The sequence below is a fragment of the Micrasema longulum genome, unplaced genomic scaffold (genome assembly GCF_059751315.1).
Source record: "Micrasema longulum isolate JH-2025_06_02 unplaced genomic scaffold, ASM5975131v1 h1tg000420l, whole genome shotgun sequence".
Taxonomy (NCBI): domain Eukaryota; kingdom Metazoa; phylum Arthropoda; class Insecta; order Trichoptera; family Brachycentridae; genus Micrasema; species Micrasema longulum.
This window is the reverse complement of record NW_028277620.1, coordinates 155,610-417,320: the sequence shown is the minus strand read 5'-3', so window position 1 is coordinate 417,320 and position 261,711 is coordinate 155,610. Positions and strand designations below refer to the sequence as shown.

The following is a 261,711-nucleotide window of genomic DNA, read 5'->3' as shown; positions in this document are numbered from 1 at the left end:
TGCATACTCTAGGTTGCATTCGAGAGGCGGAGATGGATATTCCTCGATCTAGTGGAATTGACTTCCTTAAGATGAAGTCCATATTGAATTTACAATTTTGAATAAATTTAAAAGGTCTATAATTTTTCTTCTATCGTTAAGTTTTAACAAATTTAATGTTTTTAGTAAAGTAGTAGTAGTAGTAGTTTTTAGCTTGAATCCAGGATAGTGCGTGTTTTTAAAAAAGGTAAAATTTTGAGAGTTTGGAATCAATGAAATATTATCAGTAAAAAGAGAATTAAAAATTTTTGGGCCTATAAAATATGCATGTCTCTGTGCGAGCCTCGTTTTACAATGTGGTATTTCTAACACACGATTCCTTCTTTGACTTGATCTATTTGAATTACTTTGGATTAATAAATTTTGGTTCTGAAATATATATTTTAAACATTGAAAACAGTATAATTGTCTTAGATCTTAAAGTTTAGCTTCTTGGAACAATTGGAAAGAGGGAAAAGTGCGATATTTAATTACAAGTGTGGATCGAGTATTGTTAGAAGTTCAGAGCTGATAAGCAATATATTGCAATAATTATTACAATTGACCAAGTCTTAATTATGTATTATAATGTTGTTTTTGTCTTATTTGTCTGTTATCTGTCTTTTGTTCACAGTAGTCAGGGTTTTATTTTTATCATACGTCTTACATGTACCAATTTCCTGATTGTGTCGTATTGTAAACTCTAGACAGCATCTGGACTTTTTTGTTTTTTTTTTTCATAGTCTTTATTCAATAAAATATACATATTATTACAATATTAATACATTATAAATAAAACAAAGTATTAAGATACATTGATTGATTTGGTGTTTATTTTGTAGAACTCCATATTTAAACTTATAATTAGAAATCAAACACTGATTTGAGTCTACTGAACACTTTATTTTATTTTTACAAATATAAACGTATAAAAATAAAAACTTCGCGACAATTGTTTCGCCTTATTAGGGCATTTTCAAACGAATGTGAAGATTATTTGGATTGAATGTCCTTATATAGTTATATAATTCAAGGTACTTAAGTAGAAAATAAAAATAATCTTATGAACTATAGCATGTACATTAATCATAATTGAGGGAAAAACCAATGGCTAAGGGTGAGGCTAAGTGTTTAATAGGTAATGGAGAATTTAGGTATTTATATTTGAATTTCGGGGAAAATATAACAAAGTAAGTATTTATTGACATACAAGTATGCATTGTGAGATAATTAATGAAGCTTTATAGTTTTGTAAATTTAGATAATTGTTGTCGAAAAAAATTTACAAAACTATACTAAACTATATATAACAATTGTTATATTTTCCCCGAAATTCAAATATAGATACCTAAATTCCCCATTACCTATTAAACACTTAGCCTCACCTGTGTTTTGTTGTATAAGGACTGAATGAGTCAATAACTAAATTAATACATTTATCTGTGAAAGCAGATTGACTTTTCATGCTCACATCGAGAGAACATGCGACCTTGCACTAAAGATGTTGGGTTTTATTCTCCGAACTGGAAGGGTTTTCGAGAATCCCCGTACACTCAGAATTTTGTACAACTCGTTGGTTCGCTCGAGGCTTGAGAGTGCATAGGTGATATGGAGTCCGCACGAAGCGAGATACTCCCTCATGTAGGAGAGGGTTCAGAAAAAATTTCTGAGGTATCTCTACATGAGGGAGTATGGAAGTTTCCGTGGCTCTATCCCACTGGGTTCCTCTTGGGTATGCTTGGGACCAATAGTTTGCAACTTAGAAAGGGATGGGTCTACACTGACCCATTTTTTCAGGCTGTTAAGGGGTTTCATCGATAACTCGGCCATTTTAGAGAGTATCAATTTTTATGTTCCTGATGGCTATCTCCGACAGCGTCAGCACAGACTGTTTTACCTCCCGGTTTCCAGAACCAACCTGCCTCTGGTCATGCCGATTGGAAGAGCAGTCAAGCAGCTGAACATTATCACTTTGGAGATCGACATCTTTCACATTAGTGAAACTATGTTTAAGAGGCAAATACTCTTGCTATTAGAGAGTGTTATACCTTAATAATGTCGAACCATTGCTCGAGGGTTCTTGGTTTGATATAAACTTCCAATTTAACGTCTTAAATCCTTTGTTATTTGTTATGTTACTTTGTGAATTAATAATTTGAATTTGAATCTAATTGTTTTGTTCCAGGCGTGGGGAAAACTAGTATGGTCGTCCGATATGTTGGGAAAATGTTTTCAAGCCACATTTCCCCCACAATAGGGGCTTCTTTTTTTACGTGTAAAGTCAATGTTGGAGATGCCAGGGTTAAATTACAGGTTCGCTTACTCTTTATTGAGATTTTTTTATTTATTAATAACAAATTAAAATACAATATTACAACTAAATACAATTTTTTACAATAATCAAATACAAGTTTGAATAAAGGGCTAGAGATTAATATTTCCAAGACTAAATGTATGGTTATTGGGAAAAAGCCACAAACTCTCCCAATGACTTTAAAACTTGGAGCGCAGTTTATTGAGCAAGTTCATCAATATAAGTATTTAGGATGCTGGCTGAATGATAAATGGGATCACTCGCAAGAGATCAAAGTCAGAATAGAGGTGGCGCCAGGCTGCTTTTTCAGGATGCGTGACCTTCTTTGCAGTAGAGACTTTAATTTAGACCTCCGAATGCGCATTACTCGATGTTACGTCTTCTCAGTACTTTTTTACGGCGTCAAAACGTGGACACTCGCCCGAAACACTTCAAAAAAGATCGAAGCCTTTGAAATGTGGTGCTACAGGAGGATATTAAAAATCTCCCGGGTGGATAGTCCGAAACGATGATGTTCTCCGACGGATGGAAAAAGATAAAGAGGTACTGAAGACCATAAAGAAAAGAAAACTTGAGTACTTTGGGCATGTGATGAGAGGCGAAAAATATAATATTTTACAAGTCATTCTACAGGGAAGGATTGAAGGGAGACGCAGTGCAGGTAGAAGGCGCATCTCTTGGCTTAAGAACTTGCGCGACTGGTTCCATTGCAGCACTCAGTTCTTGTTCAGGGCAGCTGCCAATAAAGTAAGAATCGCAATGATGATTTCCAACCTCCATCAGGGAGAGGAACCATAAGAAGAAGAAGAAGAATCAAATACATATATTTACATTAACGTTTCCCATTACGTAAAAGAAATAAACTATTCTTGTGTACATAATGGGGAGTGACGTCTTACAATAGACTATTTTATTTTCATCAATAATATTTTTAAAATAACATATATAAATTACAAAAAAGATATTAACGATGTTTTCAATCAGTGTTACATAAAGAAGAATTATAGATGTATTTTTTTACTTCTTTCTTAAATATATTGTATTCCTGATTGTACTTTTTACTATATTTGTTCATTTCATTAAAGAAAAATATTCCTCTGTAAGTATAATGATGTTGTGCAGTAGTTGTTTTTAATTTGGGAATTAAGATATTACCACCTGTTCTAGGTCGCGTACTTACGTTTTGAGACCTAGAAATACTACTATTTATTTTATCTTTATGTATTTGAAGCAAACAATTCTTTTTATATAGCAATTTTATATCTAACCCCTTAATTTTTTTAAATAATTGAACAATAATGAGGACATTCACTGCCAGTGTTTTTGGTCAGCAGCCGCCTGTGGTAACTCAACCCGAGCACCCATTTGTGAGCTCATCACTGGAAGCTCTATCCCTCCCAATTCCATCTCATCATCATCATTCCCTTTCCGCACCCAATGGTGCATAGGGCACTGCATTGGTACTCCAATCGCAGCGTATCTTGATCATTTTTTGTTTCATTAAGTAAGATGATCAGTCTTACGCTTCAGGTACCAGTCCAGTACTATGAAATATTCTAGTGTGAAAACACACTTTTAAATAAATATTTCAAATCGACCATGTCAGGAATCGAACCCGAGGCCTCTTGCATCGTAGGCAATCGCGCTGACCATTACACCACAAGGTTGACAACTCATCTCAACCCAGGGACAAACTTCATCTCCTGCAGAGTGGTTTTAGACTTGAATAACTTGCCAAACATACTTGTCCATTCCATTTTAGGGTTCTGTTTTTCCAAGTCCATACATCAGGGTCGGGCAAAATTACTCGTACATTTTTAATATTATTAATGAAAATTGACAACAACAATGGACCCATGTTAGAGCCTTGCGGGACACCCGAGAAAGTACGGAAACACTCTGACGTGAATAGACCGTAGGAGACGTATTGATTTATATTTTGGTATTGATCTTATGCCACTGGCTGCTGGGATTTCTGTTTCCATTACCGTTTATACAGTTGAACTTGATTATTATGAGGAAGATGGGACGACTTAATTTGCTACATCTAGGGTTTGGTTTGCAGCAAACACTCCTCCATTCTGTACGGTCCTTTAACTGGCCATATGGTTTGTATTTCATGTCTCCTTTACTAGCCAATTTCGAGGGGTCATCGTCTTTAATTCGTGCCTTCTACCATTTCTTTCAAAATAGCATGTATGGTATTTTCGAGGCTACAATCTGTTGTACAATCTGAATATGTTGATAGGGTTAAAAATTACCTTTTTTTTTTTACACAGACACTCAAAATAGTTTTGAGAAGTAAATATTTGTATAATTTTCTAGGTATGGGACACAGCCGGACAAGAGAGGTTCCGTTCCATGGCTCCTATGTATTACAGAAATGCCAATGCTGCCCTTCTTGTGTTTGATATAACCAATCTACATAGCTTTCAAGCCATCAAAGCGTGGGTGAAAGAACTACAGAGGCAAGTATCTCAATTATTTCATATGCAAGTCTTTCTCGGTCTTCCTCTATTTCTGCATCCATCAACATTCGAATTGTAAATATTTATAGGCGTTACATGTCTGAACCAACGCAGAGCTCCTTTCTTGATTTTGTCCATAGTGCTTATCTGAGCCTTACGTCATGTACGGATCTCAACATTTGTGCATCTATCGTACATAGTTTTACCACACATTCGCCTGAGAGATCGCATTTGGACAGCATTCAGCCTACTTTCATCCCTGCTTTTCCAAGTCCAAACTTCGCTCCCATACATAATATTATTAATGAAAATTGAGAACAACAATGGACCCAGGTTAGAGCCTTGCGGGACACCCGAGAAAGTATGGAAACACTCTGACGCGAATAGACCGTAAGAGACATATTGGTTTATATTTTGGTATTGGTCTTATACCACTGGCTGCTGGGATTTCTCTGTTTCCATTACCGTTTATATTTTTAACTAAAATTTCACATTCAACAATTCATTAGATACAGGTAGTAGTAGATATAAATATAAACAGTGTGTAGAAGGTCCAACACAAGTGTTTAAGATTTATGAATTTCAAATTAAACATTCCAATTGAAGAGCTTAACTATAAATGTTTAATAAAGCAGCTTAAATTAATATGTATTATTGATAGAAGGGAAATTTCAGATTTAGTGCTGCTTTTCAAGCTATCAAATAATGTTCTTGACAGTCCCAAACTTTTAAATTGTGTGAACGTGTGACAGCGTGGGACGAGACAAAATACTTCTTTTGCTGTTGATTTGCATAGTTCAAACTATGCCAAATACTCACCTATTCCACGGCTCCACATGTTAGCGAACAAACATGGAAACTTAGATTTATTTCATTTATCTGTATAAAAATTAAAATCAATACTTTTTAATCACTTCTTTTCTAAATTATAAAATGTACTAAGTGTTATACTTGTTTTACAGTTTATACAATGAAACATCGCCTCTGTTACTTCAATACTTTTTTATTTAAACCCTTTATTTATTGTTAATTTGCTGCATACCTGTTATAATTTCTTATTTAATTTTCCTTAATTGTATCTTATTTTTTGCTGATTTTATTTTATGTATCTATATTTTCTATACTCGTGTACAGGTGTTTTGTTTTATCATAATTGTTTTTCAATATTATTTTATACTTTGTCAAAGGCGTAAGCCGTCGAAATAAATAATGACTTTTGGTTTGCAGTAATGTGAGGGAGCCCTTGGTCCTGTCTGTGGTCGGGAACAAAGTGGACTTGGAAGACGATAGGCAAGTATCAGCTCTAGATGGTCAGCAGTATGCCCACTCCATAGGCGCTCAGTACTACGAAGCGTCGGCTCTTCAAGACCAGGTAAGATATCAATTTCATTTTTCTCTATATAATGGTGGCACCTATTAATTTTGATGTGATAATTTGTGTGTTTGGAAAAACCTCAGAGAATAACGCTTTATTCGACACATTTTTGGCCATGCGGTTACAAGAGGAGATCCCAGTAGAATGCTCTTACGAGGTTTTCCTCTATTTTGAATTATTGAATACCAAAAACACATACGACTTTCGCTCAGAGGACTTTAGCTCAGAGAAATTTCTCTTTTGCGTACCTAAAAGAATGTCCAATGTCTTGGAGAAACGTATTAAGTTCTCCAAAACAAAAGCAGTTTTATTTAATTTTTTATTTTATTAACATAAACGGCTTAATATTTTTTTATTTTTTTTAAAACATGAATTTCCTTATACCCAAGATTTATAAAAAAAGAATTAAGCCAAAAATTATATAAGATTTATATTTAAAAAAATAACCTAAAAATTATACAGCGTATTCAGTAGAAAGTTTAAATAATAAAACATTCTACAGTAAAACAACAAGAAAATCATAAGTACTGTTTCACACAGCTAGGAAAAGTGAACAAAAAAACTGTATATATTTAGGTTTCAGGTGTGACAGGGTTTAAAGAACACCCTGTATATTCAAATAATACAGATCAATTATACAAAATGATAGTATCATTGAAATCAATAGAAAAAATATATATAAGAACGTAATTGAAATGATAATTGAGATATTTATATTTTTTATATTATTAATGTAAACGGCAAATCTGCCTTTTACAAACATTTAAAATACCAACATATTTGGCTTAATATATATATATTTTTTTTAAAACATAAATTTCCATATATCCAAGATTAATATTAAAAAAATTATACAAGATTTATATTAAAAAAATTAACCTAAAAATTATGCAGCATATTCAGTATAAAGTTTAAACAATTCAAGAATAAATGTAAAAAACAAAATAAAATAATAAAACATTCTACAGTAATACAACAAGAAAATCATAAGTACTGTTTCATACAGCTGGGCAAAGTGAACAAAAAACTGTGAATATTATGAAATACATAAATAAATAAATATAATTACCATTCACCATCTTTGAAAAAGTTCAAAAGGTTTGTTCTATAGGAACAATACCCTACACTAAATATATCAGATACGTGGGAATAACTATTGCCGAGTTCATGAAGTCTATTTAATACGGCATTACAAGTATACACTGTCCGTGAATTGTTGCTACACACCTGTCTAGTCATTCTTCTTGGAGGATTGTACGAGTTTGGATTTTGTCCAAGGATAGAGACTGCTGCGAGAGTACTATTAAGCGTGTTGTCCAGATGTGTATTGGAATATATGTTTATGTATTTTTTTAATTTTTTTTTTGCTTTTGTTTGATAATGTGCATGCTTCCACTTTCCATTATGTTGTATTCCAACTCAACACAGGACTCTTGGCCTCATAAGCTAATGTGTATTTATATGAATAAATTATTTATATTTAATTCATTTTATTTATTTAACATTTTGTAATTTATTATATAAATAAAACACGAGTGATACTTTAATCCACAAATTTGGAACATCCAGTGACCGGTTTCATCGCTTTCGAGACTGGTATCTTTATTAAAGAGTTAAATGTATTTATACAAAACAGAGGTAAGGATAGATAATTCAAAGTTATATGTAAGTAAATTAGTTAGTTAGTTATTTTTATCTTAAGGATCATTATCAAAAAATTTTCTTTGGGTGAACTAATGAGTTGATATAATGCTATTTTAATGAGTTTAAGTATTTTATTTTATTTTTAGCGTCCCATCCTTCGTGAGTGTGGTTTTGTAAATAATGATTTCTGAAATCACTCGTGTTTTATTTACATAATAAATTACAATGAACTTCCATCAAGAATTTTCACTTACAAACTTAAATGTTTTAACATTTTGTGCATAACGTAAATTGTAAATTGGCATTGAAAGTTTTATTTACATAATTCAAGTTGCAAAACATATTCAATAGAAAATAAAAATGAAAAAGCTGAAGATATACAAAAATAGAAATAATTTCATTTGTGTATAAATTACCTTCAATCAATACTATTACTCAATGGGATTATCTTTCCCAAGCTTTGTTTCGTGTCCTAGGTCAACCAACAATCAACCTTTTCAATGATTTGTCCATTTACCAAGATGTTTCATGATTGGTTTGCATCACTCATTACTTTACTTTTTGGAACATTCATTTTCAAGCCTCGGGAAAGATAATCAAGAGGTAGAAATAGAAAGAAGGCGAGGTCTAGCATGGGCTGCCTTTGGTAAGCTCTCATATATCCTAAAATCTCCGAAGTATTCACATTACTTAAAGAAGAAACTTTTTGATGCTTGTGTTCTCCCTGTACTGACATTGCTGTGAAACTTTTGTGTTCACAAAAAAAATATTACACAGACTCTAGATGGACCAAAAAAGTCCTCAGAACGGGTAGAATAAGTGTCGGCAGGCCTCAGACAAGGTGGTCTGATGACATAAGACGAGTTGCAGGAAGTGGTTGGATGCGGTTGGCTCAGGATAGGGAGATACGGAGACTAAAGGGGAAGGCCTGTGTTCACTATTAGACAAAACACGGCCGATGATGATGATGACTCAATGGGAAAAAGGAATAAAGAGAAAAGGAGGAGAGATTAAGGAAAAGAAAGTAGATGTTTCTTCAGACGTGATGTAATCAGAGATACTGTAGTAATATCTTTGATAATGGATAATCCATCTGTTGACGTTTGTGAAGTTAAAGACCTACACCTTCATTGTTGCGGGTGAGATTCATCTGATTGAATTATTTCACCTACATACTAGGCAATGCCTGAAATTTTCGTCTATATTCCCTTCTCTAAAATGTTCTTCATCTCTGTTGTAATATGTTCATATTAACAGCTCCCGAAGTGGTTGAATCCGGTCCTTGTCTATGAAAATTTGTACAAACTCAAAACATTGTCTATAATTCAGCTTTGAACATGGAATCCAAATTTGGGCAGCTATAGTGACTGTTGAGTATTTTTCTTTCTCGCCGTTCCTGCTGCGTTGTGAGGCCGAGTGTTTCCAGTTTCCGCACACACAGAAGCTGCTTCAGGCTCGGCGACATCTTTCACCCTACCAGCACCTCTTACAAATTGTTTTTCCATCTTTAGAGTATTTTTCCATCTTTAGAGTAGGCTCTGGGTCTTAAAATAAATAAAAGTAAGACAGAGCTAATGATTGTAGACAGAGCTGGCAGTCTCCTAAGGACAAGTCAGATGCAAGACCTTGAACTGATAGATGACTTTGTGTACCTCGGCTAGCTTATCTCCAACAATGGCAGTTGTAGACCTGAGATTGGTCGCAGGATTCAAATGACCAAAGAAGCAATGAACCGTTTGGAGAAGATTTGGCGAGATCGAGGTATATCAATTAACACAAAAAAGCGGTTGATGGAAGCCCTGGTATTCTCCGTTTTCCTAAATGGGGCTGAAATGTGGACAATGCGTGCCTACGAGAGGAAGAGGATCGATGCATTCGAGATGTGGTGTTGGAGAAGGCTGCTGCGAGTGCCTCGGACAGCCAGAGAGACGAATGCATCGATACTGGAAGAGCTCCATATTACAACTCGTCTATCAGTGGTGTGTTTGAGAAGGATACTGTCTTTCTTTGGACATATTGCTAGACGTGAGCCAGACAATCTAGAAAAGGCAATAATGTCTGGCCGAGTTGAAGGTAGGAGAAGCCGGGGTAGAATCCCATATAGATGGACTGACCAAATAAAGGTGGCTACGGGGCTAAAATTTGATGAGTCAGTACGTCTGGCTGAGGACAGACTGAAGTGGAACAGACTAATTAGAAGTGTTCACGGTGATCACGATCCTCAGCATTGAGGGACCGACTTGGAAGAAGAAGAGTAGGCGTTCTTATGTAGTGACCACTGTACACCGGCTTGAAGACAACTAAATTCCCTCATCAACATTGTGTTACGTTCCAGGGCATTGAACAGGTGTTTCTCAACACAGCGACCAGCCTGATGAGGATGGTAGGGGAGTCCCTAGAATCTTCTATAAGATCCTATGATGCTTATGAACTAGACAGCAGTATCCTTACTCCGGCAGGTTTGTGTATATTTTTACATTACCCACTTAAATACTGGATTTTTCCCTCTTAGAATATTATCTTAATAGATATACGACAGTTATAAAGGGTTTTTCAATAAGGGCGGGTAGATGTTGAAATGAAATAAAACAAGTTGTGTGTGAGGTATTAACAAAGTTATTTTTTTATTTGAAAGGCCCATATGTGCCATTAAGTGTGAAATATGACATCGTCTAAATGCCCGCCTCGGCTTCTTACTGTGGCACGGATCCGAGTGGTTCAATTTTCAATGACTCTTCAGCGTAGATCCAGCTGAATTTGAGCTATGGCCTGAGTTATGTTCACCTTTAAATATAACCTTACCCTAAAATTGTTCATGCAGAATGTCAATCGTGGCGTCCGCTGTGTGGAGTTGATGTGGTTAAAATTTTTGATTCCAAGCTCGATTGTTGTGAACTCCTAAATCTCATTAACTTCAAAATACCGAATCGAGTCACTAGAAGTACGGAGTTGTTTGCAACTACATACGTAGGTATCCCCTCTCCTCTCTTCATAGTATAGTGTTTTTTTTTTTTTTTATATATATATATATATATTTATTTTTGTTAATCTTTGCTTTTAATTTTTGTATAAAATTGTAAGATTCAATATGTCCATGTATTTATATGCCCTTAATGTATATTTATTGTATATGTATATAAAGTGTCAAATAATAATAATAATAGGTACTAACTATGCACGACACTCTCCTATTTCGCGTTTACATTCCTTAGCCAACAAATTTACTTGTGATACAGACATTTTAATATGACAATTATCCATTTTAAAACATTCTAAAATGCACTGTTTCAAACTAATTATTAATGTCGTAATAAAACTTTCTTTTTCATACAATTATTTATATGTTTTTTATGTGTATTATTATCTTTTTCTGAAATTAATGTACCAAATATTTTTGTGTCCCAGATATTATGTTATTATCTTATATATACTTACTGTAAACTAATTTTTATTATTTGTTTTTAACAATAATTTGTTACTACTATTTTCTTTTATACGTATAATAAGTATACGTATATATAAATATATTTATATTTTTGTTTAAATTTTTTACAAGTTATTTACAATTTGCTTTTTAATTCAATTACTTTTCTTATATCCATATTTTTTTTTCTTTTTTATTATGTAAAGTTTCACTTTTTATTTTGCATAGCAGTGTGCTTTTTATTGTTTCTACATGTATACAAAAAAGCGTTGTTTATCTTTTAAATTATTACTTACTATGTTTGTACTTACCTGTATATTTTTTGTAAATGCCCCTTGGGCGTATTGTTATAATGACATTGCGCCTTTATTTATGCTGGTGAGATTCATCTAATTGAATTATTTCACCTACATACTAGGCAACGCCTGAAAATGTTATTTTTTCAATTTCTATACTTCTTCATGGACCAGGTAATTTATCAACAATATTTTGAGTTTGTCCAAATTTTTGTAGACAAGGACTGGATTCAACTCCCTGGGTAGCTGTTTATATCAACATATTACAACAGAGATGAAGAACATTTAAGAGAAGGTAATATAGAAGTCTAGGCATCTACAGGGCTTATGACCTGTCAGCTCTTTAACTTCACAAACATCAACAGATGGAAAAATTGAAGGAATATAGATGTTCAAATATAAGCAGAATGGTGAATGTTACACAGTGTGTAAAGTGGCCACTGAAACCAGCCATTGACAGGTCATAAGCCCTGTAGATGCCTAGACTTCTATATTACCTTCTCTTAAATGTTTTTCATCTCTGTTGTGGATTAAAATGGACAAAACACATAGACGGATTCACTAAAGTAATGGCATCACTACATAGCCTCTTCTACAAAATTAAAGATTTTATATCAAGAAAGGAAAAAATTATGATGTACGAAGCCTATGTCAAAAGTAAATTGAGTTACATGATCGCCTTCTGGGGAACTGGTAACAAGACAGACATGACAAGAATACAAAGACAACAAAATAAAATTCTTAAACTAACATACAACCTACCCTACCTGACCTCTACGACTGAACTGTACAAAAAAACACACCAGTTTGACATAAACTACTTGACTAAAATTGAGACCTTAAAAATTGTGCACAAAATAACACTGGGAAACATACAAGACGACGACATAATATTAGTCAAAAATGCTGACATACATAAATATAACACCAGACAACAAAAACACTATCATATTGAAAAAGCAAAGACAAACACAGGACAGTCAAAAATACTACATAATGGACTTAAACACTACAACGACCTACCTCACTACTTGAAAACTTTTAATGGAGACAAATTTAAAATCAATCTGAAAAAGCACATGATGACTGAACTAACTAGACTAGACGAGACATAAAATGACTAGACAATATTAAATTTCTAATTTATTTATTTATTTATTTATTTATTTATTTATTTTACATAAACGGCAGAAATTGCCTTTAACATATATTGAACATAAATATGAAAAAAAAATTAAAAAATACATATATAGAAACATAACAAAAAATTATAAAAATTGCATAACTATAACAATAGTAACAAGCAGGTAAATACATAAAAGCAACCAAAAATAATAACGAAATAAATACATAAATATGAAAAAACAAAAAAGGAAAAAACATTTTTAAATAAAAAGAAAAGTTTAAGAATAATATTGCGAGAGAAAAAAAGAAATCAGACTCGTTTTATAACTATCAAGTCCAGAACCGAATATATCAGCCTTGTCCTCATACTGATTGCCATATCTATGGAGCCTAGGGATAGGCGAGTGCATGTGATAGTTGGTTCTAGAACTTGTAGAACAAAAAGGAGATCTGTGGCGGGTATGTCGACCAGGTACACGGAAACACACCAACTCCAGCAAATCTGGACAGTCAATTAATGAATTGATCACCTTAAAAAGTAATATTAGGTCAGTTAGGATTCTTCTATCAGAAAGTCTTAAAAGATTTGCTGAAGACAACAATTGATTATAATTAAATAAAGCAGCAGGAATATGAAGTTTAAAATTAATATATTTTAGAAATTTCTTCTGGACGCGCTCGAGTGAATCAGAATGTACACGATAATGGGGCGACCAGACTGGAGAAATATATTCTAAACGACTTCTAACCAGGGAGCAATAAAGTGACTTGATTGGTGCGATACTTTCAAATTTATTAGTAACCCTACAAATAAATCCCAACATACTTAGCGCCTCGTTTGAAATCTTGTCAATATGTTTGATAAATGTAAGTTTATCATCAAAAATTACGCCAAGATCCCTAATGAAATTAACTCTTTCAATTGTTGCGTGGTTCAACAAATAGTTAAAAATTAAAGGTTTCTTACTTTTTGAAAAGGAAATAACCTGGCATTTATCTATATTGAGAAAAAGATTATTTTTATTGCACCACTCGTGAATTCTGTTGAGATTCATCTGCAGGGTATTGCAATCATCAGTATTATTTACAATTCTATAAAGTTTAAGGTCGTCAGCAAAAAGCAAATATTTTACATCGCTAAAAATTTCAACAATATCATTTATATAAATTAAAAATAAAATAGGTCCCAAGTGTGATCCTTGGGGTACGCCGCTTGTTGCTAAAAAACTATAGGAGATATGAGAATTTATTTTAACTGCTATTTTTCTATTATATAAGTAACTAATGAACCATTTTAAGAGTTCATCACGTATTCCCAGTCGACCAAGTTTCTGCAACAAGTTAGAGTGGCAAACTTTGTCAAAGGCTTTACTGAAGTCGGTGTATATAGCGTCGACCTGGTGCTTCTTATGAAGTGCACTAGCAATAAAATTCTCGTACAAAATGAGATTGGTGACTGTTGAACGACCAGTAATAAACCCATGTTGCTCAGGAGCAATTATTTGTTTTAAAGGTATAATTAAGTTATCAAGTACAAGTTTTTCAAACAACTTAGGGAGGGTAGACTGAATACAAATAGGTCTGTAGTTGGATATTTCATCTTTGCTACCCTTTTTAAATATGGGTGTAATGTGGCTATATTTCCATATATCAGGAAATACGCCAGTAGTTAAAGACTTATTGAATAAAATTTTAATAGGATGTGCTAATATATGAATACAATTTATAATGTAGACTGGAGGAATACCATCAGGGCCAGCAGACTTACGTTTATCCAACGATTTTACAAACTTGATAATTTTTTTATCAGAAATAGTAAAGTTAGGCAGGTCAATAAGCTCAGTTAATTTATTTTCCATTGTGTTATTTAAAGTTACGGCATCATCATAAACATTGGAGAAAAAGTCAGCGAACATATTAACGGTATCTTGCATATTACTAGACCTATTATTTCCATATCTCATAGATTTAGGAATACCAGTATCGCTATTGTCTAGGATTTTAGCATATCTCCAGAAATACTTAGGATCAGTCAGAATATTATCTTCGATCTTTTTTATATATGCATTGTGACATATTAATGATGTTTTTTTACAATACTTCCTAATCTTATTGAATTCAATATAATCAGTTATTGATCTGGTTTTTTTATATTGCTTATGCATAATTTTTTTGGAGATTATTAAATCAATCAAATCCTTAGAAAACCAACTTGGATATTTGTTTTCCCTTTGAACTGAAATTGGTACAAATTGCTCTATAGAAGAGTTTAAAATATTATAAAAAGCTAAGAGATTGTCATTTAGATCATAGTCTTGAAGAAAACTCCAATCAGCTAATTCCAAATAATTACAAATTAGTGAAAAGTCGACTCTTGAAAAATTTCTGTACGTAGTCACTTGTTTTAGTTTAGAAATTAATAAATTGGAAATCGTAATATCTAATGGTGGATGATGGGCATCAATAGGTAAAAGAGCATCTACACTTTGGTCAACTATAATTGAGGGTATGTTAGAAAAAATCAAATCCAGAAAACGATTATTTGAGTTGGATACATAGTTACACTGTGATAGACCCAGGAAAACGGCCATGTCTCTAACTATACTCGAGTTCATAGTCAACACACCAGTAACATTTGTATCCACTAAGTTTAGCCAGTTAAAACTCGGAAGATTATAGTCACCCACTAATAACATTTGGTACTTAGGAAACCTTCTAAAAATGCTTTCAACATCTTCACAATGGTCATTATAATGACAAGAATCAGAATTAGGGGGGATATATACACTTCCAATAATCAACTTGACACCCTGAATTTCAACTTTAACAAATAATTGTTCAACACTTACATTTTTACAGGGAATAATAGAGGATTTCATATTTTTATTTACACAAATTAATAAACCTCCTCCTCTAGACTTCTTACTTGTGTTAATATTACGATCAAGGCGATAAATATTATAATTATGGAAACTAAGTTCTGATGACTTTATGTTTTTATCAAGCCATGTTTCTGTAAGAATTACTATATCATAATTTAATGTAGGAATCGTGGTCGCTAGCAAATCCAATTTAGTTTTTATGCCTCTAATATTTTGATAATATAGATTTATTGTAGTTTTTTTGTATAGTTTTTTGGAAGAGTATTGACAATCTTTGGGGAAGAGTTAATATACTTTATGGTAAGGTTTTGATCGCCATTGGCTTTTCTAGTTTCTAATTCATTCCTAAGGTCCAACAATTCCTTACGCTGTACAGGTGTTTGGTCGAAATTTATTTTGAAGGAATTTAATTTATTCCTATTTTTAAATATTTCAGTAGCCAATGTCGGGTTCGATAATACAACTTTGATTGGGCGAACATTTGTGGTATCAGGACGAAGCGGGCCAAGTCGGTAGATCTTGATAACGTCATCTTTTTCAATTTTCTTAATAGTATTCAATGTTTTTAAGGTGAGATCTGTATCCGCAGTTTGACGTAGTATAGATGTTGAGGCTGAACACTCTGGAATATTGTATATTATGATGTTGTTTCTTCGTCTGCATCGGTCTTCTAACTCATCAGATAATTTTGCTAGAAATTTATGCTCCAAAATAACTGAATTATTTTTTTCAACCAGCAATAGCCTTTTTTCAATTTCAGATAATTTTCCAGTGATTAGGGATTTTAGGTCGTCAACAGAGCGGAGATACTGGCTGACTTCACTCCATCTCTCTCTGTCTTTATGTAGTATACTTTTAAGCTCTGTATAATTATCACTCATATTTCTTATATCTGTTTGTAATGCAGATAATGCGTTGGTAATGTCCAAATTAATAGAAGCCGGTTGTGGAGACATCAGGCATTCTAGGTTAGGTGAGGCGATTTTCTGTTTAAGATCCCTCTTAGGTGCCATTGCAAACGCAGTATTAGTTTTAATCATAAATGAATAAATACACAATGAATAAAAACAAAAGTACCGGTTTAAAAGTTTCAATAATTTATGCAAGGATAGCACTTAAAATATATTATTATTATAATTTAAATATATAAATTTAATATTAGTTAATTTTTGTATTATTTGATGAGTATTTTTTATGTTTTACACATTCATAAACTTGAAACTTGAAAAAATTATCTGTCAAAAAGACATTTCACAAATTAACAATATTATTTACCACTTTTCACCGAAATAACATTAACACAAAAAATACAGATTGTTTGTTTATCACTTCTTTATTTATTTGTTTGTTTTATGCACCTTTAACCACCTGTTTACTAAAATATACTGGATAAGATTTCTTTCACATTATGTTACTTGACAGTATGTGGGTAGATTGTATGTAATGTAACCGTAACGGGTTTTTTAAAATTGTAAATAAATAAAAATAAAAATATGTTAATATAAACAGCTCCCCAGGGAGTTGAATCCAGTCCTTGTCTACAAAAATTTGGACAAACTCAAAATATTGTTGTATAATTTATATTTTTAAATTTATTTCTGGTTATCTTTTTTGCATTGTATTCTTTGTAATTTTGTTATTCATTACTTACACCTTTTTTTCCCAAATTCTATTGCACCACATGTCATTATAATTTAATGTAATTATATTTACTGTGTATTATTATTGTTAATTATTATGGCTAGCCTAAAAAGTCTTAATAAGTTCATTAATGTTTGAACTAGTGTAATTTTGAATGAATAAATAAACAAAAATATAATTAATTTTTGTTTTGTTTTTTCAGCGGACAGCGGACTCCATGCCACAGACACGGGCAGAACAGAAACGGCGCCGTGGAGCATCGAAAGCATAGCCCACGGCGACTCGGCACGGAGTTACATGTGTTGCTAGTGGTTACCAGCCATTCCAATGTGGCCGTCGGCACAGACTTTAACAGAACGATACATTCGGGCTCCCATGATTCACGCAAACACATCACTAAGGAAGTTCAGTGCCTAGGGAACTTGGATATAAAAAATGTTTTTTTAAATATGAAAGTCATAGAATTAAGAATAGTCCAGAAGGAGCGTAGAATCATATTTGAATACATCGGACCGTGTCCAATAATTCCCCCACTATGCCTCACTTTCGCCGCGCGCATTCGTTATGTCGCCGCGTGTTGGTAAAATGTAAGGTAAAAAAAGCAATCTGTTAATTTCTCTAAAATTTTATTGTGCTCGCGGAAACATTGATTGACACAACAAAGTAGATAAGTAAAGGGTCATTTAATAAGAGTAATTGAATTAATGAACTTTAAATATTAAAAAAAAAATATTTTACATAAAACTGATATTTTTATATCTCAAATAATATTTTATGTTTTAAAGATAATGTCGGTCAAATGTCCATGATAGAGTTGTTTAATCCGAGATCCAATTTTCATTAGTTCTCTCATTAGATGAGCAAAGTAGGGTAAAAAAAATTACTACCCTGGCATCACTAACGAAATGTTCATTTTGTTTCTTCGACAATCTGACAGACGGATACATAATTCAATTTTTAAGTAATGCATTTGTTACATATACATTCATTTGATAATTACACATGAAATTGGATTGCATCCTGTTTCTTAAAGATCCTAGCAGTATTTCTTTACTTTAAAAGGACACAACACGGCATAGTTGAATTCATCAGGAGTTGCGTACTGAGCGACGTCTACAAAGAAACTAATGGGTCAAAACGTAAACCTACTCATTTATGAGTAGTTGAGTCGCCTTCTGTTTGATGTGCGTATGCGGTTTCTGGACTATTCTTAATTCTATGCACTGAACCTTTTCATTAATTACGAGTTGTGATGGATTTCCGGTTTCTGGGTTGTCATGTTTAGCATGTTTTGAAGGGTACAGGGTTCTCTTTTTAAATGCCAGAAAAAACTCGCGAGGCATGTTTAGAAAGAGGTATGTTCATTTTTAGAAAAAGGGCATCGGAAAAAAATACAGAAATTGTTGATTATAGTCCTTAAAATATAGCTTGATTAGAATGACAGTTGTCAGCAAAAGTTAGGACATAACTTTGTAGTGAGTAGTGACGTCTAAGGAGTGATTTATATTGGCTCACGAAAAATCATTAATATCTGGCACGTTAATTTATTTTTTTAATACAATGCTTGACATATAAATCAACATAAATATATAAAATCAGCTTTAAAACTAAAAAAAACTCAAATAAACCTAATTGGACATTGGATGGGACAAATTGATCAATGTAAATTGATCGAATAAAAAAAACAACTCCTTCAATGTTGTTCATGAAAAAAGTAAAAATGTCTTTTTTTTAGTGAATAATTGTTTTAAACACTACAATAGGCTTGTTTTTGCGATTTTGTATCGATTTTCGGAAACAGAGTTTCATGTTTGCATGAAAAAACTGATAAAATCGATTTGATCGGTACATGATCGGGTTGTGGTCCTGTGGCTAGTGTCTTGGACTCACGGGCCAAAGGTCCGTGGTTCAAATACCTACTTAAATTCAATATTTGAATATCTATTATTTTTAGATTTGGAATTCAATCATAAACAAGTACCTACTACTAATAGGATTGTTTTTGCGTTTTTATATCAATTTTCGGAAACAGAGTTTCATGTTTGCATGAAAAAACTGATAAAACCGATTTGATCGGTACATGATCAGTGATCAGTAATTTCCCATCACTGTTGATATTAGTTTGGCAGCTGTCATTTTAATCATGCTAAATTTTAAGGACTATAGTTTTCCACATAATCGCCATCCAGTTCAATGCATGTGGTCAGCCGTGGCACAAGCTTCTTTACGCCCTCGTCAAAAAACTCTTCCACCAGCTTCTTCTCTTACTTTAGAACCTCTTTCTGCACCTGCTCGTCGGTTGAAAATTTAATTCCACCCTTGTGTGCCTTCAGGGAGGTGAAAAGATGATAATCTGAAGGCAATACGGGGGGTGGTTCTAAACATCCCAAACAAATTATACTTATGTTTAGGGTGGTGTCCAACTCAAACCTAAAAAGCATCAAAAAGATCTCGTCATAATCATATTAATGGATTTTAAATGTAAATCTCACATCACCTTGCTGCTTTGCTATTCAATCTGTTCATCAATGATGACCAGGTGCAGAAAGAGATTCTGAAGGGGGAAGGAGCTGGCGGGAGAGTTCTCCGACGAGGGCATAAAGAAGCTTGTGCCACGGCTCACCTAACCTAACCTAACATGCATTGAACGGGATGCTGATTATGTGGAAAAATAGTCAACAAGTGTATCAACATATCCTGTGATTGTTTTTCAAATACGCTTTCTAAAAAAATGTAAATATCTAGTAAACTTACATTCAGAACATACCTTATAATTTCAAAACTTTAAAAAATCGTAACAATAATAATACATCCATGAAAATAAATGTTTTTTTTTTGGCTTATTTTGATAGTCTATTAGCAAATATATATTTTTTAAATTATTTAGTGGCCATTTTCATCATCTTTCTATGTCCGCCCCCTAGTCGGCACATATGGTGGAAAAAAATATTGGTTAAAAACAAAGTTGTTTCATTTATTTTATTATAAAAATAAAAAAAATCGTAAAAAGGGAAAATTGAGACAATAAAAATTGTACACAAAATTGCATTGGTAAATTTATAAGATGATGACATGACTTTAAATTTATTGCAATAGAGAGGGAAAACATTTTTGAGAAGGGAATATGGAAGTCTAGGCATTTACAGGGCTGATGACCTGTCATTGGCTGGTTTAAGTGGCCATTTTACACACCGTGTAAAGTTCACCATTCTGCCCATGTTTGAACATCCACGTTTCCTCAACCTTCCATCTGTTGACTTTTGTGAAGTAAAAGAGCTGAAACCTTTATCATGTGGGTTAGATTCATCCGGCTGAACCAATTCACCTACTAGGCAACGCCTGAAAACAATTTTCCAAATTTTTGTACTTTTTCTTTTACCAGGTAGTTAATTCAACAATGTTTAAAGTATGTCCAAATGCTTGCAGACTGGCTGGATTTTCTCTTATTTTTAAAAATAATTTGAATTAAAATATGAACAACTCCTTAGGGAGAAAATTCAGCCAGTCTGCAAGCATTTGGACATACTCAAAACATTGTTGTTTTATTTATTTTATTTTTAAAAAATCATAAAAAGGAAAAATTGAGACAGTAAAAATTGTACACAAAATGAAAGTGAAATTTATAAGATGATGACATAACTTCAAATTTGTAATGTGTAACGTTCACCATTCTGCCCATGTTTGAACATCCAAATTTCCTCAACTCTTTCATCTGTTGATTCTCAAAAAAAAATTCCCTCTCTGTTGCAATAAATTTAAACATGAATAACTCCCTAGGGAGGAAATCCAGCCAGTCTGCAAGCATTTGGGCATACTCAAACATTGTTGATGCGTAACAGTTATACAGTACACAAATATAAACAGTCAAAAATACTATAATGACTTACCCTCAGAGTAATAATGCGCCAAGCTATAGAGCAGCCCAAACGTAGGATAACCATTCTACGACTATTGGGTATTAAGTAAGCTACAGTTCGCAGCAAAACAATGGGCCGTGCTCAGGTCGAGAATTGCTAAATGGATATTAATTTGCATGGTAAATACTTTTTAATATGGACCTGTGTATTTATAATAAGTTAAGGAATGCTTCTTTATTTAGTTTTTTATATTTTACTTTTTGTGCTGTTACATGTTCACTTGATTGCCATACTTACTAGTTCTTTGCTCAATGTATTATTATTGCGTTTTTTAAAATTATTTTTTATTATAAACTTTTTTAAATCATTCTTGTTGTTGAAATTCCATTTGTCGGTGCGTTTTGAAGCTGCAAGACTTTTTGTGATGTTAGCTATCATATTATGTAAATGTTATCAACTATCAAATATCTAAATTTAGTAAATGGGGTCTAGAATTTCAACCGTCCATGCGCTCAGTAGCTGCAAGACTTGTTGTTATCTAACTTCTAATTTTATTAATTTGCTTTTTATTTCGTTTTTAAAATATCACTTAAACTCTAAACTTCATTGTCAAATAAAAATTTTTAAAATAAAAATGTAAATAGGGGCTAGACTTCTTATTGTCCATGCGCTCTGTAGCTGCAAGACGTTCTGTTATCTAGCTCATATATATCATAATTGTAATATATCATAATTGGAGAGGAGGAACTAGAATCCCAACCGTCTATGCGCTCTGTAGCTGCAAGACGTGTTGGGATATTTATTTATTGTAAAATTATCGCTGAAAAATGTCGCTGTATAAATTATCCAAACATTATTATTATTGCAGGGTTATTCCAATTTATTTTTCTATAATTCGCCTATATTTATTTTATAAAACTAATAATACATGTGTGTGTTAATTTATTTATTCATTTTATTCACAATATACTTCAACGTTACATTTATTGAGACACAAATCCCAGCTCCATGGAACCAAAGTCCTGTGTTGAGTTTGTTTGTTTGTCCGCCACATCTCCGAAACGGCGAGTCGTAGCGGCCTGAAATTTGGAAATGTCATTTTAGATGCGATTTCAAGGTTAACGTTGATATTTTCGAATAAAATTTGATTCGACCTCTACTCGATAAAGACTCAAACTTTAAATGGATGCCTAGTGCGGCCCCAGCATATACTTTAATTCACAAATTTATCTCCTAAATTGAGAAAAATTAGTATCTGAAGTAAATATGTTGATATAAGGAAAGTTTTTAAGCAACATAATACACGTGTCTGCACAATAAATGCCAAAAATCAATGTAAATCATGGGAAAATATTCTCAATCAATTACCTGTGAACACTGACACCTTTAATACATTTGACGCTCCTACTGCTGCAACCAAACATACTGCAATTCACCATAGTCGATTTTTATTTATTGTAACGTAAATATCGGGTTGTGCTCCTGTGGCTAGTGTCTCGGACTCACGGACCAATTTTACTTCCATTTTCTAATAGTGAGTTAGTTACAACTCGTTGAAAATGGCCCTAAAAATTAAATATTTGGGTAAATCATAAGAACGCAAATATTTCTTTTTAAAAAAATAAAAATATATCCAAGTTATTTACAAACAAAGCCAAGCACAACGATAAAGCATCCGACAGAACCGTTATGTGTTTGTTGTCAAACAAAACAAAATGGCCACTAATTAGTTGCCATCTAACAAACCAACATCGCTTGCATTCTATGAAACATAGTGATAGGGCTTCTCTATAGGTTACGCATTATTGCTCTGAGGACTTACCTGACTACTTGAAAAATTAAAATGTTAACAAATTTAAACTCAATATTAAAAAACACATGATGACTTTACCATCTAGATGAGACAACAATACTTGATTTATAATATAACTGTTTTTTTTTTATTATAAATATTTTTATTTCGTTTAATTATATGAAAGTTTGGGTATTCACATAGCTTATATCTGTCATCATCTGGGTTAAATGATCATCTTCACTGCGTAACACTCACCATTCTGCCTATAGGTTGTTGACTGCCATATTGTCAGACTGTTATTTATTACATGATATTCATTTGATATTACCATTATTCTTAGAGGTGGGGGTCAGTGCTATGCAAGCTCCTGACGTCACTGCGACCTGTGAAGATCTATTGTGATGGGTTCCCATGAATAGTTCTTGCCTCCGAGCCCAGGTCTATAAAGAGCCTGGCTGTGCTGTGTGGAAGGCGAGAGTTTACATTTTGCTAAATCTCCCCCTCCAAGCCCAGATCCGTAAAGAATCGGGCTATTAGGCAGGGGGCGAGCTCTTTAACATCCTCAGGTTTGACCAGTGATATTACCATACTCTTATGTATATAAAAAATTATAATTAAGTATGTTGTTTTTAAGTTATTAATAAAGCATCAATTATTTTAACCATTTTTTTATTTACCTCACTGATTCCATTATTAACTACTACTACTACCATCACGCCATTTCCCCTTAGGGGTAGGCAGAGAGAATGGACCGCCACATAGGTCTATCTGCTTTTGACATGACCAGACTTAAAATTTTGGTTTATCTGATCATGCCACATGCCTCGTCTCACGTTATCGTTCATTTTTGCCATATATACTTTGTTTACCATTCTTTTGTCGTCCATTCGTTCTACACCACCAAACCATCCTTGAGACCCTTTCTTAATCTTATCAATTATACCTGACTCAGATTTACACTCGCCTGATTTCATCATTCGTAACCCTGTCATACATTGATTTCCCACACATACGTCGAAGAGATCGCATTTCAACTGCGTTCACTCGGCTTTCATCCTTCCTTGCCAGTTCCATGTTTCACTTCCATACATAAGTGTTGCTACTAAAACTCCGTTGTGCACTGCCAGTTAAGCTTCGATTGATATATTTTTACAAGAAATTACTGCGCTTAGCGCGCCGTTCATTTTGTTGCCCGCATTTACTCTCCTTTCAACATATTTGTCTACTCTTCCATCTCTTGAAAACATGCTTCCCAGGTACACAAATTCTTCTATTTGTTCGAGACATTAGTTGTTTACATTTATCATGCAGTAAGTAACCCCACTTCCCCTTTCAAATACCATCACTTTTGACTTACTTTCGTTCATCGCCAATTCGCTCTCCAGGCATACATCATACATTCTAGACACTATTTGCTGCAAATCAGCCTTGCTGCTTGCTAACAGAACTGCATCATCAGCATACAACAAGCAGCTTACTGAGAAATTATCCATTTTTGCTCCAATACCCATACATTCTATCTCTTTCATACAGTTGTCCATGTATAGATTTTTTTTACATATTTGGACCCCTGTATTTAGTAGCCTTACGTGTCATGTACAATGTATAGATTAAACAACCACGGTGACATTACACATTCCTGTTTCATGCCTTTATTAATTATTATTAATGCCCCTAAAAAATCTGCTTCTGCCAACCTTTTACCGTTTTTTCTTATCTCAAAACACAATGGTATGTTGACTCTATATCATTTTTTTATACGCCCTAAGGGCTTGTGCATTTATTAGCAATATATTCAAGTGCAGCAGCGTAACATAAGTATATAAATGAAGTCAAAAGTAAGGAAGACTAAAAGAAGCAATAGCAAGTTAAAATAAGGAAATGTACCTGCATAGGTAAATGGGTATAAAGTAAGATATTAAATATATTTACATATATAATATACACACAAACATACACATGCATATGCATACATGCCCACACATGTATTATATATATGTATACACATAAATATATATTTTATTATACGGGTTCATTAAACCCTGTCACATCCGAAACCACGATGATCAGTATGAGCAAGAAGACATATTATCATATGAAAATATTTTTTAGAACGAATAAAATTTAAAAAAATAAAATATCAAAAAAAGCAAATGGTTGCTTACTTCTCCAAGGGAGAAACGAGGAGGGGGAGGGGGGAGTCTGACACTGCGCCGCGCTCCCCTCACTTCTCCCCTGCAGAAGTAAGCAACCATTTGTTTCTTTAAATATTTTATTTTTGAAAATTTTCTTTGTTCTAAATATTTTTTTAAATATGCTAATATTTCTTCGTGCCCATACTGATCATTGTGGTTTCGGATGTGACAGGGTTTAAATAACACCCTGTAAAGATACCTAAAAATAATTTTAAAAAACATTAAGTAAAATTTAGTAAATAAAGAATATTATAACGAAATTTTACACAGATTAATTTACAGACTTTAGAATATTTGAGGGTATAATAAGTAAACTTGGAAATCTCCACCAAAAACGGAAAATTAGTTATTGATGCCAAAATAAACTATGCATAAAAACCTACGTACCTAAATAATAGCGTAATTTAAATCCGTCTTTAGAGACTTTAGATCTTGCAAAAACAGATTTTAATTATACTTCTTGACACCGCAAACTTAGCATTCTCCATTGAGTTACCTAGTGAAGCATAATTACAAATCTCACAATTCTTTTTTAAAGTTTTTTGTAAATATCTCAGTATCTCTTTCAACGGAGATTTCTTAGTTTGCTTCTATTGCCCTCATTTAACCTATAAGCAAATCAAGACAAACGAAAGGGGGACAAATGAACGTAGTTATGCAGAAAGCCAGCCCACAATTTTAAAAAAAAGAGGTATTGGTGTTATCTGGAGAAAACTAGGATTCAACCTAAACCCATGGAAGTATTTTCTGAGTAATAAGGGCTGTTGATGGTTGGAATAAGCTGCCACAAGAGCTGGTCTCAATAATTTTAAAAGTGGGCTTGATTTGTTGAACAACAACTAACTTTCCTTGAATATATTTTGCATATCAACTTTAAGCTGCTCACGTGAAATTAAAATACAGTAGAACTCCGTTTATCCTAATTCCGTCATCCAGAATGCCAAATCTTCAGATCGTTATCAGGAATCAAAAAATGGAGATGTTTTTCTTTTTAATTCAAATGAGCAATCAACTTTGCTGGACACGCTTTGTTGAGTTCTTAATTTGATTCCAATTCACTGTATTATTTTAAAAGCATTAAAATCTGGTACTAGTTAATATAAATAGTTGGAGTTTTATTGTAATAATAATAACAAAAACATGTTATTTTACATCGTCTACTTACCCTAATACCCAACACACAATACAATACGAACTGAATGTTTAAAATACAAAAGCTCCCCATTTCTAAATAGATAATAGAAAATATGAAAGGGCGATATATGTATACATGTATTATAATGTAAAAGAAAATCACTATTTATGTGAAAACAGAGGATATTTAATTTGGAGAAGTCTCGGTAATATTTTAATGAAGATATTTATTGTATTTATTTAGATAAAAGTGCAAAGATAAACAAAAAATTACAGATTTTGTTTTTTCGCTCGTCCCAATAATATTTACTCCGATAAGTAGGTAACTGTATTTTGACTGGCTACAAATACATCGCGTCATTTTACGGACTCGTTAGCCTAGGCGGAAAGTTTCGATCCGCTGTGGACCAATGAAAGAAGCGTATTTCAGATCCGACCAATTAAATCGCTCGTGCATAATCGAACGTGCCGACGTCTGTAGCGAAGTTTGAGAATTCGCATCCATCTTCATCTTTTGACAAACGCGAGATTCGCAGTCCCAGTGAAGTTGCATTTTGTTACATTTAATTGAATTTAAGTGAAATGGCAGACAAAAAAGGTATACAGTGTACAAATTAAACCTTATTCACTTTTTATAATTTGTTTATTCCTACAATTTTTCATTTTACTCGTTTTTACAAACGAAAATTCGTATAACGCCCAAATTTGACATTTTGACAAATGTCATAGTATTTTGATTTAAATCTGTGTAATTTCATATCAAATATGACCTCTGGTATATCGAGAGTGCTTACGAATATTTTCCCTTTCGAATTTTTAGCTGAAAATGGGTTTTGAGTAAGATTAATATTGTTACCGCGCCAAATCAATAACTGTTCCTACACAATCAAAATGGATGCCATTTTTCGTTCGGCAATTTCACAATACAATCTCGCCTGATTATTTATTACTAAATTATTAAGATTCATTGTCGATGCGCGCACGTTAGTCCGAATTCCTCGTATTTATTTGTTTGGAAAGTATGTTTTTGTACACACGCGCCCACGCAAATTGCCTCGCTTTGAAAATCAATACTTTTCAGATGCGAAAATTTCTTTGTCGCTGCGTAAATACATTTTATGACAAGTCACGAAACATGTTTATAATAATGCTCAGTTTTTAAATTATGTGAAATGAATAACTTTCTATTTAGGAAAGAGATCTTAAGTATTGAATGCGTGTTTTAATATTTTTTGTGTAATGATAATTACATTTAAATGGTGTCCATTTAGATTTTTTAAGGCTGTAAAGTTTTGAGCGTTCGCTGTCTGTGGAGTACTTGACCACCCAGCCAGTGTTCAAAATTTTCTTTGAAACATTTCAAATTTGGAAAATCGGTAACTTTTTTCTGAAGTTCATTTGTTTTCCATGGTTTTCCCACGTGAGTGGTTTCGAAGTCAATTTGTGCAAAGCAAAAACCTGAATTCTGGTGAAACTGTGTATTATTTTAACCATTTGTACGCTGTGTGTTATGTTCCTTACAGCGGGTGAAGCGTCGAAGGTTTGGCTGAGCTGCGATCCAAGTCCGTGGGACACATTTCCAACGTAATTTGTCTCAATATAAACATGAAAGTGTGAGATGCTATATATACATATCTGATTAATTATAATCATTACATTAAAACCTATAAATATTTATACATATTAATACATATGTGTTAAGTATCCATGTATCTGAATGAAACATTACGCAATACTCAAAAGCGGCTCGTATTTATATTAAAAGTTAATAAAGTATGGAGTAAATTCATGTAGTGTGTTTTTGTCCCACCGTGCTGTTTTCACTAGCTAATATTGTAAAATTCACACATTTGTCGCAGCGCACAGAGCTTTTAAATTAATTCACACTATTCACGAATTAAATCCATAAAAAAAACATCTATATTTTTTTTCAGAAATTGTCTGCCTACCCACCGTATTAAAAATCCACGGCACTGACCCATATTAATTTTGATGTAGGTACTCCGGTATTTAAAAAAAAAAAAAACATTTTTCAACGTGGCGTCGATTTTGAGTATTGCCTATTGAACCAAAAATGTTTTAAAAACAAATCTAAATGTCTTGGTGTGATCATTTTGTTATTAATTATTATTTTAATTTGATTTATTTTATTTTTTATTTTTTGGGTATGGCTAACTGCTTGTTCGACCGTTCATTTTTTAAATGATTATTTTAGATTATTATTTAAAAGGGGCGCAATAACATATCAACATGAACAAAAAAACAAAAGTACATTTGTAAGAAAAACAAATGAATATATCTTTAAAACGTTATTTCCCCTTTTTTGTAATTATTTTTAATTTTTATTTATTTTTAAACATCTCCGATTTGAGTATTTCCATGGATCTCAGATGAAGAGGTAGAATTATTGTAAATTTTTAAACATTATCAAGGTGATTTAGCCTTTTTTTTATTTTTTAAAAATCATTTCTTTGCTTTATATTTTTTTATCCGTGATGTTACCACATGAAAAAAAAATCATTCCTACTCATCGGAGATGTAAACACTTTTGCATTTTGTTAAATGAGAAAATCGGCATTGATATGAAAAATTAGTTGTGCCTAGTTTAAAGATATGTTAATATTTAGATGAATATCATTGTCGATTGTCTTTTTCCTAAAATCCTGCAAAAAAATGCAATAGTGCTCTTTAGTTTTTTATTTAATTTTTTTGTTTTTATTATTTTTTCACTGCTTATTTTTAAAACGTTCCATTTTCGAAGATGCAAATAAAACGTCTGCACCTAAATATTATTATGGAAAACTTACACTGCGCAATTTCATAATATTTACCTCGAGGGCGCTTTCTTAAGAGATTCTATGAATATTGATTTTGATTTAACCTCAAATTTAAGTCAAACTTTTTAGTAAAATTTATTTATTTATGTATACGCCCAATGGGCATTTTTATGGACACATTTACGCATAGAAAATTATTAGAAAGACTCAATGGTATATAGTAGACTTTGGGGGAGTGGAAGCGGGAGAGAGGTATTTATAACTGAATTTGATTCAGTGATCGTTTGAAAGAAGACAACTTGTTATCAAAGAAATCAAGACTGGTATGTTTGTTGGCAGACTTAAGAATTCTGGGCAAAGGGGAATGAAAACCATAGTTAATTCTATGGTTATCGGTATGAAAGAATAAGTTTTGTCTGAGGTTTCTAGTTGGGATATTTAATTTTATCAAGCTCAGTAGTTCAGGCGCATCAAAGAGTGAGTTGAGAATTTTAAATAGGACTCGGATGTTCTTCATCTCTGTTGCTATATGTTTACTCGAGTGTCCTTTTTAAGATCACATCTGTCTCTTGATACCCGTTTCCTAAGCCTACGCAATATTAACCTCGAATATTTGATGAAGATATTGATAGATTCATGATGTGGGCGAATGACCAAGGTTTGTTACTATTATTGTTGCTACATCTCCTATCACTGTACAAACATTAGTGTCCTACACAAAACAAGAGACATACATTATTATGTTATTCAAATTACGAAACAGATCGAGACATTTATAAAAAATGAATATCTAATTAATTACATTAAATTATTTACGAGCATTAAAAGAAAATACGAGGGACATTAGAAAACTAAACTAAAGTATGGTATTTTCACAAATCAGAAATAACATTTAAAATAGATTCATTGATTAGAGCAGATTTTGTTAAATATATTTAAATATATAGTTCATAATGGAGTTCTGGTACCAACCCTAATGTATGGAAGCGAAGCATGGAGTTGGAAAAAAAGGGACGAAAGTAGACTGAATGCTGTTGAAATGCGATCCCTCAGGCGAATGTGCGGAAAAACAATGTATGATAGGTGCCCTAATGTCGAAATTAGAGCAGAATGCAAGGCTGAGTTAAGCATTATCGACAAAATTAAGAAAGGTCTTTTGCGATGGTTCGGTCATGTGGAGCGAATGAATGATGAAAGAACGGCTAAAAAGATTTATGATGCGAATGACTCTGGTTGTAGAAGTCGAGGAAGGCCGAGAAAGACATGGCATGATCAAGTACAACAAATTCTTGAAAGTGGTCATGTGAAAAGTCGGAATAATCGACGTGCGTGCATGAGAAGATGTATGAATGTGAAGGAAGCAAAGGAAATGTGCCAGGACAGAGTGGTGTGGCGTTCTATCCTCTCTGCCTATCCCTCCGGGGAAATGGCGTGATGGTTAGTTAGTTATTGTTTTATTTAATTGCAAGCCTTCAAAATGAAATGTCGAGTAGGTGAACTTGTAACAATAAAGTACATTCATCTCACAGCAGAATCCTCTGTATTTTGTATGAAATGTAAACACAGTAATAACACATAGTTGTGTCACTAAGTGTTTTAACAGAATACCTAATTGTAGGACCTTAACACCTTCAAATTGCATGTATTTTCGAATATGGAATGTTTTATTTTACTTAACACGTAAAAGGCAAGGATATTAACCCATTGATCTTAGTTTTATTTTAAAATGTTTTTGAAAAATGCAAACAGTAATGGCTAAACATTTTATTAAAATACCGTGCACATTGTACAATCGTTGTTCCTAAACCGGTCGGAATATCATGTTTAAATAAGGATCTTATGCAAAATTCATTTATGTAAAATATATATGTCCAGGTGTATGAAGAATACAGTTCATTGTGTGAAATAAAATCAGAACCCTGGATGAGTGTATTGACTCGATGACTGCTCTCGGATAAAAATCCTAAATCTACACTTTGCCAACCTTGCCGTTTGTACAAAAGGAAAGCCAAGTTTTCTAAGTAGCCTGAGTGGAGTCAGGTCCACCTCGTTGTGTAGCGGTGGGCACAATCGTCTACTGTTTGTGAGGTCTCGGGTTCAATTCCTGAGATGGTCGACATGAAATATTCATTTAAAAAGGTGTCTTTGTACTGGAATATTTCATAGAATCGTAAGACTGATCATTTTTCCTTCATGTGACAAAAGTGGTTAAGATATGCTGCAGTTGGCATACCAATGCAGTGCCCTATGCATCAGGTGTGGACAGGGAACGATGACGATGATTAATTTAAGATGTGAAAAATAAAGTCAAGGAATATTAAGAAAATTTTTTGCTGCAGGACGTTCAATATAACTCCCCAAATAATTTGATCTTTGTGCTTTTTTTTATTTTATATTACTCAGTTCATAGAGATTGCCTATGTATATTGTTGAGTGCTCATCCCCTACTTAATAGTCCGATATGGATCAGAGCTTGGAGGGGGAGATTTATCACAATAAAACTCGCCCTTCACACGGTAGCCAAGCTCTTTAACCTAGCCGGACCGACGGGGGGGTATTCGAATCCCCCATAGACTGATTTTAATTCGATAACTCTAGTATTTTTTAAGCTATTTGCCCTATATTTTTTATAATCGTAAAAATAACAGAAAGAAGCATTTTCCTGTTTTTGTTTTTGAATTTTCTAATCGTTTAATATTAACAAAAAAAAGACGTAAATACGACGTACTACAAGGGTCGATTTCACTTTATGTACATTAGCGTTCGGCAAACTAACAAAAATGAACAAAATACGCGAATGAGTAAAATATGGCGGCCTCCGTGGTGTAGTGGTCAAGACGCTTGACTCACTCGTGGAAGGTTCCGGGTTTGATTCCCAGTGAGAACACAAAAATTCAAAGTGATTTTTCTCAAGCCTGGGTCGTTTTGTGACGTAATTCGCCACTGTAATTGGACCCCCTGGCCTGTCGTGGTGCAAAAAAAAAATGTGTATGTGAAAACATGAACGCCAAATATGACTAGGCGCTGGGGTCGTTTGGTCCCCCGTTCGGATCATGTGTAATTTTTGGATGCCTAGTGAGGAAAAGGTTAAAGACCTGGGCTTGGAGGGCGAGAACCATTCACGGGGACCCGTCACCAAAGATCTTCACAATTTGCAGCAACGTCAGGAGCTAATATAGAACTGACTCCCATTTTGAAGAATAAAATTAAGAGCCCGTGCCGAGTATAGAATAAAAGCCTATATAATCTTGAAAACCACAAAGAATTTAGTTTTTTTTTTAAAACATAAAAATATGTATTTCAATAATGTTGCTTTAGCCATTGCTCTTTGAATAAACGTGAACATAGTTTAAAAGACGTTAAGTCAATTTGAAAATTAACAGTGTCCTACTTGTTTGAATGGGTGATTGCAATTCTAAAATGTGTCAAAAGTGTAATAAATAATCTCAAAAGGAAACACTATCGTTGAATCGCATTACAAATGTTAATTAATTTGAAGATATGTTCCCTATTGAGGTATGCATGCTTAATAATGTACATTGTTATAGGCAAAACTGAAATATTAACAGCATATAAATATGTGTTTATTAAGATAAGATTATTTTTTAATTGTTTTAAATCATTCACTTTCCATTCCCAATGATGTGTGGCTAGCACACATTGTATCTAATAACTTTAATATTTCTGTCAATATAATAAATACTGTATGAAGATTTTTGTTATTCCTCAGTTATACATTTACGTATTGATTGAAAAAATTATTATTAAATGATAAATAACTATTGGGCGCAGAAAAAGCATTTTGTAACAAATCGGAGATACAAATCGAATCACTAATACATTCAAAAGTTTACCAATTTTTCACATCTCGTAAATAAGTGTACCGAATATACGCATGTCTCAAACACTCTTTACGTCTCACTCTCGATGCTATAGGTGTGTTAGCGAGCGAGAGAGACAAATTCACGCGTCACGCAGGCCAGTGACAAAGTAACCCGTACCACCGCCGCAGTACGCCGTATGTGCGCAGTTGCTTTCGAGCCTTTGTTAGGGGGGGGTTTCTCTGTTAAAGCTGCGAACTTCAGCCAATGGTTTTTCATGTTTTTAGCAATTAGATTTTAAATATTATAATTCTTTACTTCAATTTCAATGAAACAAAATTATATTCCATTTTTACAAATTATAATCTCTCGTCTCGCATGTGTATTGAATCCACATCACCGTAACGCGCGGGTGTCTTTGACACAGTAAGGGAAGGGTTAAAGGCTTACAAAGAGGCAGTAGGCTAGAGAGCACGCATGAGTTATGTATTTTATACGATTCACAAAAACACATTTTTTGTAGGTAGATGTATCAACAATATCTCAAGCCACACGAAATCCATCCGGCTCCAATGTTTATCTCTGACTAATTTTGCATTTGACAAAAATTCACTCGGTTCACTTCATACAAATTTGTATGAAAATTGCGCACAGTAAAATCAATGAAAATTAAAGATGTTGTACTGAATGGCAGAACAAATACTTATATTTATTTATTGGCTTTATTATGTTAATGTATTGAAAAATTAATTAGGATATTAAATTAAACTGTTTTTTAAAATAACAGTTTAGTGCGTGGGCAAAATATCGTGGCCATGAAAAACGAAAAATTAGTCCAAATATATTTATTCATTTATTAATGGACACTGTCCATGTATACAATTTATAGGGTTTAAATATTACAATAAAAGAATTGTTTAAAACATTTTAAAAAAAGAATAGAAGCATCGAAAAACATAAGGGACAGCGAGACAAGATCTGGACTATTTATTTAGTGCTCGTTTAAATCGTTGTAAACTTAAACCAAAAAAGTCCAGATCTTGTCTCGAGTTAACAATATGACAAAGACGGGTTATCGGAGAATTAAGGCCATAGTTTGTTCTATGCTGATCGATGAATAGTACTTCATTGTTTCTCAATCTACGAGTCGGAATATTGAATTTTGCTTGTCCCAGTAATGATGGAACGTCGATTATACCATTTAGTGTGCCGAACATATATATGGAGTCAATATTAGTTCTACGAAACTGTTTCTTAAAAAAACAGCTTTTAGCTAAGTATGCAGTTCAATTTGTGAAACAATAACTGTTATTGCTACCTTTAAATAACCGAAACGCACATCTCTAGTTTGTGTACTGTGCGTCCGAAGACAGAAAAATAAATTAGGTGCCTTTAAGGATTTTTGGATGATCCCAGCTCCTATTAAATACTATTTAATAAATAAAAAGACAAACGATAGGGACACGCCAATAGTGGGCATCTATATTGTGTAAAAAAAACTTCGCTGTAGTGCAAAAATACGGGAGTGCGTTTGATGAAAAAAGTCTGACTGCGTAAAATATATTATTTTACAATATATTGAGTTTGTCCAAATGTGCCTTCAAAGACGAGATCTAAATTGCATTCATTTTGTTGGTACTACAACAAACCATCACGCCGTTTCCCCGTAAGGGTAAGCAGAGAGGATAGAACGCCACATCACTATCTTTGCATACATATCTCGCTTCTTCTACATTCATACATCTTTTCATGCACGCGCGCCGACTATTCCGACTTTTGACAAGTCCATCTTCAAGTATTTGTTGGATTTATTTTTGTCTTTCTCGGTCTATCTCTTTCTGCATCCATCAACATTCGCATTGTAAATATTCTTGGCTGTTCTTTCGCTGTCCATTCGCTCTACATGTCCGAACCAGCGCATAGCTCCTTTCTTGATTTTGTCGATAATGCTTGTCTCAGCCTTACATAAGGTACGGAACTCAACATTTGTGCATCTATCGTACGTAGTTTTACCGCACATTCGCCTGTTGGTCCGGGTTTAAATATATCTTAAATTTCACATATATTTAAATAAACAGGACTTGTAAATGGCCACAGACAAAACGCTTGCCTAGCACATGGCAGTTCCGGATTCGATTCCCGATAAGACACTATTTGTAAAGGAAAACAAACTTTATAGACAGAAAAAATTCAGTCTGATGCCCAAATACAGTTTTTTATTTATTTTATTTAATGTTTCCAGTCTATATCATCACAAATTTGTGAAATATGTATGTATATTTTTTTAATAATTCAGTGTTGCCTATAAGAAAAAATATAAATATACTATAACACCTATAATGGTCACAAACTCACTAACAGTATATTAATGTTTTTAACACCTAAAAGAAAATTGGATGATAAATTAACATGAAAATATATTCTTTTTTTTTTTTTACATACATGCAAAAAATACTGCCATAATTCAAAATGAAATATTTCAAATTAGTACAAGTTTTAAAAAATATAAATAATTAAAGTACCTGCCCATAATATTCTATTTTTTTATTGTTCACCATTATATGGGTTCAAGTCATTTTTTTTGTTAAAAAAATATATTTTTGCTGTTAATCCACCAACAATTTTCTGATAAAATAATTTTTCTTTTTGACAGTGTGTTTGATCCATAGATGGATTGACCGTTTATTTTTTTACTTAAAATATATTTTGAAATTCGTTTACAGTATACAGTGCGATGGTTGCTGGGATTTTGCTGTCTTTTTAAAATTAATTATTATAACATATTTTTAAATCACCAAAACGAGACAGTTTTTGATCGCATTTATTCCGACAATTTAATATTCTGATTCATAAATTAATTGTATGCCTAAAAGTCAACCTAAAACCGTGAATATGATCAATTATGCTTGCAAACTGGGTAAAAATATTTTTTTTTCAATCCCAAGCAAACAAAAAATTAATTAATCTACATCGGGCACTTGATTTGTGTTAAAACACTCTAAGGCTCAAGTATTCAATGTTCTGAATAAATTTTCAAAAATTGTCCTGAAAAATGTGCTTTTTGCAAATGTCTGTAATTTGCACATTTTGAAAGTTATTTGTAATAAAACCGTTTGCAAAAAGTACGTTTTGCATTATACAGATTAATGGAACGTCTTCGTATACATATTCTATAGTTGGCGGTCAGAATATATAATGCAGTTTGCTGACATTCTAATCTTTATATAACCTTTAATAATTACAGAATTACATATAATATTATACTAGGAGCATTTGATTTTACGTACATTTTTATAATTGGTTTTACAAAATTGCATTGTCTACTTCTGACCATTAATTATAATTCTAATTATTTGTGTGTGTATATTCACAAGTCACTAAACTACAAATGTGACAAAGAGTTGTATATTTTGTTTGGTACACATGAACCATTATGAATGAATTGATTTTAAAATATACAAAAGTCTACATTAGTAGAAAATGATAACAAATTATGACATTTTATTTACAATAACAAATTTTTCCATTTATTGTCATGTTTGTTTTTGTAAAGAATGTGTCTTATTTCATGCCCTAATGGTTTAAATTGTTTGTTTGTTAAAAGTATTATTGGCCTTATGGACGACAGTCATTCTTATTTAGAAATTGCCAAATAAATTATATGACTTTTTAAAATCATGGATTGTTGTTAATTTTGAATTTAGGTTTAAGTTTTTAGGTTTATTGAACATCATTTTGATGATTATTGGATGCAGTTTCAATGGAAAACTAATTGATCCATATCTTCAAATGATTTTCTACGATTATTTCATTAAATAATCCATAGACATCTACATTTTTAAAAATTCCAAATAGTAATCAACTTTTGGAAGCATTTAGCAAAGTGTGATTTCTATGGAATATACATGTTACTTTTAATTCAAACGGCGCAAAAAATACTTCAGTGAAAACTCTTCATATGGTATCAAAAATTCTGTTGGACTTTTTGCCCCGTTTTTCAAAAGGTGTTAGGCTATTGGGAAGGTGTTTTTCATTATGAATTAATATTAAAAATTGAATCTATGAATTTTCCCAGATGCATGCATGTATTTTATGCACACATTACGAGCATTAGCTAGATTTTGGAGAGAATGTTGTTTTTTTATTTTAATAATTAAGTGCCTTTTTTAATTTTATTTTGTTTTTACCTTAGATACATTAGCATGTGCTTCTATTTGTTTTAGGCATTTTTATTAAATTTTACGCGCTGAAAATCAAGTGTAAAAAAATATTATTAAATGTTTTTTACGCATGGTTGAAAATTATCAACGCATGTTAAAATGATTATTCGCTATTAAATTTGCAATCTTCTATTGGTTTCTGAATTTGAAAATGAAATTTAGAGTAAAATTTATAAATTAGGAAAAATTATCTAAATTAAATTGAAAAATCATTATTTGACACTTTTTGTAATAAATATTGTTTGATTGAATGCCATACTAACTTAAAATCGGATATTTTTAGATATCTTAAAATAATATTCTAATTGGAGGGATTGCTGTGACTGATTAAGGAAACACCATTTTATGATGCATTTTTTCGCACCCTTCAGCTAACGGTTAGCCCATTTGACTACCGTCGTTATGTCTTGAGTCCGATTCCCAACCAAGTCCACTTAAAAAATATTCCAATTTATTTTTACCATAGTACTATTTCACTTTAATTTTACATTCATTGAATTAACAATTAAAGACAATGCAGATGTTCTAGTTTCAGTTACTCCTGTGCACTATTTGATATGGACAATTTTCTCCGTCTAAGCATTGTTAAATACTTTTTAAATAAATTTTTGTCAGTCAATTAAAATTTGAAGGGAGATTCACCGATGTTTGTCAATCTAGCCAAGTAAATTGTTTAACCCAAAACTTGTATATTTGCATTAATATTTTAGCGGAAAAAAACAGTTTCCTTTCTTTTCAATTGTAGTCAGATTCATAGGTATAATTTATCCAATATTATTACACAAACTTATCACATAGTATGGCATTCATAAAAATATTTATTTGAATCACATAATTTGAGCCTCATGCTGACAGCGTTAATTTCCTTTTAATTGCTTCCAAAAAGATTTATTTTTTTATAAAATACCCTGAAAAACGTATCTAGTCAGTTTTTAAATACGTAGAAATTAGAAATACTATTAGGTTTTTTCTGTATTTAAAATCACCCTTTTTTTAAATTTCCTTTAAGTTTAGCCACTTGCACCCTAAACATGTATTTTTTTCAAATGTTGCCACCGAAATAAAAAGTACTCATTTTCAGTGTGGCAATGAATGAAACGGGCTCGCATTTTCCACACTGGCGATACCGATTCATTAAGAAATATGTAATTCTAAATTTGAGTTTATTTTGACAGGAATCGATGTGCAATCAGTAAGCATGCCACTTTTCTTCACTAAAAATCTTTTCTAAATGATTGTGCATTGATTGTCCTTGCATTGTATTCTAAAGACGCTAAAATTTTGAGTTTTAACAACGCTAAGCATTAAATTTTAAATATGGTATTAAATCAATATTTTTTGACATTTAACTCAAATAAAATTGTTAAAACTCAAAATTATTCATAAATCGCTCTTATTCTTGATTCCGTACTGAAATAATTGAAAATCACCCTTGAATTTTGAGAACTTGTATGTAGGCGTAACAGTCAAGAATTGGTATTTCCACTTTACATATCGTGAGGTAATTACTACATCTAGGTAACTTCAAAATCAGCATTTGAGTTACCCATTAAAACACATATTTGAATCTTCCACTACGAATGCTAAAAATAGGTAAATTGCAATCATATTGTGTTAGGGCATTGTTAAACCAATTGCAGCGTAGTTCGATCGTCTTTTACAATGAAGGTAAGGTTATCAATCTTTTACTTCTACCTCCAGTCCAGAAACAATGAAATATTGATGTTCAAAGAACCTTCTCAATCGAAATTTCACATCAACCCTTCCAGGAATCGAATCCAGCACTTGAAGAATGGTAGGCGAGCTCGTCAAACACTAAAAAAAAGACACTCAGTCGGACTGATTATGCTTCATGAAAATCGAGGTTTTGTTCGTTTTTTTTTTTTTCGAGAAAGAGATCACAATGAAATTTTCCAGTTCTCAAAATTGTTTATCATATTTGTATTGTATATTGTATGTCCGAAGACAGCAGATAAAATTGGGCACTTTTTTGTGTTTTCGGGTGGTCCTAGCTCCCATAAGAAAAAAGTTATCAAAAAAGCAAAATAATAGAGGCACGCTAACGGTCGATATGTATATTGTATTTAAAAAATCATTGCTAGTGTCGTAATCCAGGGAGAAAATACAAATAAAGAAAGGTCGGACCTTAACATCTTAAGCATTTCCAAATATTAACTACAATATAATAATTATATGCAGGAAAAAAATGTTTGCATTAGTAGAAGAATGCCTTGAGCCATCAAATTTAACCCTCTGATTAGTGAGTTAATTTTTTGTCATACACATCACGGGAGTGAGTTAACTTTTAAGTTTTTATTGATTTTAATTTATTTATTTATTAATACTTTTACATAGTTACTATTCTTTTTTTTTATACAGAATAATGTTCCCTCACTGGGGGGGGGGGTGTCCCGTGCCGAGGGAATAATTTTACGAAATTTGAAACACGCCTTAAATTAGTCATTTAACAAAGTTAACATAATAAAAAAATGTAATTAATTCAATTATATTTTTAATGCACATTTTATTACTATAGCTTGATAAATTCAACATTTTACAAAACTAATGTTTTTCGAGAATATCATTTTTTTATTATTATTATTATTAGCACTGGAAGAAGTGTAATAAAAAGATAATTTTAAAAAAATCATCCGCAAAGACTTGTTATATAAAACTTACTTGAAATAAATAAAAAAAATCTGTTTGTTCAACAGTGTCTGCCTTACTCTGTGTGCACGAATAATGTTGGATTTAGATTCCGTATTTATTTTTGTCTCATTTACTTTTATATATATATATATATTACACAGGCGCAGTTGGTCAGACGGCCAACTGTGAAACTGGCGTTGCTGGTTTGATTCCCGCCAGTCACAAGATTTTTTCTCAATTAGTCTGGGTATTACGGTGTATTTTTCATTACCGCCTTCCATATTCTCTCCAACCCACCTGCTGACAAGCCTCTGAATAGAGGCTTAGTGGGCTATTCTTTTAAAAAAAAATATCGTCGCCTTTCAGGCAAAAGTTACTAACTCTAAAAATGACAGTTTTTAGTTGAATATCCCATTCGAAGTGTAAAATTATGTTCTTTAAGAGGCGAACAATCTCACCCACACGATAAAGTTTTCGGCTCTTTTACTTCACAAAGGTCAACAGATTGAAGAGTTGAGGAAATGTGGATGTTCAAACGTAGGCAGAATGGTGAATGTTACACAGGGTGTGTAAAGTGGTCACTTAAACCAGCCAGTGACAGGTCATAAGCCCTGTAAATGCCTAGACTCCCATATTCCCTTCTTAAAAATGTTTTCCCTCTGTTGCAACAAATTTAAATATCACCAAAGTTGGTTAAAAAAAAATGGATATTAAAATTATTTGTTTTGTTACTACGTGACTTTATATTATTATATTAATTTAATTAAACAACATGAATTTTTAATTAATTTTTAACCACATTATAATAATTATTTTCAATATTTCCTTCCGTTCACTAAACCTTATAGCTTGCATTGTCCAGATTATAAATAAGCAATATCAAATTTTAGCCACCTTGCCTCATTAAAAACTTAACAGCTATTTTTAAATGTATCAGAATTCAAAAAAAAAAACATGAATCAATTGTTTACTAAAACCTCCAAAACTCAAAAATCTGATTTTTTCCTTCATCTCCAAACTTTCAAATTGCGAATCCTCAAAATGATGTTTTTTGGGTTAGTGACTCGCCCGAACGGCGACGGTATGTACACTGTACTTTGGGTTAATAATATAAATAATTGATTGGTTGACAATTTAACATGATTAGGAGAAATTGGAAAAAATAAAATCTGTCGAGTGTCACCGCACATGTGCGGCCATAAGGTTAAAAACATGTTTCCGCTTATCAAGTTCTCAAAGTTACATACATAAAATATAAATTAATCAACGGTCACTTTATCAAGAATAAAAACGATTTATCTTTCTTTTTGGAAATCAGACAATTAGTGTGTATGTATTTTTTTATTTCAAATTATTTTCATCTCTTCCTACAATACTAAATGTTTTAATATATTTGATGGACAGTTTTCTTTTGGAATAATTTTAAATATCGAGATCTGTTTCCAAAGAAGCTGCTGTGTTTTTCGCGCGAAGGACGAAATTGAAAGTCGAATGAAGCGCTCGATAAAAATGATATTTTTCAGTCGTAAAACACGGTGGTTATTTGGACAATAAAACTGCATACTGAAATAATTACGTTTCTGAAACAGTCACACTGCATGAGAGGTACCCTTGACTGGACGTACATTTTTCACGTTTCAGAGAATAATTATTTTAAAGTACAAACCTTTATAATTAACCCCACGGTCTGTGTTACGTCAAGCATTTGTTGGATTACGAAATAAAAAACCTTGTTTTTCAAATTATATGTTAAACGTCAAAATTGCTGTTAAAATCAGACAGTGAAATTTTTAATACGAATATTTATTATAATGACAGAATTTGTGCAATTTTATTTATCCTGCGTCGTCAGCGTCATAGAATTCTTATTCACACCCGATGGTGCTTAGGGCACTGCATTGTTAAGCCAATTGCAGCCTATCATCTGTTACAGCTAGGTAAAATGATCAGCCTTACGCTTCAGCAGCTCAATCACAATGACTAAATTCAAAAAAATTATCTGGGAATAAAAAGCTCAAAATTTTGTGAACTGTTGACGAGACTATAAATCTGTGTATGAGTTTAAGAGTGTCAAATTTGGGGTGTTATGAGTTGGAATGTCCAATTTACATAGTTGTTTCTGCACCTTCATTGGCTAATGTCAGAAGAGCAACCCTTCCAAGTAAATATAAAAAGATGCTTGTGTCGGTGAAATCATAATAATTATTTTATTTAAAAGAACGAACAATGTATTGGCCAAAAAGTTGTATTATTATATTTTAATATGAAAAACAAATAAGACTCTGTCAAATGAAAAGCAAAGAAATGTTTTTCAATTTTTGTCCAAACTTTCAATCATCATCGTCGTTCCCTTTCCGCACCTAATGGTGCATTGGGCACTGCATTGGTACTCCAATCGAAGCGTATCTTGATCATTTTTGTTACATGAAGGTAAGATGATCAGTCTTCAGCTTCTAGTGTGAAAACACCCATTTAAATAAATATTTCGCATCAACCATGTCGGGAATCGAACCCGAGACCTCTTGCATGGCAGGCTAACGCGCTGACCATTACACCACGGGGCATTCAAAGCTCAATAACAATAATATTTGGCAGATTTATGTTGCGCCATTTTTGTGAAAAATCACCTCTAGGGCGCTCTACAATTCTATACGTAAACTTACATTCTAACTAAGCTAAAGTGACGTATTGAGATGATGTGACATTGGCCCGTCTTGAACTCGTACACAGAAATATAAATTTCATCAAAAGTAACCCCACATATCATGGCAGACAAAAAGAGTAACCCATGTGGATTTATCTCCTTAAGAAAAGCGGAAAATTTTAGAGCGCTCTAATTAGTTGCCTAAAATGCAGCTGTGTACTTACTCAAGTATAGAAACTCTTCAAATGCCATTCAAAGCATAGATCAATAGAGAGATCGATCTGGGAAATACAATCAGGTTGAATTGGGATTAAAAGTTTGGCTCAGCAACGTTCGTGAATGTATTTATTTTTTTTGCTTTATCCATTGGTAACGAGGGTTCCATACAGAGCTAAAAAAAAATAATGGCACTATATCTGTTGTATTGAGTTGCCTCGTGACATTGATCACACAGTTTTTTCTAGTTTCTATGCATGTACGAGTATGTACACGTTGAAATTAAGTTGCCGAGTTGCAATTTCAGTGTTGAAAATAAGGTGATTTTTTACGAAATGTAAAAACAGAGTATTTTAGTAAATCACAAAACAAAAAAATCGAAAAAAAAAAATTATTTTAATAAAGAAAAAAGTGTTGGGTGGGAAACAAACATTTTGAATTGGGAAATTTCGTTACTTCAAATAAATTTTCACGTGAGATTCTTGAACTTCAAAAAAATTCTTCGTCATGATTGGGTTAGCGTTATCAACTGGTAATAGTTATCAAAATTTTTAGGTCCCCATATATACGGTAATTTTTTTTTTTAAATATATTTTTTGCACTGTGGTGACAGGCCAGGAGGCCTAATTACAGTGGTGAATTACATCACGGAACACCCAGGCTTGAAAAAAAATCATTTTAATTTTTGGGAATCGAACCCGGAACCTTCCGTGTGTGAGTCAAGCGTCTTGACCACTACACCACGGAGGCTGCTATTGGATATAATATTTTTTTTATTACACACTAAAAATGGGAGCATTTAATGTTATGGTTTAGTTCCTTGAAAATTTATTAAAAATCAATAAAAATGTACTACTTTGAAACAACGGGTTCAATAGCCAATCAATTATGTGTTTTGATAGAAATGGGTACGGGGTTCTATTTTTAAATGGCAGCACAACTCATCGACGACATCTCGTGACGTCACGGGTGGAGTAATTTCAAAATTACAAAACTTAAAAAAAATCATAGTGATGCTTAGTTTTATAGTCTATTAATATTTAATAAAAAAAAATAAAACCACTGAACTTCCTTATTAAATCAATGTTATTCTTAAAACTATGATAGGCTCAGTTATTTTTACCACGGAGATGACGATTTTTACATTTAGGAAAAATATGTCTGATTTTTACAGCACAATGTATCACATTATTTTTCTTGTCAAATAAAATATATTTCGTAATGCCTCTTACGTATCTTGACCTAAAATGGACCTAATAGCTTTGCTGTAATCTTTCACTGTACTTAAATTATAATTACACTTTGTTTTTTAAAATACTTGTATTGTGTTTTTTTATTTTATTGTTTGTTTTTTATAACTTTCCGCCGACTTTGAAAAAAAGGACACTTCTGTTTCGCACCAAATACCATTTGTATTATAAAATTATATGTTCTTAAATCAAAGCGAATGTCTTTATTTTGAAAAAAAGTATATTGAATTTATGAACATCAACACTTGTTGACATAATTACATTAATTAAGATGGTTAGTGACAACATTTTGAGAATGTCCAATTACTTAGTAACCTTGAGTGATTTTATTGAGATATTTCAAGCCTAGACCCCCATATTCCTTCTCTAAGAGGTTCTCTGTCTTTTTTTAAGTATAACTGTTTCAAACTAATAACCCTGTTTCCCTGTAGGGGTAGGCAGGGGATAGAATCCCATATCTTTCTGTCTGCATACAGACCTCGTTTCCTTTACATTCATACATATTTTCATTCAACTCTGTTGATTATTGCAATTCTCGACATGTTTATCTTTACGCCATGTCTTTCTCGGTCTTCCTCGTTCTCTGCATCCATCAACATTCGCATCGTAAATTTTGCTGTGTTCTTTCGCCGTTCATACGCTCTACATGTCCAAACTAACGCAGAACTCGTTTATTGATTTTGTCAATAATGTTTATCTCCGCCTTACGGTACCTCTTATAAAATAGATGCGCAAAATGTTAATCAATACAATTCTTCTTCCTCGGCCTATCTCTGTCCACTCCTGGACGAAGGCCTCCTCCATTCGCCTCCATGTCGCCCCGTTCTGCGCAGACTATCCAGGTCACACTGACATGCCGATCTACAGCATCTCTCCACCTTAGTTGTGACCGCCCTGCACATCTTTTTGTTGTTGGACGTCTCCCCGAGTCAACAGGCATTTTGTGTCCGAATTTCTTGCTACATGATCTACACATTGCAATTTTAGGGTCATTATCACTGCACTGTATCATAAAAATTCACATTTCTGTATGTTTTAAGGTTTTTTAAGTAAAAAAAAAATACATGACTGAAATAAATTTTTCGCTTTGATTCGGGAACATTGAGCAGAAGTGTTTTTTTCTTTTTAAAAGGCGTCGAATATAATACACAAATCTAATTTCTAGATTTGTCGAATCGGTTTTTTAAATCCATATAATGTATTTTAGTAATGAGACTAAAATTATACATATTAATCTATGCTATCTCGAATCAATAACCCCCTTTTAAAATTATCATCTACTTTTTTTTTAATGTTCAAGAATATCCCGTCTTAAACAACTCTTTTGTACTGATTGGCAAAATTACTAATGGGTTTTTGTAGTATTTAATGAGTTTTTAATGTATAGTACACGCCTAAAAGGCTTTTTTTCTAAAACATAAATTAACATAACAAAATGCTAAAAGAGCTAGGAGGGAACTCTGTGTGAAAAAACTCTTGTTAAGAAAAATATAAATGTTTTAATTAATATTGTTCAACAGAGAGGTAGCTCTTTGAATTACATCCTAAAGTGCATGATTTGTGCTACAATTGCAAAGAAACTATCATTTGTTGTATGGTCAAGATGTTTAGTCAAAGATACTACAAAATATTTTAGTTAAAAAGTATTTTTAGCTAACCTCGTCTATATTTTATAAAGATATCTTAATCTAAGATCTATCTAAATACATGTTAATTGTTAACATACACAAGAAGCTATTACCGAAATAAAGGTTTTAGCTCTTAAACTTCACAAAAATTAACAGGTTAAAGAATCGAAGAAATATTGATGTTCGAACATAGGCAGAATGATGAATGTTACGCAGTGTTTAAAGTGGCCACTCAAACCAGCCAATGACGGGTCATAGGCCCTGAAATTACAAGTGTTTTTTTTTTAATTTATAATTTTATATTTACAAAAAAATAATCTTAACACTTTTTTAGACAGTCTAATTTATGTTGCAAAAAAATACTATGGAAAGTCAGTTTGTAGTTTTGCCTTTCTTTAATCCATTCAAAGGGGCCATATCTTACGGAGAAAAAAATAATATCGCGCAATAAAAACCGTATCTTAATCTAGCACCTAAGTTTGAGTAGGGCACTCCGATTGCATCTTGAACACTTTTGTTACATGAAAGGTAAGGTGATCAGCCTTGCGCTTCAGTTCCCAATCCAGGAACAAAGAATTATTGAAGTGCTGAACCACATTTTAAACCAATGTTTTACGTCAACCCTGCTGGGATTCGAACCTAGGACCTCATGCACGGTAGGCGAAAGCGCCAATCACTATACTACGAGGCATACTTTTCCAGTAGCCATCTAGTCAAAAATTCTCATCCACTATTATATTTCAACTATTATATTTCAGTCAAAATATAGTTGATTGAAGCAATTTTAAATCCCTCATTTTTGTATGTGTATTGGCTACACGACACCGAAACATGTGAACAAATTAAGTGTTTGTACCTGTTCATGGTAGAATGAATGGGTTAAAAGATTAAAAAAATGCTGGCAAACTCAGCTTGCCTACAATTAATAATATGAATGGCACCTTACCTGTGTAAAGTCAACCATCTGTGTAGGAATTTATTAGCAAATTATACCAAATTACAAATGACTCATCCAATTCCATAACAGTTCATGTTTTACGTAAACAAAATGAGTCATCTCCATTTCCTCAATTAATGTTAAATTTTACTCATTAATGTCGATCAAAGTGTTACATAATGCATTCGTAAAATGTACCAAAGTAAAATGCTTTTATTTATTTATTTCTTTTAAAAAATGTTAGTAGCTTATGTGAATTTTAATGACAACAATTAAGAAATCTGAGTTGAACAGCAAAATAAACTTAATCTTGGTAAGGCGACACTTACAATTAATGTAATGATCATCATTATCCTAATTAATCATAATAAATTATGCTAGAAATCAATATAATAAAAACAATGATGCCTGTAATCAACATAATAAATAAAATGACACGTGTAATCAACAGAATAAATAAAAATGGCAGTAGCTATGAATTCAGTAAATAAAATTACCTTATTAATCAACATAATAAATATTATTATCAAATTACCACCCTTGTAAGGAATTGATTTATTGGATCCATGTGTAGTATTTAGTGAACATTATAAAATAGGAATTAATTCATTAGTTACGTTACCTTGACAAAGAAGCTTGTTTGCTTTGAAGCCGGTCGGTGGAAAAAATATAATTAAAAAAATTAGTGGTTAAAAACAAAGTTGTTTTATTTAAATAAAATAATGTTTGAAATCAATGTAATAAATAAAATGACGTTAGTAATCAACATGATAAATATAACGCCGTCCGCAATTTCGTAATAAATTTTAAGTCTCGCACATCAAATCGCGCCGATCTCCGAGTGTGGCCCCCTTTGTCTGGCGTGCGCTGCCCCCTGACCCGAGAGTCCGGTGCTTCGCTAACGGATAATAATATTTCAGTTACCCCACCCTTAGGGGCCTTCCCAGGAGCACCGCCGCAGCCCCAGGGCCCGTTCCTACCGGCGCCCCCGCAGCACGCGGCCGCAGCCCCGCAGTACGGAGGCACCCACCACACATACAGTAAGGACACAAATTTATTTATATTTACAACAAAGCACGACTACCAAATGCAATGCAACTGCACTGGCTCAGCATCCGGCATGGAAGAAACATTCACATTCTATCACTTCTTCACAATATTTTAAATAATCCCACTTCGCCTGTTTATCTGAGAGAGCTCATCCAACCTCTTTCACAACACGGACTATCTCTTCGTTCTAGTAACGAGAGAACCCTTTTAATACCCTGTCATCGCTCAAATTTTCTTGCCTCCTCTTTCACAGTAGTAGCAGCTTGATTGTGGAATAATCTACCCACTAATGTTAGAGACACCCTTTCTTTATTTACATTTAAGTCAAGATTAAAATGTCACTGTCTAAATATTTAAATTGTTCCTTTATCCTTCTTTTTTCCTTTCCATCCCCTCTCCACTCTTTATAGTATAGTGTTAATTTTTTATATATTTTTACTTTGTTAATCTTTGTTTTTAATTTTTGTATAAAATTGTAAGATTCAATATGTCCATGTACTTATAATTTTCTTAAACTGAACGGTTTGGGTAGGTAGGAAGAAATTGGCAAAGTACCTAGAGTATTCCTCTGTCATCTGGTCTCCATATTATGATGTTCACATAAAAATTGTTGAATCAGTTCAACATCGATTTAAAAAAAAGATAGGCTGGAGGTTGGGCTTATCCAGAGACCAATATACGTATAATGAGTTAGAAACTAGCTTAAATATATATTTTCTTCAAGATCGTCAAAATAAATCCAACCTTCTAGTCCTATTTAAAATTCTCAACTCACTCTTTGATGCGCCTGAACTACTGAGCTCAATAAAATTAAATATCCCAACTAGAAACCTCGGACAAAACTTACTCTTTCATACCGATAACCATAGAACTAACTATGGTTTTTATTCCCCTATGCCCAGAATTTTTAAGTCTGCCAACAAACATACCAGTCTTGATTTCTTTGATAACAAGTTGTCTTCTTTCAAACGATCACTGAATCAAATTCAATTATTAACACCTCGCTCCCGCTTCCACTCCCATCGAGTCTACTATATATCATTGTGTTTTTCTACTGTCTTTTATAATAATTTTATATGTATAAATATTAGAGATGCCACGAATAGTGAATTGGCCGAATACCGAATACCGAATATTCGGCAACGCTGTCGGCCGAAGCGCCGAATATTCGGCCGCCGAATGCTTGGTGGGGGCGCGTTAGCTGGAATAAGACAAGTCACAACATGTTTTTCTCGTTGCGTTCGCGCGGCAGGCGACGACAGTGGGCGCGCGGGGCGGGGTGCAAGCAAACATTGTTTGTATTTTTTTCAATTGCGAGTAAATTGCGTCACGGAGCGCTTTGTTAGTTTATAAATAATACGTTAAGTGAAACTTAATTACTATTTTGCTAAGAAGTTTGTTCCTTAGTTCATTTTCAATTGTTTTTTCGTCAAAAGGCTTATAAAATGACACCGGTTAATAAAAAATCGCCCATATGGGAATATTATGAGATTTGTAGTGAAAATAATAAACTGGCCCAGTGTTTGTTATGTAGCATCAAGATCTCAAGAGGCGGAGAAGGAAAGAAAGCAAGTAAGTAAAACGTATTTAAATTTATGTTATGTTTTATTGTTTTTGTTGAAGTGAATAAAGTTTAGACAGAGTTTTTGTTATATAAATCTTATAAAAAGGAAAACGTTAGGTTAATTTTAATAAATTCGAAATAGTTTTATTCACTTATATATGTTATGGAATAAAGTTTTATGAGAAATTATTTATATACCTATATTTATTTGATTTTCTATAAGATAGATAAGGGAAATAAATAAAATAACTTATTTAATTATAATTAATTTAATTTTCTTTTATTTACAGCTACAACCTCTTTAAAAAACCATCTTAAAACCAAACATGCTGACCAATACGCTGCTTTAATTAATGTTCCATCGACACGTGGCAGCAACATAGGCGGTACTTCTACTTCTACCGATGCAAAGATGCCAGCAGAACCTGGAACGTCCAGATCAAAAGAACGGCAGCTCACCCTGAAGGAAACATCAGAAAGGAAATTGCTCTGGGACATTAATGATCCGAAATCAATAAAATATCATTACTTGATTGGCGAAATGATTGCTTTGGACAACGAACCATTGTCACTTGTGGAACGAGTTGGATTTCAGAGACTTATGGCAAACGCTTTGCCCCATTATAAAGTACCTGGTCGCACTTACATGACCGAGAAAATTGTTCCGGATATATACAACAGAATTTGTGCTAAAATAGAAGCCAGTATTTCACAGGCAGCAGCATTATCAGTGACATCTGATATATGGACATGCCAGCACAATAACGAGAGCTTTCTGAGCTTCACTGCGCACTGGATATCTCCAGAGTTTATTCTGGAACATGGCGTTTTAGCTATGAAATCATTTCCTGGCTCACATTCTGGTATCAATATTGCAAAAGAACTCAATGCTATTACAGAAAGATGGATTATTCCTCAATCCAAGCTCCATTTACTTGTCCATGATAGTGGCTCTAATATGATAAAAGGTGTGCGAGATGCAGGATATGATTCAGGTAGGTGCTTTATTCATTCACTACAACGAGCTATAGATCATTCGCTAATATCTCAACCAGAAGTACAACAGATGATAGCTGCTGCGAGACGAATTGTTACCCATTTTAATCATTCTGGCTTAGCAGAGCAGAAACTTAAATCTATTCAACAAGAACTTAACTTGCCAAACCACCAACTAGTACAAGATGTGAGCACACGCTGGAATTCTACCTATTATTTAATGGAGCGATTATTAGAACAAAAGCGAACTGTCTCATTGTACATAACAGATCATGAAACTTTAATAAATCTGACACATGCTCAATGGGAACTATTGGAACAGTGTATCAAACTCCTCAAACCATTCGAAGAAATAACAAAAATATCTAGCTCAGGTATCTCTTGCATCTCTGAAGTGATTCCACATGCAGTAACTTTATTAAAATATCTGGGAAAAGCAGAGACAGCTGAGAAAGTACCTAATTTAGTCACGATGAGATCTTCACTGCAGGCCGAGCTTAAAAGGCGATTCAGCTTCGATGATAAAAATAAATATCTGGTTCTACTTTTCTGGATCCTCGATTTAAAACGAGTTTTCTAGGATTGGTTCAAGCAGAAAGAGCAAGACAAAATATTCTTCTAGAAGCTCTAAAAAAAGTTGTGATGAACTAAGTAGTACCGATGACGATTCATCTCCAGCGCGTAAGAAAAGAAACTCGAATGAAAATGATAGGACTGTTGAAACACACAAAAGTTTCTGGAACTGTTTTGAAGAAGTCGCTACAGATAATGTTAATAATAATGAGGAGGACGTGGAGAAGAATGCTGTGGCAAACGAGTTGGATTTTTATTTGAAACAGTTCGCCTAGATCGGAAGGCCGATCCTTACAAGTGGTGGTCAGCAAACGAAAAACAATACCCGAACCTTTCGAAATTTGCAAAAGTTTATCTTTCTTCGCCTGGAAGTAGCGTTTATAGTGAGAGGTTATTTTCTGAGGCTGGTAACGTTTACGATGAAAAGCGCAATCGTTTGCTACCAGAAAATGCTGAAAAGCTCGTTATTATCCATCACAACTTACCACTGATTAATTTTAAGTACTAAAATGTTGTAATTTGGAAATAAATACATAATTTTTGAGTAAAACAACGTGTCTTTTTTTACATGATTTGCTATTCGGTATTCGGCCGAATAGTACGCACTATTCGGCCGAATACCGAATAGCAAAAAAGTGGCCGAATAGGCCGAATACCGAATAGATGCCGAATATTCGTGGCATCATTAATAAATATGTCCTTAAAAATGCCCATTGGGCGTGTATATAAATAAATAAAAGGAATCGGCCAGTGCTCAGTGTTGAAATTTTAGTCACAACATAAATATCTGCTGAATATCATTGTGGTATTTTTTAAGAAACTTTTGTATTAGTTTTGCATTAAAATAGTGGAGAATAAAGTGAAGTATTTTGCGAAATTAATAATAATTGTTGTATGAGTTGATTTCTACAGAAACACAGAAAAAATAGCCATTTACAATTACATTACTTAGTACTTATATGTAGGTACAAATGAATGAACATTTTTTGTAGATTACCTCTAAAATAAATCACCGCTTGCCACTGCAATGGGCAGTATCCATATTATGATGCTCACCGTCGTAGAGTTAATACAACACTCCAAATAACCATGTTTTGTGATGTTCCTCAGTGCCGGGGGGTTCCCCGTACGGAGTGTTCCCCGCATCGGCCGCGGGACAGCTGTACGCTCCGCCGCCCTCGTATGACCAGGCTCTGGCTGCCCACCACCCCCCTCTAAATATCGGCCAACAGGTAGGCTAAACTCTCGCCGAACATGTCTCGAAAATACCCTTAAATATTTTGTAAAATAATGGGTGTTAAAATAATTTATTTCCTTTTTTCCCAAATAAAGAGAACAAGAGGGCACAAAAAAAAGTTATAACAAATTACTCAATAATAATAAATATTATTTAATAATATGCATGCTTCCGAAATTCCCTTTCGTCATATTTTGTACATTTTCAAGAAAATAAATGTTCTTAGTTTTTACCGCTCTTACTAAAACATTTTTTGTATCCAAATACTGTTCAAAATCCCATTGTCCTGATCACCTCTCAGACTAATCTATAAAGACAATGGATCCAATTCTTGGTAACAAAAGTCTACAATGTATGCAAGGGAAGCGATTTGCTGATGAATGTCGATAAATCCAATGTGATTGATGGTTTAAATGTGAAATCGCTGTGAATGGGGGGTTATACTGAAACTAGCAGATAAATTTGTGTATCTGGGAAGTATGTTTACTAGGGATGGAAAGAAAATCAAAACAGAGACAATCAAGACAATCAAAACCTTGGCAAATAAATGTTTGTCGTAAGAGGCAAAATTAGCAGTTCACAATGTCCTGGTGCTGACCCTGATGTATGGGAGCGTAGTATGGACTTGGAAAAACAGGAATGAAAGTATGTTGAGTGCTGTCGAAATGCGATCTCTCGGGCGAATGTCTGGTAAAACTATGCACGATAGATGCACAAATGTCGAGATCTGTACATTATGTAAGGCCGCGATAAGCATTATCGACATAATCAAGAAATGAGCTCTGGTTTGGACATGTAGAGCGAATGGATGGGGAAAGAATAGCTGTAAGTGTTTACGGTGCGAATGTTGATGGATGCAGAAATCGAGAAGAATAAATATATCTTCTCTTCAAGACTATCGAAATAAATCCGACCTTCTAGTCCTATTCAAAATTCTCAACTCGCTCTTAGATGCGCCTGAACTACTGAGCTCAATAAAATTAAATATCCCAACTACAAACCTCAGACAAAACTTACTCTTTCATACCGATAACCATAGAACTAACTAAGGTCTGCCAACAAACATACCAGTCTTGATTTCTTTGATAACAAGTTGTCTTCTTTCAAACGATCACTGAATCAAATTCAATTATAAACACCTCTTTCCCGCTTCCACTCCCACAAAGTCTACTGTATACATTTTTATAATAATTTTCTATGTTTAAATATGTCCTTAAAAATGCCCATTGGGCGGATATATAGATGAAAATGTCAAAAGTTAAAATAATCGGTGCGCGTGCGTGAGAAGATGTATGAATGTGATCTGCATGCGGAGACAGAGTGGTGTGGTGTTTTATCCTATCCGCCCACCCTTGTTGTTATTGACCAGCAATCGGTCTTCTGTACTGTCACCGACCCGTTGCAGATGTACAGCCCGGCGGCGGCCATGTACGCCGCGGCCGGCTACCCCGGCTACATCGGCTACCCGGTCCAGTACTACCCCTACTACCCGGCCTCCGCCGCGGCCGCCATGCAGCCCTCCATCCAGCCGCTGCGGCCCACCATCATGATTCCGGTAAGAATTTCAGATTAGTTGCTCGGGTTGAGAAATGGGAGACTCTCAGGGGTGCCCCCGTAATATGGTGATTGATATTTGAGGAATAGGGAAATATCACGTTTTATAGAAGACATGTATATACAGTAAAACCTCGTTTTTCAGCTTTTTACACCGAAATGTTTAGGACCCATTTTTCTTCATGCATTCTCATACAATTATTCCCCCAAATGTTTTTTACATTTTTCATCACCCCAGTTTTACGTTTAAATTTTTTCGGAATTCATTTGATGTGTCAAAAAGCCAAAATTATGTCGTAATAATGGTGCTGCCTTTTTGTACTACTACTACCACACTACTACGACTACTACTACCACTACTACTACCACCACCACTACTACTACCACCACCACTACTATCACCACCACCACTACTACCACCACCACCACTACCACCACCACCACTACCACCACCACTACTACCACCACCACTACTACCACCACCACTACCACCACTACTATCACCACTACTATCACCACCACCACCACTACTACCACCACCACTACTATCACCACTACTATCACCACCACCTCTACCACCACCACCTCTACCACCACCACCACAACTTTCAAAATTATGTAATGTTTGCTTTCAAGCCGGCGTATAAATATAACCTTTTATTTTTGCAGAATGGTTTCGAGGCGGGGGCCCGGTTCGACGGCGTGGCGCAGCCCCTCCTGCCCCCCCAGCCCCCGGGCGTGCCCCCCTCCCCCGCGCAGCTCGCCGCCATGGCCGGCCACCAGGTAGCCCTCCCTAACCGAGACTACCACCCCCTCCAACACGCGTACCGGTACCAATAGCCCCCCGCGGGTCATCGCGCCCGCCGTCTCGACGCTCGCAACAAACATCGTACGGGGACCGTTTCCGCCCTCGCGCTTGTCTAGATATATTCGTATCAAATAAAGTTGCATTTTACACACCGCACCCCCCAGAATTACGCAGTCGTTGGTCTAAATTTGGCTGTTTTGAGTTCTAAAGTGGCGGAGTATTAACTTTTTTTGAGCAATATTTACCACAAACTTCAGTACTCTTTGAATACTTTTTTTATACAAGTAAACAACGTTTAAATCGGCGCAAAATGGAGACAAATATAATGAAAGATATAAGGTTAGGTTCCGTGTCAAAATTCTAAGAACAATCTAACATTTAAATCTATTTCAACAGAGAGGGAAAACATTTTTGAGAATGGAATATGGAAGTCTAGGCATCTACAGGGCTTATGACCTGTCATTGGCTGGTTTAAGTGGCCACTTTACACACTTCACAACTGTATTTGTGTATGCCAACATTTTTGGCAACTTTTATGTCATCAACAATGTTTGAGTATGTCCAAAAGCTTGCAGACTGGCTGGATTTCCTCCCTAGGGAGTTATTCATATTGAAATATATTGCAACAGAGAGGGAAAACATTTTTGATAATCAACAGGTGGAAGAGTTGAGGAAATGTGGATGTTCTAACATGGGCAGAATGGTCCAGATCATTATCGGGAAGTAATTTTAAATTTGTTGCAACATAGAGGGGAAACATGTTTGAGAAGGGAATATGGGAGTCTAGGCATATTAACATACTACAACAGAGATGAAGAACATTTAAGAGGAGGTAATATAGAAGTCTAGGCATCTTATGACCTGTCAATGGCTGGTTTAAGTGGCCACTTTACACACTGTAACATTTACCATTCTGCCCATATTTGAACATCTATATTATTTCATCTGTTGATGTTTGTGAAGTTAAAGAGCTGAAACCTTTATTTATGCGGGTGAGATTTGTGTAATTGAATTATTTCACCTACATACTAGGCAACGCCTGAAAATGTTATTTTTTTTAATTTCTATATTTCTTCATGGACCAGATAGATTTATCAACAATATTTTGAGTTTGTCCAAATTTTTGTAGACAAGGACTGGATTCAACTGCCTGGGGAGCTGTTTATATAAACATAAACCAGCCATTGACAGGTCATAAGCCCTGTAGATGCCTAGACTTCTATATTACCTTCTCTTAAATGTTCTTCATCTCTGTTGTAATATGTTAAAATGATTTTTCTATAATAAATACTAACTCACCAGTTCGTCGGTACTAAATTAAATTCTCACACTTTTTTGAAAAAAAGCATCCAATTTTATTTGCTTTGATTGTTGCTTCCTTTCTTGCAGAATCATAGCACATATTTGAATGTTATTTTAATTTTAATAATAATAAAATAAAAAATATAATCATGCCTTTTTATTTTTCTTAAAAACCAAAATTCGGAAACAATTTCACACACACAATTGGCTGCTCGCGTACACGGTAATAGAATAAAATAATGTGTAAAAGTGTGTCTGCTATTGGAATTGCGGCGCCTACTGTCGTCTGGTGTCGGCCGAACCGACCACCAACCGGCGTATTTGTATTACCAAATTATCAATATACATTAAGTGTGAAATGTTCAAAGTTTGTTTTTGCTCTCCAGCAAAGTGGCCAATTTAGACATACCACAGCGTACTTCTGGGGGTGCGATATTCATGAACTTATTATGGCTTTTTAGGCTGTGCCCGCGTTAAGCCATAATAATCAACATTATGAAAAATCAGGAGAAATAATAGCATTATACAATGACATAACTGTGACTTATTTAAGAATCATGGCCCTTTCGTTTACACCAAATTTAGCGTTTATTGATCATCTGTTACATGAAGGCTTAGGCTTACACTTCTAGCATGTGTGATGGTCAGGGCGTTTGCCTACCATGCGAGAGGTCTCGGGCTCATGGTTGACACGAAAAATTATTTAAAATTGTTTTTTACACTTGAATAGTTCACAGTCCATGAACTGACACCTGAATCGTAAGACTGATCATCTTACCTTCATGTAACAAAAAAATTTATCAAGATACGCTGTGATTGGTGTACCAAGGCAGTGCCCTATGCACAATTAGGTGTAAGGGAATGATTATGGAAAATCATATTTTGAATCAATATTTCACATCGACCTTCCCAAGAATCAAACCCGGGACCTTAAGTATGGTAGGAGTCTACCACTACTAAGGGGTGAATTTTTCAGGATCTTTACCCGAAGGTAGCCACTGAGTCAAAAAAACTCGTCCATTTTTCGATTCTCGTTCTTTTTGACACACACAGATCTGTATTCTTCATCGGAGAAACTGTAATTAAAAAATGTTTGTTGCAAGCGTCGATTTGATTGCACGGTTTACATGAGTCACGTTTCCATTTTGTGTGAAACGAGTATAAATATTATGTTAAGCTCAAAATTGAGAGCCATGTCCACTCTCTATTTCCCCACAAAGCTCTTTTCGCATCGTCGGATTGAAATGAAAAAAAAACAACCTTGTTTATTGTGTAATGTACGCTTTGAAAATGCCTTTACTGTTTTGTGCATAATTACACCATGCTTTAAAAATGCCTTTACTGTTTTGTGCTATATTACACCACACGTTGAAGATGCCATTACTGTTTTGTGCATTATTACACCACACTTAAAAGACGGCTTTACTGTTTTCTGCGTAATTACATCACACTTTAAAGATGTCATTAATGCTTTGTTCATAATTACACCATGCTTTAAAGATGCCTTTACTGTTTTGTGCAAAATTACACCACACTTTGAAAATGCCATTACTGTTTTGTGCATTATTACACCACACTTTAAAGACGGCTTTACTGTTTTGTGTATAATAACATCACACTTTAAAGATGTCATTAATGCTTTGTTCATAATTACACCACACTTTAAAGATGCCTTTTCTGTTTTGTGTATAATTACATCACACTTTAAAGATGTCATTAATGCTTTGTTCATAATTACACCACACTTTAAAGATGTCATTAATGCTTTGTCCATAATTACACCACACTTTAAAGATGCCTATAAAGTAAAATCGACATTTATCAATGAAAATGTGTATATTTTTATAAAAATTTAAAGTATCTTTACAAAAAAAATAATGCATACTAGGAATCGAACCCTGCACCTCAAGTGTGGTAGGCGAATGCATCAACCACTACACTACGAGGCGGACTTTTCTCCACTCGATTTCCTTTTTGGGATTCTTACCTGAGAGTAGCGTCCAGGGTTCTCATCCCATTCCACGCCCAGAACTGTATTCTTCATCTGTCCAGACACGGAAATCATACATGAGCAAGGCATTGATGTATATTTATACACAGGATGCAACACTAAGTTTGCGTTCCATTCAATTTAAGTGCCGGAACTTGACTTGTAGTCAGTAAATGTTGAGCGGCGTAAATCAGCGCGATATGCAGATTTGAATTCACGTCAATTCAAGTCTTTTTTACTCTACTGCGCATTTTGCACGGCAATGTTGACGCGACAATGCTCAATTTTCAGAACATAATTTCAAACTATCTTTCCATGAAGCATCATCTCTATTTGATCATAACTGCGTGAAACAAGGTTGTTTTTTTTTTTGGTTCCATCGTCATTCACTTCTTAAGACTTCTGATAAATAATTGTAAAAAATTAGACATTTGCTGATCAAAATTACAATTCAATTTAACATTGTCTATAATTTTACAATTATTGTCGTTTTGTTATAATTAATTTTAATGATATTTCTTAAATAACCTGTGATATATAACATTATGTTTCCTAAATGTTATTATTATTGTTATGTATTGTACTCTTATCATAACTGCTGTATGTTTAAAATGTATCAAAATATACAAAAAATATATTATTAGCTTTTTTGTTATTATTTTTTACTCTCCCAAAAACTTCTTCTTGTATTTAAAAAAAATATACTGTAATATTTCATAATTTTATCTGAGGAATTTTGAAGATAATTTTGATACATTTTTCGATTTATGCAAAAACTTTTCAACGCATCCATCGATATTTGTGATATTTTGGTATGTCAAAATTTTCGGATTCAACTGTCTCGAGCATTTTAGACATGTTATATACACAGTACAAAGTGATCGCTGAAACCTGCCAACGGTGGGTCATACGCCCTATAAATGCTTAGAACTTCATTTCGCGGCAGCCACGAGTGGTGACTGAGACTCTCGCCTCACACAGGGTGGGTTCTGGGTTCGATTCCCCGTGAGATCTCACAAATTTGATTTGGTTGTTCTTAAACCTAGGTGCTCTGTACGGTTTTTCGCTACTGTGATTGGACTTCCTGGCCGCGTGTTTCCAAACTGCATGCTGACACCGAACAGAGTTGTTCCGAAATTGATAGCACATTGCTCTGTAAATGAAGAGCACACTGTATCAATACAGAAAATCTCTGTTAAAATGCATTTGGCTTCGGAACATTTGATGAAAAATATTTTTTGAGGAGGGTATGATAGATCTCAGTCCTGTAGCTCAATCACAAATAACTATCGACGTGCTTAAAAACATTCTAAGCATTTGAGCGATCACAATGAACAATAATGGACATGCTTAAGTTATCGCAGTCATAACCTCTAAGTCAAAGTCGTGTCGGTTTGTTTTTTGTTTGCCTCGTAAATAAATACAGTTTATTGGCGAAAAATCGGCGTGTACTATAAAAACAATACAATAAATTGCATTTGCAAAATAGTAAGGAGTATCTAATACAAAAAGGTGAAAATTAAATTACAATTACTATGGCGACTGCTTTTCTTGACATTTGGCTCGCCAACCGCCGGCTAAATGCAATGAATAGTGTGATAAATAATAAATAAATAATTAAATTTACATCGGTGAAATTCAAATATGTGATTGCGCAGCAGGATTATACGTCGCAAAACGTAAATATTTTGACATATAATATTAGGTGTTCACGGATGTTGCATTGTGATCGCGAATACGATAAACAACCATGGTGAGAAATTGTTATCACATCGCTTATTAGCACGTCGATAGTTATTTGTGATCGAGCTACTGGGGCCGATTACAAAAGCTGTCTTCATCGGTATGTATAGAGACAGAGTACACTTCAGGAAGATATGACTTTCGAGGAAAAAAATTTAATGGTAATATTTATTTTTCATTGTGGCAACATTTCTTCCGAAGTGTTGCTGGATCTGACCACTAGATGGTGCTGTCTCAACTGTCAAACTTTACTCCGCACTCGATGTCAAATTGAAATTAACGTATTTCTCTTTCATATTTTAAATCGGCTTTTGTGAAACGGCCACCTCAAAACGATTTAAAATCTAAATAAATGGCAAACAAAGTAAAAAGTGTTTGTTTGAACATGATTTTTGTTACTTGGTACATATCGATGTACCCACCCAAAACTCAAATATACAGGGTCGGGAAAATTTATCTCCAAATATACCGTCATAGTGAAGGCGTGGCTTGCGTTTCATCGGATTTGCCGGTAGTGATCACTTTACGCACTGTGTAACATTCATCATTCTGCCTATGTTTGAATGACAATATCCGACACAAGTCCTCCATGCCAAACTCACAGCGAAAGGGGCAGTGAAAGAAGTAGACTTAATTCAATTAAAATCGCATTTATGTGATAGAAGATTTTTAAAGTGATGTTCTGAAGAAACCGATAGGTGGCCAACGGCCTTTAAAGTGGTTTTCGGGTATGTGGACAGAGTCGTTTCCCTGCCTATGTTTGAACATTTACAATTATTATTCAGCTCTTCAATGTGGGTGAGATTAATTTATGATATTTCACTTTCATTTTCTCTTTTTCAATAGAGTTTATTTGAGACACTGAGAGCCCGAAGAAATTGAACGACATTTGAACGTTTTTTTGCAAAATGGCTGATGAGCATTTTTTAGTTTTTATATAAAAATGGAATGGAAATAATTTATATAAACCGACAGCCCATACAAATTTATTTTATATATAATTTATAAAATTATATATTAGTTATTTTTCTCTGGCGTATTATTTTGCGATACTTTTATTTAGCCACGCATTTTTGTTAATACAGCTTCCAGTTTTAATATTGAAGTGTAATCGGCCTCGTGGCGCACTGGTCAGCGCCTTGCGTACCATGCAAGAGGTCTCGGGTTCGACTCCCGACATGGTTGACATGAAATATTCATTTTAAAAAGTGTTTTAACACCAGATGGAATATTTCATAGTCCCTGGACTGGTACCTGAAGCATAAGACTGATCATCTTACTCCATGTAACAAAAAGGATCCAGGATTCACTGCGATTGGTGTACCAATGCAGTGCCCTATGCACCATTAGGTGCGGAAAGGAAATGACGACGAGTGTGTGGCTTAAAACATAGGGATTATTATGAAAATAAAACTTTGTTATTAGTGTTACACAATTTTATTCTTTTACAAGAACACAACTATAGTTTCGGGAGAGCACTCCTCCCATCGACGGGTGATATAAAACTAATATAGTAAAAACAGAATATACTTCACAATATTTGTAATTGTGATAAACAGAATATTGTTCACAATTTTACTATATTAGTTTTATATCACCCGTCGATGGGAGGAGTGCTCTCCCGAAACTATAGTTGTGTTCTTGTAAAATAATAAAATTGTGTAACACTAATAACAAAGTTTTATTTTCATAGTAATTTATAATGAAGTGTTACAAAGTGAATGCCGATTCAATTAAAAATATTAAAACATAGGTTCTTACATCTATTTACATACTCTGATTAAATTTATGTCGCTTAAGCTCCACGGCTCTCAGCGTTTCATTCATGAGGGAGATCTGTGGCCTCATCTCGTTGAACGCGTGTGAAAAGTTTTTGCGTATTTGTTTGTCCGTTTTGTGTATGTATGTCCACCCCCCCCCCCCCTTCTCCCCCGTAAATGTGTCGCTAATTCCCCCATGAATTGTGTGCTTTCGTTTTTCATATACTGTTGACCAAAGAATGATTATTTCCCTCAGTTGTCCGCCATGGCCAACCATCAGGTTAGTTACTATTACTCCACAGGCTCCCACTAACCACCGCCCCGTCACCCGTCACGCTCGCGGAGAAACCCCGTTACGACACAAGCAAAAAATATACTGATCTTGGATGAAAATGCCCCCAAAAATAGTCTAAAACTAACTTGAAATAAAAATTCCCTTAAAATAATGTATAAAACTATATAGAATGAAAAGGTGTATAAAATAAGAATGTAAAATTATATCCGATGAAGAAGTACAGTAAAAAGAATGTAAAAATATATTGGATGAAAAAGTCCATAAAATGAGATTGTAAATACTGGATGAAAATGTACATAAAATAAGAATGTAAAACTGTATTGGATGAAAAGGTACATAAAATAAGAATGTAAAACTGTATTGGATAAAAAAGACCATAAAATAAGAATGTAAAACTATATTGAATGAATTAAATGTTCAAGTACATTCTTAACGTACTTGAATTGTGCGCAGAAGTATTTTAAGTGGCAAAATGATTAAATTTTCTAATATTTAATTTTAAATTACTTGTGCATTTAATTTTAGATTAATTATGCATCCAGCCAACGAATTGAATAACATTCAGCGGATGTTAGATTCAAATGCTAGTAGAATAGAACTTAAAACTATCCTGAATAAAATGCATATAAAAAAGAATGTTACATTATCTTAAGTACTTTGTAAAGGGCACAGAGCTGTCTTTATGCATAAGAAAATGGTTGAAAGTTATGCCCGATATTTAAAATGAGGACAGTGCATTCTACTGGCCTCGCCTTCAAGTTATCCTCTGCCCGTGAGATCGGAATGTACTTTCCTCGTCAATATCATAAAAATGTCCTAAAGAGGTTTCTCCTGTATGTGAGTGACAAAATTAGAATGTTTAGTTTTTATTCAATAGATATTTAATTACAAGATACAGTGGAATCCGGATATTGGAATCAAATAATGGTCAGTAAAAGGCCAGGCTGTAAAACTTCGGAGGAAAATTCTTCATCGTAATCGTTTTCTTAAAGTTCATATTTTTAAAACGAATATTTTCGTCGTTTAAAAAAAAAGAAAAACCGGATGGAATAGCATCCCTTCCACAAACACCTACCACCAAAATTTGGAACGCTTTTGTTCTATGCAATAAAGATCAAGGGCTTCTCTAGCAAGTCATTACTCCCGAGGGTCCAACAATGTAATTCTCAGGCAGTGGGATGTTACCGTTATTATAAGACGTATTCTTTTGCGATTATCAAATGTATTTTGTGAACTCACTCGGGCCCTCGCTAGAATCTTGGGTGTGCGGAATGAAGTAATAAGAGAACGGACGCAGCAAACTCCGGCGACAACTGTCGCTATGACCGTGATACGGTTGGCCTGGCCGTGTGCTGCGGACGCCTCCCGAGAGCCTTAACCACGCTCGCCCACTTCACAGGGCATCGGGTTCTCGACGTCCACTGCTGACGGTCCGTCGGCAGCTCATGTCAGAGCTACGAGATGCCTGGAGGATCTTTGCGGACACCATATGCTCCAACTAGGGAGCGGACGTGGAATGATGATGACGATTTTGTGAACTGTTAAGTTATATAAGTTCACCATAAATTCATTTTCACCGAGTAAATATTTAATCTCCAGACAGCCTTCATATTGTTGAATGTGGCGCCTGCTATTCCTAGCCGCACTCCCAGTTCGTTTTTAAAGCTGCCATTTTCCGTAACATATACTCCCAGGTATTTGAAACTCGACCCTTTCGATGCCTCGGTTTGACAGTCAGGGGATTTAGAGCATCGAGGCATGAAGTGTTACGCAGTACATGGGTTTTTGAATTATGGATTTTTAAACCCATGCATGCGGAGTACCCATTTAGGCCATCTACAGGGGCTTGAAGACCCCTGACTGAATCATCAATTGGATGCCCAATTTCAAAAGTCCATTTTTGTAGATCTGAGGTATTTCAAGTTTAAGTGTGTATTTTATTCCTGAAATGTGAAATGACAGAATTTCTGAAAATTGAAAATACGTATTGTAAAGTTTTTCTTCTTCTTTATTTTGAGATAAAAAAATACAAATTGTGACATGTTTAGTTACAAAATTATTGCTTGTAAAAAAGTGGACTTAAGCCTAAGGTCAGGACTTAGGGATTTTTTCTCAAGGAAAAAATTGGACTAGGAGATTTTTAGGACTTTGAAATTGAAATAATATTTCTAAAATCATTTTTCATATACAAAACTCGATATGGGTATTCTTTATTGAAAAATTAATTAAGTAAATGTACAGTTCACAAAATGATCTACACGGCAGTGTTGCCAACTCAAAACCGATAAAATTGGACTTGGGCATTTTTTTTTTATTGGGCATCCAATTATAACCGCATCATCGGCATACTCTAGGTCGCAGAGTTTTCGAGAGGAGTAGCTGGATATTCCTATCCTAGTGGAATTGACTTCCTTAGGATGAAGTCCACGAGGATTATAAAAAGGAACGGCGCAAGGACGCAGCCTTGGGGAACTCCGGTGGTGATCCCAAGCGGATTCCCACAATAAGCGGATTCCACTGTATATCAATATTTTGAGTTTGTCCAAGGACAAAGTTTTGTTTGTAGACAAGGACTGGATTCAACTCCCCGGGGAGCTGTTTATATTGACATATTACAACAGAAATGAAGAACATTTGAGAGAAGGTAATATAGAAGTCTAGGCATCTACGGGGCTTATGACCTGTCAATGGCTGGTTTAAGTGGCCACTTTACACACTGTGTAACATTCACCATTCTGCCCATATTTGAACATCTATATTCCTTCAAGTCTTTCATCTGTTTGATGTTTGTGAAGTTAAAGACCTGAAACTTTTATTTATGCGGGTGAGATTCATCTAATTGAAATATTTCAATTAATTTTTCAGGCGTTGGCTAGTATATAACCTTCTCTTAAATGTTCTTCATCTCTGTTGTAATATGTTAAATTTTAGAAATATGACAATTAAAATTTGTCTTGAGTTTCATAGGGAATTTTCATTGAAACAATATATGAATTCACAGATGTTTTTTGTATGTACAAATGTTTGTAGACAAGTACTCAATATACAAGAGATAGAGAAGCTTTTTGTGAAGGGAATATGAAAATCTAGGCTTATGACCTGTCATTCACATGTAAAGTAAATACTCCTTTTTTAAAAAGTTTTTCATCTCCGTTGAAAATTTTTAACACATGTTCATTTTTCATTTATTAAAAATAGTATTTTATGAAATTCTGAGAAGGAAATATTATCTTCCAGATGTGTTTCTGCAGTGCAAATGATGAAATTAAAAATTAACGAAAGAAGCCGCGTCCTCGAGAGACCACCGGTTAGACCCGAGGATGTCGGGGCGCTCGTCCCCTGCCCAGTAGCCCGATGCTTTAACCTTTCCCTTACTGTCCTAAAAACACCCCGAGTTACGGTGCTGTGTAGTCACTACACATTAATTTTTATTAAGAGACTTAAAAAGGGAAAAATTCATTCATTATTCCCTTTCCGGGCTATTATTCATAGGGCACTGCATTGGTTCACCAATTTCAGCGTATCTTGATCATTATTGTTACATGAAGGTAAGATGATCAGTCTTACGCTTCGGGTACCGGTCCAGGGACTATGAAATATTCAGGTGTGAAAACACCCTTTTTAATAAATATTTCATATCGACCATGTCGGGAATCGAAACCGAGACATCTTGAATGGCAGACAAACGCGCTGACCATTACAGCTTGAGACAGGTCGAGGCTTTAACTAACCATAATTAAATTCAATGATGATAATATTTCAAATCTAACTGCTGAAAACATGAAAAAACCGTTGGGTATCGCTAACGACTCGGGCGAAACGTGCACACGCGCCGACTTCCCGAGAGCTACTGAGTAGCTATATAGTACTGGACTACGTGATGACTGAGAGTATACTTTAGATGATATTTGTAATTTATCCCCGATTTCCGATAAAATGCTTTTTCGTGCCTAATAAGTACTTATTATTCAATAACAAATTACTTCAGTCGATACGTAAATGTGTAATGGAGGAATACTGAAAATCTAAACCCAATGTTTATTATATTTATAAAGATATTATAGTTATTAGACGCAATGTGTACTGGCTACGCATCACCAGGGTTAAAGGCCCGGGCTCGCAGAGGGGGCGCTTAGCAATATGGGGACACTCGGTAGCCGGGCTCACTAAAGACCATTAATTTACGGGGATAGTCACGACAGATCTTCACAGGTCGCAGCGACGTTGGAAGCTTGTATTTCTGAATAAGAATTAGAACCGTCTTATTGGGCCAATAAAACAAAAGCTAATATTTTGCCATAATACCCCGGGTATACAATTGAGGACCTTGCACAGAGAGGGACGGACATGTCTGAGATGGCTCGTTATACGCAACATTAAAATATACGTATCATGGGGTAATTACTACAACTATACTCCTTAAAATACAGCTTGATTAGAAATGAAAAGAAAGTTGTCAGTAAAAGTGAGGACATAACTTTGTAGTAACGTCTAAGGAGTGATTTATATTGACACACGAAAAATCATTCGTATCTGGCATGTTAATTTATTTTTTTAATTCAATGCTTGAAATATAAACCAACATAAATAAAATCAGCTTTAAAACTAAAAAAAACTTAAATAAACCTAATTGGACATTGGATGGGACAAATTAATTGATGTAAATTGATTGAATAAAAAAATTATTCATTTGATGTTACTGAAAAAAGTAAAAATGTCCTATTTTTTAATTATAATAATAAAAATACTTTATAGTTTTATTCCACTTTTATTTATAATTTTTTTACCAGTGACCGGGTTTCATCGTGACTGACATCACCAGTCTGACGATGTCGGTCACGACGAAACCTGGTCACTGGTAAAAAAATTATAAATAAAAGTGGAATAAAATTATAAATTATTTTTATTATTATAATTAAAATGCAGTTCCACCAAGAAATGTCAGTAGAAAAACTCCTATGTTTTGGTGAATAGTTGTCTCAAACACACTACAATAGTCTTGTTTTTGTGTTTTTATATCAATTTTCGAAAACAGAGTTTCTGTTTGCGAAAAAACTGATAAAATCAATTTGATCAGTACATGGTCAGTGATCAATAATTTCCCATCACTACTGACATTAGTTTGACAGCTGTCATTTTAATCAAGCTATGTTTTAAGGATTTAAGGTAAAACTTCAAAATCAGCATTTTTTAGTTCATTCCCCTCATCACTCCCCTAATGGTGCACGGGGCACTCCATCGGTACACCGATCACAGCGTGCCTTGATCATTTTTTTTACGTGAAGGTAAGATGGTCAGTCTTACGCTTCAGGTGCCAGTCCGGGGACTATGAAATGTTCTAGTGTAAAAACACCCTTTTAAATAAATATTTCATTCAACCGTGTCGGGAATCGAACCCGAGACCTCTTGCGTGGTAGGCAAACAAACGCGCTGACTATTACACTGCGAGGCCAATTTTTTGTTTACCCACAATGATGATGATGATGATTTAGAAAAACTTGTGACGTCATTTAAAGTAGTTCATCTTAGAGAAACTTCGCTTGACAATTAAATGCTTTAATTTTTACCACATGTAAGAAATTCTTTTTTATATCAAAGTTCTTGTAACACTAAACGTCCTCGTTATAGCTTATTTAAAACTTTGGGATAGATTTAAATTTTGCACAAAAATATAAAAAAAAAATATTTAAAAAAAAACGTAATAGGTATGTCATTCCATACAATAGCTTTTTTTTTTTACAAATGGGTAAAAAATAGTGTAACGTCAAAAATCAGATCTGCCCCCCTCTTTGTGCAAGGTCCTCGATTGTTATAAAATTTCACCGAGTATCTGTCGAGCAAATCAACGTCGACGAATTGTAAGCTAATGTGCGTTTGAATTTTTTTCCTCAGGTCGCACTGTCACAAAAGAAAGGGTCGTTCCTTGCCGGCAGCGCCGACGGAGGCTACACCTTCTGGTAGTCTCCCCGCTCCCACACCCTCCCGCGGCGAGAGGCGACGCCTGACTGACGGATCGAGTGAATGCAATTACCAGTCTACTTGGCGACATCATTCTAACTATAGTCTGTAACGTCGCCGGGGCGGTGCCGGGCGCCAGTCTGCACTTGAGATACGAGAGTTGGGTTTAAACTGAACACACGACCAATGCGAAGTGGGAAGTTTAGCGCTGCCGATAATTAGATTTAATACACTTAACAATAAGGTCCTAACTGTTCTTAATCTTGAAGGTGGGGGTCAATGCCGAATAAGCTCTCGACATCACCTTCGCAAGTCAATAATGAAGCTGGCTAGAGAGTGAATTTTTTCGTATTGCTAAATCTTCCTCTCCCGGACTAGTCCGGGTCCTTAAGTATCGGTTAGGTAGGGGACGAGCGCTCTCACATTTTCGTATTTAATCAGCGGTTCTTGCGCTGTTATAAAACATGACATACGCAAAAAGTATTTCATCGTCTGCACTGCCGAACTTTTAAGAACAAATGTAAAATTAATTCTCGTATTTCTTCAATTAACGCATTGTACAGTTTTAAACGCAATTGTACAATAAATTTTCAGACTCTGTTTTTCTCCTCATTGGTAATCTCATTATTTTTTTTTATCTCTGGTTTCGTACATTTGTTTTGTATACGTGAAAAATTGTGTTTCAGTTCCAATTGTGCAGCAAAAAATTCAATCAAACTAATTTGTTCGCATGTTTGATCGTAATAATCCACGGAGATTATTGTTTGCCAGTTTACAACTTCAAATCTCGATATCTTGAAATAATGTATTTACAGATTTGTAATTTCGGCACTGTCCCGACGTTGAAGGAAGGTCTTTAGCTGATTCGCCTCACTGCAATTATTCGCTATAATTTTGTGTTCTGTAAAATAACTCGAGTCATACAGCATCAGGGCCGCGATTATGAACGGCTGTCTTCGTCAGTATAAACTAATATCCATATTTGAGCAGTGTGGTATCGAAGACGGACATCTGTCATCTAGACGATTTTAACCCTGATAGATCTATTGATAGATTGTTTTTGTTTTCTATCCCAATACTTTGATTGTATATATCAAAACACATATTTCAAATTAAAAATATCAATATTTCATTACTAGTTGCTTAAATTTAACTGTAAAAAATCAGTTGTCCGCTTTTGATTCAAAAGCTTGTAGATGTCCGCCTTTGACACAAACTCAGTCACAGATGTCAGTTTTTGATTCTAATTCATTGTCAGGTGCGAATTTGGTATTGTGCTAATGTTTTTTAAAAAATAATAAATGACAGCAAAATTTTACTCAGAAAACCTTTAATTTTAATTTAAAAAATTAAACCTAAACAAACAGCTGACGGCAACACACTATACGCCATGACAGATTACTAATCACGTTACCCAAAACCGGCTTCTGATTGGCTGGCTGTACAGGTGTCCGATTTTGGAACTAAACTAGTATGTAGGAGTACGATTTTGAAATAAACACCTATTTTTTTATGGCGTTTTTCTATACTTTCTGTCCGTTTTTGTAACGCATAGATAATGCCTTTCAAAAGTATGAGTCAAAATCTATCAGAATCAGTTGTGTTCTAAATTTCCACCAGAATGACAGATGTCCGTCTTTGACACTACACTACTCATTTATGAACGAAAGTGTGTATATTTGTATTAAAACTCAAAGTATCTTCGTCGGTAGCCAATAATTGAACAAGTTAAGAAAAAAAAACTGTAAACATATTCTATTTTTCACACACAAAACTTCATTTTACTTTGTAGATAAATTTTAACTTCTTTCAAGATAAATTTTAACTTGCTATCAGAATACGTACCCAGAAGTGATTATCTGTACATTTTTTTATTGTTATTTATCATGCGTGACTTGTACTGCGCCATTTTTTAATGTGCATTTCGATCATGCGCTACATGCGGACAAGATGATCAGTCTTACGCTTTAGATACCAGTCCAGGGACCGTTTACTGCGATGAAAATACACCATTCACGCTAAATTAAGAGTCTCCAGTTCAATTCACGACTTCCTACTTCCATTTTACAAAACTGTTGTATCGCTAATTTAAAATGGACACAAAAAAAATATGTTTTATTTATTGTATTTTGGGAGCACGAAATTATAATCATTCATACCTGCCACTCCTAAAATGGCCACTAAAATTAATTTTATTTATTTAATAAGCTGTGGAAAATTTGCTCGGATGAATGGCAAAAAAAAAAACTGTGTTTTCTTTGGGTAAACTAAAAAAAATTGATGCGTGAAGATCACGATACTTGCCATTTCTCTAAGCTGATTTTTTATTAAAATATTTTATATGGTGCGAAAGAGTTGAGAATTTTGTTGTTTTTGTCTCCCATAAAAACCCCAGTATTGACCAAAAAATGAAATGTTTAAGCAAATTTGCTTCTCTGTGTTTGCTCCGTATTTGTAATAAATTTATTGTTAATTTGGCGAATCAGCGAGACCTTTCAAATTTAGGTTGAAAATGACAAAAATAAAGCGCCGAACGGTGACGCAAAAATATGTATTTAATTTAATACAATTAGTACGTAAGTAATGTTATATGATATACAAATTAGTGGGATTATTCAGACGCACGGCGGATAATGGGAATCCCGCAATTTCTGCAAATGTAATCTCTTATTCGCTTGGACTCCGACAGTTCTTACATTTGGAGCGATCATTTTAATCGCAGTGGTTTTACACCAGCTGATAAATTATTACAAAAATATATATTGTTATTCGAGAAATATCTAAAAAGCAATTGATGATTTTTTTTAATTAAAATTTTTAGTCATCTAAAAATATGTATTTAAGATCTTTAGCATGAGTAAGGTTAGTTAATTCAAAAGTGGCTTTAAATCCCCTTGAATTTATAAAGTAATGTAACTCGATTGAAATATGATTTGAAATTCTGTCACGATAAATTGTACTGTGAAATTTAGGATTCTGGTAATACTCGCGATATCTGGCCGTGTTTAATAAATATTAATGTTAAGATGCAATTTTATATGCGCGACAATTGAGTTATCGGAGGCAAGTAGGCGGACATTAAGATTTGTGATAAAGCGCTAACAATGCGGTTTACCTTGGCGGCAATGCACAAATTTAAAATTAAAAACATTGCGAAGTTGTTTTGTGAAAACTTTTTGAAATTCCACTGAGGGAATGCAGTTTCCCGCAAGAACTGTCCGTATTGATATTTTGTCTTTAGGTAAACAATTTATGTTATCTCTCTTTTTTATTGATATATTGAAATTGTTGTTACGCCGAGGGCGACACTTATCACTGAAATGGCAGAATTTTATGACAAATATATGTTTTTTTTTATTGACCCAGACTTTTTATTTTCCCCTATTTCCTCAGTTTAAGAATAACTTCAATGGAGAATCGAGCAGTTAAAAGCAAAAACGCCACCGTAATACATGGTCATGATCACTGTTTTTGGACATTGAACTTAAAAGGAATAGTCTTTGCTGTTCTCTATTTATTATGTTATGTTGGTTTTCCTAAAAACAGCGATCATGGACAGTGGCGTTTTTGCTTTTAAACCGCTCGATTCATGGCAGCAAATTTCTTTCAATGAATTTCGGCAAAAATGTAACATTTCTTTACAATCAAACTGCAAAAATAACAAAACAGAAACTTTAAAGCTCTCATTGCCCTCAAACCCCCTCCTGTAGTAATGAAGGATACACAGTGCATTCACCTTATTTTAATTTTGCTGTCAGTTCCAAATTGGGACCACAGTCAGCATATTTTCCGGATCCCACTTCAAAAGGTCCTCCCGTGTTATGGGCAATATGCTGTGTCTTAAAAGCTGGTTTTGAGATAAATGATTTTAAAGTTTTTAAGACATTTTGTTATGTTCCTCGCAGACTAATGGTAGAAATAATTGTAAATTCGGTAAGTAGCTAGATTGACCCATCATTCAAAACAGATTTTTAAAAAAAAGAAATAAAAAAATGTATTTTTAATAAAGTTTTCAAAAAATGCCTAAAATTCCTTGGAAAGTCGGTATGATGCAAGTTAACGAATGGAACTGATCGAGCCTTGAAGCCAAAATGCTGAATCTATAAATACAGCGTATTGCCATAATACGGGCGAGGTAAATCATTGTACACAAACAAAACAATTGTGGATCGAGCATCCTAGGAGTATATTTTTAGCAATGTTTGAGTATGTCCAAATGCTTGCGTCTGCAAGCTGGATTTCCTCCCTAGGGAGAGTTATTCATATTTAAATTTATTGCAACAGAGAGCGAAAACAGTTTTGAGAAGGGAATATGGAAGTCTAGGCATTTACAGGACTTATGACCTGTCATTGGCTGGTTTAAGTGGCCACTTTACACACTGTAACATTCACCATTCTGCTCATGTTTCAACATCCACATTTCCTCAACTCTTTCATCTGTTGACTTTTGTAAAGTAAAAGAGCTAAAGCTGATTCAAACTGAAGTGACATTCATCCGGCTGAACCAAATCACCTATTAGCAAATCAGCAAATGACAGGTCATAAGCCCTGTAAATGCCTAGACTTCCATATTCCCTTCTCAAAAATGTTTTCCCTCTCTGTTGAAATAAATTTAAGTATATTTTAGGCTTATCTATGGCAGGTGAAGTTATAAAACTTGTATTCAGAGCTCTGTGCCTATTTTTTCTTACTTAACTGTTCTGATATTTTAATTGACATCGATGTTTCGTGCATAAAGAACCGGGAATAAGGAGTCAGGATGCACATGATTTTTATGATTATTGCATCGATCATTGAAAATAGTGACATTATAGTGATAAACCACAATTCGCAACAATAAAATAAAGGGTAGGTAATATAAAATTATATATATGAAAATCTTAAAAAGAGATTTTCTTTCAGTCGTTGACTGATTCAATTAATAATTGAAATAAAGATTTGGAATAAAACACAGTGGGTATTTTCATATTCGTTTTTTATTTGAAGACTTTGTATAAATCTGTACACAGTAATGTCTAACACAGTCACGGGCCGCGACCAATACAGCTACGTAATCCTATTATGCACAGCGCGGCCTCTCCGCGTCACCTAACACTAAGACACGCACTACCTACCTTAGGGCTATACAAGTACTGGCTATCCCTAGCCTATCAGTCGAGATGGATCAGCGGCGAGCCGTCGAGTAAAGACGCACTTTTCACGAAATGGCAACTGGTACAAAATATATCTCGAGTGCGAGTCGCGGACGAGTCCGCCGCCCGAACGGCGGCTTCGCACAAATGGAATGTTGAAAGGAATTTTGCGCATTTATCTGCTGCGCGTGAATGAAACATTTTATCAGTAAGCAAAACACCGGAGTAAAATTACTTATACAAATCTTTCTTTAATATTTATTGTAATTTTTGGTCGATGAGAATTTGTGATGAACCAAAAAAACGCATGTCCTAACTATATTAGCTCTTGTGTGGCTGTGATGTCACACGAGTCTACATACGATACAAGACTTGATATGTCTCTATTTTTTTAAATGACGAAGTAATATTTTTTGTTATCTTCAAATAGATATTTTCATACTGGATTTGTAAAGTAAAATTTGTATAACTATGCTGGATTTTATACAAAAATATTGAAGAATGAACGTGACGACGATACAGCGATAAATCTGTAAGAGAACTCGTAACAAGAAAGACAGAGACGCTGTTCTGTGGCCGGTGTTGGTGTAAAACAGATTCAGTCAATTGAAAAGGAAATAAAATAAAACATGGCAACATCTATTACTGGGGTGAAGAAAAAATTAAATAATCTCACAATAAGGTCTTTTCACATTTTTTCCATTATTAATATTGTAAAATTTCGCTCTAAATATTTTATATATATTTTTATTCTCCAATTGTGAAAAGGGCAGAATAATAAAGATTTTCAATAGCCAATGTTGGTCAAAATTTGATTCATAAATTTTGGTGGAGCCAAGGAAATAGCGGATTCAATAAATAAAGTTAAATTTTGGTGCTTTAATATTTACATATGCGCTAAAATTTTATGAATTATTTATGGTAAAATATGCGATTCGGGCGACGCACTCGTGCCGTGTGACTCTCACAACAACTACAAAATTAAAAATGCCATATTTACAAGACGGCTCCGCACGTGTACGATTCGATCTCACCTATAATTATAATTAAAAAATATATATCAACAAAAAAAAAACTTAACTCGAAATGTACACATTAAAATATATATACACAAGCGCTGGTACAGAAATATGTTCACATATCACAATTTTGTTGAGATTTTATTTCAAAATTAAAGATTACACCGACATATGTTGAATCATCCTCCCGCCGAGATAACATACTTCTAATATACATATATTTTTATGAAAATATACTAGTACGATTTATTCAAATTATAATTAAGTCAATTTTGTAGAAATATTCTTACCAAGTCTTGGAGGACAATACATACACATTCACAAATAACTTAATTGCTACAATTTTTTATCTTTTAAAATTATTATATTTTGGTGTTTTTTTCTTCTTTCTACATATTGTCGGTGATACCGCACTAGCGCACTACCGCGTAACCGCATTGTTTTACAAAAGTGTTTTCACTGCATAAATCCATTTTAGGGATTAAGAGACGCTAGTTTTAAATTATTTAAATTTTCCACTAAATAATGATAATTTATCGTTCAATACTCCCCAGTGGTATTTTGGTAAGTTAAAATCGTTAATTATGTCATTAACAGAACCGTTTTTAGGTTCCCCTGTAAAAATAAATCAATTGATAGCTACGCGGTATTGCTGATCGATCTGTAATGACTCCTATTAGCACACAGACAGCAACTACAGTAATAAAAAAAAAAAACATTGCTATGTAAAAGAATACCAATTAAAGTTGATCATTTACCCGTCTCTGAATTCAGAGTTAATGTTATAATCAATGGCGTCTTACAATCGCCGTAAAATTCTGTCTAGTAAAATAATTTTAGAAATTTGTCCCCAATAACTGTTAGAAATGTCAGCAAGAAGATTACATTATGATGCTTCATTGAGAAGACAAGTTATTGTGAGTGAAAAGTACGGAAACAGAGTTGCGGGACATAAATTTGACAAAAAGAATCGAATGTTCGAAGACATTTTGTGGGAAGACGCAAACAATGACTCGACAAAAATAGGTACCAAAAAAACCAACAGAATCTGAAGCAATAAGGAAATATCACGTTTTTTATAAACATTTTTAAAGTCATAAAGGTCTATGAAATATGTCCAGTAAAAAATGAATTTTTTGCTAATTATTAGTGGCATAAAAAATACTTTTAAATTTGTAATTTTGAATTCCTCAAAAACTGTGGTTCCATTAGCCAAGCCCCTAATACCTCACGAAAAATTTCACATATCTTGACGTCACAACAACCACGTTTTTCTACGAACATGTTTTTATTGAATTTCTTTTTTACATTTATGTATAAAAGATTTCTCCACAATATCCACATTGCTTTTGAAAATGCAATTAATTATTTTTAATCCATTTCATATATTTTTATTGGTATTCGTAGTATGTGATATTTCCTTATTTCAGACTCAAGAGTGCATAAATAATATGCCTATTCTTACGATCTTATGGATGACTTTTGTCGATTTATACATTTTTGTCTCAAAAAACAGAGGTCATTATAATCTATAGCGTCTTATAATCGAGGAAATATAGCAATTAACATTGTTTTCAAATGATCACAGTCTCTCTTACTGATAATAAATCGGCAAAATTCATGAAACGTGTTTACTATCTAATAATTTTAGTGAAACATATATGAAACTTGGCTTAAATTATCATTTAGGAAGGAAGCCAGCTCATCAGATTTTGAATAGATAAATACAATTAGTTGTTTTTCGTACGCACATCCCTCCATTTTGAAACCGTAATATGAGAAGAAAAAAAACACCAAAATACTACAAGGTAAAAGAAATTGTGCGAACCTTTTACATGATCAACGGTGGATTTATGCATTGGTGAAAATTAATACAAATTAAAAACAAATATTTTTAATTTGCTAGGCTACCATGTGCAATTCATTTCTGAACTCTATCCCCGGCTGGACTAAAATAAAAATATCGGATTCCGAGAAACGAGGTTTAATCCACCACTCTACAATTTGATTCCCGAGATCCAGAACTGTCGCTTATGACTAGGTCAAGAGAGCATTGTAAAATGTAACAGCTTTTAAATATATTTTTTTTTTTAAATAAAATAAATTCAATTAATTAAAATTTCAAAAAGGTTTGAGCGCTGCTCTACGTCAACTTGATTCTGATTTTCTAGAGCTATTATTTATTTACTGATAGCTAAAAATGGCTCAGTAATTGAAATATTTGGGTGAATAACAAAAAACGCAAATATTTCGCTGCCATACTTTTTAAGACAAGATATTCTCGTAAGAATCTATTCAATTTCTGACTCAAGTATTTATTCATTTTTCCAATCCCAACTGCCTAGCGCTCTGTAGCAGCAAGACTCGAATGTTTATTGTACGGCGCCCTCGAGGTGATTTTAACAAAAATGGTGCTGTATAAATCATGATACAGGCATTTGCAGGGCTAATGCCTTATCGTTTGCTAGTTTAAGTGACAACATTTACAATTCTATCCATGTTTGTAGGCAGAGGATAGAATGTCCCACGAGTCTCTCTTTGCAAACAGACCTACATTGGATGTGGTCATACTATGTTTTTCTCGGTCTTCCTCATTTTCTGCATCCATCAACATTCGCATCGTAAATCTTTTTAGCCATCCTTTCGCTCGACATGTCCGGACCAACGTGGCACCCTTTCTTGAGTCGGTCGATCGCGATGGCGAGTTAAGGCACGATTACATTGTCGTGGAGTGGTAAACGTGAATAATTTGAACAGTGACTCGATGCGTTAATATGTTTCTAGAAACACATTTTGGTGTGTTATGACGCACCAAAACCCCCTTCATCACTCTGGCGCAGACTTGAAAATCGTTGGATCGGGACCGCATCGTGGTGCGCCACACCACGACACAACAATGTAACCCTGTCTTAACGCTTGTGTCTCAGCCTTACATAAAGCACGCACATACCATGCATAGTTAGACCACACAGAGATCGTATTTTGACAGCATTTAGCCTAGTTTCATCCTTGCTCTCCCAATTCCATACATTAGAATCGACACCAAAACCATTTTTGGGCATGTGTATTTTGTCCATCTTTTGGATGTTGTAATATAAAAAAACTGAAACCTTTACGAGAATGATTTTACTGAAAAGGGTCAGGTAAATAACTTGATTAATCATTCACTTCTCAAAAATAATTCTCCAATTCTTCTGAAATATTAATACATCTTATAAGATCCAGTATCTGCTTATCTACAGACATTCGGAAACATTTATGTAAAACTTTTCACCAATACAGAAATCCTTCGTCGATCATGATCTTTTATTAAAAAAAAAAACAAATTTATTACATAATTTAAAATACTTTTTTATTCGATCAAGAGCCGAGCAATTAAGAGATTGGGGTTTAAAAAATTTCCGTACGCATAACACGATTTATATATTTTCTTTTAATAAAAATATACGTTTATTAAAATTTTATTATTAAAATGGCGACGCTCGTTGATTCAACGTGTACGTCTTATCACTTTGGGAATTTCACTCCCACCAATTATATACAAATATATATATACTGCACGCGAACCAAACAGATTGACGCAAAATCGAGGTTGGGTCGTATTAGGTGGTGTAGAGTGGTTACATCAACATATTTTTTTGACTATCACTTCACATCATCCCAACAGAAGCAATATTACTGATTGAAGTAATTGAAGCCTAGATTTTTTTTTAATTCTAAGAGAAATAAGTGCAGGAACTTAAATAAAAATAAACTGCTTTTCTCGTCATGCTCCGTGCGCCTGTTAGTTATTTTATTTAAAAACCTTTCATAATCGTATTACAGAATACTGTTTTACTCTTGAGTGACGATGCGATGCGGGGGATTTAAGTACTGAGTTTTGTTTAAAATTGCAACAATGAGGATGTTCTAAAAGTTTTGTTTTCTACACAAGGTAACTAAGGTCATAGGCCAGGAAGCGGAGCATAATGCTCCAGCAAAAAGTACCTGGTCAGCACCATGCAATGGAACTGACGAGGGTACTTCGCAGAGGTTCTGTTAAATAAAGCTCAGCCGAAACAAAGTGAGTGTTTACTATAGTCTTTAAAATATGGCTTGATTAAATTAAATTGACAGCTGCCAAACTAATGTCACCGAGCGGGAAATTAATGATCACTGATCATTTTTTTTTTATTATAAAAAGAAATATTTGCGTTCTTTTGATTTACCCAAATATTTAATTTTGAGGGCCATTTTCAATGAGTTGTAAATAACTCACTATTAGAAAATGGGAATCAAGTTGGGGTAGAGTGGGATTTGAACCACGGACCTTTGGCCCGTGAGTCCAAGACACTAGCCACAGGACCACAACCCGATCAAATCGATTTTATCAGTTTTTTCGTGCAAACATGAAACTCTGTTTCCGAAAATAGATATAAAAACGCAAAAATAAACCTATTATAGTGTTTTTAAGACAATTATTCACTAAAAAAATAAGACATTTATACTTTTTTTCATAAACAAATGAATTATTTTTTACTCAATCGATTTGCATTGATCAATTTGTCCCATCTCTAACGTTTTTGCAAAATGATGTAACCTTGTTAAAACGTCGTTAATAATTTGGTTTATTTTAGATTTAAAGCTGATTTTGTTGACTATAAGTATTGTATAAAAAAAATTAATTAACATGCCAGATACGAATGATTTTTCGTGTGTCAATATAAATCACTCCTTAGACGTCACTACAAAGTTATGTCGTCACTTTTGCTGACAACTGTCATTCTAATCAAGCTATATTTTAAGGACTATAGAGCCCTTACAGAGCACTGCAGATTGAACAAACACCTTGCTAGACTGAATCTTTCTGAAACGTCTAGATGTAGGTTCTGCATTGCAGATGAGGAAACACCTATACACATTCTAAGTGAATGTGATGCTTTACATCATAAAAGGAGCCACTGGTTAAACCTGAGGATGTTAAGGAGCTGCCCCCCCACCTGATATCTCGATACTTTACAGATTTGAGTACGGAAGGGGAGATTTAGCAAAATGAGAACTCTCGCCATTCACACGGTAGCCAGGCTCTTTGAAGACCTGGGCTCGGAGGGCGAGAACTATTCACGGGGACCCGTCACAATAGATCTTAACAGGTCGCAGTCACGTCGCAAGCTTGTACAGCACTGAACCCCACCTCCGAGAATAAAAATACAGGGGTAAAAATTAGAGCATTTAATTGTACTTTTGTAATATCAAAGTGACAAAACTTCATAAAATCATAGTGATGCTAATATTCTATGAACAAACAAGAAAATATTTCAAAACCACTGAATTTCCTCATTTGAAATAACTAATTTTGTGACAACGGGATGTTTTAACTCGGTTTGCGTCAAAGTGTGTTGGCCGTATCGCCAAGTCCACGCGATAGTTGCAAATCTGCCGATCTACACAAAAATATGAAAAATAGCGATTGTCCATTTAATTAGTAAAAAATGAGTGGAAAAATGTGAAAAAAGAATGCAGTTGTATGTAAAATCTTCACTACTGTTGATTAAGCAAAATGTAAAAAAATTAATGTTGAATAACTTTTGAATGAATTTTTTGCTTTCGGACTGTTTCTGTGTCCGGGCGGATTAAGAATACAGTTCTGTGTGTGAAAAAGAACCAGAGTCCCGGACGAGTGTCTTCCACTCTTGGAGAGGTAAAAATCCCAGATATCCCAGTGTGGTGGTTGGTGCGTTCACATGCCATTCTTGAGGTCCTGGGTTAGATTCCCGGCAGAGTGGATGTGAAATATCGACTTTTGAAGTTGTTTAAACTGCAATATTTCGTCATTCCTTGACTTTTACGTAAAAGATCATCAAAATACGCCGCATTTGGTTTACAAATGCAATGCCCTATGGACCACTGGGTATGGAAAGGGAAATGATGTGCGAGATGTCTCGATTGTGGCACCTAAAGGGGTTAAGTATACTTTTTTTTACGGTACTGCGTGGAATGTACCTCGCATGTAAAACGGGAGTCGGGTACATTAGATTTAAGGTGATCATTTTAATCAATATTTTCTCATCATCTCTGAAGCTTGTAATTTTGACAATTTATATCTTCAAAAGTGTCGAGAGGAGCCAAACTGAGTGACATAAGAAGCGATACAGGTGAGTTTTACTCACCGGCATCCACGAGTGGTCTTAGTGCCCGCGAACCCCGGGAAATGTGACCGCTGATTTTACATAGACAGTGAGAGAGCAATTGTCCGGCCTCTGCCTACCCTTACGGAGAAATGGCGTAATGGTAGTAGTAATTTTGAAGAAATTATGCAAACCTAAGAAGAAAGTATTCTTTATAACTCAGTAGAGTTCCGCCACGCGTCCATTAAGAATGGCGGCCTCCGTGGTGTAGTGGTCAAGACGCTTGACTCACACACGGAAGGTTCCGGGTTCGATTCCCGGTGAGAACACAAAAAATAAAATGTGATTCTTCTCAAGCCTGGGTGCTCTGTGATGTAATTCACCACTGTAATTAGGCCTCCTGGCCTGTTGTCGTGCAAAAAAAAATACATGATTTGCCGATAACTTAATTTACATACCAAACGTATTTGATTTTTCATAATTGATTCAAACCACGGAAGCTCGCTTTTTTTAACTGCGTATGTTTTTTAAGCTCTTATATATTTGACTTTTTGCAGATTGGCAACTTTTGTATGGATTTGACTATACACACAGGTGTTCCAAATTGAATGCATTTAAATGAAAACGGATTGAAGAAATTATAATAACGAAATTTTAACAATTGAGGGCATTTGAAGCAAAGATAGCAAACTCCCGTTTAGGTGTTTCTGAGAAAAATAACAAAAACTGCTACACTAATGCCGAAGAGTCTTTATGTTAGAAATGTTATGTTCACTGAACTTAAACTTCAAGATACTAATAAATTAGCCTTAATAGAAACACGAATTAAAAAAACTTTCTTAATATTTGTGTGGCACGGCCATTTTGAAAATTTAAATCTCAAGACTGTCATTGGTCGAATAAAATGGCTGATTGATATTGCTACGTTTGCTTCCGAACACTATTTTCAAACCATCAGAAGTACGATTTTAAGCTACATTTGCGACTCATTTCATGATTTTTATAAAAATAAAGTTGATAAACTACAGGTATGGGTTGTGGTCCTGTGGCTAGCGTCTCGGACTCACAGACCAAAGGTCTGTGGTTCGAATCCCACTCTACCCCAACTTGATTCCCATTTTCTAATAGTGGGTTATTTACAACTCGTGAAAAATGGCAATCAAAATTAAATATTTGGGTAAATCATAAGAGCGCAAAAATTTCATTTCTTTTAAAAAAAAAAATTTTTTTTTTTGAGGTTGCTATCTTTGCTTCCGATGCCCGTAATTGTTCACAATTTATTTCGATTAAATCTGTATAATTATGTACGTTGTCATGCTGTTAGCACCACGGTGTGATTAAGCGCTGCAGACTAGCGCCGTGCTTATGAACGCTATCTTCATCGGAACATATCGAGACGGTATAAAGTAACATCGATATTTATGGACGAAAATGTGTATATTTGTATGAAAATTCAAAGTATCTTCGTCGGTAATCTGTAATTGAACATGTTTAGAAAAAAAAAATGTAAATATTCTTTTTTTCGTACAGAAAACACAATTTTACTTCTTAGATAAAATTGAAGATATTTTATTTTCCCATCAGAATACAGACCCAGAGACGTGCGGTGATGTTTTCTAAAGCATTTTACATCATCGTGATATGTGATCGGAGTTATCTAGGATGTCTCCTAAGATAAAATGTCTTAATGAACATGAAATCAGGAAGTCAATAGCGAGAAACAATCCCAATACACAATCCAGTGGCAGATATTGTCCGAACGATTGTTAAATTAAGGCAATGTTTTGAAAGAAAAATGCAAAATTTACTCTAAGATCACTTTTTTATTGCTTTCGAAACAATACAGAGCATTGGAGTCGCATTAAAAACTTCCTTAAACATGTCCAGGTAATTGTCCAAGTAATTGCTTCGACAGAGAAACTCGGTTACGAGCAGCGGGGTCAGTAAGAGAAAGTCAGATTCTCACCAATAAAGCCGTATTTTTAACTGACAACGTTGTGTCGCGTTGTGCATCCGATGTTCGCAGCCGCCCGTCTCAACAAAATGCATTCAAATTTCGGCAACACGTGTGGCCGCGCACGAACGCGAATTATAATCTACTCGAACAATACAATATATACACTATGTACAAACAGACGTAATAACTGTACAATAAAAATGCGCAATTTCGCACAGCAATTTGTTCTACCGCGCACCCAATCGTCGTCTTTGGTCGACTCTTGATTTTTGTTTACACAAACCGAAAAAAAAATACCAATCGGATTTCTTCGGTCTGACAATTTTTTTCCGTTTCAATAATTTACTCTTTTTTTAAATATTTTATTTATTTTTTACGTTTATTCCAATTTAAAACTAAATTCGAATATAGAATTTATGAAATTCCATATTCAAACATTGGTCAGAGATATATTAATATCACAATAAAGAAAGTCTGTTCTGAGTGGTATTTTTTTTATTATCTTTAATTAATGTACATTTTTCTTCTTCCAAATTATTTGGAAAATATAATCTTGATTTCTTGCGCGCTCGACTCGTGGCGGGAATTTATCTCATCTTAATAAAATACCGCGCGGATATTTTTGATAGATTCAACTTTTTTTACAGATACTCGACATTTTTTCACAGGTTATTTTGAGATTGTCTATTGGCAAGTTGACGTCCAACGCCTCGAATACACAAATTAACAATAATTTATTTATATAATAATTCATTTATGCATCGAGACATTAGCAACAATTTGACAAGTCCATTCGTTTCCGGAATAAATATGCGTCTAGATTTCCAGAGGGTAGTATCACGTAGAATTTTTGGTGGAAATAAGAGAACGGACGCAACAAACCCGGTGATGACTATCGTTGAGTGTGGGATTCACATTACGAAGCCTAAACCTTTGATATTTTGATTTTATAAATATTGAGCATTTTAAATATGAGTAACATATTTAACCACATTTGTCATTTTCACCTGTCTTCGGTGGCTTGAGAAAGCTAATTTACGTGCATTTGTCCAGTTAGAATTTTTTCCCATAAGTCATTTAAAAATATGACAGTCACGTCTCTTTGTGATAGTACCCTACGGAGCATCTAGTGGGAGAGCAAAGTCTGTCTCCAGTCGTGGGGAGGCGCAGCCAGAACGGCGTACTTCACAGGCCGACATAATCCACGGCTCGAGATCCAGCATGACGTACTCGAGAGTCTCATGCGCAGGGGGTGTGCGGCCAATATGGCCTACTCCACGGGCACGGGGGGAGGCGCGGCCGGAACGGCCCACTCCGAGTTCAGAGTCTACGCGGGCAGGCTGGTGTATGTGGTGTAGGGGCGGTAGGGGGGCCGCGCGCCGGCCGCGCCGCGCGTCACGGCCCTCGAGCCGCGGCGCAGCCACTCCTGGCAGCCGCGGGCCATGGCCCCCGTGACGTGGCGGGAGCCCCACGCTCGCAGCCAGGACTGCCACCGCGCGTCCAGCCGGAGGGAGACTCGGGGGTGGCTCTGTAGAGAAAATATTTTATTAGTACAAATTATAATATTAACTGGTGAACAAATTTTTAAAAAAATATATGCACCGGTACCTCTTTTTACATTTACATCGCTCTTTTACTTACTAGGATTAAAATATATTTGAGGACCTTACCCAAAATGGGACAATATCCATTTTCACAATTTTTCAGTAGCGATGATTTTTTGTTTCATATTTTATTTATTTTATTTTATTTAGAAAACATACAGTCATACAAAATCAGTATTAAAAACAACAATTTTTTAACATAAAAAGACCAATTAAGTTTTCATAAATTAAAAAGATATAAACATTAAATGTGACAAAAAATAAAAAATAAATAAGAATTTTAAGTGAAAAAAAGATAATTGTTGACATTTGCGTTTTCCATGGAGGTAATAAATTAAAATAAATAAAAATACCGAATGTACACTCCGAGCCATCCACGCACACACATGAACGCACATATAAAACATACACAAACATATACATTACATGCGGCACATCTGCATAGCATAAACCACTCAAGATGTACATTCAGCAACTATCCCAAATAATCGACCCCATGAAGAAATTTTCTGTACAAATGCAACGTGCAGTTAAAAATGTCTACATCAATACTGAGTCCGTTATATGTACAAGAAACCAACATTCAATATATTTATAGCCCTTCATAAAATAAATGCATCGTGTTCACATCAAATATCTAAGGTCAATTTCAATTTTTTACGGGGTACTGCGTGGAACATATCCCCTATGTAAAAAGAGGTTTCAGCATTTATTTATTTATCTGTAGAAAGCGTACGGGGTTGACCCAATGCTATGGTTTAGCTATTGCCAATACGGTTACGCTTCCTTTATCGCTCTCCCTGTGTGCATCAAGAGGCATGGTCATCGTCACACCGAGCTCTCAAATTTCACAGGGTACATTTTTCATACCATAAAGAAATAAATATTACTTGAATAGTCTACTCCTATCTTTGACACGTAACTCGTTTAGGATATGCCAGTCCGAAGACATCGGTAGTGAAAAGTTTGTCAACTGTTCCGAGGATCCTCGGCAGAGGGGAAAAGAATCCGATGTAAGTTCTAAAATTTCCCACAGCAAAGACGGCATTATGCTTATCTAAACATCAAACTACATAATAATAAAATTAATAAAACAACTTTGTTTTTGACCACTAATTTTTATTTTTCACCGACCAGTTTCAAAGCAAACAAGCTTCTTCTTCAAGGTTTACGTAACTAATGAATTGATTCCTTTTTATTTTATTTCTATCATGTTCACTAAATACTACACGTGGACCCAATAAATCAAGTGTTTTTATTTTTCTCTTACACGGGTGGTAATTTGATATCATTATTTTCGAAGTAAGCCAGGAGAGGACTAAAAGAAATATTGTTTATTTGGTTATTAATTATTGTTTTCTTATTGCGAATCGCTTTTTTAATTTCTAAGTTGTCTAATTTTAATATTTTATTTTCAACATGAAGTACTTTGAATCCAGTGTCTTTATTGAAGTTATGATTATTTTCTATCAGATGATTTGCGAATTCAGAAAAATTATTATTATTTAAGCATCTGAAGTGTTCTTTTACTCTGATATTAAAGTTTCTTTCAGTTTTTCAATGTAGATTGAATATAAGTTAGTTAGTGCTTCAAATATAAACTTTATACACAATAATAATTGTCTTCAGAGTGCTCATTGTAATTGCCCAATATTGGATAGGACAGATAATGTCAAATACTTAGGAGTTTATAGTGCAAACAAATATAAATTTATAGTGCAAACAGCAGATTGGAAATATTACAAAAAGACTAATGTATATATTCAAAACAATTTGAAATATAATTAATGTAAAGGAACTTTTAAAGATTTATTTTGCATTGTGCCAATCAATTTTGGAGTATGGTATAATCGGATGGGGTGGTGCGAGTGACACAGTTTTAAATAGTGTATTTGTTGCACAAAAATCCATAATTAAAATAATACTCAGAGTCCCGATGCAGACATCTACTGAAGAAATATTCCACAAATTACAACTTATGACACCTAAACAATTATACGCTAGAACAATACTCACAGATTCTAAAACTATTCTTACCCATACAAATAATATAATCACTAGATCCTCAACACAAAGACAACTTAAACAAATACAAATTAATACCACTTTCGGACAAAGCGATTTTGAGTATTATTCAATTAATATCTATAACCTACTTCCACTGTCTATTAAAAAATGGATAGTGGAGCTAGGTAGAAGTAAAACGGATTGTCTCATTCGCCAAAACCAATATTGAATCAACTGCTCCACTTATGTGTAATAGCTTATGTTATGTTTTGTTCTTTCATTGTGGGTTTTGTAATATAAATAATATAGGTGTACATAAATTAATTATAAACAAATACGTAGTGTTTAAAAATGTCTGAACATCTTGTTAATTATCTCTGTTTATTAAGTCTTCTTTGTTTATTCGCAAATGTAAAAATATTTAAAAAAATAATATTGTTAAGTGTTCCCGGCATGGGTAATCCCTCAAATTATTTTTATTATTAATTATAGTTTATTATGGAAAAAATATGCATGAATAAATAAATAAAATACGCATTACGGTGAGGTACGAGGTTAATTAATCTGAGCAGCAATACCATGGGCATCTATATAGTTATAGGCATAACTATTCAACAAGAGGATCTAAAAATATAAGACTGGAAAAGAAATCAAAAGCAATGTCCCAGAACTGCCGCATGTACAAGGGAATACAATTATTTGAGGAAATGCCAGAAAGCTTAAAAAATTAAATAAATGTAAATATATTTCAAATTAAATGTAAAAAGTATATATGTAAAAAATATTAGGTAGTATATAGTGTAAATAGTGAACATAATTAATGAACATGTACATATGAAACAGTTAATATTATAAATTAGGATATCAAGTGTATAATAGTGATAAATAATGTTAGAATAAGTATAGATGTAAATATTGTGTTGTAAATATATATTAGACTATGTTAAGAATAGAACTAAATAAAATATTTAAAAAAATATATTTAAAAAATATGAAGGCAGGCTGTGTGCCATGATAGATGGAGACTATCATAAACAGAAAAAACTCCGTTTTCATTTTACATTAATTAGTTTTATATAGATTCCCTGTTATTAAGTATGTATACTAATTTTTTGCAATAAATTTATAAAATAAAATAAATTAATGAATTAGGTGGGTGCGTACCTTTCTGGCTCTGGTCAGCGCGTCCTTCTTGTACAGGAACTGTTCCTTGTTGACGACGAACACCATGCTGTAGGAGTTGAGGTCGAACTTGCAGTCGGTCCGGTCGTCGCTCACGAAGTCGCCGACGCGGCCGTTGGGCTGCGTCGCGTGACGTCGCTGGAAGCGTCGCACGTTCCGCGCCAGGAACACGGCTTTCCGTCGCCCCCAGCCGCTCCCTTCCTGCCGAACCACACACACACACGTTATATTCTATTGCGCCTCTAAAAACAAGTGTAACGAACAAAGACACTGGGGTCGATTGTTTGAGCGGTAAAGAGGAAGTTTAGCGCAACCTGAAATACTATTTGAAAAATAACAATCATTTGAAATTGCACAAAAAACATCCCTAAACCATATTTTTTAAATTAAATAAAATGTGTAATAATTCACAAAAAGGGTAACAACGTTGATATGATTCACAAATTACAATAAAACTCCCTTTTACATTGTTTAAGGGGGCAACAAACCAGTGTAAAACTGAGGAATGTCCATGTGACAAAACGAAAAATATATGGAAAAGGGAGCATCACATAAAACTAAAATTAATTTTCTAGACTTTAATGTACTGCCAGAAAAATTGCTGTTCAATTTTTTTTTTTTAAAAAAAACAAAACCGATTTTGATATTTTAATTTATGTAAAACAATATAAAATTTTTAAACAATTTTTAATTAAAAACAATGAAGATAAAAACAGTAATTGGAATTAGCATAAAAAAACATATCGATGGTGGAAAGGAAAAGTTCCTAAACAATATGTAGCAGGTTTTTTTTTTACTATTAAAAAAGTCTTATGTATAATATCTATCTAATTTTTCAACTAACAAAAAGAAAAAATATTTGCTTATCTTACAGTATGCAACTATGTTCACGCGTGTTGCATAACACGTAAGCCAAATAACGGTATTAAGGATAGTGGCGGATATATGGCGGCCTCCGTGGTGTAGTGGTCAAGACGCTTGACTCACACACGAAAGGTTCCGGGTTCGATTCCCGGTGAGAACACAAAAATTAAAATGTGTATTTTCTCAAGCCTGGGTGTTCTGTGATGTAATTCACCACTGTAATTGGGCCTCCTGGCCTGTTGTGGTGCAAAAAAAAAAAAAAGAAAATAATATTATTAATATACAAAATAAATTTAGTACACAAACACAAAATAGTTATCGCCTACAAAAAAGTTTTCCCAAACCTTTTTTAACTTGATGCCTTAAATGACGTAACATTAAAGAGTAATCACTTCACTATGTATTCCTGATAAATATAATAATAATAATATAAATCACAAACATCAACAGATGAAAGAATTGAAGGAATATAGATGTTCAAATATAAGCAGAATGGTGAATGTTACACAGTGTGTAAAGTGGCCACTTAAACCAGCCATTGACAGGTCATAAGCCCTGTAGATGCCTAGACTTCTAAATTACCTTCTCTTAAATGTTCTTCATCTCTGTTGTAATATGTTAATAATATTTCTGTCGCTACTACCTGCATATAGTAATTTATTGATTTTATTTTCTTCCTTCACAATTTAGTATTATGTCAATATGGCGTATGTTACTCAAAAAACAAATAAAGATTTAGTGAAAACTAACCCTTAAGGACATCGGAACATCGCTAAGACTGTTTTTTGTTTGTATCAAATTCAATGCGAAATAGCCTTTCTAGTATATTAGTGACATAAACAAATAGTTCAATTACACTGCCCCGACTTGAGGTTTTTTTAAACTCAAAAACTTATAATTGTTATTCCCTTATACTTAAATGATTTAATTGCAATTCTTTTATTTCCATAATTATATAAAATCATGATGTACAACCCCTGCTTGCAGTTGTATATAACATAGAAATTTGTTCAGTCTCCCACCAGTCTGACGATGTCGGTCACGACGAAACCCGGTCACCGGTAAAAATGTATTAATAAAAGTGGAATAAAACTATAAGTATTTTTATTATTATAATTAAAACAAGGGTATTGAAAAACGTTGATTGTGGGAATATTTGTATGAGAATGTGGGAAGAAAAATGAACCCTGGGCCCATATATCCGGTTCTCTATAAAGTAAAATTTAATTTTATGGACAAAAATATGAATTTTTTAAAGAATCTTCGTCGGTAACCTGCAATGAGGAAGTTCAGTGTTACAGGAAATTGGATACAGAAAGGGTTTTCTTACATGCGATAAAAATTAGAGCATTTAATTGTACGACGAAGTAATAAATAGGAAAAAATCTCACATTAGGTCTACTGACGTGCGATTCCCGGGCTGTTACCCTTGGCGGGAATAATCCCCAACATTTCAGCAAAAATAGCGGAAAAATGTAAAGTTGGGGAATGTAAAAAGAAAGTATAACTGGAGTTTGTTTGCCAATCAAAAAAGACCATTTCATCACAGTAAAAAAAAGAACTATTAATGATTTATTAGTTCTATTTAAAATCGTTAATTCAGTATTGGACAGCCCTGAAATTTTGGCCCTCATTGGTTTTAAAGTACCAGTTAGAGTGACTAGGCTGGTACAACTTTATCACTGCGACAATCGTATCTCAATATATTCTAGCAATCGTCTACATGCGCTGGGTAATAAACATTCGGATTTAGGTGACATATTTTTATTAAAATTTCCAGCTTATAAACAATCAACATATTACAACAGACATGAAGAACATTTAAGAGCAGGTAATATAGAAGTCTAGGCATCTACAGGGCTTATGACCTGTCAATGGCTGGTTTAAGTGGCCACTTTACACACTGTGTAACATTCACCTAGTATGTAGGTGAAATAATTCAATTGGATGAATCTCACCCGCATAAATAAAGGTTTCAGCTCTTTAACTTCACAAACATCGACAGATGAAAGAATTGAAGGAATATAGATGTTCAAATATAGGCAGAATGGTGAATGTTACACAGTGTGTAAAGTGGCCACTTAAACCAGCCATTGACAGGTCATAAGCCCTGTAGATGCCTAGACTTATATATTACCTTCTCTTAAATGTTCTTCATGTCTGTTGTAATATGTTAATATAAACAGCTCCCCAGGGAGTTGAATCCAGTTTGTGTCTACAAAAATTTGGACAAACTCAAAATATTGTTTGTAAACAATTACTTGTAAAACATTTTAGTGTGGAATCAATATTTTAATTATGTTCTTTCTAAGTAAGCATTGAAAAGTTGTTACTGTTTATACTCCACTGTAAATACTTATGTATGTATGTAATGTAAAAGGTACTTGTACCGTTAATTCTTGAAAAAATAAAATAAAATCAAGGTAATGTGAAGACAATGAGGAACTTCAGCCCTATTGAAAATTGGGTACAAAATATGTTTTCTTACGCGCGGTAAAAATTAGACCATCAAATTATACGGCAAAGTTTCTTGAAAATGTAGGAAAAAAATATTTAAAAATATTTTAACCCTTTGTAACACAAAGCCGGCGAATCTCCGGCCTAGGTCAATTTGTCACTGACTCACAAAGGTGGTGATTCGCCGGTTTGTCTTTGAAGTGATTTTTTTTTACATCAAAACTGAATGACAATAACTTTATTCTTAAAAATGACCCAAATAAGTATATTTCGGTTACTGATTTCACATTATTTATTACTAAATATTAATTTGGTCTAAATTTTATTGTAATAAAAAATGTGTAGAAATTAAATAGTGTGTTGAATGAACTAATTATGTCATCTTTATTAGTGGTGAAAACTGCTTTGAACAACGTCACTAGTTTGTCGTAAGAATCAACCAATGATAAGAGAGTTGTGGAAGATTTCCGGTTTATGGTAAGTCAACTGACCAATCAGCAGAACTAATCCAGAAGAGAACTTGGGAGTAATTTCAGAAATAAAAAAACTTAAAAAACCATAGTGCTGATAATACGTTTTTTTTTTAAGCTTAGTTTAAAAGTCTGTTAACAAATACATATATTTTTAAAAACCACTGAACTTCCTCATTGTTTTAGCCTTGTAATAGGTATGGTAAATTATAGGTAAATCACTAAACTTCCTCGTATATAGTAAAAATCAATAGTAATATTACCCTTCCTCTAAATGCCCTTCCTGTAACAATGATATAAACAATTACTTACACAGTTTGTCCTGAAACTTTATTTGTGAAATGTAGGAGTATTCGAAACTCGGAATTCTTCTATTGCGTAAAGATCCCTTATTGTCCTTGTTTCGGAATTTACTTCAATCTGGCTACATTTATTTATATTTGTCATTTAAGGCAAACACGTATCGAAAGAGACTAGAGCTGGTATTATGGTATGATAAGTTTCTTTCTATTAATAAAAATTAGGAGTAGGCAAGCGTAGTGTATCACGAAAAACTATGTATCAATAATTGGTCACATACTTATAAATAAAATAAATAGATTTAGCAAAATTTACTGTCCAGTAATCGCGCTAATATATTTTACTGTTAATCCGGAAAACAAAAATTTCACAAAAAAATATTTCCAGGGGTGATATTTCAAACGCTCTCGCAGCCGTAGAAAAAGCTTTTATCTCGCGTGTTTTGTATGTGAATCATCATTCCCTTTCCACACCTAATGGTGCATTGGGTACAGCATTGGCTGTCTTGATCATTTTTGATACATGAAGGTAAGATCAGTCTTACGCTTCAGATACCAGTCCAGGGACTATGAAATATTCGGGTGTGAAAAAACCCTTTTAAGTAAATATTTCATTTCAACCATGTCGGGAATCGAGCCCGGGACCTCTCGCATGGTAGGCAGACGCGCTGACCATTATACTCAAGTGTATGCTACAGCTGTGAGAATGGTTCAGAATAGTACCCCGCAGGTGACTAAAATGTTGACTGTCGACCCGGGAGACGATTCGCGGAGGGCCTAATTTTTTTAAAATTTGAAAATATTTTTTAGTAAATATGTGAACATAGTGATAACTTCGTGATACACCCACTGACCAGACCAGTACATCAATATTTTTAGTTTTAGGAATTCACAAAAGTAGTCCGTTAGGATGGAGGAATCTCTATATATATAAATCAACGAATGTATAGAAATATGTCTGGATAAGCTCCCAGACAATAAGACTTACATTAAAAAGAGAAAAAATAAAATGATGAATTACCTTAAACAGGTCTAGGGTGTCGCTGGCCGAGGGGTTCGCGTAGCGCTCGCGGTAGCGCGCCCAGTCCGCCAGGCGGGCGGGCGGAGCGGGGGCGTGCGTGGGAGCGGGCGTGCTGCCGGGCGCCGCGCCCGCGGGCGGCGAGCTGCCGTCCGAGGGCGGCGCCGGGTTCGCTGCCTCCAGCAGCTCGAACGTCACGCGGCTGTCGTCGCCGCCATACTGAAATGAAAATAAACATTACAGCATCTTCTTTAGGATATCATCAGTTAACAGGTAAAACTCTAAGTGTTTTTTTATTAAAAAAATCTACGCTCATTTAGTAAAAAATGTTAACGTTTTGTTCAATTTAAGGCGAAGATATTTAGATCCGCCCAGACACAGAAGTATGTATGTGGAAGTATAATGCAGACAGAGTGAATTGAATCGGGTTGTGGTCCCGTGGCTAGTGTCTCGGACTCACGGATCGAAGGTCCGTGGTTCGAATCCAACTCTACCCCAACTTGATTCCCGTTTTCTTATAGTGAGTCTTTTGCAACTCGTTAAAAATGGCCCTCAAAGTTAAATATTTGGGTAAATCATAAGAACGCAAATATTTATTTTTCTATTAAAAAAGTTATACTTACGATGCACATTTTGTAGGTGCGCTCTTCGCGGAGGAGGCGCTCCACGCGGCGCTGGTGGGCGGCCGCGGCGGCCGGCGACGGGGAGCTGGAGCCGCCCGCGCGCGCGCGCTCCTGCGCATGCAGCTCGACGCAGCGCGACGCCGTCCGCTCCTGCACGCACTGCTGCAGCTGCAAGGGGAGGAGACCGGAGGTCAATACACGCACAATGTCAGGAGCCACTTTTGTGAATGAGGAAGTTCAGTGCCAAGGGAAATTGGATATAAAAAAATGTTTTCTTAACGCAGTAAAAATGAATGCATTTATTTGTAAGGCAAGGTCTCTCAAAAATGAACAAAAAAAATAGGATCGTGCGGGGGGATACGGAGATCGCGTTGACAGTTCGTACCTCATTGCCGGAGAGAGAAAGGAAAAAGGGTAACCCACAATGAGAACGGGGAAATATCACTTACAACGAATGCTGATAAAAATATATGAAATGGATTTAGAAAAATTAATTGTATTTACAAAATCTATATGGATATTGTAGAGAAAAGTTTTCTTAAGAAAAGAAATTATGAAAAACATGTCCCTAGAAAAACGCGACACTGATAATTGTGATGTCGAATTAGTGATGGTGTTCTATAAATATAAATAAACTTCAGAATTAACATGAATCGTGACGTATTAGGGGTTTGGCCAATCAATGCAATGACCGTTTTCGTGGGAATTCTAAATTATATTTTCAAAAATATTTTTATTTTATATTTACTAATAAGTACAGTAAAACGTCATTTTTACGTTCCTCGATTTTACGTTTTCCCGCTTTTTACGCCGAAATGTTCAGGACCCATTTTTCTTCATACATTCTCGTAAAAATATTCCCCCCAATTGACATTTTTTACATTTTTCATAACCCCAGTTTTATGCTTAAAAAAATTTCGGAATTTATTTGATGTGTCAAAAAGCCAAAACTTAGTCGTAATAATAATGCTGCGGCCCGCGCGCCACCGCGTGTGCTACGCGAATGAAGAATAAAAACAGGCGTTTTTAAATCAAATAAAAAAACAGATTACATAACATTGTTTGAAAAAATATAAAAATATTTATACTGAAATCATTGAAAAAAGGTTAAAAAAAAAAATTAAAAAAATATTGTCAATTTCCACTTATCGTCGTTTTTTAAATCTTTCTGGAATTATATATACACTATAGTGTGGCAAATAATTTTAAAAAAAATGTTATTCCTATTTTAATATACATTTTTCATTTCCTCACTTAAGTGTTTTCCTCAGTTTTACACTTTTTTTCTTGCTCCCTTGAATAACGTAAAAAGGGGGGTTTTACTGTAGTACAAAAATATTTTTCTCACCGGACAGTATTTCATAAACCATTATTACTTTGTTAATATTTTTTTTTAAGTGATTTTTTCCTATTGTAACATTCTCATTAGAGTAATTTTAAATTGAATAAAGCCAACCTACATAGTAAATGTGTTTGATAGTCTACTAATATAAATTTTTATAAAAACCACTGGACTTTCTTCACACGTACATTATTAATTATTATGAAAATAAAAATTTTGCTATTATTATATACATGCTACGCATACCTGTCGAACGGCGTAGGAGACGACCTTGTCGAGCGTGAAGGCCACGAAGGCGTGGATGCCGAACATCTCGCGCAGGCCGTCCTCGTAGGCGCCCGCCTCCATGTTGCCGTCCAGCACGGAGCGCACCATCTCGAGCAGCGCGGGGTAGAACTGCGCGGCGGGCAGCGTGCCCGGCGGGCGCAGGCGCAGCGCGGCCGCCGTGGCCGGGCGGCGCAGGCGCGCGCCGGCCGCCTCGTCCCGCGCCAGCCGCGCCGCCAGCGCGCGCATGGCGCCCAGGCGCTGGCACAGCACGGCGTGCAGCCGCAGGAACACGTACCAGTGGCTGCTGCCCACGAACACCACCGCTTGCCCGCCCCCGCCTGACTGGCTCGAGTTCTGCATTGTAGGAGGGTGAATATATTAATTATGCTACAAAATACAAAACATAAGTAATACAGTGTAGTGAGGTAATGTGATGATGCCATCACTGGTTGGGAAAATAAAAAAAGTATTATTGAATCTCAATCCCTGAAGCGTAAGACTGATCACATCTTATTTTTTATTTGTTTATATACTTATTAATACATATTTTTTTTTTTTAATTAAAAAAAATAAATTATCATTCTTTTTATTTTTATATATTTCGTTAGCAATAATTGGACATAGTTTTTTTAATTTTTTAAATATATATATATTTTTTTCATTTTGTGTCTTATTTTTTGGTGAATAATTGTCTTAAACACGCTATGATAGGCTTGTTTTTGTGTTTTTATATCAATTTTCGGAAACAGAGTTTAATGTTTGCATGAAAAACTGATAAATTCAATTTGATCGGTACATGATCAGTGATCAGTTATTTCCCATCGCTATTGACATTAATTTGGCAGCTGTCAATTTAACCAAGCTAAATTTTAAGGACTAAAGTATAATTATTGGGAACAGTGCTCGATGCACAACGGGGTGCTGAAAAGATAACGTTGAATGAATCTCTGTCCATGAAGCGTAAGACTGACAGCCTTAACTCCATGCAACAGTGCAGTAAATGCGGGCTCACCTTGTCGGGTTTGGGCAGCAGGGAGGGGGTGATGGTGATGTCGGTGGCGGGCGTGGTGTCAAGCGGCTCGGCCTTGACGCGCGCCGCGCAGCTGTCCGGGGAGCCGTCGCGGCGCCGCGCTCCCGCCACGCTGCCGCCGCCCCCGCCGCCGCCGCCGCTGCTCTCCGACCACTTGGACCAGCCCACTGACTCTGGGGAGGAAGGGTGGTGGACGTCAAACAAAGTTAGTTATTGAAAATGCAGTCAGCCGGTAGAATAAAAGGAGGTTCCATTGTAATTTCTTTTGAATTTTAAACCAGTTTTAAAAAAATACTAAAGGATACTAATAATACCGCGCGGTTGGAAAAAATTTGCTGCAATTGTTTGAAATGCAAATGTTTTTGAAAGTCCGATGCACTAAACTCCTATTGCCATATTTTTCGGACCAAAAGATGCATTTTATTAACTTAAAATTTAACCAAAAATTAGGGCCCCTCGGGGTGTATTTTTTTCTAAAAATTGGCAAGAAAAATTTTGGGGTGCATCTTATGGTCCGATGCGTCTTATCGTCCGCAAAATACATTGAAGACATTTGAATAATTAAAAATCGGATGCACCAGAGGACCGATTTTGCTGCGGTCTTCACCGATCGTCGCGTGTCCGTAGTCTTTCAAAATTGGCATAAAAAATGCATTTCATTTCACGTTTCACCTTTTTAATTTTCAATACATTTTCGATAAAGGTGTATCAAATTTTTTCTATCTCCGATATCTCGGCTCTGAATGGCCGTATCACAGGCACCGTTTAAGATATGTGCCTGGATTTTGCACTATGCGATCTGGTCCGTGAGCTAGAACTGAGGAAATTGTTTAACTTTAAATGTTATACGCTTAACGTAAGCTTCAATAATGAAAAAAAAAATCAGTACCTACTAATGCAGAGCAATTACAGGCAGTGCCAGATTATAGAGCGAGTAAAACTTGTCTTTTTTGTCTTTAGTATTTACCAACAAATTAGCTAAGGAATTCTAATAAAATAGCATTATACCAACTAATTAATTATCCCAAAAAAAAAATTATAATGATCCTTAAGATAAAAATAACTTCATTTAATTAACTTTCATATGATTACCTCTGTTTTGTATAAAAACATTGAACTCCTTAATAAAGATACCAGTCTCAAAGATGTCGCGAAAGCGGTGAAACCAGTCACTGGATATTCCAAATTTGTGGATTTAAGTATCACTTTTTTTTTATTTATACAGGGTGTTCATTAAACCCTTTCACATCCGAAACCACGATTATCAGTATGAGCAAGAAGACTAAGACTAATTTTTTAGAACGAATAAAATTTTTAAAAATTAAATATAAAAAAAAGCAAATGGTTGCTTACTTCTGCAGGGCAGAAACGAGGGCGCGGAGGGGGGAGTCTGATACTGCGTCGCGCTCCCCTCACTTCTCTACTGCAGAAGTAAGCAACCATTTGTTTTATTTTTGAAAGATTTCTTTGTCCAAAATATTTTTTTAAATATGCTAATATGTCTTCTTGCCCACACCGATCATTGTGGTTTCGGATGTGACAGGGTTTAAAGACCACCTGTATAATAAATTACGATGAACTTCCATCAAGAATTATTTTCCCATAAACATAGTTTCTATAAAACATTATTATCAAAAGTTAAATATAATGGTAAGCTGTGCATAATGGCTTATTTGGACGATTCGCCCCTGCCGTATAGCCATACGCTATTTACCTTTGTTGTCCACTTCTTCAGCGCTGTTATTCCGCGTTGTTTTGAGGTTCTCCTTGTTCTCCCGACTCGAGAGCTTCTCGGTTCTTCTGCCGCCCTTCTCCGCCGGGCCCGTGTTGCTGTCAGACTCCGAGGACACCTGCAGGAGACACAACTGTTTATTAATAATACTTATTAAAAAACCATTGTATGTATTTTATACAAATAAAAAAAAATATTTTCGTGTTTTTAAGGTTATAAGTACCTATGTGAAATTATTTTAACATGTTTTTTTTTGTGAATTCAATAAAAAAAATAGTTTTTTTATGTATTTTTTTTTAAAGATTTTTTTTGCACCACAAGAGGCCAGGAGGCCCAATTACAGTGGTGAATTACATCACAGAGCACCCAGGCTTGAGAAAAATCACATTTTAATTTTTGTGTTCTCACCGGGAATCGAACCTGGAACCTTCCGTGTGTGAGTCAAGCGTCTTGACCACTAAACCACGGAGGCAACATGTGTTGTATTATCATCGCTACGCAGAGTAATTAGAAAAATTTTTGTAATTTTATTAATTACTCTATGCGAGACGTCGCTTGTCCCGATTGGAGGGCTGGCTTCCCGGAAACCGGGTATCTATCACATCACTCTACCATTGGCTGATTTAGAAGAACTTGTAACGTCTTTAAAAGTAGTTAATTTTTTCATACATTTTAGAAAGACTTTGTAGTACAATTAAATGCTCTAATTTTTGCGCGTAAGAAAACAATTTTTATTTTAAATTTCCCATAGCACTGAACTTCCTCATTGAATCAAAACATTTCTTCCGAAAGACCTTTTTACAAAGTATTACTGAGCAAAAATGTACGTTTATATAATGTTGCAAAGTCTGAAAAGTTAAGTATTGAAAAAAAATTATTACGAGTGGTTATTTCAAATTTGAGAATTTAAGTACCATAAGTCTTCTAAACACATATATTAGGATAACACATGTTTTATGAATTTTGTCCATTAATGATCCGTTTAAGACTCAAAATTAAAAAAAAATTCATGTTAAATAAATCAAAAAGATAATTCCTAAAAATACCAAAATTTTCGTTAATATGAATTACTATAGAAAATACAAGTATAAAAAAATAATTATTTATACTTCTGCGAAGAAGTATTTTTTTTTTATATAAGCAAAACATTATATAGCGGTTAAGATAGAGTACCTCTCTCTCCTGCTTCACGTCCACAGGTTTGGGGGGATCGGCGGGAGGCTCTACGTCACGCTCCCGGGAGCCCCGCGTGGGGTCCCCGTCCTCGGCTCCCGAGCCCGGGCTGTCCAGGGCAACGTCCAATTCCTTGTCATCTGTTAACACAAAAAACCATTTACAGAGTTTTAGTTTTAGAGAGGACCTACAAAGATTTTTGTAACAATATACAGTCAAACCTCATTTGTACATTTCCTTGATTCAACGTTTTATCGCTTTTTGCAACTTATTCTCATTAAATTATTCCCCCAATTAACTTCTTTAACGTTTTTCATCAGCCCGGTTTTACATTTAAAAAAATTTGGAATTGATTTGATAAGTCAAAATTATGTCGTTATAATGGTGTCGCAGTCCGCACGCCACCGCGTGTGCCACGCAAAAGAATAAAAACAGATAAACCACTAATAAAGGATAAATTATTGTGTTAAAATTCAAAGCAGGTGCAGTGTAATTGACCTTTTTGTTTAAGTGTCTTCCTTTAGGGATAGTTTTATTTGAACAAAAACAAAGACATTTTCAAACAAATGTCTCACAAGGGGAAACAATTGTCACGAAATTTTTGTTTTATATTTGTAAAAATAAAGTCTTCTCAGTAGACTCAAATCAGCATTTGATTTCTACAAAATAATCACCAAATCAATCGAGAAATATTTAAAGTTAAAAAAGATGGTTTAAAAGGTTGTCATAAAAGTGTGAAACAATTTTGTGGCGATCTATAGGACAGTTGTTTTTAGTTATGCCATAGAAAAAAATTAGACAGTATAAATAAAATTTCCCAATATTTAGGGGAAAAAATATGTTATTTTATGTAAATTCAATATTTTATACTCGTATTTTTTTATTTACACATAAAATAATGTTGACATGCTGTTTTTAAAACAGATTACACAATATTGTTTGAAAAAATACAAAATATAACTTTTTTTTGCGAGATCAATAAAACTAGATTTTTTTTTTGTCAACAATTCCCAATTATTATCACAGTTGTTACAACTTTTCTGTAAGTATATGTACACATAGTGGAGAAAATTATTATATTTTATTTTTTTTGAAGAAATATTTGCGTTCTTATAATTTACGCAAATATTTGATTTTGAGGGCAATTATTCAACGAGTTGTAAATAACTCACTATTAGAAAATGGGAATCAAGCTGGGGTAGAGTGGGATTCGAACCACGGACCTTTGATCCGTGAGTCCGAGACATTAGCACGGGACCACAACCCGATTTTATTTTTATATAATTCCTTTTTTTCATACGTTTTTCATTTCCTCGCTTTACTGTTTTCCTCAGTTTACACTTTTTTCTTGCTCTCTCGAAAACGTAAAAGGGGGGGGGGGGGTTTACTGTATTTAACATCTTTATCAGAGAAGCGACAATACAGATGTATCGGCGGTGATTATTTGCCAATTCACAGATGTGTCAAACTTTGCACATGAGAAAATCGCGGTGTAAATTGCTATGTAAGAGTTACAAGTCAAAGTCACAATGTAAGAGAAACGAGTCAAAATTGGAAATAAGCGGAAATAGTACAAATTTAAACTAGGGGATATGAGTCAAAATGAGCGCGAGTTGCGAGTGGAAATTGCGATGCAACTCACCGTCGTCGCGCTCGTCGTCGCTGAGCGGCATCCGGGGGCGCGAGAACAGGTCGGGCAGGAAGTGCTTGAGCAGCTGCTTGATGCGCTGCTTCTCCTGCTTCTGCACGGCCGTCTGGCGCCGCACGTGGTGCAGCAGCAGCTCCGTGGCGTCCGCCAGCAGCGTGGCGTGCGCCGCGCCGCCGCCCAGCCGCGCGCACAGCTGCGGGCCGCCCGCGCGCGCCGCCCCCGCCTCCGCCTGCGAGCGCCTCTGCGGGAGACAGACACGCATTTAATTGGCGGAAGATTGTGATGATCTCAAAAGGACATCTTGGTTTCACCAATCCTCAATGGTTGGATGAGAAATAATTCGTCAACCTTACATAGGAATCTGTACATTTACTTGAACAAAAAACAAGTGAATTGAAAAATTGACGCTGGATTAATTAAATATACACTTAAAACTCCAGTCATCCAGATTCCCAAATAGCCGGATTGTTATCAGGAAATACTAAACAAAGGAGATGTTTTTCATTTAAATTTAATGAGAAAGATCAGTGGTTTTTATAAATTGTTTATAGGCTAGGCCAAATTAAAAAAAATATGTATATTATATATCGTATTATCAGCGATATGACTTAATTAAAGTTTTTTTTTCTCCGCATGCGACGTCAGAGGTTCTCTTCCGTTTATTTTCTGTCAGTTATGCTGATTGGTCCATTTAGGGTAAGTTAATTGGATATTTTTCACAGCTCTCTTATAATTGATTAGGTTGATTCATAATAACTAGTAACGTCGTTCAAAGTAGTTTGATTTTATTTAAATATTTTTTCACACATTTTCAAGAAACTTTGCTGTACAATTTAATGCTCTAATTTTCACGGTGTGCAAGAAAAACTTTTTTGCATCCAATTTCCCGTAGGGCTGAACATCCTCATTGCAATTACCTTTGCTGGACATGTTCAAGTAAGTTTTTAATGTGATTCTATTTCGCTGTATTACTTCAAAGGCAGGAAAATCTGGCACTCGTTGACCTATTTCTTACTGTCCCAAAAACGTCAGCGCATTACAGAGCCGTATAGTCATTACACATGCAAAAAAAAATGAGAGATTTAAAATCAGAAAAACCTAATACTCATAGGCAATTATTTATAGTTGAAGTCAAAAGCGATAATAATTTTAATCTAATTGGTAAAAACATGAAAGAAAAATTGTTTATGCTCTCAACACGTGCAAAAGAACCGCCCCTGACAAGTCGGGCGGCTACTAACAGGTGTCTGGGAAAAGTATTAAGTTTTACTATTCGCGCGTGAGACGCGTGAAATTGCCTCTCTCGCTCCCAAATACATCTAGTTATTGAGAGTGAGACGTAAGGAGTGTGTGAGACAATTATACATTGAATTGATGATTTATCTCAGATTTTTGATAAAATGCTTCGTCTGTTCCCAATAAGAATTAATTATTTAATAAAAAAAAATATTTTAACTGATACGTATATGTATGATGGAGGAATACTGAAAATCTCAACCCATAATTAATTATATTTATGGAGATATTAAATTTATTATATGCAATGTGTACTAGCTACACATCATGGAAAGAGAGTTAATCCGGATAATTGGAGTTTACTGTATATTTTTTTAAACTGTGGTTAAAACCTGTGGTTTAAACCTTTACGCCTCGGTCGTGGACCCAAAAAATGAAAAACTGCTCACAACTACGACCCCCCCCCTCAAACAGCCGAACAAGGCAAGAGCTGTTCCTGGGGGAGGTGGAATCAACAGCAATTATTTTTTACTTGTAAGGGGCTCATGTATTCAAAAAGGTGCTTATGCAATAAGATATATAATATGATGTTCCTCACCTCCTCAAACAGGGTCTCGATTTCGTTGATGAGACTCTTGTGTCGGAGTGACTTGAGATCGTTCTGCTTGAAATTGATGCCCTGGTGGTCCAGGGACTTGAGGTAGTACTTCTCGTTCTGTTCTCTCCACTGCTTGTTAAACCCCTGCAAAAAACAAGCGACACGGTTAAAAACATATTTTGTGTACGTTGAAATGATATTTAGCGAAGACTTTTATTTTGGACAGATTTCAGCATCGTGAAGATCGGCAATTGTTTACAAATCAAGGGTACACGGCAGGAAACGCTAATTAACACAAAACTAATTTTACAGGAGTAAAAACAATTTTTTAAAAACCTTGTTATTTGTGAGACACCGGTTCATGTATTTATAAAACTACATTTATTTGAATATCTGTTTTAGATTACGAGGGTAAGATAGATAATACCCAAATTTTAATAGATAACAATGACCCCGATTTCTTGTTGATACTACAATAATAAGGCTCAAATTCTGTGAGAGAATGTAAATGACAGATGCAATCAACTAATAGGGAAATATCACCTTTTTTTAAAAAAAAATTAAAGTAATAAGGGCCTATGAAATACTGTAGAGTAAAAAAAATACATTTTATTACTGCCTAGTGGCATAAAAAATATTGATTTCAAAAATACAATTAACTTTTCCAAATACATTTTATATATTTTCATCAGTATTCGTAGTATGTGATATTTGACAGTGGAAAGGAAAAATTTACTAAGTGACATGTAGCAATTTAACAGAAGTTTTTTGTATTGAATTAATGAAAAAATCTCATATATATGAATCATTTTGGCGTAATTCCTACATAATTTAAACATGGAATTTATTATTAAATAAAAAAAATTGTAATGGTCACTTCTGTAAAGTTGCAACATTTTGCTTGGCAACTTTTTCCTTTCCACCGTCAATATAGATAGTAGTCAACGTTGAGAAATTGATAGCTTTAGTGAATTGATTACCTTTTGTGCTTCCCGCCACTCCTCCTCCTTGGCCTTCAGTCTTCTCAGTACAACGGGGACGGCGATGAGGGGATTCTTCTTCAGGCCCGCGATTATGTCCGGCGCCTGTAACATCGAGTCCTAGTTACTACACACGATCTTTCCAGATCTACGCTGAATGGTGCCTTCGTAACATGCTACTTTTGGAATCATTTATTTTTGGGAGATAGTATTAAAGTAGAGTAGTATTAAAGAAGGCTATCTGTCATTCGAGTTGAAATTTAAATAAAAATATAGGGGATAATCTTGTACATTATCCATTATTAAAAAAACATCGAAAACACGTGATGATTTCAAAATTGGACATCTATTTATCAATCGTCCGATAGAAGGCGGACATTTTTGTCATGTGACTAATAATCTGTCATACCAGATTGTGACATAAAAACACCAAATCTGCTTAACTTGATTTTTATTTTTTTTTTTTTTTTTAAATAAAAAGAAATATTTGCGTTCTTATGATTTACCTAAATATTTAATTTTGAGGGCCATTCTCAACGAGTTGTAAATAACTCACTATTAGAAAATGGAATCAAGTTGGGGTAGAGTGGGATTCGAACCACGGACCTTTGGTCTGTGAGTCCGAGACACTAGCCACGGGACCACAACCCGACTCTGTGACTCCGATTTCTGTGTTTAAAATGATAATTTCGCACAACTAACGGACTACCTCACCACAAAAAAGTGAGGCTAGCTCAATATCATCTACATGACAAACGTACGTCTTTGATATTACACTTCTCATTTTATATTGTTTGATATATCATTGGGTAATTACTACATCTATAGTCCTTAAAATATAGCACGATTAGAATGACAGTTGTCAGAAAAAACTGACGACATAACTTTGTAGTGACGTCTAAGGAGTGATTTATATTGACACACGAAAAATCATTCGTATGTATGTTCATTTATTATTTGAATACAGTGCTTGACATATAAATCAACATAAATATTTTAAATCATCTTTAAAATTAAATAAACCTAATTATTAACAACATTCTAACAAGGTTACATCATTTTGCAAAAACCGCTAGAGATAGGAAAAATTGATCAAATAAAAAATAATTCATTTGATGTTGTTCATGAAAAAAGTATGTCTTATTTTTTGGTGAATAATGGTCTTAAACACACTATAATAGACTTGTTTATGCGTTTTTATACCAATTTTCGGAAACAGAGTTTCATGTTTGAATGATAAAATTGACTTGATCGAAACATGATCAGTGATCACTAATTTCCCATCACTATTGACATTAGTTTGGCAGCTGTAATTTTAATCGAGCAAAAGTTTAAGGACTATAGTAATTACACAGTGATGTGCCTAAAAGCAGAAGCATAAAAAATTTAACTATTACAATAAAATTGTAACCGAAATATTTAAATTTTATTGACCATTGTCTAACAATTGTAAAATGACTTGTGCTAGAAAAATCTCGGACCTGCGATTTGAGTCCATAACACTACCACAAAAAGAAAGAATCACAGGGCCACAACCCATTTCTTGTTACTAATGCATAATTATTTTTTTTTTTTTTTAAAGGAATAACCCGCTAAGCCTCTATTTTGAGGCTTGTCAGCAGGTGGGATAGAGGGGATATGGAAGAAGGTAATGAAAAATACACCACAACACCCAGTCCAATTGAGAAAAAATATTTCTTGGATTTTTTTCTTGCAACTGGCGGGAATCGAACCCGCGACGCCAGTTTCACAGATAGCCGTCTAACCAACTGCGCCACGGCGCCATTTTAAAAACTAATGTGGCCAATATTATTGTTTTTTCATTTTTAGTCTGTAGGAAGCGTACGGGGTTGACCCAATGCTATGGTTTAGCTATTGCCAATACGGTTACGTTTCCTTTATCACTCTCCCTGTGTGCATCAAGAGGCATGGTCATCGTCACACCGAGCTCTCAAATTTCACAGGGTACATACAGATAGCGCGCGAGTTGAATGCGATCGCGGCCTGAGGTGAAGAGTGGGAGCATCTCCCCCCAAAGTTCGTATGTCGCACGCAAGTTTGATTTCTCTATGTGAAATAATTGAAAAAAAAGATGTGATAATTAACACCTTGCATTTTCATTATGTAAATTGATACATTTAAAACTACGTTGAAATTAATTGACATTCTCATAATTGATATCGATAACTCCAATTAGGTCACAGCACTATCGCATTCCTTAAGCTCTGCATTCAACTCGTGCGCTGACAGTATATATATTATATTGTTAAGTCCATGCCAAAGTTGCCAATATACAGAAGAAAAAAAAACCCTATATGATACCCTATTAAAAAAATGGAGACTAGTAAAAAAAAATTCATTCAGCTTTTTTTTTAAGAAAAAAAGGAATAACCTGCAATAACCCAACCCAAACCAATTGAGAAAAAAATCTTTCTTGAATTTTTTTTCTTGCAACTGGCGGGAATCGAACCCGCGACGCCAGTTTCACAGTTTACCGTCTAACCAACTGCGCCACGGCACCTGTCTGTATTTAAAAAAAAATATGCTGCAATGTTTGAACCATTTTTTTATTTGAAACTTTTTGAATATCACATTCATCGATAATAAATGTCTGTAAAACACAATTAACCATATTTAAAATTACATCCAAAACACGAAAACGGCGGCAATAAATGTTCGTAAAACACAATAAACTGTTTATAAAATTACAATTTAAAAAAAAACACAAAAAAGGAGGCAATGATTTTGATTATCAATTTAACTTGCCAACAAGTCAGTATAATGATAGAGACCAACTTTAGACTCTTGTGCTGTCAGTTTTCAGTGAGGATTCCAATTTTTTCCAACCAACAAGTTGGTATAAAAATTAGAGACTAACTTCAGACTCTCGATTTGCCAAAAACACGAAAATGGCGGCGATGAATATTCGCTACACACATTAAACTGTAATTAAAATTTCAATTTTCTATAGAAAAAATTGTGTATAATGATCGAAACTAACTCTCGCGCTGTCAGTTTTCAGAGCGGATTGAAAATTTCTCTGACGTTAACTCTGGGAAAAAATGTAAAACTGGGTTTTGAATGTACAGTGTGTAAAAAATTCGAAATTCAATGGGACTACGTATTAAAAAAATTTATACAAAATATAATTTTTATTTCAATTTTTGTATACAGGTTTTTCATTAAACCCTGTCACATCCGAAACCACGATGATCAGTATGAGCAAGAAGTAATATTGGCAGATTAAAATATTTTTTTAGAACGAATAAAATTTTAAAAAATAAACTATCAAAAAAAGCAAATGGTTGCTTACTTCTGCAGGGGAGAAACGAGGAGGGGGAGGGGAGAATCTGATACCGCGCCGCGCTCCCCTCACCTCTCCCCTGCAGAAGTAAGCAACCATTTGTTTTTCAAATATTTTATTTTTTAAAATTTTCTTTGTTTTAAATATGCTAATATTATGTCTTCTTGCCCATATTGATCATTGTGGTTTCGGATGTGACAGGGTTTAAAGAACACCTGTATGGTATTATCAGCCCTATGATAATTTAAAGTTTTGTATTTCTGAAATAAATTTGCGTTTGACGTCTCTTCCGCTTATTCTCTCTCAATTCTGTTAATTTTTATGGTAAGCAAACCGGATATCTTTCACAGCTCTCTTATCATCGGTTGATTCATGTAAACCAGTGACGTCGTTTATAATAGTTAGTTTTTATTATTTTTTTCGTACATTTTCAGGAAATTTTTCATTACAATTCAACGCTCTAATTTTTACTGCACAAAAAAACATTTTTCGTATCCAATTTCCCACGGATCTGAAGTTCCTCAATGTTGGTTTGGGATGAGCTTTTAACTTTAAAAATGCAATACCTCACAACTAGTCAAATGTAAGTTACCAACTTGTGCCAGAAACCTAACGATATTATGTAGAACCGATTATTTAATAATAATTCTCTTCGGCATGGACGCAACGATAAGATCTACACAAGGTGTGATTAAAAAATATGGTGAATGATTTTTATAGCAGAAACTACTGACGCTACATCCATTTGAAGTAATGAGTCCGATAGCCTGATCCATTGAGATAGTCAGTGTCAAGTTTGAACGAGTTGTGACCTCAGTCGGCTTCCAGAGCTGGAAAAGTGAGATTGCGCGTAACGAATTTTAAACAACAACCAGATCAGTGTACAGTGAAATGTGGTGACTGGTTTGATATACATCATATTGCCATTGTTTTGAAGAAGTTAAAAGTTTTTTTTCTTTTTTTTCTTTTTTTTTTTGTATTTTACAATAGGTATGCATAAGTTACCAATACAAAAATAACCATTATGTAAACACAAAAAAAAGTGTGGCTATGAATTATATTTTAAATTTAAAAGGCTACTGGAAGAATACGACAGATATAAAAAAACGTATAAAGTGCTTATTTATTAGAACACACTTTTATTACAATAAACATGATTAAATTATAATAAAAGTATACGATATTCATTAAGAAAAGAAGCTATGTATTTAAATCTGATTTTCTTATCAATAATTTCAGCAAAAATTTTAATCAAAATCAATTCAAATAATTACTCTCATATATTGTCCTTATGAAATGAATTGAACACAAGTGTCTTTGCCCGAGTCTGGATTTACAATAAGGGATTTCAAGTAAACTATTCAATCTACAAAAATTTTTAGGAAATAAATATTGGCGCATAAAATCATATTTCAGACATTGCTGGCAACAGATTTTCGTAACTTCAAAAGTTCAGATTCCTGAAATAATAATTCATCCAAGATCTTAAACACTCTCGGAGCTAAATATGAGAAGTGTCTCTGAGCAAACGTCGTATGGATTCTTTGTATTCAGTAATTTAGGTTATGTGAAAACCTCAAACGGCATGATGTATATGTATTTAATACATTATAAAAAAAATATTCACCATATTTTTTAATCAGACAGGTATTGACAATAACGGTAAATAAAGTCCACATACAACCTTGTCGCCGTATATGCGGCGCAGCGCCCTCTGGTGCACCGTGGGGCTGGAGCCGCCGAGGCAGTCGTCGAGGCGGAAGCGCGCCTGCTCGTCGGGCGCCATGCGCGCCAGCCGCTTGTGCACCGCCTCCAGCGCGAGCACGGCCGAGGCGTTGGTCTCCATGACCACGTCCAGCTCGAAGCGCTCGTCCTCGCAGCGGTACATGTACTCCTCGAACTGCGTCTTGCGGCTGGTGACGAAGGTGCTGTCCTCGGCCCACGTGGGGAAGGACACCCAGGCGTCGTTGAGCACCTCGCGGCAGAGGGCCGTGCGGCCCGAGCAGCGGCGGGATGCGGAGTCGGCCGAGCCGCGCGGGAGCGCGCAGTAGGACGTGCCGAGCCGCTTGCACGTCGTCAGGTCTGCAAATTGGTAGTCATTTAACTTCATTTTACAGTAAAACTAAGTGGAAGAGATTTATTCAAGTACTAATACTGAAATAACCATGCCATGTCATAAATAATTCGTGTGGTCTAAAACACAATGCTAACAACTTTATTCCACAAATTTAGAGAATTAACAGATTCAATAAATTAAATGGGAGATTTAATTTTTTCTTTCAAACATTTTTTAAAGGGTATAATGAAATATAATATGTTACAGTGAAACCCCTGTTTTACGTTATTCAAGGGAGCAGTGAAAAAAGTTGTAAACTGAGGAAAATGCTAAAGTGAAGATATGAAAAACTGAAGAAAAATTGTAATAAGTCATAATTTATACCTATGACTTTATTAAAAACACTTTTTTAATTGAATTTTGAAATAAATCTAAATAATTTTATGTAGGTACTTAACCTTAAAAACACAAACATAAAAATTTGGATCTGCAAAAAATGATTTTTTCCCTAAATATTGGGATACTTAATTTATATGGTATCATTTTTTTTAAGTATGGGACCACGGAATTTAAACTGTCATCTACATCGCGGCAAATTTGTTTTACACTTATATGATAACTGTTTTAACCGTCTTCTTTTCAGATTGTGTTTATAACCTCAAATAATTTTTCTATTGCGTCCGGTAACTTACCGACTTCGAGGGCTGCGTCCCCCTGCGGCCTGTCCTGGCGGAGGTGAGCCCCCAGGGGGCCCAAGGTGTCAGAGTCTCCAGTGTACCGCTCCCCGCCAGAAAGATAGAGGCCCGTGGTGAACGCTGGTGAGAAACAATGAACCGATAAAGATATGTTTACATAAGTCCATCAGAGATTTGGGAGTTGTTTTGGACAATAAACTGCCATAAAACAAGCAAAAATATTTGTACCTCAGAGGCAGACAGATGCAAATCCAAACAACAAATGTTCAAAAGAAGACAAAAGAATTTACGTTCTTTAAGTAATTTCTGATAATTTATAGCATTAATTTGTCATTTCAATATCTTAATACATTGGTTCTTTCATTATAAGGCTTACATTTCTTAAAAATCAATGGACATGATCATAAACTGGATACGAAAATCGAAATGTCATTTCACCAAATTCTGCATTTGCATCCGTCTACCTCTGAGGTACAGTTATAGTAAATAAATCACTTAAATAACTCGGCTTCATTATCAGAATATCCTCTAGTTTTACTAATGTCCATACAATCAAAACTCTTTATTGCTCAACTGTTCGCCCTCTTCTAGAATATGCCTCCCAAAATAGTGGTCTGGTCTCCATTTTATGTCAATTGCATAAATCACATTGAATCAGTCCAACATCGCTTGCTTCGAAAAGTAGCGTGGATGCTTGGACTAGACAAAGGTAATTATTCTTATGCTGATATAGTCAATGTTAAATATTTCTAGTCTACAAAAACGTAGAACTAATATTGACTCCATATATATGTTCGGCATACTAAATGGTATAATCGATGTGCCATCATTACTGGGACAGGTAAAATTCTATATTCCAACTCGTAGGTTGAGAAACAGTGAAGTACCGTTCACCGATCAACATAGAAAAACCAACATATTTTTCTTCGATTCCCGGTGAGAACACAAAAATTAAAAATGTGATTTTTCTCAAGCCTGGTTGTTCTGTAATGTAATTCACCACTGTAATAGGGCCTCCTGGCCTGTTGTGGTGCAAAAATAAATTGAGTTAGCTGAGCAAAATGACTGCCACACGCGAATGAAAAGAGTAAATACTTTTACAGCATTTAAAGGATTGAATTATTGAAATTCAACGCAAAATAGTCAAAAACTTATTGATGAAACACATTATTTATTTGGGTGATAAATGTCTAATATCCATCGCCTATCGTCTAGAATAATAATCCATAATGGTAGTGCAGTACCTTGGGAGAGCATGGGCGGGCCGTTGGGCAGGGCGCCGGGGCCGGGCGGGGAGGCGGCGGGGGGCGAGGCGGGCGCCGGGCCCAGGAAGTCCTGCAGCCAGCGCTGCAGCTCGGGGGTGCGGGTGAAGAAGGGCGCCGTGACGCCCAGCAGCTCGCTCTTGGAGATTATCTCGTGCGTGAACAGCAGCAGGCACCTGCGGGACAAACGGCAACTCGATAGAGACATCGTCCTGACGCAGTCTCGACAGTTCTAGGGGCGCATCGTCGAGTGGTTTCAGACTGGATAATTTGTCAAGCAGACAGCCACTACGATTCTCTGACACCAGGGCCCCGATTACAATGGGAAGTTAACAGAGTTATCTTCAACAATGTTTTGAGTTTGTCCAAATTTTTGTAGACAAGGACCGGATTCAACTCTCTGTTGTAAAACATATTACAACAGAGATGAAGAACATTTTAGAGAAGGTAAAATAGAAGTCTAGGCATCTACAGGGCTTATGACCTGTCAATGGCTGGTTTAAGTGGCCACTTTACACACTGTAACATTCAGCATTCTGCCCATATTTGAACATCTATATTCCTTCGTCTGTTGATGTTTGTGAAGTTAAAGAGCAAAACCAGTGGTTACATTTTACCATAGTAAAAATGCGCGTGAAACAACGCACTGATAGTAGAACGATAGTAAAACCAAATTCGTTGGTAAATTAAACTCTGGTAAAACTCTACTTTAACTAACGATCAAACAACCGGGCCTTAGTTATATTATGATATACAAATAAGATCTGTAGGAAGCGTACGGGGTTGACCCAATGCTATGGTTTAGCTATTGCCAATACGGTTACGCTTCCTTTATTGCTCTCCCTGTGTGCATCAAGAGGCATGGTCATCGTCACACCGAGCTCTCAAATTTCACAGGGTTTATATTCTAATTTTAAAATTACCTTATTCTAAAAAAAACACCCAGGAATTGATTGAAATCATCAACCATGTTTGGGAACATTAAATATCATTGGATATTAAAAATAATTTATGTTTGTCAGTGCCAAAAATAATTTCTTTATATAACAAAATATTAAAATACCGTTGGACCCGAAAAATTCGTTATATTTTTATATTCCTCTGTTTATCCTTTACACAAATCTATGTAGCAAATGTAATTGTTTGACATGGGCAATAAAGACACGGTACCATAGATCAATTACGTCAGGTACGAAAAACAACAGTAGCGAAGATACGACCTGGAAAAACCCCTATTTCTATATATATACAAAACTTTTATTTAGATATTTTACTTGGAAATATTACTTCGTCTTCGAACTACCAAAACATGTATTTCAAAAAAAATCTACTACCATCACGCCATTTCTCCGTAGGGGTAGGCAGAGAGAATGGATTGCCACACACATCTATCCTGGCATACAATCCTAGCCTCTTCCACATTCATACATCTTGTCATACATGCCCTTCGGTTCTGTCTGCTTTTGACAGGACCAGACTTAAGATTTTGATTTATCTGATCATGCCACGTCTTCCTCGGTCGTCCTCGTCTCACGTTGCCGTTCATTTTCGCCATATATACTTGTTTTACCATTCTTTCGTCGTCCATTCGTTCTACGTGACCAAACCATCTCAGAGACCCCTAGTAGGTAATAAATAAATTAAGAATTTTAATATAAGTGCAAACGTTTTTTTGTCCATGGATGTGAATACCAATGTACCAAGGTTAAGTCTAAAATTCAAGAGGCATAATTATATTTTAGTTACATAAAATGTTTTACAATACTTACGAAAATGCTTGCTTTTATCTGAATTTTTTTTTTTTTAAAGACGTGATAATGAAAAAAGTGTTTGAATTGGCAAAATCGTATGATTTCCTTACTTTATGCGAGTTTCACAAGACTCGCATGATAAAATGACAATATTCACGATCATTCTTAGTAAAATGAAACAAGATTAGCATAATTTTCGAGGACTTGATTATGTAAAATATATTTTCTAAGCAGGCGACACTGACCTTAAAAAGTTCTCGTAGACCTCTTGGCTACGGAGTGCTTTGCGCACGCGGTCAAAGAAGCTGAAGTCGTTGAGCGTGCCGTACCGCGCCGCCTCCGCGTGGCTTATGTCGCGCGGCGCATACAGCTTGTGCTTCTTGGGAGGGGGGGCGCCCACAGAACCTGGATTAGTGAAACATGAATTTTTAATGGGTTTGGTAAAAATTACGTAAATATTCAAAGGAAAAACCTCACATGGGGATAGTAGTTTTATGAATGAGGATTTTTCATTTTATTAATTTATTTTATTATTATTTATTTTTATTTTACACTTTATATTCATTCATATACAATTTACATACATATTGCCTTAAAGCAATTTCTTCCTACCTACCCAAACTGTTCAATTTGAGAAAATTACAAGTACATGGACATATTTGAACAAAATTGTATAATTTTAATTAACAATTTTAAACAAAAATTTACACTACAAAACAAAAAATAAAAAAATTACAAAAAATATTTTAATGTATGTATCGTGTGCTATGATTTCATTTTATTATTTAACTAATAATACGAACATATTTTTGGTTCAATTATTTTTTTAAAATCTAAATTTCCTCATCCCCTTTCCACACCTAATGGTGCATAGGGCACTGCACTGGTACTCCAACCGCAGAGTATCTTGATCATTTTTGTTACATTAAGATAAGATGATCAGTCTTACGCTTCAGGTACCAGTCCAGGGACTATGAAATATTTTAGTGTAAAACACCCTAATAAATAAATAATTCGTATCAACCACGTAGGGAATTGAACCCGAGACCTCTTGCATGGTAGGCAAACGCGCTGACCATTACACCACGAGGCCGACGCAAGATTCAGTAACAAAAAAATTCAAATTAAAAATAATCTTTGAATTATCTATCCTTACTGCTGTTTTGAATAAATACATTGAACTTCTTAATAAAGATACCAGTCTCGAAGATGTCGCGAAAGCGATGAAACCGGTCACTGAATATTCCAAATTTGTGGATTAAAGTATCACTCATCTTTTATTTATATAATAAATAACAATGAACTTCCATCAAGAATTTTCACTTACAAACTTAAATGTTATAATTATCGTAAAAAATTGTATTCTGAATAAGTTTTAATTAATATCTTACTATTTTAGATTTTGGATTTTGCCGGGTTTGCAAGTAGTGCCCTTAATTGACATTCGTTAAACTGTTTTTAGAGCATAAATGTTTTAAAATAACTGTGCCTCTTTTTTTATTAACCACCTCTAGACACCGCCCAAAAAGACCCTTCTACCGTGGGAAGTTTTGTTGGAACCGATTGTTTATTGGAGACTCACCAATTTGGTTGTTGGAGAAGCTGGGAGATCTCTTGAGGTGGTGCGTTGAGCCCATGTTACCGCCCGTGTGGTGGGTGGAGCTCGAGTGCTTCTGGTGATGGTTGGCAGACACCTGCTGAAGAGATCATCGGACGATTATAATTAACATCATATAAAGGTAATTTGATGCCCAAAATAACAAAGTAAGTACCCTCACTATAGTCCTTAAAATATAGTTTGATTAAAATGACAGCTGCCAAACAAATGTCGAAAGTGATGGCAAATTATTTATCACTGATCATGTACTGATCGAATCGATTTTATCAGTTTTTTCATTCAAATGAGAAACTCTGTTTCCGAAAATTGGTATAAAAACACAAAAACAAGCCTAATATAGTGTGCTCAAGACAATTATTCACCAAAAAAATAAGAAATTTATAATGCAACCTTGTAAGAACGTCGTTAATAATTTGGTTTATGTTAGTTTTTTTTTAGTTTTAAAGCTGATTTTATGTATTTATATTGATTTATATGTCGAGCATTCTATTCAAAAAATAAATTAACATGCCAGATACAAATGATTTTTCGAGTGTCAATATAAATCACTCCTTAGATGTTACTACAAAGTTATGTCCTTACTTTTGCTGACAACTGTCATGCTAATCAAGCTATACTTTAAGGACTACAGTTGGTTTATTAAAAAATATTTTAAGTTTGTCAACAAAGACTGGATTTCAACCCCCGGGGAGTTAAGATAAACATATTACAACAGAGACGGAGAACATTTTAGATAAAACTTCAGCAAAAATTAATAGATGGAAAATTTAAAGAAATTTAGATGTTCAAATATGGGAAGAATGGCGAACACATTGTGCACTAAGGGGTTATGTTTACCTGCGAAGAAGGCGGTTGGTCGGCCTGTCGAGGAGGCGGCGCCTGAACGGCCACCGGAGAGGCGGGCCGCACGGGGGCGGAGTGGTAGGAGTCCGTCTCCATCATCATGTTCTCCATGGTGCCGCGCTGATAATGGAATTACGATAAAAACATTAATAATGTACATTGAAACCTGTTTTTTTTAATTTTTTTATTTGAAACTTCGCTGTACAATGAAACGCTTTAATTTGTACCGCGAGCAAGAAAATATTTTTTATATCCAATTTCCTATTGCAGCAGAAGTGGAATAGCTCCTCATAATTATTTGCGTTTTATTAGTTTAAGTTGCTGGAAATATATCCTAGCAATTTTGCATTGTTATTTTTTTTAGTATACAACTCTATTCTAATGGTATTAATAGGTGTAAATATATATTTTTTTATAATATTAATATTCAAAGCATAAACTTTGTGGTCCAACATTTTAATATTATGTTAATAAAATTTGTATAAAACCACTCACCGACTTATCTGTCTACCGGTTTCGAGACGTAACCCGTCTCTTCATCAGGACAACAACGTAGTGAAGCATGTGTCTAACCTGCATGTCGATTTTATATTTTTGCAAATCTACTATGGTGAAGGTGTGTAGTGGTATTTGCATGTTGGTGTAGTGTTGTTGTCCTGACGAAGAGACGGGTTACGTCTTGAAACCGGTAGACAGATAAGTCGGTGAGTGGTTTTATACAAATTTAATTAACATAATATATTTTTTTTAATTTAAAAAGCTTTTTTTTTATTTCAAAATGAGCACCAAAAGTATTCTCAATAATTGCCCACTGGGTGAATAGTTATTTATTTTTCCTTTTCTGACGTATAATAATAATAAAGTAGGACATGTTTCTTACCTGCAGTACTTGGGAGGCAGCCCGCGGTCGCACCGGCTCGAGGCCGGGCCGCGCCGCGTCCAGAGCCGCAGTCGCAGACTTGATGGCCCCCCCGGCCCCGCCCGCGCCCCCCGTGGCGTCCGGCAGGAACTGCCCGAACTCCTGCAGCAGGTCGTCCTGATTCTCAAACAGCTTGGCCACCTGTGCAAGAGATAGGAAATTGTTAACGATTTAAACACATACAGATTTTAAGATATATTTACTTCAAAATACTTGTTTATTTTTAATTTTAAGCGACTAGCTTAAGAGGATACGCGACGGCAGACAGTTTTGATGAGTAGGTATTTGAACATTGTTAATTTAATCGAGCTATATTTTAAGGACTATAGTATGTTTACATGCATATAATAAATTAATAAAGTGGTCTGTAGGAAGCGTACGGGGTTGACCCAATGCTATGGTTTAGCTATTGCCAATACGGTTACGCTTCCTTTATTGCTCTCCCTGTGTGCATCAAGAGGCATGGTCATCGTCACACCGAGCTCTCAAATTTCACAGGGTTTTTGTTCTCATTTTTTTTACATGGGGTCACAATTAAATAAGCTCCTGATGTCACCGCGACCTGTATAGATCAATTGAAACGGGCCCCTGTAAGTGGATTCTCGCCCTCCAATCCTAGGCAGGGGGGGCGAGTGCTATCGTATATATCGCTAAATCTAATTGCAACACATCTGAATATTTTAAATAGTAAAATATTGTACTTAAAGGATACGCAAACATCATTAGAATAATTTTGAAGGGAAAAGATCAGTATAGCTGTCAACCTGTGAACCTTACTCTTACTGTCCTAAACACCCGCGCGTTACGGTGCTGTGTAGTCACTACACATTAAAAAACTAAAAGAGATTAAAAAAGGGAAAAAATTGAATATTTATAAGGAATGGCTTTAATTAACCATAATTTAATTCAAAGATGATAATATTTCAAATCTAACTGCTGAAAACATGAAAAAACCATTGGGTATCGCTAATGACTCTGGTGAAACGTTCACCCGCATCAACTTCCCGAGAGCTACTAGGCAGCTAGTACTTGACTTTGTGACTGGACATGTAGTGGACGTGTAACGCCAGGTGTTATTGGTATACTGAGAGTATACTTTTGATGATATTTGTAATTTATCCCCGATTTCCGATAAAATGCTTTTTTGTGCTTATTATTTAATAACAAATTATTTCAGTCGATACGTAAATGTGTAATGGAGGAATACTGAAAATCTAAACCCAATATTTATTATATTAGTAAAGATATTGTAGTTATTAGACGCAATGTGTACTAGCTACACATCACGGGTTAACTTTAGTATGTCCTGATGGTTAAATTTTGTTAGATTTAAAAATTACAATTTCTATTTTCTGTTGATGTTTTAGTCAATCAAATTGATGTAAGCAACTTCATTTGTGCTTCATTAATAGACACAATTAAAATTCACCCGTACAGCGTACCGCGCACGGATGCATCCCTAGGTACTACAGAGTATTGGACATACCTGAGCATAGACCTCTTGCTCCGTCTGCTGTTTGACTTGCGGTTCCTTAAGCTCCTTTTGGCCACGCTGGTACGCGTGCAGTATTTCCAGGAAGCGCTTGTACTTCTCGGGCTGGCGATTAAACCGATTCTGTAAAGAGAAACACCATATGAATCCAAAATGTTTATAGCCTAAGAAAAATAAAAATACGATATGAAATGGTACTACAGTAAAACCTCTTTTTAAGGTTCCTCAATTTTACATTTCCCGCTTTCTACAATGTTCAGGACCCTTTTTCTTCATAGATTCTCATACGTTTTTACATTTTTTATCACCCTTTTACATTTTACATTTTTATTTTTTTAATAATTTATTTTTTTTATTTATTTATTTATTCATTTTTATTTTTGATTTATTTTTTATTTATTTATCATTTTACATAATTTTACCCTTTTACATTTTCATCACCCCCGGTTTTACGAGATTTTTTTCGGAATTCATTTGATGTGTCAAAAAAGCTAAAATCGTGTCTTAATAATGGTGCCGCGCGCCACCGCGTGTGCCACGCGAATGTAGAATAAAAACATGTGAACAACTAATACAGGATAAATTATTGTCTTAACCTTCAAAATTCAAAGCAGTTGCAGAGTAATTGACCTTTTTGTTTGGGTGTCTTCATTAGAACAAAAATGTCATATTGACTTGTACAAATCATGATACGCAGTTGACAAATGTTTAGGAACAATAAAGTTTTAATATCAATAAATTGCTATGTTTAAAACATAAAAATATTGAAAGTTATAAAAAAGTTAGTTTAAAAAGTTGTGACAAAAGTGGAAACAATTTTGCCGCGATTTATGACAGTTGTTTTTAGTGATGCCATAGAAAAAAAACTGATAACATATAAATAAAATTTCCCAAAATTTAAGGGAAAAAATATTGTACGTTATTTTACGCAAATTCAAAATTTTATTTTCATTATTTTTTATTCACATAAAATAATTTGAACATGCCGTTTTTAAATCAAATAAAAAAAACAGATTACATAATATTGTTTGAAAAAATGTAAAAATATTTTTAGTGAAATCATTGAAAATAGTAAAAAAAAATAAAAAAAATATTAACAATCCCCAATTATCACCGTTTTTACAACTTTTCTGGAACTTTCATTATGTGTACCATAATAGTGTAGCAATTAAATTTTATATTTAAATTTGTTGCAACAGAGGGAAAACATTTTTGAGAAGGGAATATGGTACTCTAGGCATTTACAGGGCTAATGAGACTAAATGCCTAGACTCCCATATTCCCTTCTCAAAAATGTTTTCCCTCTCTGTTGCAACAAATTTAAATATGAAAAACTCCCTGGGGAAAAAAATTCAGCCAGTCTGCAAGCATTTGGACATACTCAAAACAATGTTGAATTAACTACCTGGTAAAAGAAGAAGTATACAAAATTGGAAAATTGTTTTCAGGCGTTGCCTAGTAGGTGAATTGGTTCAGCCGGATGAACCTCACCCGCATGATAAAGGTTTCAGCAATTAATTTTGTTTTTATGTAATTCCTATTTTTTCCATACATTTTTCATTTCCTCACTCCAGTGTTTTCCTCAGTTTTACACTTTTATTTCCTAGCTCCCTTGAAAAACGTACAAAGGGGGTTTTACTGTATATAAAGTGTAGCTGACGTCATAGTTCTTTCTTTTATTATTGTATGTTAGTATAAATGTTTTAATCATTATTTTAGTTGTATTTAATATGTGACCTAGTATGTATGAGTGTGCGAGGCTAATTCCGTGTCTAACCGGTCGCTGCCGTATAAAGGACGAATTGAGCAGAGCGTATCAAGCTAGCGGCCCTTTTACGTCCACTCTAGTCGGCGCTCGATTGTGCAATGGAGGAACGGGGCGGGGGTTGGGGCTTATATGTTGGCTAGAGGGCGCCTATTTACGTTGGCCGCTCGGGAGAATACTTGGCAAGAGTGGGGAGCCGGCACCATTCCCATACCTAAGTTAACCGTAGGGTCAGATTTTGTAACCTTGTATAAATATGTGCACATGTGAGAAATAAAGACATTGATCAAAAACAGTAAACATTCTCTTTAAACTCTACTCTGCCCGATTACTTCGCCACTTCGTCTTCAGATCTTCACTGCACCTTTCCTGGACTCCAGGAGCGTATTTACAACCTGCTAGCCGCCACTGTCAGCCGACAGTATTTGGAATAAATATTCATACCTACGGGCTACTGATACCTATCGCAGCTCGCAGTAGAATACCAGCGCCTTGCCGAGATTTTACAGTCTCACAATTCTTTATACGAGGCGGAAACGCGTCTCGTACATAGTGTCCTAAATAAATGCGGATTGATTTAATCATGTTTGGATATCTTTCAACCGTAATGAGTCTGAAGTCGGGCGATTCCTCACCTTGATCTTGTTGACGTACTCGATGGCGTGGTTGAACTCGACCGGCTGCTGGGCGCTGTGCGCCGGCGGCGCTTCCAGCTGCTGGTGAGCCTGCGATATGTGATGCAGCGTGTTGGTGGGCGCGGCAGGCGGTGCGGGGGCGGGGGCGACGGAGGCGGGGGCGGCGACCGGGGCGGGGGCCGAGGGCGGCGCCGTCGGCGAGGGCGCGGGCGGCGGCGCCGCGTGCATCAGGGCCGGGCCAGACCTGGTGGAGGAGACAAACGTTATCAAAAAGGTATTTCAGAAAACGAACCGACATATTAGTTATATCTTTGATGGAGCAAATAATCTAGTGTCTTCAACAATTTTATATAAAAGACATTTGACAAAAGTCATTCTTATCTGGCATGTTAATTCATTTTTTTAATACAATTCTCGACATATAAATCAACATAATAACATAAAATCAGCTTTAAAACTAAAAAAATACTAAAATAACCTAATTAAATCAAAATTATTAATGACTTTTTTACAAGTTTACATAAATCATTTAGCAAAAATGTTAGTGATGGGACAAATTGATCAATGTAAATCAATCGAATAAAAAAATAATTCAATTGATGCTGTTCATGAAAAAAGTATAAAATGTCCTAAACACACTATAATAGGCTTGTTTTATAGTTTTTATATAAATTTTCGGAAACAAAATTTTTCGTTTGCATGAAAAAACTGATAGAATCGATTTGATCGGTACATGGTCAGTGATAAGTACTTTCCCATCACTAGTCACATTTGTTTGGCAGCTGTCATTTTAATCAAGCTATATTTTAAGGACTATAATTGATAAATTTCTCCTTGATACCATGCAAGCGAAGTCGCATGTAAAAACTAGCAAATAATAAAATGTATTAAGCATATATTCTTACCCGGGAATAATTTGCACCATATGATGTTGGGAATGGGTCTGTTGAGATGGTACAGTCGGGGGGCCGACCAAGAGCCCTGTGGGGCCAGACCCCAGCACTGCTTGAGTCCCTGGCAACGAACAAATTACTGATTAGAACCTTCGAATAACCATCTCCAATACATAATTGAAACTGAGAGACACGGCTCCTTCTGAATATTTTATATTGATTTTGTATGAACATATTTTATATATATTTTATATTGACACAATATTTTCAACAGACCAAAAGGTCCAATTACAATAGTTAATTTGCTCAGGCTTGGGAAAAATTTGGTTTTATCAGAGAATCGATCCCGGAACCTTCCGTGCATGAGTCAAGCGTCTTAGCCTATGCACCACGGAGGCCGCTTTATTGGATTTTTTTATTACAACAGAGCGATCGGATCAATTACCGAGCGGTGAATACGCCCAAAGGAAAAACATTTTTACAAATAAAATCACTAATAGATATTTCGTGATTTCACCAGCAATCAAACCCACAACCCATAAACTGGTTCATTGTGTGTGGCAAATTATACTGACCACAGCACTAAAAGGCGTTGATATTTTTTTTTTACAGCATCGTAATACATATTTAGGTTTTAATGATTAACAATAAAAATATTATTAACCTGTTCAAGCAGACTACAGACAAAAAAGTTCTTATATTTTTTTTATATATTTACGTTCTTGTGATTTTACTCCAATTATTTTAATTTTGGGACCATTTTTAATGAGTCATAAATACTTAGAAAATGGGAATCAAGCATTGGTAGAGTGGGGTTTATACCTCGGATCTTTGATAACTTTAGCCCTTTTACAAAACAGAGGTGTTTCGAAATTTGGCTAGACAACACATATTCTGACTAAAATTAAAATTCTTGTGTGACATATATATTATGTAGACGCAATAATCTTAAATTTTAAAATTTTCTTTTCTATTCCATTTTCTAGATTACCCTCGTTACTCTGTATCGTATATGTATATTTAAAAGAATAGGAAATGGATATATCAGTATCCAGCCTAATTTTACTATCCGCCCGCATACTGGATAGTAGCTCAATATCCGACCGGATAATGGTAGCGTAATATACGGCGGTTACCTAAAATACATTAAACTACGTACATTTTATGAAATCAATGCCACTAAATGGATTCATTGATACTGGCCTTGTTTGGAAAACCCTCTTTATTTAAAAATGAACCTTTTTGCAGAAAAACATTTGTGAAATATTAGTGTTCGGTATACACTCAAAAAATGAATTTAACCTGCAAATAGAAAATGTTTATGAAAAATATTTTTTTTAGTTAAAAATATTTTTGCGTGAAAAGAGACAGGCCAGATATTTGGCAGCCGGATATCTGGATATCAGCATAGGGGTTTGCTGAATATCCGGTATCCGGCCAATCCACTATATTTTGTATGACAAATTTTTAAACTGCTTTCTTCTAGTTTACTTTTTTTTTTCTGCGATAATTAAGAAATTTGTGTTTTTTTATTTTTTTATGTATCGTATATTATCAGCGCAATGATTTTTCAAAAGTTTTATGTTTTTGAAATAACTTCGCATGTGATGTATCAAGTTCGCTTCCCCTTCTTCTCGGCGAATTCAACTGATTGGTCGGTTGACTTACCGTAAACCGGAAATATAACATGACTCTCATATCATTGGTTTATTCGGAAGAACTAGTGACGTCGTTAAAAGTAGTTAGTTAATTTTTATTATTTTTCTTGTGCATTTTCAAGAAACTTTTAAGTACAAGTGAATGCTCTAATTTTTACTCATGTAAGGATACATTTTTTATTTACAATTTCCCGAAGGGGTGAACATCCTCATTACGATGGCTAAGCAAAGGTAAAGCTTAAAAAGCCATAAGTTCTTAAAATACATACGTCTGGAATGTAATCAAATTTTAAATGAATAACTGTACAATAAAAATGTGTAATTCTACATAGCAATTTGTTCTGTGTCCCTCAACATTTTTAGTCGACTCTTGAATTTGTCCATTTACACAATCTGATAAAAAATATCTGAAAATACCAATTGAATTTCTTTAAAATGACCATTAATTTATGATAATTTTGTCTATTTTTAAAAACAACTAAATAAAAATCTGAAGTAAAATTAGGTGAAATATTTTGTATGTAGTCTGCGAACAGGGGGGAACTAAAGCTAGTAAGTATGAAAGTTGTATTGTACATTTATGATACAAACCAGCGTGGGTGATGTTGTTATGGCCCTGCTGATGCTGCAGGGCCGAGTTAGGGGACGGCATGGACACGGACACTTGGTAGGCGTAACCCTGGGGACAAAGGTGCAAACAAACATTAGTTCCATTAGCAGCAAGACGTGTTGGGATATTTATTTATTGTACAGCGCCCTTGAGGTGATTTTCACAAAAATGGCTCTATATAAATTATCCAAAAATTATTATTATTTTTAAGAACATCGTTAATAATTAGGTATATTTTAGTTTTAAAGCTGATTTTATATATTTATGTTGATTTATATGTCAAGCATTGTATTTAAAAAAAATTAACATACCAAATACGAATGATTTTTCGTGTGTCAATATAAATCACTCCTTAGACGTTACTACAAAGATATGTCGTCAGTTTTTCTGACAACTGTCATTCTAATCATGCTATATTTTAAGGACTAGAACAAATTTATTTTTTAAATTATAAATTTTCAAAGAGTTAAGAAGATTATTTTGTCAACTATATTCTAGCGAACCCCTCGTACAATCCAATTTCCACTGTAGTAGGTCATCAGACACCGAGCCATTTTACCGTTGATATATTCTGATGTAGAGAGAATGCACAGAGAAATTGGTTCTTTCACAGTGGAAAACAAATAAAATATAATGGAGCAATTTAATGTTTTCTTTTTGCATCTCAAATAAAGTTCATGAAGTCAGTCATTTTGGATCGCTTTTTACCTGATCGTTGGCTTGAACTTCTATCTTATATCCGGGGGGAAGGAACGTGTTGAATCCGACTATAAGCTCGGGATGGCCCTTGAACAAGTTGGACACTCGAGCGATCACGCCCGGGGTGTCGATACTGGGAACAAAAACATATTATTATGACAATTTCTATACACTTAACGATGAGGAAGTTAGATGGTTCAAAAAATATATACGGTCGAACTTGGTTATAACGATCGCAGAAATACCGAGATCTCGGATATAATGAGGAAACATTAGTTGACATTTTAGTTGGTGGTTTTCTCCATACATTTATTCACTTGTAAAGCGAGATACTTCTCGGACATACCGAACAAAAATATTATCAACAGTTGAGCGAAAACTCTCCAATTGTTTAAAAACATAATTAGAACCTAAGTAATACAATCCTCGTCTAATAATACAATGACTCGTCTATAGTCTGTATTGAATGCCGCAGCGAGACTTATTTTTGGAATCTCTAAGTTCAGTCATATCACTCCACTACTTTGGGAATTGCACTGGCTACGTTTTCCACAGAGTGTCGAATACAAACTCTGTTGGCTTATGTATAAGTCACTTCACAACTCTGCTCCAGAATATCTAAGGGAACTCTGCATTCCAACTAGCTGACAGACGTCTTACGCTTAAATCAGCTACATCTACGTCGAAGGGAAAGGTTATTGTATCTCTATGCAAACAGCGCACTAAATTCAGCGAATGTGCATTTGCGGTCGCAGGCCCTACGGCATGGAATGCTCTCCCAGCAGAGGTGCGAGGCTGCGAGAGTGAAGTGATGTTTCGGAAGAAACTTAAAATCCATTTGTTCTCTAAATCATTTGAATAAATTCTTAGCATGTGGTGACAAAGAAAATTATTTTTCTTCAATTAAAAAGTAAAAATTAAATTTATATATTTATATAATCACTTTGAAAAGCGCCCTTGAGGTATTATATTACGAAAATGGCGCTATATAAGTTATCCATAATTATTATAATCCAAATAGGGGACTAACTCAGTACTGGTGACGCTGGGCAACAGGATCAGTTAATGTTTATGTTTAAGTACCTAATTGGTGTTTTCACCAAACATTAACAAATTATCACACATATGGTTGAAATTGCAAATAAAAAATCCAAGATTTGTGAACTAGGTAAGTACGGGCAACTTTCTTTGAACTTTATGAATGACATCCTGTTTCGGGGGTTTTACAATGTTTTTCCTTTTTTTTCTATGGTCAATGCATAATGAACATTACTAGTGGGCGATCTCAGATAAGTTAAAACCTAACCCTTGAATTGTAAACATGACTACTAACGAGCAGAAGAAAAAAATTGTGAAAAAGTGTCAATTATTTGTAAAATAGAAGGTTGCGAGAAAAATACAAATGTTTATTTAGCTGCAATTAAAATTTAGAAAGTGGAATGTTTGTAGGCATTTATTATAATTTTCAATAGTGACGATATGTAGTGGTGATTGTATTTTTAAAAAAAAACCTTTCTCTGGATAATGAGTAATGCTCATAACGAGCAAATTCAGTTAGTCCTGTCTTCTTCGTAATAACCAAGTTTGGCTGTATATTTGTTAATAAACATCAAACTAAGCCTAAAAAATGCATCTATTTACCCAGAAATTATTTCCTCGCAATTTGCGTTTTTCTGCAATTTACATATAATTTTTGTAGTCCCATTGAATATTGAAAATTTTAGTACATTTTTTCCCGAAATTAATGTCAGAGAAATTTGCCATCCGCATCCGAAGTTAGGTTCCATCATTATACAAACTTTTTTTTAAATTTGGAATTTTAAAGACAGTTTAATTGCATATAGCGAACATTTATTGCCGCCACTTTCGTGTTTTTGACAACTCAAGAGTCCGAAGTTAGTCTCTGATCATACAAACTTGTTGGTCGGAAAAATTGCAGTCCCCACTGAAAACTGACAGCACAAGGGTCTGCAGTCTGTCTCTTTCATTATACCAACTTGTTGGTAAGTTGAATCGATAATCGAATATATTGTCGCCATTGGTTGATGGTTTATTGTGTTTTACAGCATTTATTATTCAAAAAGTTGCGATAAAAAAAATTTTTAAACGTAGCTCAATAAATTTTTTAAATAAAAAAAAATTGCTGAACTAATTATTTTCACTACCCTCCCCTCCATTAACATTTTTTTTTGTCGACCTCTAAAAAATGTAATTTGAGGGCTTTACTGTATTTGTTTTATTAATTTAATACTTCACAAGAATACATTATATAATTTAATTATCAATGTATTCCTTGCTGGAGAAAACCCGTGCCGAAGAAGACATTATACAATTTTATTTTAGTGTGATATATATATTTTATAGTATAGATATTTTGGGACCAACTAATTCTATAAAAAAATTAAGTTGTGGTCCCATGCCTAGTATTATAAACTCGTAGACCAGAGATCTGGGGGTTCAAATCTCACGCTACCCCGCAAATTGATTCCCAATTTTTAACAGTGTGTTTTTTACAACTCGTCAAAAATGACCCCAAATTTAAAATATATGGGTAAATCATTAGAACACAAAGATTTGCATATAAAAAAATAAAAAAAGGATTAAAAAAAAAATAATGGCATCTGCCATTTTAATATCGAGGCCACAGTATATAATTTGTTATCAAGTTGCGGTCTCACCTCTGGCTCTTGAACTCTTTCATGATGTCGAGAAAGTCGTTGTACACCTGCGGCTGGTTGTTGAACTTGAACTTGACCTGGTCCAGGTAAGACAGGGCGTCCTCCACCTTCAGGCGCTGGAACTGGGTGCCCCCGAGGGCCGGCGCTCCGGCTCCGGGCGACTGGCTGCCGGGGCCCCCGCCGCCCTGAGACAGACAAACACATGGTATGAAGAATAGGTAATATTTTTATTGTTTGCATGTTACGGGTCCTGTTGGATATACATATCTGGTGGCTTCCAAAACGAATTACAAGGCTTTTAAAAAAGTTTTGCCATTATTTTGGCAAATGAGTAAATTCACCGCAACAGGAAATTGAATAAAAAAAACATAGTTCTTTAGTATACATTTTTTTTTTAAATGACAAAATCAAAATTTTAAAAATATAACTAATGGAGCATTAAATTGTATGGTAAAGTTTCTTGAAAATGTAGTAAAAATAAATAAAGAAAAAAACTACATCACCGGTTCATGTTGCCATGTATTATTATATAACTTTTCTGCATTCCATTTTTTGACATGCATAAATTTTTGTTCTTTAAATTTTTCTATTATTATTTTGCATATTGATTTTATTATTTTGTATATTGATTTTATTATTTTGTACATTGTTTAATATGTTAACAAGTGTTTTTGATATATATATATATATAGAAGAGTCCCGACTTAACACAGAATTTTCTAACAAGTAGGGACATAAATAAATGTGCTGTGCTCTATGATAAAATTGTGTATTTTGGGCATTAAATAAAAAAGTAATTCAACCAATGATATGAGAGTTGTGGAATATTTCCGGTTTGCTTGTCGTCAATGGCCCAATGGGCAGAACTGATCGAGAATAAGTGGAAGAGAACCTCTGACACGCTGAGTTTTTTCAGAAATACTAAACTTCAAAAAATCATAGCGCTGATAATACGATATACAAGAAGTTTAATAGTTTATTACCAAATAATAATAAAAACCACTGAACTATCTCATTATCCATTTATTCCTTAGACTGCACTCACTAAGGAGTTAACAACATTGACTGATGTATCAGTAATCAGATGGCAGAAGAGACTATCTGTATTTTTGTCTATGTTTAAGTTTTCAAAAATTTAAATTAATTTTTCAGTAAATACACGAAGAAAGAAGAAAAAATGTCAACGTCAGTTAAAATGGTAATTCATTATTAAAAAGAAACACTAAAATATTAATACATATTTTAGTTAGTGGATTAAAGTCTTGAAATTAAGACGTATTTCAGCTCTCCTAAACATTTTAGAATATTACCGGTGGTCCCTTCTGCCATCTGACTACCGATATACTGATATTCTTTCTTGCGATGGTCTGTAGGAAGCGTACGGGGTTGACCCAATGCTATGGTTTAGCTATTGCCAATACGGTTACGTTTCCTTTATTACTCTCCCTGTGTGCATCAAGAGGCATGGTCATCGTCACACCGAGCTCTCAAATTTCACAGGGTAAAATCATACAATCAAATCCGCGCCAAAGTTGAGATTAATTTTACAAGAAGATAACATGAACATTTGTTATGAATGCATTTCTTGATTTTAATATAAAATATCAACATAACTTCCTAAGCTGCTATTCAAAACGCTCGCAGTCGTAAAGAGCGCTTTAATAGCACAAATTTACATGCTAAATACAAAAGCGTTCAGAATAGCAACCCGGGCTTATATAACATTTCTACAATCAATATAATCCAAGAACTTTTTACCGGGTTCTTGCACGCAAAATGTCCATGTTGAGGATGTAGTATCATAAAAGTGAGGAAATTGTTTGATTTAGACATTAAGAAAAACGTGTTTTTTTTTTCAAAAATGCGCTGTAAGGAAGTTCAGTGGTTTTTCCTTTTTTTTTTTTAAATTTAATTAATATTATTATACATTCTTACAGTTTTCAATGAACATATTTTTGCTAAAACTAAAATACCACCAAGCCACTTTCTGTAGATTGTTTGTTGGTGGAGATTATATTTATACTAACTTATGTAATATTATCTACATTTATAAAGACAACGAATAACAGATATAATTAACAGCTGGAAAGGTCAAAATATACATGTATAAATTACAACAGGGATGGAGAATACCTTAAATAAGGGAATATGGAAGTCAAGGCATTTACAGGGCGTATGACCTGTCATTGGCTGGTTTATGTGGCAGCTTTACACAATGTGTAACATTCATCATTTTGCCTATGTTTGAACATCCATATGTCTTCAATTCTTCCATTTGTTAATTTTGTCTATGAACATTTGGACAAACTCAAATATTGTGATGAATTAAAATATTTACACATTAGCTACTATTCATATATAAACTTTTGATCGAGCCACTCTCATATTTTGCTCTTGTTACATTGCGAGTTAAATTGAAGTTCTTTCGGCAATAAATTAAAAATGCTAGGTACTAAATATTTGAATTCTTTTACCATACTTATTACATACTTTCGGTACTACCAAACCATCATTATACGTGAAGCGTATTATTTGTTAATAGACTATTAAACTAAGCCAAAATTTTATTTAATTTTTTTGTGTTGTATTTTCAGCGATCGTGTCGTGTATTTCCGAAATTAATCCGCGTGTGATGTCTAAAGATCTCTTCTGATTCTTCTCTGGTTAGTTCTGCCGATTAATCTGTTAACGGTAAATATTTTTTTGTGCATTATCAAGAAACTTTTCCATATAATTAAATGATCAAATTTTGCAAGAAAAAAATTTTTGTATCCAATTTCCCGTAGGGCTGAATTTCCTCGTCAAAAAATTAAATGAACCTGCATAGAATAATGTTTTTTAAGGCATTACGCCTTCAACAAAGTATAAAACAATAATAAAAAACACCTGTACACAAGTGAAGAAAATACAGATATATTAAATCAGCAGAAAACAAATAAATTACAAAGGAAAATTAAATAAGAATTTCTTTTATTTCACTTATTGTTGTTGTTGTTATGGTTCTGTTTATATTAGATGTTACTCTTATTATTGATTACCTTATGCCTGATTTGCAAAGGGGGCGTCATGTGTGTGGGCTGAGCCACGGGCAGCTTGGGGGCCTGTCCGGCCGGGTACTGCGCCCCCGCATACTGCAGCGTACCCTTGGAGTAGTTGATCACTTGCTGCGTGCTCACTGCGGACAAACAATTTATTATTAATAGGCAAGATTTAATTTTAATATCAATTTTCTTTTTTATTTATTTATTTATTTCATTTTATTTGGGATTTTTACAGCTATTACATAAACAAAATAATTAGAAAAATCTTAACAATACTAAAGCCAATTAAAAAAATCCACTGTAAATATAATGACACATAATATATAAGAAAAGAAGTTTAGTAATTTTATTTGTGTGACGTTTGTATTCATGTGTATGTGAATGTGTGTATGCGTGAATGAATGAGGGAGAGGATACATGTGCGTGTGGGAATGAAAGAGGGAGAGGGTGCGTTTGTATGGGTGCGTAAGTATGAAAATAATATATTTGCTTAAAACTTGTAAATTGTATTAAAAATGGTACAATAAAGAGCTTAGTAAAAAGTTAGAAACCTTTTTGTTAAAATTCAAATGACGAAATGATATAAATTGTTTTTTTTTTTTTTTAAGTATGTTAAATTTCAAAACCGTATTCTGAAGAAAAAAAAAAGCATTTTATTTTTAAATCTAACTGATACACATCGAATGAATAATGTGCGACGAGTCCTATACAATAAGTAGGTAATCACAAAATGCAGTAAATACGAAATAATGACAACAATAAAATAAGGATTGACAATACGCGAACGTTGATTCAAAACGAACACACAAATGCATATTATATGCACCTACATAATATATAAATAAGAATAACATATAAGTTTAATAGAAATGATTCGGATTATAAAAATCAGGTGTCACAAACAGTTGGCCCGCAGTACGGGGATACATATTTATATTAAAAGATCTTCTCACTATAAAACTTATATATGTTCAGGGATAGAGAGCAACGGAGAGGAGGATGCGGACAAAGATAAGTCAGAAACGCTCAATAAATCATTCTTATACACTGGAACCATTTTACAGAAAGGACACATTCCGCACAGTACCAATTTAAAAAAAAAAAGAAAAATAAAAGGACAAGTTTCCTTTTCAAAAATCAATTCGGGATTTGGATTTTCTTTTTTCTTTTTTTTCAATCTACAATTGGTTGTATGTATGTAGACTATGGCCGCAATTACAAACCCTTGCATTTGTTTTATAAAATTACACCTCACAACTGAGCCTTAAGAAAATCTAATTTAGATTCAGTTTGTAATTTTCTTTTGTGCTTTAGCGCCCAACATAAATTGCAAAAATTAAGGTGAAAAAAATTAAACACAAAATATTGTATTTTTTATATTTTTGATGTTTGAAGCATTTACTTTGTGGAACATTATTATTTAATATATTTAAATAAAAACAAAGTGTTTTTTTAAATATATTAAACAAAATATTGTGTTTTGAAAAAACGATAAGACGTTGTAATTTTTTATAGCCAGTTTTCAGCGTATTTTGGCGAGTTTTATTATTCGGGTAATCGATGCGTCTCGATACTTAATTTGAAAAAGAAAAATAAACATGCGAGACGAATATCATGTTTTGAAAAGTTATGTCTATATTCGGCTCATTTAAATGTCTTCAATCGGCTGTACTGAAAAGCCGATGTTTTCAACATACAATAGATTACGTAGCTGCCTCCGATTTGTGAGTTACCCACTAAAAGCACTTGTTTTTTTTTTGTCTCATCATCGGTTGATTCATATGAACCAGTGATGTCGTAAGTAGTAGTTTGTTTTAATTAAAATATTTTGTTAGTATATTTTAAAGAGTCTTTGCTGTAACGACATAGATATATTTACCAAAAATATTCAATTTGTTAAAACTGCCATAGGCAACAAATTGTCTTTGTCCGCATCCTCTTCTCCGTTGCTCTCTATCCCTGAATAAATATAAGTTTTATAGTGAGAAGATCTTTTAATATGATTATGTATCCCCGTACTGCGGGCCAACTGTTTGTGACACCTGATTTTTATAATTCGAATCATTTCTATCAAACTTATATGTTATTCTTATTTATATATTATGTAGGTGCATATAGTATGTATTTGTATGTTCGTTTTGAATCAACGTTCGCGTATTGTCAAACCTCGTTTTATTGTTTACATTATATCGTATTTACTGCATTTTGTGGTTACCTACCGTACTCGTATTGTATGGGACTCGTCGCACATTATTCATTCAGTGTGTATCGGTTCAATTTTAAAATAAAATGCAAATTTTTCAGAATACGGTTTTGAAATTTAACATACTTTTAAAAAATACAATTTATAACATTTCTTGATTTAAATTTTAACAAAAAGGTTTCAAACTTTTTACCAAGCTCTTTCTTGCACCATTTTTAATATATTTACAAGTTTTAAACAATTATTTTGTTATACTTATGCACCCACACACACGCACCCTGTCCCTCATTCATTAACGCATACACACATTAACATACACATGAATACAAACGTCACACACATACAATTACTTAAAACTCTTTTCTTATATATAAAATGTGTCATTAGATGTATGTACAGTGGATTTTTTTAATTGGCTCAAGTATTGTTAATATTTTTCTACTTATTTTGTTTATGTAATAGCTGTAAAAATCCCAAATAAAATAAAATTTAATGCTCCAATTTTTACTACATGCAAAAAAACATTTTCAGATCAAATTTCCAGCAGAGCTGAAGTTCCTCATTGGCTAGGTTATCATATAACACATACACAGCGAAACATTTCTAACTATATTGGAAGAATAATTCTAAGCACGATGAAATAATGTAATACGAGACAGGTCAGTGGTTATTAATTTGCTTTGATCCTCTGTTCGATATGACCTTACTGCTACAGCTGACGACATAATATATTTATATGGGTCAATGAACATCGCTGATATGGCGGGTGAGAGTAACAGTTATATGAGGAAACTCAGCGTTATTTCCTGGTGGATCATTAATATAATACAGACTTCAACTGTATTCGTAAGCAGCCAGCCATAGAAAAGTGAAACTGAGATAATATCACTGTTGGGGCCAAAACTAAATTGATCAATATTTTGTTTATTATTTTGTAAAGAACGCATTCGCACTTCGTTGCGAAGATTTAGCAGACTAGCAATTTCGGATGTTATTGTTCTGCTTTGCAACATGTTCATTTCTTTCAAAAGTGTCGTATACACAATGTATGTACATTATCTCTGTTTAAATCACGTCTGAAGAAACATCTCCTTTCTCTTCCTTAATCTCTCCTCCTTTCCTTTTTCCTCTATCCTCTTTTTTCCTTTTTCCCATTGAGTAATAGTTTTGATTTAAGGTATTTTATAAACAAATATGTTTATTTCTATTTTTATATATTTTTAACTTTTAAATCTTTCTTTCTTCTATTGAATATGTTCTGTAACTTGAATTATAAAAATTAAACCCTTATTTTATTTGTTGGTTGGAATAAATTGCCATTTGGCAATAAGCCCGCCAATGTACAAATAACATTATGTACAAAAAGTTAAATAAATAAGTAAAAAAAAAAGTATATCGTGAATTATTGTTTTCTGCCCTTTTAAATGTTGTCTAAAGAAGTTGAGATATTTATTTTACTGTGTATACTTTGTACCCTTGTATTTTTTATGTAATATTTCAAAGAACTGGGCATTTGTCCTATACTTAAGTGTTAAGATCCTAGTTTAATTTATTGTTTTTGTCCTAGGATGTCACATATAATTTAATTTATTGAGGAAGAGAAATCTTGTAATTGTTTGAAAAGGTCTTAGAAATATTTGGTTTGGCACTAAAATATCAGTATTATTTTTTGTAGAATGCAATTGAAATAGGTTTTGAAAAGCATGTGAGAGAGGAACAAGCTTTAGTTTTCTTCTTGGAGTCTACAAGTGCAGAGTTGCTGACGGAAAGTCAGACCATAGCAGGCGAGGAGTGGACGCATCCTCGAGTGTTACGTGTATTAGATAAAGTGTTTACCTATGTAATAATTTAAAGAAACTGCGGTTATCTTTTAGAATAGTTAAAATAATTATTATTTCTGTGACATTATTAGTGAGCCTCTAGAGACGATGACGGGAGGTCCGAAGTGACAGGCGAGGCTTGTACGCATCCTCGAGTGTTACGATTTACGAATGTGAGGGTGTGATAGCCCTGTGTTTTTTTTGAGCTGATTTGTGTGTTTAATGAATATGTGCCCGCTCAACTTTTCATCTTCTTCATTCGCATGTCACCCGAGACTGGCGAGACCGCCTAAGCGAGAACCCTGCACCAGCTGGCGTGAAAAATAATCACGTTTGTGAAAAGAGTGATTAGTTAAATCTACACAACATTTAGAATGATTTTGACTAAGACAAATGATAAACAAAGTAGTAGTTTGGTAATTGTTGTTGCAACAGAGATGGAGAACATTTTAGAGAAGGTAATATGGAAGTCTAGGCATTAACAGGGCTGGTTTGGGTGGCCACTTTACACACTGTGTAACATTCACCATTTTGCCTATGTTTGGACTTCCATATTTCTTCCATTTGTTGATTTTAGAGAAGTTAAAGAGCTGAATAGATTCATTTGATTGAATCATTTAACAATTATCCAATTTTACTCCCTAGGGGGTGAAATCTAGTCTTTCGTCTGCAAACATTTGAACAAACTCAAAATATAGTAAGTAGTAATTACGTATTTGACCAGTTTTCGTAGTAGTTTTAAAGTAACATTTTTCTACAGCTGTGGGTGTTTTCTGCAAATTGAAAAATGTCATTTTTGAAATACACTATTTTTAGAAGGGGATTATTAGTTTTTGTACGAAAGCCGCCCGGCCGATTTTAGCAGAACATAGAATTGACCGTACTGCACCCGATAACACCAATATCTCATTTCTAATTGCGGACTGGCTGCTTTCTGCATAACTGATAATTGCAAAACAAAAAAAATTTACGTTCAATTTCCATAGCACTGAACGTGCTCATTGGGAGATATCTGACTGAATGAGAAATAAATGTGTACTCACCGATTATAGTAGTTTGGTGCGAAGAGGGGGCTTCGTGGAGCCCCACAGAGCTGCCTTGCGAGTGTACCGTCCCCACCGACTGTTGCTGAATCTGGAAAAGAAACAAACGCTCATTACATAGTGAAAAGCGCACTGCATCGGTACTCAGATTGCAGCATACCTAGACCATATTTGTTATTAGATATAGATTATAAGAATTTATAAAAAATTAAACAATGTGTGCTTATCTTAAGAGTCCCAATCAGAACTAGCTCCCTCGGGATATTTGAAAATCTTAATGTCAAATCTATAAAACAACTTTACGTAAAAACTTTGTTACTATACGCACGTAAACATTATTCTCTACCTTCCGTTACAAATACAAGAGTTACTAGATACTCCACCCTGATGCTGCAAAAAAATAAATACAACCTTCGGTCAAAGAGGATTGGCCTACTACTCGGTTAGAGTACAATCTACTTCCATTATCCATAAGACAATTAGTAAGTTCTCACAATATAAAATTGCTACTAAGAAACGGATCGGAGTGGATCAAGCCAAATAGGTCAAATGTAAGAATTGTTTATGAATTTTTTTAAATTGGTCTATATAAATTGGCCTTATCCCTGTCTTAGCATAAAGACCTCGCTTCCTCTACAGTCATACATCTTCCCATGCACGCACACCGATTAACATCCATCGTAAAGTATTTGATGGACTTGATCGTGCCATGTCTCTCTCGATCTTTTCTGCATCCATTAACATTCGCATCGTAGATCCTTTTAACCGTTCTTTCGCTGTCCATTCGCTCTACATGTCCAAACCAACGCAGCACCCCTTTTTTGATTTTGTCAATAATGCTCATCTCAGCCTTACATAGTGAAGGATCCCGACACTTGTGCGCCTATCGAGCATGGTTCCATCGCACATCCGCCTGAGAGATCGCGTTTTGACAGCAATCGAACTCCTTTCATCATTACTTTTCCAATATTTTTTTCAAAGAAAAATAAGTGTTGAATTTTTTAAATTCTCTTCGTTTGCGTCTGATGATGTCTCTTCTTCTCAGTCAGTTCTGCCGATTGACCCGCTGACCGTAAGGATATATATCTTCCACAGCTCTCCTATCATTGGTTGATTCGTGTGAACATTTTTTTTACATATATATTTTTTTCATACATTTTCAAGAAACTTAGCCGTATAATTTAATGCTCTAATTTTTACCACGCCTAAGAAAATATTTTTTGTATAAAATTTCCCTTAAAGCGGAAGTTCCTCAATATGTAGGTACTATTTTAAGATTTAATAAATTAATAACCAATAAATAACTTTATCCCCAATTCTAATATCCGAATTAAACTGTACTCATTTGAATAAATTTTTGTAGTTTTAATTCAATTACAAATTTTAAAGCTTAAATAAATTAATCTATAGAATCACTATGTAAAGCGCCCTTGAGGTATTATATTATGAAAATGGCGCTATTTGTAAAATAAATAGGAGAATAATAATAATACGTTTTACACAAAAATTATTTTTTTAAATTAAAAAAACAAAACAAGTAAATGAATAAGACCAATACATCGAGGAGGAAAGGTCAAATTTTTTTTTACAAAAAAAAACTTTAATTGGCTCCTCAGTAAAGCTGCTACTTGTCACTGAGACATTTTTTCCTTTCCACAGTGAATATGAAAATACATGGTAGAAAAGAAGTGTTTCATAATTGGAAGTTTATATATATTCCTATACCCCCTCAAAGAATAGAATCACTCCAACATAAGGTATTGAAAGAGATTATTTATAAATAGACTAAATAGATTAACAACTAACTGGAATGCATCTCTCCGTGAGATTAGGCAGAGATGAGATTAGGCAGAGATGAGTATTTAGAGATGAGTAATCACAAAATTGTCGAAAAAATTCAATTATTATTATTATAAAAGTTTTAAGTGAGCAGCTTAACTGTTGTAGTGCTAATTTTTTAGTTTTTTATTTATTGGGGATATCAACAGTAAAACACATAACAAAAATATAACAAATAAAATATACAGAGAATAAAACCAATGACAGATATCCACAGTAAAACATTAAATACACGTACAATACATACTAGTGTGTTTGTGTGAGTGTAAGTGGGTGAGTGTAAGTGGGTGAGTGTAAGTGGGTGAAAGGGTGGGTGAGAGGGTGGGTGAGTGGGTTTTATATTGGAATGAGGGTGGACATGTGTGAAAATATTTGTCGAAAATATAAATTGATATAAAGTATGTATTAGTGGCGAAGATTGTTGTGTGGTACTTGCGCGCTGCAGCCTTTGGTGAGCGTTTGTCAGTCGTCGTGAGTGCACGCATTTTGTTTGGGTGTGGTATACCATACGTGATGGTTGGCGCGTGTTTTGAAAATTTTATTTATTATTCTTTAGCCTTTCTCCTTCCGATGCAAAACTAAGATCCTATTTTAATTTAATAATAATAATAATAATTTTTTTTATGTAATAACACAAAAACACAGTAGAAAATTACAAACATTCTTGCAAAATAAGCGTAGCACAAAAACGGTTAAAGCTAATATGCTTAAAACCATTTGAACTAAAGTTAGTTGTTGGCACACTTTAACTTTTCCGGAACAAATCTAGTTCATTTTCGAACCCGTTGGCACTACACATTGAGATCAACTCTTGCGACAGCCTATTCCAACCATCAACAACCCTTTTTGGACCGAATCCCTTCCATGTATTTAGATTGTAGAGAACCTGATGCCTTGTAAAGTAGGCAGGGGAGGTTAAGGCTTTTGGAGCCAACCGTATCATCTCCGCTTGATAAAAAACATCACCAGAGTTTCCTGTATTCATTTTCCAATTTCTCAATTCCTTACACGGTCAAACCACCATACTAAAGATCCTTCTTCAAAACATAGAATTTTGTTGTTTTGGGATCTAGTGAGATACCACGATTCACTTCCGTAGAGAAGAACAGGTGTTATATAAGCGATTTGTCCAAATTTTTGTAGACAAGGACTAGATTCAACTCTCTGGGGAGCTGTTTATATTAACATATTACAACAGAGATGAAGAACATCTAAGAGAAGGTAATTCTTCTTCAACTTCTATATTACCTTCTCTTAGATGTTCTTCATCTCTGTTGTAATATGTTAATATAAACAGCTCCCCAGGGAGTTGAATCTAGTCCTTGTCTACAAAAATTTGGACAAACTCAAAATATTGTTGATAAATCCACCTGGTCTATGAAGAAGTATAGAAATTGAAAAAATAACATTTTCAGGCGTTGCCTAGTATGTAGGTGAAATAATTCAATTAGATGAATCTCACCCACATTAATAAAGGTTTCAGCTCTTTAACTTCACAAACATCAACAGATGAAAGAATTGAAGGAATATAGATGTTCAAATATAGGCAGAATGATGAATGTTACACATGTAAAGTGGCCACTTAAACCAGCCATTGACAGGGTGGCCTCCGTGGTGTAGTGGTCAAGACGCTTGACTCACGCACGGAAGGTTCCGGGTTCGATTCCCGGTGAGAAACACAAAAAATAAAATGTGATTTTTCTCAAGCCTGGGTGCTCCGTGACGTAATTCACCACTGTAATTAGGCCTCCTGGCCTATTGTGGTGCAAAAAAAAAAATGTCAAATTTTTTTTTTTTTAAATAAGCCCTGTAGATGCCTAGACTTCTATATTACCTTCTCTTAGATGTTCTTCATCTCTGTTGTAATATGTTAAGCCTTCATACTGTTGAATGCAACACCTGCTATTCCTAGCCGCACTCACGGCTCTTTGAAAGTTGGCATTTTCCATAATATATACTCTCAGATGTTTAAAACTCCGGACCCCTTGAGTGGCTCAGTTTGACAGTCGGGGGATTTTATGCATCAGGCACTAACCTTGCGCTTATTTACACTTTGCTTTTAACTTTGTCAAGACATCAAAAGCAGGTTTTACTATTCGACAAATAGAATGAAAATTTTTACCTGAGGCCCGGTGGCTATTATCAGGGGGGGCTGATCCTCGGGGCCCGCGAGTCGCGGGACCCCTGCGCGTTTCATCTCGGAGGGCGGCCCTCAAATCACATCACCGACCCTGCAAACAAAACATCACATTATTAGTCTACTCGGTAATGAGAAAGTAAGGGTACAATTAATATCGCATATCCGAAGAGACAAAACGAGAACAGATGCTTTCGAGAGGTGGTCATATAAAATAATTCTGTAAATTTCCCGGATACCAAATTATGGATGATGAGGTTTTTAGTAGAATCGAAGGAGGGAGGCACCTCCTTAAAGCCAGAAAGACACGCTGGATGGATTGGTCACATAGTTCATCACAAGGGAGAGATGTCCTCGCCGAGAATGCTGAGGATTTATGCTAAGAGATGGGCCACGCAGAACAGAGCGGAGTGGCAGAGGAGATGAAGAGTTTTGCTTCGAAGCAATTCCGAGGATTGAAATCAAAGTTTTATTTTTTCTTATTTATTTATAAATTGAGGAATCCATCACTGTCGACCAGATATGTATATTTAGATGATTTATATAGTGCAATTTGTGTGAAAATAACCTCAAGGGCGCTGTACAATAAGTAAATATCCCAGTACGTCTTGCAGCTACAGAGTGCATGGACGATTGGGATTCTAATTCCTTGTCTCAAATTATGATATATTATAATTCCGATATGTAGAATCTAGATTACAGCACGTCTTGCAGCTACAGAGCGTATGGACACTTAGTTATCTAGCCCCTATTTGCATTTTGTATTTTTATTTTATGTGACAATGAAGTTTAGAGTTTAAGGGATATTTAAAAAAAATTAAATAATTTTTTTTTTTATTGAAATATAAATTAGATAGTAGTAGTAGTCTTGCAGCTACTGAGCGCATGAAGTACCGACTTGTTTTGTTGTTAATCCTGGAATTTTGTGTAAAACTCAGTAAGTACTGGCTCAGCACCACATTACAACTTCTTTTGTACTTTGAATTGACACCCTTGTTTTAGGAGTTGTTCAGTTTTTTCAATGTTCTATGGTTAATGCATAATAAACATTAAGAGTGGGTGATCAAAACTAACCCTTATATTTTAAACATGTCTTTTAACAAGAGGAAATTTAGAAACTGGTGTGTTTGTTACAATATTTTGAGATTGCCCAAATGTTTGTAGACGAATTAAGAACTGATTAAGAATCGACAATGGAATATGGAAGTCTGGGCATTTACAGGGCTTATGACCAGTCTTATGTTTGTAAATGTAAGCACTTATATAAAAATTCCTGGACAGTTTTACTTTCCCTTCTCTAAAATATTTTCCCTCTCTGTTGCAACAAATTTAAATTATGCAATTCATTTGAATCATTTATAAATTTACTATATTTTTTAAATATACATATTTATATTTTTATATTAACATAAACTGTGTATATATTTTTTTTCTCTTTTGGGCGACAACTGTTTTTCTATTTCTTCAACATTTTTTTGTATATGGGAAACATATTCGGTAACCATATTTGCCGCAACAAATCGGTTTCTTAGAACAGGCATTTGCCCATATAGGAACCGATTGCAACATTAGGCATACCAATATTTCTGGCTTGCCGACCCTTCATATACCGAGCCTACTCCTAGTACAAGCAGAATTTGTCAATGTTTTTGTGCCATTTTGTAAAATATGAAATTTTATTAAACAAATTTACGGACAATGTCCAATTTAAACAAATCATACAACGAAAAACAATAATAATAAAGTAACAAATAATATGGGGAATACAACCAAGAAAAGCAAAGACAAGTTATTACATTAGACAGGCATTATGGAAATCGGGGGATTTTAAATATGTCTCTCCGCACCTCATACTCTGAACCAATCGCAGAACTATAAACACGCTCGTGGCAAAGATCTACATTTCTCTGAAAACCGCTTTTCTGTCACTATAGAAAACGCTGATGTTACAAATACACAGACTATTTCAACTCAAAATAATTTATTTACAAATCTAATCATTCTGGGTAGAGGCACGTGGAAACCATAATTAGTGTTATGATGACCGAGGAACAGAATTTCATTATTTCTGAGTCTACGTGAAGAACCATTAAGAGATATTTGTTGGAGAATAGTCGGGACATCAAATAAACTATTAAATATCTTAAACGCGCAAATGAAATCTGCATTAAATCGACGTTGTGAGAGACTGGATATATTCAGGAAAAGTTCCATGTCGGTATAGTTATAGTGATCTCCAGTGATTCATGGTTTGTACGCAATTTTTCTTATAAATTTATGCTGAACTGATTCGATGCGATTTATATGAGTAACATATGAAGACCATATTACGAAGGCGTATTCAAGAATGGGACGAACCAATAAGCAGTGTGTTTTTAGAGTAATTATGTTTTTAAAATCGGCTCTATTAACAAATCTTAAGAATTTAAGAGATTTGTTAATGATATAGTCAATGTGTGCATGAAAATTTAGTTTGTTGTATAGAATCACCCCCAGATCTCTTATTTAAGTTACAACGGAAAGAATTTGGTCAAGTTTTTAATCGAAGGTAATATTTTTTAGATCTATGTTAAAAAATTATTTTGCACCGGAATCAATATCATCTTGTACAGCATGACAGTCACTAACAAATACATGTATAAATAAATAAATCTATCAAATATCTAAATTTAGTAAATGGGGTCTAGAATTTCAACCGTCCATGCGCTCAGTAGCTGCAAGACTTGTTGTTATCTAACTTCTAATTTTATGAATTTGCTCTTTATTTCGTTTTTAAAATATCACTTCAAATCACTATCAAATAAAAAAATTTAAAATAAAAATGTAAATAGGGGCTAGATTTCTTATTGTCCATGCTCTCTGTAGCTGCAAGAGGTTCTGTTTCTAGCTCATATATATCATAATTGGAGACGAGGAATTAGAATCCCAACCGCCCATGCGCTCTGTAGCTGCAAGATGCGTTGGGATATTTATTTATTGTACAGCGCCCTCGAGGTGATTTTCACAAAAATGGCACTATATAAATTATCCAAACATTATTATTATTATAGCGTAAACTCTGCTATGTATTGCAAATTACATAGAGGTTTTCGCATCAGAAAAAAAAAAGAAAAACACAGCTATATGGACATTTAAAAAAAAACAGTTCAGATAATTTTTTGCACAATTAAATAAACATCACATGTGACAGAAAAAAAAGTTTTTTTGTTCTTGTAAAACGGTTGTTTTTCGTTTGTCAGTTTTAGCAGCGACGATTTGCGAGAGAGTGTTAAATAAAACTATGTTAAAATACGTATTCGTCGAAATTCTCAGGCACTACATAACCTCTTAACAAAGTGATTTGTGGGGTAAATCGAATGGATCTGATATTCGGTGAAAGTTCAGTCTAAATTTATCAGGAAAACAGACGAGATGGAAAGTCTAAAGCAAATACATAACGCTCAACTATTCAAGCGGACTACTGTTCTAATAATAGAAAAATCTGCCTCGTGGGGCATCCACTGAGCGAATGACTCACGACAAAAAGCTTAAATTAACACCAATAATGAATGATTCCACACGAAAACCCCGAGAAAGGTGATGCAGATTACGCAAACGGAGAATATTCAAATAAAAAAGGCAGTTTTCGGTGGAAGATCAGGTGGGAAATCGGATTTTTAGAGATCATTCTTTATTTTCTGATCCAAAAAAACTCGCGATTAGACCGTGACCTTAATTAGAGGAACGGTAAAATCGGCCCCCGAAACGACGCAATACGAACGTAGATAAACCGCAGCATCATTACATACACAAAGTAACCTTCAAATCGTCGGACGAGATTCCCCACTCCGCCATACACAACACAAACAGACGTTTCGCCATCTTTGTAATGGCCTCCCGCCTAAATTTCAACCCGGACGGAAAACAAATATGGCCAGTGCACGCGACGTATTTCGGGCGTTACGGGGGAAAACGAGAATTCGAGATGTGAAACGAGAAATTGGGGCGTGTTATTGTGTATTATCACAGATTCGCGGCGCTTACCTTGACTGTGCGGTGTCCACCATTTTGGTCTCCCGCTTAAATTTCGGCGCACAATACGATCGAATAACACTTATCGTAAAATTGTATAATTATCAGCGGATTTTCACACTACACTCTCACTGTTTGTCGCGATAAACAAGTTAATAAGAACTACCGGAGAATATTAGTCACGCTAGGTTAGTTTTGTGACAAACACTCGAATCGAATAACAAATGTGAAATTTCAAACGTCACTACGATTCGTTAGCGAGTAACTGAAAAACAAACACCATTTTTTTTTTTAATATACGTTTATATCTAAATTGCACACTTTAAATGTTTAAGATTTATAAAACGTTCACACACGCGAGCGACCGACTCTCGTGGCTTTTCGCCGCAAACAAGCGACGGATTGGCGGGCAACAACGCAACACTTTTTCGAGAAGAAAGGCCGACGCGGTAACAATCAGACAAAAGAATACACGGACTTCCGCGCCGGGCGCAGCGCATCTCTGCGCCACAGAGCGAGATGGAGTATGTGAACGTACGTTCGCCGCCAGAAAAGATAATCTAAAAGCGCCTCTACACGCTGGCACATACGCTGGCGCGCGATCTTGTAGGTTTTTCAACACACATCAGAGGGCGCTGGTCAACGCATCCACACGCTGGCCCAGCTTTTGGTACGCTACGAACTACCGAAGGGCGCGAGCGATTATTTCGTACGCTTTAACACCGACAGATACTGAACAACTCGCCACTTTACTTGTTTATTTTTCCATACATATATTTTTAATTACAAAAATACACTTCAAAAAAACACATCTTACAATTACGTTATAAAATAATTTGGAAAAAATGCTCACAAAGACATCAGCGTCTGAGCGTGGGCCATTCCTTTTTTTAATGATTTTAACGTTTACAGCATATAAATATGGTATGACATAACTATGAGGAAAGAAATAAATTTTAAAAAAACAAACAAGATTGACATATACCGATAGAACAAAAACCGGATTTATTTGCAGTATTTCATTATAAATTTTAATTCTTTTTTTAAGGTGTCCTTCCATGCTAATCCAAGACCTCAAACCTACTTTAAACGGTATCAGGGGTTTAATGTTTTGTAATTCTTTAAGTAGAAGACTGAAAGATCTTGGACCAACATGCAAGGAGTGCCTCTGAGCGAACTTAGTTCTGCATTCTGGAACTGACAGTACACTATCGGATCTACCGCTAATCCGATTTAGATTATTACTAAATAATTCCCTATTTAAGGTAGACATATTTCAGTTAAGCGGTTTGCTGCCAATACGCGCGCCGGCGTACTGGCCAACGTATTGGCCGGCGTGTAGAGCCCTCATTATTCCAGAGTCAGAGCCAGACACGTACGGCAGTGAGAGAAAAGTAATATAGAGGGAGATAGAATGTGGGGCGTAGCTCGCAAATCGGCGGTAGACGTACGCGAAATACGTACAATAGCGCTGTATAATAAATGAGTTCCGTGTAGAGAGGGATGGCGCATGAGACGGGGAGCGAAACGTACAGGAATTTTATATTTCCGTCAGGTGGTACGGGTGATAAGTACCAGAAATACATATTGTGCAACCTGCGCAATAGGGAAAGGACTAGTAGTTTAGGGGTGGGTGGATTTTCCGGTACCTACCGCCTGCGCCAATCGGTTGCCCCGGCCTGGACAAAATAATATTTTGATATGGAAAATAGGGTCATTTGTTTTGTTTTGTTCCCGTAAATATATTAGATTTCCACAATTCTGGCGAATTAAATATTCTGAGAACGTTGCAATAATGCGGACGAATGAATTAGTGAACTAAGATACTACTGAGGCCCGTGAGTGGTGAGGATGCTCTTCCTTTGTGAACAAATTTGTAAGAGAAACATAACAATGAACTTAATACAATAAAAGTGATTAATACAATTTAAAAAAAATTTGAATCATCTTTACTATCGTCAATATTTATTTACATTTCAATAATGGAAGAATGACTAGACAGGTGCCACCGTTTTGTAGCAACAATTCACGGACAGTGTATACTTGTAATGCCGTATTCAACAGACTTCATGAACTCAGCAATAGTTATTCTCACGTATCTGATATATTTAGTGTAGGGTATTGTTCCTGTAGAACAAACCTTTTGAACTTTTTCGAAGTTGGTGAACGATGAATGGTAATTATATTTATTTATTCATGCATTTCATGATTTATACAGTTTTTTCCTTGGGGTAAACTCATGTCAAATAAAGATTCACTTAGAAAATATAATACAGTACTGTTTCATACAGCTGGGCAAAGTGAACAAAAAACTGTATAAATTAAAAAATGAATATAAACATTAATAAGAACTAAAAGCAAACGTATTTTTTACACAATTAAAAAAAATAAAAAAATTAATAGATGACTGTTAGCATAAAATAATAATCAATATAAAGCCTTATTACATATGAGGGTACTACTTGCAAACCCGGCAAAATCCAAAATCCAAAAAAAGTGACTCATTCAGAATACATTTTTTTACAATAATTTCAACATTGTCAGTCAAAAATATGGCTTTATTTGTAAGAACTTGACTTGAATTATCGGATTTGTTGCAAACATGGCAACCTCTACTTGAGCATTGTAAAGTTGGAATGTATAAAATTAATTTTATTATTTCACTACTGTTTCTTGACATAATCATGCTTCTGTCATCATTGCTTACGTATAAAATATTTACTGAGTATCATAAAAAATTTAAGTTTAAAAAAAAGTTGAAGTTAAGTTTTGTATCAGATTTTTTTATTTGCCCAAAATAAAGAAAGGTAGATTTTGCCGGGTTTGCAAATAGTACCCTCATATTAGCCATTATTTTTTTTTTTCTTAAAAGTTTTGTCAAAATTTTCTTTTAAGTTCTGCTTAGAAATCTTATTGAAGATTTTAGTAATTTTATAAAGAAGTGTTCTTTGGCCATACTTGTTTACAAACCTCGGTACTGACAAGCCTTCACGTTTTGCTAGCCTTGTATTATGTGTATGTAAATACCTTTTCTGGTAGTTACTATCAAACCGATATCTAGTAACAAATTTGAGCTATAGAATAGCATTTACGGACGGACAGGCACCCACCCTTGCTTTTTAAAAAGTTCGGATACCTGTTCCTTATCGATTCTAGCTGATCTGTTAATTAATTTTAATAAATGTTATTAAATATTTGTATATAACGACTTACCGACTTTTCTATGTCTACCGGTTTCGAGACGTACCCGTCTCTTCGTCAGGACACCAATTAAACCAACATGCAAAACCCACTATACACCTTCACCATAGTTGTGGCACAAAAATATAAAACCAACACGACATGCATTTTAATAAGCACATGCACTGACTGATTAAATTATGATAATATTATGTTTTTTGATAATTAATGAAATGTATAGTGGGTTTGGGTTTTGGGTGTGTAGTGAGTTTTGCATGTTGGATTAATTGGTGTCCTGACGAAGAGACAAGTACGTCTCGAAACCGGTCGACATAGAAAAGTCGGTAAGTGGTTACACAGGGTGTTCTTTAAACCCTGTCACATCCGAAACCACGATGATCAGTATGGGCAAGAAGACATATTGGCATATTTCAAAAAATATTTAGAACGAAGAAAATTTGTAAAAATTAAATATTAAAAATAACAAATGGTTGCTTACTTCTGCAGGGGAGAAGCGAGGGACCGCGGTTAGCGGTGTATCAGACTCCCCCTCCTCTTTCTCCCTTGCAGAAATAAGCAACCATTTGTTTTTTTTAAATATTTTATTTTTGTAAATTTTATTCGTTCTAAAATATATTTTCATGTGCCAATATGTCTTCTTGATCATACTGATCATCGTGGTTTCGGATGTGACAGGGTTCAATGAACACCTGTATACAAATATTTCGCAACATTTAGTAAAATGTTTGACAACAATGTTAATGCTTGAAAAACAAAACAAACAAACAATCACGCCGTTTCCCCGTAGGGATAGACAGAGAGGATAGAACGTCATAACTCTCTATCTGTGCATACAGACCTCGCTTCCTCTAAATTCATACATCTTCTCATGCACGCACGCCGATTATTCCTACTTTTAACATGTCCATCTTCAAGTATTTGATGGACTTGATCGTGCCATGTCTTTCTCGGTCTTCCTCGTTTTCTGCATCCATAAACTGACGCTTTAAACATTAATAATTAATTTAAGAGCCGAGTTTTTTAAAGATTTTTTTTTTTTTATATGTTGGTTTTACAAGAAAGGCCCCAACTGGTAATACCGTACCTAATTATTGATTCGGCCAAAGATTGATAAATAAGTCGTTATGTTTTTATTGGTACAAAATAATGCAAAAATGAATTAATTACTTACTGCTCCTTTCAAGTAACCAACGCTTGTTTACATTTCATTATATTAATTGTGATATTTACACCTGATAATGGGATGATATAAATGTTATTATTACTTGTGGGCATTTATATTTATGACCCACGTCCACATTGTACGAAGACTAATAAGGTTAACGACGCTGACGTCATTCGTTGTGATATGCAGACGATGTTTTAAGCGTATATAAAACGCATTGCTGCGCCGGTAACACCGTTGATTCGAGTGCTCGGTAGCAATACGTCGTGTAACAAATACCTTTTTATTTTATTTCAGAGCTTAAATTAAATAATGAAGATATTAGAACAAAAAGGTACTCCAGATTTAATCGGTCAAATTTCGAGTGCTCAAATTATCAAATATTATTATTGTTGTGGATAACTTACATAGCGCCATTTACATAATATAATACCTCAAGGGCGCTTTACAAAGTATAATATAAAAATATAAATTTCATTTTAACTTTTTAATTGAAGAAAAATAATTGACTTGGTCACCACATGCTAAGAATTTATTCAAATGATTTAGAGAACAAGTGGGTTTTCAGTTTCTTTCGAAACATCGTGTACATTTTACCTTCCAATTTTAAAAAACAATATGGCACATTTTAACCCTTTTGCAAGTATGTGAAGACTACTACTACTACCATCACGCCATTTCCCCGTAGGGATAGGCAGAGAGAATGGACCGCCACACACCTCTATCCTGGCATACAATCCTAGCCTCTTCCACATTCATACATCTTGTCATACATGCCCTTCGGTTCTGTCTGCTTTTGACATGACCAGACTTAAGATTTTGGTTTATCTGATCATGCCACGTCTTCCTCGGTCGTCCTCGTCTAACATTGCCTTTCATTTTTGCCATATATACTTGTTTTACCATTCTCTCGTCGTCCATTCGTTCTACGTGACCAAACCATCTCAGAGACCCTTTCTTAATCTTATCAATTATACTTGTCTCAGATTTACACTCTCGCCTGATTTCATCGTTCGTAACCCTGTAATACATTGATTTCCCACACAGTCGTCTAAGAGATCGCATTTCTTTCGTTAAGACTAAAACAAAATAGAAAAAAAAGTTAACATTGACATTTATCATGAAAGAGCAAATGATTATAAAAAAAATATCACTATTTAAATATCCTTATTTTTGTGTATGTGAACTAATATTAGTCTATTTTATTACATATTATATCTTATATGTTTATATTTTCCCTTTTCATTTCTTAAAAAAAAAAATGGTTTATGTTCAACTCAATTTTATTTCTTTAACTCAATCTTCATTCTTATCTTACACTAAACTTAATCTTTATTATTACTTAAATTGATTTTACACACTTATTTTATATTATTTATGAAAGGTGGTGGAGTTCTATGATTGAGAAGATAATATATAAAGAACGTTAGTAATGCTTACTTAAAAAATGTATGTATTTTATGTATTCTTGTTGAACTTTCAAATAAATAAATAAAATAAATAAATAAAATAATAAAATAAAAACACTTCACTCTCACATTTTCGGACCTCTGCTGGGAGAGCATTCCATGCCGTAGGGCCTGCGACCGCAAATGCGCGTTCGCCGAATTTAGTGCGCTGTTTGCGTAGAGGTAAAATACATTTTCCTCTCGACGTAGATGTATTCATCAACGCATGTATTTTTTACATTTTTTTTGCACCACAACAGGCCAGGAGGCCTAATTACAGTGATGAATTACATCACAGAGCACCCAGGCTTGAGAAAAATCACATTTTAATTTTTGTGTTCTCACCGGGAATCGAACCCGGAACCTTCCGTGCGTGAGTCAAGCGTCTTGACCACTACACCACGGAGGCCGCCTATGATCTAAGCGTAATACATCTGTCAGCTAGTTCATCTGGAATGCAGAGTTCCCTTAGATATTCCGGAGCAGAGTTGTGCAGTGACTTATACATGAGCCAACAGAGTTTGTGTTCCACCCGCTGTGAAAAACGTAGCCAGTGTAATTCCCGAAGTAATGGAGTGATATGACTGAACTTAGAGATTCCGAAAATAAGTCTCGCTGCGGCATTCAGTACAGATTGTAGGCGAGTCATTTTGTTCATTGGTAGACCTGCATATATACCATTACAATAATCGACTCCAGACACAGCAAACGCATTTATTAATTGACGGGCGGCATCAACCGGCAAATTTTTGCGTATGCATATATTATAAATTTTTTTTTTTTACATCTTTTGAAAAGTTTGTCTGAGTCTTTTGTTTAGTTTTGTCTGGTAGTTTATTGTATAATTTCAGTCCCTGGTTTATTAGTCTCGACTGTCCTTGTCTTGTTTTAGAAAGTTGTATATATTTTTCTGATATTCTCGAATTATGTCGATGTTTACTACATTTTTTTATAAGTTTTTCGTGTACAATTACATCAGTGGCTAATCTTTATATAAATAATTCCTCTGTACGTGTGATGTCACCGTACTCCTCCTAAACTGCTTCGAGAAATATAGATCTTCGCGCTGTGCGTGTTCGTAGATATTAAATTTTTCAATCTTATATGTAAAAAATGAGTTAGGAGCATAAGTGTTTTATTCATCGATCTAACAGGGTTGCATTCGAGGTGAATGCATTTGCAAAAAAATTGAAAAATGTTATTTTTTTGTGTATAAAAAAGTTTGCTTTTGAATGTTTTCAAACAGCATTTGTTTTTTGTGGGTCTCTATCAGATTCTTTCCTTAAATTCCTTATAATTTGTACCCACTTATTTATTTTTATTGGATTTTTGGTGACATCAAAATAATATTAAATTCAATACGTATAAATACAATAAATCGTATTCCTACATAAGTACACCCCTTTGTTGGTGAGACGACCGGAGTTTGACGTTTGCAAAAAGAATTCGATATTTGAAAAAACATTTATTTTATGTTTTAGAATTCAACCATAAACAAATACCTACTTAAATTCAACACTTTTTGAATATCAACCATTTTTAGTTTTGGAATTTAATCACAAACAAGTACCAAGATGAAAAGTATTTTTCCAATATAATAGCAGGCAAGCCAACGTTTGGGCAGGACAACTTCTGTCGGGTCCGCTAGTTTATGGATAAATTTAAATGATTATATTTAATTGCTTAGTTTGTTTAAAAAAGTTATCTAGTTACTATTAGATAGGGAAGGTCATATACTAACTTTCATATTTAATGTTGTTGTCTTTGTCGTCTGTTTATGTCGTTTTGATAAGTATTACCCTAAGTACTTAATTAGGTTGAATTTACCAGAACATTTGTTTGTCCAGTTTTAAAAATAGTTTTATATATCATTTGATGTTTAATTATCAGTGTGGCCATTATATGAAGCAAAGTGTCGTCAAATTAAAAAAATAAAAATTCCCAAATTAACTCTAGGGGGTAGATAAGATTCATAAAGTATCTTCGTCGGTAACCTGTATTGATTATGTTTAAAAAAAAAAACTGCGTACGTATTCAATTTTTCATGCAGAAAACATAACTTTGAAGTATCAACTTCCCATTGTAATACGGGACCTTTGCCCTAATACAATGGTGGCAGGGTGTTCATTTATTTATTTTATTTTTGCACCACAACAGGCCAGGGCCAGGAGGCCCAATTATAGTGGTGAAAGGCTATAAAAAAATGGATAGTGGAGCTAGGTAGAAGTAAAATGGATTGTCTCATTCGCCCATACCAATACTGAATCAACTGCTCCACAACTGTGTAGCTTATGTTAGATTTTTGTTATTTTCATTGTGTGTTTTGTAATATAAATAATATAGATATACATAAATACCTTGTATTTTAAACTGTCTAAATATTTGTTAATTATTATCGTTTTTTTAAGTAAGTCTTCTTTGTTTTTTCTCTAATGTAATTTAAAAAAACTATATTGTCAAGTGTCCTCGGCACGGGAAACCCCAGTGAGGTCACAGTATTTTTATTATTAATTATAGTTTGTTAGCGAAAAATATGAATAAATAAATAAAAAATAAATTACATCAAAAAACACCCAGGCTTGAGAAAAATAACATTGAATTTTTATATTCTCACGGGGAATCGAACCGTACACCACGGAGGCCGCAATTCTTCAGTTATTTACCCTATGAGACCGTACGTATGTTCAAACGAACACGAACTTTGTTCCCTTTATTTACCCCATAATAAATAAATTAATAATGACTATTTTTTGTTTTCTAACTGATGGTAATCTTCTCTATGGCGTCTATTTTTTTCCGCTAGGTTACAATTCAAAATCCCACTTAAAACAGCATTCAAATTTTGACAGATCGACATTCGTTAGAGCTACTAATTAGGCGGCCTCCGTGGTGTACTGGTCAACACGCATGACTCACATGCGGAAGGTTCCGGTTTGATTCCCGGTGAGAACACAAAAAAATATAATGTGATTTTTCTCAAGCCTGGGTTTTCTGTGATGTAATTCACCACTGTAATTAGGCCCAATGGCCTGTTGTGGTGCAAAAAATAATAATAATAATAATAATTAAAAAAATAAAATAATAATAGGTGTTATTTGATTTAAGGTAAGTCATCTTTTTAATGCAATTTATATATATTTTGTGTTTTACAATCAGCTTAGCCACTTTCCGCTGATTTAATAAATGAACGAATGTGTATTTTGTAATTCTATTGCGAAAATGGCGCTATATATGTTATCCATAAGCACATTCTCAATATATAACAAAAACAAAAAAAAACATTTATGGGAAGATCGCAAAATGTAATAGATATTAAGAGTAGCGTTCTTATCAATAAAACAATATGTCCACTCATAAATTGCTGTTCTTCCATTCATTTTTTTATGCAATCAAGGAGAAATTAAAAATACACGAATTCTTCAAAGTAAGGCGATGAGGATTATACTCAAAAGAAATATCTATTCTAATGTAGAAAGAAAGCAAAAAAAGAAAAATTGGCTTGCTCACAGCAAAGCAGCAAATAAAATAGTATGTAGCAATTTTTATACATTATTAAGGGGATGAATGAAATAAAAATATTTAACTAACAATGTCATACATATAAAACAAGGGATATTTTTTTAAAATAAAAGTTTATATTAATTCTTAAGATGTATGAACTAACTTAAAAAAAACATAAATAAATAAATAATAATTATGAAAAAATAATGTTATCAATAAAAAATCAAAGACGATAAAAACATTTTTATTTATAAATAATTTCACAAATTTTCACTCAAAACACCCGAAAAATCAAAGACGATAAAAACATTTTTATTTATAAATTATTTCACAAATTTTCACTCAAAACACCCGAAGCTTAGTTCCCAAATCCAAAGGGGTTTTTTTATCGGAGAATTGCACGGCTTGTGAAGAAAATAAATTGATTTTCCGAAAACAGTTAGAATACAGCAGAATATTTTTAGCTTTGATAATTGGTTACAACTTTAAAAAAAAAAGCGCATTTAGATTCGGACAAACTTTAATAATTCGCTACGTAATTCAAAGTTGGTAAATACATTGTACCTTGTTAACAATCTGTTTTTTATCGTAAATTGTCTAACGTAAAATATATTGTTATCATTGTAAGTGAGCTACTGGAATCGACGAGTCAAATATCGATAATGCTATTATAAATAACAAACAGCAATGTGCGGCACTTTTCTAATCATTATTAATCGAAACGGGGTCTCCGCTCGACATTTGAATTGCATCGCGCCGATTGGTCGATCCGAAGCGCGCCTCACGTGACACAGCCGACCAATAGCGCGCCTCGGTCTGCGGAACAAAGGGACCTTCGATCAATTGAGCGGCGGGAGGCGAGACCGAGGATATGACACGATACGCGATAAATATAGGTCTTCTTGTGCCGAGATATAATAATGAGAGCCGGTACTCGCTAGGAACTAGGAATATGGGATGGAGGATCCGAGTGTTGACGTTTACGCAATATTACGCAATTGCACCAAAATGCGATAACACAGCGGGGGATCTGTTTTCGCGTTGTACAGGGGCACACATTATACTACGCGTTATATATATATAGCAAACATGGCGGCGAACAGGGCGAGGGCATCGATTGGAAGGTCAAATGAATTAAGCGAGTGATTTTTTTGCAGGAATGCGAGTTCGGTAGTTTTAGTTAGTTCGCGATAAATGATGTCCGATTTGCCCGCACCCCGCATGGACCCGCCCTCCTGGAAAGTAAAGAGTCATGCTTACAGTCCGTGCCGAGCGTGGCTTTCCAAAAATACCACGGCGGCAGGCTGACGGCGGCCGAGCTGGCGGGCCGGGGCCGCGGCGAGGGCTGCGGGCCGCGCCCGCGGGGCCGGGCGTCGGGGGCGCCGCGGCACGGCCGCCGGGGCCCGCGCGCCGCGGACCGAACGACGACAACGCGGCGGCGGCCATCTTGGGATCGCTCGAGTCTCGCACACGGCTGCGCCGGCTACGCTAGGCCCACTGAGGAACGGATCCGGCGCACGGGCCCGAGCGGCGTGGCAACGCCGCACCGCCGCACGCGGCGCGCATACACCGCCGACTGGATTTCGACATTTTTCCTCGCCCGCGACGTTGCAGCGGCCGGAGCCACCGAGGGCGGGAAATGATAAGGATTTAAACTTATCAAACCCTTCCTGCGCGGCGTGAGGGGGGCCGCGTTCGTGTTTACAGTCGGACGGGTACGGGAAGAGGGCACGGCACGACCCCAGTCCCCAGTTGCTACGCGGTACGCGAGCGGAATGAAGCTGGCAACTTTTTCTCATGAATATTCAGTCTTGTTTTCACAGGCGAGATGACGATAAGGTATTCGGCGTTGTTTTCGTCGACTTATCGCGGAATGGAAAACGGTAAACGACTAGCTGGCGTCTCCGTCTCGACTCCCGACTGCCGCGCACCACAAACTGTACGACCGTACAGTGTTTCTTATCAGCATTCTGTGTGTGTGCGTGTGTCACGTGATTGACAAAACACCTGGATTATTCTGTTGTTGTCAATCATAAACATTCGCGGACGGTGGTGGGGGAGTTAGCAAACTCTGCACTCCGCACCATTACCTCCGCCGGCTGTCAAAATTGAAGAATCTCAATATCATAGCTGAAAACGTAATAATGTATGCCTCGAAGACTTTATTAGGCCAGAAAAATTGTGTCGCGTGTCGCGTAATCAGCGATCAACACACATCAAAGGAATATTATATATTATTTCCCTTAAAACGAACATTTCTTTGCGTTGTTTCGATTGAAATGTCGGTAGTATTTTTAAGTTAGGTACAAAACGCGACTCGCCATTAAAAAAATGCTAATTATGCATGTCAAAAGCTTCGACATTCAAGCAATTTGACGACACATAATTACATTTCGTATACATTTTTATTACTTGGTCGAAAATTTTATAAGCAATCTGATTCACCGAAACTAAACTAGCCGGTGTGGCTCCAATCTCATAATTTAATTGATTTATTTATTATGGTTTACAAACAATAAACAATGCATACGACATTGGTATTTTGTTGTGTTTCGATATTGTTCACCCATGAGGAAGTTCAGTGTTTTAAAAAAAATATATTTGTCAATCGACTATTTAAATAAACCCAAAAAAAAAATCAGAAAATTTTTACATTTCGTATAATCAGCGCTATGATTATTAAAGTTTTGTATTTCTGAATTAACTCCGCGTGTGACGTCAGAGGTTGTTCTCTGTTAGTTCTTCCCATTGGTTCGTTTACGGTAAGCCAAATGGATATGCTTTTTTTTCATCTGTAGATTTTTTTTATTTGAAAATTTATTTACGGATTATTACATTCATTTTACATAAAATAATATATACATTTTTCATTTATACTCTGTTGTTCAAAATAATATTTTTCACTTCTGTCTTTTGACAAGTTTGTCTGAGTCTTTTGTTTAGTTTTGTCTGGTAGTTTATTGTATAATTTCAGTCCCTGGTTCATTAGTCTTGATTGTCCTCGTCCTGTTTTAGAAAGTTATATTTTACATGCCCCTTAATTTATTTAAAAATAAATTAAGACTCCTTATTTCTGGCTGCGATACGATCCCACTTACTATTTAATGATGCTCACACTTACACACACCTGAACACTTACTTCTACTTTTATACACATAAACACACATCTACACTTACTCTCATACAAATACACATAAACACACCCTTTTAATAATAATATGTATGATTCTTATATAGAAACTTTGCTGGTTTGTCTTTAAACTGTATTTTTTTAATGTTACTATATCATTGTCGAATGTTTGTTTCTTTGAAATAAATAAATAAATATCCTTCACAGCTTTCACATCATAAGCTGGTTCATATGAACAAGTGACGTCAATCAAAGTAGTGCTTTTTTATTATTTTTTTGTACATTTTCAAGAAACTTTGTAATACAATTTAATGCTCTCATTTTCACCGCACGCGAGAAAATATTTTTGTATCCAATTTCCCGTAGGGCTGAAGTTCCTCATTATACCGCCCTTGAACCTGTAGCAATTGCACAGAAATATTTAATCCGAGTCATTTAAAAAAAAACATTTCGTTATCCAAGTGACTTGCTCTTCAAAGAATTCAGAGTACTGAATATTATTCAACAGTATATATTGAGAACGGTAGTGGTTACACACATAAAGAGAGACATTTACCCGAGCGTCAACCACAACTATAATACAAGATACTCTAAAAGGGATCTGATACTGAGTGAAGGGGTCAACACTGTTCTGGCATCGAGACAGCACTATTACGTAGGCAAAAAGGTCCATAACCTTTTGCCAGAATCGTGGAAAGACGGGAGTGTTGTCAAGTTACGGAAGGTGTTGACCTCGCTCTTTCATGACATTGGTCGTAGGGAGTCAGAAAAGTTGATGCATGCCACGGATTGGAGAACCTTACTGGATGTCAAAAATAAAATATAAAAAATAATGAATAATTTTAAAAAAATATATTTATAGATGACAACCATGAAGTTTCGCATAAATAAATTGTCTATGTTTTTATGAATGTATGTATGTGTATGCGCATGGGTGTATGTACGTGTGTGTGTATGTACATGTGTATATATGTGTATGTCCGTATGTATATGAATCAAAATGTGTATCCGAATAAGTTTATATTTTGTTTGTCTGTGCTCTATATTAATTTGTTAACTATTATAATATATTACAATGTAATTGCCTAGCTTGGAACGGGGTATGTACCCTTGTTAGCTGGGCAAAGTGAACATGGAATTGTATTTTGATAAAGAGTGTGAATAAATAAATATTTACTATTATTTATTTTTAATGCATTAATTTTGTGGTCAAACATTTCACTAAATGTTTTAAATATTTGTATACAACCACTTACCGACTTTTCTATGTCTATCGGTTTCGAGACATGCCCGTCTCTTCGTCAGGACGCCAATTAAACACTCTTACATACACGCATATGATTTTTATTCTTCTCGTCTTTGTATTGTGTATTGTTTAAATTGAACGTAGTTATGCAGAAAGCGGCCAGTCCACAATTTTGAAAAAGTAAATATTGGTAAGGTCAATTCTATGTTCTGCTAAAAACAGCAGGTCTAACTGTAATACCTAATTGCCCTCTGAAAATACTTTCGATCGCAAAAACGGCATTACTCAAATTGCAGAAAACACCCAAAGCGCCAGAAAAATCTTACGGTACTTTAAAAATCATTAAAACTGGTCAAATATATAAATAGGCTATTATCACTCGGGTGGAATATCGGATTTAACCTACTCTACAAATAAAAGACTTTTAAAGATTCTTCTAGTGTTTATATAAACCCCTATAATGAATATTTTCATCATTATTTTCGTTTGGGAAATAAGGTCTTTCGAAAACGATCGTTTCGTAAGTTGGTAATAAATTGTCACAGAAGTTCACGAGTAATGCATTCATTTTAATGTTGGTAATGCCACAGGCCACAGATAGAAATATAAGGAGAGTTTCCCACTCCAGTTCCAGGCACTGACAGATGAAAGCGAAAACGGATTACATCTTATATCTCGATTTTTTCTTATGGTTTTCAATCTCTTCTAAATGTTAATTTATTATGATAATGATAAATTGAATTATCAATTTATCATGAAAATTATAAATCACAACTCGTAATGTTTGATAAGTGACAGGACGCATAAATGTACGACAAACGACACATAGAAAAAGGAAGCTATCTACGATACTAAAATAATAATGTAAAATCAATAGGACATTGATGAAAAAAATCCGATGACGTCACAAAACATCCGAAGACGTCATACTTGATGACGTCACGAATTGTTTGTTTTTGACACCATTCAAATTACTATAATTGAATCCTTTATATCTCCCTTATTTCTTAACAGATTTTAATAAGAATAGTATCGATCGGCTTGTGATTTTTTAGATTAATTTATTAGCTAATAAAAAAAAACATGATAATTGATCATTATAGTCCTTAAAATATACCTTGATTAAAATGAGATCTGCCTAACTATTGTCACTAGTGATGGGAAATTACTGATCACAGATAATGTACTGATCAAATCGATTTTATTTTATTAAACATGAAATTCTGTTTCCGAAAATTGATATAAAAACGCAAAAACAAGCCTGCAATAGAGTGTTTAAGACAATTATTTACAAAAAAATAAGACAACGAAGTACTTTCAACGACGTCTCCATAGTCCTTACAATATAGCTTGATTAAAATGACAGCTGTCAAACTTATGTAACTGGTGATGGGAAATTACTGATCGCGGATCAAATCGATTTTATCAGTTTTTCATGCGAACATGACACTCTGTTTCCGAAAATTTATATAAAAACGCAAAACAAGCATATTATAGTGTACTTAAGACATTTATACTTTTTTCATGAACATCTTTTTTTGTTTTTTTTTTTCACATGATTTTTTTTTATTATTCAATCAATTTGTCCCATTTCTTAAATTTTTGCAAAATGACATAACCTTGTAAGAACGTGGTTTATAATTAGGTTTACTTTAGATTAAAGCTGATTTTATATAGTTTTGTTGATTTATATGTCAAGCATTGTATTAATAAAATAAATTAACATGCCAGATAGGAATGATTTTGATCACTTCTGAGACGTCACTACACTATTTATGTCGTCACTTTTTCTGACAACTGCCATTCTAATCAAGGTATAGAGGACTATAGATTCTTGTTAGAAATATTTTTTTTAAAAATGAATGTATTCATTGTTTATCATATAACATTTTTGAATTTTAAAAGGCAGTGTATCAATTTACTATCTTCAAATTGTAATACCTAAATAATACTACGTTGATTTCAATTGTTTACCGTTTATTGACTTATATGTGTATTCTAAATAAGTATTTTTCTATATTTTGATCGGGTTGTGGTCCTGTGGCTAGTGTCTCGGACTCACAGACTAAAGGTCTGTGGTTCGAATCCCACTCTACCCCAACTTGATTCCCATTTTCTAATAGTGAGTTATTTACAACTCGTTGAAAATGGCCCTCAAAATTAAATATTTGGGTAAATCATAAGAACGCAAATATAACTTTTTTATTTGAAAAAAATATATTTTTTAAATAAATAAAACAGATTATTAAAGAATTCGGGTGTTAATCAATTGAAATGCAATTATTGCCCTTCAGTTTACGTTGGAAAAACATTAAGGAATTTAGATATTCATGTCAAAGAACACAATGAGGTGTCTTCGCAATAACAAATTCTCCGAATTCACCAACCACCTATTAAATTAAAATGACTTAAATAAAGATACAGGAGTTCAAATCTTACATACAAATAATAAGATAATGGAAGAAATTGCCATTTGGCAATAAGCCCGCCAATGTACAAATAACATTATGTACAAAAAGTTAAATAAAAAATAAAAAAATAATAAATGGTTAAAAGTAAATAATATGGAAATATTTCACATTAGGAAAGTAAAAAAAAAAGTTCCTTTGATGAATAATCAAACAACCTTTCAATATAGAACATTATACTATGTTTTATTGTAATGGTCACCTTATACCTATTAATCTACTTTGGTACAACTAAATTTGTCAGCATGCGTCGCACTCAAGTTGGTACATGATTACAAACACAAGGTTTACTAGTATGGCTGTACTAGAGCTAGCTGTTCCTAGATATTGCAATAAATGTGGCAAAAGGACACTGCATTACAGTATACCTAAAATGTTTAACATGTTGCCAAAAAATATTTAAAATACCGAGTTAAATACAGGAGTGAGACGTATGCTCAAATTATGGTTAATCGAAAAAATATTTTTGTATTAGTTATAGATTTTGATAATGGTATTTTATGTAACGTTTTTCAATAACAATTTATAAGAACCTGCTGACGAGTTGCATGTATACGACTCAGCGGGACTTTAATTTTAGGCTATTATGAAAATATTTAAAAAAAAAAAAACTCACACCCCTCCCTCTTTTTCAACTATTTCTCGCACAACATAAAATATTTTTACAATCTAATCAGTACATGTTAGGTTGCTTAATAAATACATGTTGTGTTGGTTTTATATTCGTGTGCAACGATTATAGTGAAGATGTATGGTGGGGATTGCATGTTAGTTTAGTTGGTATCCTGACGAAGAGATGGGTACGTCTCAAAACCGGTGGACATAGAAAAGTCGGTAAGTGGTTATATACAAATATTTAATAACATTAAAAAAAATAAAAAATTGTATTTACTAGAAAATCCATGAATACTGTTATCAAATTAGAAACAAAAAAAACAGTATGGTAATTAATAAAAATAAAGAAAATATTATTAATGTTACAGTGAACCATGTGTTACACTGTTCCCCATCTGACCCTACTGCATAATGCATCAATTACAGCGTATCTTACGCCTCAGATAAATTGAGTGCTGTAAAATACATTTATTACTACAGAGACGGAGAACATTTCAGCGAAGGAAATATGGAAATCCTGTCATTGAATCAAAAATCAAATTGAAGAGATATAGATGCTCAAACACGGGCAAATGGAAATGTTTATCATAAGCCCTGTTAACGCCTAGACAGAAGAATAGAAAATGTTCCTCTATTGTAATATGTTGATCTTAATAAATCTATCGGGAGTGAAATCCAGTCACTGTCTTCAAACATTTGGACAAACTCAAAATATTACTGTAAAATATAACAGCGAAAATATTATTTTATTCGAGGGAAATCGAACCCGGAGTATCAATTTAGCTGCCGAACGCGCTTACGCCAACTCTACGAGGCAGACAAAGTTTAATTATTCAGAGTACTATTATATTATGTGTCTTGAATGTATCAGATTATAAATAGCCGTAGTAAGCATAGATGCGGAAAAATTCGACGGCCGCATCGGCGACTGTCAAAAAATTAAAGAGGTGTGTCCGCAAATACACGCTAAACGATCTGTTCATAATCGTATAAACATGGCCATAAACGAATGTAGTTCTTTGGCGGATTCCGAATCTCCACTTGGAAGAAAAATCTCGAATAAAACGCGGGAATCGGCGAGACTACAAATTGCACAAACCGTGTGTTACATAGGTTATGTAGGTTTGTATTTACGTTCGTCACGAGCGCCAGTCGAAAAAATGATCGGCAATCGTGGGAGGACCGATTCTGGACGAAAATAGGTCATGACAAACATTAGGTGTCAGCCGGCGCTGAACGACTAAATTCGACACAAAACGCGGACATTATTATTCTTCCTTCCAGGGGGCGCGGGCGGCCGTCCACAGCTCGCTTTCACCACCACGGCACGCGTAATGGGCGGGATCCTATCAACAAGAAGCGGGCGGCACCGCGCACTGAATCGGGCGAGCGGAGACCCCGCGCCTGGGCGCGGATGATACACTTTTACAACCCGCCGTTCTGTTATTCGAAAATCACGCGGCAACAGCGCAAAATCGAGAGCGGCTCTCCCATTGGCCGTCAGCTAAATCGATAGGCAAACAAGAGGCATTGCGCAAAGCGGACGATTCTCGGCCTTATCGACACGACGTTTTAGGGGCTCGCGGCGAACCAACTAGAAAAGAAACACGGCCCTAACGTAGGCGCGCTGTAAAGGCCATTGTCGGACACCTCCGGCGGATAAACAAAGCTACCACCTATGTTACCGCTAATAAATGTAATCATTTTTTTAAGTCAGGTGCGAGGAAAACTTTTAAATGTCACGAAATCGACAAAAATGCACGTCTCGTAAATTAATTCGACATATTGCAGCGGGCCCGATTTAAAAATAATCTAACGAAGCTTTTAAAGCGTCGAACGGTTTTTTCCTTTCAAAAATTAAAAAGTATGCAGCGAACGTCTGGAGTTTGGTTCAGTATTTACAATATGTATAAAATAATGTGACACGCGTTGGCAAGTAGCGAGATGCTAGCACACAACTACACCGACGTACGAGCAACGTCGCATCCAAAGCGACATTTTCACAAAAAATTAAATTAAAACACTTATTGTCGCTATAACTTATCAAAATACCGTCGGAGCACGAAATTTAAGGCTAGAAATGGGGCATCGAACCAATATCACATACTTTCGACAGATTACGCACTTAGGCGACAAAGGAAAAATACGATATTTTGACCGAAAAATCGCGACATACACAGTTTAAACATATTTTAAAGATAAATTCACAGTTTTTTTCATTAAAAAATCGGGTAAAAGAGGACTTAGCAAACAGACTGCGAAAAATGCAATCTGTCAATAAGGTGATTCTTACCTCCAAACGTTGTAGAAAGGGGCTGCTGATCTTAAATAACACTAAGATAACACAGTTTCTGCAAAATCAGCGTCAAATATTGAATTTAATAGGTTGTTTGAAATTCTATAATGTTGTATTAAGAGAAAACACATTTTAAGCACGAAACGTCCCAATCGGTAGCTGACCGAACAAGAACTGACGAACGCAGCCGAAGCGAGATATATCGGACGAGTCTATTTTTAATAACATTTGTTGGCAGCTTCCATTCCATTCTATGAAAATCAAACAATATAAAAATTATGAAGAGAAACAGTAAGTTTTTAGTTTTTTAACAAATTTATGAAAAAGAAATCAGCACGTGTTTAGTTATTTTTAGGTTTTAAGGCATTTTTTATAATATCATTCAAATAATGGACTCGTCCAATGTTCCGCTTCTGGAGAGCGGAAACAATGTCTGTTCAGATATTGATCATGATGTCAAATCCGCATTAAACATCTTTGGCTGTTCATAAAATGAACGAGAGATACGAAACCACAAAAATGTATTTGCAACATTAAATTTGAAGATTTTTGAAAACAATAATTTGAAAATAATTATAAATTCACCTAACAGTATTTATTGCTGCAGGTAAATACGGTAATTGCTATTATTATGAATAACTGATATTGAAAGGAGAGTGAGTGCTGGGAACAGGGTGAACGGTGCACTGAAATCTACTTTGGCAAACAAATGTTTGTCGCAGGAGGCTAAACTATCAGTTCACAATGGAGTTCTAGTACCAACTCTAATGTATGGGAGCGAAGTATGGAATTGGAAAAATAATTATGAAAGTGGGTTAAATACTGTCGAAATGCGATCTCTCAGGCAAAAGTGTGGTATAATGATGAATGATAGGTGCACAAATGTCGAGATTATGTAAGGCTTGAGACATGCATTATCGACAGAATCAAGAAAAGGGTGCTGCGTTGGTTTGGAAATGTAAAGCAAATGGACAGCGAAAGAACGACTGAAAGGATCTACAATGCGAATGTTGACGGATGCAGAAAACGAGAATGACCGATAACGACATGGCAGGATCAAGTCCATCAAATTTCCAATTGTTCCAAGAAGCTAAAATTTTAGATATAAGACAAGATGGACATGTCAAGAGTAAAAATAATCGACGTGTATGTTGTATATCTTGTTTATTTAAAAAAATAAAGCAGAATGAAAATCCAATAAACGTGTTTTATTGTAGAAACATTACCAAATTAAATATGAAATTCTACCAAATGTCTGCGTACACAATAAAAAAGTATTGTTGTTTTTACATAAGTTGTACTAGTGTTTGTGTGGAAAAATAAAATTATAACGCATTGTTCTACAATATATTTATATGTTTTTAAATCTCCTCCTCTGTTGATTTACCCAAATATTTAATTTTGTGGGCCATTTTCAACGAGTTGTAAATAACTCACTATTAGAAAATAGGAATCAAGTTGGGGTAGAGTGGAATTCGAACCACGGACCTTTGATCCGTGAGTCCGAGACACTAGCCACAGGACCACAACCCGACAAATGATACAAAAATGGGGAAAGATACTTTCACCGGTTTGTGACTGTGGTGCTGAAAGTCTAAATATCATTGTCGGTGACTGCCCAGCAAGACTTGTTTTACTGCAATAAATATGTTCTTATCGTCAGGAACTATACTTATGTACTTAGAATTACTTGTGTCACTATTTATATGATGAAAAATTAAAAGAAAACAAACTAACTGAGATAGATTTAGCTCATCCTAGAGATGCTAGATGAACTTTTTGTAACATGCCTTGTATAATACAAGATACTCCAATATGGAGCTGATACTAAGTGAAGGGGTCAACACTGTTCTGGCATCGAGACAATACTATTACGTTGGCAAGAAGGTCCATAACTTTTTGCCAGAATCGTGGAAAAGCGGGAGTGTTGTCAAGTTGCGGAAGGTGTAGACCTCGCTCTTTTATGACATTGCTTATGGGGAGTCAGAAAGATAGATGCATGCCGCGGATTGGAGAAGCTTACTGGATGTTGAAAATAAAATATCAAAATAAATAATAATTAAAAATATTTATACGAATGGCAATCATGAAGTTTTGCATTATATTGAATAAACTGCCGCTCTAAACCCCCCCCTCATTGTCTACAAGGTAAAAATCCTTCACCCATTTCAAATCCCTTTCGGAAACGAGACGAGGTCTGTATGCAAAGCCCCTGTCTTGATGAGGGCCTTGAAAATTCTGAAAGGGCCCCTTTCTAAAAGCCCCAAACTCTATCTGCCTAAGAGCCTCGTTCTAAAAGCCTAAGCATGGCGTAAGAGGGCCCTGGATATGGCGTTTAAAAAAATAAATGTATTTAAATTATTGTGAAAATAAAACTTTGTATTAGTGTTACACAATTTTTATTATTTTACAAGAACACTACTACAGTTTCGGGAGAGCACTTGATAGCAAGTAAATAACAAATGTAGAAATATGAATAATCTAGAAATAACAGAAATCCACAAAAAAAAATATTCTGAGAACAATTTAATTAATAATCACACATGTAATCACTCCTCGCCTTTATTGATAATGTTCCCTTAGCGACCCCCCACACTCCATTTACCCATGTAGACTCGCGTCTGTTAACACTTTCTTAGCCAAGTAATGTCTTCCTACTGATTAAATCTTAGTATTAATCATCGTAACTTCCACTTATGTGCTAAATTTTAAGAAATAAATTGTACTAAACGTTCTTTCCCTCATTGAACATGTTTTCATATCTGTACTTTAGATAACTATCCATACATATGCAAACACCTTAGATTAGTATTATTAGATTAATTTGTTTATTTTTCGTTTAAATTCTATGACATCGTGAACAATATTTTGTTTACTATATTAGTTTTATATCACCCGATGATGGGCGGAGTGCGCTCCTGAAACTGTAGTAGTGTTCTTGTAAAATAATAAAAATTATGTTACACTAATAACAAAGTTTTATTTTCATAATAAATTAAACTGAAGTGCTACGAAGTAAATGCCGATTCAATAAACAAAAATATATTTATTTATTTATTCATACAAATACAAACAGCACTCTCGAGCTTTACAAAGCATTGTTTTATACTTTTTTTTTGAAAAAAAAAGTTTTGATTTTAACGTTTATTATTTATTCTTTCTTTGCAGTCTCAATCCTGGGAATTGGTTTGCAGCAAAGTCCTGCATCTCGTCCTCCATTGGTCTCTATTTTCTGCAGCCCTCTTCAGCTCCACATAAGAGGCGCAGTTAAAATCTTCGCACACTTGCTCTAAATATTCCCGTCGGGGGCGCCCTCTATAATTGGTCCCTTCAGCCATTCCCTCTATGATGTCGTGCAAGAGACCCTCATGGCGCATAATGTGGCCGATCCATCGGGCTCGCCTCTCTGAGATGGTTTTGATTAGGTGGCTACCTTCTTCGATTTTATTGAGAACCTCGCCATTAGTGATGTGGTCTCTCCAGCAAATTCCTAATATTTTTCTGTAGCACCATATCTCGAAGGCCTCTATGCCTCATTTATTATTGGGTCGTTTATCAAAACTTTGTCATATTTATTTTCCCGCTTTATTTTAAAGAATTAGTTCTCGATAAGGCCGCAATAAAAAAATCTGACCGTCCCATTGGTTACAAACTTGCCAATCAAAAGCGGGATCGTGTATTTTGACAATTCTGATAACAAGTATACACGTATTTTACTTTTTCAAAATTACGTTGGATCAATTTCTCGGAAACTGTTTATAGGTAGAAATATTATTAAAGAAACTTAAAATGAAAACGTTAGTTCCATGTTTTTTAGTATTAGCTCTATTCACCGCGCACAGTTCCGCTAAAATTGACCCGGATAATTTGATGTGTTTAGGTAAGTTTTTATTCAGTCTCTTATTGTTTAATTCACTGATTTTCTTTTATAACAGTCATATATATATCCTTTGTCGATGATCACAGTTAAAGAAGCACCGCCATAGTGGTTTGTATACGATTCTCTTAAGAAACAAATCATTGTATTTGTCCAAAATAGTTTTAAAATCTTACCTGTCAAAACATACCTGGCCACCTGTAGTCGTTTTTTGCCACATCACCTTGATAATCTCCTACGAAAAAAACTGTCAAAAAATAGTTTTAAATAACTGTGAATTAACTATGAATTATTATTAATTAACTATGAATTAATCATTAATCAAGTAATTCAAATAGATCAAGTCAAAGAAGGAATCGTGTGTTAGAAATACCACATTGTAAAACGAAGCTAGCACATTATAGGCCCAAAAATATTTAATTCCCTTTTTACTGATATTTCATTGATCCCAAACTTTCAAAATTTTCCTTCTTTTGAAAAACACGCACTATCCTGGATTCAAACTAAAGATATGAACTCTTCTTTTCTATATATATTTTGATATATTTTGTTGCCCCTATTATTTTTATGTTTTTTTATATTTTTTATTTCCTTTTTTAATTCCTATAAAACATAAAAAAATACCTTAGAATCTTTTACAGAATATTTTCTTTTCCCTTTATGTTACACAAAAATATTAAAAATGTATATTTATTATAGGAGCAAAAAGTGATCTACATTTCTTGTATATTCACGAACAGGCCATACCTTTGTAGGATTATTGTTTACTATTTTTACTATTAATATGTATTAAATTTCTATGTAATTATCCTTTATTTCTTAATACTCTACTTTACCTCTTATGTATACTGTAAAAAAACATATATATTTATTGTGAAATACATGTGGTCAAAAGTAGTAGAACTTTTCACTAATTGTTAAAAACATGAAAGAGCCATTAGCTCATGTCCGCAGAGCGGGTGAAAAACCCATCCCTAACAAAATCCGAAGAGGTACTAACTGGTCGACTGGCGTCTGGTAGAAGTACTGGCAACTTTGATTTTCGCACGTGTGGTGCGTGAAATTGTCTCCCTCGCTCCCGAATATACCTGTAGTATCGAGAGTGAGACGTAAAGAGTGTGTGAGACAATTGTATTTTTATTGTTTTAAAAAAAAGACGAATACTTAAGTTCTTATTATTTACTTAAGTATTAAAAATTTTCAGACCATTACGAAAGTAATTTGAACCTCGTACCTTTGGCCCGTGAGTCCACAATACTACCACAAGACCACAACTCGGTTCGGGACTCTTTTATTTCATACTATTTGATGTGCCACACATTGGTAAACTTTTTATTGTATCGGTGATTTATCCCCGATTTGTGATAAAATGATTTTTCCGTTCCTAATAAGCATCAATTATTCTAAAAGTATTTTTTAACCGATACATAAATGGATAATGGAGGAATACGGAAAATCTTAACCCAGAATTTATGATATTTATGGAGATATTAAAGTTATTAGATGCAATGTGCACTAGCTACACATCACCGGGAAGGGAGAGTTAAATGATTATAAAAATTAACTGTTTTGCAACATCACAGGTTTATGTAACCACGTGTTTGGAAGAGCCAATTAATTATAGTGTTGTTGTGGCAACCATGGGCGATCATAATCCCAACCGACAACAAATTTCAGGCTTCTGGGGTTGCAATCTTGACGCTTAGCAAATCAGCAAATTTTGGGTACAAAGACTCTCTCACTAATATTGGCTATACCTTTAATCGTGACGTCCATCAGTATAATACGCGACAGAGTCAAAATATTCACGTACATGGATCACGCACGACAAGGTATGGTCTAAGGTCTCTGCTGTACCTTGCTTGTAGCGAGTACAACAGGCTACCGGAGTCCTATAGAATGCCAAATAATGACTGTATTCATTTAAAAAATTACTACTTGAGGGGGTACGTGGAAGGTGAAATTTAGTTTTAAGTTCTTCTTTTTCCTCGGATATTTCTTACTTACAATAAGTAAATATTTAATTTTATTTTGGATTGTTTAAATTTCTCTGTATTTGTAATTTATCTCCACGTACGTGAATATTTGTTTGCTATCTTATTTCAGTTTTATGTACATATTATTACTTGTTGCTATATCATTACTTGTTACTATATTATTATTATTATTACCATACCTTTATGTAAATATTATTCTGTCCCAAAATGAGTTTGTTGTAACTCCTGGGAGTACAAAAAAAATTGTATGATTTAATAAATAAATAATAAATGATTCAATTTTTAAACGTCAGAAGCAAAACGAATTGTTTGTCGTTCCTAAAAACTAATCTGATCATTTCGAATGGTGTCGTAGAATGCCTGCAAGTCAGCAGTTCGTACAGTAAATGTCAGTCAAACCAATGTTTTCTTTGCTGCTTGTCAGTTAAGTTTCATTGTTCAGGTGTGTGTTTTGATTGCTCGCCGACCAGAACTCGACTCGTGTAGTTTTTAAGATTCTGTGGGGCTTTTTAAAATTACAAAACTTTTAAAATGCATTGTGATGATAATACGATACACAAAGAAATTTTTTTTTTGTCTCAGTTTGGTTTTATTATTAACATATATATATATTTTTTAAAACTGTCAACTTTCTCATTGTATTATGGTATGATTTGCAATGAATTGTTATTTATATTTTCCAGTGTGTCGCAGTGCTGTAGATGAATTAGAGAAAGCTATTAAACAAATTGACCCAAAGAAAACTGTTGAAGTAAGTACATTATTTATTAAAAAATGTTTTGAGTATGTCCAAACGCTTGCAGACAAGCTGGATTTCCTCCATAGGGAGATATTTAGTTCTAAATTGGTTGCAACAGAGAGGGAAAACATTTTTGAGAAGGGTATATGGAAGTCTAGGCATTTACAGGGCTTGTGACCTGTCTCTATTATTATTATCATGGCTAACTTATATAGCGCTATTTCCGTTATATAATACCTCAAGGGACGCTTTACAAAGTGATTCTATAGATAAATAAATTTAACGTTAAGGTTACGAATGATGAAATCAGGCGAGAGTGTAAATCTGAGTCAAGTACAATTGATAAGATTAAGAAAGGGTCTCTGAGATGGTTTGGTCTTGTAGAACGAATGGACGACGAAAGAATGGTAAAACAAGTATATATGGCGAAAATGAACTGTAACGTGAGATGAGGACGACCGAGGAAGACGTGGCATGATCAGATAAACCAAACTCTTAAGTCTGGTCATGACAAAAGCAGACAGAAACGAAGGGCATGTATGACAAGATGCATGAATGTGGAAGAAGCTAGGAATGTATGCCAGGATAGACTTGTGTGGCGGTCCATTCTCTCTGCCTACCCCTACGGTGAAATGGCATGATGGTAGTAGTAAAATAATAAATTTAATTGAAGTTTTTAAATTTGTACTTTAATGAAAACAATTTGTTTTATTATTTAATAAAAACAAACTATTTTGTAATTTAATTAAAACAATTTATTTTATAATTTAATTAAAACAATTTATTTTGTAATTTAATTACAACAATTAATTTTGTTATTACATGCTACGGATTTATTCAAATGGCTTGAAAACATGTGGGTTTTAAGCTTCTTCGGAAACATCACTTCACTCTCACAGCCTTGCACCTCTGCTGGGAGAGCATTCCATGCCATAGGGCCTGCGACCGCAAATGCCCGTTAACCGAATTTAGTGCGCTGTTTGCATAGAGGTATAATAACTTTTTCTCTCACTGTAGACGTAGCTGATCTAAGCATAAGACACCTGTCAGCTAGTTCATCCGGATTGCAGAGTTCCCTTAGATATTCCGGAGCAGAGTTGTGCAGTGATTTATACATAGGCCAACAGAGTTTGTATTCTATGGAAAATGTAGCCAGCGTAATTCCTGAAGTAGTGGAGTGATATGACAACTTAGAGATTCCGAAAATAAGTCTCGCTGCAGCATTCAATACAGACTGTAGGCGAGTCATTTTGTTCATTGGTAGACCTGCGTTGGCTGGTTTCAGTGGTCTTTTTACCCACTGTGTAACATTCACCATTCTGCCTACGTTTAAACATCCTGAAAGGTTTGGGTAGGTAAGAAAAAATTGCCTTAAGGCAATATGCCCGCCCTTATATGTACATATATTTATTTATTAATACATCGACGGTTCAATTAACCTTTTACAAAAAATATCTTACAAAAATATTCACAGCAGTGCACATTTATTATGTAGTACAATAGTATTATATTGTAAATGTATATGGGATAATTGGATGGGGATGTGCAAATGACACACTGATCAAGCAAATAATATTGCACAAAAAGCTTTAATAAAAATTATCCTTAGAGTCCCAATCAGAACTAGCTCCCTCGGTATATTTGAAATTTTTTATGTAAAATCTATAAAACAACTTTATGTAAAAACTCTGTTACTATACGCACATAAACATTACTATCTATCTTCCGTTACAAATACAAGAGTTACTAGACACTCCACCCTGATGCTGCAAAAAAATAACAAAATAAATACAACCTTTGGTCAAAGAGGATTGGCCTACTACTCGGTTAAAGTGTACAATCCACTTCCATTATCCATAAGGACAATTAGTAAGTTCTGACATTATAAAATTGCTATTAGGAAATGGATAGTGGAGGTGGGTTGCACACGGATCGATGAGTGGATCAAGCCAAATAGGTAAAATGTGTGTACTGTTTATGAAATTTGTTCTATTGGTCTATATAAATTGGTAATGTTTTTTACAATTATTTTAGTTTATATTGTTTATTATATTAATGATAATTAGGTTAATTGGATTAATTAAGTTTTTTTTATTGTTATTATTATGTTAACTTTGTTAAATAGCTAATTTAAGGCATGTTTCACATTTTGTAAAATGTTTCCCTTGGCACGGGACACCCCAGTGAGGGGACATTATTCTGTCTAAAAAAAAGAATACAAACAGTGTAAAAGTATAAATAAATCAATATAAAGTGTTAAATAATAATATCAGCATAGAACAAACTATGGCCTAAATTCTCCAATGACCCGCCTTTGTCGTATTGTTAACTCAAGACAGGATCTGGACTTTTTTGGTTTAAGCTTACAACGATTTAAACGAGCACTAAATAAATAGTCCAGATCTTGTCTCGATGTCCCTTATGTTTGTCAATGCTTCTTTCTTTTTTTTAAAAAATGTTTTAAACTATTCTTTTATTGTAATATTTAAACCTTATAAATTGTATACATGGACAATGTCCGTTAATAAATAAATAAATAAATTATACTAAACAGATGATCGATATACGACGCATTTACTGTACAAATGCAGTGCCCTATGCAGCATCGGGTGAGTTCAGGGGTGCGATGACAATGATGGCCGGCGTCAGTCGGCTGTCAAAATTAAAAAATATTTCAAAAAGGTGCTTTATATTGACCATTATTTTTTCTAGATTGGCAATTATAGACTGGACGAGTCTGGCAACATTCACCAGAACAAAGTCCCTCTGTCTAAATCCCAGGTTCACCTGTCAGAGATGCTTGACACCATTTGTAAGTATACCATGACATTTGAAGCCCACCCCACTCACTCGGATGCGTTCTAGGGGCCTCTCCGCACATTGCATAAATAAATTTTAAGCTTTTATGGAATGGTTAATTACTTTTTCCATTTTTTAAAATTCTTTACAAAGGATTCGCGTTATTTAGAATTTACATCGACTACTTTCAATAATAATATTATTATATTTTTTCGAGTAAAATGGCTGAATATTGCAGAGCCAACTCTACCATATAATAAACAAATTATAACAGGGATGGAGAAGGGATGGCGGCCTCCGTGGCGTAGTGGTCAAGACGCTTGACATACGTACGGAAGGTTCCGGGTTTGATTCCCGGTGAGAACACAAAAATTAAAATGTGATTTTTCTCAAGCCTGGGTGCTCTGTGATGTAATTCACCACTGTAATTAGGCCTTCTGGCCTGATGTGGTGAAAAAAAAAAAAGAATACCTTGAATATGGAAGTCTAGGCATTTACAGGGCTTATGACCTGTCATTGGCTGGTTTAAGTGGCTACTTTACACACTGTGTAACATTCACCATTTTGCCTATGTTTGAACATCCATATTTCTTCAATTCTTCCATTTGTTGATTTTAGTGAAGTTAAAGCGCTGAAACCTTTAGTTGTAAAGAAATTCATCCTACTGAATTATTTCACATACTAGGCAACGCCCGAAAACGATTTTTCAATTTTTAAACTTCTTCTTGGACCAGTTGGTTTCATTACAATATTTGAGTTTGTCCAAATGTCCAAATGTTTGTCAAAAGACTGGATTTTTCATTTCTTTTTCAACCCCTCGGGAGTCATCAAGATTAACAAATTACACCAGGGATGGAGAATACCTTAAATAAGGGAATATGGAAGTCCAGGCATCTACAGGGCTTATGATCTGTCATTGGCTGGTTTAAGTGGCCCTTGTTCCCTGTTCCCTTATTTAAGGTATTCTCCATCCCTGTTGTAATTTGTTAATCTTAATGACTCCCGAGGGGGTGAAATCCAGTCATTTGTCTACGAACATTTGGACAAACTCAAATATTGTAATTCAATTCAATTCATTTATTTAAATATAAAATATACATTTAATACGTACATATTATAAATAGAAAAAAATACATGAAAGAGATTCATGTCAAAGTAGTAGGAGAATCCTGCTCTGGAAAACCCCTTCGGACACATGGAACAGATCAACATCCAGAGCGATGTTGTTCAGCATAGCGGAAGCTCTTCCAACAAGCATAACCATCGGCAGGTTGGTCCTGTATATCGGAATATGAAACAATCTATGCCGACGCTGTCTTAGGTTATTATCAGGAACATACAAACCAATGCTCATCATAATCTCAGGATTATCGACAATACCGCGCAACAATCGATAAAAATGTGTAGTCAAATACACATTCCTTCTAGTCTCTTAACTGTTGTAGCCGAGCATACCCTGGAGGAACTCGGCCGGGTAGAGCCGAGGATAATACCTGCACTCTCTCATGGTAGAGATATCTCAGAAACTTCTTTTGGATTTTCTCTATCATAAGAGAGTACTTCAGTTCATGTGGCCCCCAAATCATCGAGCCACTCTCGAGTCTACTTTGTCGCACCAAGGAGTTGTAAAGAGCTCTCAGTACGCGGGTATTTTCAAAAACCCTGGCAGTACGCAGAACGAATCCCAACATCTTCAATGCATTACCACTGATCGTCTCTATGTGTTTATGAAATGTCAGGGTACTCACAAATCTAACGCCCAGATCCTTAACATTTGACGTTCGTATCAGATTCTGGTCATTCATTTTGTAGCGAAAAAATAGAGTTTTTTGGTAATCTACCATATAAAAACAAAAACATTATCCACGATCCACTCTAACCCATGATCCACTGTTACCCATGCTCCCCTAGTCCTTGGCAGTAAACAAGTTTTATCCGTCACACTTCCAAGTGCTTATGTTCTTAAAAATAGATATTTATATTTTTGTAGGCAAATCTATGAGCGACTACGTGCGAGTTCGCTACAAGGCGACACAGAAGCTCGCCATTATGCAGATGATGGTCGACGGGAAGATGAACAATGATTTCTCCATGACTGATTTTGTAACTGACGAGGATCTCAACAAGAGTTTAGAGTTTTATGTAAGTGTTGATACATGTTATTTTTCATATTATTGATTTTCCTTCCGCACAGACAGACCATGAATACATAATATTATTATTATTATAAATCAAATTTCTCTTTTGAAATTTGTATTACTACTAAATCGCTTTAATGAAATTTTATCGACTTCTCTTGGTTTAAAATCTTCTCCTTAAATTGCTTTTCCAAAGTTTAAAGATTACTTGCTATACTTGTTATTTCTCTGCTGCATTGGCATGTTTTTATACTTTGAAACTACTTTTAATTACTTATATTATATATGTATATAAAATCAATATATTGCTGCTCTTACTATAATGTGTCATTAATTTTAAAGATGTTTTTTAAATTGACCTAAATTTACTGTCTTATATTTCACTTAAAGATTCTTCTCATTGTTTCTTTGAATCCCTTAAAATATGTATGTGTATATTTATGTTTTTCCTTTTTTTTTTGAATTGTTAATACTATTTTATTTTATTTTTACATCTGAGCAAGTTTTTCATTCTTTATTTCAATTCTTAATTTTTAATTACTCTTACAAATTTTCTTCATTTTTATTATAATTTCCATTTGTAAATACTCACTACAAACTACAAACTTTAAAATATCTTTTTTTACTTAAATTTAAATTTTAAACAACTTTCATTTATGCTTTCTTTTTCTTTCTCTTTTTTATACTTTCATAATTAACCTTACATATAATTGCTTTATAATATGGAAACTTCACTGGTCCATTAGAGTTAAGTCTAATTGTGTAAAATATTAAACTTTGTTCAGTAAATTTGCAGTTATTTAGGAAACATACAGCACAGTTACTGTATGTTTCCTAAATAAAAGAAAATTAAATTAATAGGTACGAAGGTTTTCACGGTCACTGTTATCAATTTGTTTATTTTTTGGGTGATACCGTGTGCGTTGGATTTGTTTCGACGTTTCGTAAAACTTCCTATAACAGTCCAGTCTCCGTACACAAGCGCAATGTGTAGATGTATTGTTCGCGCCAGCTCTTCCTAACAGACCAGTTGCTTCTAACACTCCTTTCACGGAGACTTAATTGTTTTATTGATGTGAAAGATGTCGATCTCCAAGTGATAGTGTTCAGCTGCCGGACTGCTCTCCTACCGGCATGATCAGAGCAGGTCGGCTATGCAAGCCGGGAGGTAAAACAGTCTGTGCTGACGCTGTGGAGATAACCATCGAGAACATGGAAACTGATGTGTTTTCGTTTGCAGTGTGACGGCCTGATGGGCGAGAATGAAGACTTCATTGTGGACTTGTACAGTAAGAGGAAGGGGAATACCATGCCTGATGGAAAGGAAGAGGTAAACTTTATTTTTTAAAATTATTTACCTATTATTTTTTTGGCCAAAATCTGCGGTCCGGATGTGTCGGATTTTTGGCTGTACTCAGGTGGAAAATTAGCACAATAGGGAAATATCACACACTACGAATACCAATAAAAATATGTGAAATGGACGTAGAAAAATTAATTGTGTTATCAAAATCAATATGGATATTGTGGAGAAATGTTTTCATATATTACTTTTGAAATCAAATTGTTAAGAATATGTCTCTACTTTTTATATTTTTTATTTCTTTATTTTTCCGTACATATATTTACATAAAAATTTTATCACAAAAATACACTTTGAAAAATACATCATAAAATAAATCTATAACATAATTTATAAACAATGTCCTCAAGACTTCAGCGTCTGAGCATGGGCCATTTCCTTTTTTAATGATTTATAAGTTTATAGCATATAAATATGGTGACCATGACATGACCATGCAATGACCATGACATGACCATGACATGACCTGATATGACCATGACCATATCATGACCATGACATGACATGACATTACATTACATGACATGACATGACATGACATTACATTACATGACATGACATTACATGACATTACATGACATTACATTTCATTACATGACATGACATGACATGACATGACATGACATGACATGACATGACATGACATGACATTACATTACATTACATTACATGACATGACATTACATGACATTACATGACATGACATGAGATGACCATGGCATGACATGACATGACACGACCATGACATGGCCATGACCATGACATTACATGACATTACATGACATGACATGACATGACCATGGCATGACATGACACGACCATGACATGACATGACATGACCATGACATGACATGACATGACCATGACATGGACGTGACCATGACATGACCATGATTCGTAACGATGTTCTATTTAAATTTAAACGGTCACAAACTAAGTCCAAAATTTAACCGAATCGTGATGTATTGTGGGCGTGGTCAATATAATGGCCGTTTTCACTAGGAATTCAAAATTATAAATTTTAAAAATAAAATTATGCCACTAATAAACAGTAATAAATAGTTTAGGTACTTAGGCAGTATCATCACATAAAATCTAGACCCCGACATTGAGATAAAATGCAGAATAGAAGCAGCCCGAACAGGGTTTAACAAAATGAATCGTTTTCTTTGTGACGATAATTTAAACCTTAAGCTGAGACAACGAATGGTCAAATGTTATATATCGTCTGTCTTACTGTACGGTGTAGAGGCGTGGACTCTAAAAGTTAATATTATAGACCGCCTTGAAGCATTTGAAATGTGAATCCACCATTAAGAATATCTTGGACCGATATGATAACCAACAATGAAGTATTACGTAGAGCCACTACTAATAAAAGACTATTCACCACTGCTAAGCTCCGTAAGATTTCATATTTTGGCCATGCGTTGAGAGGTGATAAATATGCTATTCTTCAGCTTGTCACGAAGGGGAAGATCGAGGGACGTAGAGAGGTCGGAAGAAAACAGCTTTCCTGGCTTCGAAACATCCGAGCATGGACCAGGATTAGAACTGTGGACTAGCTGTTTCGCACTGCTCAGGATAGGGAGGCTTTCTCCCGAGTGATCGTCAACGTCGGGGGGACCCGACATGACACGTGAAGAAAAAGAATAAATAATAAAAAATTAATGTAGTTTGTTGATGACGACTGAAGTTTACTTGACTTTTTACGAGTTTTTTTCATAATGAGTAAGATTCTGGAACGAATTATGCTCGTGATGCGAGGTTTCGCCGTATTATATAAATCTCAACGTGTCTCTGTTCCCCAGGTGTGCGGCACCCACCTCAAACTGTGCCAGGAGTGGATGCTGCCGAACGCCGAAGACCGCGACTGGACTCCGGAGAAGCAGCGCGAGCACGCCGCCCTTCACGGCGCGGACCCCTACGGCTGGGGGGGGATCCCACCCCCGCAGGAGGATGAGGGTGGCGTCGAGGACCAAGCCCAGCAGCCGAGGTTCGTGATGGAGGAGCTTTAGACGGATGCGAAGACTAACTATCCCACGCCCGCTCTACTCTGTCACACCAAGAACTTTTATCCCATTTTTTTAAAAACCGTTTTGAATAATTTTTTTGTACATTTTTGAGAAACTTGGCTGTACAATTAAATGCTTTAATTTTTACCAGATGTGAGAAAGCATTTTTATATCCAATTTCTTGTGGCACTGAACTTTTTCATTCCCAAATATATTCATATGCAATCTTAAAATTGCTCGCTTTGACATAATTCATTTAAATCAATATGTGACTTAATTTATGTTGCTGGACAAAAATTAATATTGTGTTGTGTGTTTCATGGTTGTTATTTAAGATCAATTATTTTTTTTATTTATTTTGATACAATATATATATTGAATGGACCCAATACCTTCCTTCAACTTATAAACACGATGTACCGAATTTGTTTATCTAATATGTTATTTGAGTGTAATGTATATATTTTATGTAGTTGTACAAATAAAATTTGAACACCTATAGTCCTTAAAATTTAGCTTGATTAAAATGACAGCTGCCAAACTAATTTCAATAGTGATGGTAAATTACTGATCACTGATCAAATCGATTTTATCAGTTTTTTCATGCAATCATGAAACTCTCCATCCGAAAATTGATATAAAAACGCAAAAACAAAAATATTATAGTGTGTTTAACACAATTATTCACCAAAAAATAAGACATTTATACTTTTTTCATGAAAAGCATCAAATGAATTTTTTTTTTTATTTATTTTTTACATTGATCAATTTGTCCCATCTCTAACGTTTTTGCAAAATGATGTAACCTTGTAAGAACGTCGTTAATAATCAGGATTATTTTAGTTTTAAAGCTGATTTTATATATTTATGTTGATTTATATGTCAAGCATTGTATAAAAAAAAAAAAAACATGCCAGATACTAATGATTTTTCATGTGTCAATATAAATCACTCCTTTACTACAAAGTTATGTCGTCACTATTGATGACAACTGTCAATCTACAGTAGGGCCAATTTAATGGGTTTTATTTTTTATTTTTTATTTGACAATAAAGTTTAGAGATTTAGTGATATTCAAAAAAAAAAAAACAAAAAACTAATTTATAAAAATAGAAGCTAGAATACAACAAGTCTTGCAGCTACTGAGCGCATGGACGGTTGGAATTCTAGACCTCATTTACTAAATTTGGATATTTGATAGTTGATAACTTGTACTTAAGGTACTTAACCTTAAAAACACGAAAATATAAATTTGAATTTTTATAAAATGCATGCAATGATTTTTTCCCTAAATATTGGGAAATTTTGTTTATATGTTATCACTTTTTATAGTATGGTAACACAGAATTTAAACTGTCATTTACATCGCGGCACAACTGTTTCACACTTTTATGATAACTGAAATTTCAATTCAGTTCAGTATGGCGTTGCCGTAAGTGTAGGAGGTATTGGTTCTATCTTTGTGATTTTTTTACTTATTATATTTTTAACATTTTTTATTTACACGTCACAAATTTATATAAATACTTAATTGGTTTCACTTTCATTCCTATTTGATATGTTCAAATGTTTTAAACATAGGATTATGAATTGTACTAAGTTGTTATTATGAGCTGTGAGCATTATATTGTAGGGTGGCCGACTGTTGTATTACGGGGATCCAAAACTAATGAATTATTTCCAAAAATAATATTAAAAATCACCTGTTTCTTGCACCGTGTCCGTTCACAAACTGACTGAAACGGAGCGTCTAAAAAAATTAGATTGCTTTGGGGTCCTCCTAATATTTTACAGTATTTTGACATTTTGGTTGTATCCTATATTTTGATATTATATTCATTGAAATCCCTTGTACAATGAGTTTTGAGATTCTGTTTTTCTCCTCATTGGTAATCTTATCTTTTTTATCCCTTGTTTCATATGCATGACATTGTTGGTTAAATTTCATTATTGTTTTTATTTTATTCATCCCCTTAATTATTTTAAGTATAAAAATTGCTACATTATATTTAATTTGCTGCTTTACTGTGGCAAGCCCATTTCTTTTTACTCAAGAGATGGATTCCACGCAGTACTATGTAAAAATATATACCAAACTTTATTGGATAAAAATCGATTCGGGATTTCAAAAAAATTAATTGTTTACTATTTATTATGCCCTCATTTTATCAAAAAAATTAACATGACAACAAAATACTTAAAAAAATGGTAGTGAAATTCATTCACTATCACTTTCATAATATGTTATACATTAAGTAAAAGAGCAATGTAGGGTATTCCAAAATAGAATAGTCTAATTATATTACTATTGTGCATTGTTAACCTTTCCCTTATAAAAATTGCAATATTCATATGCAATTGATTCAATTATTATTTATACCTGAAATCAAAAGCGATAATATTTTTTATCTAACTGCTAAAAACATGATAAAACTCATTAGCTCATGCTCCCAGCGCGGGCGAAAGAACCGCCCCTGACGAAAGTCGGATAGCTACTAACTGAAAACACCTCTGTATTGAGCTGAACTGAACTAAAATCAACATAATTTCATACTAAATCATTGTTTTGACCAGAAATCCTCTAATTTTAGGTTGTTATTTATTCAATAGTTTGTGCCTTTGACAAAATATTTTGAAAAATCATAAAATCAAAAGACAAAACACTAGACTTGTGTATGATCAAAACATAATCATTATAATAATACATGTACTGTAAAATGAGCTCATAGGACTGGTCGCCCTATATTACATTGTGACAATATTACTACTTAATAAATTTATATTGTAAATATATTAAGAAATAAATCAAAATTGTTTGATAAATATATTTTAATGTTTAATAAACAAGTATTTTCCAAATATAAAAAATTCTTTATTTTTCCTCAAAAAAAAATTCCCTCCATCAATATTTTGCGTATTTATTTATTTCCTAATAACTCACTCATTTGCAATGATGAATATTTACAAAAAGTAGACGGAACCAGTTTATACAGCTTGCCCACTACACACCGCACACCGCCTCTGAGGACATAAGCCTCCTTGGCGGTGCCCGCATTTACGGAAATTTTTCGGAGCTCTCTATAACCTGGTAACCTTGGCATCTTTGTGCTGAAATAAGGTAATTCAGAAGCGCAATATATTATGCACTTTATTGAAGTGCGGCATCAGACTGCAATAAATTGCCGAGTCTAATTGTCCATTCCATTTCGGTCAACCAGTTTAAAAACCGTTTGGATGCTTTTTTAAAGGTAGACAAAAAAACAATACATTAAATATAGGTGGACTAGTAAAGGCTGCCGGCTAATCATAATATCCAAATAATTATTCTTTCAATCAGAGGCCTTGGTGTTGTAATATTATTACACAAATAAAGCAAAAGACCTATTTTTTATATAATTTCTTCCAGTATCTTCCAATACTAGTCTTTATTTGGTGATTCCATGCCTCCTGCTTACACAGTGAGTAACCTTAAACTGGAAGAAATTATGGTAAAATAAATATTCATATGGAAAAGTTTAAAACTCAAAGGGTTTTTTTTTTTTTAAAATAAATATGTGCGTTTTTATGTTCTTATATTATTTATTTATTGATTTACACGCCCTATGGGCTTTTACATTTATTAGAAATACATTCAAGTGCAGCAGTGAAACATATGTATGCACATTTAGTTCAAATTAAAAATAACATAAGAAAAACTAAAAGATACACTAATAAGTAAAAATATGGAAATGTTTAATAAATTTACATACAAAAACATACACACATATATATACATGCATATCCATACATACACACACACATATACATACATGCATGCATATATACATACACATATATGGATATACATACACATAAGTATGTACATTATTATAGAAATACATGAGAAAAAAAAAATAGTAAATAAAGAACCATATTGAGAAGCTTTATACAGATTAGCTTGTAGCCTTTTGAATACTTAACCAATAATTATGTAAAGACAGACGAAATATATCAACTTCACCATACTGGTTATCTAGCCCAAAAATGTCATTTTAAGGGGCCATTTTCTCACTATTAGAACATGGGAATCAAGTTAGGGTAGAGTAGAATTTTTGCGCAAATATTTGACATATTTAAATTAATATACCTAATTCAATAAGGCTAAGAGGAAAGATTCATTAAGGTTATAGCTGACTGTTTCCCACTAGTAATAATTATATTTTTTATCTTCAAAATAATGTAAATATTGCAACGCTGGAAAACAGAATAAAAAAGTGTTACAAAAAACCCCGAAAATATTTGTGAGTAGGTATTTTTAATCGATCTCACATTTGCATGTAAATACACATTGCAACACCCTCTGGTAACACCGTGTTGTCAAAATGACAAGAGAATTTTCACATGAGGCAATAATTTTATTGTTGTTTAAAGATGGTGGTTCTGTTTTTTGCCCAAGTATTTTTAATAAAATTATTAAGTCCTATCTGGTGAATACTCGTATAGTTGTAATAAAATTGTAGTGCTCCAGTCACAAATGAGGTACGTTTTGCTACAAATTCTGTAACTCAACTCGTCCTTAAAATTAATTATTTAAATGTGATTTATAATTTAGTATCTGCTATGCAGAACTGCGATCAAGGATAACACCGCCGAATTGTTTTATTATTGTTTACAAGCACGCTGCGCTGAATCATAACAAAGGTTTATCAACTAATTAAAAATGTATTGTAGTAATATTTTAATTATAATTTTGGTTTATTTGATGACTGCGCACTGAAACAGCGTTCGTCAATGAGAATGTGACATTGCGTAGGTAATTTAAAAAAATGCAATATCTAAACATCAAATATATTGTGTCATTGAAGTCACGGTTTGATGAGTTAACATTCCTTTGTAATTAGCAATTAAGCGATAATTGCACAATAAACTCACTGTTTACTTGAAACTAAATATTTTTTTAACAGCAGTTTTTAAAATACGAAATCTATGTTTCGAAATATTTAACTAATAGGGAAGTCCAATTAGTCATTTACAGGGCTTATGACCTGTCCTAAACTAATCACAACGGAGATGGAGAACTATTATTAAAATAGATGTCTTAAACATGAACCTTGTATACTGTGACCACTTATGTTTGAGTTGACTTCGCACTATAGTCCTTAAAATATAGCATGATTAGAATGACAGTTGTCAGAAAAAGTGACGACATAACTTTGTGGTAACGTATAAGGAGTGATTTATATTGGCACATGAAAAATCATTCGTATCTGGCGTGGTAATTTATTTTTTAATTCAATGCTTGACATATAAATCAACATATATAAAATCAGAAGGAAAACAAAAAAAAAAACTAATATAATCCTAATTATTAAACGACGTTCTTACAAGGTTACATCATTTTGCAAAAACGTTAGAGTTGGGACAAATTGATCAATGTAAATTGATGGAATAAAAAAATAATTCATTTGATGTTGTTCATGAAAAAAGTATAAATGTCCTATTTTTTGGTGAATAATTGTCTTAAACACTATAATAGGCTTGTTTTTGCGTTTTTATATCAATTTTCGGAAACAGAATTTCATGATTGCATGAAATAACTGATACAATCGATTTGATCGGTACATGATCAGTGATCAGTAATTTCTCATCACTGTTGACATTAGTTTGGCAGCTGTCATTTTAATCAAGCTATATTTTAATGACTATAGGGCAATATTATGCAATGTTTTAATTATTTTATATAACGTAAAAGCCAACACAATATCTTGTGGAGCAGAAAATTAAGAAAAAAAAAAATATATAAAACACCCAATACAATTTTTATTGCGTATCAACATCAAGAAATAAACTGATTAAAAATTCAATAAAATTTATTGTTTCAGTGACTGTCCACCAGCCGCGCTCCTCGAGGAGGACCAGATCAGCCCCTCCGTGTCTGACGAGAAGATGGACACGGCCTCGGAGTCTTTCCCCTCGAGCCAGCACACCCCCAACACTCCCTCCGACCTCGACGACAAGCCTTACCCCCGGCCGCCGACGCTGCTCGACAACTCGGACAACAACCCCGGCGTGCTGCGCTTAGCGCATCCGCCCGAGTTCAACGACGATTCATACAGAAACTCTGACACGTATGATAACGATTACGCCACTGCCGACACTGTCAGCCCGCTGTACGAAGACACATCGAGCATTCTTTCGCTCAAAGGCAGCGAAGACCTTTCAAAATCGCCGGAACGCGCGCGTAGCTTCGACAACGCAAACGGAAAAGACGCCGATTCCGATTACCAAAAAGCAAACAGCGAAAACGTCAACGTGCCTTTGCGACTTGGCAACCCGCGAATGTCTTCGACCCTCACCTTGACAGACGATCATCCGCTCATGGGCCTGTCCAGCCCCGAAAGCCCGCAGTCCATCGGTAACTACCCCGACTTGATTCTCCCGTCGCGGCGAATTAAGGAAGACTTCCCACGTTCCCGCGTCGAACCGGTAAATTTCCACAACTCTGATTATTCCGGAATGCTCAGCCTCTCGAGCACGGAAGACGAGAGCTTCAACAGGAGTCTCATGAACGGGGACGCGTGCAGCTTTTATTCGGAAGGATTCTCGCACCAAGATGGCCCGCAGCGAAACACATCGAAAAACAATTTATACTTTACGGATAATTTAACGTGTTCGGATGGGAACAAAAGCGTCGAAGGCAGCGTGAGTTCGGACGAGCACCGCCACACTACGTGCGATGGCAAGTTGTCCGTAGGGAAAAGCGCAGCTAAAATGTCCATGTCTGTCCAACCGGACATTTTAGACTCGCGAAAACAGAATATGTACGACTGTCGCTCGATCAAGTATGAAGTTCCTCGGTCAGCCGTGCCGGACATAGCTGAAAAGAAAAAAGTCAAGGCCGATATCAAAGCGCCAAAGATTCGTAATAAAAGTGTATCGAAAATGAATTCCGAAGATCTTCCTCACAAAGTTCTCGGTAGAATAATAGTTCCCGATGCGAATTCCTCACCGTGCGTCCCTAAGGATCCAAAGGTTCAACATTTGGATAATGCACCGTATCTTGATTTTAGCAACGTTTCTCTGCATGATTATGTTTGTGAGGTGATTTTATTTTAGACTATTAGTATTTTTTATCATTTATTATTAATTTTTTTAATATCATAATAGGGGTTTTTCACAAATCGGGAATAATGTTCAAAATATCGACGGCTCAGTTCCATATAGCCATAATTAGAAATTACTATAGTCCTTAAAATATAGCTTGATTATAGTAGGGCCAATTTAATAGGTCACATTTGACATTTGTCTGTTTTAGCTTCATAGTGAGGTAACCTGCTTAAAAACATTAATTAAAGTGAATGAATCGATTCGGACTTCAAACATAATATATGTGAATTGAATTCAGTTACTATAAAAAAGTACTTATAGGTACTATAATTTTATTTTTAAAATCACAAGTCGAATCCCTGTCCCATTATTATTTTCTATCGTAAATTTAAGGAACAAAATAAGATAAGTACATAATTTAACAAAATTATCAACATTCGATTTTTCTGGGTAACATCCCTAGTGTTGAAAAAAAAAGGGTTTACTGATGCAACATTGTAACGACATTTAGAACAGAAAAAGTTTATTATGTTTAGAATGGTTTATTAGTGAAAGTAAATCGTAAAATTACCTTCTTTTGTCATTATTACAACAAATATGTAATCGTAATTGAAAAAAGTTAAGCAATTGTGCAGTTCTAAATTCTAAAAAATAAAATATATTTTTATTTTTGCTATGGTTATGTTGTTAAATTTTGATGAAGTGTCAAATGTGACCTATCAAATTGGCCCTACTGTAGATTGACAGTTGTCAGCAATAGTGACGACATAACTTTGTAGTGACGTCTAAGGAGTGATTTATATTGACACACGAAAAATCGTTTGTATCAGGCATGTTAATTTATTTTTTTAATACAATGCTTGACATATAAATCAACATAAATAAATAAAATCAGCTTTAAAACAAAAAAAAAACTCAAATAAACCTAATTATTAACGACGTTCTTACAAGGTTACATAATTTTGCAAAAATGTTAGAGATGGGACAAATTGATCGAATAAAAAAATAATTCATTTGATGTTGTTCATGAAAAAAGTATAAAATGTCTTATTTTTGGTGTTTTATACAGTCGAACGTTATTACGAGGAAGATGGAACCGAGTAAATTTACTTGTCAAATGTGCTTTTTTAATATAGGGTTTACCAATAAGAACGATCGGATTTTAAAATTCTCCATCCCTGTCGTAATTTGTTAAAGAAAGTCAATGTCGCATTTTTTGCACATCCGTCGTTGTTCTACGATCACGACGATTTGTCTATTAATTAAGGTATGTTAAGATTTGTGAGTAAAAAATATGAATGATATTTATATTCACAAATTTTTAATTGCCAAGGTTGATTTTAGTGCACCGTTCACCCTGTTCTCGGCATTCATCCTCCTTTCAATATCTTTCTCTGTATTCCATCCCTAGGAAACATACTTCTCAGATATACACAAATTCCTCTACCTGCTTCAGGATACCCATTCACGGTGATCTCACATTGAGTCATACTTTCATTTCTTTCAGAAACCATCACATTCGATTTATCAACATTCATCAGCAAATCGCTTCCTCTTTTTTGACAAAATAAATATAAACAACTTTGTTTTTAACCGCTTATTTTTTTTTTCTACCGACCGGTTTCAAAGCTCCATAAGCTTCTTTATCAAGGTACACTTTACTAATGAAACTTATCCTATTTTATTTTTAACACTGATTACTAAATATTATTGAATAAATACAAAATAGATACGCTTAATACTTTTCAGGAGTGGACTAAATTGAATATAGTTTATTTGGCTATTAATTATTTTTTTCTTATTATGAATCGCTTTTTTAATTTCTAAAGTTTCCAACTTGTCTAACTTCAATATTTTATTTTCAACATGAAACAAACAAACAAACCACCACGCTGTTTCACCGTAGGGGTAGGCATAGAGGATAGAACGCCAGATCACTATCTTGGCATACAGACCTCGCTTCCTCTACATTCATACATCTTCTCATGCAGGGCCGTCGATTATTCCTACTGTTGACATGTCCATCTTCAAGTATTTGATGGACTTGATTGTGGCATGTCTTTCTCGGCCTTCCTCGTTTTCTGCATCCATCAACATTCGCATCGTAGACCCTTTTAGCCGTTCTTTCGTTGTCCATTCACTCTGCATGTCCGAACCAACACACCACCCCTTTCTTGATTCTGTTGATAATGCATATCTCAGCCTTACAGTACATGAAGAACTTTTAATCCTGTGTCTTTGTTGAAATTATGATTATTTTCAATAAGATGGTTTGCATTTATTTATATATTCATTAGTTAAGTAAACCTTGATAAAGTAGCTTTTGTATCTTTGAAATTGTTCGGTAGAAAAAAAAATGTGTTTAAAAACAAAGCTGTTTTATGTTTATTTTTTTATAATGAATAATAACAAAGTTATTGCTTCAAATATTAATTATATATTCCTCTTTTTTGTTTTCATTGCATGAATATAGAAAATAAAATAATGAATGACTAACTGAAATTGAACATGTTAAATACTTAGGACTAACAATAGACAGACAATTGACATGGAAAATTCATATCAACAATTTAATTAGCAAAGTGGCGACATTATCGAGTCTTTTTTTAAAATCAAAAACTTTGTTCCAAAAATGGAAAAAATTATAATGTACGAAGCCTATGTAAAAACTAAAATATGTTATATGCAACTACCATGGGGAACAGGAAATCAAAATGACATAAACAGACTACAAAGACAGCAAAATAAAATATTAAAGTTAGCATATGACCTCCCCTATCTAACAGCAACTAAAGAACTTTTTAAACAAACGAAGCAATTAAATGTAACTGAACTCTTTAAACTAGAATCCTTAAAATTTATTAATAAATTAGCCACTGATGTAATGAGGAATTCCACTGTTTTCTAATTTATTTATTCTATTAGCGTACTATTTAACTAAGCACAAATATATATATAAAATTTTTTTGTGCGTTATTTACAAAGATATGATTTTTTAAAGTTACATTTATCAAATACCGCGCCAAATTACTGTAATCAGTGTGTCACCTTTCAGTAGTGACGTCATGAAACGGTTGGCGTTCTTACTTTCACTGACCTGACAAGAATCTATGGAATATTGCTTTGATTACTTCATTTAGTTGATCGTAATTTGCTCATTTCTATGTTTTGGTTATTTTTACGAACGTTTCGATTTAGAAAAACCTAGAAAGTTGACATAATCTCTGGTTGAAATGTCAAATTATACAAATTATACTCTTTTATTTTCTATGGTCAAAACGTTCCTTACAAGGTGCGGGGGCTTTAAAGCGGAAACCGGAAATACCACACGTAGATATAAGGAGTGACATCATTATTTACGATTTTAAAATGAATACTATTTTTAACATTTTTTATTTATTTTTGCGTGCGTTTTTGAGATATTTTATCCTACTCCAAAATTTTTTAATATTCACGTGTACCTACACGAAAACATTTTTAAAATTTAATTCCGGGTTGGGCTGGAATTCCTCATTGTAAACGAAGAATTAAAACTTGAAAAAAACTGTAGTAAACATGGACACAATACGATCTGGACTTTTTTGGTTTAAATTTACAACGATTTAAACGAGCACTAAATAAATAGTCCAGATCTTGTCTCGATGTCCCTTATGTTTGTCAATGCTTCTTTTTTAAAAAAAATATTTTAAACTATTCTTTTATTGTAATATATAAACCCTACAAATTGTATACACGGACAATGTCCTTTAATAAATAAATAAAAATCAGAAAAATATCATATGCAACCTTCTCAAACGAGAAAAGGGCAATCAAGACTAATAAACCATGGACTGAAATTATACAATAAACTACTAGACAAAACCAAACAAAATACTCAGACAACCTTTACAAAAGATGTAAAAAATATTATTATTAACAGTAGAATGTAGAGTTCAAAAGTAAAAATATTTTGTTAAACGTGTGTAACCCGTAAGGGTTTATCAATGAAAAAAAAAAAAAAACAAGTATTTTTGAAACACTTCTTTTGCATGCTTAGCACGTGTCACTCACATGTTTTGCACATTCTTGTATATCATTGTTTCCCCAGTAATATCTGTTAAGTGACCATTCTCTTTTTAAAAGTATGTATACTTTCGTCAAGTTTATATAACGTAATTATACTGTTTTTTTTTAAAAGAGAAATACTCTCGTTCGTTCGTTAATAAGTTTGTTTTATTTGCTCAAATATTTCAATTTTCAGACCATTTCCTAAAAGTCGTAAATAACTTGTGCTGGAAAAATGGAAATCGAGTTGTGGTGGAGGCTTAGAGTCACCCATATGGACAAAACTCATTGGATGATATTATTATAAACTATTAAGATATAGCTCTACCAAATGAATCTGGAAAACTAGCGATACTTGCTCTCCTTGACATGCGTTTGATACAATCGACCATAATTTTCTTATTGAACGATTAGAAGTAACTTTTGGAATTTCTGGGCTCACTAAAACATGGCTCAAATCTTGTCTTTCGGAGCGAACGCAATCAGTTCAAGTTGCAGGTAAAAACTCTTCATTTGGATACCATGTTCAAGCACAGTCTGAGGCTGGAGAAAACGAGATCAAATCTAAATCCACGGAAGCATTTCCTGAGCAATAGGATTGTTTATAATTGGAATAAGCTGTCACAAGAGCTGATCTCAATGTGTATTCTCGATGGATTTAAAAATGGACTAGATTTGTTTTGGAAAAGATAAAGTGTAATTTTTCATTACAGGTTTCTGAGGTTCCCAAATCTCCATCGGAATTAAGAACAACCCTAAACTACGATCTTCCGATAGAGCCACTGTCCAGTTTTGCGGCATCAGATGTACGTTTTCCATACTGTTTTAACAATAATGAGGTTTATTCACTTTATATAAAATCAAACACTGATTTGAGTCTCATTTCCCACTCATTCTGCGATATCGGTCATCTTTGTATGGCGTCTTATTTTCTAATTACTTTGTTTCCTTTATTCTGCCTCTTAAGGAGATGCCCAACATGTGTGCATTTTATTTTGTGGAAACTCCTGGCATTGGCGTAAGATTAACATTTCATCATCGTCATCAGTAGCACCACAGCCCGTTGTGGGCCCTGCCCTCCTCCAGAATCTGTCTCCATTCCTCCCTGCTCCCTGCGGTTCTTCTCCAGTTCGCCAGGCCAATTGCTCTAATGTCACTTTTCACATATCCAGCCATCTTAATTTTGGCCTGCCTCTGCTTCGTCTGCCTTCCGGAGTGATGTAAATAATATTTTTCGGGGTACGATTATCATTCATTCTGTGCACATGGCCCGACCATTGTAATCTTCGTATTTTGATGAATTGTGCAATGTTGGGTTCGCCATACAGTGGCTTTAATTCATGATTAAACCGTCTCCTTCACACTCCGTTTTGGTTGACAGCACCAAATATCTTCCTTAATATTTTCTTATTTAAGTTCCCGAATTAAGATTAATGTTCCTAACTTAAATAAACGCCAACTAATTAATAAAATGAAGTTAAGTGTTTCCATATTTTACTTTTTTGCTTACTTAATCAATACATTTTGCTCAACCAGTTCCAAAACTGCTTGGATGGTTTTTTGAAATAAGAACGCAGACAAAAAGCAATATTTGAGATATAGGTGTATCAAAACAGGCTGCCTGCCTATAACAAATAATAATATATTCAATACTCATCTTGGCAAATTCTAAACTGAAATGCTAGATACGTATCAGGCAAAACCATCCACGTAAAATTCGACAATTCCATTATGCGTGTTCACGTTCCAGGATCTAACATCAGACAGCTCGACGGAGTCGCACGATGAGAACGAGCGCTCTCTGTACTGCGCTGAGGCGGACCCTTTCGGGGGCAGAGTCTCCATGAAGCCCCGCAGTCAAGGCCCCCCACCCAACGGGCCCCCGAGAAGAAGGATCAAGCCGCTTATGGTAAGTTAAAATTATTACAAAATAAAAATAAAAAAACAGTTAAAAGGAATATAAGAGATGTTGCAGATCTAGAGGAATTAACTCAAATCTTGAGAAATTAACTCAAGACAAGATCTGGACTTTTTTGGTTTAAGTTTACGATTTAAACGAGCACTAAATAAATAGTCCAGATTTTGTCTCGATGTCCCTTATGTTTGTCAATACTTCTTTTCTTTTTTTATAATGTTTTAAACTATTCTTTTATTGTAATATTTAAACCCTATAAATTGTATACATGGACAATGTACGTTAATAAATAAATAAATGAATCCACAGTATATGGCCCAGCCAATCGTATCGCCTCCGTTTGACGAGTTGTCACCGGAGTTGGCTGCGTCCGTTCTCTTATTACTTCATTCTTCACAAAGTCAAACCAAGATTCTTCTGAGACACCTATTCTCAAAACTCAGTATTTTGCTGTTTTGATACAAGCTTTGCTGGACAGTATTTAGTAGGTTTTAAGTTAATAGTTTTTAGTTAATCACTCCCAATAATGCCCATATTGCGTCAATAAATAAATAAAAGGATTTAATGATTTCAGAGCGAAGACACAGATTCCGTGACGGCCTTAAACAGCCCGTGGCTGGCTGGACAGCGAAGATCCTGGTCCGGGAGCGGGAGCAGCGTGGACAGCCTGTGCGGCTACAGCATCAGGTCGGAAGAAGATGACGTTCAACCGGTGAAGGTGGAAAACGTGTGGTGAGTGTACTTTATCATACCGAGTTTTATTGACATCATCCTCATTCCCCTTCCCGCACCCAGTGGTGCATAAGGCACTGGGTTCAAATGCGGCGTATTTCGATCATCTCTTACATGAATGTAAGGTGATCAGTCCTTCGCCCAGGAACAATGTAATAATGCATTTTAAACAGCCTTTAAAATCATTCAAATTTATCATATTTTATTGACAAGCTTTCTATCTCAAAAATTTCACAAATAATTGCCACTTTTTTAAGAATTGAGAGACACTTCCTTTTGTTAGTAGATATGTTTATTTATTTTTTTATTTTTTTTTTGTTTGTTTATTTTTCCATACATGTAAATTTTCATAGAAATATAATGAGGAAGTTCAGTAGTTTTTTAAAATTTTTTTATTTGTTAATAGACTGTTAAACTAAATCAAAAAATTTTTTTTTAAATTTTTATATATCGTATTATCGGCGCTACGATTTTTCAAAGTTTTGTATTTCTGAAATAACTCCGCGTGTAACGTCAGAGGTTCATTTCCGCTTATTCTCATTCAGTTCTTCCTATTGGTCCAAAAGCGACAAGCAGACCGGAAATCTTCCATAGTCCTCAGATCATAGGTTGATTCACATGAACCAGTGACGTCATTTAAAGTAGTGCGGTTTTATCAAAATATTTTTTATTATTTTTTCTGTACATTTTCAAGAAACTTTGGGGTACAATTTAATGCTCTAATTTTTACCCCGCGTAAGAAAACATTTTTTGTATCCAATTTCCCGTAGGGCTGAAGTTCCTCATTACAAAAATACACTTTAGAAAAATACATCTTAAAATTAAGCTATAACATAAATTGGAAAAAATGCCCTCAAAGACTTCAGCGTCTGAGCGTGGGCCATTCCTTTTTTAATTATTAATAAGTTTATAGCATATAAATATGGTATGACATGACTATGAAAAGAAAAGATAAGAAAAACCAAATTAACATATGCTGATATTACGAAAACATGTTTTGAACACAAGAGATGAAATACATTTGAGAGAAGGTAATTTACAAAGCTGTTGTAATATGTTAATATAAACAGCTCCCCAGGGAGTTGAATCCAGTCCTTGTCTACAAAAATTTGGACAAACTCAAAATATTGTTGATAAATTACCTGGTCCATGAAGAAGTATAGAAATTGAAAAAATAACATTTTCAGGCGTTGCCTAGTATGTAGGTGAAATAATTCAACTAGACGAATCTCACCCGCATAAATAAAGGTTTCAGCTCTTTAACTTCACAAACATCAACAGATGAAAGTTTGTCCAAATTTTTGTAGACAAGGACTGGATTTAACTCCCTGGGGAGCTGTTTATATCAACATATTACAACAGAGATGAAGAACATTTAAGAGAAGGTAATATAGAAGTCCAGGCATCTACAGGGCTTATGACCTGTCAATGGCTGGTTTAAGTGGCCACTTTACACACTGTGTAACATTCACCATTCTGCCTATATTTGAACATCTATATTCCTTCAATTCTTTCATCTGTTGATGTTTGTGAAGTTAAAGAGCTGAAACCTTTATTTATGCGGGTGAGATTCGGGTGAGATGCCTGGACTTCTATATTACCTTCTTTTAAATGTTCTTCATATCTGTTGTAATATGTTGATATAAACAGCTCCCCAGGGAGTTAAATCCAGTCCTTGTCTACAAAAATTTGGACAAACTCAAAATATTGTACATAAGGAGATCATAAGTCAAAAATTTCATATAGTATTTTGTTTTTTTGGAGGTGTGAAGTGAGGGATGTTATAGTGTTCAAAACATAATTAAATGTTGCAGCGTGACGTACCAGAGCAGGGAGAGGTCGCCCGACGGGGACGACGAGTGCGGGGAGTCCGGCAGCCCCGAGCGGATCCCCGAGTACTCCCTGACGGAGGAACGCTCCGAGGCCAGGCGCTGGCTGAAGGTCACCCTCCCGGCCGGAGAGAAGAGGTCCATCGATATGAAGGTAATGCAAAAGTGTCAAACAATGCTACAACATCTTGTTCATCCTCAAGGTTGGAATTAAGACCAATCTCTCAATCTGTCTCCATTGGAGAAACGTAGAACGGAGATGTACCTTGTTTGTATTTTCAAAATACTGAATGCTATAATTTATTTTATAAATTTATTGTATAAAATAAGCATACATATTTAGTAACAGGAAATCTATATAAAACTAGTCAATAGATAATGAAAACGGAGTGTTCTCTGTTTAGGATAGTCTTCATCTAACATGGCTCAGCCTATTCTAAGATGGAGATTTTTATCTTTTAAAGCATAATGCCTAGCTAATCAAATGTAAGAAATTGAAAATCGTTATTATACAAACATAAAGTATATATATGTGCCAAGAATACATGTTACTTAAACATAAATAATATGTGTACCAATTATATAAAGTACTACGTTTATTGATCTATATATAATTTTCAAAAAAATCTCTCACTACACTATTTATATGCGCAGTTATTTTTATTTTAAAATTTATTTTACATTTTGAGTCTTTTATATTTGGCAATAAATCATTGAATATTTTTGGAGCAATTACATTATATTGCTTTTTACCAAAGGCGGTTGATACAAATGGGACAATACAGTTAATTTGTGTTGCTGAACGAGTGTTTTTATTTTGTTGGGTTCTTTTGACCTCACTTAATTTATCGTAAAATTTGAGTAGTAGGCACCTCACAAACAATTGTCCTACATCCAATATCAGCGAATAGATCTTCCGTTGGATACCTCGAGGGTTTTTTGAGAATGATCTTCATGATCCATTTTTGTGCTATTTTCACTGGTTTGAGGATTGAACGAGAGCAACCTCCCCGAGCTAAATTGCGATAGGATAGTTTGCTTTGGCAAAAAGCAAAGTAAATTTGTCTCATAAGTTGAGCATTCAAGATATTTCTTAAGCTTTTATAAAAGTATGCTGATTTCCATTGAGTCCCATCTCTGTTGCAATCAATTTCTTTTCATGTTCCCAACCGTGCCACCAGAAGTCAAAATCTGCTATTTATCAAATCTTCTAAGAACAACTTGTGTTTTTATGCCCCAATGTGCAGAATGTGTAGATTAGTCAATTTGTCAACTTTGGGATAGATCTTTCGGCTTTTCGTAGATCTATTCGCCATTAGAATAGTGTGGGATGAAGTTGGATTAGCATGGGTTAGCTCGAAGCCTTATATTTGGATCGTGTTTTTAAATATCCGTTAAAATAGATTTAAGCATATTTATTTATATATATGCCCAATGGGCATTTTTAAGGACATATTTATACATAGAAAATGATTATAAAGGAAAGTAGAAAGACACAATGGTAAATAGTAGACTCGGTGGGAGTGGAAGCGGGAGAGAGGTGTTTATAATTGAATTTGATTCAGTGATCGTTTGAAAGAAGACAAATTATTATCAAAGAAATCAAGACTGGTATGTTTGTTGGCAGACCTGAAAATTATGGGCATCGGGGAATGAAAACCATAGTTAGTTCTATGGTTATCGGTATGAAAGGGTAAGTTTTGTCTGAGGTTTCTAGTTGGGATATTTAATTTTATCGAGCTCAGTAGTTCAGGCGCATCAAAGAGTGAGTTGAACATTTTAAATAGGACTAGAAGGTCGGATTTATTTCGACGGTCTTGAAGAGAAGATATATTTAAGGTAGTTTCTAACTCATTATACGTATATTGGTCTCCGGATAAGCCCAATCTCCAGCCTATATTTCTCAAAAATCAATGTTGAACTGATTCAATATTCTTGATGTGAACGTCATAATATAGAGACCAGAAAACAGAGGAATACTCGGTGCGGGCAAACTAGGGAACAGATCAGCTTTATTTAGATATATTTTGTTGGCATTGTAGTATGACAATTTTAGAATTTTTTTTATTTCATTGTTTTTATATTCCAGGTGATAGAACCTTACAAGCGCGTCCTGTCTCACGGTGGGTACGCGCTGTCCGGACGACGCGACGCGATTGTCGTTTTCAGTGCCTGCTTCCTGCCCGACAGTTCCCGCGTCGACTATAACTATGTAATGGATAATTTATTTCTGTGAGTACTACACATTATTTCACTTTTTTCTATTCAGATTAGTATTAGATCGATTGATGTTACGATAAAGACGGAGAACTTTTTTGAAATAAATATGGATGTTTATGAGCTGTCATCGACTGGCTTATTTTACAACTATGTAACATTTAAACCACCCGATGAGCAGAGCCGAACCTAGCATATGTTCAGATGGCACAAAGAAACAGAAAAAGAAAAAAAAACGTATCCTTAAGGCTGTAGTCTGGTAAAACGCACACAAAGTGAGGAAATCATACGATTTTGCCATTTTAAAAGTAACGTTTTTCTTAATCGCGCAATAATTTATTTTATTTTATTTGAGATTTTTACAGCTATTACATAAACAAAATAATTTGAAATTTGAAAACAATTAAAAATTCCACATTAAGTCTAAAAACAAAAAAACCTAAATTAGTTATAAACAATAGTTTTTAAAGGTATTTCTGCTAAAAAATATACTTAAAAGTTTTATGTAACTAAAATATAATTTCTTTTAGACCGGCAGATTACGCCATTTCAAATTTAGACTACCTGCCCTTATCGGTACCGATAAGGGCAGGTATGAAGGTCGTAAAAACGTTAATAAGACATTGTTATAAATTGAATATTATTATTACAACCAGAATTATCGTCTTTTCAAAAAAAAAGAGAATACAATTTTATAAAAAAAGGTTTCAACTAAAATGTTTCAATAAAATAAAATAAATAAAACAACTTTGTTTTTAACCACCAATTTTTATTTTCCACCGACCGGTTTCAAAGCAAACAAGCTTTCATCAAGGTTTACGTAACTAATGAATTGATTCCTTTTTTTATTTTTATTTTTTTATTTTTTTTATTTAAATCTTAAAGTAGGGCACACATATCATACATATTGTTATGTGTGTTTTAATAATAACATTGCAAATATATTTAATTTATAAATTGTCTATCACATATGTCTTGACCATTATTTTAAATTTTGATATGTTTTTTTCTTCATAAATATTTTTTTCCATTTCGTAATACTTTTTAATTGCTTTAAATAAAATTGAATTTTGTGACTTTGCCTTTTTCCTTTTTCCCTTTTATCATATTCACTTTAGTGATTTGAAAAACAACTAGATTTATTGGGTCCACGTGTAGTATTTATACTACACGTGGACCCAATAAATCAAGTCGTTTTTTCCTTACACGGGTCCACGTGTAGTATTTAGTGAACATGATAAAAATGAAAAAGGAATCAATTCATTACATACGTAAACCTTGACGAAGAAGCTTGTTTGCTTTGAAACCAGTCAGTGGAAAATAAAAGTTCGTGGTTAAAAACAAAGTTGTTTTATTTTATTTTATTTTATTTATTTATTCACACTCTTTATCAAAATACAATTCCATATTCACTTTGCCCAGCTAACAAGGGTACATACCCCGTTCCAAGCTAGGCAATTACATTTTTATATATTATAATAGTTAACAAATTAATATAGAGCACAGACAAACAAAATATAAACTTATTCGGATAGACATTTTGATTCATATACATACAGACATACACATATATACACACATATATATATATATATACACACACACGTACATACATCCATGCGCATACACATACATACTTTCATAAAAACATAGACAATTTATTTATGCGAAACTTCATGGTTTCATGGTTGTCATCTATAAATATATATTTTTAAAATTATTCCTTATTTTTTATATTTTATTTTTGACATCCAGTAAGAATCTCCAACCCGTGGCATGCATCAACTTTTCTGACTCCCTACGACCGATGTCACGAAAGAGCGAGGTCAACACCTTCCGTAACTTGACAACACTCCCGTCTTTCCACGATTCTGGCAAAAGGTTATGGACCTTTTTGCCTACGTTATAGTGTTGTCTCGATGCCAGAACAGTGTTGACCCCTTCACTTAGTATCAGATCCCTATTAGAGTATCTTGTATTATGGTTGTGGTTGACGCTCGGGTAAATGTCTCTCTTTATGTGTGTAACCACTACCGTTCTCAATATATACTGTTGAATAATATTCAGTACTCTGAATTCTTTGAAGAGCAAGTCACTTGGATAGCGAAATGTTTTTTTTAAGATGACTCGGATTAAAGATTTCTGTGCAATTGCTACAGGTTTTTTAATTATAATGAAAAACCACAAAGTTAGTGCTTCAAATATAAACTTTATAAAATGTTTCAATAAATATATTTTTTATAAGTATTACCGAAGGCATAATTTTATGTAGAAATAAAGGAAAATGTCACAAAAATGTATGTGATTATAAATGCTTGTATTTCTTTTCAAAAACAAAAATTTTAAATTTGGTGGAAGTGGATTAATTTGAAAAAAAATATTTTTACAGTTATGTGTTAACCACCATGGAACAACTGGTCACCGATGACTACATCCTCATATACTTGCACGGGAGCGCCTCCAAGCGCAGTATGCCCACCTTCCACTGGCTCAAGAAGTGCTATCAGCTCATAGACCGGAGGTGCTCAGCCAGTTTATATTTCATCTTTATCCAAAATTGTGTTGAAAAATCTGGCGCATTCTGTACCTTAAAACTGAAATAAATGCTGGATGTCACATTTAGTAAATTGTTCGGGAGAGGGGTTTGAAGTTGTAAAACAGTTTCAAATGTGTCTCTCGAAGTAAAAACACGATTTATTATATATTTTTAGTGGGGATTGCAATTTTTTATAACCGGCAAGTTGGTACAATGATTGATGACTAACTTCAGATTCTTGAGCTGTCAAAAACACAAAAATGGCGGCAATTAATGTTATTAAAATACAATTCAAGTTTCCTCTCAAACATAACCATAATACACGCTTCACGTCTAATGAAGGCTTGGTAGTACCAAAAGTATGTAATAAATATGGAAATAGAACTCTCAAATATTTAGTACCTAGAATTTTTAATTTATTACCAAAAGAACTTAAATTTAACTCACATTGTAACAAGAGCAAAATAAGAGAGTGGCTCGATCAAGAGTTTATATATGAAAGGTAGCTTAGGTGTAAATATTTTATTTTTTCATATATTTTCTTGTATTTAAAAAATAAATTTATATATTATTATTTGTATAAACATGTTTATTCTGATCTTTCCGGCTGTTAATTTTTATATGTTATTCATTGTTTTTATAAATGTAAATAATATTATTAAGTCAGTATAAATATAATCTTCACCAACAAGCTACAAAAAGTGGCTTGGTGGGATTTTAGTTTTAGTAAAAATATAACAAGTGAAATTTTTTTTTAAATTGTAAAAATGTATAATTATGCTATTAAATTAAATCAAATCAATTAACTGTTTGTAAAATTACAACCAAAAAACACAAAAATAGTGGAAATAATTTCGTCTAGTTTAGTTTAAATAGTTTTATGTTCTTTTTGTTCAGTTTCTTGCATTTATGTTTCTTCATGTAACTGTTGTAATTGGCTTAGGCTGTATAAATATAATAAATAAATAAATAATGATAGAGATTAGACACTAACTTTAAAATCTAGAGCTGCCAGTTTTCAGTGGAAATTGCAATTTTTTACACGGCATAATAAATAAACAAAATGTTTCAGATTACGTAAAAGTCTGAAGCACCTTTACCTCGTCCATCCAACCTTCTGGCTCAAGTCTATAATGTGGATGACCAGGCCCTTTATAAGGTGAGTTTGTTTATTCATTTTCAGTTTTTATATAAATGTATACCATGGCTATGGACGACCTGCTTTTGAAATTTTTGCGGCGATCTACTAACAGTGAAAGTAATAATTCAAAGCCAAAATAGAATATAAACACAGATAATATCCATGCCTATTTATTATCAAATTATTTTAATAACAGCAATTAATGATGACTTCGCACAAACATAAAAATAGTATAAATAGGTGCGAAGGTTTTCACGGTCACTGTTATCAATATTATGTATCTTTTTTGGGTGATACCGTGTATGTTGGATTTGATTTTTACATTTTTACATTTTTTTTTTTTTTTTTGCACCACAACAGGCCAGGAGGCCTAATTACAGTGGTGAATTACATCACAGAGCACCCAGGCTTGAGAAAAATCACATTTTATTTTTTTGTGTTCTCACCGGGAATCGAACCCGGAACCTTCCGTGCGTGAGTCTAGCGTCTTGACCACTACACCACGTAGGCCGCCGACGTTTCGGCTACCATTGCAGGAGCCATCTTCAGGGAAAACTGAAGAATACTATCAAAACTTTACTAAAAGATCTTTAGTAAAAACCGTTTGGATAAACGTAAAAAAGATGCTGTAACTTTTCATTGGTAAGTAGGTATCTAGGTACTTGTTTAAAATTGAATTTCAGAACTTAAGATAATTAATTTTCAAATATTTAATTTTAGTAGGTACCTCGGTGCTTGTTTATGGTTGAATGCCAAAACTTTAAATAATTTATTTTAAAATATAGAATTCTTCTTGGCAAATGTCAAACTCTGCTCTTTTCACCAACAGGGGTGTACCTTCTTAGGAATGCGATTTTCAAAAATTTATTGAATGTCAGTTAATATTATTTTAGTGTCACCAAAAATCCAGTAAAAATAAATAAATTGGAAGAAATTATTAGGAATTTATGGAAATAATCTGATTGGGATCCATAAAAAACTAATGTTGTTTCTAAGCATTCAAAAACATTTTTTTTTAGACACAAAAAAATAACATGTTTTCAATTTTTTTGTATACGCGTTCTCGGCGAATGCAGCCCTGTTGAACGATGAAAAAAACATTTACGTTCCTATTTTTTTTTCTATTTAATAAATTGAAGATTATAAAAGCTATAAATATGCTCATGGCAAAGATCTACGTTTCACTGAAAACCGCACGTAAATTGGTCCGATAGTTATTCAGTCTATCGAAGACAAACATACGAACATTGCCTTTTATATATATATATATTACTGTACCATTCCTCCAAAAATAAATATAAATATCGGCGCCCAGCCTGTTCCCAGTTACATCAGCTTATTTCTTTATACAAATATGTATGCTGTATTTAAATTCTAGAAACCCACTTGCTGTTTTTCCATTTTAAGTAAGCTTGAAGATTACAGATATTATTTAAAGATTGTCTATTTGAAAAATAGTATTTCGAACATGATTTCCTAAGGCCTATTTTTCATTAACATTATATGGTTGACATGTGACAGACCAAATTAGATGGGGAAAAAGAATAAAATGATGACGATCTGACAAATCTCCTCTTTCTTTCAGTTCTAAGTTCTCCCGCAAGCTCACGTACGTGCACAGCCTAGAGGAGCTGTCCAATCTTGTCCCCGTGGAGCCCGCCGCGATACCGGAGCGGGTGCGCCAGTACGAGGGCGCGCGGACGTGAGACCTTCCCTCCAACCAAAACAGCGGTAGGCGCGCCGCGCCCACGCGCGTATGACTCTGTTCTTCCGGCTGTTTTGTTTGGACTCGCACCAATACCTGCAAAAATATCTCATCTACGGTCAGACTGGCGTCAAATTCCGGTTGGATTTCAATTTTGTATCGTCGAGCCAATCCCGGAAGCCTCGAATCTGCATGTGTGACTGATGTCACACGACTCGGAAGGTCATAAGCCCTGTAATTGCCTAGACTACCTTCTCTAAAATAATGTCGAATGCGTTGCGATCAGATTCAAGACTTTGGCATTGGTTCGACAGTATTATAATTGACTTGTATTCATACAATATATATATCGACGCTGAAAAGGATAAGTTACCAAGTGATATGAGCCAATCTTTTTTGTTTTTTTTTTTTTTAATAATTACAGTAAAACCCCCTTTTTACGTTTTTCAAGGGAGCAAGAAAAAATGTGTAAAACTGAGGAAAACACTTAAGTGAGGAAATGAAAAATGTATATTAAAATAGGAATTACATAAAAATAAAATGGATTTACTTCTCTATAGTGTACATATACATACAGAAAAATTATAAAAGCGGTGATTAGTGGAAATTGACAATTTTTTTTTTACTTATTTCCAATGATTTAACCAAAAATATTTTTATAATTTTTCAAACAAAATTATGTTATCTGTTTTTTTATTTAATTTAAAAACAGCATGTTAAAACTATTATTTTTCAGACCTAAGAATTCTGGGCATAGGGGAATGGAAACCATAGTTAGTTCTATGGTTATCGGTATGAAAGAGTAAGGTTTGTCTGAGGTTTCTAGTTGGGATATTTAATTTTATTGAGCTCAGTAGTTTAGACGCATCAAAGAGTGAGTTGAGAAATCGAAATAGGACTAGAAGGTCGGATTTATTTCGACGGTCTTGAAGAGAGTATATATTTAAGGTAGTTTCTAACTCATTATACGTATATTGGTCTCTGGATAAGCCCAACCTCCAGCCTATCTTTCTCAAAAATCGATGTTGAACTGATTCATATTCTTGATGTGAACATCATAATACGGAGACCAGATAACAGAGGAATACTCTAGGTGCGGGCGAACTAGGGAACAGAAGAGAGTTTTAAGGGTATTGATATTTTTGAAGTCAGTTGTGCTTCTGTTAATAAATGCAAGGGGTTCTAAGAATTTATTAATAACATGTTTTCCCTCTCTGTTGCAACAAATTTACTTCTGTAAAGTTGCTACAAATTGCTCGGTAACTTTTTCCTTTCCAGCGTTGATATGAATTCTTTACAATATATTTTGCTTTCGCTGTGCAATCATTGATGGTTAAGTTTTAAAAAAATCAAACTTTGATTCTGCAATGAAAGTATGACCGTGTATCTCAAAACAAGAGTCCTTTTTAAAAAGACTTATAATTTTAAGTTATGTTAAATGTTTGCATTTTTTGCCTCTCGTGTATTTTTTATTGTGATATTTTATTGGATTATAATTTAGATTTTATAAGTATTTTTCAAGAATTTTTTGATAAAAACAAAGGCTTTTATATCTAAAATACTTTTCCATTAGTAAATTTCGTATCTTCTTTAATACGAGGTATATCACTCACAGCGCTGCGATGTGTACCTATCGAGGAGTTTACGCCATCATAAGTTAGCTGTCTGTTGTGTACGCTTCGTGGTGCTTTTTTGAATGCCAAACAAAATTGAAAAGCCCACCGCTTGTGCAGCTAAACGACGTCCGTTCCAGAGTTGCAGAGTCCTGCTTCTAATTTTTCTTTTAGAAAAGGCAACTGTAGCCTATCTGAAACTCAAGTAAATATGGTACGAGAAGCTGTGAAGAAAAAACAGCCAGCGACAAAAAAAATGTATCCTAGAATGTTAGTCAAATAAGATTTACTTCAAACTATCAACTGCGGTTCAAACGGAAGTGAATTATTCAAAAAAATTAAGTTATGATACGTATCTATATTAGTGGATTGTATGAGAAAAAAGGGTCTGCGAGCGTGTTAATCTTAGCAATTATATCTGTCTAAGATTTGCACTCTCACCTGATTCTCCACACATTGATTTCTTTCACATTCGTCTGAGAGATCGCATTTCATCTGCCAGTTCCATATCGACGCTGGAAAGGCTATTTACTCCAAGCGACATTGCACTTTAAATAACGACATAACTAATTACATTAAGCGACACAGGACTTTTAAAATATTTTCAATAAATAGGCGAATACACATTAAAATATGATTTACCCTGTCTATAGACAATGTTCTGAATAATATTAATCATAGTTTATTAACAAAAATAACAATTACTTTATCTACTACATACACAGTTAGGTTATAGATTTCTCTGGATCATGTCTAGTCTGCCTAACTAGGTACAACCTGTTTTAAGGCAGACATTTTTATGCAAAAAATAATCAATAACATTACTACCTACTCGTTAATTTACTATACAGTTATACAATATTAATTTATTATTTAGGAATGTATTTTGAGTAAATTTTTCTCGACCTAAACCCAGTAACCAATTTTTTACAAATTTATTAAATTGAATGGAGGTATAATTTCTGTACCTCAGAGGCAGACGGATGCAAATCCAGAATTTGATGAAATGACATTTCGATTTTCGTATCCAGTTTATGATCATGTCCGTTGATTTTGAAGAAATGTAAGTCTTATAATGAAAGAACCAATGTATTAAGATACTGAAAATACAAATTAGTGCTATAAATGATTAGAAATCAAGAAAGTTGATTCTTTAGGCTCTTGTTGAACATTTGACGTTTGGATTTGCATCCGTCTGCCTCTGAGGTACAGATTTATGAGATATAATTTTTTTAAATTTTTGAATGGCTCTCCTGTAAAGTTTGCAAAATGTCGCCTAAAATAAATAGCCTTTCCAGTGTCGATTTGTCACTCCCATACATTAGTATTGTGACTTAAAGGTCAAAAAGCACAGGAGCTTCACCACGCTGCACAGCCGGGCGCGTCGCGGCAACTCGAAATATTATTTGCACTGTTTCGGATCAAACAAACCGCACTAAAGCTGCGTTACACAGTGGTTTGACCCTAAGAGTAAGCACATTAATTGCCGATAGGACTGCTTAGTGCACTGTTCATTTGTTCAAATGGATAAACCTTCCACCTCCTCTTACAATCAATGTAGGCCTTTCACATACAACAAAAAATCTATTTCAATTATCTACTTAATAAAAAAAGATTTCTCAGATTCAGATTTCAGACATGGGATCCCCCTTTTGTTGAGCATTCAACTTGTTGGAAAGAGTCCAAAGACAAGCTACAAAGTTGTGGCCGGTTTCCATATGTGGAGAGACTGGAAACTCTCGGTCTCACAACGCTGCAGGAACGGCGAGAAAGGGGTGACCCGATAGAGACACACGAGATACTCGACAGTCACTATAGCTGCCCGAATTTGGATCCCATGTTCGAGCTTAAACGAGATGCTCGTCTTCGAGGCCACAGTCTCAGGCTGGAGAGAACGAGATTCAATCTAAACCCACGGAAGCATTTCCCAAGCAATTGGGTTGTTGATGGTCGGAACAAGCTGCCGCGAGAGCTGATCTCAATGTGTAGTCTTAATGGGTTCAAAAATGCACTAGACTAGGAAAAGTTAAAGTGCGCCAACAGTTAACTTTCGTTAAAATAGATTTAAGCATATCAGCTTTGAGCTGCTCGCTTAAAATTAATAAAAATAATAATAACAAATTATTCAGTATATATAGCCGTACCAAATTGAGTCCATCATCTTGAATACAGGAGAAAATCTATTATCATATTTTTAATTAGAAATTGCATTCAATTTTTATTCCAGATTACTTAACTGTATAAAGATTGTCAGGCGAAGTATATTTTTGGTTTTTATGAGCCGGGACCACTCAATAACATATGTTATTAAAAAAATAAATATAGTACGTAATGTGTATGCTTTGGTTACGAGGTGTAATGTTTAAAATGTCCGCTCTTACATTTTAAAGCTTGTTTATTTGCTTACACAACCTTAAAGTTTAAAATTCTCAGGCTGGTGGGAATCTGCAAAATGTCAACTTCCCAAATGTTGAGATAGTGGAACTCTTAACAGCCGTCATACTTCTTTTTTTGTTTGTTTAAATGCCACATACACGTAGTTTAAACTCAAACTCGAAAATCATTTACGCGGGCCTTCTAAATGACTCAATCCCGGTATTTATTTGACAGAATGTATACCATTAAAAATATGTTTTTATACAATTCGCGACTAAGCCTGTTGCCATTGAAATGTCAGTCAGTCCAAAAGACATAGGTAGCAAAAAGACGGTTAAGGCTCTCGTGAAACTGGAAAATTGACAGATTGATTTTAAACATGTGTACCAATCTAAGAAAAACAAAACAGGCTCTTACAATTACGTATTAAAATATTCAATGATTTATTATCAAACCTCGTATTCTTTCTTAGCGTTTTTTTTTGTCTTGTAAAAATACATTAACTATCTGAATAAGGATTTGATTTTAATGTGTATACATTTTAGACAATTTTTTTGCATTGATTTAGCAAAATTTTAATAAAGTGATTATAATGTAAATAAATGTATTGAATTCTCATGCAAAGACGTAAAAAACTATATTATGTGTAATGTAGAAAAAATATTTAGTCGTGTGTAATGCAGATTTTGTATGAAAAAATAATAACAAAAGCTTTATGTATGAAATTTGTTTTGTAAATAATTGAGGTGTTTAGAAACAAAATGGTGATCGTTTTTTATTTTCAAAATTAGATTTGTTTTTTTGTGTATTTCGCCGTTAATTCCCGCGCTGTTTATTCCATCGAGGCTCACCACATATCTTTCAGGGCTGAAATTTAGTAAATGAATCATAGAAGCTTTTAAATTTGTAATTTAATTAAAACAATTTATTTTGTTATTACATGCTACGGATTTATTCAAATGAATTAGAGAACAAGTGGGTTATAAGCTTTTTCCGTAACATCACTTCACTCTCACAGCCTCGCACCACTGCTGGGAGAGCATTCCATGCCATAGGGCCTGCAACCGCAAATTCGCGTTTACTGAATTTAGTGCGTTGTTTGCGTAGAGGTATAATAACTTTTTCTTTCGCCGTAGACGTAGCTGATCTAAGCGTAAGACGCCTGTCAGCTAGTTCATCTGGAATCCAGAGTTCCCTGAGATATTCCGGAGCAGAGTTGTGCAGTGATTTATACATAAGCCAACAGAGTTTGTATTCCACCCTCTGTAATGGTGAGTGTAGCCAATGTAATTCTCGAAGAAGTGGAGTGATATGACTGAACTTGGAGATTCCGAAAATAATTCGCGCACTGAAATAACAGATGTTTGATACTCTGTGAAGAAATATCATCGCATGGACAATAGTCATCATTCCTCAACTCAAATCTATATAGGTAACTTCTCATAGCTCCATGTCCAGTACAAATTTACGTCGTTTCGAAAGTACTTTGGTGATGATGACGGAAGTTTGAGTGTAATCATCCTATAGTTGTCACATTTGGCCGTTAAACCCTTTTGTGTAGTGGGATGAAAACGGATTCCGTCCATTCTTTTGGCTATGTACCAGTTTTCCATATTAGATTACAAATTGTATGTACTGCCTGGTCCCGGCACTACATACCACAAAAACTAATAGAAACGTTCCTACTGCCGACTGCGACACGGTATAAATTACCAGTACTTAAACACATGCTTTTTCTACAAAGCACACAGTTTAGCTTGAAGATGGCTCCTGCAATGGTAGCCAAAACGTTGGAACAAATCCAACACACACGGTATCACCCAAAAAAATACATATCGACATAAGGGACCGTGAAGACCTTCGCACTTATTTAATGATAATGATTATTTTTTGTTTCTAAATGCCTTAATTACACATTCTCTAGTAATAATTTTAGAAAAAACTGTATAGACTTAATGATAGCTTTATTCTATGAAAAATGTTGATTTTGAATGTTAAAATGTCCTAAAAATAATAATATTTCTGGTGTGTACGAATCATTGTAGTTTGGGGTACTGGATCTGAACAAAGACGGCGAAAATCCTTCTTCACACGACTCTTGATATTTCGACCGGTATGGGATCGCAGGGGTATCAGATCGCCTAAAAGTGTCGGATCCAAAGTGTATTTCTCAGCTACGCAGGTGATCATTAAATCACTTCACTCTCAAAGCCTCGCACCTCTGCTGGGAGAGCGTTCCGTGCCGTAGGCCCTGCGACCGCAAATGCGCGTTCGCCGAATTTAGTGCGCTGTTTGCGTAGAGGTATAATAACTTTTCCTTTCAACGTAGATGTAGCTGATCTAAGCGTAAGACGTCTGTCAGCTAATTCATCTGGAATGCAGAGTTCCCTTAGATATTCTGGAGCAGAGTTGTGCAGTGACTTATACATAAGCCGACAGAGTTTGTATTCCACCCTCTGTTGAAAACGTTTCCAGTGCAATTCCCCGAAGTAGTGGAGTGATATGACTGAACTTAGAGATTCAAAAAATGAGTCTCGCTGCAACATTCAATACAGACTGTAGGCGAGTCATTTTATTCATTCAGGTAGGCCTGCGTAGATACCATTACAATAATCGACTCTAGACACTACAAACGCATTTATTAATTGACGGGCGGCATCAACTGGCAAATTTTTGCGTATGCATTTTAATCTGTCTCGGCTGGTAAAAGAATGAACTTATCGTTCTACTAATTTGAGCGTCAAGAGAACGGTCAGAATGAAGGAAGACTCCCAGTAGTTTAACGGTGGGTAAAGCGGTACTCCTTAAATCGGGTAGTGCCGTATCCTGAATCAAATTCTGTCGTCTGGCTGAAGCCATCCATAGTTGTTCCGTTTGCGATGGGTTAAGTGTTAGTCTATTTTCAGCCATCCAGTTTCCTATTTTCTCAGTGCATTCATTAATCAAATCAACAAGCACATTTCTCTCGCTCAGTTTTATCTATCTTTGTTCAGATCTATCGGACAGCTCACGAGCCCCGCAAAGGCCTCGACCTTCCCTGTCCTTTCCCTAAAGTTTCACGTCTGTTGCGATAATAAAACACCATAGAAATTACGACTTCTTAGTTTTCTAAATTAAAACAATTTGATTGGTCGGAGAAAGGGCCCAAATATACACCATCCATTCTTGCTTAAAAGCCACATTGCTTTGATTTAAATGCAGCTTTATACAAAATGGTGGACTTGATTTCTGCGTAAAATTGATCTGACCACGACTTCCATTGGAGAAGGCAACTAACCACGATTTTAAATGCCATTTATTTCGCACTTATACAACAACAACAACAAACCATCACGCCGTTTCTCCGTAGGGGTACGCAGAGAGGATAGAACGCCATAACACTCTATCTTGGCATACAGACCTCGCTTCCTCTACATTCATACATCTTCTTATGCACGCACGCCGATTATTCCTACTTTTGACATGTCCATCTTCAAGTATTTGATGGACTTGATCGTGCCATGTCTTTCTCGTTTTCTGCATCCATCAACATTTGCATCGTAGATCCTTTTAGTCGTTCTTTCGCTGTCCATTCGCTCTTCATGTCCAAACCAACGCAGCACCCCTTTCTTGATTCTGTCAATAATGCATGTCTCAGCCTTACACACTTCACGGATCTCGACATTTGTGCACCTATCATACATCGTTTTACCACACATTCGCCTGAGGGATCGCATTTTGTAACATGTCTATTTATGCCTTGTAACCATAGAATTAAGAATAGTCCAGAAGGAGCGTAGAATCATATTTGAAAACATCGAACTGTGTCCGATAATTCCTCCACTATGCCCTACTTTCGCCGCGCGCATTCTTGAGGTCGCTGCGTAATGTCGCTTGATGGAAAAAATAATCATAACACAGGTGTAAGGTAAAAAAAAAAGCAATCTGTTAATTTCTCTATAATTTTATTGTGCACGCGGAAATATTGATTGACACAACAGAGTAGATAAGTAAAGGGTCATTTAATAAGAGTAATTGAATTAATGAACTTTAAACTTAAAATATAAAACAAATTTTATTTTACATAAAACAGATATTTTTATATCATGTTAAATAATATTTGATGTTTTGAAGATAATGTCTGTCAAATGTCCACCACAGAGTTGTTTAATCCGAGATCCAATTTTCGTTAATTCTCTTAGTAGATGAGCAAAGTAGGTTAAAAAAATTTACTACCCTGGCAACACTAACAAAATTTCCATTTTGTTTCTTCGACAATCTGACAGATGGAAAAATAATTCAATTTTTAAGTAATGCATTTGCTACTTAAACATTTGTTTGCTAATTACACATGAAATGTGATACCATCCTGTTTCTTTAAGATCCTAGCAGTATTTCTACAATCAGAAGTTGCGTACTGAGCGACGTCTACAAAGAAACTAATGGGTCAAAACGTAAACCTACTAATATATGAGTAGTTTAGTCGCCTTCTGTTCGATGTGCGTATGCGGTTTCTGGACTATTCTTAATTCTATGCTTGTAACATATGCAATTGGTAAGGGGTTTAATGTTTGAATAGATCCCTCACACCTCTTGAAATCGCTATGTAGACCATTCACATAGACCCCTCATTCGGGCATTATTGCTGTACGAAAATGAGTTCACCATTTTGAATAACGCTGTAGGTATGTATATTTATAATTTTTTACGTGAGTATTAATTTTGGTAAAATAATTCCTATTTTCAATGATGTTTTGTTTAGTTGTGATTTAGACATAAAAAACATAGAAAATTGTATAAATTGTAATGTGTTTGTGAACAAAAATTATGTCATATTTTAGCATTTGAGTACATAAAAAGTTTTAAAGATTTTTATAAAAAATCAATCAAATAAGCTTGACAGCTCAACTCTCAATAATCTCACAACGGCCGCCATGTAGGAGACTAGAGAAAAATAGAATAATTTGTATTTTAAAAACATTGAATTTCTTTACGTTTTTTCATGTTTTGAGTACTGAATATTTCTTTGTAATAGTATTTTAAGCGTTAAATATTCCATTGTAAAATATTGCATTATATTTTTGATTGAGGTATATAGAAACAAGCGCTGAAGTGTCCCATTTTGTGTAATTATTGGTAAGCTGCAAAAAGTGTGCCTTTGTTTTTAATTTGATATTCTTATGTTTTATATAAGCTCCTGTGTAGATCTATTGTGACACGTCCCCATAAATTAGTTCTTATCGTCCAAGCCCAGGTCTTTAATCCTTTCTCTTGACATATTTTATTTATTAATTTAAACACTTATTTTGTTAGTGACCATGAATGTATAGACTATACTTGATAAAAACTTAAGCTACGAACCTTTTTAATAATATATTACTCGCATATGCTGCGAGCACCGCGTAGTAGTACTGTCATTATTATTATTATGGATAACTTATAAAGCGGCATTTCGTAATATAATACCTCAAGGGCGCTTTACATAGTGATTCTATTGTTAAATAAATTTAATTGAAGCTTTTAAATTTGTAATTTAATTAAAACAATTTATTTTGTTGTCACATGCTACGGATTTATTCAAATGATTTAGAGAACAAGTGGGTTTTAAGTTTTTTCCGAAACATCGAGAGCATTCCATGCCATAGGGCCTGCGACCGCAAACGCACGTTCACCAAATTTAGTGCGACGTTTGCGTAGAGGTATAATAACTTTTCCTCTCGCCGTAGATGTAGCTGATCTAAGCGTGAGACGCCTGTCAGCTAGTTCATCTGGAATGCATAGTTCCCTTAGATATTCCGGAGCAGAGTTGTGCAGTGACTTATACATAAGCCAACAGAGTTTGTGTTCGACCCTCTGTGGAAAACGTAGCCAGTGTAGTTCCCGAAGTAGTGAAGTTATATGACTGAACTTAGAGATTCCGAAAATAAGTCTCGCTGCGGCATTCAATACAGATTGTAGGCGAGTCATTTTGTTCATTGGTAGACCTGCATAGATACCATTACAACAATCGACTCTAGACACTACAAACGCATCATAGGTGCTTAAAGTATCGAGCTATTAGGTAGGGGGCGAGTGCTCTAATATCCTCAACTTTAACCAGTGGTCCTTTGAGGATGTGGCTTCTTTTAGACTTTATTGTAAAGAAAAAATGTCCTTTTGCTAGGGAGCACTGTATTGAGTGGCGTCTGAATGATTTACCTTCAGCCTCCTCCCTGATGGGTGGAGATTTTCAGTATTCCTTCGTTATACATTTACTATCAGTAAAAATGTTTTTTTTTTATTAAATAATTAATGCTTATTGGAAACATAAAAAGCGTTTTATCAAAAATCGGAGATATCACCGATACAATAGAAAGTTTACCAATGTGTCGCATGTTGCGTTCGTAGTAAAAGAGTCATCCTAATATATAATTGTCTCGCACACTCTTTACGTCTCACTCTCGATAATATATTTGGGAGCGAGAGAGTCAATTTTTATACGTCACACGCGCGAATAGCAAAGTTTCTTGTACTTCTCTCAAACGCCCGTTAGCTGCGTTAGTAGTTCCCTGGCTTTCGTTGGGGGCGGTTGTTTTGTGCGTATTGAGAGCATTAATTAATGTTTTTTTCATGTTTTTAGCAATTAGATTAAAAATATCATCACTTTTGACTTCAACTATAAATAATTGAAGCAATTGCCGATGAATATTAAACTTTTACGATTTAAAATCTCTCATTTTTTTAATGTGTAGTGACTACACAGCACCGTAACGCGTGGATGTTTTTAGGACAGCAAGGGAAAGGTTACGGTCTTCCGACACCTCTCTCATTCTTCCAAGGTCCACCCTATATATATATATATATTTGGATAATTTATATAGCGCCGTTTTTGTGAAAATCACCCCAAGGGCGCTGTACAATAAATAAATATCCCAGCACGTCTTGCAGGTACAGAGCACATGGACAATAAGAAATCTAGCCCCTATTTACATTTCTATTTTTTTATTTGACAATGGAGTTTAGAGTTTTAGTGATATTTTAAAAAATTAAATAAAAAACTAATTTTAAAAATAGAAGTTAGATAACAACAAGTCTTGCAGCCACTGAGCGCATGGACGGTTGGAATTCTAGACCTCATTTACTCAATTTGGATTTTTGATAGTTGATAACTTGTACTTAAGGTACTTAACCTTAAAAACACGAAAATATAAATTTGAATTTGTATAAAATGCATACAATGCATACAATGATTTTTTCCCTAAATATTGGGAAATTTTGTTTATATGGTATCACTTTTTATAGTAGGGTAACACAGAATTTCAACTGTCATTTACATCGCGGCAAAACTGTTTCACACTTTCATGATAACGGAAATTTCAATTCAGTTCAGTTCATCCTGCCTTGCGACACGCTCTGCCCATGGCCACTTTGACTTTGCTACACGATCCATGATAGCCACCACTCTGGTTCTGCGCCTAATTCCATGGACCTCTCCGTGGGTCGTTGCGCGCATCTGAGCACACTTCAGTTTTCGTTTCCATATGCCGCAATCGCCATGTAACATTATTAGCATAAGATTATTTTTGTTTTGAAAATGATAAACATGGAAATATACAACGAATATTTTTAATACAAGTAGTATGAGGGTCGCAATAAATTTGAAATCTCAAAATGTCTGAAAGAAATTTATGATATTATAATATAATTTTCAACAGAGATTAATATTGGTAATTAATATTTTACACGTGTATAGAATTCTAATTAATCTACCTGTTATCTATAAACAATCTTCTTCTATTTATTTATAATTATTATTGTGTTACAAAATCTAACTTCTTTATTAGAAAACGTAGAAATGTCGATGTAAAAAACTATGCAAATTTTGTATTCCAAATATATTAAATTTACATGTGGAATTGAGTCAGTGAAATTAGGCAATATGGACATTGGTATTTCAGCTTTTTAATATACACAAAAGCTAAAATCCTCTAGAGAGTGGTTAATTTGGGTACATCGATAGGGACGAGGTTGTCAATTTTTTTAAAGTACGAAATTAGCAAAAATTTACAAATCTGCTTTCCTTCCATACTCTTTTACTTTTATTTGCTTTTTATATATATTGATAATTTTTATGTTTTTCTTATTATGTATTTTTGTATAATTTAATTTAGTACGTACTGTTATTTGGCATATGATTCATTGCTCCTATTCCTTATATTTCTTACTACAATTGAGTGAATTTCTAGAAAACATAACTCAATTATCATTTCAATTATGCTTTTATATATATATATATATGTTCTTTTTCTGTTGATTTAAATCATGCTCTTATTTTGTGTTATTTTTTTTTTAATACTACTATATTATACTATTATTTTGTTGATTTTAATGATACCACTATTTTGTATATTTGATTATGTGTGATTCTTAATTTGTAAAATTTATATTTTAAAAATTATTTCTGAATATCTTTTTTGCATTGTATTCTTTGGAATTTGATTATTTATTACATTTACCTTTTTTTTCTAGATTGTGATTCTATGTCATTATAATTTAATCTAATTAATTTTACTATGTATTTTTATTGTTATTTATTGTGGCTTGACACGGGCATAGCCTAAAAAGCCTTAATAAGTTCATAAATATTTAATTTTGTAATTTTGAATGAATAAATAAATAAATTTATTTTGCCCATGCGGCTAATTTTTGCTTCATATATGGCCACACTGATGATTAAACATAAAAAAATATGAACACTTGAAATCAAACATGATGATTATCATTCTGAACATTATTGTGACCTTGAGCATTATCCAAAATCCTTAATTAGGTAGAATTGACCAAACTGTATTAACATATTACAACAGAGATGAAGAACATTTAAGAGAAGGTAATATAGAATCCTAGGCATCTACAGGGCTTATGACCTGTCAATTGCTGGTTTAAGTAACCACTTTACACACTGTGTAACATTCACCATTCTGCCTATATAGGCAAATATTTGAACATCTATATTCCTTCAATTCTTTCATCTGTTGATGTTTGTAAAGCTAATAGTACTAAATTTGGACAAACTCAAAATATTGTTGATAAATCCACCTGGTCCATGAAGAAGTATAGAAATTGATAAAATAACATTTTCAGGCGTTGCCTAGTATGTAGGTGAAATAATTAAATTAGATGAATCTCACCCGCATAAATAAAGGTTTCAGGTCTTTAACTTCACAAACATCGACAAATGAAAGAATTGAAGGAATATAGATCTTCAAATATTGGCACAATGGTGAATTTTACACAGTGTGGAAAGTGGCTACTTAAACCAGCCATTGACAGGTCATAAGCCCTGTAGATTTCTAGACTTCTATATTAGCTTCTCTTAAATGTTCTTCATCTCTGTTGTAATATGTTAATATAAACAACTCCCCAGGGAGTTGAATCCAATCCTTGTCTACAAAAATTTGGACAAACTCAAAATATTGTTGAAAACTGTATTAGTTTTATTACCGTTTTTGAAGCAGTTTTGTACATCATTTGCCGTTTAATCACCAGTGTGGCCATTATTTGAAGCAAAAATTAGCCGCATGGAAAAAATAAATATCCCCAAATTAACCACCCTCTAGGGGATAAAAGATCATAATTGCACCCCAGGGGAGTTATTCAAAGGTTCCAGCTTTTTTAATTAACAAAAATCAACAGATGGAAAAGTTGAGGAAATGCGGATGTTCAAACATAGCCAGAATGGTGAATGACAACCCTGTAAATGCCTAGACTTCCATGTTGCCTTCTCAAAAACTTTTTCCTCTCTGTTGCAATAAATTGTGCCTAAACTGAAAAACTCACGTTTTGGCTAATTCCACATTTAAAATAAACATCTTAATTACTAAAGGCATATTGTTATTTTTATAGAAAATTTAGTTTTGAAATACTATTGTAAATATGTGATTATTTTCACACCCTTTAGACAATTTCTAAAAATCTATTTTTTATTGAAATAGTTGTTCTGTTAAAACTGAACACTAATTGAAAATTTAGTTTGTTCAAACAAAATTAGAAATTACTAACAGTCTGTATTGTGTACTATTGTCTAAATTATTGTGCAAGATTGCAATGTGTCCAATTTCAAGAATATAGTATAGAGCATGCGCTTTGTCTCCGACCATATGCACTTTGTGCTGAGACAAGACCTAACTAGTCCTGAGTACAGTGTGCACTATGTGCTATATAAAACGAAGCTAAACGCAGTCTTGACTATAGTGTGCACTCTATGCTGAGACAAGACCTAACTAGTCTCGATTACAATGTGCACTATGTGCTATAACAAAACTAACTACAGTCTTGAGTGTGCACTTTGTGCTTGGACAAGACCTAGTCTTGACTACAGTGCACGCTATGTGCCAAGACTAACTAGTCTTTGTGTGCTATATGCTATGACAAGATTTTATAACTGTAGTCTTGACTGTTGTGTGCAATTTGTGCCAAGACATGACTAACTGATCTTTGTGTGCTATGAAAAGACTGTCTAACTAGTCTCAACTAAATTGTCCACTATGTGCTATGACTAAACTTTCTAACATGCACTCTACAATCATAACTACAGTTAAAAAGTCTCGTTATAGCACAAAGCGGACGAAGACTAATTGCACAGTCTTATCTAAACACAAAGTACACACTATAATCAAGACTGTAGTTAGTTTCATGGACTATCCGACTTGTCTTTATTAGTTTGCTTGGCTTTGAAGATTATCAACAGTATTTTCCTATCTCTCACAACATGTAATATAAGCCACACATATTTTTACACTTATGTAAATTAGCCTCCAACACTATAAATAAATATTATTTTTACAACTGTAAAGTCACAAATATCGGTAAACTACGAAGCTTTTATATTGTGTACAAAAGCAATATGTACTGGATCTATTTTTTGTTGTGTTTAGTGATTTATAAAAAAATATATTTAATAAATACATTATAAAATGTGAACTCCTGTTTTTATTGAATACATTTAAGTATTTATTTTTATAAGGTAATATAATTAAGGTAAACATGAAACGAAAAATAAAAAATAAAAATAATGAAACCCGCTAAACCGCGAGACCGGCTGTAACAGACGCGGCGGATCACTGCTTCGTCCGTAGCAATCGCGCCCGTCACAAGAACTGTATTTCTATAGGTGCTGGTGTCAAACGCAGAGTGGCCGGGCGTAGGCGGGCCTCGGCCGACGAACGATAAGCTCCGGGGGAGGTATCGTCGCCTAGAGATCCCTTGCGGGGTCGCTAGCGAGTAGCGCTGGCGGCCGCAATCCTGAGTCAGGCAACCGGGTTGTAAGGCCGGTATCTCTCCGTCGGTGGGAACGGCGGGGTGTGTTCCGGGGAAGTATCCAAGGGTCCAAATTATCCGGGGTCCAAAATCCAATCCAAAGAGTATCCGAGTTCCAAGTCCAGGGGGGTAGCGGTGTTCGAATCCAGGTGGCGATGAGGTCCGGTTTGAAGCGAGGTAGGGAGGTGAAGTGGAGAGTAGAAAGCCTTAGTAGTGTGGTGAGATGACTGACTTTATTTTTCCCCGGCGGGGCTATATATACAACATTTTGCCGTGCGGCGGTGGGCTAGGCCAATAGCGGGCGGTGCTAGGTTGACCAATCACGCGGCGAGAGAGATAGCGAGCACATTTGCCGGCTCTATCGGTCTCTCTCGCGCCACGTATAAGGTCCCCACCCTCCCGCTACCGGCCGCAGTTCCCCGCCGACCGCGCGGCGATCAACACTTATACAGAACAACATAAAAACACATTATGGGCATACAAATATTTTCATGAATTCTAATCTATATGTGGGCTTCAGTATGGCGATCACCACCCCCGAAAGTGACAAATACTAGTCTTTATTGAGGAGGTGGTAGATCGCTTACACATACTGAAGCCTCCTATGCTACATTAAAACCCCAGGAAGGGCCGCCAAGTTGGTGCATGTACTTTTACGTCGGCAACACTCCCCCCTGCCGAGGAGGCATCTCTGCGCCGACGTCGTCCTTGATTTGCAACACGGCGAGCTTGACGGCGGGTCGTGTGTAGGTTCCGGTGGCTGTCTGGACCCGGGCGCTCCTGACTTGTCCATCCTTCCCTGGTGTGACTGCTATGACGCGTCCCCGCGGCCATTCATTCCGCGGGAGGGCGGCGTCCGTTATTATGACCAGGTCATCGACCATGATCGGTGTGGCGGCCTGTTGCCACTTCCGTCGCTGTGCCAACGTCGGGAGATATTCCCTCATCCATCTTTTCCAAAATGCGTCGGCTAGTTTCTGCGCCACCCGCCATTGTTTTCTGAGGCACAGTTCGGGCGGCGCGTCTCTGTAATCGGCCAGATGCGGCTGGGCCCCGCTCGACCCGATGAGAAAGTGCATCGGAGTCAGCGGAGCGTCGTCTCGGCTATCAAGCGAGACGTGGGTTAGGGGCCGAGTGTTTACTGTGTACTCGGCCTCCGCTATCGCTGTCATTAGCGTTTCCTCTCGGGGGGCTTGTTCCTTTAGAATCACCATAAGCGCCCCCTTTATCGACCGGACGAGCCGTTCCCAGGCTCCCCCCATGTGTGGCGCCGATGGCGGGTTGAACACCCATTTGATCCCTCTCCTTGTCGCCTCGTTCTGTAGTTCGGGATCGTGGGCTAGTTCCTTCATGGCGGCCGCCATCTCTTTGTCTGCGCCTCTGAAGTTCGTCCCGTTGTCCGAGTAGAGCGTTGTCGGATGTCCTCTGCGGGCCGCCATCCTTCTGAGGGCCTGCACCGTCGAGTCAGTACTCAACGACGGTGTAATTTCAATATGCACGGCCCTCGTAACCATGCACGTAAACAGGGCCCCGTATCGTTTCTCCCGGCGTCTTCCGATAGTTACGTATACGGGCCCGAACATGTCCACCCCACAGTGGGTAAAAGGCCTTACGTGATGATCGAGTCGGCCGGCAGGCAGCTGTCCCATGAGCGGAGGCTGCGGGCGGGCCTTCTGTATTCGACAGTAGCGGCACTCGTATATAATTTTCCTTATATTTGTCCGTAATCGTGTTATAAAGAACTGTTGTCTGAGTTCGCTGAGTGTCCGCTCTGTACTTGCGTGTTGCCGCGACTCGTGATAATGCCTTACCAATAGACGCGTATAGGCGTGCGCTCCGTCCAGTATGACGGGCGCCTTTAGTTGCTCGCTCACCGCGGGGGCTTCCATAATTCGCGTCCCCATTCTGAGGACGCTATCTTTATCGAGGTAGGGAGTGAGGCCCAGCAGGCGGCTGTTCCGCGGGAGGCACTCCCCCCGTCTAATTGCGGCTATCTCGGCGTGGTAACTGTCTGTCTGGCTTATGAGTATCCACGCCCTCTCTGATGCCTTGAGTTCCGGGGCGATGAGTGTCGCGCTTCCTGTATTCTTTTTCCTGCAGCGGTTTATGAAGCGCAACACCCACGCTGTAGTCCTGATCAGTCTCCGCCAGGAGGAAAATCTTCTTTCGTCCGGGAGGGCTGTCATCACGATGGCACTGTTCGCACACTTTATTTCACTGCTTGTATCCGGGGTCGCCGTTATTACCTTGAGCGGCGGCCATTGACTTTTATTTTTCTTTATGAAACTCGGCCCACTGAACCACATGCCGGCCGGGGAGATGTCTGGTATCTCGCCGTCCCGCGTCCCGAGATCAGCGGGGTTCTTCTTTCCTGGTACCCACCGCCACTCTTGAGCGTTCGTTAGCTCATCTATTTCCCCTAGGCGGTGGGCTACAAATGGCGTGAAGATGCGCGAATCACTCTGGACCCAGCACAGCACCGTAGTAGAATCTGTCCAGTAGTAGGTATCGCGTATATTACTTCCGCATTCTTTCTTGATTGTGGCCGCCAGTCGTGCGGCCATGAGCGCGGCTTGTAATTCCAGGCGTGGAATTGATAGCGCTCGTAGCGGGCTAACTCGGCACTTGCTAGCCATGAACGTCGCATTCCTTCCGGCGGCGTTCTCCTCCACGATGTAGGCTACGGCGCAGCTCGCTTGCTCCGAGGCATCGGAAAATACGTGCAGCTCTACTGGCTGGCCATTGGCGCTCGATACGCGCCGCGGTATAGCGCACTCGGTATTGCGTAATATGTCCACCCAAGTGCGCCATTTCTCTGCGTGTTCTTCATTCACTTGTTCGTCCCACTCTATGTGGGAGCGCCACACATCTTGTAGCAGTATTCGCGGGCGTATTGTCAAACACCCTACGAAACCGAGTGGATCGAAAATGCTCATAACTTCACTTAGCATCTGCCGTTTTGTAGGCCTCTCTGTTGGAACCTCCCGTGACACTTTAAATTTAAATTGAAACTCGTCTGTCACCGGGTCCCATTTGATGCCGAGGACCCTCTCTGTCACGGAGGTTCCGCTAATTATTTCGCGTGCGCTTTTCCCTCTCAGACTTGAAGGAATCGCTTCCATTACGGAGGGATCATTACTCGCCCAATTCGCGAGGATGAATCCGCCCCGCCGTAGTAGTTCGCTGACATCGTGGCGCAGTTGTATCGCCTCTGTTGCACTGTCTACGGCATCCATATAGTCGTCCATGTAGAATTTATTTCGCACAGCATCCCTGGCGGCGGCCATCTCTTGCCCGTGATCTTCTGCGACTTGATTTCTCACGTACTGTGCGCTGCTCGGTGAACACGCCGCGCCGAACGTCATCGACGTCATAATCATTTCCCGAATTTCTTCTTCGGGACTATCGCGCCAGAGGAACAGCTGCGCCCTCTGGTCTTCTTTTCTTATTTTAATTTGGAGAAACATCTCCCTTATATCTGCTGCCAGCGCGATCTTTCCCTCGCGAAATCGCATTATATTTCCCATAAGCGATGAGAGAAGGTCCGGGCCGTTGGCCAACATGTCGTTCAATGACTTCCCGTTGCAGCGGCTGGCGGCGTCAAATACTATCCGTATTTTATCCGGTTTATTCACGTTCGTCACTGCGAAATGCGGCAAAAACCAAAGCCCACTCGCAGTGTCTTGTCTTTCAGCCAGCGTCAGTTCCCGGGCATACCCCTTGTCTAGATATTCTTTAATCTTTAACTTGTAAGCCGCGGCGAATTCACTGTTTTTACTGAACTTTTTCTCTATGCTTAAAAATCGATTCAGCGCTGTACGGCGATTATCCGGTAAACATATTCGATTGTCTTTCCACAGTAGCCCTGTCTCGTACTGTCCTTGCGGTAGGAAACGTGTCGTGGCTCTCATGGTTTCTGTGGCTCGCGCCTCCTGACGCGATATCTTGGCTGTCGAACTTATACCTAACGCGTCGACGGCGTAATTTTGTTTAACTAGATTTTCTAGTCTCTGTTCTGTACTAAGCGCCATTAGTATGCTGGCGTTAGTCTGGCGTGTCCGCCCACCGTGTATCACCTTTCCTAAGGCTGTCACTGAGGCGATGTATTCCCCGCATCTCCGTGCCTCTCTCGTCACTATGAGAGAGGCGTTATCTTGGCCGATGAGTAACTGCGGGCACACTTGTCGCATCCTGCCTTCCCCTTCAATCACGGGCTGTAGCGGCAGACTCAGCTTCTGTATTGTGTTTGCGCGGAGAGTGAATAAATCTTCCGTAACTCCGCGCACTTTAATTGTGACTTTTCTTGATGCACTATCTGTTACGCACATTCCGCCGGCACCGTGGATTTTTAATCCTCGAGTCTCTCCCGGCGCGCCGATGTCGTTTGCTATTTTTGCGTCAATCAATGTCACGGTTGATCCCTCATCTAGTAACGCGTACGCGTTCACTCGTCCTCGCGGACCACTTAACATGACGGGAATCACTTTTAGGAGGACCGGTTCCTCCCGAGCGTAGGTGCTCGTCACTATATTATTCGTCCGCGAACTGTGGCCGTAATCGTAGTTTCTTTCATTTGAACTCGCGGCGCGGGTTTCGTTCGCGGTCGGTCTGTTTCCCCCGGCGCCCGCCGCTGCAGGCGTGTTGCGGCGGGCATTATTATCTGGCGCTCGTATATCGGCGCTAGACCGAGCTTCACTGATATCGGCACTATTTCTGTCGTGTAATGTCTTGTGATGTGTTCGGCGACATCCATCGAGGCCGCACTTTTTTACATTTCTACACTTTATCGCCCGATGAGTGTTCGATAAACACGAAAAACACAAATTCTTTCGCTTCACTATGTCCCATCTTTCCGGAATACTACACTCTATGTATTCCTGGCACGTTTGTAGTAAATGTCCTCGTCCGCACAAAACACATGACGCTACACTTTTCCCGTTTCCCTCTGTTGAAATCACTGTATGCACTTGTTCTCGCTTCTGTGGCTTCTCGCGTTGTTTTCCGCTGTACACTTGCGGCTCTATTCCGCCGCCTATCATCGAAGATTCCGTTAAATCTTCCAAGAAGAGCGCGAAATCCTTCGCGGAGGGCCTCACCCGGTTTCCTCTTCTGCTGTACCACCAGAGAGACTTCATGCACAGCGGTAACTTGCTCACTAGTTCACTTAGTAGTTGTGGCGTAGACATGTAATCGCCACCGAAGCCTTCTAAGGTCGCTATCGCGTTCCGAACTGCGCTAGACAGATCTACTAATGCTTGCGTAGATCCGTCGTTCTGTATGCAGCGGAGCCTTCTCACTTTTTCCAACAAGGAAGACGCTACAATGTCCGGCTGGCCGTAGTGTAGCTCCAACGTCTTCATTATCACCCTCACTTGGCTTGGATCCACTAGTAATGACGACACAGATTCTCTTGCCCGTCCTTTTAACGCACGCTGTAGACGCAGGAGGTTTTCTGGATCCGAAAGGCAGCACATCTCCGTCGACTGAGTGTACTGCGATTTGAAAGTAGCCCATTCCTGCGGCTCTCCGGCGAAGGCGGGTAGGTCCTTGGCAGTAGATTGGCGCGCTATCATGGCGCCGACTCTGCTAACGTCCTCTGGGGCTGAAGTCGGGCTTCTTCCTTGCGAAGCCTCTAGTAGAATCGCCATTTTTGACAGCACCGTCATGATGCCGTCCATATCCGTAGTACGCGGCGCGGGCTCGGGATTCGTCTCCAAGGGCACGCGTCGGTCTTGATCGTGTAGTGAAGCACGGAGCGTTCGAACCTGCGTCCTCAGCCGCTGGACTGTATCTTCGGATGTGTCCGACTCGGCTGAGTCCTGATCTGTAGCAGGGTCTTCTCTCGGTTCCGTGCCTCCTCGACCCGAGCGGAGTGAAGGGGTTCTCGAAGTCATCTCTAGGCGCTCTGCGATGAATATCCGGCTCGAAGGACCAACTTGTAACAGACGCGGCGGATCACTGCTTCGTCCGTAGCAATCGCGCCCGTCACAAGAACTGTATTTCTATAGGTGCTGGTGTCAAACGCAGAGTGGCCGGGCGTAGGCGGGCCTCGGCCGACGAACGATAAGCTCCGGGGGAGGTATCGTCGCCTAGAGATCCCTTGCGGGGTCGCTAGCGAGTAGCGCTGGCGGCCGCAATCCTGAGTCAGGCAACCGGGTTGTAAGGCCGGTATCTCTCCGTCGGTGGGAACGGCGGGGTGTGTTCCGGGGAAGTATCCAAGGGTCCAAATTATCCGGGGTCCAAAATCCAATCCAAAGAGTATCCGAGTTCCAAGTCCAGGGGGGTAGCGGTGTTCGAATCCAGGTGGCGATGAGGTCCGGTTTGAAGCGAGGTAGGGAGGTGAAGTGGAGAGTAGAAAGCCTTAGTAGTGTGGTGAGATGACTGACTTTATTTTTCCCCGGCGGGGCTATATATACAACATTTTGCCGTGCGGCGGTGGGCTAGGCCAATAGCGGGCGGTGCTAGGTTGACCAATCACGCGGCGAGAGAGATAGCGAGCACATTTGCCGGCTCTATCGGTCTCTCTCGCGCCACGTATAAGGTCCCCACCCTCCCGCTACCGGCCGCAGTTCCCCGCCGACCGCGCGGCGATCAACACTTATACAGAACAACATAAAAACACATTATGGGCATACAAATATTTTCATGAATTCTAATCTATATGTGGGCTTCAGTATGGCGATCACCACCCCCGAAAGTGACAAATACTAGTCTTTATTGAGGAGGTGGTAGATCGCTTACACATACTGAAGCCTCCTATGCTACATTAAAACCCCAGGAAGGGCCGCCAAGTTGGTGCATGTACTTTTACGTCGGCAACACCGGCTTTATTACATTAAATCAAGATTGAAATGTATCTATCTAAATATTTGAGTTTTTCCTTCCCATCCCCCCTTTTCTTCTTTATTTATCGGCTCTTTCACCCCCTTACTGGGTTGTTCTTGCCTGTTGAGTTTTTGATAAATTTACACACGTTTTAGTACTATATACAAGTTATTTTGTTAGTATTTAATATTAAGTACACTGTACATATCGATATATAACATATTTACAACTTGATCAAGCCGAAATCAAGTGAGGGTTTTCACTAGAGCCCTTACAGGACACTGCAGATTGAACAAACACCGCGCTAGAGTGAACCTTTCCCAAACTTCTAGGTGGTAGGTTCTGCAGTGCAGATGAGAAAACACATTCTATGTGAATGCGATGGTTTACATTATAAAGGGAGCCTCATCCTCGAGGGACTACTGCTGCTTGCTAATCTATGGAAGATGATAGATGCCCATGTGTAGTTACCGAGGGTAGGGATGCCTATTATTCCAATGCCTTGGTGTCAATTTTGATCAGTATTAGTTCGTTTTATGGTGGGTACGCAATTTTTAACATTAATATTATTGACATAGACAAATGCGTGTATGAGAGTGGTATAAGGATTGATGCATCATTTCGTATGTTATTAGAAAGCAGGTTTTTAATATATTAGTTATTTATTTACACTTATAGTAGTTATGTTGTATTTTATTGTGGAAGATAGTGTTTCAGATAGTCAAACTTTGATACTTTTGCGTCATTATGTTTTAATATGTTAATATTACATATCCCCAACTCCATGACACTACAAGGCTGTGTTGAATGAGGAACTTCAGTGGTTTAAAAAAAAAAACATTTCTTGAAAGACTTTTAAACTAAGTAAAAAAAAAATTGCATTTTTTTGTATCACTAATTTTTTGAAGTTTTGTATTTCTGAAATTAATCTGCGTGTGACGTCTCAAGTTCTTTTCCCCTTCTTCTCGATTAGTTCAGCCGATTGATTCATTGACGATAAGGACACCGAAAATCTTCCACAACTTTCTTATCATTATTGGTTGATTCATATGAACTAGTGACGTCGTTCAAAGTAGTTCGTTTTTAGTTTTTGTTTAAAAAAATTTAAAAAGTTGTACACTTTCAAGAAACTTTGCCGTACAATTTAATGCTCTAATTTTTACTGCGCACAAGAAAACATTATTTGTATTCAGTTTTCCGTAGGGCAGAAGTTCTTCATTGTTTTGAAAATTATTATAACTATTTACAGTTATAATCATAATAATAAATCTTTATTAACCATAATATATACAATGTGATAAATATAATAACAAAGGTATACATGGTTAAACGGTGGACTTATTGCCACCAGCAATTCTTAGAGTCTAGCTATAAAACTAAATAAGAAATACAGTACATAATAATATTATAAATTAAATATGTAAATTTAAAAAATCTATGAAAGGGCAAACTCCTTTTTCGAAAGGGATTATTTTTTCGGAATAGGTAAAACCACTTTTAAAATAATTATAAATACCGAAACATGTTGTTTCAGATGGGGGAGGTATTCTTGTATTGTGAGAATAATTTGTTTAATAAATCAGGTACTTGTGTACACAGCTTGCGTCTGCCGACCGCAGAAAATGTCTATCATTCGCCTTTCAATATGCATATTTGCACTGTTGGCAGCGCGCATTTCCTGTCTATTCGCGGCAGTTTCACGGCGTACGGGTTTTAAAAGTCAAACATGGCCCGCTTGCGACGAGTGTTTTTAGACATTTTTAGGAAATTGTTCCTACTCCTGATAATCCACTGTGTCATCAACGCTACTGCGCAGCCCCCGATCAAAAGATTTGAATACAAATACTCCTTCAAGCCCCCGTACTTAGCGCAGAGGGATGGCTCCATTCCGTTCTGGGAATACGGTGGAAGTAAGTGTATTTTGTTTAATTTCCATTGATTGTGAATAAAAGTTGACTGGATAATTAATTTTCTTTAATATCGTTGCAATTGTGCGCAAATATTCGCTGTTTTACCATTCTTATTGCCGAAAGTATGTCAGTTAGGTCGGCTCACTTATTTTGACAATAGTACACGTCAGTGTAAATTTTAATAAGTAAGACACGTTCTTCCGCTGTTTTATTGCACTAGTCAGACAGAGAAAACGATAATACGTCATGTCGGATTAACATGAAAGATTCATCCACGAATGCATACGCAAAAATGATGTTTTTCAATATTTATTAACTAACAGATGGTTAATAAAAAAATCTGACGTCTTCCCATTTTGTATTCAGAAACATTGCACGAGAATTGTTTATAAAATCGCGCACTTTTCTCCGATCTGTCAAACACTTTTTAAAGAAAAAAAAAACAAATTTACTTAAATCCTTATGACAAAATCTACAAAAAAAGATGAAATGATATGCATATTATTGCCACTCAGCACTTATGGATAATTTATTAATTATTATAAATTTATTAATTATATAAAAAACAACTGAGTTATGATAATTTATTTTTTATATAATGTACCCAAGTTGAAATCAATGTTCACTATGAATGAAAATCGCCACCTCAGAGGTCATTCATTGAAACCAAACACTGCCTCCTTCTCATCCAACCCTGGGAAGAACTTCCTGACAAATCGAGTTGTGGAGATATGGAATGGCCTTCCCGAGAAAGTGATCGCTAGTTCAGTTAATGATAACTAGATGCACACAGCAATGTATTTTTATTTATATTTTTACATTGTTTGTATTCTTTTTTTTATACAGAATAATGTTCCCTCACTGGGGTGTCCCGTGCCGAGGGAAACATTTTACAAAATGCAAAACATGCCTAAGATGAGCTATTTAACAAAGTTAACATAATAGTAAAAAACGTAATTAATCAAATTAACCTAATTATCATTAACATAAACAATAAAAAACAAAAATATTCATAAAAAACAGTACACATATTTTACCTATTTGGCTTGATCCACTCATCGATCCGTGCGCAACCCACCTCCACTATCCATTTCTCAATAGCAATTTTATATTGTGAGAACTTACTAATTGTCCTTATGGATAATGGAAGTAGATTGTACACTTTAACTTTATTTTCACCCTTTTGAGCCTCACAAGCATCGCACCACGCTCTACCACAACTTGGTTCTCATTTTCTTATAAATAAATAGTTTGGGTAAAATGATAAGAACACAAATATTTATTTAAAAAAATAAATAAACAAAGAATAATCTTAAATTTGGAGAAATAAAACTCATAGTTTGTTTTTTGATACACTCACTTTATTTTTACCAACTAGTTATATAGCTAAAAACATCGCGTTCATTTAATATAAGAATCGAGGAGCATATGAGATGTCTCAATAACAATAATTTTTCTGAATTTTCTGACCATATTATAACAAATAATCATTCTTTTAATTTTGAAAATGGAATTGAAATATTGCATTTAAATAATAAAAATAAACTAATTAATCTTTTTGAAATTTTAGAAATAAAAAAAGCAGTAAAACAGAACTTAGACATAATTAATAATCAATTAAACTTAAGTCATAGTCCCATTTTTAATACTTTTCCTATAAAATCGAACACTACCCTGAACGCAATTACCCCCTTCCCTTCCCTTCCCCCACCTTAAACACAATTACCCCCTCCCTCATCCTTATCGACACCCACTAATTTGTTCACTGTTTCTTTTATGAAAAATACCCTGAAGAAGGTAACAGTTGGTTACCGAAACTAGTTGGTAAAAATAAAGTGAGTGTATCAAAAAACAAAGTATAAGTTTTATTTCTCCAAATTTAATTTTAAATGATACACAAAGTTATTGCAGAAAAAAAAAAAAAAAAAAAAGAATAATCTGTCAATCAAAATAACGCTTCCAAAACCACACAGTTATAATATATTAAATATTCCGGTGGCCTCCGTGGTGTAGTGTTTAAGACGCTTGTCTCACGCATGGAAGATTCCGAGTTCGATTCCTGGTGAGAACACAAAAATGAACTGTGATTAAGGCTACTTTTTATGCCTGTCTGTTATTTTAAAAAATAAATTTAAATACACCACAACAGGCCAGGAGGCCCAAGTAGCACCGAAACTTTTTTCCACCGAACATATTGCCATCTTAGGTCCACTTTTATTCTCTATTTTTATAAATGACATCACTAGCGTAGTATCACATTCACGAGTTCTGTTGTTTGCAGATGATCTAAAATTGTTTCTGGAGATATCCACCTTGAATGATTGTCGCCTTCTCCAGTCTGATATAAATAATATATTTGATTGGGGAACACAGAACAAACTAAAATTTAATGTTTCTAAATGTTATGTTCTGTCATATACGAGGGCATTAAAAACTATTTTTATACGGTATTGTATGGGAGTGTGTTCACTTAAGCGAACTGCCACTCTCAAAGATCTGGGAATTATGTTTGATGCTAGACTGAAATTTCATACTCACATAGGCACTGTCTGTGACAATGCGCGCAAAATGTTGGGATTTGTTCTCCGAACAGCTAAGGTGTTCTTGAATACTCGTGTTCTAAGGCTTCTTTATAACTCATTGGTGCGAAGCAGACTTGAGTGTGGATCTCTGATCTGGGCGCCCCACGAATTGAAGTACTCTCTTATGCTGGAGATGGTTCAGAAGAAATTTCTGAGGTATCTTTACTTAAGGGAGTGCGGATATTATCCGTGGTTGTACCCGTCTGCCTTCATACTGGGAATGCTTGGCTACAATAGTTTGGAGAAAAGAAGAAATGCATACTTGCTTATGTATTTTTTCCGATTGATCCGTGGTATTACGATCAACATGGGTATAACGGAGAGTATTTTTCTTTATGTTCCTAATGACTACCTTAGACATAGACAGCTTAAGCTGTTTTATCTTCCTGCTTGCAGAACCAACCTGCCGACGGTAATGCCAGTAGGAAGAGCAATGTCTTTACTCAACCGTATCTCTTCGGATATTGGCATCTTTCATATTAGTGAAAAAAAGTTCAGAGAGGATTGCATTCTTTCTCTATAATTGCTGGGTATTTTTTATTTTACCATTTTTGTACATTTCAATTTTAGTGTTCATTTTTTCGTTTTATGTATGCATTGAATTTTTTTGTTATGTACATAAACGTTTTTAAAATAAATAAATTGAAATTGAATTGAATCTAGCGGCCGACCTGTAAAACGTGAAATTAAATTTCATAAAATATATAAACCAGTATCACATATTTTCAACTCGCATACGACGCATTTCACTCTGCGTACCATATATACATACAATTGGATTTCTAATCATGTCAAGTGAACACAGTACTCTACGAGGCCGTTAGGCAAATTTTTTACCAGCGGGCAAAATGGGCCCGTTCAGAGGACAGACGCAATCAATCATTTCTAGAATAATAATATATATAACAATATTTGAGTTTGTCCAAATGTTTGTAGACAAAAGACTGGATTTCACCCCCTCGGGAGTCATTAAGATTAACAAATTACAACAGGGATGGAGAATACCTTAAAAAGGGAATATGGAAGTCTAGGCATTTATAGAACTTATGACCTGTCATTGGCTGGTTTAAGCGGCCACTTTACACACTGTGTAACATTCACCATTCTGCCAATGTTTGAACATCCATATTTTTTCAATTCTTCCATTTTCCATCCCTGTTGTAATTTGTTAATCATAATTACTCCCGAGGGGGTGAAATCCAGTCTTTTGTCTACGAGCATTTGGACAAACTCAAATATTGTAATAAAACCAACTGGTCCAAGAAGAAGTTTAAAAATTGTTTTTAGGCGTTGCCTAGTATGTGAAATAGTTCAGTCAGATGAATCTCTTCACAACAATAAAGGTTTCAGCTCTTCACAAAAATCAACAAATGGAAGAATAACAAATAAATAAGTCCAAATATTCAAAATGTCACAAAATTAGGACTTCGAATATTCATCTCATTTGAATTTTTTTAACAGATGCCATCGCGTCATCGGAGAATGTTCGGCTGGCTCCGTCGCTGAAGAGTCAGAAGGGGGCCGTGTGGACTAAAGCCCCCATCAGCTTCCAGTGGTGGGAGGTCGATATCATGTTCAGGGTCACCGGGAGGGGCAGGATCGGAGCCGATGGCCTGGTGAGAGATATTCTTCAACAATATTACTATGTCCAAGCGCCTTTTTAAAATTTGAAGTATCGTCGTTGGTAACATCTAACTGAACATGTTTTTCATTCCAATCTTTAATAAATCTTTCGTATACAGTCGAACTTGGTTATTACGAGGTAGATGGGACCGAGCAAATTTGTTCGTATAAGCATTACTCGTTATACCAGAGTTTTTGCTCAACTGTTGACAATATTTTTGTTCGGTATGTCCGAGAAGTAGCTCGTTACAAAAGTGAATAAATGTATGGAGAAAACCATAAACTAAAATGTGGATGAACGTTTCTTCGTTAAATCAGAGATCTCGCTATTTTCGTGATCGTTATAACACCACGGATATATAAAAAAAAAAGAAAACATTATTGTAGCCTTATTAAACATTCAAATGCACCGTATGTCTCTATTTTTTTCTGCTTATGTTGTACTCTGCATCACACGGAATAGTTAATTTTTTAGTTTGACAGCTAGCTTCTGTCTTTCAACATAAGTTGCGATCCCGTGGCTAGGTGTGGCGGACCACAGATCAGACTCTACCACAACTTTATTCCCATTTTTTAATATTGAAATAACTAGGCAAATCATAAGAATAAAAATAATATTTAAAAAAGTTTTGAATTGTGAAATGACAATATTTTTAATGTTTTCGTTTGTAACGACTGTTCGCAGGCTTTCTGGTACACTCAGAATAAAGGTTCCTATGACGGAGATGTGTTTGGGTCCTCGGACCAGTGGAACGGTCTGGGAGTCATCATGGACTCCTTCGACAATGATAACAAACACAACAATCCCTACGTCATGGCCGTCATCAACGACGGCACCAAGAAGTTTGATCATCAAAAGTAAGTCATGTCAATCTTATCTTTAAACCAAATGCAATTATTTCAAGACTAAATTTATGTAAGTCGGAATGGGAGAAACTCTTTAAACTAAATATGTATCGATTGTTGAATTCTTTTGAGTCTAAATTGAGTAAAAATGAGTAAAAATTGACATTTATTCCTCACATTGATACCATCACTAATAAGGCAATGAAATGTCTTGGATATTTGCAGCGAACTGTAAAGGATTTTAACTCCATCACTACCCTCAAAGTGCTATTTACTGCCTTGGTTAGAAGTAATTTAGAATTCAATTCAACAATTTGGTCACCTTATTACAATGTTCATATTTTAAAGTTAGAAAGAGTACAACGTAAATTCCTTAGATTCATCAATTACAAACTTAATATACCCACTGAAAATATTGATTATGATAATTTATTATCTACAATAAATATGTCAACTCTATGTAAAAGAAGAATTATAAATGACTTATTAAATTTATATAAAATAGCAAATGGCGTATTGGACGTCCCGGAATTAACTAGTGTTATCAGCTTGAAAGTACCTCTTCGAAATATTCGGCAGCTAACGTTATTTTTTGAATCTCCTGGCAGTCACAATTATTATTACAATTCACCAATACCTAGACTACACCGGCTAGGTAACGAGTATGGTGAAATTGATATATTTTGTCTGTCTTTATATAAATATAGGTTAAGTATTCAAAAGGGTATAAATTAATTTATGTAAAATTTCTTAATATTTTTCTTTATTTACTTTTTTTTTTTCTCATGTATCTCTATAATAATGTATAAACTTATATGTATGTATATGTATGCGTGTATGTTTTCATATGTAAATTTTTAAAATATTTTTCTATGTACCATATACCTATGTTGGTACATTTCCTGATTTTTACTTATTATTGTATCTTTTAGCTTTTCTTATGTTATCTTTAATTTTAACCAAATTTACATACTCATGTTTCACTGCTGCACTTAAATGTAATTTCTAAAATATGTAAAAGCCCATTGGGCGTGTAAATCAATAAATAAATAAATATTTATTAATTAATTTATGACAAAATACAAGGTTACATATATATAAACTTTACATATTACATTACATATTTTATTTGTACGAAATATTTACAATCGGCAAAAGTGCTGGTATGAGGGGATATTATATATAATAACACAATAGTTTTAATAAAAAGCCGATAAAAACAATCACATCATCAATCACATATCACTCGTCACACGGGCTGTAAGAACTGTTTTATTTAGGTGTTTTTTTAAGTATGTATATGTTTTGTATATTTTTTAGGTCATTAGACAGTGAATTATAAAAATTTGTTGCTGTATACACAAAACTATATCTTTTTCTGTTAGTCCTAAGTTGTTTGCAAGTTAAATTATTTGACGCTCTTGTATTTATTTTATGTATGTTGTAGTTACAATTAAATATAGATCGGAATTGGGATTGTTTTGAGACTAAATATATATTGGAATTGGGATTCTATTGAGACTAAAAATGGATCAGAACTGGGTTTCTCTTGAGACTAAATATAGATCAGAATTGGGATTCTTTTGAGAGTAAATATGGATCAGAATTGGGATTCTCTTGAGACTATATATGGATTGGAATTCTTTTGAGACTGAATATAAACTGAATAATCATCCAACCTCTTTCACAACACGGACTATCTCTTCGTTCTAGTAACGAAAGAACCCTTTTAATACCCTGTCATCGCTCTAATTTTCTTGCCTCCTCTTTCACAGTAGTAGCCGCTCAATTGTGGAATAATCTACCCACTAATGTTAGAGACGCCCCTTCTTTATTTACATTTAAGTCAAGATTGAAATGTCACTATCTAAATATTTAAATTGTTCTTTTATCCTTCTTCTTTCCTTCCCATCCCCTCTCCTCTCTTCATAGTATAGTGTTAATTTTTTTTTTTTACATATATTTATTTTTGCTAATCTTTGCTTTTAATTTCTGTATAAAATTGTAAGATTCAATATATCCATGTATTTATAATTTTCTCAAACTGAACGGTTTGGGTAGGTAGGAAGAAATTGCCTTAAGGCAATATGCCCGCCCTTATATGTATATATATTGTATGTATATAAAGTGTCAAAAAAATAAATAAAGATCGGAATTAAGATTATTTGGACGCTAAATATAAATTGAAATTTAGGTTGTTTTGAGACTAAAAAAATATAGATTATAATTGGAATCGCCTTAAGACTTACGTAAATAAGTATTGAGACTAAACAATATGAATCAGAATTAGGATTCTTTTGAGTCTACACAAATCATATCAGGATTTTTTAACACCAAATATTGATAGGAATTGGGTTTATTTTTAACATAAATCAAAATTGAGATTTTTTTCGAGACCAAATATAAATTAAATTATGATTTTTTTAAGACTTAATGTAGATCGTATTTGATATTCATTCGAAACTACCAAATGAGGTATAACGAATACATTTTATTAGTGCATTTATCTACACAATAAATTATATTTAAGATTGTGGCGATTTCTATATGCATTTAAGAATGGTTTTGCCTAAAATGGTATTTATTCTTAATACTTCATAAGTTCTTTATCATGGGACCATAAACAAATTATTATGATTACTTGATTAAACGGTAGAATTTTGTGATTGTGAAATGCTCACCCATAGCAGCTTTAAGTCAAAATGAGTCGAGTGAATTTTGTATATTTTTAATTATAACTTTGTGGAACATTATTATCCAATATATTACAGTGAAATAACTTTGATTTTTTGTGTCCCAACACTTGTGTATGGAAGTGAAACATGGAACAGGCGAGAAAGAATGAAAGCTGAGTGAACGCGGTTGAAATGTGATCTCCTCGGCGAATGCGTGGGAAATCAATGTATGACAGGGTAACGAATGATGAAATCAGGCGAGAGTGTAAATCTGAGTCAAGTATAATTGATAAGATTAAGAAAGGGTCTCTGAGATGGTTTGGTCACGTAGAACGAATGGACGACGAAAGAATGGTAAAACAAGTATATATGGCGAAAATGAAGGGTAACGTGAGACGAGGACGACTGAGGAAGACGTGGCATGATCAGATAAACCGAAGGGCATGTATGACAAGATGTATGAATGTGGAAGAAGCTAAGATTATATGCCAGGATAGACGTGTGTGGCGGTCCATTCTCTCTGCCTATCCCTACGGAGAAATGGGTGATGGTAGTAGTGGTAGTAGTAGTAGTAGTAATAGTAATATTTTTTTTGTTCATTTCAAAAAGCCAATTTCCCGTAGGGCTCAAGTTCCTCATTACGATGGGTTCTGTCTGTTCTAGTGACGGGTCGACCCAGCTGCTGTCCGGCTGCCTGCGGGACTTCCGCAACAAGCCGTACCCCACCCGACTGAAGGTGGAATACTACCAAGACACCCTGACGGTGCTCTTCCACAACGGTAAACATTTTCATTTTTTGACCTGACAGAGATGAACATTCGATTGTAAGGCGGGTCTCCGAGGTTTGGTAAAAAATTACACGGAATATTTGAACTTCGAAATGAAATATACAGGATGTTCTTTAAACCCTGTTATATCCGAAACCACGATGATCAGTATGAGCAAGAAGACATATTGGCACATTAATATAAATTTTTAGAACAAATAAAATTTTTAAAAAAAGTATTTAAAAAACAAATGGTTGCTAACTTCTGCAGGAGAGAAACGAGGAGGGGGGAGTCTGACACACCGGTTTCCATGTGGCCGCGCCCCCCTTGCTTCTCCCCCGCAGAAGTAAGCAACCATTTGTTCTTTTTAATATTTTATTTTTACAAATTTTATTCATTCGAAATATTTTTTAAAATATGCCAATATGTCTTCTCGCCCATACTGATCATCGTGGTTTCGGATGTGACAGGGTTTAAAGAACGCCGTGTATATCCTCTGTTGAGGAGTGGACGAGGTGTGACGAATATCTTGTCCTAGGAGGAGGAAAATTTGATGGAACGAATCATACAATGTGCAAATTGCGGTAGTATTATTGAAATATCTAGAGTGTCCAAGTACAAATCCAAGCATCCTTCTAGATTTATCTACAGCACTAATATGGGACTTAAACGTGAAATTTGCTTCAAAAATAATACCAGGATATTTAATTTAGTAATAATTTTTTAAATATTTTTTTATTCATATTTTTCTCTCACAAACTACAATTAATAATAAAAATAATGTGACCTCACGGGTTACCCGTGCCGAGGACACTTAACAATACACTTTTTTTGAAATATTTTTACATTTAAGACCAAACAAAGAAGACTAACTTAATTAAAAAAATATTCAGACTGTTTTAAACACTACGTATTTATGTTTACAATTAATTTATGTACATCTATATTATTTATATTACAAAATGCACAATGAAAACAACAAAAACCTAACATAAGCTATACACTTGTGGAGCAGTTGATTCAATATTGGTTTGGGCAAATGAGACAATCCATTTTATTTCTACCCAGCTCCACTATCCATTTTTTTATAGCCTTTTTGAACATTTTCTCGTTACTAATTGTTTTAATAGACAGTGGAAGTAGGTTATAGATTTTAATTGAATAATACTTAAAATCGCTTTGTCCGAAAGAGGTATTAATTTGTATTTGTTTAAGTAGTCTTTGTGTTGAGGATCTAGTGATTATATTATTTGTATGAGCAAGGATAGTTTTAGAATCTGTAAGTGAGTATTGTTTTAGCGTATAATTGCTTTGGTGTCATAAGTTGTGATTTGTGGAATATTTCTTCAGTAGATGTCTGTATCGGGACTCTGAGTATTATTTCAATGATGGATTTTTGTGCAACAAATACACTATTTAAAACTGTGTCACTCGCACCACCCCATCCGATTATACCATACTCCAAAATTGAAAAGTTAAACTAAATTGTTCATGTTGCAAGGAAATAGAGGTGTTTCTTTGGAGCGAGAAGGACGCACAGGAGCTGGCATGGATTGATGATGATGATTCGATGGTGATTACTTTGAAGGAGACAATATCAATATTAATGATATCCGTGTACTTTTTTTATCAAACCTCATATACGTCTTTATAACACTTACCGGATTACTAATCTGAGTTGTAAAAGTTCATTATCAATAATTTACCCACATTATTAAATCCCTTTAAGATCATATATGATACAGTCATAGAATTAAGAATAGCCCAGAAACCGCATACGCACATCAAACAGAAGGCGACTCAACTACTCAGAAATGAGTAGGGTTACGTTTTGACCCATTAGTTTCTTTGTAGACGTCGCTCAGTACGCAACTCCTGATTTGAATTCAACTATGCCGTGTTGTGTCCTTTTAAAGTGTAGAAATACTGCTAGGATCTTAAAGAAACAGGACGATATCACATTTCATGGGTAATTAGCAAACAAATTTTAAGTAGCAAATGCATTACTTAAAAATTAAATTATTTTTCCATCTGTCAGATTGTCAAAGAAACAAAATGGAAATTTCGTTAGTGTTGCCAGGATAGTAAATTTTTCACCCTACTTTGCATATCCAATGAGAGAACTAATGAAAATTGGACCTCGGATTATACAACTCTGTGGTAGACATTTGACCGACATTATCTTCAAAACATCAAATATTATTTAACATGATATAAAAATATCCGTTTTATGTAAAATAAAATTGGTTTTATATTTTAAGTTTAAAGTTCATTAATTCAATTACTCTTATTAAATGACCCTTTACTTATCTACTCTGTTGTGTCAATCAATGTTTCCGCGTGCACAATAAAATTTTAGAGAAATTAACAGATTGCTTTTTTTTTACTTTACATTTGTGTTATGATTTTTTTTCCATCGTGCAACATTACGCCGCGACATCACGAATGCGCGCGGCGAAAGTGGGGCATAGTGAGGGGATTATTGGACACAGTCCGATGTATTCAAATATGATTCTACACTCCTTCTGGACTATTCTTAATTTTATGGATACAGTTTTATTTTATGGCAATGTATACATCGAAAATTGTATGAAAGAACTGAAAGATTTAAGAATGGAAGCAAAATTGAGTGATATAACTGTTAATTATCTTTTTTATGCTGATGATGCCGTGCTTCTTGCCAGCAGCAAAGAGGACCTGCAATTCTTGGTAACAAAAGTCTACGATGTATGCAAAAAAAGTGATTTGCTAATGAATGTTGATAAATCCAAAGTACCAGTTTTTGAAAGAGATGAAACCTTGGCAAATAAATGTTTGTCGCAAGAGGCAAAATTGGCAGTTCACAATGTAGTCCTGGTCCCGACTCTGATGTATGGGAGCGAAGTATGGACTTAAAAACCGGGATGAAAGTAGGCTGAATGCTGTCAAAATGCCATCTCTCGGGCGAATGTGTGGTAAAACTATGTATGATAGATGCACAAATGTTGAGATCCGTATATTATGTAAGGCTGAGACAAGCATTATCGACAAAATCAAGAAAGGAGCTCTGCGTTGGTTTGTACGAAAGATCGGCTAAAAATATTTACAATGCGAATGTTGACGGATGCAGAAATAGAGGAAGACTGAGAATGACATGGCATGACCAAATCCAACAAATACTTGAAGATGGACATGTCAAAAGTCGGAATAATCGGCGCGCGCGCATGAGAAGATGTATGAATTTAGAGGAAGCGAGATCTGTATGCAAAGATAGAGTGATGTGGCGTTCTATCTTCTCTGCCTACCCTTAATGGTTTGTTATTGTTGAAAGTATGATTAAATGTGAGATCAGTGTGAACGGAGACATTCTGAATCAGGTAGAAGAATGTCTGGGAAGTATGTTTACTAGGGGTGGATAGATAGTAAATTTTTATTTTTTTAAAAATAAATTTTGCGTTCTTATGATTTATTTAAATATTTCATTCTGATGGCCATTTTCAATGAGTTGTAAATAACAAGTTGGGGTAGAGTGGGATTCGAACCACAGATCTTTGAGCCGTGAGTCCGAGACACTAGCCACGGGACCACAACTCGATTATATAACAAAATAAATAAGATATACAACAAAAACCAATGTCAAAAGACTTAAATTTAACTTCAAAACGATCTGTCCAGGCATGACCAACAACGAAGCCGACTACGAGATGTGCTTCCGCGCGGAGGGCGTCCGGCTGCCGGCCGGCGGGCACTTCGGGGTGTCGGCAGCGACGGGCGGGCTCGCCGACGACCACGACGTCGTGCACTTCCTGTCGTCGTCGCTGCACGTGCCGGGCGGGCAGGGCCAGGGGCAGACCCAGGCGCCCATCAGCGCCGAGGAGCAGCAGAAGCTGAGCCAGGAGTACCAGGACTACCAGAGGAAGCTGGAGCAGCAGAAGGAGGACTATAGGAGAGAACACCCCGATGAGGTTTGTATGGAATATATTGTAAAATAAAAATCCCAGTGCACTCTATCTCAAAGTGGACAATAACGCCCCCTTGTGGGCGCTGAAGGTCTTCAGGGGGGCGGACAGGAGGCCCAGAAAAAAAATGGGGGGCATTGAGGCGGTCTAAGGGGGCGACGACTGCTGATATTTCATATTATAATTTATTTCGTTTTTATTCCTACCCTATTTTTGTTTTATCTAGCACAATGTTTGTAACAATAAAGTTCTAACAAGTTTTTAAAAAAAGTGACGAATTTTTGGTACTTGCTTTAACTTGTTTAGTACTAATTCGGTCACAATGACAAAATCAGTAAATATTAGTATTTTACCACTAACCGACTTTTTATGTCTACCGGTTTCGAGACGTATCCGTCTCTTCGTCAGGACACTCACTACACCAACATGCAAATGCTAAACACTTTCACCTTTACAGTCACCGTAGTATACATAGTAGTTGCGAAAAAATACATAAATTACATGCAGAGTTAAAGGGGATGCAAACACCACCATGTCTGAACATGCACTAAAATTAGATTAATAATATTTAGTGATATTTCGCAGAATTTGTGGGGGAGGGTTTAGGAAGGGAGAGGGGCTAAGTGGCTGAACGTTAATTTTTAAATAAAAAAAGGGCTATTTTGAAAAGTTTGTTTAATTTTATTTTTTTACATTTTAAGGCAAACCATCCTTGCAAGGAAGATTTGTGCCATATAGTGAATAATATTTTTTTAGTTAAAAAAATAACATAATTTAAAACAATAAATTTGGATAACTGCAAAACCACTTCTGGGGATAAGATTGACAAGATTAGGGGAAGTTATTTGTAAAAAATAATATTCCCCTGGTAAATAATAAAATAATTAATCAATCGTGTAACATTCAACCACTTTGCCCCTCCCCTTTCTAAACTCTCCCCCATTAATTCTGCGAAATATCGCTAAATATTTTTAACTTAATTTTAGTTCGTGTTCAGACATGGTGGTGTTTGTCCCCCTTTAACTCTGCATGTAATTTATGTATTTTTTCGTAAATACTAGTATTTGCATGTTGGTGTAATAAGTGTCCTGACGAAGAGACGGGAACGTCTCGATACCGGTAGACATTTAAAGTCAATGGTAAGTAGTTAAATACTAATATTAATTCAAATTTTTGACCACAAATTTGAATCTTTAAACATAAATAAAACAATGATAAAAAATTAAAATGTCACGTCAATTTTTAAAAATATTTTATATTCTGTGTGTGTATAACAGTAGAACCTTTTTTTCCAGACAAAAGACAAGGAGTCCGAGTTCGAGGACTGGTTCGAAAACGACAGCCAGCGGGAGCTCCGTCAGATCTTCCAGGGCCAGTCCTCCATCCTGGACGTATCCCGGGAGCTGCACAAGAAGGTGGACGAGATCCTGGGGAAGCAGGTCAACTCCCTAAGCATACTCAGTTCCGTGTACCAGATGCAGCAGATGCAACCGGGGGCCCCTGCGCAACCAGGACAGGTATTTTTTTATATTTTTTTTAAAATTTATATTTGGACCCCCGTATTTAGTAGCCTTACGTGTCATGTACAAGGCTAAGGTACTCGGAAAAATCGTTTTTGTTTGTCTTGGAAATGGGATGTTCGATCACTGATTTTGGTTTATTACCTTTATGAGTCCAATCACCATTGTTGCAAAGTCCAAGAACAATGGCGCGTGATAACTACTTCTAACTACAGTGTGGATATCTGTTAAGGATATTCCATCTTTCCTGCATTCTGCTTCAAGATTATGGCGTTGCAAACTGAAAAATGGGCACTGAAATAACAGATGTTCGATACTCTGTGAAGAAATATTATCGCATGGACAGTAGTCATCATTCCTTAATTTAAACCTATATAGGTAACTTCTCATAGCTCCGTGTCTGGTAAAAATTTGGGTCGTTTCGAAAGTACTTTGGTGATGATGACGGAAGTTTGCTGCATCAGCCGCCAGCGTTGGGTTTAGTGATTTTACCTGTAGAAGAAGCGCGGTGATGATCCTCTCAACGCTGCTGCGTATTTTGTTTTATACAGCGTTTAGCAAAGCTAAGGGGAAATTCTGAGAAGAAAGGTGCCGTTCTTTTACAAGTTGCGGCTCTTGCTCGTTCATCCGCTCTCTCATTTCCTACGATACCAGCATGTCCTCTTATCCAGCATATTTGAATGTTCATCCCTCTTATTTTTAGATGCTTAATTTTACTCTGAATCTCTACAATGAATGGATTTACCGGCTGAGTATCCATTATAGCTTGAACGCCCGAACGACAATCTGATAATATTTTAACCAGGACAGGTACTGTCTGCGTCTAGTTTTGATGCGTCTCTTTCACAATGAGTTTTTTTTAATTTGTCAATAGACCATCGAACTAAGTGGTTAGGCGTGTAAATAGAATCACCTTATAGCACCTGGCCCTGAAAAACCGTGTATATTAAATTTATTTTTGTTTCCACCAGCAGGCTGTCCCGCAAATTGCCGGCCTGCCTCTACAGCGGCACGAGGTCGAGTCCATCCTGCAGACGCAGGGCGTGGTGCTGAACACGCTGACCGAGCTGCGGACGTACCTGGCCGAGATCACGCGCAAGACGGACGCCATCTCGCAGGCGCAGGCCCGCGCCCCCACCGCGCAAGTGCAGGCCGTCGGATACGAGTCTCAGGCGGCGCTCAACGACCTTAGAGACTCGGTCAACTCCGTTAAGCAGAACATCGCCGCTATTGGACAAAGGTATTATTAATTCAGAGTACTGAATATTATTCAACAGTATATATTGAGAACGGTAGTGGTTACACACATCAATAGAGACATTTACCCGAGCGTCATACAAGATACTCTAATAGGGATCTGATACTGAGTGAAGGGGTCAACACTGTTCTATGTAGAACTGTTGATTTCCCAAATAAAATAAAATAAAGATAAATTAAATAAATCTGAGTTTCCATGTTTTTTTGCTAACATGTGGAGCCGTGGAATAGGCGAGTATTTAGCATAGTTGGAACTGTGCAAATCAACAGCAAAAGAAGTATTTTGTCTCGTCCCACGCTGTCTCACATAAAAATTCACACAATTCAAAAGTTCGGGACTGTCAAGAACATTATTTAATAACTTGAAAAGCAGCACTAAATCTGAAATTTAATTACTAATCTCGAAGTTTATTAACTATTTTATTGTTTTAACCTCAAAACCACAAAAAGACCTCAGAATAACAATAACAGATGATTAAAAATGAAAATGTCACACATTAATCACAGCAAAAAAATCCAATTCAATTATCTAATTGATACAAAATGCCTTCTCATAAATAACACCGAATATGCTAATAAAAATATAAAAATCCCATATCAGACCTAATCTCGAATACGGGTTACAGATATGGAATCCCTATTTTGTTAAGGATGTCAACTTGTTGGAAAGAGTTCGAAGACGAGCTACAAAGTTGTCGCAGAGCCTAAAACGGCTCCCATATGTGGAGAGGCTGGAAACTCTCGGTCTCACAACGCTGCAGGAACGGCGAGAAAGGGGTGACCTGATACTCAACAGTCACTATAGCTGCCCAAATTTGAATCCCATGTTCGAGCTTAAACAAGATGCTCGTCTTTGAGGCCGCAGGCTGGAGAAAACGAGATTCAATCTAAATCCACAGAAGCATTTCCCGAGCAATAGAAGAATCCATTTGACTGATTGATTTTCTTTGTTCTAGAATGGGTGCCCAATCACAAACCTCATGTCCGGACGTCAACTGCCTGTCCGCGGGGCTTCTGGGACTGTTCCTGGCCGGGCATCTTGTTGTCATGTTCCTATATAGTTTGTACAAGTAAGTGTCATCTTTACTATTGGATAAGTGTCACCTCACCTCAAACCTTTGACATTGGGTTGGTCGGTTATATTTTTTCAAAGGAGTTCGATGTTTCTGGGTAACTGGGACTGAACTCCGAGAGCTGGATAGAGTGCAGCGAGGTGTGGATTAGAGATGCCACAAATATTCGACTACTATTTGGAGTTCGACTACTTTTTTAAATATTCCGTATTCGGCCGAATACTGCGTACTAAGTTTCGGAAGATTTTTGACTGAAACTCGTTTTACTGTCCGAAACTGAAACTTCTGTCGGTCACTAGAAAACGTAGGCATTTATAGGGCTTGTGACTTGTCATAGGACATATATAATCCCTGATAGAGACATACGAGGTGTGTTCAGAAAATAACGGGAATTCTTAAATTTCGCGGATTCGAAGTGTCCATTTTGTCAAATTTAAAAAAAATTATGTTGGTATACATGCCCCTGAAGTATGTTAAAAATTTTAGCTGTATTCATTGTTTACTTTGTCTGTGGCAGCCGCTGAGGTTAGACGTGTTTTTATGAGCTTAGCAATTTTCATTTGTTAAATAAATTGTTAATATGCCTCCGTGGTCTGGTCTCCATTCTATGTCAATTGCATAAATCACATTGAATCAGTCTAACATCGGTTGCTTCGAAAAGTAGCGTGGATGCTTGGACTAGAGAGAGGTAATTATGCTTATGCCGAAATAGAGTCAATGTTAAATAGTTTCGGATATAAAATGAGTGGCAGCAAAATTTGTTAAAAAATTGTTGAATTTTGAACAAAAACAGCGGCGAATAGTTGCTCAGGTGTCACTAAATGAAGTCAACGACGATGCAGAATTACTGAAACGTGTTATAACAGGTGACGAGACATGGGTTTACGTCGAAACTAAGGCTCAATCGTCCCAGTGGAGGCATTCTAGATCGTCAAGCACGCCGAACACGTTTAACCTTAGTGGCTGCCACAGACAAAGTAAACAATGAATTAATTTGAAAATTTTAGCATACTTCAGGGGCAGGTATACCAACATAATTTGACAATTGGACTCTCCAAACCCACGAAATTAAAAAATTCCCGCCATTTTTTTAACACACTTCGTACTAGATACTTAACAGTCACTATAGCTGCCCAAATTTATTTATTTATTTATTTTATTTATTTAATGCACAAAATACACAATTTTACATAGACACAATTATATGTTTTTTATGTCCCGACTTGTTAGAAAATTCCGTGTTAAGTCGGGACTCTTCGATATATAAATCAAAAATATTTATTGACATATTAAAACAATATACAGGTAATCAAAAAAAATATGCAAAATAATCAAAACAATATACAAAATAATAATAGAAAAATAAAAATAATAAAAATTTATAATACATGTCGAAAATGGAATCAAAAGTTATATAATAATACGTATGACAGTGATGACATACACATATACGATATACGTATATGGATAATAATGAAAACAGCAGCGATGTTATGCATTTATTCCCGGAGCAATCTCATACAGTGGTCTCTACCCCTCGATACAATCCAGTTATGGATCTTCATCTTAAATATAGACGTTGTTTTGGAGAACTTAATATGTTCATCCAAGACGTTGAACACTCTTGGAGCTATATATGAAAAGTGTCTCCGAGCAAACATTTGGATCCCATGTTCGAGCTCAAACAAGATGCTCGTCTTCGAGGCCACATTCTCAGGCTGGAGAAAACGAGATTCAATCTAAATCCACGGAAGCATTTCCCGAGGTATTTGAATAGCGTTCCATTTTTGTATTATATTTTTGCTTCGTTGGTTTTTTTTATTTTATTCAGTTCCTACCTAATAATGATTTTTAGTAATTGAATTTATAACCTTTGGTTTCTGGCGAAGTTGTACATTTATTGGTTTAAAGGCCGTAAAAAATTAAACAGTAAAATCTAGTCTAAAAGAGGGTTCTTTTGGTACCGTGATAAAAAATCGGGTTGTGGCCCCGTGGTTAGTATCGCGGATTCACGGATCAAAGGCCTGAGGTTCGCACCCCTCTACTAATAGGATTGTCGATGGTTGGAATAAGCTGCCACAAGAGCTGATCTCAATATGTAGTCTCAATGAGTTAAAAAATGGACTAGATTTGTTTGGGAAAAGTTAAAGTGCGCCAACAGCTAACTTTCGTTAAAATAGATTTTAGCATATCAGGTTTAAGCTGTTTGCTTAAAATTAAAATAATTATATATTTTTTTTGTTCCAGGGACAGGAAGGAGTCACAAGCCAAGAAGTTCTACTAACTTTACAAGTGAGACAGTAAACCGATCAGTGTTAAAATGTATAGACTGAAGCTAAAGTGTTTTCCTTAGCACAAATGTGAAATGTGGACCTTTTTACGTGGGAGATCAAACATAGTATGTAATATACGCAAACCCTTGTGTCAAATAGGTGGATCAAAATATTATATTATTTTTTTATTATATATTTTATTTAACGTTCGTTGTATGATTTTTTTTCTATAGAATCTTGAGATCCGCAACGACATTGAGAATGTAATGATATCATTTTGAAACGGGAACAAAATAGAAAATTTCTGCCACCCGAAGTCATATTTATGTTTTCACAGACATTATTGTACAGTGCTACTACTACTACTACTACCATCACGCCATTTCCCCGTAGGGGTAGGCAGAGAGAACGGACCGCCACACACGTCTATCCTGGCATAGAATCCTAGCCTCTTCAGTGGAATCCGGATATTAGAAAATAGATATATCAGGTTTTATTTTAATGTTATAAGGGTCTATGAAATACTATCGAGTAAAACAATATTTTTTCGCCACATATTAGTAGCATAAAAAATATTTTTAAGTTTATAATTTTGAATTTTAGCGAAAACGGTCATTGTATTGGCCACGCCCCTAATATGTCACGATTCATGTTTATTTGAACTTTTTACATAACTGTTAGTTTTTGTAGACAAGGACTGGATTCAACTCCCCGGGGGGAATATAGATGTTCAAATATAGGCAGAATGGTGAATGTTACACAGTGTGTAAAGTGACCACTTTACATACTGTGTAACATTCACCATTCTGCCCATGTTTGAACATCCACATTTCCTCAAATCTTCCATCTGTTGACTTTTGTGAAGTAAAAGAGCTGAAACCTTTATCACGTGGGTGAGATTCATGAGACTTAAACCAGCCAATGACAGGTCATAAGCCCTGTAAATGCCTAGACTTCCATATCCCCTTCTCAAAAATTTTCCCTCTCTGTTGAAATAAAAGAAAAATGTATTTATTATTTTTTGTAAAATGAATGTAATGTTTGTGATGTAATCCGTAAGGGTTTACAAATAACAATATTTTGAGTTTGTCCAAATTTTTGTAGACAAGGACTGGATTCAACTCCCTGGGCAGCTGTTTATATTAACATTTTACAACAGAGATGAAGAACATTTAAGAGAAGGTAATATAGAAGTCCAGGCATCTACAGGGCTTATGACCTGTCAATGGCTGGTTTAAGTGGCCACTTTACACACTGTGTAACATTCACCATTCTGCCTATATTTGAACATCTATATTCCTTCAATTCTTTCATCTGTTGATGTTGGATTGGATGAATCTCACCCGCATAAATAAAGGTTTCAGCTCTTTAACTTCTCAAATTTCCAATCAAAACATAGATGAAAGAGAGATCGATCTGGGAATGACAATCAAATTAAGTCGCGATTAAAATATTGGTTAAGCAACGTTCGTGAATATTTTTTTTATATCCTCGGCTTAATATTATCAGCCGGTTATTGTTATCAAAAGTTACAAGTCCCATAGTGATCATATTAAGCGGATTCCACTGTATTTCATTTCTCATTACCTAAACTTTTAATTTGGAGTTGTTTGTCTAAAAAATGTACAATGAGGAAGTTCAGTACTACGGGAAATTGGATATAATATTTTTTTCTTACACGCAGTAAAAATTAGAGCAATTTATTGTGCTGCCAAGTTTTTCAGAAATGTGTGAAGAATTAATAAAAATGAACTACTTTAAAACTTCATGGGTTCTGGTCAACAGCTGTTTAGAAGAGCCAATCAGTTGTGTTCTGTGATAGATTAGCGTGTTTTCATACGTATAGGGTTCTCATTTTAAATGTCAGCTCAACTCACCAACGACAACTCTTGATGTCACAGGCGGAGTAATGGGCAATTATCATGGATTAATCTAAAAAATCACAAGCCGATCGGTATTATTTCTATTAAAATCTGTTAAGAATTAAGGGAGATATAAAGGATTAAATTCTAGTAATTTCAATGTGCCAAAAACAAACAATTCGTGACGTCATCAAGTATGACGTCTTCGGATGTTTTGTGACGTCATTGGATTTTTTCATCAATGTCTATGGATTTTATAGAATATTGTAGATAGCTTCCTTTGTCTATGTGTCGTTTGTTTACATTTACGGCGTCCTGTCACTTCAAACGCTACGAGTTGTGATTTATAATTTTCACGATAAATTGATAGTTCGATTTATCATTATCATAATAAATTAATATTTAGAAGAGGTTGAAAACCATAAAATAATAAAAGAAATTTGAGATGTAAGATGTAATCCGTTTTCACTTTCATCTGTCAGTGCCTGGAACTGGAGTGTGGAGTGGGTAAGGGGGGTGCTTGAGATAATATGCATAGACAATTCTCCTTATATTTCTATCTGTGGCATGTGGCATTACCAACATTAAAATGAATGCATTACTCGTGAACTTCTGTGACAAATTCATTACCAACTTACAAAACAATCGTTTTTAAAAGACCTTATTTTCGAAACGAAAATAATAAATGAAAATATTCATAATAAGGGTTTATAAAAACACTAGGAGAATCTTTAAAAAATCTTTTATTTGTAGAGTAGGTTAAACCGATATTCCTCTCGAGTGATAATAGCCTATTACGAAACTTTAAATATCGTAGCAATGATTATACAATACTTAAAAACGTCGGTTTCTGGAACAAGTTTGTAACTAACATTTTACTAGTTGCGAGATATTGCATTCTTAAAGATAACCCTTCCCTTACTGTGCCTAAAATATCCTCGCTTTACAGTGCTGCGTAATGACTACACATGCAAAAATAAGATTGGAAAATTGCTTCAATTATTCAATGTTGAAGTCAAAAGTGATAATATTTTTAATCTAACTGCTAAAAACATGAAACAACCTTATGCCTATGCTCGCAGCACGGGCGAAAGAACCGCCCCTAACGAAATCCGGAGAGCTACTAAATGCTAAACTTCTTCATTGATATATATCCCTATGTTATAAATATCTTTGCAATATTTTTTATTTATTATAATGGGTGAATTTGATGTAAATTTGAGTTCTAAGTGATAAAAGAGTTTTTAAGCTATCAATATTTTGGTTGTTATTAATTGTCTAATGGTGTTATAATTTGAAGATCACAGTATCAAAACGACTTCTGTCAAAAATAAAAATATTTAAATAAAAAAATATGTTTGTAAGCTTGTTTTGTTTTATTGAAGATATGAATCACGGAACGGAGAATTAACTATAGTCTCATATAACACTGCTTTTAATGGGTTTGAACCGTCAATAGGGTCGCAGTGAGTAACATCTTGCTGGAGGGTGTGATTCTATAAAATGATCACACTCATAACGGTGTGACCACAGCAGATAACAAGAGGATGAAAGGCGAGTTTCTGGCGCCTCCAAACCAGAACCGACCGGCTAAGGGAAGGTATCTTCGACAGAAAAATCCACCAGAGAAGGCAACGGGAAACTACTTGGGTCGTCTTTTCCCAGGAATCACTATGGCGAGTACATCCAACAAGCAGTTGTCAGCAGAACCGAGATGCTTTCGCTGTAGTGATCGCTAACAAGCGAAATCTCATTAGTTTTAATGTTCTACCAAGCCCACGAGTACGTCAGCGACCTACTAAAACACCCGAAAATGTTGATGCAGTCATTTTTGCGTTCTTCTAGACGTTCGGCGCGCAAACATGCAGTCGCTTTGGAGATTTCTGACCGCCCTGTGTGACGAATTCTTCACTCTGACCTTAAATTACATCCCTATACACTGGCTGTGTTGCAAGAGCTTTCTCCACGCGATATTATTAAGAACCCGGCCTTCAGGTCGAATATTGAGCTAACTGCGGAAGGCACGTTGAGTGGCGATTACGGAGCGGCCGTTCGAAAGGAACGCTTTGACGGCTAACGCACGCTGCTCACCGGTCCGCTGCATGGCGGTTACTGACGAGGTAGCAAACAAAACTTTATAACCTCCCCTTTTGAATGAAACCAATTTTATTTTTTTTTTGCACCACAACAGCAGTGATTGCAGTGGTGAATTACATCACAGAGCACCCAGGCTTGAGAAAAATCACATTTTAATTTTTGTGTTCTCACCGGGAATCAAACCCGGAACCTTCCGTGCGTGAATCAAGCGTCTTGACCACTACACCACGGAGCCCTTCTACAACCCCCTCTCAATGCTTGGCGTTAAATAAAAACTGTATATAGCGCCACTGGGCTGACACTTGGAACGTAGGACTGATCAGATAACAAATGATCAAAATACGTTGCCTTTGGTTTACAAAAGTGCCCTATGTACTATTTGATGTGGAAAGGGGAATGATCCTGCTAAACTAACTTAAGTTTGTGAATGTGTAAACAAATGTAAATTCTAATAAATAAATTACAAATAAAGGTTTCAGCTCTTTAACTTCACAAACATCGACAGATGAAAGAATTGAAGGAATGTAGATGTTCAAAAATGGGCAGAATGGTGAATGTTACACAGTGTGTAAAGTGGCCACTTAAACCAGCCAATGACAGGTCATAAGCCCTATAGATGCCTAGACTTCTATATTACCTTCTCTAAAATGTTCTTCATCTCTGTTGTAATATGTTAAATAAATTACAGCTTACGAAAATCAATTAGTGTAAACGAAAATTTGATGTTTTTCCCAGGTTATTTTTTGTTGCTAAAATACAATTTTCAAAAATTAACTAGCAACGGCCACACTGGTTTTTGGTACTGGCAATAAGAAATAACGCCAATCAAAATCATAAACAAAAATGTCGGACGCCGAAGTTGCTCCGGAAGTGTCAAAGGACGTTGGATTTAAAAAGAGACGTTTTAATAATCGCGGAGGAGCGCGTAAAAGACAAAAACAAAGTTCAGACGAAGGTAATTGAATTATTTTACATTTTTGAAATCACGTTTTACTTCCTTGTCAATTTAATTTGACATTAGTTAGGTTATGTTTAGCTGTCATCGGTATTTGAATAGCGTTCCATTTTTGTATTATATTTTTGCTTCGTTGTTTTTTTTTATTTTATTCAGTTCCTACCTAATAATGATTTTTAGTAATTGAATTTATAACCTTCGGTTTCTGGCGAAGTTGTACATTTATCGGTTTAAAAGGCCGTAAAAAATTAATCAGTAAAATCTAGTCTAAAAGAGGGTTTTTTTGTTTCCGTGATAAAAAATCGGGTTGTGGCCCCGTGGTTAGTATCGCGGATTCACGGATCAAAGGCCCGAGGTTCGCACCCCTCTACCACAACTCGGTTTCCATTTTCTAATTGTGTGTTATTTACAAGCTGAAAATGCCTCCCAAAATTGAAATGTTTGGGATGATTGTAGCATTAACTTTGTGGATCATCGTTAAAAATAAATTTGAGAAATAAAATAACTTTGTTTTATGAACCAATTTATTCCTTTACACAACTGAGTAGTTTCGGCAATAACACATTGCCCCTCTTCAGGATTTTTATTAACTGTGCATAATATTTAAACAGACTACAAAGATAGCAAAATAAAATATGAAAGTTAGTATGACACACTGATCAAGCAAATAATAATGGCACGAAAAGCTTTAATAAAATTTATCTTAAGAGTCCCAATCAGAACTAGCTCCCTCGGTATATTTGAAAATCTTAATGTCAAATCTATAAAACAACTTTATGTAAAAACTTTGTTACTATACGCACGTAAACATTATTCTCTACCTTCCGTTACAAATACAAGAGTTACTAGATACTCCACCCTGATGCTGCAAAAAAATAAATACAACCTTCGGTCAAAGAGGATTGGCCTACTACTCGGTTAAAGTGTACAATCTACTTCCATTATCCATAAGGACAATTAGTAAGTTCTCACAATATAAATGTTTATTTTTTTACTAAAACTAAAATCCCACCAAGCCACTTTCTGTAGCTTGTTGGTGGAGATTATATTTATACTAACTTATATAATATTATTTACATTAAAAAAAACAATGAATAACATATATAAATCAACAGCCGGAAAGATCAGAATATACATGTATAGATGAGTAATAATATATAAATTTATTTTTGAAATACAAGAAAATATATGTAAAATTAAAATATTTACACACAAGCTACTATTCAAATATAAACTTTTGATCGTAGTAGCCACTCTCTTATTTTGCTCTTGTTACAATGTGAGTTAAATTTAAGTTTTTTCGGCAATAAATTAAAAATGCTAGGTACTAAATATTTGAGAGTTCTATTACCATACTTATTACATACTTTTGGTACTACCAAGCCATCATTAGACGTGGAGCGTGTATTATGGTTATGATTGAGAGGAAACTAAAATTGCTATTAAGAAATGGATAGTGGAGGTGGGTTGCGCACGGATCGATGAGTGGATCAAGCCAAATAGGTAAAATGTGTGCACTCTTTATGAAATTTTCTCTATTGGTCTATATAAATTGGTTATGTTTTTTATGAATATTTTAGTTTTTTATTGTTTATTGTGTTAATTATAATTAGGTTAATTGGATTAATTACGTTTTTTTTGTTATTATTATGTTAACTTTGTTAAATAGCTAATCTTAGGCATGTTTAACATTTTGTAAAATGTTTCCCTCGGCACGGGACACCCCAGTGAGGGAAAATTATTCTGTATAAAAAAAAGATTACAAACAATGTAAAAATATAAATAAATAAATATAAAAAAAAAAATGATCTCCCTTTTCTAACAGATACAAAAGAAAGTCGATGTGGTATTTTTTGCACATCCGTCGTTGTTCTACGATCTTGATGATATGTCGATAATAATGACTGAATTAATAAAGGGGCAGCTTGATTGCCATATGTACAGAATGTTACAGATAGAATTTACAAATTTCTTAATTAATAATGCACCAAACTTTTTTTTAAATTTAATTATTTTTTCAATTTCTTATTTTATACGTTTATGTACATTTTCAAGGCATACATATTTAGTTTTTATTTTAATTTTAATTATATAATGAATAACCACCAAGTTATTACTTCAAATATATATATTTTTTTATGTTTTAAGCCAGTAGTGACAGCGACAAAGAAGGACCCACTGTAAACTTGCCCACGAGGAAGTTAAAGAAGCACAATCCAAACGTTCAGAGCACCTCCAAAAGCGATGTAAAACTAGGGCCGGCTGCTTCCAAAAATGATTCATCGAGCGATGAAGAAAAAAATTCTGTAAGTGACATTATTTCCCTATCGGAAGGTAAGGCGCTCAGTCTTCCCCCCCCTATAGATCACCGTGTCGTACTCTCGAGACTGCAGTCGTCCGTTTGTCTCGCGACAGTTTGTAGAGCGTTAAAAACTTTACAAAACTGCATCATTATATAAATATATATACTCATATAGTGTCCATGCGGCTCGACTGTGGAATCATCTCCCATCCACCATCAAAGATGTTACTACATTATCTCTGTTTAAATCACGTCTGAAGAAACATCTCCTTTCTCTTCCTTAATCTCTCCTCCTTTCCTTTTTCCTCTTTCCGCTTTTTTCCATTGAGTAATAGTTTTGATTTAAGGTAATTTATAAACAAATACGTTTATTTCTATTTTTATATATTTTTAACTTTTTAATCTTTTTTTTTTTCTATCGAATATGTTCTGTGACTTGAATTATAAAAATAAAACTTTTATTTTATTGGTTGGTTGGAAGAAATTGCCATTTGGCAATAAGCCCGCCAATGTACAAATAACATTATGTACAAAAAGTTAAATAAATAAAAAAATAAAAAATAAAAAATCATTAAGTCAAATCCGCATATTTTTAAGTTAACATTTTTAGCCAGTATACCCACGATATTGAAGTTTGAGTCATTAACTGTACAGTTTCATCTAGAAATGTCTACCAAAAACATAAATATTTGAATGCATTTATTTTCAGGTTGGCGTCAGCTATAAATCCAAAGGGAAAGAGCTGACCCACGGCGATCAGAATGCAACAGCCACTTACGAAATGGACACGGCGAAGGACCGCGATGCCCAGGCCATCTTCGAAAAAGCCATGGCTATCAATGAAGAATTGGAGGGACAAGCGGATGATAAGGTATTTATTTTATTTTGTAAATACTGTTTCTATTTGAACGCTCCGTATTCAAAGGAAACAGCAAATATGTTTTATTTTTGTTTATAAGCCCTATTTAAAATATTTCACACTGGTAAATTGAAAGAGTATAGATGTTTAAAACATAGGTAGAATGACAAATATTGTTTTAAATAATGTTTTATTTTTAATTTATTATGGCTTTTACCGTTCATGGTTATACTAGCCAGAAACAAACAGTATTTACAAATTAAATGTTAAATGAAAGTAAAACAATATTACAGACAAGGCAGAAAAAACAAATAAACCATAAACAACTTTGAAATACATAAAACATAATAGATCTTAAAATTAAAATAAAGACAATTGGAAATGAAACAAAAATCGCAATAATAATATGCATTATTAATTAAGGAAAACACCCAAAACCTTGATAATATATATTTTACAACAGCAAAAAATGTCGCGACAGGCAAAATTACCAAGCAGTTCAAACGGAGTCCTGGGCCCGACCCTGATGTATTTATTTATTTATACTTCTACATTGTGTGTATTCTTTTTTTTATACAGAATAATGTTCCCTCACTGGGGTGTCCCGTGCCGAGGGAAACATTTTACAAAATGTGAAACATGCCTAAGATTAGCTATTTAACAAAGTTAACATAATAATAATTTAGATCGGGTTGTGGTCTTGTGGCTAGTGTCTCGGACTCATGGACCAAAGGTCCGTGGTTTGAATCCCACTCTACCCCAACTTGATTCCCATTTTGTAATAGTGAGTTATTTACAACTCGTTGAAAATGGCCCTCAAAATTAAATGTTTGGGTAAATCATAAGAACGCAAATATTTATTTAAAAAAATAAATAACAATAAAAAAACGTAGTAAATCTAATTAACATAATAAACAATAAAAAACTAAAATAATCATAAAAAACATAACCAATTTATATAGACCAATAGAACAAATTTCATGGGAGTGAAGTATGGACTTGGAAAAACAGGGATGAAAGTAGGCTGGATGCTGTCGAAATGCAATCTCTCAGGCGAATGTGTGGTAAAACTATGTACGATAGATGCACAAATGTTGAGATCCGTACCTTATGTAAGGCTGAGACAAGCATTATCGACAAAATCAAGAAAGGGGCTCTGCGCTGGTTTGGACATGTAGAGCGAATGGACAGCAAAAGAACGGCTTAGAATATTTACAATGCGAATGTTGATGGATGCAGAAATAGATGAAGACTTGAAGATGGACATGTCAAAAGTAGGATTAATCGGCGCGTGTGCATGAAAAGATGTATGAATGTAGAGGAAGCTAGATCTGTATGCAAAAATAGAGTGATGTGGCATTCTATCCTCTCTGCCTACCCTTACAGAGAAACGGCGTGATGGTTTGCTTTTGTACAATTGTTTTCATCTAATGTTTGTTTACTTTATTTTTAAATGGTATGATTCTGAAAGTGTTGCATTTTAAAATGGAAAAATTGTATAACTACAACATACAGCCTTAAACTGGTCCAAAAAAAAGTATAAAAAAAAATATAAAAAATAATATAATATTCTCATCTCTGTATATTAATAAATAAAGACATTGTTGATGATTTTTTTTACAGGTTTACCGAGGTATAAATAATTATGCGATGTATTACAAAAAGAAGGACACTGCAGCTGGCAACGCAAGCTCTGGATTGGTCAGGAAAGGACCAATCAGAGCGCCCGCTAACTTAAGAGCAACTGTCAGGTTATTATTGTTAAATGTTTGTATTTCTCTAATTTGTGTTCTCACACCAATGTTTTTTTATTTATTTTTTTTCTTTTAATTAATATTGGTACTATAATACAAAATTAATTTAAGAGTCCTCCCTTATTCATGCGCTAATAATAACACACAAAATTGACAAGATGCGGATAGATTCCTTGGTACCTACACTCTACACTACGCACACTGATGCGTTTCTACTATCATCTCCCAGGGAACAGCCAAATGTGAACCAAATGTTTTTACAGTTATTTACTAGGAAAAGGACAATAGATCCTGTAAACTGCATACCAAAATAAACCCTTCGAGTTTGAGTAGCGTCTATTGTCTTGTTAACCTTAATAATAAGTTAAGGAATGCTATCTTTTAGTTTTTTATTGTTTACTTTTTGTGTTGTTACACATTCACTTAATTGCCATACTTACTAGTTCTTTGCTCGATGTATTATTATTGTGTCTTTTAAAAATTATTTTTATTGTTAACTTTTTTTAATCATTCTTATGTTAACATATTACAACAGAGATGAAGATTTGTGGTCCATGAAGAAGTATAGAAATTGAAAAAATAATATTTTCAGGCGTTGCCTAGTATGTAGGTGAAATAATTCAATTAGATGAATCTCACCCGCATAAATAAAGGTTTCAGCTCTTTAACTTCACAAACATCAACAGATGAAAGAATTGAAGGAATATAGATGTTTAAATATGGGCAGAATGGTGAATGTTACACAGTGTGTAAAGTAGCCCCTTAAACCAGCCATTGACAGGTCATAAGCCCTGTAGATGCCTAGACTTCTATATTACCTTCTCTTAAATGTTCTTCATCTCTGTTGTAATATGTTAATATGAACAGCTCCCCAGGGAGTTGAATCCAGTCCTTGTCTATAAAAATTTGGACAAACTCAAAATATCATTCTTATGTTGTTGAAATTCCACTTGTCAGTGCATTTTGAAGCTACAAGACTTTTTGTGATGTTAGCTATCATATTTTGTAAATGTTATCAACTATCAAATATCTAAATTTAGTAAATGGGGTCTAGAATTTCAACCGTCCATGCGCTCAGTAGCTGCAAGACTTGTTGTTATCTTACTTCTATTATTATAAATTTGCTTTTCATTCAGTATTTAAAATATCACTTAAACTTTAAACTTCACTGTTAAATAATTTTAAAAAATGAAGATAGGGGCTAGATTTCTTACTGTCCATGCGCTCTGTAGCTGCAAAAAGTGCTGTTATCTAGCTCCTATTTATCATAATTGTTATATATCATAATTGGAGACGAGGAACTAGAATCCCAACCGTCCATACGCTCTGTAGCTGCAAGACGTGCTGGGATATTCATTTATTGTACAGCGCCCTTGAGGTGATTTTCACAAAAATGGCGCTATATATGTAAATTATCCAAACATATATATCGAGTAATGCTTGTAACGAGCGAATTCAATCGGTTTCATCTTCCTCGTAATAACCAATTTCGACTGTAAATATTATTATTTAGTTTGTGCCTACAACGCATAGACATTGTATTAATAATTTAAATGCTTTACGGTATTTCAAATTCCAGGGGACCGTCAGTAAAAATATGGAACCAATATGATTGTATTTGATTACAGGTGGGACTACCAGCCTGACATTTGCAAAGATTACAAAGAGACTGGCTTTTGTGGTTTTGGAGGTAAAAACAAACATTCATTTATTTAACTTTTTGTACATAATGTAAATTGTACATTGGCGGGCTTTTTGCCAATGGCAATTTCTTCCAACTAACTGATAAAATAAAAGTTTATTTTTATAATTCACGTTGCAAAACATAGAATAGAAGATGAAAAAAAAGCAAAAGATATACAAAAATAGAAATAATTTTATTTGTATATAAATAACCTTAAAATTGAGGGCATTGGAAGCAAAGATAGCAACCTGTACTGTCATTCTGTAGTTTATCAACTTTATTTTTATAAAAATCATGAGTTTAGTTGCAAATGTAGTTTAAAATCATACTTCTCATGGTTTGAAAATAGTGTTAAGCAAACATACCAAACATAGCAGCAGCAAGGCTTATTACGGGAGTAAAAAAATATTCTCACATCTCAAAACATCTTCGAGATTTGCACTGGTTAAAAAGCCCAGAGAGAATAAAATACAAGCTTTGCTGGACAGTAGTCAAATCCCTTCATGAAATGGCTCCAAAATACCTATCGGACCTTTGTATTAGGGAAAATACATGTCAAAGAAAATCTACTCTTAGGTCAGCATTTGATTCAGGAAGAGGAAAACTTGTCAAAATCCGGCGCTCCCCAAACACTAAATTTGGAGGTCGTGCTTTTGCCGCCGCCGGCCCCTCTGCCTGGAACCGATTGCCTTCAATCTTACGAATCATTGACAGTCCCAGTCAGTTCAGATCCCAACTAAAATCCCACTTCTTTAGACTATCATACCCTCAATTTTAAATCTGGAAATATAATATATCACTTTACTTTAGTTAGAATGTAAGTTTAGGTATACAAATGTAAAGCGCCCTTGAGGTGATTTTTTACAAAAATGGCGCTTTATAAATCAGCCAAATATTATTATTATAGCAATATCCATCAGCCTTTTTATTCAACCAATGACAGGCTTGAGATTTAAATTTACAAAATGTTAAGAAAGTTTTTTGAATTTGTGTTTTTATTAAAGCTAATTAACTTAAAGTTTAAGTTCAGTGAAAATAACATTTCTAATATAAATACTCTTCGGCATTAGTGTAGCAGATTTTGGTATTTTTTTCGAAAACGCCACAACAGGAGTTTGCTATATTTGCTTCCAATGTCCTCAATTATGCTATTACTCAATGGGAAAAAGGAACAAAGAGGAAAGGAGAGTTTAAGGAAGAGAAAAGAGATGTTTCTTCAGACGTGATTTAAACAGAGATAATGTAGTAACATCTTTGATGGTGGATGGGAGATGATTCCACAGTCGAGCCGCATGGACACTATATGAGTTAGAGAAGAAAGAGGAATTGTGGATGGGTATTAATTAAGAGAATGCTTTGAGAATTAGAATGAAGAGGTAAACCATGAACTGATAAGCGTTGAAATTTTTCACGGAGGTAAGTAAGAAGATGTATCTAAGAGCATTAGGACTATGAAGTACAGTGAACAGAAGTGAGAAGGTCGAATAGCCTCATTCTTCCTCATATCACAATTACAACAGTTGTTGTCTGTCGACGTCCCCAGACAGTTGCAAGTTCCTGCACGACCGCGGCGACTACAAGCACGGCTGGCAGCTCGAGCGCCAAGAGGCCGCGGCCGCCGACTCGGGGGACGACGGCCGTTACGAGATCGACAGCGACGAGGACCGCCTGCCCTTCAAGTGCTTCATCTGTCGCCAGAGCTTTAAGGATCCCGTCATCACCAAGTGAGTGTTATTTGTTGTCTTTCAACATCTCCTGACAGTTGCAACTTCCCGCACGACCGGACTATACAATATTGCGATGTATCGAATCCTTAAGAGTTAAAAACAATTTTTTACTTTCAGTGTAATAATCTTAAGTATCAATAATCTTCCAGAAATCTTAAAACCTATGTGAACATGTCAGGGGCGAACCGTGTATAGAAGCGATTATGCACAGCTTACCATTATATTTAACTAATTATAATAATGTTTTATTGTAACTTTATTTACAGAAAAACCAATTAATAATTACCATTTATTTTAAACTCTTCTCCACCGTTTGTATTTTTATCATAATATAAATATAAATTTTAATAAAGCGCGCCCAGCGCCTGCAGTGAGCCAAGAAACTAGCCGATTATTTCAGCTTATCCTCTCATACAAATAAGTATACTATATTTTGAATGTCTTAACCCCAGTGTGGGTTTTTTCTCCTAGATTAAACTTGCATATTACACAAATTATTTGAATATTCTTGATTTGGAAAACAGTATTTCAAACATTGTTTCTTAAGGACTATTTTTCTTTGAGATGGTACTTTTGATATAATTACTTTCATGCGTCATATTGCGGGACATATAGCGCTCCATGTGGCCGATTTTAGCACTATTAATTACTAGAACAATGCGGCTAGTTGACATTTCAATTGAACACCTAATATTGACTGAATTCATAATGGTATTTTTTTTTTTTTTTTTAATGAATTTTTTACGTAACGGATAATATATCTATATAATATAATATATCACGAAGTTCCATCGTTTGAGTAGATTTCATGGATGAGAGTTATTGTATCACACAGAACCACAGAAAAATATCAATTTATAGTATATGTTACTTACATTATATTATGAACCTCCTATGTAGGTACAAATATATGATATTTTTTATAGCTTACCTGTAAATAAAATCACCATTCGCCCCTGGTACATGTCTTGTCATTATACATCGTTTCCCTGTTTCCAGATGCAAGCATTACTTCTGCGAGACGTGCGCGCTCGCCAACTACAAGAAGTCCACCCGTTGTTACGTCTGCAACGCCCAGACTTCCGGAGTCTTCAACCCGGCCAAGGAAATCTCTTCCAGGCTCGCCGACGATGATCACAATAAGCCGGACGGCGACGATGACAGCGATTAGAAATAATACGACGTAAATTAACCACCCACAGCAGGTCTGGGCAAACTCTTCGAATGAAGCCATTTTTGCGATACTTACATCTCAAAGAAAATTATAATTATCCATTCTTGTATCCAACATTATTTTTAGAAGGGACGCTGGATTACAACACCCTCAAATCTCGTCATCAAATTATTCTACGGAAACATTTCCACAAGCTGATTTCTGGAAGTATATATAATCCAAATATACTGAAAGAGATCAGTTTGTATGTTCCCAATAATTATACTAGAGCGAGATGTCATGCACTGTTTTACACACCCAGATGCTAACTCTGAATTGCTTGATAAGTTAGAACGATTGCAGAATATTTGTATTCGTTATATCTTTAATCTTCGCAAATTTGACCACATAACCGAGTATCGCACGCAACTACACTGGCTCAGTATCAGGCATAGAAGAAACATTCACATTCTATCACTTCTTCACAATATTTTAAATAATCCCACTTCGCCTGTTTATCTGAGAGAGCTCATCCAACCTCTTTCACAACACGGACTATCTCTTCGTTCTAGTAACGAGAGAACCCTTTTAATACCCTGTCATCGCTCTAATTTTTTTGCCTCCTCTTTCACAGTAGTAGCCGCTCGATTGTGGAATAATCTACCCACTAATGTTAGAGACGCCCCTTCTTTATTTACATTTAAGTCGAGATTGAAATGTCACTATCTAAATATTTAAATTGTTCCTTTATCCTTCTTCTTTCCTTCCCATCCCCTCTCCTCTCTTCATAGTAAAGTGTTATTTTTTTTTTTTTTACATATATTTATTTTTGTTAATCTTTGCTTTTAATTTTTGTGTAAAATTGTAAGATTCAATATGTCCATGTATTTATAATTTTCTCAAACTGAACGGTTTGGGTAGGTAGGAAGAAATTGCCTTAAGGCAATATGCCCGCCCTTATATGTATATTTATTGTATATGTATATAAAGTGTCAATAAATAAATAAGCACGCACACTAATGCATAGGGCTATTCACTTGCTGAATACGGCTTCCGCGGATAATATGGATCTATTTTTCTGTACATATCGGCAATTTAGCAGCTATCTGCTTTCTATTCATTAACTTCTAACTTATATTTACATTCTGCATTGTGATGGGTTAAACAGCCCGTAAAGTAATGCAGACTAAAATTTTTCAAATAAATAAGGAATTAAAAATGAACAGCGGCCGCATGTAAAATACTGTTTATATAAATAAAAATGATTCTCTAATACCCAACATTTGAATGAAGAAAAATAGTTATAGGCCCTGTCGAATATACAGATCTGGTGGCTTTTAAAAAGTTTTGTAATCATTTCGGCGAATTGATCATGTCCAATCAATTTAATCCCAGTCAGTGAAGAATTCACTTCCCTCTTTTTCTCAATCCGATGAAGTACATATTATGTACTTCTGGATTACTTTCTTTCAGCACAAAGATGCTAAGGCTACCAGATTACAGAGAGCTCCTTCGGGCAGCTTTTCTCGTTCTGTAATGATCAATTTTTCTTTGTATGTGGGCACCGCCAAGGAGACTTTATATGCCCTCAGAAGCGCTGGGCAAGCTGAGTCTGAAGCGTATTGTGTCTTAATGTATCAAATTAATGATTAATGCTGCTATTGGGCGACGTATTTGCCAGGGATGAATCGTCAAAATACGCGATTATGCACAGCTAATAAATTAAATAATTGTTATTTATTAAAAATCACCACCACTGTTTATATCTTCCTTCAAAAAAATATCTATAAAGTGCGCCCAGCGCCCAACCCGTTCGCAGTGACCGTTTTTGGCATTATTCATTTTAAAGGGAATCGGCCAGTGCTCAGTGTTGACAGTTAAATCATAATGGAAATATCGGCTAAATGTCATTGTAGTATTTGTAAATAAACTTTTGTACAAGTATTGTATTAAAATAGTGTAGAATAAAGCTACATATTGTATATCGCGTGGTTAGTAATAAATGTTGTTTGAGTTGATTTTCACAGAACCACAGAAAAAATAGTCTTATAATGATTTTATACGAGTACAAACAAACATAGATAGAACGCCATAACACTCTATCTTGGCATACAGACCTCGCTTCCTCTACATTCATACATCTTCTCATGCACGCACGCCGATTATTCCTACTTTTGACATGTCCATCTTCAAGTATTTGATGGACTTGATCGTGCCATGTCTTTCTCGGTCTTCCTCGTTTTCTGCATCCATCAACATTCGCATCGTAGATCCTTCTAGCCGTTCTTTCGCTGTCCATTCGCTCCACATGTTCAAACCAACGCAGCACCCCTTTCTTGATTCTGTCGATAATGCATGTCTCAGCCTTACACACTTCACGGATCTCGACATTTGTGCACCTATCACACATTGTTTTACCACACATTCGCCCGAGGGATCGCATTTTGACAGCATTCAACCTACTTTCATCATAATTTTTCCAATTCCATACTTCGCTCCCATACATTAGAACTCCATTGTGAACTGCTAGTTTAGCCTCCTGCGATAAACATTTGTTTGCCAAAGTAGATTTCAGTGCACCGTTCACCCTGTTCCCGGCACTCACCCTCCTTTCAATATCTTTCTCGACCTTTCCATCCCTAGTAAACATACTTCCCAGGTACACAAATTATACGAGTATGTAAGCATAAATTAACGAACATTTTTGGTAGATTACCTTTAAAATAAATCGTGGCTCGCCACTGGTATTCGCATACAATGAATACTTCTTTCTCTGCCGCTCCTACCAGAGGCTGGCGACCACCAGCGACGCTCTGCATCCACCACTGTGCAAGATTCTGAGACACGATGCCCTTTTAAGTCCCATACCCCGCCTGCCCCTCATCTTCGCTTCCACAATACACAAGGCATGAACACATAAATGTATATAAATAAGAACACAGATGTATACAAAATATTTTATTATGTATTTACATGAAATAAAAACACTTACAAATGTAAAAATATAATATGGAATGTGTTAGTTTATCTACTACCCCTCTATTGTATTGAGATTCACAAAATGGCACCGATGATTTGCACAAGGTACAAGGATTCTTAAATAAAAATATTCTAGTTCCATATCGAGAAAGGAAAGAAACATTGACATAATTTGGTAAAAAGTTGCTCATAATATCGGCCAGTCTTTGTAAAATAAACGCATAATAATAAAAGCAAAAACAACATTCAATCTCGAACATCTTTTTCAACAATTGTTTCGAGGATTGGAAAAAACGTTGGCGTAAGTGTATTGTATCGGGAGGAGAGTACTGGTGGATTTTTTAAGCTGGCGCGTGCACTATACTTACACATACGCATTGTGTAGTATCCGTGATTATTCACCATGGTACGCATGTGCCCATGGTATGACATCGCACGGCATACGCATTATGAAAATAATCTCTGTCTCTCTCGCGCTCAGATGCGCTTATGGGAGTGACATAGACAACCATTGCTTTATTAGTTGCTAATGATATGGTAATACAATATACACAGGCAGTGGCGTACGTTCCATAAAGGGACATAAGCAGTGCCTACCCTACTAGAATTTCATTAAAATAATAGCAAAAAATAATATCAAAAATATTAGTAACTATTTTTTAAATTTGAAAAACGCGCCAGAGATAATTCGGTTAAGTAATATATTGTACCGATCAGCGCGTCGCTATCGGCCTGGGTCGGGAGAAGCACAAACTACAAATGCCTTTTTCTTCCATATGAACATAACGCGATGCGGGAACGAAATGTGTATGTGTGGGTTTTATTTCAGTTGTAATTACGCGTGTATGTGTAAGCTAGTAGGCAGTGCTTTTTGAACGTTGGTAGGTACATTGTTTTAGAAAGAACAAACGAATACGTTACTGACATCTAGCGTTTTTTTTCGATTAGTATTTAATAAAAGACAGTCACGTCGAATAAATAACCTCAAATTGGTTTCTGTTATAATTATTTAATCGAGAGTATTTTTGTTTCGCGTTTATTTAAAAAAAAAAAATAAAAAGATATTTTTTTTGGAACTTATTGATTTGCTAGCTAAATATGTCGGTATCTTGGAAAATCCCTTGCAATTATCTAGTAGTGCATTTACGAGAATATCAAATAGAGCCCAAAATTATTTAATTTCGAGTGTAGCAACCGTAATAAATGAAAATATAAAAATATTTAAAAAAAGGATTTCGTAGTAATATATTGTATAAATTATATTCAAAATAAGAAATATATCATATAAATTTAGCATTTATTTGGATATTTGATGTAGCTTAGGTAATTTCAATATTAACTACCTACAGCATAGTGATGCAAACTAATGTGACTAGTGAAGGAAACTGTTTGGTAAGATTGATTAGGTACTTATACTATGTAAAACATACTTTTTTCTACTGCCTACCCTAGTTAAAAACTCTGTGCACGCGACTGTACACAGGATGCTTCTGCGTTCGTCTCAATTTTGCTGCGATTCTTAAAAGTAAAAATATAATAATATGTACGAGTATTAAGTTACGGATTAAAAACACTGGTTTATAAATATGTAGGTGTTTTCAATTAATCAAATCATGAATAGGTCGATTATGTAGTGATGGTGCTTTTGCAAAACTTACACAAAAACATTTTCAATGTACAGAATACTGATTTTAAAAATCTTGATGTTATATATCGTTATATCAAATGTTTTAAGAAATCTCTTTTGGATTAGAGCGAAAATAAAAACAATTACTTAAGAAAATGTCATATATTTACGAGTATTTATTTTTAAACAAGAATGATTTTTATTTAGTATTTTGTGTTCATCATAAAAATAATTAATATAATGTAATTAAAATTTAAAATTATTTCGGAGAAAATATGTATACACAGTTATTGATAAACAATAAATCTTGTTGTTTATATACTTAAAACAATCTACACAATTTTGCATTCTAGTTCTAGAGTTATTGACTATAAAAAAAATATTTTTTCAAATTTAAATTGTATATTAGTAAAATGCAACGTTTTAAAACATGATTTGAAAAATATAAAATAATAAAACAAATTATTTTAGTAAATTAATATTACACTTTTTAACCCATTGTATTTTTTTTTTCATATACACAACCCTCTAATCCAACACCAAATTTAAAAAAAAAGATAGCACATTTGGTTGAAATTTAATACAACATTTTTTTAAATCAACACCTGTAGATTTTAAATGCGTTAGTGTGAGTTTTCTGAACGCGCCAGCTTAAGTTAAACCACCAGTACTTTGAAGGCCATGAAAAAGATTTAGAAGAAAAAGTAAAGATTTTAAATATTACAAACAACTTCATCTTATTTTTAGATAAGTATTACACGTATTAATAAATAATAATTTCAATCCCGCGCGTATCATGATGTACCCGAATAAAATATTATCATAAATAGTGGCTTAAAATATCGACAGATAAAAGACAATTTCAAGATGGTGGTGTGGGTCTCAGCAACCTGTCAATGTTGATAAACTTCCTGCAGTACGATTATAACAGTCGCTTCAGTCCTACTCGAGGACGTGTTGACTACTCAGAATACTGTTTTGAATATCGATTAAATTTTCAATGAGGAAGTTCAGCGCTATGGGAAATAGGATATAAAAAATTATTTATTTGAAAGAAATGAAAGTATGACTTAATGTGAGGTTATCTCGAAACAGGTAAAGAATTGTGTAATGTTGGGAAGTATATTTACTGGGAAAGGTATTGAAGGGAGGGTAATGCCAGGAAAGGGGTGTTCTAACCTTCTTCAGCCTTCTCTAACCTTCTTCAACCTTGCCAAATAAATGCTTGCCACGGGAGGCGAAATTATGCGTTCACAATGGAGTCCTGGTGCTGACTGATGAAAGTGAAGAATGGAATTGTAAAAATAAGCATGAAAGTAGGTTGAATGCAGTCGAAATGTGATCTTTCAAATGTGTGGTAAAACTATGTACGATAGAAATATTATTTTAATGACGAGACGAGCATTATCGACAATCAGAAAGGAGTTCTGTATTGGTTTGAACAGCGAATGATGGATGCAGAAATTGAGAAAGACATGGCATGATCGAATCCAACAAATACCCGAAGATGGAAATGTTAAAAGTCGGAATATCGGCGTGCGTGCATGAGGAGAATGAATGTAGAGAAAGCGAGGTCTGTATGCAATGACAAAATGATATGGCGTCCTATCCTCTCTGCTTACCTCTACGGAGAAACAAATAACTCTTTCCTTAGAAAATTCTTAATCGGTTTAGTTTTACGGTATGGAAAATGGGAATCAAGACCTCGATTTCAGTCAGGCATAATCATTTTGACGTGCAGTGACGATTCGGGGAAGTGTGTGCGAGAGAGTGACCGAACAGCAATATTCAAATATCTACAATATTTTGAGTTTGTCCAAATTTTTGTAGACAAGGACTGGATTCAACTCCCTGGAGAGCTGTTTATATTAACATATTACAACAGAGATGAAGAACATTTAAGAGAAGGTAATATAGAAGTCTAGGCATCTACAGGGCAATGAAGAAGTATAGAAATTGAAAAAATAATATTTTCAGGCGTTGATTAATTAATTATGGATAACTTATATAGCGCCATTTTCGTAATAAAATACCTCAAGGGCGCTTTACATGGTGATTCTATTGTTAAGTTAATTTAATTGAAGCTTTTAAATTTGT

The 261,711-nt window shown here is 34.9% G+C and overlaps 7 protein-coding genes and 2 long non-coding RNA genes across 26 annotated transcripts; 7 read left to right on the top strand and 2 right to left on the bottom strand.

Annotated features, from left to right (window-relative positions):
* Positions 1–2,208: 2,208 nt before the first annotated feature.
* On the top strand, positions 2,209–22,672 carry RabX1 (RAS oncogene family member RabX1). The gene is made up of 6 exons (XM_088226323.1): positions 2,209–2,331; positions 4,658–4,800; positions 6,028–6,172; positions 10,155–10,278; positions 17,390–19,044; positions 19,276–22,672. Exons 1-5 carry the CDS (start codon positions 2,221–2,223, stop codon positions 17,494–17,496), a joined length of 630 nt encoding a protein of 209 aa, XP_088082449.1. The 5' UTR covers positions 2,209–2,220; the 3' UTR covers positions 17,497–19,044; positions 19,276–22,672.
* Positions 22,673–26,610: 3,938 nt separating this feature from the next.
* LOC148281686 (uncharacterized) lies at positions 26,611–70,501 on the top strand. 11 transcript variants are annotated; one of them, XM_088226319.1, is made up of 8 exons: positions 26,668–26,766; positions 27,692–27,781; positions 47,246–47,350; positions 51,604–51,725; positions 53,136–53,285; positions 53,954–54,067; positions 61,126–61,167; positions 67,075–70,501. In XM_088226319.1, coding segments are annotated over exons 3-8 (498 nt in total). In that variant the 5' UTR covers positions 26,668–26,766; positions 27,692–27,781; positions 47,246–47,349; the 3' UTR covers positions 67,144–70,501. The 11 variants fall into 11 exon arrangements, with proteins under 11 accessions (XP_088082441.1, XP_088082443.1, XP_088082442.1 ...); XM_088226320.1 differs by having other exon boundaries at positions 26,672–26,766; positions 61,144–61,167; XM_088226315.1 differs by lacking the exon at positions 27,692–27,781 and having other exon boundaries at positions 26,611–26,766; positions 61,144–61,167.
* Positions 27,690–35,196, bottom strand: LOC148281688 (uncharacterized). Its single transcript, XR_015822305.1, has 2 exons — positions 31,796–35,196; positions 27,690–31,672 (listed from the first exon to the last, which is right to left on the bottom strand). It is a non-coding gene; the product is annotated as an uncharacterized LOC148281688 (long non-coding RNA).
* Positions 48,629–50,614, top strand: LOC148281687 (uncharacterized). The gene is made up of 2 exons (XR_015822304.1): positions 48,629–48,932; positions 49,215–50,614. It is a non-coding gene; the product is annotated as an uncharacterized LOC148281687 (long non-coding RNA).
* Positions 70,502–81,832: 11,331 nt separating the features above from the next.
* On the bottom strand, positions 81,833–160,050 carry Sin3A (SIN3 transcription regulator family member A). Of its 8 annotated transcripts, none has more exons than XM_088226304.1 (28): positions 159,925–160,050; positions 136,832–136,940; positions 132,871–132,961; positions 127,802–127,938; positions 124,764–124,948; positions 122,095–122,218; positions 121,353–121,455; positions 119,131–119,239; positions 118,226–118,469; positions 115,820–115,948; positions 114,295–114,474; positions 113,409–113,534; positions 112,536–112,650; positions 111,199–111,358; positions 109,185–109,378; positions 107,938–108,060; positions 106,871–107,271; positions 101,886–101,990; positions 100,906–101,049; positions 99,066–99,312; positions 97,424–97,563; positions 96,233–96,368; positions 94,501–94,691; positions 93,468–93,842; positions 91,880–92,047; positions 91,260–91,475; positions 86,131–86,349; positions 81,833–82,883 (listed from the first exon to the last, which is right to left on the bottom strand). In XM_088226304.1, exons 2-28 carry the CDS (start codon positions 136,904–136,906, stop codon positions 82,683–82,685), a joined length of 4,638 nt encoding a protein of 1,545 aa, XP_088082430.1. In that variant the 5' UTR covers positions 136,907–136,940; positions 159,925–160,050; the 3' UTR covers positions 81,833–82,682. The 8 variants fall into 8 exon arrangements, with proteins under 8 accessions (XP_088082430.1, XP_088082429.1, XP_088082432.1 ...); XM_088226303.1 differs by lacking the exon at positions 159,925–160,050 and adding an exon at positions 151,433–151,572; XM_088226306.1 differs by lacking the exon at positions 159,925–160,050 and adding an exon at positions 151,433–151,572 and having other exon boundaries at positions 106,874–107,271.
* Positions 160,051–163,603: 3,553 nt separating this feature from the next.
* sel (canopy family protein seele) lies at positions 163,604–175,513 on the top strand. The gene is made up of 6 exons (XM_088226302.1): positions 163,604–163,807; positions 166,485–166,552; positions 169,253–169,352; positions 171,330–171,481; positions 172,718–172,807; positions 174,652–175,513. Exons 1-6 carry the CDS (start codon positions 163,717–163,719, stop codon positions 174,856–174,858), a joined length of 708 nt encoding a protein of 235 aa, XP_088082428.1. The 5' UTR covers positions 163,604–163,716; the 3' UTR covers positions 174,859–175,513.
* A 3,726-nt stretch (positions 175,514–179,239) lies between these two features.
* On the top strand, positions 179,240–198,165 carry LOC148281683 (uncharacterized). Its single transcript, XM_088226301.1, has 10 exons — positions 179,240–179,373; positions 180,717–181,935; positions 186,699–186,791; positions 187,736–187,894; positions 188,475–188,632; positions 190,447–190,615; positions 192,551–192,693; positions 195,068–195,199; positions 196,287–196,373; positions 197,941–198,165. Exons 1-10 carry the CDS (start codon positions 179,369–179,371, stop codon positions 198,059–198,061), a joined length of 2,286 nt encoding a protein of 761 aa, XP_088082427.1. The 5' UTR covers positions 179,240–179,368; the 3' UTR covers positions 198,062–198,165.
* A 23,628-nt stretch (positions 198,166–221,793) lies between these two features.
* Positions 221,794–240,785, top strand: ergic53 (lectin, mannose binding protein ergic53). The gene is made up of 9 exons (XM_088226300.1): positions 221,794–222,061; positions 226,105–226,259; positions 226,952–227,124; positions 230,451–230,566; positions 234,209–234,498; positions 235,788–236,009; positions 236,984–237,252; positions 238,226–238,339; positions 240,590–240,785. The coding sequence occupies exons 1-9, from the start codon at positions 221,878–221,880 to the stop codon at positions 240,624–240,626; spliced, it is 1,560 nt and encodes a 519-aa protein (XP_088082426.1). The 5' UTR covers positions 221,794–221,877; the 3' UTR covers positions 240,627–240,785.
* A 4,612-nt stretch (positions 240,786–245,397) lies between these two features.
* On the top strand, positions 245,398–257,011 carry mdlc (RING finger protein mdlc). The gene is made up of 8 exons (XM_088226297.1): positions 245,398–245,529; positions 247,678–247,835; positions 248,541–248,702; positions 250,314–250,441; positions 252,073–252,134; positions 253,672–253,852; positions 254,855–255,332; positions 256,017–257,011. Exons 1-7 carry the CDS (start codon positions 245,418–245,420, stop codon positions 255,024–255,026), a joined length of 975 nt encoding a protein of 324 aa, XP_088082423.1. The 5' UTR covers positions 245,398–245,417; the 3' UTR covers positions 255,027–255,332; positions 256,017–257,011.
* The last annotated feature ends 4,700 nt before the right edge of the window (positions 257,012–261,711 follow it).

What these genes read in the sequence shown, in the direction of transcription:
- RabX1 (XM_088226323.1), top strand. Translation starts at nt 2,221, where the DNA reads ATGGTCGTCCGATATGTTGGGAAAATGTTTTCAAGCCACATTTCCCCC. An exon ending in ATGCCAGGGTTAAATTACAG is followed by an intron (nt 2,332 to 4,657) that starts GTTCGCTTACTC and finishes ATAATTTTCTAG; the next exon opens with GTATGGGACACAGCCGGACA. An exon ending in TGGGTGAAAGAACTACAGAG is followed by an intron (nt 4,801 to 6,027) that starts GCAAGTATCTCA and finishes TTTGGTTTGCAG; the next exon opens with TAATGTGAGGGAGCCCTTGG.
- LOC148281686 (XM_088226311.1), top strand. An exon ending in GGCCCACCATCATGATTCCG is followed by an intron (nt 53,286 to 53,953) that starts GTAAGAATTTCA and finishes TTATTTTTGCAG; the next exon opens with AATGGTTTCGAGGCGGGGGC. An exon ending in CCGCCATGGCCAACCATCAG is followed by an intron (nt 61,168 to 67,074) that starts GTTAGTTACTAT and finishes TTTTTTCCTCAG; the next exon opens with GTCGCACTGTCACAAAAGAA.
- Sin3A (XM_088226304.1), bottom strand. Translation starts at nt 136,906, where the DNA reads ATGAAACGCGCAGGGGTCCCGCGACTCGCGGGCCCCGAGGATCAGCCC. An exon ending in AGCAAGAGGTCTATGCTCAG is followed by an intron (nt 114,475 to 115,819) that starts GTATGTCCAATA and finishes TCTCTTGCACAG; the next exon opens with GTGGCCAAGCTGTTTGAGAA. An exon ending in TGCTGCCCAAACCCGACAAG is followed by an intron (nt 93,843 to 94,500) that starts GTGAGCCCGCAT and finishes CCTACAATGCAG; the next exon opens with AACTCGAGCCAGTCAGGCGG.
- sel (XM_088226302.1), top strand. Translation starts at nt 163,717, where the DNA reads ATGAAAACGTTAGTTCCATGTTTTTTAGTATTAGCTCTATTCACCGCG. An exon ending in ACCCAAAGAAAACTGTTGAA is followed by an intron (nt 166,553 to 169,252) that starts GTAAGTACATTA and finishes TATTTTTTCTAG; the next exon opens with ATTGGCAATTATAGACTGGA. An exon ending in AGAGATGCTTGACACCATTT is followed by an intron (nt 169,353 to 171,329) that starts GTAAGTATACCA and finishes ATATTTTTGTAG; the next exon opens with GCAAATCTATGAGCGACTAC.
- LOC148281683 (XM_088226301.1), top strand. An exon ending in AGAGGTCCATCGATATGAAG is followed by an intron (nt 190,616 to 192,550) that starts GTAATGCAAAAG and finishes TTTATATTCCAG; the next exon opens with GTGATAGAACCTTACAAGCG. An exon ending in GTAATGGATAATTTATTTCT is followed by an intron (nt 192,694 to 195,067) that starts GTGAGTACTACA and finishes ATATTTTTACAG; the next exon opens with TTATGTGTTAACCACCATGG.
- ergic53 (XM_088226300.1), top strand. Translation starts at nt 221,878, where the DNA reads ATGGCCCGCTTGCGACGAGTGTTTTTAGACATTTTTAGGAAATTGTTC. An exon ending in GGATCGGAGCCGATGGCCTG is followed by an intron (nt 226,260 to 226,951) that starts GTGAGAGATATT and finishes GACTGTTCGCAG; the next exon opens with GCTTTCTGGTACACTCAGAA. An exon ending in CCCCTGCGCAACCAGGACAG is followed by an intron (nt 236,010 to 236,983) that starts GTATTTTTTTAT and finishes TGTTTCCACCAG; the next exon opens with CAGGCTGTCCCGCAAATTGC.
- mdlc (XM_088226297.1), top strand. Translation starts at nt 245,418, where the DNA reads ATGTCGGACGCCGAAGTTGCTCCGGAAGTGTCAAAGGACGTTGGATTT. An exon ending in AAAACAAAGTTCAGACGAAG is followed by an intron (nt 245,530 to 247,677) that starts GTAATTGAATTA and finishes TTATGTTTTAAG; the next exon opens with CCAGTAGTGACAGCGACAAA. An exon ending in TGGCTTTTGTGGTTTTGGAG is followed by an intron (nt 252,135 to 253,671) that starts GTAAAAACAAAC and finishes CGACGTCCCCAG; the next exon opens with ACAGTTGCAAGTTCCTGCAC.